Source organism: Podarcis bocagei (assembly GCF_964188305.1).
Source record: "Podarcis bocagei genome assembly, chromosome: 15".
Lineage (NCBI taxonomy): Eukaryota > Metazoa > Chordata > Lepidosauria > Squamata > Lacertidae > Podarcis > Podarcis bocagei.
Window position 1 is genome coordinate 24,993,426 of NC_138141.1, and position 288,358 is coordinate 25,281,783.

A 288,358-nucleotide genomic window follows, 5' to 3' on the forward strand; every position below is an offset into this window, starting at 1 on the left:
CAGTGCCCCCCCATCCATCCAGCTAAATTTGCTGAGCTAGCCTGGCTCAGAAGCATGAACTAAATCCAGGGACTGCCATGCTTGGCACAATTGAATCAAACCTTAATTAATTCTAATTTTGACTAATTCTAGGATTTATGGGTGACTTGCACCCACAGACTCTGGCCCCTAGAACATATAATAAAACATACAAAAAATAACCACAGAGAAAACAATGCACATACCATCTTTCTTTCTTTCTTTCTTTCTTTCTTTCTTTCTTTCTTTCTTTCTTTCTTTCATAAATGCTCAAAAAACTTTAAGTCATCAAATGCCCCTTTATCCACCCTCTATCAATTTCAAATTCCTCCATAATGCCAGTGTGCCATTACCCTCTATTCCTTTATCTATGCAGATTAATAGCATATGATATTACAGCTCCTTTAGCCATGCAGATTAATAGTGCGTGATATTGTAGTTCCTTTAGCCATGCAGATTAATGGTATATGATATAATAGTTTATACAGGCACTCTAAACACAGTTGAGTAACTTGTCAAAGTTGGGTAACTTGTGATAAGATGGAACATGTTCAAACCAGTGAGAAAAAGCAATCGGTAGTACTCAATGAAGAATCATTCCAAGTAGACCCATTGACATGAATGACATTTGGTTCTTTAATTTCAACAGGTCTACTCTGTGTAACACTTAGTTGAGTGCCACCCAATATGACCGCATATGTATTTCATGCTTTTCCTCTCAGTTTGCATTTAATAAGCACCTAGACTGCTTCTGAGCAGCAGTTGCTGATAACTGGAATAAATCAAATTAGAATTTGCCACCAAAAGGAAGGAGGCAAAAGGTCACCAGCAGCTAATTAGTCATCATTGTGTTATTTAACAAGGCTGAATTCCAGAAAGATGGATGGTGCCAATCAAGGGCAGAGCAAATGAAACTTTGGTGTCAACTGGGCACAACTGCAAGGAAATAAAAAGCCTTCTAGAATGCAGAATCCTTTCTGAATGTTGTTCGGCTGCATCTCACCCTCAATGTTGTCCTTCATTTTAGAAGACAGCAAACTTTGCAGGCAAAAGAGTCTGTTTATGTGACCTGCGCCTTCCTGAGCTCTCAACCAGAATGTCTGAAATCTCACTGATTAAGTTCTTGTAAACATGCAAAAGGGCTCCTGAAATTTCCATTGACACCTGTTGCAAAACTAAGAGGCAGCATTTTGGAAGTCCCAGCTTCCAGGCAGAATGCACAATTCCCATGCCAGGGGATTGGTAACTCGAACCTGCCAAGCCACAGGGTTCAGATTGCAACAACAGCAACTGGAATGTGATGGAAAAATTAATCGCCTCTTTCAAGTTTCTTTATACCTCAATTTGACTCCTCCTTGGCCGCCCTCTAATAGAGGCCAGGAAGGCAGTCAACAACTGTCTGCAATTAATTAATTATCCTGCAGAGACTGGCATACATCCACATGTACAGTATCATATCAGGGTTCACAATGCCAATCTGTTTGAGAAAATGGAATCTCAGTAAACAGCTCAAGTTCTCCCTCAGTGCTTGCCTACGGTGTCTTTTACAGTCAAACAGACACAATGAATCAGGCTGGGAAATGAGAGGAAAATGTTAAGTAATATCTACATCAAACACATAGTCTTCAGGCGATTGTTCTTATTATTTTCAGGCTCAGGACATGTGTTGAGGCTTGCTCACAGCTGATGCTTGCCCTTCGTTGCAAAAGTACAGGGTTTATTGTTTTGCTTGGGCAGCTTTTTTGGAGTGCGGAAATCATTTCACAGCTCTGTTTCATTAGTTTCTCTGCAAATAAACCCCTCTGCAGGACAGGGCCAGAATAAATAAGCCAGAAGCTTCAGGTGTCAGATGATGGGTGTTGTTGGGTGGGTGGGTGGCGGGTAGCAGCTGCAGGGTTTTCAGACAGCAGCAGGGGACACTGTTCTGTCTCCAGTGCTGAAGTAAGACCGCTGGACTGATCTGCTTCTGGAACACTGCGGTAGATGTGCCATTTCGTCCTTTTATTCAGGACAGGGATCTGAACCGAGTTGTAGGATCTCAATATCTCAAGATTTCGATTTCAGACAACTCTCTGGGTGGAAAAGGGTTCAGAGAGATAGCAGGACTGTCTTGCCCTGTGGTGACATGGGTTGCAGAAGAAGAACTATCTACTTGATCAGCTGTTGGTGCAGAATCCTTCATCCCTGGGCAGCAATGGTGACAAGGCTGGAACCACAATAGAAGAGATGCAAGTAGCTGCAACAGACCATCATAGCATACGCTGAATTAGCTGTGGTGGCAAATAGGGATGGACCAATCTCTCATGTCCAGTTTCTCATCTTTTCCCCAGTCCAGTCTTAAATTCAGTTCTCCATATTTCTGTAGCAATTTGTGCTTTATATAAAAAAAATCCTCCTGGAAATTTGTCAGCATTTGAGTGAGAATTTATCCTATTCAACACATTTTCGTACGTGGCTTTGACCAACGTATACAATTTGCAAGCAATTTCTCACAATATAACACATATAGGTATGTTCTTTCCCGTAGTATATGTATTCTTGTACATGTTGGTTGGTTGGTTGGACAACTGCATCACAAAATTTGGAAATGTGTGAACTTCAGAGGAAAGATATTGGTTCCAGAATGTGAATTAGGTAGTTTGTCGTTTAAATGCAACCAGAATCAAGTTTCTCCCACATCCCTACTGGCTGCCTATGTAAGGCACAGGTCAAGTAGCTTGGCTAGGCTGCCTGCCAGTTGGAATTCCAGAACTGCATTCAGGGCTGATCCAGACTTCCATTTTTCCTGTGGGTTTAAAGCACTGGTCAGTTAGGTCCCCCGCCTTTTCTGATGCTGCTTTTCCTGAGAAAACCCACTGTTCACTGCTGAATCAGAACAAATGTCAATCTGCAGAAACCTGGATTGGCATTTGTTCCAATTCAGTGGTAAACAGTGGGTTTTCCCAGGGAACAAGGCAGGAGGACAAAAGAAAAGGCTGCCTGGCCAGTGCTTAAAAATCATGGGACAAGCCCTTTGTTTTCCTTTTTCCAGCAGGGGTTTGAAGGTTTATGGTATTTCTTTTAAGGTTTTATTGTGCAATTTTCAGTAGGTTGTACTTTATGTGCACTGCTTAGAAATGCAAATGATCAAATGGCACATAAATATCTTAAAGAAATAAAATAATAGATAAATTATTACACTATTTCAAGGAATGGCTCAGGTACCAGGAGTGCTGACTCTTTGTGGTGTTGGAAAATAGTGCAAGACTTATTGCTAGTCCTACATGATGGAGCCTCAAGAACATCTTATAGGACGCTTATGAAAGCCTATGAGATGGCTATGAAAGCTGCTAAGAAATCTTACTTTGCAGCTTCCATTGCATCCGCTAGCTCTCGCCCGGCACAACTTTTTAGAATAATTAGATCAATAACGTCCTTAGGAGGACAACCAAATTTAAGCACAAATTCGACCCACAGCTGTGAGGCATTCGCGAACTTTTTTGCGGAGAAAGTCCTGTTGCTCCGCCGTGATCTCCCTGCCAGTTTAGATACAGTGACTGAACTGGAGGCCCCTCGACTGACTTCAGGTCCAGTGTTGGACCATTTCAATCGAATACTCCCTGCTGATGTGAATAGATGCTTGGAAGCTGTGGCTGGATGGTTTCGTGGGAGCCGATTGAAACTAAATCCTTCGAAGACAGAGGTCCTATGGCTGGGTCGGGATGGCATGGGGATGAGGGACCAACTCCCTTCTCTTGCGAGGGCCCAATTAGTGCCATTGCCTTCCATTAAGAGTTTGGGTGTAATCCTTGACGCCTCCCTTTCCATGGAGGCACAAGTTACAGCAACAGCCAAGGCGACATTTTTCCACCTTCGCCGCATCAAACAGTTGGTCCCTTACCTTACCCACCCCGACCTGGCCACAGTGATCCATGTGACGGTCATCTCCAGGCTTGACTACCGTAATTCGCTCTACGCAGGGCTGCCCTTGAAGCTGTCCCAGAAACTTCAGCGGGTGCAGAATGCTGCAGCGAGGCTCCTCACGGGGTCTCTGCCATGGGAGCATATTCACCCAGTGCTTTTCAAGCTGCACTGGCTCCCGGTGGAGTACAGGATCAGATTTAAGTTGCTGCTTTCGACCTTTAAAAGCCCTTCATGGCCTAGGAGCTACGGAGAGCCTCAAGGTCCATAAATAGCAACACCCTAGTGGTCCCAGGCCCTAAGGAAATTAGATTGGCTTCAACCAGAGCCAGGGCCTTTTCAACTCTGGCTCCGGTCTGGTGGAACACTCTGCCTCATGAGACCAGGGCCCTGCAGGATCTTTCCGCAGGGCCTGTAAGACAGAGTTGTTCCGCCTGGCCTTTGGCTTGGAGCCAATTTGATTCCCTCCCTCTCTTTCTTTTTTTCTTTTCCTTCTCCTCCTGTGATGAGGCTATATTTTAATATTTTAATGTTTCAATATTTTAATGTTGCATTTTTAATGTTGTTTTTAAGTTGTAATCATTTAACTTGTTTTTATTATTGCTTGTAAGCCGCTCTGAGCCCAGCCTTGGCTGGGGAGGGTGGGGTATAAATAAAAATTATTATTATTACATCCCTCTGCTCATACTATATATTTATTAATAATTATTAATTTATAGTCTAGGCAGTGTACACGGTTAGTTAATCCACACAATAACCCTGTGAGGTAGGTTAGGCTGAGACGCAGTGACTGGCCCCAGGTCACCCAATGAGCTTCAGGGCTGAGTGGGGGTTTGAACCCTGCTCTCCCATGTCCTACTCAGACACTCAAACACATGGGTAGGCAAGCTAAGGTCTGTTTTCCATTCCTTGCCAGCTTCCTTTGCAAAAGGCGGTGATCATTTCTTTATTAACTGAGCCAAGTGGCAACAGTTCTTCTAAGCAGCTGCAGAAGTCTTTGTGGGTCCCACCCACACCTTATACAATATCACCGGACCCTTGCCGATGCTTTCTTCATCCAAAGCAACTGCTCAGGCTGCAGTTTCCAGTCCTATTGGGGGGGGGGAACATGCCTATATCTTTTGGCCCACTGGGCGAAAACATCACAGATTCTTTGGGCCTAAATGGCCTCTAGGAAGAGGTGACAACTACCCTCATTCTTTGTGTTGCAACTGCAACTCATGGTAGCAATGAGTGCAAGGTAAATTGAGGAAGGAGGAAGCAAAGGAATCGGCTGCATTTTTTATGGTTAACATGATTTCCACACCAGATTGATACTCGGGACTGTAGATAATTACATAATTAACACTTCATGCAAAATCATATTGTGACTTCTTTTGCTATGCCTTTTGCGCATTTTAAAAAATATATAAACTGAAAACTCTCGTGATGCCAGACCTGGTGTTTATCCAACAGAATAAAAGGTGCTTTAGCGATCAATCCCTTCCCCCGGGGAACTCTGGGATTTGTAGCTCTGGGAAGTGAATAAGGGTCTCCTAACAACTCTCAGCACCTTTAACAAACTACAGGTCCCAGAATTCTTTGGGAGAAACTGTGGCTGTTTAAACTGGCATCAGACTGATTTAAATATGTGGTGTGGATGTGGCTCAGTGTCTGGTTGTGTGCTGCATGGTTGGCATTTGTGAGACATAGACTCTGGCTACTCCTGAATTAGTATGATCCTCAGGAGATCTTTCAGCTCTGTGCTATCCTAGTGCCTTGGCTTCCTAACTTCGCAAGTGCCTTGTGTCCATTCCCCCAGCCACTCACACCAAGATGTTGCCCAATGCAGCCTTGACACCCTGATGCAGTGGTGCAAGGTCTCCTGTAGCTGGGATTGGCGCAACGTCCCATGCGTCATTGCAACATGATGACTCAGGCAACTCTCGAGGTGTGCCAACCCTAAAGCCTAATTTTACCTGCCTTTTGGTTTGTATGAGGGAGGGCTCTAAAGGCTAGCTCAGGAGACTGCAATCCTGCATCTCAGCACATATGCAGATGCCCCATTGAAATCAGGGGGATGATGTGCTTGAAGGACAGTGGCCAAAGGTTTGTTTGTTTGTTTGTTTTAAATATAAGCCCCCTTGCATCTGCTGAAATCTATTCAAAGTATTGCGGGGGGGGGGGGGCGGGCAAACAAACCACTGTTCTGCATGCTATCCTAAATGTTTCTATTGGGATAGCAAGTTCCATTACCTATTGAAATTCTTTTGTATGCGCTGTTTAGCTAGTGAATCTAAGTTAGAGAATAGACGTTACCTGTTGCAATGTCACATATATACAGATACTTGTAGGTAAGAAAATAATAAAGTTGTTTATTGTAGGAAATGCGTAATTTGAATAGAAAAGCTTCTAATCTAGCTAACTAGTCTAGAGAAAAACAAGGCCGTCGTGCTGGCACCTTTGATCTCTCAGAGGCAGATGCACACTTAGGGGTTACAAAACAGGCCGGGGGGCGGGGGGGAGGCATGAACTAGGGCTGCCATATTTCCATTAGTTTTCATTTTGGATAAGTGTGTTCATTTTAAATAAGTGTGTTTACAGTGTTATGTATTGTTCTTTGTTTTCTTTGTTTAATTTCTATTTTTTGAAAAATTTAATAAAAAATTAATAAAAATCAAAAAGTGACCAACCAGACACAAAGGTTGTTGAGTTGTTTTTGTGCAAAATCTCAAAACAAAAAATTAGTTTTTGAGCTATTCTTTATGAAGTTCACCCAAATCTACACTACTGACATGGACTGCCATACGTCTGGGTTTCCCCGGACATTTCAGCAATTTTCGCCTGGATGCTGTTTGCAAGGGCTGAATGACCAGGAAGTCCTAGAAGTATCGCAACCCTAGGTGAAGGCACACAAAAATCATCCCAGAAATCTGTCTCCAGTTATGTGTGTAAGGTTTTGAGTTTAGACAAGAACTGGGAGCTGAGCAGTAGAAGAAACATCAGGGTGGTATAAAGGTGGACTGCTGGAGACTATGGAGCAGATGACGTATATTTGTGTGGCACAATCTACTTTTAACCATGGATTGCTTTTTTAAAGGCACCTGGGAAAGTCCCCCTCTCAGAGAAGCATCTAACTCTTCCTGCACCCATCTGGCAGCATCCTCTTGGCTATTTGTTATCAGCCAAGATGAGTAGAAAGAGTGAACATGCTGTCAGCTGAGGCTAAGCTTACAGGTGATAGGCACTGTACAGGTAACTTTGAGAAAAGGTGAACTGCTATCATTTCAAGGCTAAAATTGTTCCTGGTCTATGAAGTGGTATTAGGATTTCTTACAGAGTTATCAAGCAATGTTGTCTCCCTCTCTTTCCAAACCTAATGTACATAATGCTGCTCTTGTTCAGTGTGAAGTCCTCAGAACTGATGAGGCAGATAGAAATGATTGATGGCATCTGGCTCTTCGATATTCGAGCTGATTGCTGATGGTTATGACTCACTGTCACCCAAGGCAAAGTGGACTCTCTTCTTTCTCCATGACATATACAATTTCCTTACTCCTCTAAGACCAGCTGCAGAACCTGCTGGGATGGCACAGCTGAAATGTCAAAGCGTGGATAATGGTTACCACGATCACAGGGGTTCCTTTATCTCTGCAAAGTTACAAAACGCTAAGATTCCTGGTTTCCTTTTTAGTCAATTATTCTTACTGCTCAATAGACTAGACTAAGGCATTTGCTTCTTTCTCATTCATGTTCGGAAGGCTCATTTGTGCAGAAGACACCTTTCTTTATACAGCACAATCCTAACCATGTCTACTCAGAAGTAAGTCCTACTGAATTCAGCATACCCTCCAAAACTTTATCTGATGAAAACAGAGATGTCTCCTCCAACATTTCCCTGATGAAAATAGGGATGTCTTATTCCATACCCTCCAATGAAAATAGGGACATCCTAAGGAAAAGTGGGACATTCTGGGATCAAATCAGAAACTAGGGACACTTGGAAGGTCTGATTCAACCTGGCTTATTCCCAAGTAGGTGGGGATAGGATGCCAGCCTTAATGATCAGTTTACAGATAGTATGTTGGTTTGTTTGACTTGCATTCATATCTGCGCTGGTATGTCAAGCTTTAAACCTTGCACAAACTCCTCTGTTAATCCCAAAGCAACAAGGAAGTGACATCCTGGGACTTTACAGTGGTACCTCAGGTTACATACACTTCAAGTGACATATGCTTCAGGTTACACACTCTGCTAACCTAGAAATAGTGCTTCAGGTTAAGAACTTTGCTTCAGGATAAGAACAGAAATCGGGCTCTGGTGGCACGGCAGCAGCAGGTGGCCCCATTAGCTAAAGTGGTGCTTCAGGTTAAGAACAGTTTCAGGTTAAGAACAGATTCCGGAATGAATTCAGTACTTAACCCGAGGTACCACTGTACTTGGCCCCCAGAGTATCCTAGTTATTGAATACCTTAGCTGCTTTCTCCATCCAAGGCAAAGAGATGATGATGATGATGATGATTATAAACCAATAATATAGTTGCCTACAAACCAAAATTTCAATAACAACAGGCAGCAGAAGAGGAGCAATAAACAAAACAGAACGAGTCATTAATATGATCAATGATTAATTACTTACCGTAATCATCAATAATAAATTTCTGAAGGTCAGCTGAAACATGCATGCATACATAAGTAATTTTATTTTCATGCCACTTTTCCATAGCTTGCAAGATGAATATAATACATAATCGCAACATAACAGAAGTACAGTGGTACCTTGGGTTACAGGTGCTTCAGGTTACAGACGCTTCAGGTTACAGACTCCACTAATCCAAAAATAGTACCTCAGATTAAGAACTTTGCTTCAGGATGAGAACAGAAATCATGCTCCGGTGGCGCAGCGGCAGCGGGAGGCCCCATTAGCTAATGTGGTACCTCAGGTTAAGAACAGTTTCAGGTTAAGAACGGACCTCCAGAACGAATTAAGTTCTTAACCCGAGGTACCACTGTAGTCATAACCTATAAATAAAACATAAAAAATAGTAGGCAAATAACAAGATTCCGTCCTCCCAGAGCCGGATTTAGATTTGATGAGGCCCTAAGCTACTGAAGGTAATGGGGCCCTTTATATGTACAGCTGTCCTTTGTCAACAACAAATTGTCACTGTCTTTTGTGTTGAATATATGGTATATGGTAATTTATGGACCTAACAGGTATCTAAAGCCATTTGCACATAACAAAATATGTATTTTATCAAAGGAATCGTTGAACTGAAATACAATTGAGAAGAGGTATATTTGGGGGCGGGGGGCAAGAGAGTGGGGCCCTAAGCTATAGCTTGTTTAGCTTATACGTAAATCCGGCACTGTGTCCTCCCTTTCCATGCACAGAAACTGACGAGACTGGCCACTGAATCTTGCTTTAATGCGAGCAATGGAACAGTATCCTTTAGGGCACCTGCAGCCAGCAGACTTGTTCAGGGGTTAGAGGTCAGGCATTTGACATGTTTAGTTCTGATCTCTGACAGAGGAGAATGGCAAGGAGCCTCTAGGGCAGCTGGGGGACTGCCTTAGAGCATATTCCACCTGAAGTGCTTGCATCACTGAGGACAGGCCCACACTATACACTAAAAATATATTACACTCACATTTAAAACATACGGCATCCCCCAAACAGAAGGAATGGCCTGCTGACTGGAGGCCTCCTAGCACCTGCCACCTGAGGTGATTGCCTTACCCTGTCTAATGGTAAAGTCAACCATGTCCAGTTATTCCGTCTTTGCGCAATCCAAAGTAGGACCCATATTAGTTGACAACCTAGCACCTAATGTGTTTTACACAGTTTGCCCTGAGGCAACAATCCCTTTGCATATGCTTACTCACTGCTGGAGAAGCCACGTTGCCATCTGATTTCTCTGACACATGTCAGTATTTGTAGTTCTTTGAAATGACCCTTCTGCTCTAACAGATATACAGTGCTACCTGAACCATTTGAAGCTGATGTAAGGGACAGGCAGTTTCAGCTATGCAGGTATTTGCTGATGGCAAATAATTGCCGTTGCTGTGTTGAAGCAGGTTGTCCGCTCTTTGTCCCATTAAACCAGGGAAGACAACGTAAAAAGGACCAATTTTACTGTGACGTCTTTTCCTCTATGACCACAGTGTGTTGCAATGTGATTTTATTTATTTATTTATTTATTTATTTATTTATTTATTTATTTATGTGTGAGGGGATGATTAGCTGCTTGTGCGTAAAAGCGTACTCCCTCAGAGTTTGTGCGGCTCCACAAACCTCTGTGCGTGACAGAGCTCCTCAGACATGTCTGCTCTAGTCACTCGTAGAGTCTGACAGTGGCTGCCGGCGGAAGCGCTTCCAGCAAAGAAGCTCCTTGACGGAAACGCGTCTCCTGGATTCACGGCGTGACAGTTTCCGGCGAGGCGTGGGTCTCCCCACGGGCGCCTCAGATACCTCCCCACTGTTCTCACTGGAAGCGTCTCTGAGACCTCCCTCCTGCTCGCATTCCCTCAGAGATTCACTCCTCCCCCTGCTGGTTCCTGCCTCAGCTGTTGAGTCTCTTTCTTCCTCCCTGAGCCCCTCCGCCTGTTCCTCCGATGGCAGTTCCCTGACATCCACCTCCCCTCCAGGGCCCCCCTCACCCCCTCCCATTTCCTCTCCTCTGGGAGATGAAGGGTGAAAACCCCGAAAAGAATCTTCTTCATTTTCAGACGTCTCGAACAATTCCCTCCATCGATCGCCATCCTGGCTCGCTGAATCCTCCTCCTCCTCGGAATCTGTGAACCCCTCCAACTCCTCTTCTTCGTCGGTGGTGGCAAAGTATTTCCTCCTGAACCTCGCTACGGGCTGAGGTTTACGTGGGAACCTCTGATGAAAAGTTTCTATTAAAACTTCGTCATTGACATCCTCTGCCCTAACCCAGGTGTTTTCCGACTCCGGTTCCCCTTCCCACATTACCAAATACTCTACTTGATCTCCCTTCCACCTGGAATCGAGGATCTCCGCAACCTGGTAGCTGTGTTCCTTCTCCTCCATTGCTGGCCCCCTAGTGACCCTCCCTTCTCTGTCTCCTTTATACGGTGACAGCAACGACCTGTGGAAAACTGGGTGCAGCTTCATGTGGTTCGGTAACCGGAGTCTGAAAGCCACTGGGTTGACCTGCTGCGTGACTTCAAATGGACCCAGCCTTTTGGGTCTTAACTTCTTACAACCCCCTTTGAATGGTAACCCTTTGGTTGACAGCCACACCTGGTCCCCCACCCTAATGGTTTCACCTTCCCTTCTGTTTTTGTCTGCCTGCCTCTTATATTCCTCCTTAACCCTGTTTAAGTTAAGTTGGAGCTGGCGATGGATCGCTTCCATTTCTTCAACGAACTGTTCTGCAGCTGGAACGCTCCAGTTCTCCCCTTCCCCCCCTGGGAAGGCTCGGGGATGGCACCCGTGATTAGCCAAAAAGGGGCTCATTCCCGTGGACACGTTCTCTGCATTGTTGTAGGCAAATTCTGCCAACGCCAGCTTCTCCACCCAATCATTTTCTCTGTCATTCACATAACACCTCAAATACTGCTGGAGGACACCATTAGCTCTTTCCGCCTGCCCGTTGGTTTCTGGATGACGGGCAGTTGAGAAATTAACTTCAACATGCAGTAAGCTCATGAGCTTCCTCCAGAACCTGGAAGTAAATTGTTTCCCTCGGTCTGAAACCACCCTCAAGGGGGCGCCATGCAACCTAAACACATTTTCTACAAACAATTTAGCGGTTTCTTCTGCTGTGACCGCATGTGAGCAGGCTATGAAATGTGCCATTTTAGTTAACAGGTCTACCACAACCATGATGGCTGTTTTTCCTCTAGACCTCGGCAGATCAGTCATGAAATCTATTGCCACTGTTTCCCATGGTCTTTCAGGTGTGGGTAGTGGTTCTAATAAACCTGCCGGTGCCCGCCTCTCCCCCTTGGCTCGTTGGCATTGGTCACACCCTCTCACATACTCCCGCACATCTTCCCTGACCTTGGGCCACCAAAATTCCCTGGTAACCAGCCACATGGTTTTGTGTTGCCCAAAATGCCCTGCTGTGGGGCTATCGTGCAGTTGCTTGAGTACCTTCTCCCTTAATTCCCCTTCAGGTATATATAACGCTCCCTTGTAGTACAACGCCCCGTTTCTCTCCTCAAAACCCCCGGGTTTGTCTCCCTCCCTCCTGAGACCCCTGAGTTTGTCCTGGGCGTATTCATCATGCACTGTTCCCTCTACCAATTCCCTTTGCCCCACCAATACCGCCCCACACACCCAGCGGTCTTCTGGAATGACATGTGTCTCTTCGGGTGCCCCCTCCCCCTCCAAATATTCGGGTTTGCGTGAGAGAGCGTCCGCCCTAACGTTCTCTGGGCCTGGCACGTAACATATCTCAAAGTTAAATTTGGAGAACTCCTGGGCCCATCTCAGCTGCCGTTGGTTGAGCACTCGCGCAGTTCTCCAGTACTCTAGATTCTTATGGTCCGTGCACACTTGCACCTTATGTTGTGCCCCAATTAGCAGGTGCCTCCATCTCCGGAAAGCCTCATGAATAGCAAGAAGCTCCCGGTCGTACACCGTGTAGTTCCTCTCGGATTTGTTCAGCTTTCGCGAAAAGAAGGCACACGGTCGCCACTCTGACCCCTCCTCCTCCGGCTGCAGAAGAAGCACCGCCCCTATGGCTCTGTCAGATGCGTCTGTTTCGACCCTCAGCCTTTTTTGTAAATCCACATGCAGAAGTTGTTCTTCAGAGGCGAAGGCCCTTTTCAGTTCCTCAAACGCTCGTCCCGCCTCCGCCGTCCAAACAAATTTCTTTTTACTGCTGAGACAGTCCGTAATGGGCGCCGTCAGGTGGGCGAAGTTTCGGATGAACTTACGATAAAAGTTCCCAAACCCTAGGAACCTCTGCACATCCTTCTTGGTTTTGGGTGTTTTCCATTCCAGCACTGCCTGAACCTTGCCGGGATCCATGGCCAATCCCTTGTCTGACAGGAGGTACCCCAGGAATTCCACCTCCTTGGTATGAAACTGACACTTCTCCAGTTTCACCCACAGCCTGTTGGCTCGCAGCCTGCTCAACACTTCTCTGACGTCTCTCACATGTTGCTCCTCATTCTCCGAATACACCAACACATCATCTAGGAAGGCGACGCAATTCTTGTAGAGCAAAGGACCCAGTACGTGGTTCATAAACGCTTGAAAACACGCTGAGCCTGCTTGTAATCCAAAAGGCATAACGAGATATTCAAATGCCCCCAAAGGTGTGAACATGGTGGTTTTCCATTCATCCCCTTTCCTTATACGTATCAGGTTGTACGCCCCCCTTAGATCCAGCTTTGTAAAAATCTTTCCCTTCCGCACCCTGGTCAAAATATCATCAATCCTGGGCATAGGGAAAGCCACTGGTTCTGTCACTGCATTTAACAGCCTAAAATCACATACAAGTCTCGGCTTGTTCGTGTTTTTTTTATCCACAAAGAACACTGGGCTACCTCCCGCTGCTTTGGACTCTCTGATGAAACCTCTCTTCAGGTTCTTGTCAATGAACTCTCGCAACTCCTGCATTTCTCTGTCTGACATGGCATACAACTTGCCTACAGGAAGCTGTGCTCCAGGGAGTAAATTGATCTGGCAATCAAAGGGCCTATGCGGGGGTAGTTGGTCAGCTTCCTTCTCGCTGAACACGTCGCTGAGATCTGCATACTGTGGTGGTACCTTCACCTTCTCCATTACTTCAGTCCCTGCTAGGGTGGCTTGGGCCCCTGCTGAACCCTTTTCCCCTTTGCAGTGTTCTAAGCAATGTGCCGAACCAAAGGAAACCACTCTTTGATGCCAGCCCACCAGCGGATCATGTAGCGCTAGCCAGCTCATCCCCAAAATAATGGGAGCGCCTCCCAAGGTGGCCACATTAAATGCTATCAGTTCTGTGTGCCTTGCCACCCTCATTATCATTGGGACGGTCTGCAAGCTGACTCCTCCTCCCAACAACTCCCTGCCATCGATCGTGGTCACCTGCAGGGGGTTGCTTAAAGGGATAGTCTGTATCTGGTGTTCAGCAGCAAACTCCTTGCTCATAAAATTGCAGGAGCTGCCTGAGTCCAACAGCGCCTTTATTTTTAGGGGGTGTCCATTTTGCAGCTCTAGCGACACTTCAATCACTAGAGCAGGTTGAGGTGCTTCTGGCACGGGCACTTTCACTGCTCTTTGGCCTGGCTGCAGTGCCCCGACTGTGGCAACCAGGCGTTGGCTTTTACCTGCTCTGTTTCTCCCTGCTCTCCTCCCTCAACAGCTCCCACCATCCCTTGCCATTCCTTCCTCTGGGGGCAGACTCTGGCAAAGTGGCCTGGCTGTTGGCAGAGGTAGCATTTCCGGGCGCCCTTTCCCTCCTTCTTAACCCCCTCACTGGGTTTTGAAAATGCGCGCGCGCGCGCTGTTCCGATTTCCATCGGCTCTGCAGGCGGGAAAGCTGGCTCAGGAATGTCTGGAATGCGGAACTCCTTCCAACGTTCCCCTCTCCCTTCCCGCCTCTCCAAGGCTCTTGCCTCCTGGCGCGCTCCTATGGTCAGCGCAGATTTGGTCAGCTGATCCATAGACACCGCCCTGGGGCTCCGGGACAGTTCATCTTTCACAGCCGAAGAAAGACCTTCTTCAAATAACATCTGAATGGGTGCCGCCGATAAATCCCAACCCAATCTGTGTACCAGCATGGTAAATTCAGTCCAGTACTCACGGACAGATCGGCTTCCCTGCTTGCAAGCCATTAGCTGCCTGCGCACCACCCCTTCCTCAATATCGCTGGAAAACATGATATCCATTGCACGAAAGAACTTCATCGTGTCCTTTAGTACGTCATTGTGCGTTGCCATCAGGGGCCGAACCCAGTCCCTCGCCCCCCTCTCAAGATGCCCAATCACGAAAGCAACTCGTGATTCCTCATCAGGGAATTCATCAAACTGCACATTAAGTGCATATTGCATCTCTGTCCTAAAGGCATGGTAATCCTTGGGGTCCCCCCCAAACTTCTGCACCAATCCTGGTACCTTTCTGGGGAACTGAGTGGCTCTCCCCTTCTTGTCTGCATCCTGAGCCCTTCTCTCCTCCAGCCTCGCCGTCTGCAGCGCCAGTTGGACCTCCAACGCTCGGTATCTGTCTTCCAAGCTTGGACCAGTCCCAACCCCTGCTCCTCCGGTGCCGGCTGGGTCGCTCATGATGCTTTCTCCTGCACAGGCAGCGTACAGAGACTGTCAGACTGCTGTGAGGGGATGATTAGCTGCTTGTGCGTAAAAGCGTACTCCCTCAGAGTTTGTGCGGCTCCACAAACCTCTGTGCGTGACAGAGCTCCTCAGACATGTCTGCTCTAGTCACTCGTAGAGTCTGACAGTGGCTGCCGGCGGAAGCGCTTCCAGCAAAGAAGCTCCTTGACGGAAACGCGTCTCCTGGATTCACGGCGTGACAGTTTCCGGCGAGGCGTGGGTCTCCCCACGGGCGCCTCAGATACCTCCCCACTGTTCTCACTGGAAGCGTCTCTGAGACCTCCCTCCTGCTCGCATTCCCTCAGAGATTCACTCCTCCCCCTGCTGGTTCCTGCCTCAGCTGTTGAGTCTCTTTCTTCCTCCCTGAGCCCCTCCGCCTGTTCCTCCGATGGCAGTTCCCTGACATCCTGCATGCATGCATTTATTTCTGGCAGCATGCTGTGCTGAGCCTCCACGAAGAAAAACAGCCACAACACCAAGATACAGGATTTATGGGTGAATATGGTGATGGTTTACCTTGAGTTCCTAGAAAGGCACAAATGGGTTGTACACAATGCATTTATTGAGGATTCTTCATATGGGGCAGGCTGGGAGCCAGAGTGCTGAGAGTGTAAGCAACAGAACCTAGCTTCTGTTGTAGAACCATTAGGTGTTCTTTCACCTCCACCATTTCTGTTGCTCTTACTCATACCAGGAAGTGTGAATCTCCAGATGATATGGGACTAAAACTTCCATCATTCCCAACCACTGGCTATACTGGCTTGGGATGATGAGAGCTGCAGTCCAACAATAACTGGAGAGTACCACATTGGCTACCCTTTGATTTTGCAGGGATGGGGAACCTCCAAACATTGATGAATGCCCATCTTCCCATTGGCCATTACTGACTGGGCTCATGAGAGCTTGGGTCCAACTACATCTGGAGATCAACAGGTTCTCCACCTTTGATGAATACACACACACACATGTGCAGATGACTGTGCTGGAGCAGAAAGGGAGAAAAACACAAAAATGCTGCTGCAAAACCACCCACCACCCACCAGCACTCCATACTTGCCTGGAGCAAAATACTGGTTGTAGCAGTTGTTGGAGCCAAGCAGGTGTTAGTGGCAACCAGCAACAGTGAGATATCTAGATGCTGAAGGGATCACTTAAAGACACACATTGGCTAGGTCACCTGATAAGTGCTGCCCATCATAGGCGCCGACTCCATGGGGCTTGAGGGGGCCCGAGCCCCCTCAAAAATTCGTTTGGGGGGGCTCCGCCCCCCCAATAATCTCCGGCGCCCCTCCAGCAGAGCGCCATCGCCGCCCCTTCCCCAGCCCAAAATGCACAGGGTCGGGCTGCATGCCTCCTGCCCTCCCTCCCGAGCAAAAGCTCCACCCAATTTCCTTTGGAGCTGATTAATAGGCGCAGCACGCTCTCCCCTATTCGCTCATGAGGAGGCGGCGCCACTTTATTTGCATATTCATGAGCTTATTTATTATTCATGAACTTTCCCGGCCCCCCCCCCCCAATATTTTTTATAAGTCCGCGTCCCTGCTGCCCATAAACAATACTACAGATTGACACAGTTGGCATAATAAGAATAAATGTAGCAAAGCACTGTACGTACCTGTAAATATTGTAAATATCTGTTGATGTCTCCAGATGAGAGGTGAACCAAATGCTATTCAGAAAGTCTATGGAACTTGCTGGGTCTGAAAGGTTACTGCTTTGCTGTTCCTATTGATTGCTTCCTGTTCCTGAATCTAATTAGTTATCAATTTCCTGTTGTGCTCTTCTGTTTATTCTCACTGGGTTTTAAAACTCCGTTTGGTTAATGCTCATATTATCATGGATTTTTAACACATGGATTAAAAAGTTTTAGGGATGCAAATGTTTTAACACATTAAAATAACGCATGCTTGGGGAAGAGTTTATTTTTTTGTAGATAGCTGTGAGAGTTGCACATCCAATTTCTTATGAAAGCACCCTACTTCAGCATCAATGCACATACTGAGGACCCAACTTAATCCAAATAAGTTATGTTAAACTGGATTCATTCATTCATTCATTCACCCACACATTTCTCTTGCATCACCTCTGGTAAGATTTCAGTGGTAGCTGAATCATACCAAGAGATTTAGAAAGTGTGAATCAGGTTTTGGGAAGTAAGAAATGAACACCAGCTCATTCACATACCATTATTCATGCATACATAATTTACATTTAATTTGGCTTTGGCTAATTATAGATCCAACTTGATTTCACCAAGATCGATAGGTATTTCAGAAGAGAACTGAAACTCTATTCAGCAGCAAACAGGAGGATTCAAGAGAGTCACCTAACATTTCCTTCCCACAGTACCTTTTTGTACCTCAGTGTTTGTACCTTTTTGTACCTCTGTGTTTGTGAAGAATACACATAAGTTCATTTTGCCATATGTACATGCAGAAAGTCAGCTTGTGAGTTCCTTACAAATAATAGCTAATGGGTATAGCTTAAAAAGTTAGCTTTGGTTTGCAAATGTCAGCTTCCGGTATTTTATTTTCAATTTTGTAAACCTTTTATCTGATTCAGAACATTTTCTTTTATATATGCAGTCATATATTCACAAGGCTCCATTTATTATAAGTGCACACCTGGGTATTATTAAGTTGATTTGGACTAACACTCCCCCCCATTCCACATCTGTATTTTCATGGTTTTGTGCAAAGCTGTTGCTTTTGGAGGAGGAGTTAGCAACCATTGTATAGATCAGCCATTGAACATTATAATCAAAGGGTCCTGGAAACCAGTTTTAGGTTGCTAGGTAAAGGGTTGAAGAAAAGACACTTCAGCATAGCATTTTCAGAGCTATCACTTGTTTCCCATGCAAGACCAACTAGTCAGGAAGAGCCACAAGATTCCACTGCCAAGGACGAGCTGGTGGTGCCAGGATGAGGGATCTAGATTTGCTAGGCACTGGAGAACATTTGGGGAGCAGGCTGTACAAAGGACAGATGCTTCACCTAAACCAAAATGGAACCAGGCCTTTGGTGCTTAAAATAACAACAACAACAAATGGATAGAAAGCAGCTTTTAAACCAAATTGGGGTGGGGGAGTCAACAGGAACTGAGAAACAGTACACTACAGTATAGTGTATTTTAGAATAGGGTTTAGAGTTTTTAGGGGTTTTTGAATGTTTTATGTAGTTTTTATGTAGTTTTATGTAGTTTTTATGTAGTTTTATGTAGTTTTGTGATAGTTTTATGTAGTTTTATGTAGTTTTGCAATTTCATTGTCCTGCATAGGACAATGACAATAAAGATATATCGTATCGTAAACATCTGGTTTGAGATAACTGATCCTACAGAAATGGGGTTCTGAAAGTGTGTACTCTCAAGGAGGAAGAGGATAGAGGAAAAAAGACTGTCACAATTTTCAGATACACTAAATGACTGTCCTATTTATCTACCTGCACTCGTGTGCCTTCGAACTGCTAGGTTTGCAGGAGCTGGGACAGAGCAACGGCAGCTCACCCCGCTGTGGGGATTCAAACTGCCGACCTTTTGATCACCATTAATTCACCACTGGAAATTACCAGTAAAGGGAATATTAAGGGGAAATGTCAGAAGATTGGATTTCTCTAAAATAAGCAAGTGGGTTAAAAAGGAGTTGAAGGAGAAGTCCAGAGTGTTGAATCTCTTCAGGAAGCCAGGAGGTTATTTTAAAACAATATGACAAAAGCCTTGATAGTATGAGTAAAAAGGGCACATGGGTACCAGACAGTGCCGGATTTACATATAAGCTAAACAAGCTATAGCTTAGGGCCCCATTCTCATGGGGCCCCAAAAATAATTTAAAGGAAAAAAACCTGGATGTACATTTCCAAAATATAAGATAAAAAACAAATAAAATAAAACCTACATACAGCAACAGTGTTTTGTGTAGTGTAGGCTTCTATGATGTATGTATTTTGTTATGTGGCTTTAGATACTTATTAGGTCCATAAATTACCATATAGCATATATTCAACACAAAAAAACAGAGACAATTTGTTGTTGACAAAGGACAGCTGGACATATAAAGGGCCCCATTACCTTTCATAGCTTAGGGCCTCATCAGATGTAAATCTGGCCCTGATACCAGCATAGGTCAATAAGGAAGCTATAAAAGACCGTGCTTTTGTTAAAAAAGTATGTTTTGTACAAATGAAGGAAATTAAAAAGAGCAAGAATTCTGGCCAAAAAAGAAAGATAAGAAGAATGAATGCAAAGGAAGACCCTGAGGAGCAAATTGCTGAGGGTGTGTTTGTGTGGGTAGCAGTGACATTCCCCAACTGCTCTCCTCTGTGTGGCCAACAGTCTGCTGCCCTCACAGATGCTGGAGGACTCGGTGATGTCACTACCATTGATGTAAGAGTCAGCTTCTACTCCAGTTGGCTTCTGTACATGTAATGGAGAAGTGATACCATCTTTCCCTTTGCTTAAGGCCGCAAAATGTATTGAGCTGCCCAAAGCTTCCCTGGGAGATATTTTTGCAAGCAAGTTGCCACAACTAGAAAGGTAATGGTCTCTGTAAGCCCCACATGACTTAGTGGGGCACCAAGGGGATGATCAAAATCAGTTTCCATAACAGAGGACTAGGAACCAGGAAGCTACAGATCTGTTGAGCTAATCTCTTTCCCAAGTAAATTGGTAGAGGTTGATTATATAACCAACAGGCAATGTTTACAAAGGAGGAAATGAAGCAGTAAGGGTTCCCAAGTATCATCAGTGGGGGTTTTTTTTTTTAAAAAAAATAATGATCTGGAGTCAAAGGTGGGCAGTGAAATAACCAAATTATCATGATGTGAAGTACTCCACAAGTTGTCTCAACACCATATGAATGAGCAAACAGAAAGGTAAAAGGGAATCAATGTATGGGAATGAAGAATGAGACTTATTTCATATATATGAAGTACCGTATTTTTTGCACCATAACACTCACTTTTTTCCTCCTAGAAAGTAAGGGGAAATGTCTGTGCATGTTATGGAGCGAATGCCTGCGGGTGGTGGTGGTGGGAATCTGCTGCAGTCGTGAGCAGAGGATCCATGGTTCCCTTTCCTTCCCTCCTCCGTGGTTACAAAGCATGGATCCACATGGATCCTCAGGATTTTTGCATTGGTCTACTCCAAACTCACTGTCAGATCACATGTCTGTGGCCACAGCATGAACCACAAAAATCATATATCCACTATTTCGTTTAGAATATTTTTTCCCTTGTTTTCCTCCTCTAAAAACTATGTGCGTGTTATGGTCTGGTGCGTGTTATAGAGCGAAAAATACGGTATATAGGGAAAATCCTCATTTCATACATTTCTAGGGTCTAAATTGGACATGTATATTTCCTGCAAAAGAGATTGGGGTCATGGTGGACAGCTCAGAGAAGAACACCCATGCAGTTTACAGCGGAAGTGAGACAGACAAGGATGGGGTTTACATTATGTAGTTATTAATGAGGATATTGATGGTGAAAGTGATATAACTATTGATGCTACAATACCTTAGTATAAATCCAGGAATTAATTCAGCTCAGCTCACATTTTAATGCAAACCTAATCTGCTCTTCCTGAACCAATACACCAATGATATTTTGAATATTTGGTATAATTTTAGTTGCCCCATCTCAGAAACAGTGCAGAGTTGAGAAAGTCACAACTGAGGCTACAATCCTTCCCTGGGAATAAGTTTCAGTGAACACAGTGTCTTCTGCACAAATATGAACATAACTGAATTGTGAAATGATTGGGACAGTGAAGAACTTTCCCTATAAGTAAAAGCTAAAGCATTTGAGGGCTCTTTAGTATAGACTAAAGAATAAGGGGACCATGAAAGAGCAGGTGTAGATAACATGATGTGTATCAGATGTTATTCATTACAAATCCCAATAGCTCCAGCTAGCATGGTCAATGGTCAGGAATGATCAGAATTGTAGTCCGACATCTGAAGGGCACCATCTTGGCTACCCCTGTGAATGAGGTTTATAAAGTTCTGAATTTGGAAATAATGGACAGAGACATATTTTTTTCTCCCTCTGTCATAAAACTTGGGGCTACCCAATGCAACTAATCAGCAACAGATTGATAAAATGCAAAGGAGCCCCAATTCACACAACAAACAGCATTTTTTGTTCTATAATCCCAGTAGGTATACACTGAAATAAGAAATAAGGAAATCTGCTAGACTCTTCTTTCTCACTGATTGCCCTGTTGTGAACAAAACGTTCATTACACTTTTACTTGATTTCTCTTGCCTTAGCATAAATGTCTTAGACTTTAGGAAACTGATCTTTCCTGGTTTGCTGATAAACATCACTCAGTTTTAAAAGAAGTAATAAATCTTCCCCCACCCGGAGCAGGTTCCATTCCTCTTAGAGAGCTGGTGAATACTACAACATCAACCCTGAAAAAATATATAACTCTGCCTTGTGATTTGCTTGCTCTTGTAAAGTCTTGTGGCTTGCATTCTTAATATTTAAGGGCTGCAAAAAGAATCCTAGCATTTTCTAAGTATCTTGAATTACAATGATGCAGATGAGCTAGGTGTTGCCAGACCCATGACAGTCCACAAATTACTTTAAGCCATCTCTCCTCTCTCCTTGTAGTCCCAGCACATCTGGAAAGGAAGGCAATGAAGTGTGGGGATTGATTTCCTTTAGAACAAAGCAGGGAGTCAAAGTGATGTCTTGAAGGAAGCTCATGAGTAGATCAAAAGATGCTAAGTTGCCCTTGCTTCCTCATGGAGGAAAAAGTATTGCCAAAGCATAATTAGAAGCCCTGACCTGGAACTCATATGCCCATTACTGAGGTATTTTTCCACCTACCATTTGATGAAGCAGAGAATGGGCTGGCCTCAGACAGCTAAAGAGGTGTGGCTTGGCAACATTCATAAGGGCCAGCAGGCAGCAGTCTCTTCCCACAGGGCTCTGGAAGGTGAGCCTGTCCTGCCTAGAGGATGCTTAAGTGTGGACAAGAAGCCAGCTAACATTAACTCTCCTGGAGGCTGCAAGCCCTGTGAGCTTGTGTTCCAGCATTGCTCCCTCTCAGAGCTCATTGGGTCTTGACTTTTTCACCCAAGAGCCTTCACTTGGTACATTTATTTGGCTGAGAGACATCCATTGCTCCACCAGGTCAAAGAAAGAGGAAGTCTACCATGGGGAAGGTGAGTAAATAAGGGATAAAGGCAGCAGATATTCCATAGCTGGTTTCTCTTCAGTTCTGGGAGCAGTTGGCTTCTAATAATTGAAATATACCTGGCCTCTTCTTTCCCAATACTTTGGGAAATTTTTAAGAAGAGAAGACGATTTCTTGATTAAGGTCAGGGATGTATCCAACTGAGTTCCACTCACTCATTGAAATTAATAGGCTCATTAACTTCAGTGAGTCTATTTTGAGGAGAACTAGCATTGGAGGCAACCCTTAGGCTGCAATCCTAATCCCACCTACCTGGGTTTTCAATAGGCCTTACTTCTGAGTAGATGTGAGTCTTGCAGTCTTAGTTCTGTGGCAAACGGAAAAGTTCTTTCATATGGAGATGAAAGAGATTAAATTCTTCTGCATCTTTGTGTAGAACTTTAACCTTTATAATTGGATGGGAGGAGAGGAACAGGTTTGTGTGTATTTGTAATTTACTACACATACACAGGATTCTTAGTGAATTTCTATCAAAGGCTGATACCAGTTTAGCACCAGAAACCCTACAAAATCTGGTGTTCTCAAGCTGTTCACCTGCTTGCCCAGTATTTTGTATTCTGACTGGCAAGTGGCTCTCCAGGACAGATGAATTTCACATCACCTGGTTCTTTTAACTGGAGGGGTTAAGGATTGGCCCTGGGATCTGGAAAGCACATGTTCAGACGTGGAGCTTTGGTCCTTTTCCTGAGTTCACTAGGACTTACTTCTGAGTTAATCTATACGATTCTGCTGCATGTTGCATTCCAAAACCAAGAGTGCTTGAACTGATTTGTTTTCCCCAGCAACAATCAAACTATCAGAAATGTGAATGAGGTGTCAAGTTGAAAGAATCCTCATGACTTATTCCAGAGATTAAAATACCAAATAGGGTTTAAAGGGCTATTCAGCTGAGTTGATCAATTGCAAAAAAGAGAGAGCCCACCTTAATACAGTGGTACCTCGGGTTAAGAACTGAATTCGTTCCAGAGGTCCATTCTTAACCTGAAACTGTTCTTAACCTGAAGCACCACTTTAGCTAATGGGGCCTCCTGCTGCTGCTGTGCCACTGCTGCGCAATTTCTGTTCTCACCCTGAAGCAAAGTTCTTAACATGAGGTAATATTTCTGGGTTAGCGGAGTCTGTAACCTGAAGCGTCTGTAACCTGAAGCATATGCAACCTGCATATGCAACCTGCATATGCAGGTACCACTGTAGTGGAAAATATCCCACAGTGCACAAGGTTGTTGATATCAATCCCAGGTTTCCTCAATCTCGGCCCTCCAGATGTTTTGAGACTACAATTCCCATCATCCCTGACCACTGGTCCTGCTAGCTAGGGATCATGGGAGTTGTAGGCCAAGAACATTTGGAGGCCGAGTTTGAGGAAGCCTGATCTATCCTCTGCTAACTAAATCTCAAAATGGCACCCACATTATACCAGGAGCTGTAAAACATAGAACTGGTGCTTTCCAAGATCAGCAAGTCTGCAAACTTTATTCCACAGGCAACACGGAAAGAGTCAGAAAGCAACAGAAATAGATGAGAGTCAAATGGCTGGGAAGGAGAAGCACCAGAAAATTACTTTCAAATGATGGAAATAGGATGGCAGTTAAGGATAAACAGATACCGATGTTTTTGCTGGTTTCTGGAATGCCAAAAAACCCCAAACAGAATAATTTTACTTGCATAAATTGAATTACTTGTGCAATTCTTGCTGTCATTTTAGTTCCAATTTGGTAGAGAATCCTGAGTATTAGAGCCTTTTCATACCTCAGTTTAATGTGGATTGTGAACTCCTTGTGTCTGCTTAAATTTCCCTGCACCCATGCGGCATTCTCCTCCAACTACTTCTACCCCACACTTCCTCCTCCCTAGATCTGGAGATTCCCCATGCAAATTTTGTAGCTCTCGTATTCAGTTCTCAAAGCATAGAGAATCTCTGGAATTAAGAGGAGGCAAAAGTATGGGCCACCAGTAGTTGGAAAAGAATGCCACTTGGATGAGGGGAAATTGAAGGAGGGGCTCACAAAGCACAATAAGCTAAGGTATGAGTGGGCCCTAAGCAATCAGGACAAGTCTAGCTCAGTGGCGTAGCTTGGGGGGTGCAGGGGGGGCCAGCCGCACCGGGTGCAACATCTGGGGGTTAGGGTTAGGGGGCGCAAATCCACGGGTTAGGGGGCACAAATTACTTGCCTTGCCCCGGGTGCTGACAACCCACGCTACGCCACTGGTCTAGCTGATAGACACATAGGTTTGGGAAAACAAAAACCAATTCGATTTATATTTTAATATTGTTACTAAAAGTATGTTAACCAAGTTATCTGAAGACATTGAAGTGCACACATGTTCTGAGCTCAGCTCTGTGCCAATAAGCAAGCTATGACCTGATCCTCAATCACCAGGTATGACTATGCCTTACAAACTCAGTAATGTAATCCTCAAAGAATCTGCTAAGGAATGGGGTCAGCCAATAAGCTGGCTATTCTACAGAACAGCATGCAGTTTATGGGTCAATTATGATCTGGAAAGCTATGTATATAAAAGTTGATGAGCTGAGATGAAAACAGGAAGCCAGTCTTTGGAGCAGGGCAAGCTATTGGAAAAGAGGTAACAGAGAACAATGGCATATCTGTACATCCAAATTAATTGGAATGGGTGGGGCAATGTCCATTGCAGAATAGAATGGGTGGGGCAACTACCAATAGCTTGTGTAGATTGACAAGAAGGGTTGGGTCAATGGCTCAGTCAGGAGTTATCTGGAAGAGGTAATACTAAGAAGTAGCCAAGATTTGTGATTTGAAACAACAATGTTGTGGGCAACGCACACACATTGCAGCCTATTCTATTGGCTACCAATATATGCCTCTTTCACGACTGATTTCAGACAAAGAAGGGAAGCTTGTGGGTGCCAGGGAAGGCATCTGTAGGTGAAGGGGCACCACATTGGTGACCCCCCCAAACTATCATATTTAATAATGTCTACACTGTTGGTCATAGACATTTTCTACTTTAAAACTAAACAAAGCATCCCCTCTGGAATCGGACTCTGAATTTCTTACTGCAATAGGGGTCAGCATTATGATAATTTTAAAATCTCATGTCGCTCATTATTTATGGCTAAACATATCCAAATTATTAAGCATTGCTTATTGACTTTGTGGAATAAGTTCAATTCTAATATAGATGACTTCTTCAATTCGGACCATTTCTTACTTCAGGCTCTGCAGAATATTTGTAAGGTTGTGTGCATGTTTATTTGAGAGGGAGGAAGACATGTGACAGCGATGGTTAGCTTGCTGGGAACTAGTGAGAATATCAGTTAGAAAACAACAATCTGAAAAGTTGTTGTTTTTTAAAGAGATTATTAAAAACATGTTGTCCCAAACACACTCTGGATATTAAGGAGCCAAATTACCTGGTCTTTTCTTCAGAGAGGCACCAATGCCATAGCAATGTACCACAATTCCATTTTGTTTTCCGAACATATGCATGATTGCCACAGCTTTTATTTCCTAACCTTTGTTCTTACTTTTTCTCCCCCGCAGCTTACTGATGTGTGCATTGATAAAACATAGGACCAAAGATCATATTGATGCACCCAATGAGGCTCATTTGAGTGCATGCACTATGTTTCATCACATGTTCACTTGTGCATATCAGTAAGGCAGATAATAAAAAGTCTGGCAGTGAAAAGTTTCAGCTTAACTGCACATTCCAGAATTAATTTTATAAATGCTCCATGTTAAATCAGAAGGGAGGTTGAAACACTGCAGTAGAATTGCACCACTCCCCCTGCTTCCTGTCTGTTGGGTATTTCTGCTGCCCCCTTATGACAAACCCATAATGCTAACCCAACCCATCTCTGCTCATTTACATTTCAGAAAAAGCTTGACATCTACTCTATTGAGATCAGTGGAGAAAAGGATTTGGAAAAAGCAGACAAAGGAGATGAAAAGTACAAAGATTTGAAAGGGAGTAAGAAAAAGAAGAACACCGAGGACCTGAAGAAAGAGTTGGACTTGGTAAGTGACTTCAGGCTGCTCCATACTTCCTTGTTAAGCTGTCCTGGGACACAGCAGATGGGCTGAAACCAAAGTCCTAATCAATAGTTTTCTTGGGGAAATTGGGACAGATTGTAGTGCAGATCTCTCAGTCTTGAATGGGAAATCGTTTAATTACCTTTGTATAATACATGCTCCAATGGCCAACAAAGGCACACTGTTTTGTATTGCTCTACCAGCAGTGCATTTAATCTTTCAACACTGATTTTATGAACACTGACTAATTGCATTTCAATTAGGTAGGCAAATGTGGGTCATTACCCTTCTTTTATTAAGCTGCCACCTCCAGCCAGCTGGAGGATCCTGGAGTTTTAGGGATCCACTCCCTTGCTCTGAAGCTATGTTGAAAAGGAGAAGAATAGTGGCCCAGTGAAAAGGGAATCAGTATGACAAGGAATGGGCCACTCAGCTAGAACAGACAAAAGCCCCTTCCTGCCCAGACAACATGCATGTTAGATCTGCATATCAGGAAAGGGCGCAGTGGCCCTCTCAGTACAATATCATGGAGTTATGTAAATGCAAATAGATGTAAGAAGTCAGTCAGTCAAGGAACTGTCTTGTTTGTCTCTGAAAAAGCTGTGCAATCCCTCCTCCTGCTATGGAGAAATTATCAGTGGAATCTCTGCTTTTCTTCTTCCTTCATTCCAAGTCCCGTCTTGTTAAGCTACACCCAAGATTTAATCAGAAGGCCAATACCATTTGCTTGAAAAGTGAAGCAAGTCGGAAGAGATGTCAGTTCTTGGTTTCAGCTCTCCTGATTTTTCATACTAATGCTTTGAACCTCTTATTTATTAGAAGAGGGTGAATGCCATGTCGAACTGACTAACAACATACGTGATTCTTACCCTGACCCTTAACTCCTGATGCACCAGTGCCAAAGTTCTTCCATTACAAGTACATACCTGTGTGAAACATTTTCATTGTGCTTGTGTCAATCCATGTGATGCTGTAAGTTTCACTGCAGTGGGGGGCGGGATGTGGGTATGATTATGTACCTCTAGTGTAGCATCTGCTGTGATTTGTAAGCACTGGTTCTCCCCCAGTCATGCTAAATGCCATTTGGGAAAGGGCCATAGCTCAGTGGTGGAGCATGTGTTTTGCATGCAAAAGACCCTAAGCCCAATTCACAGCATCTCCAAGTAGGGCTGGGAATGTCCCCTTGCTTGAAACCCAGGAGAACCCCTGCTAGTGAGTGCAGACAGTGCTGAACTAGATGAACTAGATCTGACTCGGTGTAAGGCAGCTTTCTAATTTCATCTCTGCATATCTTAGGGATTAGTCATGCGATCTGAATGATGGGCTGAAGCACTGAGCAATGACTTGCCCCACAGTTAAGTCATAGCTAGCTTTATTAAGAAGTCTTCCTTAATCCCTGTGACACATTATGTTGTACAAAAACAATGGAGGAGCACTCAGCTAGCTGCCTACAAAAAACAACAACAGCTGTGGCTCTCCTTCAGTGCTTTCCAAGAAAAGATTGTACAATCAACTGTTTGAGATGCTTAGATAAAAAGATATCCTTTCAGATTTGCTAATCCAATGGTTTTCCTTACATTCCACAACTAACTGGATGGCGTTAAATCTTAAAGATGCAAATGGGGCCATTGTCCTCAAATGCAATGCCTCTTTAAGCCAACAAATTCACATAGGTTTACAAGTATGTATTAAAAAATCAATCAATCACAGATTAACTACAGATCTTCTTCTCTTGATACATCTGAACAGGAAGAGTGACAAGTTATCAGCCAGCTCATATTGAGCAAGCAGTACGGCTAGACTTCCACTGATTTTTTCCTAAAGCAAAACTCAAGATGAACTCAAAGGTTGCTGCATGGGCAAAAAGCACAGCAGAATTTCATATTAAGCTGAAGAGTTTTAATAAGACTAGAAAAAATTATTTGCTGGGTTTCAAAAAGCTTAAGCTGCACCCAGTGTCTGAATGTTCCAATGTGCAAATACAGTTAGAGCGTGTTGACTGTGGCATACAATTTCTGAAAGCCCCGTGCTGTTCTTTAAAAAAGCAAAGCTTGTTAATCTCTCTCTCTCTCTCTCTCTCTCTCTCTCTCTCTCTCTCTCTTTTTTTTTTTTTTTGCTGCTTTAGGATGATCACAAACTCAGCATTGAAGAACTAGAAGATAAATATGGCACAAGCATCACTAAAGTAAGTTAATATGGGCAAGAGGCAGCCATTAACAACACACCCACATATAAGTAGGCAGCAAGCATTATAATTCACTTAATTCAAGCATGTGCTGGAAACAGTATTTGTGTTATATCTGGGAAGAGTATTGGTGTGTTTGCACCAATAGTATTTGCACAGTTGCATGCTTCATGGGGTATATTGCAACCATCAGCTGTAATTATCTGGTCTTAGTCTTCAGGATGAAGCGGGGCATAAATTTAAGTATACTTTAACATTTAGACTGCTGGGTACATCAACCATTTTGTCAAGTTGGTTTTTTAAAAAATAAATTATGGGACTTAAAATTCACTTTTGAACATAGGCTGTGCTCTTTCAAGATTTCTAATTTAAACTAAGAATGGACTGAATGACCTAATAATGCCACCCCTTTTCAGTTCTGCTGGCACTCATTCAAATGCCCATTTAGTACCTTGTGTGTGTGTGTGTGTGTTAATGAAGGCACAAAGAGTCTGTGTTTTGTCAGAATTTATACACAGATGCTTTTTATTTTCTGAAAAATGTTGCATTTTATACACACTTTTAATGCAAAACACACATTTCTTTGCTCCCTTTCCTGCATTGCAAAACCCGGGGAAGTGTGTAATGTGTTTCCAATGACAAGCATGTTTGGGAGTGTCAGATCTGCTGCAAAAAGTTGGCAGAGCAGAAGATCCTCTTCCATCCCTAATCCCAACTATGCGCTTTGTCTCTCCTACAGGGTCTTCCAAGCTCAAGAGCAGCAGAGGTTCTGGCCCGAGATGGCCCCAATGCACTTACTCCTCCTAAATCTACTCCTGAAATCATCAAGTTTCTCAAGCAGATGGTAGGAGGGTTTTCCATCCTCTTGTGGATTGGAGCTATACTGTGCTGGATCGCCTTCGGGATTCAGTATCTTCATCATGATGCCGGGGCATTCAACAATGTAAGTATTATTGCAGGTTTATTGTGCTTTTTGTAATTCTCATGGGTGTCATCCGTGGTTCTCTTTACCCCCAAGTCAAGGAGCGTGGTACCCAAGGCCACTCAAGGAATTTGGGCACCTGAGGCGGAAATCCTACAAGTGCCAGACTTGGACCTGGGAGACCCTGGTTCAAATGCTGACTCAGCCATGAAGCTCATTGGGTGACCTTGGCCCAATCGCTTCCTCTCAGTCTACTCTAAGCTATCTCACAGGGTTGCTGTGGGGATTAAATGAGGAGAAAGAGAGAGCCATGTATATGCCACCTTGGGAAAAAATGTGAAAAACTGAACAAACCATAATAAATTAACAACTTACCGCCCCTCCATGACACTTAAGTCTCATTCCACCCAATGGTAGGGGACCGTTCCTCCCCCCAATGGAAAACCATTGCAAAAATTAAGAAAAAACACACTTTCACATTCCTGATTAAATAACTGTCTGAAATTCTTATATAAGCTTTGGCAATTGTATGGACAATTTCTAAACCAATGTATCTTGGTCAGAATTGAATGACCTGGTGCAGACCTTGAAGACCACCTGTTGTCATTCAGCTATATGTTTCCTCCGTATGTTTGTGCAATACGTCTTGCCTATAAATCTGAGGCATTTCGCTGATAATATGCTAGGTATTGCTCTTCTCCTTGCTGTTTAAACAAGTTCATTCACACAGTTTCTTGAGTGCAGTTACAAAATTATTTTGCACCAAGTGGGAAATGGTAAAAGTGTTGTTGTTTTTAAGCTAACTTGAACCATCTTTTCACCATTCAGCTCTACCTTGGAGTGGTCCTTGTGCTGGTGGTGGTCCTCACTGGGATGTTTGCTTATTATCAAGAAGCTAAAAGCACGAACATCATGGCCAGCTTTGGTAAAATGATCCCACAGGTGAGTCTTCAGTAGTGCTCAGAATATCAGTGTATTTAAAAACCAGGTAGTTATTGTAAAGGGTATTTGCCACCATATTAAAGAACATACCAATGTGCAGACAAAATGGTAGAATTAGGGTGGCCACATTGCTTAAAGAGAGGAAATGCATGACCCCAACAAGGGGGACAAAAGAGAACACAGGTTTCCATCATATACATATAGATGAAAAATTAGAAAGTGTCACCATAATTTTAATGGGAAAACAATACCAGCATAGCGGCGAAAACTTTGACTAGGTCCCCTGTGCGCCTGCTCAGCCTGCTGCTGTTCAGCTGCTAAATGTCAAAGGGCACCTTCAAGCTCCACTCTTCCTTCCTGGAGTTTTTAATCTTCAAACCTGACTTAGATCAGACAGTCCATCAAATAGGAAATGTCTTCTGGATAGTCTTCCATGCAGAAGACTTCAGTGTAAAGTAGGACATATAGGTTGGAAGCCAGCATCACACTCTTCCTCTCGTGTTGTCAGCACAAATATTTCAGGTTGCCTAATGGAAGGATCTCCCCTCTCCTTCTTTTGTGGACTGCTCTGGACGTTCTCCAGACCCCCCCAGCTGTTTTTTTGGGGGGGCAAAGTGGGGAGAGAAGCCCCATTGCATTTGGAGGAGTCTATGTGCTGGTCCTGCTAGCACAATTGTTTAAGTGAATCCTGCTCATAGTTACCATATGCAGATCTCCAAGTAGCTCAGACCACTGAATATATTCCAGCAATTGCATGTGTACAATAATCAGTCTAAGAGCTCCACCTGACTTTATCTGTTTCATTTTGGGTTTTTTCTTACCAGCGAGCCCTTGTCCTCAGAGATGCAGAGAAAAAAGACATTTCGGCAGAAGAACTGGTGGTGGGCGACATTGTGGAAATCAAAGGTGGAGACAGGATACCAGCTGACATCCGGATCATCACCAGTCAGGGCTGTAAGGTAGGAACAAAACAAAACTCAGTTTGAGCCAAAGAAAAGAGAAAGAGAAAACCCAGCCTCTTTCTACAGACCAGGGACATGAAGAGGCATGTTCAAAGAAAGGATAACTCAACAGCTAAGTGAAAAAGAGTCTAAAATTAGACACTCCTTTTGAATTTGTATGAGAAATTGTCCTCCCACAAAGAGCTTGATCATTAAAATTATGGCAATAATCACTGCTCGTTATATGGGTTGTTTACGTAATCTTGCAGTGATTGTGATAGCAGCATCATCATTTACTTAAAGTTTGGTTTTCTTTATGTGTCAGTCAGTCAATCCCAGGCAGAATAAATTAAAGGGGGGCAGCGTGAAAAGCTGCTGCATAATGAGTAATGTATTATATGCTTGCTAGTATCCCCATTTTGCAGTGAATACACCTTAATCTAACAATGTTAGGTGAATAGGATGCATGGCAAACACATCTGGGATTTCTAACCAGGTCAATAAACCTAAAATCAGTCTGTTCTTCATGGATGCAAATTGTCTAAGAATTAATAATTTGCATATTTATCCTCATGAGAAAAAGGTATCATGGATGAGATCCTGCCTGAGTCCCAGAACAAAGGGATAGGGATGAGAAATACGTGGTCCTCCTGATGTTGTTGGACTCTGACTCCCATCAGCCATATGGGAGTTGTAGTTCAGCATCTGGAGGGTCACAGCTTCCTCACCTGTAAGTCTTTAAGTGACTTGTTGCAGTTGAACTCTATTGGTGATTCAGTCATCATAAGTGTCCCTGTTGCCTTTGCAGTGATGATAGCCATGCGCACTACCACTATTATTATTATTATTATTTGTTGTTGTTTAGTCATTTAGTCGTGTCCGACTCTTCGTGACCCCATGGACCACCAGAGCACGCCAGGCACTCCTGTCTTCCATTGCCTCCCGCAATCTGGTCAAAATTATTATTATTATTAATACTACAATAATAATAATAATGTGATAATGTGAATGTTTGTGACTGATCCACAGGTGGATAATTCTTCCCTCACTGGAGAGTCAGAGCCACAATCTCGCTCCTGTGAATACACTCATGAAAACCCACTGGAGACCAAAAACATTGCTTTCTATTCCACAACTTGCTTGGAAGGTACGTATTTAAGTGGCTCCCCCAGAGGTGCCATTCCATCCAAATTCCACATATTTTGTGCCTATGTAAAAGCTACTTCAGCAGGAGTTAACATCAATATTTTCTCATTCCTTCTGATATTCCACCATTTAGTCCTCATCACCCTATGAAACTAAGCCCAATTGTGTATAATGCAAAGCATGGGCATACTCTGTTAAGACCATTTTCTTGACTTTCCTTTCTTGCCTCCCCATTTGTTGAATTTTAGATTGTAAGATCTCTGGGGAAGGGAGCAAGTTCAGGTTGACATCCTGGAAAGAACTGTGTACATTGATGGTGCCCTATTAATACTAACAACAACATGCTAACATTACCCTCCAGCTATGCAGTTATGTGGAGCTGGTGTACAACGTAAAAACATTGTCTTGGGTCCTAACACTGGCTTATCCATTCAAACCTGCAATTCAAACCCCACGACCATATCCTACACCAATCATCTCCTGGTCTCCTAAAGGAAATTCCCTGCAGAGGGAATGGTGAGGTGGGGAAGCCCTGCTCCAATAATGTAAACTGTTCATGGAAAGAAAATTTGGATTCAAGTCAATTATTTTATTTTAAAATATGACACACACATGCCCACATTCTCTTCTTTAGTCAGAAATCCAAGCAGCATTTGACCTGCCCAAAGAAAAAAAGCTATATTTTTGATTGAACTAAGACATCAAGGAGAGTAGAAGACGGGATTATCAAAAAGAGTCAGGAGTATTAATTGGAAAGTTTGGGGGGTACAATTAAATTTTTGTGTTTTTTTTTAATGGCATTGGTGTTCAAATGAATAAAAATTATTTTGTTTGTTGATAATCAATATTTTACTTTCTCCTTAGGAACTGCTACTGGCATGGTCATCAACACAGGTGACAACACCATCATTGGACGCATTGCTTCGCTGGCTTCTGGTGTTGGGAATGAGAAGACGCCTATTGCTATCGAGATAGAGCACTTTGTCCATATTGTGGCTGCTGTTGCTATATCCATAGGGGTGGTTTTCTTCATCATTTCTGTCTCCATGAAGTACACTGTCATGAAGGCCGTTATCTTCCTCATTGGCATTATTGTGGCCAATGTGCCCGAGGGGCTGCTAGCCACAGTCACTGTAAGTACTGGCTCACAACAGCCACCAGTACCTTTGTACTCATGCATAACAATTCACGACAGTACATGCTGCTGAAATCGGGGTGCATAGGACCTCTTCATCTCCAAATACATTATGAAAAATGGGTGCATAATTATTAATGGGCAAGGCTGTCACTATCTATTGGAACAATAGTGGAGAGTGGCTTTGGGTTCCTGGATAAAAACACCTCCATTGTCTAAACCCACAACTTCTGCTGAGTCTCTTTGGTTATATATTCATCACCTTTCAATGTTTTCGGCTAATTTGTTGCATTTCTTTGTTTTGTCTCTATTTTAATATCCATTCAAAATACTTGTGAATGCTTTTTTTTCTGGATCTGCTACTGATGAATCTTACTAGGATACTGGATTAGATGGGCCGTTGGCCTGATCCTAGTATTCTGTTCTTACAGTGGCCAACCAGGTGCCCATGGCAAGCCCATAAGCAGGGCATGAGTGCATTAGACCCTCCTGCTTGTTGACATAAAAGCAGATCAACACTTGCTAAATAAAATGTCAGGTTCTGATCTTCTCATCCATGTTGAGTCATTCTGCAGATGCCAGCATTGCTGAACTGATATGTGCATGGGTGTGATCAAGAATAAAATGTGTACAGGTGGGATTAGCAGGAAGAGAAGCCTACCATCATCCTTTGTATGGAGCTGTATGAAATGCTTCGCTGCTTTTATTTATTTCAACTATTAAAGTGCTGTGCTTTCTCCCACATTTATAGGTAGCTTTGTCCTTAACTGCGAAGAGAATGGCCAAGAAGAATTGTCTGGTAAAGAACCTGGAAGCTGTTGAGACACTGGGCTCTACCTCTGTCATCTGCTCTGACAAGACCGGGACCCTTACGCAGAACAGGATGACAGTTGCCCACCTTTGGTTTGACAATGAGATCTTCTCCGCTGACACCAGTGAAAATCAAACAAGTAAATAATCAGTCAAGAGGCTTTGGAATGGGAGGAGTAACAACATGATTGCTTCCTATTTTAGAATGTGGGGCAACTGTCTGCTGAAACGTTATATAATTTTTACCACTTTCTTTCCAGCCCAGAGTTTTGACCAAACATCTGGCACATGGACGGCGTTGTCAAGGATTGTAGCCCTTTGCAATCGGGCAGAATTCAGACCAGGACAGGACAGTGAACCTATCATGAAGGTATTTACTACTTTAATGAGAGCTGCTTTCTTAAGAGGATTGTCTGATGGGTTTCCAGGGGTTTCATCTGGAAACAGATGTTTTATTGTAAGTTGCATATAGCATCTGCCCTGTTCTGTTTCCTTCTAAAGTGACAGAAATAGGTATGGTGACACCACTATTGGGAGAAAACAGGCTAGCACAAGAACTTTCAGGCATTTAATTTACAAGCAATAAACAGGCCTTCGGTCCAAGCAAACATACCACACTGCGCTCTCATTCTTTATGTGTGATTTCAATAATGTAAACAGCTGGATCAAAAGCATTTTCTCTATTTTAAAAACAGTTCATACTCCAGTCAAAGGTCTGAGATGAGAATTCTCATACAATGCATTTGTTGAGATAATTAATCTACAGGTAGAGCCTGAGGACTCAACAATCAAGTTATTTTATTTTACTGACAACAATTAGTTTTAAACCAAGAACATAAATACTTAGTGTCCTATTGCTCAAGAAGATCCATAAAAAGATTAGAAATTTCTCTACTATAACAACAATATTAAGAGACAATTTAGAATACATTACAGCTATAGATCTCTCATGGATTACAGCCACTAACTCACTCTCTTCTGAGATTCTCAAGAATCTCAGCTTTTATTTGCATGCATGAGTCCCTGAGGAGAAGGATGATTATAGCAATCTTGCCCAATTATTGTTCTTTTTATGTAAATATGATAGTATTTTGCTACAATGCTGTAGAATGTAATCAGAGGAGCAAGCTATATAACATAAAGTGACCTAAGTAATGTCCATTGGTTAGCTGAATGACATTGAGCAACACTTTTGCTGAACTGAATTTTCAAAAATGCCCCCCAGAGAATCGTGGTTGGAGACGCCTCAGAAACAGCTCTGCTGAAGTTCTCCGAAGTTGTTATGGGCAATATAATGGACATCCGGAAAAGAAATAGGAAAGTGACTGAGATTCCCTTTAATTCTACTAACAAGTTTCAGGTAAGTTGTATGTCTGAGAAGAGACTGATCTCTTAAGAGCTGTTAAGAGAAAATGTTGTGCCCCATGAGCTATCAAAATAAAACCTGAAAACTGGAAGGACCAGTCTGATGAATTTGTGTCTGTGGTGGAAAAAAACATTGCTGCAATACTCAAGTAGAAGGGTGTTATTAATTTCACATAATTCGGTGTATGTTCAAAAATAAGATGTAAACTCCAGTGGCAATCCCAGAGGCTAATCAGCACAAAATCTCTTGTTCTTCTGAAGTGGGTTTTTTTTGTGATTGCTATTCTACACAGCAGAAATAACAACTGCTTTGAACATATGCAACATTGTGAAGATGGCCATATTTAAACAACTGTAGTTTAAAGCTTGGTAGAATATTTACCATAGGAAGGCTGTCATAGACTAGGGCTAAACTCATATGGGAGTTTATTTCATTTCCCCGATGTTTCCATAACTGTTAATTTCTGCATTAAGTTTGGGCTTTCGCGACATAAAGGCATTTCAAGAAATATAGCAGAATATAGCTCAAGTTGAGCACTCACTGCCATGTTAAATGCTTGCAGGAAAAAAATAGATTTGGAAATAACATGGAGTTGAGCACAAAACTAGTGCTATATTCCACAGTTTTCCTGGAAGTGGCTTTATGTTGTGTGAAAGCTCAAATATACAGCAGAGATTACCAGTAAGGGAAATGTCAGGGAAACAGAATAAATTGCCATGTGAACACAGTCTAGAATTATATCTGACGGCCACCTTCGGTTATCACATCAGTACACCCCCCCCCATGCCATTCTTCCTCTGGGAACATTAAGTTCAAAAGGCAGGATTAGATCTAGGCACTTGTTTCAATGTTTGCATTTGCATTGCGTTCAAGCTTTCCATCCACGAGACGGACGACCCCAATGATAAACGCTTCCTGCTGGTGATGAAAGGGGCACCTGAAAGGATTCTGGAGAAGTGCAGCACCATCATGATTAATGGAAAAGAGGAGCCCCTGGATGCAGAGAGGAAAGAGGCGTTCCAGACGGCTTACATGGCGCTGGGAGGCATGGGAGAGAGAGTCCTAGGTGAGCCGAACACTTGCAAAACAACATGTGCAGAGAGCAATGCAGCAGGCAAAGCGTTAAGTGCAACAATTCAGGGGGTTGGGGGGTTGGAACTACAGTGATACTAGAGGAGCAACCCCAACTCTTTGGCCATTCTGCTTGGTGGCATTTAATTATGAGAATGTGCTAAATGAGCATGGGAAGTGATACATAAACTGTGGTTGGCTTGGTGCATTTCCTTGAGTTTGATTCAGCAAACTTTCAGCAGGGGGCCAGTCCACTGTCCCTCAGACCTTGTGGGGGACCAGACTATATTTTGAAGGGGAAAAAATGAATGAATTCCTATGCCCCACAAATAACCCAGAGATGCGTTTTAAATAAAAGCACACATTCTAGTCATGTAAAAATACACTGATTCCCAGACCGTCCATGGGCTGGATTTAGAAGGCGATTGGGCCAGATCCGGCCCCCTGGCCTTAGTTTGCCTACCCATGGGGCAGGGACTAAACCTGCTATTTGTCCTCCTAGTGATTGCTTCCTGAATTGAAAGCTTAGAACCTATACATCTTCCTACTATAAATTCTAATTAATGGTTTTTCATATGCATTCCTTGCATGCATTGCTGTGTTAGCTACTATCCATGACACAGTAAATAAGATAGCTAGTTAGGAAACACAATGGCTTTAACTTGCTTTCTCATCAGTAACTCCCATTGTTTTGACAGCTGGCAATCTATTTAAAGAGACAGGATAATGATCATTTGATGGTCAATTAGACCTAATAAAATCCTTTAGTTATCATAGGATGGTTTGTCCTTTCTCCCCTCTCGCTTCCTCTGCTTAATTATTTTGTTGTTGCTGTTATTATTTTCAACTCTAGGCTTCTGTCACTTGTACCTGCCAGAGGAGGAATTTCCAGACACCTATCCATTTGACACTGACTCCATGAACTTCCCCACTTCCAATCTTTGCTTTGTGGGGCTCTTGTCAATGATTGACCCCCCTCGATCCACTGTGCCAGACGCTGTCATGAAATGTCGGAGTGCAGGGATCAAGGTAGGCTTTCCAAAAACCAGCACCGTTGGAAATACTGGATTGTCAAAATGTCTGTGGCACTTCCCCCCAAATGCAGTGCTATTTTTCTAGAAATAGACTCAGGTGCTGGAACTTGCCATGAACGCCTCCCTTGTTCTCTTATAATGGTAATGGCACCCACCTGAGAGGTGCCAGAACTGAGTTCCGGTGAGTTCATGCTAAAAAAGGCCCCACCCAAATGTATAGTAAGTTAAAAAGAAATTAAGGATGTATGCAATGTCAATGCACATTAGCAGATATATGCATACATTTCTGAAAGAGTATATCCATGCAAAATCATTATGTACAAGCAGTGGGTATATTTCATTCAGATGTTTCTATCTCTTCATTGCTGGTCATAGAATTGCATGTTGGAAGGGACTCTAGGGGCCATCTAGTCCAACCCTCTGCAATGCACACAGTTTTTTGGAGTGGTTAAAGAACCATGGCAGATGCTACAAGCCGTATCTTTAATTCGGCTCCTTCTGACAATGAATCATGCTTATTTGGCCTTTTCCCTCCCAGGTGATTATGGTCACTGGTGATCATCCAATCACAGCCAAAGCCATTGCCAAAAGCGTAGGCATCATTTCAGCCAACAGCGAGACGGTGGAAGACATTGCCCAGCGCCTCAAAATTCCCGTGGAGCAGGTGAACAGAAGGTAAGGATGGCATAGACCCTCTCTGTCTTATTAATATGTCACACTATGTTCCTATCGCCATGGTGGTCACCAACTTGAATGGCTTTAAAAGAGAATTGGAAAGGCTATTGATGGCTGCTAGTCACAATGGCCATGCCCTGCCTCCACAGCTGGAGGCAATAATGCTTCTGAATACCAGTTGCTGGAAACCACAGAAGGGGAGAGGTGCTCTTCTGCTCATGTCCTGCTTGAGAGTTTCCCACAGGCATCTGGTTCACCTCTGTGAGAAAAGGATGATGAACAGGATAGGTCACATTCTTGATCCAGCAGGCTTTCCCCATGCTACTCTGTTTTTAATGCACGGTTGATGGTATAACTCACAACAGGGGTGGGGAGCCTCAGGCCTAAGGGTCAAACACAGCCATTCAAGCCTCTCTATGTGGTCCTCAGGACCAGACCCACACACCACACCCTTCCCAGCCACCACCCCTCTCCCTGGACCATGCCTCTCATCTGCCCTGCTTTGCACCTCCATTGAGTGTTTTTGCCCATCTGGGATGTGTTTGGTAATGCTTCTTGCTTGGATGGAGGGCAGAGAAGGGTGTGTGAATATGTAGAAGTTAGCATACCATACAAATGTAAACTTGACATTTGCTGCTCCACCCACTTTTGTCTCTGGCCTCACCCACCACTAGCAAGTGGCCCCTGAGATGTTGCCTAGAAGGGAAAGTGGCCCTCAGGCTGAAAAAGGTTCCCCATCCCAGACTTTGAACAATCTATCCACTTATCCCATTTGAATGCTCCCAGACCAGTCAGTGGCCATCTACTGTACCTCATTTTTCAGGAGTGAGGTTTCCTTCCTATGCTGTGTTCTAACTTGAATAAATGAGCTTTTCGCTGTTCCCTAACACACCAGTTTAGATTTAGTAAGATATGTATGCATGCCATTTTTGAACTTGGGGCTGCAGCAACTTTAATTGAGATCGCCTCTGGTTTTTGCAGCGATGCCAGAGCTGCTGTAGTTAATGGCATGGAGCTGAAAGACATGACTTCAGAACAGCTGGACGACATCCTGCGCAACCACTCAGAGATAGTCTTTGCCCGAACTTCACCCCAGCAGAAACTAATTATCGTGGAGGGCTGCCAAAGGCAGGTGAGTGATTCTGGCGAGAACAGAAGATGTACTTTTGGTACCAAAAGGTTGCATCCGCATGATCTTCCCCTGGAACACTTCTCAGTGGAAAACATATATAACAACAAAAAATTAGAAAATACAGCTCCCTAATTTCAATCCTGCATGGAAACAAACAAAGTCCTATATTTAAAAGGCACAAATATTTTTTCTCCATTTTACTGTTCATTAACACCCCCATCCAAAGTAATATTTAGCTCTCTAAAGGATGAACAGTAGAAAAAAGGAAGTGTGCTGTATGCATGCTCTATATTTAGTTACCAGAGCCTATAAGCTCTTAGGCACAGTATTATTTATAACGAGTCTCAATGCACTAAGTCCCCCGAGAACAAGATCCCCAGCATTTGCCTTAATCAGGTTTTCCGGGTTTTCTCTCTGCTTAATTCAGCTCACGATGCTCTAAATTCCCTTACACTTAGACGCTCTGACCTTTCCTAATAAGGACGCTTGGTTGCATAAATCTCACCGAGCAGATATGGATTTGGCCAATCAGCATATTTAGCTTTCTGCATAAATCCAATCTATGCTAGCAAGAAGCAAAATGCCACAGTAACAGATTGGCATTAAAAGAGCTGAAGGGAAGGGAATCCCTTGATGCTACAAATTTTGTAGTATCTGAATTCTTGGTTATCTGAAATTCCCAATGCTGCAAATCATGTCTTGACTGCATAATGTAAGCAAGTAAACAAGCCTTCATTATCTGAATATATTGGTTGTGCTCTGGATGTCTGGGCAGTTGAAATTTTGCCCTGTACAAATATCCACAACCAAATTGCAACAAGAAATGGCACTATTTCTCACAAAAGACAGAACAGGAATTGACGTCTGGCTTCATTCCTGGAAGCAACACAGGCAGGAATAAAAGAACTTTACAAGGCAAGGTCAGAGGGACGCTTGTGCAACTAGTATTTATATTTTTGCTCAGTCGCTGGAATGGCTGTGCCTTCTGAGCTGCCCACCCAGATCCTTCCATCAAGCTGTTTTTGAAAGAGCAACATTATTGTTCTGGGTAACTGTACACAGACCTCGACACTGTATTTAGGAAGTTCAACACAGCAGAAGTCAAGCAAGGGCAGGGCTGTGGGCATGGTTTCTATAACCTCCTGTGGTTCCTATGTTCTCAAGGACGCAGTGGTTGCCGTGACTGGAGATGGTGTCAACGATTCCCCAGCTCTGAAGAAAGCTGACATAGGAATTGCTATGGGCATTGCTGGCTCTGACGCAGCGAAGAATGCAGCTGACATGGTTTTGCTGGATGACAATTTTGCTTCTATCGTTACTGGAGTGGAGGAAGGTAAGATGAGGCCTGTGGCTCTGACAAACAGCCTTAAAAGTCAAGCAGCATATGTTCAGGGAGAGGTGAATCACATGAACGCACAGGTGATCGGCAGAATTTGGATGCTCTTGGGGACAGTTTTTGCAAATCTGGAGAGGGTTATGCATACAAACATAAACAGAGGCAGCCTCACACAAGTCTTTACACAACACATGAGACTTGTTCTCTGTTCCCCTCTGGTTCCCATACCCTCTCAGCCTATCCCAGCTCATACTGCAATGTTCAATCCCAGAAATGTTCAGATCATTGGAAAGCTGTTGCAAGACTGGACCACTTTTCATAGCATTCCCGTATTCCTGTCAGCTCTTCACCACTATCAATATATGGAACTGGTGTCTTAAGGTGTCCAAAGCTGAAGTCCACCTAATCTTCACTATTGTTGTGGCTCCTTTCAAATGGAAATCCTATTTTACCAATGCCAATGATTTAAGTGTTTAATCTTAAAGTCTACTCATTTGCTGTAACTGATGCCAGGGAAATGTTCTTGATAATCCATATTTTATAGTAGGAGCAGATAAATTAAGAAGCTCTGCATATCTCGTTTCCTTTAGTATATTTTGCAGCACTGCATGCCACATTTACCAAAACATGACAGACTTATTCCCCTTTCTCTCCTACAGGTCGCTTGATCTTTGACAATCTGAAGAAAACCATTGCCTACACCTTGACCAAGAACATTGCGGAGCTCTGTCCTTTCCTGATTTACATCATGGCCAGCATCCCACTACCCATTGGCACCATCACCATCCTTTTTATTGACCTCGGCACAGACATTGTGAGTCCTTAACATCTGGAGAAAAACATTCACAGGGTTCAGTTTGTACTGCAGCTTCATTTGCATTTTGCAAAACAAGAGGGTTGCCTTTCCTGCTCTCTTTGCTTTGGGGAAGGAAACTGAAGGCTTACCAGAAGTGTTCCTTAATCCTAACCAAAGTGTTCCTTATTTGATTGTTAGAGTCTCCTGGCAGCATGCATTGCTTTTTTGTGCAATATTCAGTAATCAAAAACAAAAGCGAAAAACATGAATTCTAGAATCTTACAGGATAGTGATTGGGACTTTCTCTCCTACAGATCCCATCTGTCTCACTGGCATATGAAAAAGCAGAAAGTGATATCATGAAAAGGAAGCCACGACACAAGAAAAGGGATAGGCTGGTCAACCAGGAGCTTGTCACATACTCCTACTTGCAGATTGGTACGATGGGCATATTTGCAAAAGTGGTAAACGGGGAGTGGTTTTGAATCGGTTTATGGCTGATCTCTGATATGATCTTGGAGCAAATCCATAATTTTGTTAACCGAGAGCCAGGAAAGCTATTGTGATATGCATTCAGCCATTAGTTTTTGTCAACTTTTTTATCTCCTACAAACTCCACTCCCCCTCTCAAAACATCGTCTTTTCTTCTAGGACTGTTGCAGACCATTGGGGCCTTTCTGACCTACTTCACAGTTTATGCTCAGCAGGGCTGGCTACCTCACACACTGCTCCACATCCGAACCAGCTGGGAAGATCCATTTATAAATGACTTGGAAGACAGCTATGGACAGGAATGGGTAAGGCAACTTCACTGAAGACACCAGTTAGAACTTAGCAGGACTGACACCAAGGGTCACCATAGTTGGGCATGCGCCAAGAACTCACACTACCCAACAGGGAGTCCCCTGACAAGAACCCCCTGGTCATCTTGCTCCAATGATGAGATAGATTCACTAAGGGAATGAGGCCATGGGGGTTGTTTTGTGCAAGAGCCCCCCAGAACATGGAGCTGACAGCAAATACTCTTTATCTAATTTAATTTAAACCATTTATATACCACATAACTACAAAAATCTCTAAGTGGTGCAGAAAAACCGAAATGCAAAATTGTGAAAGTCAGTTAAAATTCCAAAACCAGACTTCAGTTAAAATGTCTGCTGGAATAACAAAATGTATTCAGTAGGCACCGGAAGTTCAGCAGAGCTGTTTGACTTCAACTGGAAGGGAGTTCTGTAAAATTAGGCCCACAGTTCTGAACACATGACTTTGTTGCAATAGGGCAAATGGAGTCACCTCCTAATGTATATACATAAATAGCCTTAGTGTTGCATGCTATTTTCTTTCTTTCATTTTTTTAAAAAACAACCTTTATAATGTTTGTTAAAACTGCTTTAAAGCAGATTTAGCAGACCTGCAGAATTTTTGACTCTCATCCTGGTTTTGCTGTCTGCCTGAACCGCAAAGAAAAAAAGGGAAGGCTGTTAAGCCTTCTTCTATCAAGCATGGCTTGAGGGATGTGTTCAGCTTGCTTGCTTACAGATTATCTATCACTTACTTAACACAGATGTCTCTCCCCACCCACTCACCCCAAATTTATTGTTCTTCTGCAGACATTCGACCAACGGCAAATTTTGGAGTACCATGGCTACACGGCCTTCTTTGTCAGTATCACTATTGAGCAAGTGGCAGATCTGATCATCAGGAAGACGCGAAGGAACTCCATTTTCCAGCAAGGGCTTTTCAGGTATAACTGGAGTCTCAGATGATAGGATGACTTTGGAACAAATCTCCACCTCTTTCCTTCACTACTGACCACTGTACTCTTCTTGCGGTAGCCATTCTGTTGGGCTACAGATAAAAAGAACCAGTGGTCAGTTGATCCTTTTGGAAATAAGGAAGTTGGAATTTAGGATAGATAAGTAAATGAGAGAATAAGATGCATCTACATACATCCCCTTATGTTTTTTGTGACCAACAACCTCTAATGGTTTCACTACGTAAATTATTTTAAAGTCTTAATTGATTTATTTAGACACACATGCTCTCATTTTGGCTCATTTTGTCTGACACTGAGAAAACGTAACAGCAGAATTAGGGTCGGCGGAAGCTTTTATTTTTCTTCTTCCAAGAACATGTTTGCTACACAAATTGCTACAAAGCCAATAAGAACTGAAGGCAACTCATGATGAAACCCATTATGGGTACACAATACCTGTTCAGTGACCTCACAGTGATAAAGTCAGAAGAGACAAACGTTTGAGCTGAACCTAATAAGGCGAACAATTTGGCTTCCTAAACTGAAGAAGTTGGAGAGAAAATGATTTTGGTCGTTGGTAAAGTGTAAATATCACAATGGAAAAATAGATCCAGTAGCAAGGTTGTAAACCTGGGTGATCAGAGAAGATAAACCAGGCAACTCAATTTCACACAACAAAGGCCTGGGTTATTCCTTTGTACACCCATTTCTAGGACACACACTCCACATCTGACATGGCAGTTATGCATTAAGATAGTCTGTACTATTATAGACATAGTTAAAATCTATTGTCATGAATAATGACAGTTCATGTTCATAGCATCTAAAACATTTAATCACTGAATGTATTTTTCCCCTTCATAGGAACAAAGTAATCTGGGTTGGCATATTCTCCCAAATAGGAATCGCTGCAATTCTCTGCTACGGTCTTGGAAGTGTTTATGCCTTAAACTTTGCACCCCTCCGGTGAGTTCATTTTCGATCCAGCAAGGGGTGTGTGTGTGTGTGTGTGTATGTATGTATGTATGTATGAGAGAGAGGGAGGGAGAGAGAGAGAGATCTTGGGGCTGTATTATTAGGACAAGAACACCAACCTTACTGTGTTCTTGTTCTAATAATATATTTGCTCTGTCCACTGCCCAGCTAGGCTCTCACTGGCAGGGTGGCAGTGAGAGCAGAGGAACGCTGTTGCACTCCTCTTTTGCAAGCCCCTAAAAACACACACCTATTTGGGGAAGGAAATAAATGGGTACCAGCTCCTGAAGTGGATTAACTGCTCCTTGGACTTGAGGTAAATTAAGGAGCCTGGAAGGCTTAACTGCCCCAGCATGCCCTGGTTTGGCCCTAGTCATGAGTTCTGACATCATCAATAGGGGTGAGAGTTATGGAAGTTGACATGGTGGTGGGAAGGAAGGACCCAATCCTGGATGTCTCCGAGGCCAGAGCTCTCACTCTAAACTCAGAAAGAGATCTGTGATAGCCCTTGTGAACTGATGTCTCCTTCAGCCCCTGTTATGCCCTTCCAGAGACCATATGATGGAAGCCTAAGTCAGATGAATAAAGTCCTAAATAAGTGTTGAGTCACTCCCTAGTCTTGGGCTCCTTGAAAGACCTATGCATGGTTTTTGGTCATGGTGAAAGTTTTAATCTTATGACCATGGTGCCATAAGCACTGACCGCAATGCCAGGGACATCATGACCACAAAAAGGGTCCAAAATCCTACAGCCACACCATAATGTCAATTGCTGTGGCAGAGATGTTTCAATAAACGAACTGGCTGTATTTTAAAAGCAATATCTGATGCCTAATACTTTGCTTTCTAGGTTTCAGTATTGGTTTGTTGCTGTTCCTTTTGCCATCTTGATCTGGGTCTATGATGAATTCCGCAAGCTGTTCATCAGACGGTATCCTGGAAGTAAGTAACGTAGCGCTTTATAATTTATACAGGTAGCATTGCATTTGTCAAAATAAAAATATAAATTTTAAAAAAAAAAATCTATGAAAGGCACCAGAGGTCCCCTCTGGTCAGGAATTCCACTTTGTGGTACATGAATCACAAGTTAGATTCATGAATTACTGCATGACCTCCTTTTACATTTTAACCAGCAATGTACAGGTTTGGAAAGAATTCATAGAAGAGCAAGAAAGAGGACATTGGTTGGTGGACTGATGGAAATCTAGGAAACTGTACCATTTTCAAGCACATTCATACCATACTTTTCTAGTTGCCCTTCAATACATTTGGGAGACTGGGCCAGGCAAGGCACTGCATGCTCTGGATGCCTTCATTCTGTGCCCCATAGGAGGAGGAGTGGGAGAAAGGGGGAAAGCTCTCATGCATGTGCCTTATGGAAGCCTTGGATTCCCCATGATCTTTCTCTTCCAGCATTGTACCAGGGGTGGAGAACCCAGGTCGGTGGGAGGAGGCAAATGTGGCCCTCTGAACCTCTCTGTCTGGCCCTTGGTGTTCTCCCCCCCCCACACACCCTTCCCAGAACATGCTGCTCTCATTGAGCGTCTGTGTTTGTCTGGAATGTGTCAGATTCTAATAAGGCCTTTTTGCTTGTTTGGGTGAAGAACAGACAGGCATGAGAATTGTGTGTGTACAGAAAGCTAAAGGGAAAATTCACACGTGTTTTTTTTCTGTCCTTCCGTTACAGGCTGGTGGGACAAAAACATGTATTATTGAAAGTGTCTCTGTCACTCGTTTCTCCACCCTGGAGACGGCAACTTGGTTATCTCTTCTGGCAGCGGCTGCTTGAAGGTGCTTGCCTGTGCAATATCAACCAATTGCGAAGGAATCTCACCAGAATTGAGAGAGAGAAGTAGGAGATCCGAAGCAGATCTGAACTGTACTGTAAAAGCTTACCCTTGGGTTGCCAACTTGAATGCTATCTATTTTTATAACACCTAACCCCTTCTTGTTTAAAGTGTGCAACTGTCCGAAGGAAAGGAAACCCTCTTGTATATAGAATGAAAGAAACCGCCCGTTTGTCGCAGCAATAATATAAGGCGCTGTCTTGCACTAGGTTTCTTAAAAGTTGCATTTTTGTTCATACGATGTCGCCTACAGCAATCCAACTGTGAGCCTGCTGGTGCAGACCAGAGGTGGGGTTGCTGAGGTTTATGCTGTACAATCACAATTTGATAATAAAAATAACTTTTTACAAAAAAGCTCCTGCTTGTCCTGTCTGGCTCTTGATTTATTTATTATTACATTTATACCCCACCTTTCTTGCCTCCCCGTTCTTCATGGAAAAGGCTACAAATGGCTACTCACCAGGCTGGTGCTTCACAGAATCGCATAATTTGTAGAGTTGGAAGGGACCACAAGAGTCATCCAGCAATGCAGGAAAATTTTGCCCAGTGTGGGGCTCAAACCCACAACTCTGAGATTGAGAGTCTCATGCTCTACCAACTGAGCTATCCCAGCTATCTAACCCCCACCCATAGTGATCAGTGCAACTGCATCATGTGCTGGAACACAGCTTGCCCTTTTCTGCACAAAAAGCTTATTCCCCATTAGGTGGTGAAGAGGATGTATTCAAGACCTTTCAAGTTCTGCTTTTATTGCTGTCTGTAATGAAGGCAGTATTCCAATCTGAGACTTGGCACTGCAGCAAGTCTGAAGCAAAAGCAAGAGCCATGACTAACAGTGTCTGTAAGGCTACCAGGAGTTACATTTTTGGAACTCCTAAGTCAAATGCCTTTAATGCCATTCCGTACTAAGTTGTTATGGAAATGGCCCAACCAGTCCATCCTGCTTTCCTTTTTCAATTGCTCACATTTGAAATCCTTGGCTTTCCATCCTGTCCCGCCCCTCCTGTGCTTTTATACAATGTGTAGGAGTTGTTGGTGTGGTGTGTTTTTTTATTAAATAGAAAGTGCAAGTTTCAACTGGCACATCCCAAGCTCCTCTCTTCCCCTTCTTCCAAATGTTATGGGAATTCATCTCTAAACTCTGATTTGCAAATGAAGGGAAAGTTTGCCACTAAGGATCTGGCTTCAAGTAATGCATCCTCCTGTAACAATAGGCTCTTATAGATGTGCCTTCATGGGCATCTGTTTGTCACTTGTAAATGTCACTGTTTTTATGTGACATGGGAAGGCTTCATGGTACTGAAATAAAGTACCAAAAACGCACCCATTATATTAATGGGAGCCAAATGGCATGCGTTGCTGATGCAGTCAGCCTGGGGAACACATCTTTTCCGGATTCTTTTCAGTTAGGTCTCCACCTTGGTAACAAGACCATGGCTGAATCTACACATAAATAAAAAATGCCTTGAAAATGCTTTTTAAATTTCTTAAAAATATATATATGGAATTTGCCATGAGCTTACCAGTGCCATCTAGTGTCACATATGTAAAGGTAAAGGGACCCCTGACCATTAGGCCCAGTCGTGACCGACTGGGGTTGCGGCGCTCATCTCGGTTTATTGGCTGAGGGAGCCGGTGTACAGCTTCCGGGTCATGTGGCCAGCATGACTAAGCCACTTCTGGTGAACCAGAGCAGCGCATGGAAACCCCGTTTACCTTCCCGCCAGAGCGGTACCTATTTATCTACTTGCACTTTGATGTGCTTTCTTTCTTTTTCTTTTTTCTTCTTTTTAAAAAGTTTTTTATTGATACAACAAGAAAAAAACTAAACAAATACCAAATTACACACAAGAATAGTGTGTGTAACAGGAGCTCACCCCGTCAATGGGGATTTGAACCACTGACCTTCTGATCAGCAAGTCCTAGGCTCTGTGGTTTAACCCACAGCACCACCTGCGTCCCAGTCACATATGTACAATGCACTTAAAGCATTGTTAAAATGTTATATTTGCAGCTGTATAGCTGAGTCCCAACATGGCAAAAGTTGCTTTGGCGCTGGGGTTCCCAGTGTGGCACACTTAGATTTTGGTGCATTCCAATCCTCTCAGCATCTCCCAATATTTTATTTTTAAACATTTATGGTTGGGGGCTTGTTTTCAGTGGGTGGATGGTTTGTGCCTTTCTCGGTGTGTGTTTTGTTTTGGGGTGTGTGCAGGTATTTTTCCTGCTGTATGTGTGCAAAATCAGCAGATTTCCTTCTGTTTGTGGGACCACACGACATTTCTTTTTTAGATTTCCAGATGTGACCCCAGGCTTGGAAAGGTTAGGGAGTCTTGCTCCAATGGACAGTCTATGTGAATATGGTGGAAATGATTTAGACGGACATCGTTTTACACCTAGGAACCACACAGACACATTTGAATGAATAATTCCTATTCCCAGCAGTGAGCAAAAGTTCAAACAAGGTGATGGTCACCTGGCTTCAAAGTTGGCAAAGAAGTGTTTTTGTTTTACTATTTGTCAGCTGGCTCCTTTGCTGGATAATATCCTAACCTGCTCTGTGCTGTTGCCCACTATGGGCCCCTTTGAAATTAAATGGTCTGGTACGTTCCCAAGAAACGCTTATAAACAGAAACACCACATTCTTGTGAAGGAACAAAGGGAGAGCACAGTTCACTACTTTACCTGAGGATACTAGACCTTTCACATGGAAAAAATGCCTTATCTTCATCAAGTCTGCATGTGCCTGCTCCATCTGCTCAGATCAGAACAAGATACAGACTTGTTTCCACCGAAGCTAAATCAAAGCAGTATTGAAAACCGCAGTGCACATTTACAGAGTTTAAAGCACCCCCAATTGAACTTTCCAGCAGCCTAATTGCGATAGAATTTGTGTGTGAATATGCCAAGGTGTCAAGTGGCATTTATTTTTGAGGGTGCAGGTGAACAAAATGTTCCAAGGAAGTCAGAGAGTATTGTTTCATGCAACCCCAATCTAAGCAATACATCCATTGTTCCTTTGTGACAGTGACTGTATATACGGTACATCTTTCCACAGGGCCTGCAAGACAGAGCTGTTCCACTAGGCCTTTGGCCAAGGCACAGTCTGACCCCCTCCTTTGGTAATCCTCACAGAACTCTAGCCCAATGGTTGCCATTAATTTGATTTTGAATTGATTTTAAAATGAATTGATTTTAGAATGCTGTGTTACTTTTATTGTTGTTAGCCACTCTGAGCCTGGCTTCAGCTGGGAAGGGCGGGATATAAATAAATAAATAAATAAATAAATAAATAAATTATTATTATTATTATTATTATTCATCAGCATAGCCCCTTAAGGCCCATGTCTATCAGAAATAACTTCCATGACCATTCCTTGCTCATTTATGTTCTGTAATGGTATTGTGAGCCACTTGGAGTGAGCTATACCCCCAAAAGGCAGCCTATACATTTATTTAGAAATAAATAACAATCAACTTACAGGCCTCTCCTTTCTCTGCTGTCATACAAAATGGGGAAAGTTAGGCTACCATGAAGAATTTATAACAATAAGAGAGAGGGATCTGCAGCTTCTCTTATTAATGCAACTCCACTCCATATTCACCTACTCTTAAAACATTGGCAAAAGAACAAAGAGTTTTCTCTGGCAGGTCTTGATAGACCAGAGGATTCGTTAGGTGTGATTCCTGCATTGCAGGAGTTTGGACCAGATGATCTTGGGGTCCCTTCCAACTTTACAATTCTGATTCAGTGATATTTTTCTAGAAAAAGAGGTGTGGGAACTCACAATGAATGCCTCCCTGGTTCTCTTAGAATAGCAATAGAACTCACCTGAGAGGTGCCAGAACTGAGTTCCGGCGAATTCCAGCTGAAAAAAGCCGGACTGATTCTATGATTTATTGTAAACTTTCTCTTCTACTTCAACAAGCACACCGCTTGATTACAGCAGCCGAGGAATGTGCTGATCTGAAGCCTATCTTGATAACAAAAAGGCAGAGAATGATTGACACCTGTTTTTCCACTCCATTTACTTAGAAATTACCCAGACAGCATTTGTTCGATCACTCCCAACTCCAAAGAGAAGCAGATCTCTTGGAAATTAACCTTGTAAACATTCAACTTTGAGAAAATCCACTGGCATTTTCTAGTTTCCTCTTAAAAGAGGGCCTCTTTCTCTCTCAACTTTGATCTTCAACACAGCACTGAACTGTTTAAATGCAGCATGCTATACAAGTTTCAAGTTTTATTGCAGCCAAAGCCAGTGACACTAAACACCACAAGATCAGACAACAAGAAATCAGCAACAACCTCAGAAAAGAAAAAAAGTTACACAAGGGAACTTCGCAGTGTGCCATTCAGCAGAAGAGATTTACGCTTCCTAATTACTAAAGTGCAAAATTTAGCCACCTCATATGATATTGAGCTTGAGGAATCTTCCAGGAGGTATTTTCGAAGAATTTCAGGGGAGGATTCCAAATAATATTGAAGGGGTATAAATTTTGATAGAAGCGGTAAAATAAGTTGAACTTGTTCTTCACTATAAAATTCGCAAAATAGAAGAATGTGTGTGACAGATTCTACCTTATTAGACATACAAGGGCAGAGACGCGCATGCATTGGAACCCGCGTGAATTTGCCGTACAGCACTGCTGAGGGCATTGTCTCAAAGCGGGCTCTAGAGAAAGCCCATCTATGGGCTTCGTTAGTGATGTTAGTTAAGTAAGGGGAAGCTGCAAAATTAGGCCAAGCTTTTAAACATCTATACATCTCCGGGAGTAGGGCACCTTCTTGTTGTAATTCGATATCATAAAGTCTCCGAGTGATAATAGCTTTTGCTATACAAATATAAACCACAGTGTCTCCTAGGATTAGTCAGGGGGAGAATTTCAGCTAAGTACAGCATGGCAGAAAGAAAAAGCTTGTGTGTATTTCCTTCCAAAACTGGGTATTCTAAGTGGATGAAGGATATTGCGCACGCAATGTTGCCACTGCTGAATCAAGCTCTGAAACACAGATGGAGTTGGGCACAGCTTCATATAAATTGTGGAGATGGGGTTTCAATGAACAACCCTCTATAATCTACTAGTTATCTAACCTCCATTCTCCAGTCATGCTGTTTGCAATAGGAAGCTGCTATACACCAAGTTAGATTGCTGCTCCATTTAGCTCATGATTGCCTACACTGACTGGCAGCTGCTCTCCAGGGTTTTAGAAAGGAGTTTCCTTCAGTCCTACCACGAGATGCCAGGAATTGAGTCTGGGACCTTCTGCATGCAATACATGTGCTTACCACATTCAGCCAGTCCAATATTAGTTGCCGTCAATGTTGGTGTCATCCATCTTCAGAGACAATAGAGTGTGCCTCCAGGGGTGTAATCAAACTGCTGTGTTAGCATCACGGAAGTGACCTCCCTGGGGTGCATGCCTGGACAGTGTGTATGGAGGTCCTGGACTGCCAAAACGCCAAGACACACCCTCTCAGCCTCACTGATGTGGTCCAAGGGAAAGGATAGCAATACATTTGGCACCGGCTTGGCAGCAGGAGTTACCGGAAGGAGGCGTACAAGGTACCATCCAACCATCTTAGGAACTCCACTCTAGACTTGTGTAGGGTTTACTTCTTAGCCTTTTCTTCTCCCGAAGATATCCCACAAGACAGCAGACTGGACATACACACATGCACACACACACACACACACACACACACACACACACAGTGGTGCCTCTGGATACGCACACCTCTGGTTGCGTATCCTTCAGGTTACACACGTGGCAAAACTGGAAGCATTTTTCCGGGTTTTGCCACACGCGCTTCTGCAGAAGTGCTCTACGTGGCACGCACATGTGCAGAAGCGATCTACGATGCCACGCGCATGAGCAGAACTGGCACCTCTGGTTGAAAATTCCTCAGGATCTGGCTGAAGCTCCGGAACGGATCCTGTGCACAACCGGAGGAACCACTGTATCACTACACACACCCTCCCCCCCAAAACCCCCACACTAAGGCATTCCAAGAGTGAGATGAAGCACATTGATTTTCAGAACTGCAAATTTTCAAAACTTAAAATTCAAAGGTTCTTCCAATCACTTAGATTTTTAAAAGTCTCTTGACAGTCAACACTGCTTTGGGTCAAAAAGTAGCCTGCAACTCCCATGCTGCTAGCATATATATATAGCCAAAGTGGTGTAGCAGTTAGGAGCTGGAAGACCAGGGTTCGAATCCCTACTCAGCCATGAAATTCACTGGGGCCACCTTGGGCCAGTCATTGCTTCTCAACCTAACCAACTTCATGGGTTGTCTAGAGAATTAAATGAGAAGGGGAGAACCATGTACCAGCTTGGTAGGAAATAAATGCAATACAATAAAATATTTTTTTAAAAAATGTCAACATTAGCCAATAACCATTTACAGTGGTATCTCAGGTTACATACACTTCAGGTTACATACGCTTCAGGTTACATACTCCGCTAACCCAGAAATATTGCTTCAGGTTAAGAAATTTGCTTCAGGTTGAGAACAGAAATCGTGCTCCGGCGGCGTGGCAGCGGCAGGAGGCCCCATTAGGTAAAGTGGTGCTTCAGGTTAAGAACAGTTTCAGATTAAATAAGGACCTCCGGAACAAATTAAGTACTTAACCCGAGGTACCACTGTAGTTTCAAAGTCATCTGACTGACCTAAAAAAAGTCTGGATGGAACAGAGGAATTTATTCATTGGTGAACTGTGTTTTGGATTTTGTTGTATTATTTCTAAAAATATTATTTATTAATCTGTTCTTTGGAGAAGGTCATGACCTGGTTTCTCACATCTCCACACATCATTTCTTAGCAGTCTTGCACCATCCTTAGTATAGCAGCTTCCTTGCACTGTGAAATATCACCAGTGTGCTCAAAAGCACCATCTCTTTTTATTACTATTTCTAGGACTGATGAGTAAGATTGGAAACAACTCTCAGAAATAAGCCTTGGGGAATTCTGGTGCAGAATGACTGTAGCATTGGCTGACTCACAAAATTGTTCCTACGACGGTTGAGGCAAAGAGAGAGAAACATAGTGGAGAATGCCTTTCGTTGAAAATTAGTGAAAATTGTATATATTGAGACAAAAAGTAACATCTGGAGGATCACAAGTTCCCCAACACTGTCCAATCCAGCACATCTACAGTACAATCTTATATCCCTGTTTACTCAGAAGTAAGTCCTACAGGATTCAGGGCACCTTACTGTCAGGTAAGGTGCCTAAAAATTCACATTTGCACAAAGAAACAGAAAAGGGTTTCTCAGCTAGATTGGTAAAGAAAAAGCAATTTATATGTGTTGTATTTGCAATATAACACTGTGGCACCAGATGGTGCTGTGGAGTCCCGTTTTTACCTACCGGATTTCCCTGTTTAAATGTACGTGCTTAACTGAAATGCTTCTTTGATGTGTCTAGATCCAGCCTTGGTTCAAGCGAGAGGCAGCGATTCAGCTTAAAGGCTTTAGTAAGACACCAGGAACAGATTGAGGGAAACAGGGAACAGGATCTGATTTATATACACTTCAGCCAGCCCCTGGCGACACCCACCTCACACCTGATTGGCTGTTTTGTGCTTAGGCAGCGAATCACAATGCAGACTTCAGAATCCTGGCCTGCCTTGTTATGCGGACTCAAGCTCAGAGCAGGGGACACTCAGGAACATACATAAACAGGTACATTTCCACAAACTGGAAGAAATTCCGATTTCAGATCCAACAAGAGATCATAATTTTCTGCTTTGTTTTGGAGAAGCAACGGGTGTTCTTGTTCTGCTGCTGTGAGGCGAATGATTCCTTAAGCCTACAGTGAAAAGAGACAATAATCATGTAAGCACCAATGCGTCTGTGGACAAGATGGTAAAAGCAAGATGGTGGACTTGCCCAAAGATTGAAACCTTTTGGGACATAAATAAACCTTTTGACGAAATAGAAAAATTGATAAGGACATCACAAAAAAGGCAGAGGCATATCTATTAGGAATTCTAGATAAAGATATCCCAAAAGATAAAACTAACTTATTTCTATACGCGACAACAGCGGCAAGAATTTTGATTGCTAGCTATTGGAAAGAAGACAGCATCTCAACAAAAAGAGAATGCTTGGGGAAACTTTGCGAGTATCTGGAATTAGCAAAACTGACGGATATAATAAGGAGAAAATCCAAAACTATGGTTATGAAGCAATGGGAGTTCTTAAATGATTATTTACAAAACCAGGGCTCAACTACAAAAATCTGGTTGTGTTTAGAATAATCCTGTGCGTAATATGAGATATTAAGGAAATCCAAAGGGAAAATATGAAGAACAGAGGTTCTGACGAATGGATTATTAAAAACGTGTGAGGTAAACGGTGGAAGTCTTTCTTTTTTTAAAAAAAAACCAAAACAAATTATTTAAGGTAGATAAGGACAAGATGAAATTATACAATTGAATATAAATATAGATGGGAAACGGCTATGTATTGTGAGTACTTATCTACTTTTAATTTTTTTCCACTTATGATCTTTTTCTTTTACTTCTTTATTCTTTCTTTGTTCTTTTTTTCTTTTTTCTGATATCTTTCATTTCACTGCTTTATTGTGATTAGCATTTTATAGAGGTATAAATAATTGTAAATATGAAAAGAGACAAAATATTCTCCAATTTTTTTCCCTTGGTTAGATGTATTTTCTTTTTCTTTTGTATTTTCTTTTGTTGTGAATATGTATGTTTTCTAATTTGTACTTAATAAAAATATTAATAAAATTAAAAATAAATAAATAAAGCAAATACTTCATGCAAATATGGACAATAATGTGAGATTTTGGTTAAGTTTGGTCTCTGTATGTAAAACAAACCATACATTCAGAGAATGGTCATTAAATGTTTATTTATTTAATTAATTCATAAAATTTATACACCGCTTGATGGTAAACAACAACAACCTTCAATCTTCAACTAGCATTAAATGATGATATTGAGGTGATACGTACATATAACCCTTTTAAATCTGGTTGTGACCATGTTAGGGGGAAAGCAACCCATTATTCACTGAATATGTTTTAAGCTTATATCTCAACCCAGCAGTCCACCTGAGGCAACTTGCAGTGCCTGGCTATTGTTCCCTGACTGCCTTTGGACAATGAAAAGACTGGCAGTCCTCAGGGAAGGAGTTGCTAGTTTTGAAATTCATATGCTATAGCTGGGTTCCAATAAGTAAACCAAGTTGATTATGGATTCTGAAGGTGCTTGTTAATCTCACTTAGCTAAAAATGTAATTCCACTTCTCCATATCTAACACATGCCATCTTTCCTGAATTGCAGGGGGTTGGACTAGGGGCTCCTCAGAGTCTATTCCAACTCTACAATTTTATAATTCTATGTTAGCCATCAAGACTCACGAAAAGTAATAAACTGGAAGTTCTCTTTAATAATTATGAGCTCACCTTCAGCAGCTGGGATATCCAAGGTTGCTTTTTTGTGGGTCTTTCTGGATTTTACTCTCGGAGAGGGGACTTTGCGCTCTTGCCAGCTCTCTAGCTTAGCTTCAGGTAAGAGAAATATATAATTCACCAAAACAATTCAATGGTGCAATGAAAAAGCGAGATAGAGGACCAGCAATTATCTAACTAAGGGAGCAGTCTTGTGCCCTCTGGGACAGTGGCTGAAGGTCCTCATGATGCTACAGACCACCCTCTGTGATGCCACCAGAAGTTTCCACGCAGCAGTGATGGAGAGCACAAGGAGAAGGGGACGACAGAGGACAAGATGGTTGGACAGTGTTCTCGAAGCTACCACCATGAGTTTGACCAAACTGCGGGAGGCAGTGGAAGACAGGAGTGCCTGGCGTGCTCTGGTCCATGGGGTCACGAAGAGTCGGACACGACTAAACGACTAAACAACAACAAACTGACATTTGAAGATGCTTTTCAAATTGCATAGATAAATAGAGGCAAGTTCACCCACCTACCTAGGAACTTAGCATTAATGACCAACTCATCTTTCAACAGAGGTGTAAATACTCTCTTGGAAGGCCTTTCACCTCCTGGAAAGGGCAAAGGAAAGGAACAATTATAGTGTGTGGTTAGGGGTAGGGATGGGATGTCCTGTTTAGCGCTCAGAATAAAGTACAAGAGTTGAGCTAGCTGTCAAAGACTTCTGCATGAGTCACAGCAGAACAGCTGCCAATCACAGCTGTGGCCAGCATTGTAGTTCTAACTAAGCACGTTCTATTAGAAGCAAAACTCATTTTCAGTGGGTTCTTACTCACAAGTAGGGCTGGCTGAAAAAACTGATTTCCAGAAATTCCGACATGAACTGATTTGATTTTCTTGGACTAAAGTGTAGATCAGAACACTAGGTTTTTCCAAATTTTGCAAGACTGTTCTTGGTTAATTTTTTTTTTACCAAAAGGAGCTTTAAAATGTAAATAAAATCAGTTTAGAAACATGAGCATTGAGATACCATACATGCTGAAATACATGTTTTCTAATAAAATACTGTCTATTGTTAAATATGGTTTTTCAGGCAGATTTTTCTTTATAAAATCACAGATATATAGGAAAATGGGGTGGGGTGGAATGAAAGCATGCAAAATTGACACAGAGGTGAAATAGACAGATCCACCTATCCTTGCCTCTGAGTGACAGGCATAGGATTGGCTGCAAAGAACACTAGAAGTAGCTACACTTTGTGGACCCAAATGCAGAATTGTAAGCAATAAGACTATCAAGGAACTGCTCACCTTCTTGCAAAGTGTTTCAGGGCCCACAGTAGAAGACCTTACAGGCAAAACTGTGCATTTGTGCACATATCCATACATGCACAGGTAAAGGTCTAAACCTTTGGTCTAAACCACTGAGCCTCTTGGGCTTGGGAAGGTTGGCGGTTTGAATCCTTGCAACAGGGTGAGCTCCTGTTGCTCTGTCCCAGCTCCTGCCAACCTAGCAGTTCAAAAGCACAGTAGTGCGAGTAGATAAATAGGTACCGCTGTGGCAGGAAGGTAAACGGCGTTTCCGTGCGCTCTGGTTTCTGTCATGGTGTTCCGTTGTGCCAGAAGTGATTTAGTCCTGCTGGCCACATGACCCAGAAAGCTGTCTGTGGACAAACGCTGGCTCCCTCGGCCTGAAAGCGAGATGAGTGCCACAATCCAATAGTTGCCTTTGACAGGACTTAACTGTCCAGGGGTCCTTTACCTTTTACCTTTACATGCACAGATAGTACCGATTCCAGTGTGCATAAATTATCATGAGAACTGGATTCAGACTTTCTTGGTTTTAGGTGCACATTGTGCAATTGTACTGACATACCTGTCCACATGGGAGTCTAGAGATTTGGTGCAAGGGACCTACTTGTAACACCCAGGAGCACGTAGGCCTCACGTTCCCCCAGAAGCTCAGTTGCGGAGCGCTGCTTGTTCTGGAGTAAATTCTTCACCTGGCCGCTCTCGTCTGCTAACTCTATGTCATCTGAAACACATGATTCAAGAGCTGGCAAGTGTTATTCATTCACACGCTATCCCTGGTTTTTTCAAACGTAAATTTTGAGCTTTCTGCACGTGTTCAATTTGTGTCAGGCCTTCTCTGAGGAATGTGCTTCTACATACCTTGGAGTCTTTAAAAGAAAGGCAAACATGCTCACAAGGAGGCTGGATGTCTGTGTCAGAACACTGAATGCTGTCTCAATTAGCCTCCACACTCCAGGATTTGACAAAGTCTCTGCTGGATCAAGGTGCTTACTATCAGTGAGTGTAACCCACTGAAACATCTAAATGCATGGATACACACTCCCACCCCCCAACATGCAAAGTGCACAAAGATTTTTAGCTACTGTACCTTCGTCCTCACAGCCACAGCGGCGTTTGATGCCATCTAGGAGACGCTGGACTTCACAGTGAATGTTAAAAATGTCTGCCCTGTTTTCTACAAAGTAAAAACAAATTTGAAAAATTGATTTCATTTTTTGAAAAAAAAATAATTTCAACCATTTATATGCCACCTTTCAGTAAAACATCTCCCAAAGTAGCTAACGATAATTAATTAATGCAAGGATAAAACCAATGGAAACAGCTGTCATTCACATGCTTGTAACCTCCAGGTTAGACTAATATAATGTGTCCTTGAAGATTGCAAGGAAACTGTAGTTTAGCTGAAAATACAGCTTGTGGGGTTGCTAACTGGGTCCAGGTGCCAGAAATGTGTTTTCCCCCTGTGTTTAGACAATTGCACTGATTCCCAGTCTATTTCAAGATGTTGGCTCCCCTCATCCCTGGCCATTGGCCGTACTTGGTGGGGCTGATGGGATGTGTAGTTCTGCAAACCCTGGAGGGCAAAGGTTCCCCACACCTGTTGCAAGACAACAAAGGTTCAAGGCCGGAAGGTCACTTACCACCATGAAGCACAGTTACAAACATTTCTGCTGAAAACCTGAAGGGGAAAAGAAGGGAAAGGAAGAAATGTGCCATGAGGTCAATATATAAAAGATTGAGCTTGTTTATGCTGTTGAAGTATCTGACTTCTCAGCAAATACCCAGGAATTGAGAGCATGGAGGGGGAAAAACATGCTGTTCTTCACAGTGAATTCCCTAGAATTCCCTTCCTTCCTCTACCTTTTTCATTCCAAGGGCCACATTCCCTCTTGGAGAACCCTCTGGGGGCCGCGTGCCAGCAAAGGAAATGGCTAATCTACATGCATCCATGCTCAATACACATCCCTTCGCAATTAGGCTTGAAAAAACATTCTGCATGGTTATTTTTCTTTTTGAATATATATATATCCTAGTTTTCTTTTGACACAAGAACTCGGAACTGGTTGCTACCATTTTAAATTTCATTTAAAAACTATGCATTAGAATGTAGCAGGACAACCCACAAATGCCTGCTGACCCAAGCAATCACTAACCTTTCCGGATGATGTGACAATGGCAGGATGCTATCAGTAGCCCTAATCCAAAACTGGGATGGACTGACGTAGCTCAGGGAGCCAGGAAAACGTTGGATGGTCAGGTGAAAATTGCCACCTTGGTTCCTAAATTCCGCACCAGCCTTGCAAGAGAAAGAGATATTGCAGCTATTTTCCAAACAGCCTGATACAGCACGCATGTGTCTTTATTGCTGAGTGCTACTTGGGTTTGTTTCCGTCTCCATGGGTGACATGTTGCCCTAACAATGGGCCTGGTAAACAGCAGCAGAGCCAATGAAACCTCTCTTTTCTACCAGGCATGTAAATATTACCTCATCCTCCACGAGCAAAGAACCTGCCTTAATGTGGATGAGGATCTCAGGAAATCTAGGATAAAGGAAGTCCTTAGTTATCTGAATAGATCAGAAATGAACAGCATTAGCATACTCTCCAACATTTCTCCAATGAAAATTGGGGTGTCCTATTCAAATTAAATAATAATAATAATAATAATAATAATAATAATAATAATAATAATAATAATAATAATTTAAACCCTACACATCTGACTGGGTTGCCCCCTCCACTCTGGGCAGTTTCCAACATATATAAAAACATCATAAAACATTAAACACTATATACCTTCCCTATACAGGGCTGCCTTCAAATGTCTTCTAAAGGTTATATAGTTACTTATCTCCTTGGCTCGGAGGTTGCATAACTCCATACTGTCCAGCATTTCTCCAATGAAAATAAGGACGTCTTGTCATACCCTCCAGCATCTTGCTGATGAAAATAGGGATGTTCTAAGGAAAAGTGAGACATTCTGGGATCAAAACAGAGACCAGGACAGTTTTTGTAAATCTGAGACTGTCTCTGGAAAAGTGAGACACTTGGAGGGTCTGCATTAAAGCATGGGGAACCCACCCAGGGGGACTCACCCAATTAAAGTACAGGGCGGGAATACCCCATTATGCTATTTTGGGCATCATGTTTCTCAAACATAATGTGTGTTAGGCCCTCTTAGTTGTAGCAGGAGGCACTGAGGCTGCATCCAGACAGCAGTGTATTCTGTTTTCATTTATTTCCTTACCTGATAATTTCCAAATTTCATGTGATCTCTTATGCAACATAAAAGCCACTTCTGGAAAACTCTAGCAGAAGTTTAGCACTCATTTCCATAGCATTTACTTCCAGAGGGGGGGAAAGACTGTCTCCAACCCTGTTAACCCAGAAAATCACGGGAGTTTTTTTGTGTTGCAATTTCACTTGACCTCTGGGAGGGATTCCAGCATACAGCTCTTTTCCCATCATTGAAAATTTAGTGTGACAAGGCAGTATAGCAATAAAAAAGCCACAGTTCCACAACACAATGGGTAATGCAGTGTAAAAGGAATGAACATTAGAATCTGGGATAGAATCTGATGCGCTAGCATTATAATCAGGCAAAGTAACACAAGAAGCCCCACATCTGAATGCTCTCCAAGTAGTGTCTCCTTTGTCAGGTGGTTCGGCTGTTATAGATGCTCATAGTGACTATTTGTGATATTTGTTACAGGATCAAACAGAATTTATTTTCCCACTGGGAACATGAAGCATGAGGCACAACCACAATCCTGATTCCTCTCACATTTTGAATATTTACATGATGATTTTCAGGTAAGCTACCTAACAAACATTTCTCAAATGTGGCAGTATCATATTTGCATTTTTATCTCCCATGGAAATTAACATTTTTGCTCGACTTTACAACATAATACACGTATTTTTCAACTGCATCCATCAGATTAGCAGTTATGGATTCTGCAACCTTTCAGATGTCCACCCACTCTTTGTGTGTGTATCAGATTAATTCAGAACTGTCATTTTGTGATACTGTAAACAAAACTGCCATTTCTCAAACTTCCTCTCTGTGTGGACACATTCCATACATATCTTCTCTTTCATGCAAAGTCATCTTGAGCCAGAACTAACCACCTTTCCTTCTGTTCATTTTTGACACCTGCAATGACCAAACCCTTTCTTTGGCTTCCCTTCTCCTTTGAAAAAGTTATTGCCTATATTCATTTGAAACTGGCAAGGACAAAGAAAATCATGTGCACGTTGGATTATAACTCTGTAACTGCACAATACTCACATGATATTGCTCACAAAACATCAGTAATGCACATTCATTGAGCACTTAGAATTTCCTTCCTAGATACTAACTGGAAACGAAGGAGCAGTAGCAGGCAAACTGGTGAACTTTTGAAAGCTACAGCAAAAGTTGAGAAATCCCCTTGCTGCCACTGAAAGCCCCTTCTCTCTGATCCCAAATATTTTAAAAAGAGAAATTATAAGAAGACCCCAGATTGTAATCCACATGCCCTAAAACCATTTGGAACCCAAAACAGTTGCCTCCAATTTGCTACTTGGATTCACTCCTACTGCAATACTTCAGGTCCCAAGAGAGTTAGGTATTTAAGTAAAGGGTTGATCACTCCAGCAAGAAATAAACACAGCCAACTAAATGTTCCTTGCTGGTTCAGAGTTTTGGCCAGTCCCCTCTCAGCTGCTGAGCTGGCCACCATGATGGATTTTCAGACAATGAGCCAGTTCCGATTCAACGTCTTTGATTTTCTGTGCAATGAGACTTCTCTTGATTCCCAGCAACACACTTTGGTCTCTCTTGGTAGCCCAAGATTCAAGATGTTCCGAGAAGTGCTGTGCTTTCTCCTCAGGAAGACAACTTGTAGACTGTACAATGGGTGGGGAGGAAGGAGAGGAAGTGGGAAACAAGCAGAAGAAAGCCACTGAGTTGTCCTGAAGCAATTACTGGAATAGTGGTTGAGGCAAGATTGTAAACCAGGAGATCTGAGTTCTCATTACTCTGGTGCTACTCAAGAAGAGCAAGCCAGACAGTGTGGCCTCCTTCCTCCAGTTCTGATGCCTTGAAAAGCACTTGCTTCAAGTTTGTGACTGAAGAGTGTTCAATGAAGGCAAGCCAACCTTCAACCAACTGGATGCCCTCCAGATGTTTTGGACATGCTGGCTGGAGGCTGATGGCAGTGGTAGTCCAAAACATCTGCAGTGGAACATCTGGTAGGGAAGGTTGATGTAAACAGATTATCTAGTAGATGTTGGGTGAGGAACTTCATCATAGAATGAGTGAGATCTGTCTGCCCAGCCTCACTCTCTTGGGCACCAACTTACAATTTCCTGGTTTTTGTCCACCACATGCCCCAGAGTGTTTCAATAAATGTTCTTTTGCATTGCCATTTTTAGCACTGTAGACATAGGGATCCATGCAGGAAGCACACTTGCCACATGATGCATGTGAAGTGAGTTTGAGAGAGAGGGATGAGAAATTACTATTCCCTAGTTCATTCCTAGTCTTAAACCCAATGCCCAGCCTTACAGGGCTGTTGTGTAGATGTTGGGTTGTTGAGCACTTTGCATACAAGGAGCACTGTCAAGGCATATTCATCTGCATTTAAAATAATAGTCATTTGCATCACTGCCCCCTGCAATGAAATTGTGGTATGCACATACTGCAAATGAGGGTGACTCTTCTTGTGCTCTGAGTTCGCGGTCCAGATGTTCCTCCTCTTCCTGGATTGTTAAGGCCTGCACTGTCAGCTGGAAGAAGTCCTCATTCAAGCCATCCAGCATCTCTTCCAGCTCTTCAATCTTCACCTAGAAAATGGAAACCATTAAGAAGGAGGAGGCCAAATGCAAGCGAGGACACAGCTGCTCTTGGAACAGTTGTGTAGAAGAGAGAATTTCATCATTTGCAAAAGGTCATTTCTTACTGCTAAAAAGGCAAGAGTAGCCCTTCTGAACAGGACACAAGAGCCCCGACCTCTAATGCACTTGGGCATGCCACACAGATGCCCAAATCGCACATCACTGGTAGATCCATTAATGGGACAGACCTATGCTTTCCTCCCCACATCATGTCTCTTTGATAACATGTTGGTGTTGTTCGTTAAAGCACAATGATGTGTCATTGCAATAGCCTTATCCTGTCCTCAGTGAGTGACAGTCTATGAAACAGACTGAGAATGGAGAAACAAGAAGGGTATAGTATCATATTATACGGCAGGGTGGGAAACTGGATCTGACCAGCAGGCTGGATGTTGACCTCCCCCAACACCATGGGCTGTTTCTATTCAGTGGTCACATCTGCCCATGAGTCAACAACCTATTTCACCCATTATGTCAGGTGAAGCGTTTTCCTTTGCCTGAATGATCTGAAATCAAACCATGCAGGAAAAAAGAGGTTCCATGTGTATTCTGGTCAGCTGATGGGAGGCTCCTGCAAAACCCACTTCCACAAGGAGCCTATGCCTGCCCTCCACCTGATGAGTGTAGTGTGGGTAGGCATGGCTTGGGGAAAACAGCAAACCAGAACCACTGCTAGGCTTTATTAGGCCTGTAGACAGGAGGTTCTCCACAGCTTTCACAGGTACACAACAGAGACATGGGCCAGCGTCACCCATGTATCTCCCTTAATAGGTAGTCTGGGGTCCAGAGCCTTCCAGTCTTAGAATAACAGCTCATCTAGAACCAGAGGTCATTTTGCCCAACGTTTTACCTTTTGGCAAACCCATTACTGTTTTGCTCAGAATGGCCAAGTGCCAGTCATTGTATAAATAACCCCTTCCCACCCTATCTGCATAATATAGGGAAAGTGGGCTATGAAAAGGCAGCCACCAGAAAGCAACACATTTCCATAAAAAGGTTCTGCACATCAGAGCAAGACAGACTCTTCTAGAAGGGGGTCTTCTCCCACTGGTGGATGGTGGACAAGCCTGATTTACATGGCCCCACCTACTAGAGCAAGTAGGAGGTGCAATGGGACAACCCATACTCTCTTCCACTGTAGAAAAATGATATTGACACAGCAGACATAAACAAGTCTTGCAAGGGGCTGAGCTAGATGACCCTTGGGATCCCTTCCAACCCTACAATTCTATTATTCTAAGTTGCAGGAGGTTAAGAGCCAAGTTGATTTAAGGTCAAGTGAGCTACCTGAAGGTCAGAGGAATCTTCTGCCCAAGTCTTCCTCTCACTGCTGCGTGCTCTTTCTTCAAGTTGCCCTGAAGTTTCCATTATATTTTGAAGCTCTGCTTGCAGCAGGAAACTTCTGTAATCTTGCAATCTGGGACACACAGGAAGAGGGGAAAGGGAAAAAAGGAAAGTAGGATTTTCTGTGTGTTGCACCTGCCTGCAACCCCAGAGGGCTAGCATTAAGCTCTCTGTCCATGCTTTGAAATGATGGAAGGAGGAGAGAAAAGAATTGACCTGGTTAGAGAGCCCTCCTGGAGCAAAGCATCTATTAGGTTCCCAATATCATCTATTGTGGCTCATCCCTTTATCAGAGGGAAGAACCACATGACGGAGAGGGTTATATTAAACCAGTGCTGTACTCCCAGGCCAAATTGAGTTAGGGGTGGAGTGCAACTGCTACTAACTCATTCAGAAATGGAGAGAGTCTACACTTGCTACTACCTCAGAGCTATTTGCAGGATGGGCCTGTTTAGAAAGTGAACAATCTGGTTCCAGAGAATCTAGGTTGCCTGAAATGGCTGCTTTGCTTCAGAAGGTTATTGAGCCATTACAGACATCCTGGTGGCCTAAATCAATCACTGAGGCAATGGAGGAGGCTGTCTCACTGGAGCCAGTGGACCTTCAGCTGAAGCTGAATGTTTGAAGATTCAGGACAGATTTTTTTAAAAAAACACTTTTTCACACAGCCCATAGTTAAACTATGGAACTCGCTCCCATAAGAGGCAGTGATGACCACCAGCAAAACAGGCCTGGAAAAATTCATGGAGAAGGCTATCCATGGCTACTAGCCATGATGGTTGGATACATTAATGCATCTGAATACCAGTTGCTGGAGACCACAGGAAGGGAGAGGGCTTTTGTGCTCAAGTCCTGCCTGTAGGTTTCCCACAGGCGTCTGGTTGGCCACTGTGAGAACAGGACACTGGACTAGATGGACCACTGGCCTGATCCAGCAGAGCCCTTATGTTCTTATGATGTGTGTTGGGCCTGGAACACCATAAGGAGATTCCTCTACCCATGGAGGTTTCATTAGACATCACCTTCCTCCTACCTTGCCCACATTTTCCCACTGCATGGCTATTTCTGACTGCCTCTGCCTTCTAAAGAATAGGAAAAATGCTACATGCATCCAATCTGACCAACACACAGAAGGATGAGGAAGAAAAAAACCTGTCCACATTTTAAGTTTTGATGGAGCTCAGTCAGCACCCAGCTGCTCCAAGCTAAGCAGGACCAGAACTGGAGGCCAGTTATACCTCCAACTGCCAAGGATGAAAATTCTAACACTAATTTGCATACGGATGACTTGTTGCATGTATTGTGATGGAAGCAAGACAGGTCGGCAGGTGCAGGCTGCACTGAGCAATGAGGTCATACCAAGATCAGCCAATGTGGAGTGTTTTCAGTTTACACCATTGGGCCAGCAAAAAACGTAAGAGGATGTTTTCTTAGAAACTCTTTCAGCCACAACATCGTCTCTTAATCCTCTATCTACTGAGGACATAATTGATGCATAATTGAAGACTGAGAATAATTTCTGAGAACTATGAGATATCCCCGTGGAAAAGAATGGATGTTGCACAACTGCACTGCTGGGTTGATTGCCTCCCTGTATTTGGTATCAGGATATTACCCAAGGGCAGAGTCTGATTCATTGCTTGTAAGGGAAGATGAGATCCTGTAGATAAATGAATGAATGGTTTTGGAAAGGCATTTTACTGCAGGGATATCGTCCTACATAGCTCCAGTTATCTAAGCGATTCTTCTGAGCAAGCTTATGTTGCATATGGTATGTGCCTCTGGCATCATACTTATTTATTTACACAGACAATCATCAGATGTTGTCTATTGCAATTCTGTACTCCCAGAAGCTGCTTCAAAAAATGCAGGACAGGGCTGCTGGCAGGCTGGTCCTGGGTCCTTATAGCATGGGGCTGGCCCACCCATGAAGCAATATGTGATGAGACCACGTTGAGTGGCAGGATCCACAGGGGCAGCAGAGCTGGCCTCCAAGGAATGCATTGCTCCCTGATGTTGCCAGAAGTAAGAGCTGCCTTCTCTTCAGTAGCACCTCCAATGCTGCTTCTACAGCAGCCTCTTGTTGAATTAGACACAGTACTGATCTCTTCCTATCCCTAGGGAGGAAATGGGCAGGGGCTGCCCTTTGGGGTCTCTTAGGCTCTGAGCCTATCCAGCATGATTCAGAGAGAGCCCTGTGACAGCCTTTGTTTCCCACTTCAACCACCAGGTGAAGTTGATTTGAGTGCATGCACCATTTTGTGGTTTGCCACAGGTGCCGAAATGTCTTGCCCCAGTCTTGTTACTGCACCACAGCAAACACTGTTTCCAAAGTAAAATAACATTATAAACTCTTGTCTTTGCAACTTGAGACATTCACCTCTTTGTCTGGCCCTCCAATGCACTTGCTCCCTGTGCCTGCCAGGATCTGACCCAAGCCTGATCCTGTCAGCGTACCACTTGGATCCCTCTAGCCAATATTCTACAACTAGGAAAGGAGAAGATGGCTGCACACATACACCCTATATTTAAAGTGTGTTTTCCACTCCCCAAAGAATCCTGGGAACTGTAGTTCATTGGGGGTGCTGGGAATTGTAGCTCTGTGATGGGGTAAATTACAATTCATCCAGGATTCTTTCTGGGGGAGGCAGAGAAGGTGCATGGTGTATATGCAGCTGATACTCTGACTCTGCCTGGCACATAGAAAACTTTAGTGGTGGTAAGGTTTCTTTTGGACACAAATCTACAAGCATGGAGTCAGCTAATAGACATTGATAGATGCCTCCTCTTTCCAAGAGTCTTCTGTTCCTTGTCAGTAGCCCAGTTATCAAGCAATGGGGCTCCCACTATTAGCAGTTTACTCCACACAAACCGTTCCCTGAAGGAGATGCCAATAGAATTATCCGAGCTCAGACTGTTTTCAGAATTATCTCTAAGCTCAGTAATTGTTATCAGTGATGTAAATGAAAAACAGGACCGTTTTCGGATAATATATATGTACCAATATTAAATACACAGACAAAATTCATTACAAAGGGCTAGCTTCCTCTATTTCTGTAAGATAGGGAAGAAGGAACATTATATAAGCTAAATAATCAATTGTGCAACTGAAAAATGCCCTTGTTATTGGAATATATGCACTAATATCGCAACACAGCAATATGACACGAGTACAATTATTTGTCTGTCACAATCTTGGATTACTTATCTAGTGAAACCAACATCAGCTACCTTTCTCGTGGGCGTTGCTCAAGGAAACGAGAGTCAGGCAACATTCGGAGACTCAGCAGTTCTTCAAAAATCGACCGAGCAGCTAAACAAACAGGCGAGCAATTTTTCATCGGATTCTGAAAGAATCAGCACAGAAGGCAGAACTTTTAGTGGTCCTAATCAAAGGGTCTATTCATCAGAAATATCGAGCGCCCAAGATTTTGCTGACATCGTGGGATTAATTTTTTATTTTTATTTGCATCCAGCTGCTTTGAAATTCAGGCCTTTGGGTTTTTCTTCTCACAACCCAAAAGCTGGGGGTTGAAAACAAAAGAACAGAAAGCATACACAGAAGTTAAAAACTTCCAACTCACATTCTACAGCCTTTTTCTGTAATTTAATAATTCTAACTTTTATTTCTGATTGTAGTAATAGGTAGGGATGCCTGAGAAATTAGATTTCTGTGAATCCTGATCTGAATTATTATGTGTTATTATTATTATTATTACATTATATCCCACTTTTCATCTAAGGAGAGCAAGGTGACGGGTACAATTTTCTCTTTCTCGATTTCATCCTCTAAACAACCCTGGGAGGTAGGTTAGGCTGAGAGATGGCAACATGTTCAAGATCACCTAGTGTGATCTTGGAGATTTGAACTTTGGTCTCCCAAGTCTTAGTCCAGCAATATACTGTAACCATTACACCACACTGGATCAGTTGGCCTGATTCTAAAACTTCTATTCAGGGGTCAGCAAACCTTTTCAGCAGGGGGCTGGTCCACTGTCCCTCAGACCTTGTGGGGGGCTTTTCTTAGAATCATAGAATCATAGAGTTGGAAGAGACCACAAGGGCCATCGAGTCCAACCCCCTGCCAAGCAGGAAACACCATCAGAGCACTCTTGACATATGGTTGTCAAGCCTCTGCTTAAAGACCTCCAAAGTAGGAGACTCCACCACACTCCTTGGCAGCAAATTCCACTGTCGAACAGCTCTTACTGTCAGGAAGTTCTTCCTAATGTTTAGGTGGAATCTTCTTTCTTGTAGTTTGGATCCATTGCTCCGTGTCCGCTTCTTTGGAGCAGCAGAAAACAACCTTTCTCCCTCCTCTATGTGACATCCTTTTATATATTTGAACATGGCTATCATATCACCCCAGGCTAATATCTTCTCCAGGCTAAACATGCCCAGCTCCCTTAGATGTTCCTCATAAGGCATCGTTTCCAGGCCTTTGACCATTTTGGTTGCCCTCCTCTGGACACGTTCCAGTTTGTCAGTGTCCTTCTTGAACTGTGGTGCCCAGAACTGGACACAGTACTCCAGGTGAGGTCTGACCAGAGCAGAATACAGTGGCACTATTACTTCCCTTGATCTAGATGCTATACTCCTATTGATGCAGCCCAGAATTGCATTGGCTTTTTTAGCTGCCGCGTCACACTGTTGGCTCATGTCAAGTTTGTGGTCAACCAAGACTCCTAGATCCTTTTCACATGTACTGCTCTCAAGCCAGGTGTCACCCATCTTGTATTTGTGCCTCTCATTTTTTTTTGCCCAAGTGCAATACTTTACATTTCTCCCTGTTAAAATTCATCTTGTTTGTTTTTGCCCAGTTCTCTAATCTGTCAAGGTCGTTTTCTTGAGGAAAATGAATTCCTATGTCCCACAAATAACCCAGAGGTGCATTTTAAATAAAAGCACACATTCTACTCATGTAAAAACACACTGATTCCCAGACCATCTGTGGGCCGGATTTAGAAGGCAATTGGGCCGGATCCGGCCCATGGGCCTTAGTTTGCCTACCCATGTCCTATATCATGTACAGTGGTACCTCGGGTTACATACGCTTCAGGTTACAGATTCTGCTAACCCAGAAATATTACCTCGGGTTAAGAACTTTGCTTCAGGATGAGAACAGAAATTGTGCTCCGGTGGTGCAGCGGCAGCAGGAGGCCCCATTAGCTAAAGTGGTGTCTCAGGTTAAGAACAGTTTCAGGTTAAGAACGGACCTCCAGAACGAATTAAGTACATAACCAGAGGTACCACTGTAATGGATAGGAATTCGGGGATAGAGAAAAGAAACTACCAATTTGAAACCAATTTGGTTTCAATACCATCAAATAGTGGAATTTTTCAAACAGGACAGGAAAATTGGCTTCCAGATGGAAAAATCAAAACTAGAAACTGAATTGCTAGAACCTACTACTAAGAATCTATCTAGAATGTATAACTTGTTGCTGAAGTGGAACACACAGGAGGAAACAGTCAAATCAGCTATGATTAAGTGGGCACAGGATGTTGGTCATAACATCATGTCAGATGACTGGGAATGGTTATGGAACACCGGTATCAAATTTACGGCATGTAATGCCTTAAAGGAAAACATTATGAAAATGGTATACAGGTGGTACATGACCCCAGTCAAGCTGGCAAAAATTTATCATTTGCCCGATAACAAATGTTGGAAATGCAAAGAGACTGAAGGTACCTTCTACCACCTTTGGTGGACATGCCCGAAGATTAAGGCTTTCTGGGAAATGATCTATAATGAAATGAAAAAGGTACTTAAATGTACCTTTCCTAAAAAACCAGAGGCCTTTCTCTTGGGCATTGTCGGCCAATTGGTGTCAAAGAAGGACAGAGCTTTTTTCATGTACGCTACAACAGCAGCTAGAATACTCATCGCAAAGTATTGGAAGACACAAGACCTACCCACTCTGGAAGAATGGCAGATGAAAGTGATGGACTATATGACATTGGCTGAGATGACATGCAGAATCCGTGACCAAGGAAAAGAGACAGCGGAAGAAGAATGGAGAAAATTCAAAAGTTACCTTAAGGACTATTATAAACTCAATGAATGTTAGAGTGTTTTGGTTCTTAGGAGCAAAGGGATACAGTGACATAAGCTTAGAATATAGAGATGACTAAGATGACTGAGGTTGGAAAGTAACAACTGGGAGTTGCTATAAAATTATAGACATTGGGATGCAGAAAGGGGGGGTATGGGGAAGTCCCAGAAAAGAGGTTTATGAAAATATGTTATGAATTTATACGTGTATGTTTGTTTTCTTAAGTGTTTGTCTGTTTTTTAAAATTTGTAAAACCAATAAAAGTTTTTTTAAAAAAAAAGAGAAAAGAAACTACCTCTTTGTGCATCGCTTAGTTCAACTATGGAACTCACTCCTATATGGGACAGTGAGGGCCACCCACATGAATGGCTTTAAAAGAGGATTGGGCAAATCTATGCAGGACAATGGCTATTAGGCATGATGGCCATACTGCACCTCCACAGTCAAAGGCAGTAATCCTTCTGCCTACCAGTTGTGGGCTCTTGTGCTTAGGCCCTCCTTGAGGGTTTCCCACAGGCATAGAATTGGCCACTGTGAGAACAGGATGATAGACTCCACGGGTCATTGGCACAATTCAGCAGGTTCTCCTCATGTGCTTATGAATTCCACTATCCTTCCGATTTTGTGCTTTTCTGAATTTGGCAAGATCATTCGCAGCTCATGCTCCAAAACCATTTTAGAAAGTGCCATTTACAATCGAAAGCATAAAGCATTCTGCTGTCTAGACCACAAAACTAAGGTAGGGTGGGAGGAACATGTCCAGCACTTGACAAGATTCTATCAAGCCAACTTTGTCCCTTTCAGCAGCACCTTCGGAATTTGCTGAGATGCCACTTCCCACTTCCCACCATGGAAAAAAGGGTGGTGAAATTGGGGAAGGCATTTCGGCTCAGCCCTGAGCCAGAACTGGCCCCAAGCCAGACCAATGGATTTTAGAGCTACATCTGTAGTGCTGCAGCATGCACATCTGGCCAGAACACCTGAAAACTTATTACCTTCCCTGCTGTCTCTTCTGCTCCCCAAGAACACTGGAAAAAGGCATCAGCTAGGGCAGCCACTGCTGTGTTGAGCTCTTTCCAAAAGCCAACGTTTGGAGGAATAGCTTCCTTAGAGCCTGGGAGCGGGGGAGAAAGATAAAAAGACCGATCTGTGTCATCAGAATTCTTTGAATCCTCCAGATGTAGCCTCACTCAATGTGGAAGCCCCTTTCCATTAGACACTCCCATCTGGAGATTCAGAGTTTTGTTCAGTTCACTGTCCCTTGCCACAATATTACACCTTTCTGCATGCAACCATCCAGGCCAGATGAGATGTAGTTCAGGAGAGCCAAGCTCCAGACAGATTTTTTTAAGCTAGCTAAAGTTTGAACCACAGTTTTGTCCAATTACTCATAGCAGTCAAGCGATGAGACTGTTTTGAAGATTCAGTAAGCTAAACCCATCTTCAGCTCGCCCTTTTGGAAGCCTGTCTGCATTATTAGGCAGGGCTTGTGTGGTGCAACATGCAGATTTAGAAATAGGCAAAACCTTCAGCAGAGCATCTCATAAGCCAGGAACCCACACCTCCATTGTGCTATTGTTAGCATAAGGCACAAACAAGGAAGAGGCCAGACTCTCTCCTGTAATATGCACTGCAGATCTAGTTCTTGGAGCTGCCGTCTCTCTGCTTTCCTCTGCTATGATCCTGGGCAATGAAAGGTTAAGGAAGGAAGTGAAGAGACAAAAAAAGTAGATCTGCAAAAGGTATTTTTGTCCTTGCTTACAATATTACCCAAACAGCAGAAGGACCGAGAAAGGAAGATCATTATTGGGGAAACTATCACAATGAAGGAAGTGTTGTGCCAAATACCTGCTACACAAATAGGTTAAAAAAAAAAATCCCCTTCACCCAGTTATGCGGAAAGGATATCATTAGATCACTGGGTGTAGCAGCCTTCTTTGCATTTGACATGGCAATTGTCAGAATTTCATCATTATATTCCAGGCATTCAAATCAGCCTTCAGTACTATGAAGTACATGCTTTTGCATGCAGAAGATCCCTGTTTCACTCCATGACATATCTACAGTTAAAGGAAACCAGGCATCCTTTAGTGGTAGATACCATGGAGGGAACAAGGGACCATGTGAAAAGAAACAAACACTGGGGATTGTTGGGAAAAATGGCAGCCCCATGGCAAGTTCCACTTCCCCTTGAATAATGTCTGAACAATTTGGCAATACATAGAATCATAGAGTCAAAAAGGATGCAGAGGGTCATCTCGTCCAACCGCCTGCAATGCAGGAATCTCAACTAAAGCATCCATGAGAGATGGCTATCCAACCTCTGCTTAAAAACCTCTATTCACTTCTTTCACTCCTATTTTTTATCATTGGGTAGAGGGGGCAGAGAAATCCACATCCGAATGACATTAGGACAGGCAGTAATAATAATAATGATGATGGTGATGATGATGATTCATTATTACAGTCAAAGACCAGTTCAAGAGGACAGGCAGTAAATTGAATTAGATCATGGGTAGGCAAACTAAGGCCCGGGGGCCAGATCCGGCCCAATCGCCTTCTTAATCTGGCCCGCCGACGGTCCGGGAATCAGTATGTTTTTACATGAGTAGAATGTATCCTTTTATTTAAAATGCATCTCTGGGTTATTTGCGGGGCATAGGAAGTCATTCATTATTTTTTTCCAAAATATAGTCCGGCCCCCCACAAGGTCTGAGGGAAAGTGGACTGGCCCCCTGCTGGAAAAGTTTGCTGACCCCTGAATTAGATGTTTCAGAGTGTGAATGTTGGCACGGGGCTGTTGTTTTCATTGCAATGCTCATTTCTGCCACCAGGTGGCAAGTATATATATAAAAAAGAACATGTCTGGCACTTCTGAATGCCTCTGTCAATCAGAGTTGACAGTGCTGGGTTGGATGGTCTGACAGCTTCCTTCCACCTAACTATACCTGCTTTGATGTGTGCCATGGCATTCAGCAGCACTGTGACAAAGCCCCCAGCACTCTCCAGGTGAGATGAAAGTATATACAGGAACCTGTTGGTGGCATCATAGTAGGAATCTCTGGTGAACTGAACCTCTGTAGGGCCTTGCTTGGGGACTGCTTGAGCCAAGAGGAGAACCAGCGCTGGCAAGGAGAAGGCTCTTCCCAGAAGGCGTGTGACAGTGCAGGCAAAGCGGTAAACCACAAAATGGCGAGGGGAGAGGCTGGTGAGGTCAGTGGGGACCACAGCATCAACAGAAGGTCCTGAGGAAAGGTGGCCATTATTTATGTTTTCACCTGGAAAAGGGGGACAGAACAAAGGAAAGTTGGCACTGAAAGTCATTCTATAGTCAAGGACAGTGTTTCCCAAACTTGGGTCTCCAGCTGTTTTTGGACTACAACTCCCATCATTCCTAGCTATCAAGACCAGTGGTCAGGGATGATGGGAACTGTAGTCCAAAAGCAGCTGGACACCCAGGTTTGGGACACATGGGTCTAGGATCATGGATGAGGAGCCTTTGGCCCTCCTGATGTTGTTGAACTACAGCTCCCATCAGCCCTAGCAAGAAAGGCCAATGGTTAGGGATTATGGGAGTTGTAGTTCAGCAACATTTGGAGAGCCAAAAGTCCTCAAGTCTAAAAATAGCATTATTCTGAAAGCATGAAATTGTTCTTTATTCCTGAATCACCTCAGTCCCTAAAATAGCCTTATCCCTGTGTTTGTGAGATGAATAGGGATGTTTGTAAAATGAACAGGAGTTCCAGGAGTTAGGTTTTTCTTAAATGGTATATTTAGAAACATATATTTCTCTGACAGTGAAGGCAGAGCATTGTGATCATGGCTAGCAGCCACTGACAGCCTTATTCTCCGTGAATTTGTGCAATCTTCTTTTAAAGCCATCCAAAGTTGCTGGCCATCACTGCTTGCTATGGGAGAGAGTGCCATGTTCATTTATCTGTCCTGGGAGCTTTCAACGTTCAGCTTCACTGGATGTCCACAAGCTCTAGTGTCATGAGAAAGGAAGACAAGCTTTTCTCTATCCACTATCTCTGTGCCATGCATAATTTTATGGCTTTTATCACATCCGCTTCTTAATCACTTTAAACCCAAAAGTCCCAGATAGCATCTTGGGGGCTGGCTGCCAGAGACAGTCAGATATAATATAAATGGCCGTCAGCGTGCACATGAGATTTGCTTCATGTCCCCCCACACGTTTCCTGCTTAAGCCCCCATAGGTAAAGGGACCCCTGACCATTACGTCCAGTCGTGGCCAACTCTGGGGTTGCGGCACTCATCTCGCTTTATTGGCCGAGGGAGCCGGCGTACAGCTTCCGGGTCATGTGGCCAGCATGACTAAGCTGCTTCTGGCGAACCAGAGCAGCGCACGGAAACGCCATTTACCTTCCTGCCAGAGTGGTACCTATTTATCTACTTGCACTTTGACGTGCTTTCGAACTGCTAGGTTGGCAGGAGCAGGGACTGAGCAACGAGATTCGAACCGTCGACCTCCTGATCGGCAAGTCCTAGACTCTGGGGTTTAACCCACAGTGCCACCCGCATCCTTTTTAAATGCTGGAGATTTAAAGAGAAACCTTGGCATTCTAAGATGGAACAAAGCAAAGGGGAGGAATCACCAAACCACTTCGATGATTTGCATGTGTTTCTATGCATCATTCCCACTTCCTCTCTGAGGCAATCCCAAGAAACGCAGGGATAATGGGTATCAGAAGATGCAGGAATCAGCTCTATCACCTGGAGAAGGAGGCGAGTGTGGGGGCTGCTGGGATGTCTCCAAAAACTGCTTGATCTCGCCCAGGGTCTTGGCAAGGGGGGACGTCGCCATCAGGGCCTCTACTTCCAGCTCGCTTACGCAAGCAAGCATGCTGCTCTTGCGAGGCTGCAGGTCCAACCCTGACAAATACAGACAAGACATATATCAGCTGAAGGTGCTGCTTGTAGACTCAGAGAAACAAGGATGAGGATGATGACTTCATGCAGATTACTAAATTCATGCAGCGGGGAGGGGCTGTTATGTAACACACTGTCACAAGGGTCACTTGCATGGCCTGAAAAAATGACCTGTACATACATAACTGACGCTCTGAAGCTTGCAGACCGCATGTGGCTTATGTTTCCATCTAGTGGCAGCTCAGGACAACTGCACCTCCCAACAACCACAGACAGGGAGAAACTAGACGGGCAATTAGGATTTCCTGTGGTTTTGTGTGTATTATTTTAAACTAAGCGGCTGCTTTCAAGATTCCGCACATTTTGAAAAGTGGTGTTTTCAGAAAGATTGTTAACCATTTCCTCCCTTACCCTGATCTAAATTGCCCCTTCCTGCTGTTAACGCATGCAATTGTTTTGTTCTCAGAAGCCAACAGCATCTTCGGAGGAGCTTCGCTAGGGAAAGGGCATGGATGTTTAGGATATCAGATTCAAGTGCAGATGTTTACAAGAGTCCTTTGTGTCTGCAATTTGCACTGGGAGGGGGAACACCTTTCAGGGGAGCAAATGAGAGTCGCACCCAGCCACGCAAATTGCATGTGTGTGCACTGGGGTCATCATGTGTACCTGTGAATGGATGGATATCAGTGGATTGGGTATGTGGATTAGAGAAAGGAGGTGGACTGGCTCTATCGACTTTTGTTTCAGGCCACAAACACATTGCCCCAAAGGGAATGCAGCCCTCGAGGGAAGTGGGGGGTTCTCCTTCCCTGTTCTATAACCAGGTAAAAAGACTGCACACATCCTTACCTTGGTCTTCAAAGCCACGAGAGCTAAGGGAGGCCCGTTTCCCACCGGAGAGCACACGCTGTGTCAGGGAGCTAGTACCCTACACAGGAAATAATGTTCAAATATCACAGGAATGAGAGACAGACAGACAGAGAGAGAGAGAGAGAGAGAGAGAGAGAGAGAGAGAGAGAGAGAGAGAGAGAGTGCCAAAGGGAGACCTTCATTCTTACCGGACATCTTTGCTGAGTTCCAGCTTGCTCTCGGATAGCCAGGCCAGATCCACCAGCTCCATTGTGCCCCTGTGCCCCTTCTGGCTTCGCCGTCACCTTCCCAAAATGGATTTTCCGCAGCAAAATCCCCAGGACTTTCATTAACTCTGTTGCCTCCTGCCACTCAGAACCTAAAAGAATTCAGCAAGGCATTAATCAGTTAATACAGCTTCCTTAACAGCCTGTAAAGCAGCTGTTTTCATGCCTCTTGGAGATTTGCTCATGAACACAGCTACATTCAGAGCAAAGAAGCAAGCTCCATGGGTCACCACAAGTGTCACAGTGAAATATCCATAAGAAAAGAGACCATTAAAAGGTGCAAAGGAGAATTTTAAAAATGAAAAACACACCATTATTTGCTTTCACATTTTGGTCAATTTTAATGGGTGCCTGGCACTTGTAGATAATTCCTTTTTAAAAAAATGGCAGGGAAGTGTTCTGTTTTCCCTGTTTTCCCAGCTCTCTTACCTGAGTAGCCCATTGCTTGCAAGACTCCAGAAAGCTTGATGGAGGAGCTCTCACTTTCTTGGGTCTCCTTGGCTGAACTGAAGGTGACCTGGGCTCTATCCCTGGTGACTGTGGACCTTTCCATGCCCTTCAATGCATCCATGTCCACTGTCTGTACCAGATCCTACAAACAGAGATCAACGGCCTTAATGTTTTACTGCTGTCTCAGATTTTATGACCTCGTCAATTTGCTTTTGCCTTCACTGGGGAACATTACATTGTTTAGGAAAATAGGAAGCTGCCTTATGGAAAGGTCAGACTATTGCCCATCAAACCTTTGAGTGGCAGAGGCTTTCCAGGGTCTGAGGCAGAGAGAATGGCACTGGGTCCTGTAAACCAGGGATAAGGAACTTCAGGTTGTTGTTTTTTTTTGCCAGGGGTGCATGTCAAATGTGGCCCTCCACTCCTCTCTATCTGGCCCTCGGGACTCTCCCCACACCACACCCCTTCCCAGCCAGCCACACCCTCTCTCCATAGGCCACACCCCTCAGGGGCCCTGCTTCATTTGTTGCTCCACCCACTTTATCTCTGGTTCTGCCAGCCACTGCATGTGGCCCTCAGAAAGTGGCCCGGAAGAGACTGCTACCTTTGGATTGAAAAAGGTTCGCCAGCCCTACTACAAACATTTCCTAGTGAGCTGCTCTGGAAATCTGAATCACTCATCTCCTTAACCAAGACTTTCCCTTGGTATGTCTCACCAAGCCTCACACCAGACCTGCCCTTCCTCACCTCAGTTATCCAGTCTGCTGTTTTCCCCTGCCAGCCCATTCACGACTATGCCTCCTGTTCCTGGCCCACAAGCCCATTGCCACATGCCAGGGCCCAGACTTCATGGTGGCCCGTTTCAAGCCAGACCCCAGGCCTGACAGTCCCCTAATTCCCCATGCAGCCCTCAGGGGGGCGCCTCCTTCTTTCAGCTTCAAGCTTATTGTAATTTAGCCACATCAATGTTGCCCATAGGTGTGCATTAATGTACCCTAGTGCAGAAACATTTAATGAGGGCCAGGGATCTAAAACCTGCCAATGTTGAAGGACCCTGCCTGAGCGGACAGACTCAGGGGCAACACCTCTTGGTTGCCCAGAAGTGTGAAATTTATTGCTATATTCTGCCCCCAGTGGAATTTTGGTACCTACATCTAGAATGGCCACCACCATGTGATTGGTCAAGAATCATGATCTAGCTAATCTGGTCCATAGATGGGCAGGTGCATTATACCCATTAGTAACCCATTCAGCTGAGTGAGGTGCTCCAGTTTGTTGGAAATAAAGTGGGGTCAAAAGTCAATGAGAAAATATATTTCTACACACATGCTCCCCTCCTCATAGCACTTACCAAAAGACTCTGGATCTTCTGGCTGATGCCTCGGTAGAAGGCCAGGACGTCTGCCCGGTGTTTTGCTAGCTGCGATGCCAAGTGAAGGTTCTGGTCCTCCAGCTTGTCATACAAAGTGCGGACGCTGAAATCTTCCAGGTCTTTTGTTGCAAACTGGTCGCCTGAAACAAAGGCAGCTTATCCATTTAATTGACTATGAACTTTGGTATAAAGGAAAAGAAGCTTTGCGGTCCTTACTTTGATTTATTTCTTTGTGGTGGGAAGGGAGGAGAAAGAAGCTCAGAAATGGAGAGACTCTTCCAGTAACTCTCCCGTCTTATCTTGTCTTCAAAAATGGCACGGGATGAATGGTTGGGACAGAAGGACCAGGGTTCAAATCCATGCTTAGCCACATTGCTTGCTGGATATACTAGAACAATCTCTCCCCCCCTTCTCTCTCAGTCTAAACTACTGCTCAGGATTTCTGTAGTGAAACAACAACTGGATAGTCTCCATGAAAAACCATCCTGATAAGAACATAGGGAAAACTCAGTTGGATATGCACAAAGGCCCATCAAGTCGAGCTTCCTGTTCTTACAGCTCCTACCCAGGTCCCAGATGCCTATGGGAAGACAAGAAGTAGGACCTGGGTGCAACCACCACCTTCCCACTCTTGGTTCCCAGCCAGTGGTATTTAGAGGCCTCCTGCCTCTGGCAGTGGAAGCAGAGCAGCCATTGATCACCTTATCTTGACCTTGGGAAATGATCTTGCCAGCCTGCCTCACCTGATGCTGAATCTTGTACCATTCCAGCCCCAGGTGAAGACCTTTTTGAATCCCTTGAAGATCTACCCTAGAAGTTGGGGGCTGCACACAAATGTGGTCAGGCATCCTTCCCCAAACTGGTGTCCTCCAGATGTTGCTTGACTACAACTCCCATCAGTCTGAGCAAACATTGGCCTATATGGTTTTGCATGTACAAAACCTTCTGAAAGGCACCAAGTTGGGGAAGGCTATTAATGAGGGTGAAAGAGGAGAGCGCAAAATATGGTCTGAAGCTCAACATCAAAAAACGAAGATGATGGCCACTGGGCCCATCGCCTCCTGGAAAATAGAAGAGGAAGAAATGGAGGCAGTGAGAGATTTTACTTTCTTGGGCTCCATGATCACTGCAGATGGTGACAGCAGCCACGAAATTAAAAGACGCCTGCTTCTTGGGAGAAAAGCAATGACAAACCTAGACAGCACCTTAAAAAGCAGAGACATCACTTTGCCGACAAATGTCCGTATAGTTAAAGCTATGGTTTTCCCAGTAGTGATGTATGGAAGTGAGAGCTGGACCATAAAGAAGGCTGATTGCTGAAGAATTGATGCTTTCACATTATGGTGCTGGAGGAGACTCTTGAGAGTCCCATGGACTGCAAGAAGATCATACGTATCCATTCTGAAGGAAATCAGCCCTGAGTGCTCACTGGAAGGACAGATCGTGAAGCTGAGCCTCCAATACTTTGGCCACCCCATGAGAAGACAAGATTCCCTGGAAAAGACCCTGATGCTGGGTAAGATTGAGGGCACAAGGAGAAGGGGACGACAGAGGACGAGATGGCTGGACAGTGCTCTCGAAGCTACCAGCATGAGTTTGACCAAACTGCGGGAGGCAGTGGAAGACAGGAGTGCCTGGCATGCTCTGGTCCATGGGGTCATGAAGAGTCGGACATGACTAAATGACTAAACAACAACAACACGTGAGAAAGAGAGTGTGTGACACATCATTGAATGAGAATGAATAGAAGTGGGAACTACAACAAAATGTGGCAGTGTGAAGTGCTCCATGCTCAGGATTCAAACTATTGCATTCTATTTCTCTTGCCCCCCCCCCCAGTTTTTCACCTCCTCCCCTCCTCATCAGTGAGCATCCCATGCCCTCTGAGCAAGCTCAACCCCTGTAGAGCTGTTTTACGGTTTTCGCTTACCCCCTCCTTTTAAGGTTTTCCCTGATAAACATTTGATGCTGCCCGTTTGTGCCTGGGTGATGTCATTTTAGCTACACAAGCAATGCCATTCACAGCCTGAACTTTAGGAATACAGGAAGGATCCTGCAGAACTTTGGCTAAGTGGGTCAAAACCTGAAATCAGTCCCCAGAAAACCACAAGGTTGGAAGCAAATATTTACAGTTTTCACAGCGTCCCTAGTGAGGTGCCCTAGATACCTCCAAAGTGTTAATTATCAGCTATTATTAGTCTGGTATGATGTGCGCATGGCATTCAATCCTTTCAGGGTGCAATATATGTGTGTGTGTGTGCTCATTTAAATCCTCTTTATAGGTTCAGAAGTTACTCTTGGCCACTCACAATGCTCATAAGAATGGTCTACCAGTGTGAGTGGTATTGTGTGAACTAGGAGCACACAAATTTCAGAAGCAGCAATGGCCATTATCACTAATCCTTCAGTGCATACTTTTTAATTTTTTTATTTTTTATTTGCTAAAGCTGTAATGGCTGAAATCTGCAAATTCACAGAGGGCACCACTTGGGCATCTGTAGTTCTTAGGTGAATTTCAAAAGTTCCCAAGGTATCCACAGAGGCCTTTTCATACATCAGACTTGTTTGGAAGCCTAATCCTAGGTCCCTAATGAGTTCGTGTGCATGGCATATGTATTTGCAAGCACAAATTTGCCTCCACTTTTCATTTTCAGGTGTACACATCAAACATCTTAGGTCTACAACTTAACTGAGAGAATTTAGTAAACGAACTGTCAGGGTGACAGTGGCAATTGAAATGCCCTGCCTTAATTTTTTTCATTGATTTTTTTGTAGCGGAACCACCCCCAAAGAGTGTAAACACTGCCATCTGCTGGACATAACTCCACCTGCACTATCATCAGTAAACGCTTCCGCTTCGGAGATCTCACAGACTTACATTCTCATCTGTCAAAAACAAAAGTTACTGCGTCATGGTGAGTTATCCAGAGAACAGACAAGTGTGATCAATATACCTTTGACAAACCTGTGCCCTGCAAATGTTTTGGACTACAACTCCCATCACGCATAGCAATTGTTTAATTTGGTCTGGGGGTGATGGGTGTTGTAGTACAAAGCAACTTGGCTTAGAGGAAACCAGTGGGGAATGCTAATCCATACCCACATCAAATAACCCCACAAATTCTGAAAAAGTCCAGGAAACCAGCCACCAGAGCTTATGTGCCTTTGCTATCAAGCGACTAATGTTCAGTTTTAAAATGGCCCTTGCGTGTGCAAATGAACAGTATTTTCTCCTCTCTGAGAGGCGTGGCATCCCAAAAGCATCCCATGCTGGATTATAGCTTCGATTACAGCACACGCCTTGCTTCAGTGTTTTGTGGTTGCTTTGGCAAACTCATTTTGGGTCAGAGATTTCCCATGTCAGGACTGGAGATCAAAATCGCTTGCCAGCATTTGGGTGTCTGTGTGGGAGGGGGGAATATGCAACATTCACCTGCCCGTTTGTGAGAACATGGAGCCTAATCTTCCAAAACAAAGTCTTACCTAATCCTGGGAAAGTTCCCTCTCCTCCATCAGGTTCTTCTCCAGATCCCTGGGAGCCAAGAGCTTCATAGAACTGGATGCTGCAAGAACAGGGGGAGAAATGAGCACAGAAAAGTGCCTCTTTTAAAAAGGCTGTCTCTTGTGTTGAGACTAGGGATGGGAAGATCTGTTAACTGGGATTACTCTCAGTTTCTTATTTTCCCCCCTCACTCATAGAGGAGAAGGCTATCCATGGCTACTAGCCATTACAGTGGTACCTTGGGTTAAGTACTTAATTCGTTCCGGAGGTCTGTTCTTAACCTGAAACTGTTCTTAACCTGAAGCACCACTTTAGGTAATGGGGCCTCCCGCTGCCGCCGTGCTGCCAGAGCATGATTTCTGTTCTTATCCTGAAGCAAAGTTCTTAACCCAAGGTACTATTTCTGGTTTAGCGGAGTCTGTAACCTGAAGCGTATGTAACCTGAAGTGTATGTAACCTGAGGTACCACTGTATGGCTATGCTTTGCCTCCACAGTTAGAGGCAGCTGAGGTAGAAATTCTGCAAAACCCATGACCAGGAAGGCCATTGCCGCTATGCAAGTGTGCAGCCTGGTCACAAAACTGACAGCAATCCGTTTTGAAGGAAGCTAACTGTCCACTAGAGTGGAAAACAATCCCAGATAAGATGCAAGGAAGGCTCTGCATGTACAGCAAAAAACATCACCAGCACCATAGGTTGAATAAGTGTTTTTAAGAACTATTGTTGTGTGAAGTGTTGGGGTGGCAGAAGGTGGCAAAATGTGGCTGGACAAACAGCCAAGATTACGTATATTTCCCAAATAGGGTGTGTGCTAATGGAATGCTCCCACAGACTCTTTTGGACTCTGTCCCGTAATACATGACTGAATATAAGAGTCTGACTAATTGGGAATCTGGTCTGAGCCTCTGTATTGAATCCCCAAGGAGAATTTTCTCCCATGCAGTAATGCTTCTGAATACCACTTTCTGGGAACTGCAGGATGGGGTAGTCCTCTTGTGATTGGGACTTCCTTGCAAATTTCCCATGGGTATCTGGCTGCCCACTGTAAGACCAGGATGCTGGACTAAGGTGGGCCATTCGCCAGACCTAACAGGTTCTTCTTATGTTCATTTATTCACATTCACACGTCAGTTTATGATTTTTAGTTTTATTTTTTAAAAACACACAAGCTGCCCCTGTTTGTTTTAAGAACCAAATTTCTGTTTGTTGCCCTGAGTCAGGATGGGGGGAGAAATTCAATTCAGTTTGCTTTGATAGGTGAACCTACCTAATTCACACTTTTCAGAACAATGCATGAACCAATACATAAAGGCATCCTATGAAATTTGCACTTTTCCTGATTTTGCAGTGCACCTTTAAAGTCAAGCAATGTGTACAAAAAGGTATGGATTGGGGTAAAGTATGCATAAAGCTGCACATATTAGTGAAAAAAGCCTGTCTGACGCCACCTGCCACACCCCAGGGCCACCAGGCCTGATGGGGGGAAGGGGCAGGCCGCGTGAAGCGGTGCTGCCCCCCCCCCACGGCCCACGCCGCCACCAGGGGCACAGGGGCATAGCCAGAGAGCCCCCCGTGCTGTCACCTGCCACCCTGGGGCAGCCAGGCCCGCCCAAGGGAGGTGATCCCCTTTAAAAGGGGATCACGAGATCTAGTGCTCCCCACCATCCCTTTGAGGCCCTGTGGCCGGGGGGGGGGGCAAAGACCCCAGGCCTACCTTTGGAGCGAGGAAGTCCAGCAAAGTCCTTTCCAAAGAAGCTCTGGAGCCAACTGATGATTCCTAGATAAGATCCTCCCCCTATTGTGTGGGCAGGGTGGTCCCTCCCCCTACCTGGCCTGATCACCTTGGCAACACCTCCCCAGGCAGGATTGGGCAACTGACTGAGGTAGGCAGAGACCTCCAGGAATCCCACCTGGGGAAGGCAAAGCCAAGCCTGTGCTAATGGTGCCGCATAGGGTCCAGGGGGCTGCAGCTCCATATGACCATGCAAAGGGTGCCCCCCATTTAATGTGGGGAGCGGTCATGGGGCGGGGAATCACAAACTGATGTGGAAATGTGAAGAACTGAAGATTGAAAAAAATTAGAATCTGAGAGACACTAGAATTGATGCCCAAGGTGGCATTGGTGATTAGGCTTCCGTCACTTACCTCTCTTTAATGAGCACATACTCCGGGGGGATGTGTGGCTCTCCCAAGCTCCTCCACCGCGGCTTCCAGCTCTTCATTGGGCTTGGAGCAGAGCTGGGATGCCTCAGGAGAACAACTAAGGCTGTCAACACCACGGTGAGGAACCCCAGGATGAAAAGCACAGCTGAAAAGGCAGGAGAACACAGTGGTGATTAAACGAAGGGAAGCAGGTCACCATGATTTCTTCTCAGAGGCCTGATGGTAGTCTAAGGGAGGTTCTTGAGTTCCCTTCCCCTGCTCCACTTTATCCAGGTGGCATCCATTAATGGTTCCCAGTTCATGCTTCCACCACCTGCTTAACTTCCCCCCTCAGCCTCCCTTCTCTATGGTTCAGGTGCCTCTTGCTAGTCCTCACAGCTTCTTTGGCCTGAACTGACCATCCTTCAGAGGCAGCAGAGCTAAGGCTGAAGAGGCAGAGTTTGCAGCAGAAATGGGGAACCTGTGTCCCTCCAGGTGCTTTTGAACTCTGTGGATTTATTTGAATTAAGTTTTAATAGGCATTGTGTAACGTGTTCTGACATTTGCATTGCAATGTGCATTGTATTTGGTATACTGTATAGTGGTACCTCTGGTTAAGAACTTAATTCGTTCTGGAGGTCCATTCTTAACCTGAAACTGTTCTTAACCTGAGGTACCACTTTAGCTAATGGGGACTCCCGCTGCTGCTGCGCCGTCGCCACACAATTTCTGTTCTCATCCTGAAGCAAAATTCTTACCCCGAGATACTATTTCTGGGTTAGCAGAGTCTATAACCTGAAGTGTCTGTAACCTGAAGCATCTGTAACCCGAGGTACCACTCTATAGGAATTATAGCCCAGTGACACCAGAAGAGACAAAGGTTCTCTCCTCTCATAAGAAGAACCTGCTAGATTAGATCATCTACTCCTGCATTTTGTTCCCATAATGGCAATCCATTGCTTTGCTGTTTCGTTTCCATTATTTACTTCTTTTCATCCCGCATTTTATTCTGTGAGCTGCCCCGAGATCTTATGATGAAGGGTGTTATGTAATAAATCTAATAAATAATTAAATAATCCAGGTGCCTGTGGGAAACCTGCAAAGGCATGACCCGCACACAAGAGCACTCTGCCCTCCTGTGGTTTCCAGCAAGTAGTATTCAGAAGAATTACTGCCTCTGGCTTCAGTTCTTATGGAGTGGGACAGATCTGTCTATGGCTAGATGGGAGTTATAAGTCGAGTAACATCTGCAGAGGCACACGGTCTCTCTGCACTCTGGGTCTTTCACTCCACTTTGTCTGCTGCGACAAGGTGACCCACAAACCAAGGCCTTTCCTTCCATGCAGAAACATGGGTGCAAGAGCATTGGAAACAATGCTTAAGTGTCTGGCATATTTGAGACACATAAAGGAAAAACAAGTCATCCTTAGAACTCTTGCACAGAGAAGACTTCTTGAGATCACACTATGCCTAGCTCTACTTTGCAATCCAGACCCAAGCAAATATTCCACGGTGTGTTTATTTTGACACCAGCATGTGCTGGAAACCATGACATTTGCTGCTCTTATGGAACAAACTGAAGAAAGCAAAGCCACCTATTACTTGCATTCTTAAGGCAAGGTGTGGCATACCTGGGCTGCTCCTCATTGCTAGCTCCACCTGCTATTGCTATGCAGCAAAGAATTGCTTGCACAGGAGGAGGAGAGTTGCTGCAGGAGAGGATGGAAGACCAGAAGTCTAGAGACTCTGTCTTGTTCCTCTGCTTGTATAAGACATATCAGCAGATTAACTGCTACAGATATTAATCAGTCACCTCAAGTCACCTTCTCACAGGGCGTCTGCTTTCCCATGATGCATGTTGCAAGAAGTCAGCTCTCTTTACCTCTGGAAAAATATGCCAGAGGGGCAGCTGATATTATAAAGGTGAGCAGAGAGGCCGATATGGGATGGACAACTGGTTAATTGCAGCCTACTTGTGTTGCTTTGACTGAAAAGGCCAAAGTCCACAAAGGTTTAAGGAACACATACACAGCACTTTGCAAGATCCACACTATAGACTTAAAGCACATCTGACACACATTTAAAGCACAAGGCTTTCCCCAAAGAATTCTGGGCACCATAGTTTTTTCCCCTCCTTTAAAGACTTACAAACTACAGAGTCATTGTCATGGTACCTGCAATAGCTGCCCAGTCTGGGGCGACATTCAACACCTGCCGCTTCAGAACCCCCTGCCGAGCCAGCTGGAATGGAGATGAGGGCTGGAAGGGAGCTGCAAGAGGGTTGCAGCTCATAGTCTCCTCATTCACCACCACGATCAGCATCCGATCTTCAATGGCATTATCCCGGAAGACGTACGTCCCAGGCTCAAGGAACACATGGGAGAATCTGAGGAAGGGAAAGGTGTGCTGTCTTAAATAAGCCCTTTTGCTCTACTGCATTCCATCAATATTTAATATTACCACAAAACAAAAGGTATCAATGTGGAGGAAACACCTTCAAGCAATTTCGGTGTTATTCACAGGATGATCTCAAGGTCGCTGAAGCCATGGAGATTCTGGTCAACAAATTATTTCTTTGATTATTGCTAGATTATTCTCCAAAATGATAGAGCTCCCCTAGGAAGAAGATGGGAAACATTGTTCCTCAAGCTTTCTTCCTTGCAAAGGGCATTTCATGCCGCTTATCAGTTCCTTGAGTGGAGGTCTTATTGATTCTCTGAGGGTTGGCAAGTGCATCAGAAAAGATTCTGTAAAGTTAATGGAGGCAAGAGAGATGTAAAATCAGAGATTACTCGTGAGCCAGCTCCAAAGAGGAGAGGCATATTGGACAGATGAAGACGTATGAAGTATATGTCATCCATATAGTATTTTACATGGTAAATTAGAGATGTCAACAAAATTAAGCCCTGATTTCTACAAACATGGTAAAACTGTTACTAGACTGTACAGCTTCAGACTGCTGGTGTGGACTGTGTGACTGAATGCCACCCCACATGTATTTGTGAGCATGTACATACATCTATCTGTCTACCTACCAACCAACCAGTGGAGAAGAGCTGTAAGCTAGCCTTCTCACTGATAATCTTGTGTAATATCTGAAGTTCTCAGCTATAGATAAAGAAAAGCAGACTGAGAATCACTCTGGAGCTTAAGGAATACGAACAGTATTTCTTTAGCCTATAGATTTAAAACAATTAACACAGCCAATTAAATTAACAATCCAATCAGTGAATGACTTTCCCTGACTCCCTTCAAAACAGAAGGCCACAAACGACCAAACCAACACCATCATTGGTTAACATGACAACTGAATCAACAGAAGGGGAAGGGTCATTTCCTTCAGTTTGTTTGCTGCTGAATTCAACCCCCTCAGCTGGCAATACGCTGGCAGAAGATTCACTGGATTCTTGGAATGTGTGACCCACAACATTGTATGGTAATGTACTCGGGGTTACTAATGTGGGTTTTTTTAATATCACAAAAAAGTAAGAAACAACAGCTAATATTCACATGCATATCTGTCCATTATTATTTTTTTAAGTTCTCTCCCCCCTTAAAGATCAACGAGTTGGCTAGTCTGTCAGACATCTCTGAGGAGAGAATTTTACAAGGAGAAGGCTCTGTTTCTCTTCTGCATTGGTCTAACTTCAGAGGAGAAAGGGGCTATGAACAGGGCCTCCTCTGAGGACCCTGGTAGAAGGGAAGGCATTCCTTTAGTAGCATCATTAGATACCTGGAGATGTTGAGATGAGTTTCTCGAATGAGGTGGTCCAGCCTTCTGAATGCACCAAAATCCCAGTGCGGGTTGCTGTTGTAGAGGTGCTGCTTTTGATAGACAGGGTAGTGACTAGTGAGGCGGTCTGGTAAGGAATGGGCACAGAGTCAACACCATCCAAGCACTCATGAGTGGATACAAAGCCAGGTTAAGGATGCATAAACAAACATGCTTATGTCTTGAATGGTAAGCCCTCTGTGGATCTGCACTTTGATCAGATGTGCAACCTTCCTAAGAGAACTGAGCTCAGGATCAATTTGGGTACCCTCTTTCTAGAAGACGAAATGTGAAGAGTAGCAATTGCAAAGCCAAATCTGCTTTTCCTTCTGAAAACCACAGCTGACAAATTCATAGAGGGTACAGCTATGGATGCCTATTTTCTACCTCCCATGTTAGAAGCAGCAATGCTTCTGAATACCAGTTGCTGAAAGCCCCAGAAGGGGAGAGTGCTCTTGCACCTTGTTCCTGCCCCAGCTCTCCTCTCCCCACCTCCACAGATTTGTGGGTGAGGAGGTGGAGTGAAGAGAAGCAGTAGCCCAGTTCTGTGAGCAGATACCCACTTATGCTGCATTTGATCTCACCCTTCATCACAGGAAACAATTGCATATACTCACCATAGGGATTGATGCTGAGCTGGAAAAGGATGGCATCCCCAACAGCCAGACATGCAACAGGGTTTGGAATTGTGGGTAAGAGCGGAGCATGTTGGGATTGTGCAGCCTCTCCTTCCCGCCGACGTCTCTGCCGCGGGGGAGGCAGCTCTGAATCTCCTGGATTGGAAAAGTTGATGGAAAGGGGAGGAGCTAGTCAAGAGTTAAGGAAAGATGCTTATTCTGTGGGTAGGTGGGAGGACTGGACCACAAGTTCTTACAGAGATGGGAACCCACCAATGTTGTGGGTGAGGAAACCATCAATGTCCAGTTACACACTCCTATATTCCCTTCATTTCTGACTCACAGGCCATTGGGGTCCATTGCAATGTATCCCTTTTCAAAATATATGAAGGTTCTCTCAGTGATGTTTGATCTGGGATTGACCATTCACACATGCACGTAACCATACAACACTGTTGTGATGAGGAACAAGTGTAAACCAGCTGGATCACAGATCCAAAGTGATTTTAGTAGGAGGGGGGAGTTGCACAGTCTGTGGGTTGCCTGCAAAGGGTCCATCTCACACTTATTATTATCAGGCATAGTGCTTATGGAAGACCTAGACTGCAGATGCATAATTCAATGCACTCATGTTACTAAACTGTGGCAAGCCAGACATCCTACCTGCCAGGAAAGTGTCCAGCATGTCCGGGCTGGAAAGCAGGAAGCCAAAAACTCCGCTGGGACCAAAGAGAGCCAAATGCACCTGCTGGCTTTTCTGCACATGTTCATCAGGTCCCAAGGTATTTGGTAGCTCCTGCAAAGCAATACGGCGTTATTGTCTTATAGTCTGCTATTTAACTTAAGCTATTTGTTGGAATTCTCTGAGTTCCCTATATGGTCCCCAGCAGAGTAATCCAAGAGCAACGCCAAGCCTTAGGGCACACTCACAGCCTGTATTTAAAACAGCATCATACTACTTTAAACCATTCCCAGAGTTTAACAACGAATCCCTCTTCAGAAGGAATTGTAGCTCTGTGACAAGAAATAGGGGTCTCCTAACAATTCTCAGCACCTTTAACAAACGACAGCTTCCAGAATTCTTTGGGGGAAGCCACAACAGCTCAAAATTGTATGATCCTGGTTTAAGTGTGTGGTGTGAATGTGGCCTTAAACATCCATCTGCATGCAGAGAGAGCCATTCCCCTTCAGCCCTCGCATTCTCCACTCACTCTTTCTTGAGTCCCATCAACACTCAGAAGCAGCTCCCTCTCTGGACCAAATCTCAGGGAAATCTGTGGAGCTCTCAAGAGGCACAGCCGATCACACAGCTCTTCGGCGGAGATGTACTGCTCACAGTGGCACCTGGGAAGCAGAGAGAAACAGTGCTGCTTCTGTCTGAATCTTCATTCCAGGGAAATAAGCTTGAAAGGCTTACTTTCATATAAGTTGGGAGTCAGCTGTGTCTGCTGGTGCCAGAACTAAGAAATATGCAGATCTCTGTGTTGTGAGATGCAGGGGCCACAGGTGAAGAATTATGTAGGCAATAAGGCAGAGTTAGGGAACCTAGTACCCTTGAGGTGTTATTGGAGTTGACCATTGATGGTTGGCTATTGACCATGCTGGCTGGCACTGTTGGGAATTGGAGTCTCAACAACACATTCCTGCAACAAAGGGTTCTTAAGCTCTGTCCATTGGCTTCCCCTGACCTGGGTCATTGTGGAACTCTGACTGAAAACAGCGACAACAATAACCCACCTTTCATCCCAAGGTCCCAGGGCATATTGCAATTAAAACACAATATCAAAAACAGTTTGAAAGTAACTTAAAAATCCAGAAATGATGCAGGTCCTCACACTGGCCTCCAAAACAATCCAGGGACTGGAACAACTCCACTATGAGGAAAGGATATGATGTTTGGGCTTTTTAGTTTAGAAAAAAAAAGATAATTATAGAGGTATATAAAAATCATTAATGCTGTTGAGCAGAGAAAAATTCTCCTCCACTAGTAGCTAATGGGGTCATCCAATGATGGGAGATTCAGAGAACTTATCCACATACTGCATAGCTAAGCTATGGTAAGGTTACTAGACATCCCCGTTTCCCGGGGACAGTCCCCAGATTTACAAATCAGTCCCCTGACAAAAGCCTATCATTCCTATTGAAGTTGAAAAGTGTCCCCGGATTCATTGAAAAAAATCTGGTAACCTTAAGCTATGGGATTTGCTACTACAAGGTGTAGTTATGGCCACTCACATGGGTGGCTTTAAAAGGGGTTTAGAGAAATTCATTCAGGGTCTGGGCCAAGAGGGCTTCCAGGGAAAGTTTGGATAGCCCAAATCACCAGTGACATCAGTGAGGGAGTAGGGAAACTCCATCAAGCCTCTTCTTATGAGAATTCCAAGTGCCACCAAGCCTGACGAAAGGAAGGCAGAGAGGAGCAGCCCTGTCCTCTTGGACCTGACACTGGAGGGGGTACCAGTGGTGGATGTTGACATGGTAAGACTGCAAGAATGATCTGGTAACATGTCCAAGCAAACAGACATGGAATTTGGGCATGAAGTTTACGAGACTGAGATGAAGTCCATTCCATACATATTAGGGCAGAAAACATAGGTTCTGCCACGGTGTGGGGATCTGCAGCCAATTCTGGCTCTCTAATGGGCACATCTCCCTCCCTCAGCTCCTTTGAAAGGAAGGAAGGGAGGGAGGGAGGGAGGGAGGGAGGGAGGGATATAAAGTTAATTTGAAATAATCAAAACAATAAATCTGTCTAAATGCACCTGCTTCCAGATGTACATTTGGGGGGGAAGTTATTTGTAAATGTATAACCTAAATGTGGAAATGAAACAATGTGTGAAGTGACTCCCATTTTTTATTCCTGTCTTGCCTTCTATGCAGAGGCTGCTGGCAAGGGGGAGGAGGCCAGAGTGCTGACATCTATCACATCGTACTTAATCCCATTTGAAAAATCCGAGCAATGGTAAAAATGCATAAGAGTTGGGTTGAGAACCAATGGAAGCGAAAGCTTTGAAAAGGCTCAATATGAAGGCCAAATGGCTGACATACAGTGAAATTTTGGAACAAGAAGGAGACAAACTGAAATTGCAGAGTTTTGAAAAATTAAAAAACAAAGTGAGAGATTGGCTTCATTATTATCAGATAATGGAGACATATAATTTGGATAAGAAAATTGGCTTCCAGGTGGAAAAGTCAAAATTAGAAACAGAACTGTTAGAACCCAAAACTAAGAATTTGTCAAGAATGTATAATTTGCTGTTGAAATGGGATACTCAGGATGAAACGGTGAAATCTGTTATGATTAAATGGGCACAGGATGTTGGACATAATATTATGTTTGCTGACTGGGTACAGTTATGGACCACAGGTATGAAGTTTACGGCATGTAATGCCTTAAGAGAGAATATTATGAAAATGATATACAGGTGGTACATGACCCCAGTCAAGCTTGCAAAAATCTATCATTTGCCCGATAATAAATGCTGGAAATGTAAAGAAACTGAAGGTACATTTTTTCACCTTTGGTGGACGTGCACAAAGATTAAGGCCTTCTGGGAAATGATATATAATGAATTGAAAAAGGTATTTAAGTATACCTTTCCGAAGAAACCAGAGGCCTTTCTCCTGGGCATTGTCGGCCAATTGGTGCCAAAGAAGGACAGAACTTTCCTTATGGGACCATCGGCTGGGTGAGGACTGCAGGGCCTGCTCCCTTCCAGGGCCTTCTCCAACTGGCCCAGGGGGCGTGGCCCAGGCCCTTTCTCCCGGCTATAAAGGGACTCCTGCTGCAGGGAAGCCTCGGACCATCGGCTGGGTGAGGACTGCAGGGCCTGCTCCCTTCCAGGGCCTTCTCCAACTGGCCCAGGGGGCGTGGCCCAGGCCCTTTCTCCCGGCTATAAAGGGACTCCTGCTGCAGGGAAGCCTCGGACCATCGGCTGGGTGAGGACTGCAGGGCCTGCTCCCTTCCAGGGCCTTCTCCAACTGGCCCAGGGGGCGTGGCCCAGGCCCTTTCTCCCGGCTATAAAGGGACTCCTGCTGCAGGGAAGCCTCGGACCATCGGCTGGGTGAGGACTGCAGGGCCTGCTCCCTTCCAGGGCCTTCTCCAACTGGCCCAGGGGGCGTGGCCCAGGCCCTTTCTCCCGGCTATAAAGGGACGCCTGCTGCAGGGAAGCCTCGGACCATCGGCTGGGTGAGGACTGCAGGGCCTGCTCCCTTCCAGGGCCTTCTCCAATTGGCCCAGGGGGCGTGGCCCAGGCCCTTTCTCCCAGCTATAAAGGGACTCCTGCTGCAGGGAAGCCTCGGACCATCGGCTGGGTGAGGACTGCAGGGCCTGCTCCCTTCCAGGGCCTTCTCCAACTGGCCCAGGGGGCGTGGCCCAGGCCCTTATTTGGAACAAACTTTTGGGGAAGCTGGGAACTGTTCTGCAATTGCTTCCCTGTTCCAATGTGTTTTAAAATGTCCTCAAGCAGTCGGTGGCAATTTAAATTTGTATTTCTTTTTTTCCTTTTTTCTCTTGCTGGGGGTGGGTGGGTGTAATGGATATTTGGTTGGGGATTAATTTTAGTGTAATTGTTCTGTTTTTGTTTTCTGTTGTTTTATTGGTTCTGTATAGTTTGTGTTTTGTTTTTAAGGGGTGGGATCAGGGCTGCCTGGGAGTGAGGCCCCAGCCAACACGATGGCTGGGACAAGTTCCACAGGGGGGGAAGCACTGGGACATCCGATCTCGGTGATCATGGGCAGGAGGCGGAGTTACGCTAAGACCAGACCATGTCATTACCGAGGAGGCAGGTTTAGTCGTTGTTTGAAGACTATCCCTGCCTCCGGGTCTGGCCTTGACCAGATGGATACTGGGATCAACAGGGGAAACCCACATAACCTGAAGGTGTTGCTGTGTAATGCCAGGTCAATAGTGAATAAAACCACTGCCATCCACGACCTGATTGTGGATGGAGGATTTGACCTGGCTTGTGTGACAGAGACCTGGTTGAATGAGACAGATGGGCCCGTCCTTGCTGCCGCTTGCCCACCAGGTTTCTCTTACGCACAGCAACCCAGGTCATGTGGGCGGGGAGGGGGGGTTGCAGTGATTTTTAGGAAGTCATTAGTCTGCACCAGGCGTCCTACTGGGAAGACCCAGTTTTCTGAGTGCATGTTCTGGAAGTTGGGCAATAGGGGCAGTACAGGATTCCTTTTGGTGTACCGACCTCCCCGCTGCACCAAGGATTCCCTGTCCGAGCTGCTTCAGGTCGTGGCGGATGTTCTCCTGGAGACACCTAGTTTGGTTGTCCTAGGGGATTTTAACATCCACGCCGACACGACCTTACAAGGGGCCGCTCGGGACTTCGTGGAAAGCATGGCCTCCATGGGGCTGTCCCTGAATAAGTTGGGCCCAACTCATAGTCATGGACATGCCTTAGACCTGGTATTCACCTCTAGCGACGTGGGTGATCTGACACTAAGTAAAAATGAAACCAAAGAAGTGCCATGGTCAGATCACTTCCTGGTGCAACTGGACTTCTCCGCGACCCTTCCCCTCTGCAGGGAGGTGGGACCAATTCGGATGGTCCGCCCCCGCCACTTAATGGATCCAAATGGTTTCCAGAGAGTGGTAGGGGATGCTTTATCCCGTGTTGATGGCCTTTCAGCTGATTCCCTGGTGGCCCGCTGGAATGCGGAGTTAACCAGGGCTATCGACTGTCTGGCTCCGAAGCGCCCTCTCCGATTGCATGGAGCCCGGACAGCCCCGTGGTTTTCTTCGGAGCTGAGGGCGATGAAACAATCGCTGAGACGGCTAGAGCGTCGGTGGCAGAAAACTCACTCCGAATCTGACCGGACACAGGTTAGAGCTCAACGTCGAGCCTACCAAGTGGCGATAGCGACGGCAAAGAAGACTTTCTTCGCCGCCTCTATTGCATCTGCAGAAAATAGTAGCAGGAGACTCTTTCAGGTGGTCCGCAATTTAACGGAACCACCTTTACCATCGGGGCCTTGTAAAGACCCCAAGATCTCCTGCAACGATTTTGCAAAGTTTTTTGCAGATAAAATCACTCATATTCGGAAGGAGCTAGACACCACCGTGGGAGCAGGGCTGGGGCGGGAGAGTGCTAGAGCCCTGTCTGGTCAAGTTGCATGGAATCAATTTCAATCCGTTACCCCCGAGGATGTGGACAGGCTGCTTGGACGAGTGAAACCAACCACCTGTCTCCTTGATCCTTGCCCATCCTGGCTTATAAAAGCTAGCCGGGAAGGGCTGGGCGATGGGCTCTGCGGGGTGGTGAATGCTTCCCTCTGTGAGGGAACATTCCCAGATCCGCTGAAAGAGGCGGTCATTAAACCGCTTCTTAAAAAACCATCTTTAGACCCGGCCAGTATGGCCAACTATCGCCCAGTTTCAAATCTTCCATTCTTGGGCAAGGTGATTGAGCGTGTGGTTGCTGAACAACTCCAGGCACGCCTGGAGGATGCGGACCATTTGGATCCCTTCCAATCAGGGTTCAGGCCTCATCATGGGACTGAAACTGCCTTGGTCGCACTGGTTGATGATCTCCGGCGAGCTAGGGACAAAGGTGAGAGTTGTTTCCTAGTTCTGCTGGATCTCTCAGCGGCCTTTGATACAATCGACCATAACATCCTTCTGGACCGTCTAGAGGGGTTGGGAGCTGGGGGCACTGTTATACAGTGGTTTCGCTCCTTTCTCCTGGGCCGTGTTCAGAAAGTGGTGGTGGGGGATGAGTGTTCAGACCCTTGGGCCCTCACTTGTGGGGTGCCTCAGGGTTCCGTCCTCTCCCCCATGCTTTTTAACATCTATATGAAGCCGCTGGGAGAGATCATCAGGGGGTTTGGACTGGGTGTCCATCAATATGCAGATGATACCCAGCTCTACCTTTCTTTCAAATCAGAACCAGTGAAGGCGGTGAAGGTCCTGTGTGAGTGCCTGGAGGCGGTTGGAGGATGGATGGCGGCTAATGGATTGAAGTTGAATCCTGACAAGACAGAAGTACTGTTTTTGGGGGACAGGGGGCGGGCTGGTGTGGAGAACTCCCTGGTCCTGAATGGGGTAACTGTGCCCCTGAAGGACCAGGTGCGTAGCCTGGGAGTCATTTTGGACTCACAGCTGTCCATGGAGGCGCAGGTCAATTCTGTATCCAAGGCAGCTGTCTACCAACTCCACCTGGTACGCAGGCTGAGACCCTACCTGCCCGCTGACTGTCTGGCCAGAGTGGTGCATGCTCTAGTTATCTCCCGCTTGGACTACTGCAATGCGCTCTACGTGGGGCTACCTTTGAAGGTGACTCGGAAACTACAACTAATCCAGAATGCGGCAGCTAGACTGGTGACTGGGGGCGGCCGCCGAGACCACATAACACCGGTCTTGAAAGACCTACATTGGCTCCCAGTACGTTTCCGAGCACAATTCAAAGTGTTGGTGTTGACCTTTAAAGCCCTAAACGGCTTCGGCCCAGTATACCTGAAGGAGCGTCTCCACCCCCATCGTTCTGCCCGGACACTGAGGTCCAGCGCCGAGGGCCTTCTGGCAGTTCCCTCATTGTGAGAAGCGAAGCTACAGGGAACCAGGCAGAGGGCCTTTTCGGTGGTGGCGCCCGCCCTGTGGAATGCCCTCCCATCGGATGTCAAGGTGATGGACAACTACCTGACATTCAGAAAACATCTTAAGGCGGCCCTATTCAGGGAAGCTTTTAATGTATGATATTTTAGTGTTTTTTGGTTTCTGTGGAAGCCGCCCAGAGTGGCTGGGGAAACCCAGCCAGATGGGCGGGGTACAAATAATAAATTATTATTATTATTATTATTATTATTATTATTATGTATGCAACAACAGCAGCAAGAATGCTTATTGCAAAGTATTGGAAGACACAAGATCTACCCACCCTGGAAGAATGGCAGATAAAGGTGATTGACTACATGGAATTGGCAGAAATGACTGGCAGAATCCGAGACCAGGGAGAAGAGTCGGTGAAAGAAGACTGGAAGAAATTCAAAGACTATTTACAGAAACATTGTAAAATTAATGAATGTTAGAAGGATGTTGGATAGAAACTAAGCGGTTTCCAGCTGTAATGCTTTAAGAGATATGGAGAAAAAAAGGTTTCACAAATGGGTAAAAGTTTAATGGTAAGGATTTGCTGAACTAACAAATCGAACTGGAATACAAAGAAGGGAGGTATGAGGAGGTCCGAGGAAATAAGTGTATGGAAGTTATGCCATTGAAAATTAATGTATGCAAAAACATTAATTTATTTTTTATTTTGTATGTTTCTTTTTTCTTTTTTTGTTATATCTTAAAAACTTTCAATAAATATCTTTAAAAAAAAAAAGAGTTGGGTTGAGATTTACACTCCCGATTGCTAAGGAGAAGAACTTGTCTCTCTGGTACCCAGTAATGCTTTCCCGAAAAGATGGTGCTTACATGCCAAGTTCAGCGTGGAGCTCACCACTTGCTGGACCACAGACCAGAGAGCAGTTATAGTGCTCAGGGGACACACACTTGCGGGTGGATGCTAAGCGGACCTCCCAAGGAGCGCAGCGTTCCTCCACCTGCAGAAGGGGAAGAAAAGGGGCAAGTCAGACTGGTATAATGTTTACAAAAGATGCCTCTACGGAGCATCACACATGCATCAACAGCCATGGTGCATCACCTGGGGCTGGCAGTCCTGGTCGCTGTTGCTGTCAGGTGTTTTCTTCCCTCTCTCGTCAAAGTAAAGGTATCCCACCTGGCAAATGCAAGAGCCATCAGACTCCTGGAAAGCCCGATTCAGACCATGGCAGGTACAGCTGGTAGCACCTTGAGGAGGCAAGTTGAGGTTCAGAGGGGGGTTGACTACTCATCGAAAAAGCATGGCAGCGCATGCACTCGCTCCTTATCTGCAAATGTTTGCACACTGCAGAAACGAAGCCCTTGTGCAAGCAGCTCTAAATGATGCTAATGAAAGGAACTTAGTGAGGGAACAGGTGGGCTCACCTGGATTGGATGTCGATGAACTGCCGCAAGGAAAACACCCGGTTTGAGCTGGGAGGTGATTGAAAGAGCCAGCGGGGCAGGGGTGGCATTCCTCCAGCCGCTTGGCTAGGCTGCTGTTCCCATAAGTACCAGGAGGACACGGCTTGGGGGAAGAGGTCAGGTCTGGGCAATAATACCCCTGGGGGCAAGGATGCTGGAGGTAACTTGCAGTACCTGGGGGAAGAGGAAGAACAGGAATTTCTCACTCTGTACACAGCATCAGCCTAGACAAACCAGTGGTATAAAAATGATGGGTTGTCTCCAATGCTTGACATACAGATTCGTTGAAGTTAATGGAGGTGACTAATGGAGGTTCATTCATTTCAGTGGGTCTACTCTGATGCAACCCAATGTTCTTTGGCTTCTGGCTCAGATTTTAAATGTGGCATTTCTTAAAGAGATGCTCAAAGGATGGTTTCTTCTTGTGTCCTCCCCCAGCAAACCTTGAAACCAATTTTTCTACCATGACCATCTCCCTGCTCTCTGTGGTGTTGTGTGGAACAATCACCTTCAGGGCAGCTGAATCCCGGCGGGCAGGGCTGGCAGGGTGGGATGGTGTCCAGGTTGCCACCATAGGTTCCAGCAGCGCATGCCCTGCAGCTCTTCTCAAAGGAGTCTCTCAGGCCTGTTGTGTTCAGGGCTGTGTAACCGGATTGGCACAGGAGTGGATGAGCACTGCCAAGAGGGCAGTAGTGGGGATAGACACACCTGAGAAATAGAAGCAGGGCTGAGGATGGTCAGAGAGCAAATAGGACTTCCTGTGAATAGTTCACATTTCTGCAGCGGATGGAGAGTATCCCCCAATGGGTTTATCTTTTCACTCACTCATTCAAGGTAAAGAAAGATAGTCCATGCTTAGTACTCATTTCTGTGTTAGATAACACTGATCCCAGAAAAATAAATAAATCTGCAGACCCCTTAACCTGGAAAATCACAGGAGTAAAGTGGTATACTGGAATATAGTTCTTCCCTGTTATTTTCAGAGGAGAACAGAGGCACACATGCATGGAAAGGGTGGCTCGCATTTGAGTAAAAATGTCAACAGGGGTGTAGAGCAAGCCTCTTTCTATTACAGTGGTACCTTGGGTTAAGAACTTAATTCATTCTGGAGGTCCATTCTTAACCTGAAACTGTTCTTAACCTGAAGTGCCACTTTAGCTAATGGGGCCTCCTGCTGCTGGAGCACAATTTCTGTTCTCATCCTGAAGCAAAGTTCTTAACCCGAGGTACTATTTCTGTGTTAGTGGAGTCTGTAACCTGAAGCGTATGTAACCTGAAGCGTATGTAACCCGAGGTACAACAGTAGTTTTTTAAAAAACAAACAAACAATAACACACCCCTTCTCCTGTTAAATACAGCTTGGGGGGTGGGTTGATGCTGCAACCCTATATACAGTTACCTTGAAAAAAGGCCCAGTAAATACAGGGAAACTTATTTCAGAGTAAACAAGCCCAGGGTCACATTGTTAGCCATACTGAGATGGTCCCCACTAGGAAGGCTATGCTGAACGGGTCACCCAAAATACATGTATGGGATTTTGCAATTCTGAAGCAGCTTTACAGTATTTATGAAATACACAAAGTTTTGGGTGGGTAGGGGGGTCAGAAACCCCATAACAATATGTTTGGTTTTAAAGCATGAATTTTCCAGAGGTGTGGAGTCTTTGCCTCCTGTGAAATATACTCACAGCTGCCCCGGAATGTTGTATGTGGATGACCCTTCCGGACAGTAATACCCAACTGGACACAGGGGAGGAACCCCCGTGCGGGGTCCGCAGTAAGAGCCAGGCCGGCATATCTGAGGACTAGGTGAACCTATAGGAAAGGAAATGCAATAGATGTCCCACCTGCGCTATGCATTTAAAGAAGTAGCAGTATCCATTTAAGCAGCCACAGCTTCTACCAAAGAACCATGGCCAGTTCCCTCACAGAACTACAACTCCCTGAGTTCCCATGGAGGAGGGGTTGAGTTTACCCCTCACAGAACGACAATTCCCAACAACCCTCAACAAACTTCAGATCCCAGAATTATTTGGAGGAAGCTATGTGCTTTAAATGTATGGCATGCACACAAGAGTATTGCTTCAGCCTACATGTCCTGGGTCTTCGCAAGTACAAAACACCCAGAAAGTGTCACAGGGAGAATGCCCAATTGGTTACTGAAACCCATATTGTCAGCGCTGTGATGCTCAAGAGTTGATGCATGATCACATCTCACCTGGTGGACATTCATAGCCTGGTTCGCAAGGTATGCCCTGGATGTTTGGTACCCCCGACTTGGCTGGGTCTGGGCAGTAAAACCCAGAAGGGCAGGTGTTACAGTCCTCCAAAGATGTAGCACCAGGCTGGGTCCTAAAGGTGCCAGGTGGACAAAGGAAAGCCTCTCTTCTTCCTGGGCACCAGTGGCCAGGAGCACAGGGATAATCTCTAAAAGCAGCAGCTCCTGTTGTACGAAAGACAGGAAAACAATTTAAGGTGGAAGGGGGCAGGAAGACAGAACCTCACTATAACACCCCTGCTCAAAAAACCTGTAGTAGATAGGTAGCCGTGTTGGTCTGCCATAGTCAAAATAAAAAAATTCCTTCCAGTAGCACCTTAAAGACCAACTAAGTTAGTTCTAGGTATGAGCTTTCGTGTGCATGCACACTTCTTCAGATACACTGAAACAGAAGTTGCCAGATCCTTCTATATAGTGAGAAGGTGGGGAGGGGTGTTACTCAGAAGGGTGGTGGGAATGGGAGATTGGCAGATAGCTGAGAGAGCTCTCTCTCTCTCTCAAGAGGCTCTCTCAGCTATCTGCCAATCTCCCATTCCCACCACCCTTCTGAGTAACACCCCTCCCCACCTTCTCACTATATAGAAGGATCTGGCAACTTCTGTTTCAGTGTATCTGAAGAAGTGTGCATGCACACGAAAGCTCATACCTAGAACTAATTTAGTTGGTCTTTAAGGTGCTACTGGAAGGAATTTTTTTATTTCAAAAAACCTGGTTTGCTTGTGGGGCAAGTTTAACAGTTCTCAAGGCCCATTTCTCACAAACCACAGGGAAAACATAGGAAACTGTCTTATACCAAGGCAGACTATTTATCTACTTAGCACAGTCTACTCAGACTGGCAGGAGCTCTCCAGTGCAGAATTCCTACAGAATCACCTACTGAGCTGATCCTTTCTAAATAGAGGTGGCAAGGATTGAACCTGAACTCTGCCAGCTGGTCATTATAAGAACAATTATTTCAGAATTGGCTCTTGAGTTTGATTTCCTCCTCTACGCTCCCTGTCTTTCGCCCTTGTGTGTATTATGTTGTTTATTTTATTTCAAGATTGTAAGCCTGCGGGCAAGTACTGTAATGGAATCAGAGTTAGAAGAGCCCACAAGGGCCATCTAGTCCAACCCCCTGTAATGCAGTAAACTTTTGGGCAACACAGTGATTGAACCCACAACCCTGAAAATAAGTCTCATGCTCTCCTGACTAAGCTATCTCATGTTTTAACAGATTGCATGTAAGTCACTCTGGGAACTTTTTTGGCTGAAGAGCAGAGTACAAATGCGCTAAATAAAACAACATCAACAATAAAGTTCCTGCAGGTTCCTGCTGTTAACATTTCTGTTTCATGTCATTTAACTTGAAATTTCAACCACCTCCTGGATTGGGAATCTGCTCCATCATGCTTGAGCTGAACAGGAATTTTGCAGACTGAGTTTAGAGCTGGGCCTCAAGTTGGGGGCTTACCTGTGGCCGCACACAGATGGTCTGATGAGCAGGGCTGGCAATCGATAGGGTTCTCAGTCCCTATTTCTGTTCGGAAAGCCTGCCTCAGGCACTGCGGGAGGGCCCGGGGTCCACCGGGGGTGGTGTGATTCATTCCGTGGCAGTCATACCCATAAGGACATGGGTGGGCTACTGGATCCCCTGAAGAGAGAGGGAGAGAGAAGGTATGAAGGTGTTCAAAGGGATAGACGTGCAGTGCTTAGGGCAGGGATGGGGGACCTGCAGACTACAGATGTTATCAGAGTACAACTCACAATAGACTCAGCCAGCACAGCCAATGATGTGAGTTGGAATCCAATGACACACAAAGGCAGGCAAGTTTGTTGTCCCTGGTTGGATCTGAAAGGAGGGAGGGAGGGAGGGGGATGCCTCGCACAGGTGTTTTGGTAAGGGGATTCCAGGAATAAATTCTGACCTGCTTTACACCAGCGGCCTGGTGGGCAGGGGAGGCAGTTTTCTCTTTGTCTTGCACCTGGGGCAGAGCCAATAGTGTCATCTGGACAAGGAATGGGTGCCTCTGAGCCTTCTGGGCAGTAGAATCCTGGGTGATATGTAGGAAACACCCCACAGTTTAATGCCTTGTGGTAAAGATTAGGGTCAAGAGAGCCATCAATTTCAGTTCCTCCAGTTCCTCCTTTTTCCACTCTTGAGTTTGGTTCTTCACATTCCACATTAGTTTGTGATTTTTTTTTTTATAAAGACCTCAAGAAGTTTCATCAACACTTTTGTGTGAATTACTCCGAATATTCAGACACACACAACAAAAAGCAGGGATGGATCTATATTTTAAATTCCTGGATGCCAATATCAGATTATCTTTGTGCAAGCCAAAATAAGATGAAATTACATTTCGCTTGAAATCCTACTGCACACTTAGAAGGGAGTAAGCCCAAATGAGTTCAGTGGTGCTTACTTCTGAGTAAACATGCTTAGGACTGGATCCATAAACACCAGCATCAAAACTTTCAGGAGCTGGTGATTTTTAAATCCCCATTTCTCGTTGTGTTCTGCCTGGACTGAATTTTGAATCATATGTGCTTGCTTCTTGGCAGACTGCTTAGTTACCTGCTGGGCAGGGTCCTGCACACACCTGACCCCAGAGACAGTCTGCCAGGGGGCTCCAGGTGAAGTTATGGCCCCGTGGGGTGGCATCTGAGCTCCCTTCTTGGCAAAAGAATCCGGCAGCACATCTCCCCTCCACTCGTCCTCTCCTAGTGAAAGTGGTAGGAATTTATTTAGATGGTGAAGAGGCATTATTCATTAAAACTATACCTTTTCAATGCCACTTTTCAAAATGAACCCACAGAGCAGTTTACAGTATAAAACCAGGGTTAGCAACATGCCCTCTGGCACCTTCCATAACACCCACGAAAGGTCTCAGTAAATATGCCCCCAAAGATCTACACAGTGTACGAGAGACTGTTTGCTCTTCCTGCTTGTACTTGCCTTTACTGATTGTGTTACTGATGCTTGACCTTATTTACATCCCTGCTTTATAGTTGTTTTGATGGACTGTTTTGTGGGTGCAAAGAAAGGCAGGATAAAAACAAATGCATTATGAAAATGAAATGAAGCTAAACAACAAGAAAGAGGAAAGAAGCAAAGCATCACAATATGGCACACTGGAATTTGCTGAGGCAGTGGAAAGGATTCACCACTACCTGCAGAAGTGACCCACAGGACAGGGAAGACATCCTCTCTCCTCCTGAAGGCCGGACATATCCACAGGAGTAAAAGTGCCATCGGGACATGGATAAGGAAACAAAGTACCTAAGGAAAGGGGACATATAAAAAACACAGATCAGTGAATTATGCAACAACTTAAGAAGAGCTCTGCCGGATTACATCAATGGCCCATCTAGTCCAGCATCCCGTTCTTACAGTGGCTGGCCAGATGTCTATGGGAAGCCCGTAAGAAGGACCTGAACACAACAGCACTCTCCCCAATTGAGATTCCTAGCAACTGGCATTCAGAGTTTGTGAATGAAACTTTAGGTGATGGGTCAGTGACATCAATCAGTTAAAGCTTGTGGCCCTCTGGTTAGTGTGCTGCCATTTGTACCTTCAGGACAATATGAATGTGGCGGACAGCGTCTCGGCTTCCCTGTGGCAGCCTCATGGCAGTAGAAGCCTGCTTGGCAGGGGAGGCAGCGTTCTGAGCCCCGGTTTGGTTGGTATTCACCGATGGGGCAAGGGGCTGGATAGGCAGCCCCAGACTGGCAGAAGTGCCCCTGGAGACCAGAGATAGAGACAGAGAAAGGAGAGAAAAAATGAGACAAAATAATTAACTAACTGCCCCCCACAAATACACAAGCTGTCTTCTGCTAAGCCAGACCATTGATCCATCTAGCTCCATAATGCCTACACTGACTGGCAGCAGCCCACCAGGGTTTCAGGCAGGGAACATTCCCAGCCCTATCTGGAGATACCTAGGGCTGAACTAGGGACTACCCTCATGCAAAGCAGATGCTCTGCCACTGAACTATGACCCTTTTCTTAAACTATAAGACCATAGGAAGCTGATCAATGCCGAATCAAGTCCATTTACCTTAGCATTGCCTGCAATGTCTGGCAGCAGCTCTCTGGGATTTCAGACAAGAATTTCCCCCAGCCAATAATTGTTGGATAAACAGTGTAATCAACATTATAAATGAATCCAATAAACATTGTAAAAACACAGTAAGCTGAATCAGACCACTGGCCACCTTATGCAATATTGTCTACACTGGCTGGCAGCAGCACTCCAGGGTTTCAGCCCAGGGTCTCTCTCAGCCCTACCTGGAGACACCAGTGGTTGAGCCTGGGACTTTCCGCATGCAAGTAAGGTGTTCTGCAATTGTGCCACAGCCCCAGGTAGAGCACAGGGAAAGGCTGCAGCCGGCATTGCATATTCAGGGAATATTCAAGATCTAATCCAGAACATCTGGAGGGCATCATGTTGGCTACTTCTGGTTTAAACCCTTGCAACAGACCACCAAATCAGCCCCCCCCCACAGAGTGGCAACACCCAGGATGCTCAGCTGTCCTGTCCCACTGCATGTCTCTGGGCATCTCTCCCAGTCTCACCCAACACTAGTATCTATTGTTTATTTTCACCAGGTGTGAGGGACCTGTGGCCCTCCAGATGTTGATAGACTACAACTCCCACTGCCCCTCCCCATTGGCCATTCTGACTGAGGATGCTGGGAGCTGGAATCCAAAACCACCCAGAGGACAAGAGGCTTCCCAAGGCTTTTTGTTTGTTTGTTTTTTACACGCAAATCTAATTACAGCACCTGTGGCTGGGTGGGGAAGATACATCCCATGGTTCACTTTTCTGATTTCATTTTTCTATTCAGAACATTCCAGAGTGGTCCTGTATCAAGAAGCAACAATCTTCAAATTGGCTTCCATTGAGAATACCCCAAGCTACCAAACCTCCTTTGTCAAATCCAATGCTCTGTCCAGGGGCATAGCTGTCAACTTTTCCCTTTTCTTGCGAGGAATCCTATTCAGAATAAGGGCATTTCCATTTTAAAAAGGAAAATGTTGACAGCTATGCCCAGGGGTTGTATTAAGGTTGGGGTGGGGAACTGGTGGCCTTTGAGCTGTCATCATCCCTGACCATTAGACATGCTGTCTGGGAGAATTTCATTCCAACACAACAGCTGGAGAGACTAAGGGCTTCCTCCCACAAAGCAACCCAATTATAATCAGGTTCACATAAATTGTGATAGCAAATGACAGAGCACATGTTCCAGACCTCAGGGCAGAGAAATGCTGTTGGGCTGAAGGAGCTGAAGTTTGCTGGGCAGTAGAAACCAGCAGCACACGGTCCAGTAGGTGAACTTAAACCCACTCCAGCACAGAAGAATCCTGGGTAGCATGGGACGCAGCAGTCTGGAGAGGAACCTCCTACAGGACACAAAAGCTGGCAGAGATCAATTTAATCTGGAGAATGAGGAACATAGGAAGTTGTGTTACACTGTTGCTGCCTTATATCGGTCTCTACAGCCACAGCAGGCGCTGTAATTCTCCAACAGAGAATTATCCCTGAAGCTGCACTCTTCCATTGTCTCCCAAGACAGATAGATGCTAACAACAACTGCAGAGCCCGGCCATCCTATGAGATGGTTGTGGGAATGCACTGGAGCCTGAATAACTGGTAATGTGTACATAGCCTAAAACTTTAAAATACAAAAGGTACTGTGTGAAGATCATCCAGGTCTGCTTTGCCTGTGATTTGAGAGTTTGATTTTCTCCATCAAACCAAGAGGTTCAAGCCAAGAACACAAGTTACTTTAAAGATTTTAACTTTGAATTATAGGATAGAAAACAGAGGAAGATGGAAAGGAATTGCTGAAACAATTAATAAAAGTGGAATACAAAAAGGGAGGTGTGAGGAGGTCGTTGAAATAAGTGAATGAAAGATAAGATATTGAAATTGTTTGATGTGTTTTAAACGGTTTTTGTTTTGTTTTGTTAGTTTAATGTGTTAGTGTTAGTGTTATGTAGTGTTTTTGTATTGTATTGTTCTTTTTTGTAGTGTTTAAATTGTTGGAAAAGTAATAAATATTATTTTAAAAAATAAATAAATAAAGATTTTAACTTTGAAAGGATGAAAGTGCAGCTGTCATTTTGGCTCACGTTACGTGGCTAGAAAGTTAGTGGGTTTTCTGCTATCTCTGATGGAAAAAAGTTTTAGCTGATGAATGACACATCTATTAACCGATTGACTGAATTAGCTAGCCAATTAATTTTAAATGTATTTGCATATCAGCAGCTCAATAAAGAGACAACTTCTGAGATATCAGATGATAAGGCTATCAACTATTTAATAAACAAAAGCCTACATGTGGTAGAAGAAAATGCAATTTATTTATTTTTTTGCTTCTATTAAAGTAATGTATCAAAATCCAAACTGAACAAGATTTCCCAAGAGGCAGCTTCACTGATTAAAATATGCCCACGCCACTTCAAAATAGTTCCCATTGACTAATTAGGCAAGGCAACCTGTGGCCCTCCAAATGTTTGTAGAATAATAGAATTGTAGAATTGGAAGGGACCACGACGGTCATCTAGTCCAACCCCCTGCAATGCAGGAATCTTTACCTGACATGGGACTTGGACTTTGCAAACCTTGCTCAATATTGTCCACACTGTCTGGCAGCAGGTCTCCAGGGAATCTTTACCCAACATAGGGCTCAAACCCATGACTCTGAGATTCAGTCTCATGCTCGGACTGAGCTATCCCCCAGAGATGAGGGGAGTTGTAGGCCAGGAGCAGCTGGAGGCCCCACAGTTTGCCTACCTTGAGCTAAGCCTTTAGTGTCTTTAGTTGATTCATCTGCCAAACTTTGCTTCTCAGCTGAAACACTGGGTTTCAGTGCTTGCACTTGCTCAGCACATTGGAACTGTCTTCTGTGACTAAGGATGGAGATGGCCTTTAGGAGGGAAAGGTGAGCCCTCCGTTGGTGTTCAGCATGAACTTGTAAAGGGGCAAGTGGGAACATAAACGGTAAGCCACACCTCTCCAAAGGATGCTGCATGTGCCAGGCAATGCATAACCACCTTTAGTCTGAAGGGGGCTGCCCTATTTGTGTGTAAAATTATGGAACCCTTATTGACTAGGATTTCCATCCCTGTATTAGAAATCCTATTTGTGGATAAGCCAGCCTCTTTCAGAATAAAATAAAAGAAGACATTGTCTAAGGAATGTGTTTGGTGTGCACAGCGCCATCAAGGATCTCCTCATTTTGTTCCTGTTTGCCCCTTCATGTGTTCAAACTGAATGGCTGGCCCCAACCACACCATACATTTTTAACACTCTGACACCACCTGATTAGCCTTGGCTGTCCCCAATGAATTCTGGGCTGGGAGTTATTAGGAGGTTGCTCACAGAGCTACAATTCCCAGTGCCCTTAAACTATATTTCCCATGATTCTTTGAGGGAAGCAGTAACTGTTAAAGTGGTATAAGAGTGCTTTATATGTATGATGTGGCTATGGCCACTGGAAGAGGCTAGAGGGTATCCATGCATCCCTCATAAAGCTGATGTGGGTCTTGTGGGGTCATGTGTGGAATGAGGGACTAACCTTTCTTCTAGATACCAGCTCTCTCACACAAAATTAAACAGCTTTGAATTTTCTCCTATCCCACCTGATTTCAAAATGGAAATGGGTGGGCAAGGTGGGGGAAGGAAGAGCTTTAGTATGAGTGTAAGAATTGACAAGAACAGTCCAGCACACCTCCCTTCCTCCAATCCACTGCTTCAGAACTCCTTTGGGTATCTTGAAAAATGTGGCAGTGGGACCTTGCATTTGCTATAATAACATTTAGTTCTACCCTAAAATATGCTTGTGTCTGCATGTAACCTTGCAAACCTTGCTCAGTATTGTCAGCACTGTCTGGCAGCAGCTCTCAGGGTTTCAGACAGGTGACATTCCCATGCAGATGTTTGGGACTGAGCCAGAGACCTTTCTGCATGAAGAGCAGGTGCTCTAACACTGAGCTATGACCCTTTTCCTTCATTTTCCCCTTCCACTGAAGAAGAAATTTCCTCCCACTGAAAAAGATTTGGCACATTTCTTACACGCTAGGTTACCGACTGGGCTCCTTGCCTTCAGAGAAAGTCAGGTGCGGCAGCAGCTGAAATTTGAACATGGAGTACCCATGCTGTACTCACCTGTAACATTATTCAGAGTGCCCACTGGACAGGGAACGGGGAACCAAGTGCCTTCTGGACAATAGTGCCCCCGTGGGCAGGGCCCATTAAGAGGAAATTCAGGTGTGCTTTGTGGGACAGCATCAGAGGCTCCCCCTGAACAGTAATACCCAGAGGAGCACAGACCTGCCAATTGGAAAACAGAACTCTCAGGGGCTGTGGACACATCACAAGATGAAGTGCAAACAGTGTTAAGGTGCCCCTATAAAGGTTAGCTCAGAACAGACACCATGCTCCTGCATTGCTCACATACGTATGGATTAAGGGTCCACACCTTTCTGGGGCGGGGGGAAAGCCAATATTTCTAATTCCTATAGTATGAATGAAGGTAAGGTAAAGGTAGAAGACCCCTGGACAGTTAAGTCCAGTCAAAGGCAACTATGGGGCTGCGGCGCTCATCTCGCTTTCAGGCCAATGTATGAATGAACTACTAATCTGACAGAGGCAAAGAGAAATCTCTTAATAAATCAGAGATGTGTGCTACTACTTCATTCCATAACTTTTATTTTCTGCAACAAGGCAGCCTCTGAATCATTTTGAAGTACTTGCAAGATTTCACTGTGTCTAGCCTATACCACTTCAGCATAAAGGTGAGTGGCACAGAATGGAAAACTCCTCAGTTCAAAATACTCCTTGCATATCTGGGAGAAAGCTTTCCCTTAATGTCAAGAGTTCTCCCCCTCTCCCTCTCCCCCCCTCTCTCTGTGTATGTATGTATGTATGTATGTATGTATGTATGTATGTATGTATATTAAGGGGCATGTAAGTAGAAAAGTTAATGTGCATATCAACTGAGAACTGTGCACCAGGTCTCATGGAGAATGTGCACATAACCCTTCCACAAAGAGGGAATTGTGCACATTACCTGGTCAATATACATATTCTCCAAAAGACCTTGAAACATGTGCCTATATGGATAGAATTTTGCAGATTCTCTGATCATTATGCATAATCTCCAACAGGCCTTGGGCAATGTGCACAGCATCCATTAACTGCTATCAGTGGCACCCTGCCTTTGTACATCTTCACCATTTATTACATTTATTCATTGCTTTGCGCAAGATGTCTCAAAGCATCTTATACATCTATAAAATACAAGTCACTTGACAATAATTTAAAAACCAAACATTGGGAAGCAGGGAAAACAATAGAAGAAGGTTCCAAATAGCTTCCACGACTACCAACCATTCATAGGTAACTCCTCCAGGAATGTGTCTGATACTCTCATAAAGCCATCTATGTTACTGGACACCCCATGGCTGAACATTACTAGGACTTGTGAATCACCTCAGAGCCATAACTAACTCTACCTCTTACCATTAGGTTCCCAGTTAGCATTTCCACTGCAGTACCTCCCAACTGGGCATAGTTTGCAGGCATTGGAGGAGAGCGCCCCCTCCAGGGTGTTCAGGGTCCCAGCAGGACATGGCAAAGGGATGGCTGTCTGGGCTGGACAGTAGTAACCTGCCAAAGCAAGAAAGCATTAGGGGGCTGTGTGTACACATTATATTTAAAGGGATTGGTGGTTGAGTTGGGCAATCTCTAGGTTCATTTCAGCTCAATAATTCTGAGTTTGTAAGATCAGGGGTTTGGAGAATTGTAGGGCTGATTTAGACAAGGGTCTCCATTTGCAGGGGTGAGGCTGGAGAGCACATTTGGAAATGTAAGAAGATAAATCCACCCCAAAACAAACAAAACAGAGAGAGTGAGGTGCAGGGAGGAGGCAACTCCCCCCAACAAAACAACAACCAAACCCTAAAAACATGAAGGGGGTAGTGGAAGGTATTGGTACTTGTCAAAGGTGTGAGTTTCTGGCTTTGTTATGTAAAATAGTTGGCCAAGTACAGACTATTTGTTGCTAATGGCTAGAGGCCCTTCTGAAAGGAAGCATGTCTTTGTCCCCTCTGTGGCAGATCTTGTCATCCAGCTATGTCTGTGTGGATCAAGACTGCAGATTGAGAGAAGGATCTTGTATGCATGCTGGGTCCCTGGAATGTGTGTCATTTTGAGATTTGCAGCACACAAGGATTTGATTCAAAGGATCTTGAAAGGGTGTGGGATGGAGAATTATCATGGTAACTCAGGAAAGGTCTTGTGCATCATAGTGTATAACACTGACAGTCAAGGAAAGGGGGTAAGGAGTGCTTTCTACCTCTGGCAAACGGTGTGCCTCCAATCAGTGGAGTTAAATGCAATTTCTCAGTGTCTCACCTCTGGGGCAGCTGAGTGGCTCCACAGTAGCAGCATAATGGCAAGCAGTACCCGCTGGGCAAGGGAGGCAGAAGCTGGCCCCGACCATGGGGCTAAACATGCCAGGCTCACAAGGAACTTCCAGAATGGCACCCTCAGGGCAACGGAATCCTCTAGGGCATCTGTACCCACGAATCCCATCGCTGGGGCAGGGAGCAGCATTTCCCTCAAGGCAAACACACCTACAAAGATTACATAGGAGTATCTAAGGCAGGAGTAGCCAACACGGTGTTCTCCAGCTGCTGTTGAACTCCCACTTTCATCAGCCCCATTCAGCATGGCCAATGGTCAAAGAGGATGGAAACTGTGGGTCAAGAAGATTTGGAAGGCATAACTTTGCTACCCCTAATCTAAGGTTCGTCAAGACCCTTGGCCTACACTGGAAGGACAGAGTCCAATCCCCGCCTCTAGTTTCAGTTTAGGGCATGCATAAAACCTGGCAGATGGCTGCCTGAGGAGACATGAATGCCTCTGCTTAAATTCATCATGGGTAGCAAATAAATTAACAACAACAACAACAACAGCAACAATTTATTTATATGCTGCCCATCTGACTGGGTTGCCCCAGTCACTCTGGATGGTTTCCAACAAATTAAAACACAAGAAAGAAGACATCAAACATTAAAAGCTTCCCTATACAGGACTGCTTTCAGATGTCTTCTAAAAGTCAGGTAGTTGTTTATTTCCTTGACATCTGATAGAAGGGTGTTCCACAGGGCAGGTGCAACCACCAAGAAGGCCCCTTGCTTGGCTCTCTGTAACCTCACTTCTCACAATGAGGGAACTGCCAGAAGGCCCTCGGAGCAGGATCTCAGTGTCCGGGCTGAACAATGGGGGTGGAGACACTTCTGTGGGTATATAGGTTCATAGCCATTAAGGGCTTTAAGGTCAGCACCAACAGAGCTAGACGGGTTGATGGGATTTCTGAATTTAAGAATCTGCTTTATACCAAGTCAGACCATTGCTCCATCTAGCTCAGTAGTGTGTCCAGTGATTGACAGCAGCTCTTCAGGGTTTCAAGCAGGGTTCTCACCCAGACCTACCTGGAGATGCTGCCAGGGATCAAGCCTGGGACCCCCTGTATGCCAAGCAGATGCTCTGCTACTGAGTTATAGCCCTTTCCACACAAATATCAGGCAGTAGCAGCCAATCTACTATAAGGCAGTGGCCCCATGCCACAAAATAAGAGGTGAGCAGAAGTAAACATTCTCATCAGGGTTGGGATGCAGGCAGCAGAACTCAGGTGTCACCTGTTTCACTTGGCTGTTTATTACTCAGAAATGTGCTGTGCTTCTTTGCTAGTGATGCAAGGAGGTAGCCATTTCCATACTGTACTCTTTTTGTCAAAACCACTGCTGTTTCTGTCCCATTACAGTTCGGCTTTAGCTGAAACACATGTTATTTGTCTCACTATTGACTATATAATCAATAAATGATATCACTGTGCCAAACTGATTTAGAAAACATAACTCACAAATGTAAATCACTATGTAATTAACTTCAATCCATTTCAATGGAAGGGAAACTTCAAAAGCAATGTAGAAAATGACATAATTTTTATGTAAGGTTTGCAGACCAAAAAACCCACCATGACAGCAAATTCTGTTCATGTGATGTTCATTCCTGACCTCAGGTGAACATGCAAACAGAAGTCATTTCCATTTCCATTTGTGATGGGATTCTCCACATCCCTGCTTTTTGCATCTTAATAATGAGCCCTAAGATGCTCCCAGAGGAGAACAAGAAAAATCATAGTTATTAGGCCCTTCCCAAACACTACCTCTCAATTTAGGGTTTTCCTTTGGGTTCATGCAGAGCAATGGAGATTTGATGTTTCTCTGGGACTGGATTCAGATTACCACTCTGCCACTATCAGTTCAATGTGTTTTTGGATCTCTGATGATACTCTTTCTCCCAAATACCCAGGACAACCGCGCTTCTTTTTATCCAGCTCTCTCTACATCACACATGTAATCCCTATTTATTATGGAGAATATCATGTGATCAGAGGCTACTGTGTTTCTTCACAGTGAGCTTGCCTGCAAGTCTTGGCTTGCCATTCAGTCAAGGGAAGCAGCTGTTACAGCCTCTTACCCTTCATTACATGGCGCCATATGGGACAGATCAGACATCCCTGATTGGCTGCAGTAGAGTCCAGCTGGGCAAGGCTGGCACTCACTCTCTGCTTTCAGACCCAGAGAAGCGGAAAAGGAGCCAGGTGGGCAAGGAACGGGATATCCAGTCCCATTGGGGCAGAAATGCCCAGGAGGACAGATGTCATTCCCGGTTAGGAGGAAGCTGGCAGAATCCACCTGAAAAAAATTAAGGAAAATAAAATCAGTGAGAAAGAAGTATGGTTGGTAAACAATTTTGATGAAACCAAGTCTTAAATGTGAGCTTCCAATAAGATGATATCACTGTGCCAAGCTGATTCAGATAACATTTCTCAAGTAATTGCACTTCAAAGAGCCGATTGATTTTCTCTCAAGCTTCTTCTGTGAGCCACAGAGGGGCATAATTAACTTGGTAAAATTGACCAAGGTTGTACAATTTGCTTTTTTTAAAAAAGTTCCCATGAAAATCCATCAACATTTTAGTGCAAATTTCTCCCCAAAACACAATTTTGTAAGTAGTTTTCACTAACATGCACATTTTTGCAAGCCATTTTCCTTGATAGAAGGCATTTTTTGTGCATTATTTTCACAAATATAAGTATTTTTATTTATGCAAAAACATGCCTAATGTGCAAAATTTTGCATGCTTTTTTGGAGGGGGTTGGGAAACTGCATCATGAAATTGGAGATGCAGATATTTTGAAGGATAGCTGCTTTGGGGTTCGCATCTGGGTTCAGGCTGTGAAAATTAGCCCAACACATTTGACACCCTTAGTAATGAATTAATCCTGCTTCTTGCCATTTACACTCACCCTCTGTCTCATGGGAGCAGGGCTGACTGCTCCCCTGGTGCAATAGTAGCCTTGATGACAAAGACCAGTCGGTTGGGACAGCCCAGGAGAGGAGCAGTACATTCCTTTAAAAAAAAAAAGAAGGAAATAAATCTGCAGTGAACATAAGGAACACAGGATGCTGCTTTTTACTAGGTCAGGCCAATGGTCTGCCTAGCTCAGCATTGTCTGCACTGACCGGCAGCAGCTCTCCAGCATTTCAGGCAGGGAGGTCTCTCTACCTGGAGATGCCAAAGGGGATTGAACCAGGGACCTTCTGCATGCAAAGCAAATGCTCTACCACTGAGCTGTGGCCCTTTCCAGTGTGCTCAGCATTTGTATGAGCAACCAAGAGCTAGACTTCTTCCCGCTTTGTCTTACCTTCTTTCTTTGGTGGGCTGTATGCTCCTTGCCTCAATCCCTCACTTACCTGCTGGGCAGGGCTGACAGTCAGATTCCTCAGCAGCACCAGCCTTGGGCCCATTTGTGCCTCTGGGGCATGGGTGTTCTGTGCCAGATGTGGTGCCAGGGGGGCAAAAATGCCCCAGAGGGCATGGCTTGGGGGCCTGGATAGCAGCAGCTAGGGAAGAAAGAGCGGCTGAGAAACCTCTTGCTAGTATTTTCTCTAAGACATTATTATATTGTGACAACTGTGTGTACAATCTCCAGCACTCTGCTCTGAAAACTAAAACATATAAAAGATAATAGATATAAAGTGATTAACGATGCTATAATTAAAACCAATATAAAAACAAATCTATTAAAAATGTGGATAGTAAGCAGCACAACACCATCAAAGGGCATTTTAAAAGCTGTCAGTTCCCCAAAGCCTGTTGGAATAACAGAGTCTTCACCTGCTGGTGGAAAGACAACAAGTAGGGAGCCAGTTTAGTTTCTCTAGAAGGAGTTCCAAAGTTGGGGAGCAATCACCTGGGAAAGCCCTCTCCCATATTCCCACCAAGGGTGCCTGAAAGGGTGGCAGGACTAAGAGAAGGTGGGTCTCCTCTTCAAAGATATCAGAGGCCAGGCAGGTTCATATGGTAGAATATGGTGCTTCAGACAGCCTGGACTTAAGCTTTATGGACTTTATAGGTCATAACCAGCACTGTGAATTGTGCCCAGAAACAGACTGGTTGCTGGTGGAGTTGTTGTAACAAAGGAGTCATGTGCTAACATACCTGGAGCTTAGATTATATCCGGTTCTTATCTAGCATCTGTTCTTATTTACTTGCAGGGAGATAATATGATGGTGAGCATTCCTCCTGCATTCATCCAGATTTGCCTGCTGTGTGTTTATACACCTTCTTGATAATCCTTCACTGATTCTGCACTTTTCAATGTGTTTCACTATCACTTTCCTAACTCCAAAAAGTCTATTTATTTTTCAAAGCAGATTTGTTGTGCAAGGGCAACAGAGCACCTTCATACGTACTAAATGTGCCAACCTAAATTTCCCAATTATGTGCTTGATTTCCTCCTGCAAAATACTGAAAGTCTGGAGGTGCTCACAGACACATGGAACAAGCTGTCCCCTGCACACAAATCATAACAAGCAACCATCATGGGCACATCCCTCCAATTTCCTCACTTTGGTTGGATGATTCACAGAAGAACCCGGCTGGGCAGAGATCACATGACTCTTTCCCTTCCTCCAATTGATAGGTTCCTTTCTGGCAAGCTGCTGGAGCCACAGATCCCTGAAGGCAGTAAAATCCACGTGGGCACCGGTGGGAAGCAGGTGTGGAGGAGGTCTGTCCTGGGGGGCAATAGTACCCGGGCATGCACATCCCTTCTGGGGCAGCCTTTCCCGGCCCTAAAGCCATTGAGAGGAAAAAGAAGGCTGTGTTTCTTTCCATTAAGAAGCCAGCTGAGAGTCTGTCAAGATACCCCCTTCTCTCAAAAGGGGGAAAAGAAATATTCATGCACATACCACTGCAGAAATGCCCCGCTGGACAGAGCTTGCAGTCTGTGGGATCCCATTTCCCACTGTGGGGATTGATGCTTCCTGCAGGACATGGAACTGGGGTCCCTGTGCCTTTGGGGCAGTAGAATCCTTGGGGGCAGAGTTTCTGGTCAGGATGCGTGGATAGCGAATCACAGTAGTAGCCGTGGTGACATATCCCTGCAAAGGAGAGGGTGTCAAAGACCACCACAAATCACTGGTGAGCCATAATAATAATAATAATAATAATAATAATAATAATAATAATAATATTTTCTGATTTATACCCTGCCCATCTGACTGGGTTTCCCCAGCCACTCTGGGCAGCTTCCAACAAAATATTAAAATGCAATGCTGTTAAACATTAAAAGCTTCCCTAAACAGGGCTGCCTTCAGATGTCTTCTAAAAGTTGCTTTTCTCTTTGACATCTGGTGGGAGGGCATTCCACAGGGTGGGTGCCACTACCAAGAAGGCCCTCTGCCTGGTTCCCTGTAACTTGGCTTCTCGCAGCAAGGGAACTGCCAGAAGGCCCTCAGCACTGGACCTCAGTGTCTGGGCAGAATGATGGGGGTGGAGACGCTCCTTCAGGTATACTGGGCCAAGGCCATTTAGGGCTTTAAAGGTCAGCACCAACACTTTGAATTGTGCTCAGATAGCAACTGTGGGGTTCTTTTTCTAACAGAAGAGGTGCTGGGTCTTAAGGCTACCTGGAAGTCACTTTCTTTGACCTCCCAGATGCCTTGCTGCCTAAAACTAGACTTGTGCATGGGTATGGGGAAGTACAGTATTTTTTGCTCTATAAGACTCACTTTTCCCCTCCTAAAAAGTAAGGGGAAATGTGTGTGCAGCTTATGGAGCGAATGCAGGCTGCACAGCTATCACAGAAGCCAGTAAAGCAAGAGGGATTGCTGCTTTCACTGCGTAGCGATCCCTCTTGCTGTTCTGGCTTCTGAGATTCAGAATATATTTTTTTCTTGTTTTCCTCCTCCAAAAACTAGGTGCGTCTTGTGGTCTGGTGCATCTTAAAGAGCGAAAAATACGGTAAGTTTCCAGTAGGTCTCAGAGCCTTCGCTTGCTTTATTAATTTGCAGATTGCCAGACTCTCAGGAAGGATTTTCCTCACATCCCATTGTGCAGAAAATGAACTGTAATTTCTAACCTAAGCCAGTTGCTTTAAATCATCCACCCACTCACCCCAAACTCCTTTGCAAATTGCATATCAGATATAATTATTTTCTGGGTCAGAAGCCAGAAAAAAAAAAGAGGCTGCTTGATTAGTGCAAGACAAACTTAGCTCAATGTAGCTTGCGGGGTGGCGGTGGTATATTTATAGAGCTTTCTCTTGTTTCAGAATCCAAATTACACTGCGTGCTCTGGAAGGTGATTATGGAACTCACCAGAAACGCTGGCCAAACCTTCTCCTTGGCAGAAGCTTCCTCCAGGGCAGGGCAAGCAGGCATTGAGGGACAACATCCCAGGATGGGTTAGAAAAGTCCCACTCGGGCATGGTGTTGGGCTGCTGCTACCCAAGGGGCAGAAATGCCCTGCAGGGCACATGTCTCCACTTTCATCATGAACAGGGTTTGGTACTCGTGCTTTCAGGGTGCAGTAATACCCGGGCAAGCAAGGGCCACTTGGCGCAACAAGACCTAGGAAAGAGAGAGGCTTTATTTTACTTTATTTATATTCACATTATTATACTGCTCAAAAGCTCTGGATTGCACATAACTGGTGAGGATATTGCATTTAGATTGCATTTGGGGATTTAGATACACACTATACCTTTAAAGCACTTTTTTAAATAAAAAGAATAAATTTTATTAGAGTTTGGCAAACAGGATACAAAGATTACTACCTATTATCTTTTTAATCAAAACTAAAATAAAAACACAAACCAAAAAGAAAAGAAAAAACAGAGAGAAAGTGAGGATGAAGAAATAGAGAAGGGATAAAGGGGAGAAGGAGAGAGAAAGAGAGGAGATAATGAAAGAAAAAGGAAGGAAGGAAGGGGAAAAAGGAAAGCTTTCTAGGAAATTTCTGATTCTTCATCCGTCTGCTATATACAAGCATTATTCAACTCATCCCCTCCAATATAATACCTAATAAAACTACTTTCTATAAACCAACATTATCTTCAATCCTCAAACCCAAATGTCATTGGTTTATTTTCTTTTTCATGCAAAAATTCTATGAGAGGTATCCAATCTTTAGTGAATGTTAACAATGACTTTTCTCTGATTAAACATGTCAGTTTCACCATCTCAGCTAAGCCCATTAATTTTAACAACCATTCCTTCATAGTTGGTAATGACGAGTCTTTCCACCTTTGTGCGTATAAAAGTCTCACCACTGTAATTATATATTTTAACAAAGTTCCATAGCCTTTTCCTAATTGTATTTGTATATAATTTTTTTGGAACCTTTAAAGCACATTTGTAGCACATTCTTTCCCTCAAGGAATCCTGGGCAATGTAGTTTACCCCTCACAGAATTACAATACCAGCAATCATTAACAAACTACAGTGCCCACAATTAAAAAAAAAAAAAAAAGTGCTTTAAAGGTACCGGTATACTGTGTGTGCAGCCTTAAGAATTACCTCTGTCAGGAAGACTGTAACTGTGGCATGTCTTTTTTTTTTGTAAAAAACTGGCTCTTAGGAGATGGTCCTAACCTAAAACAAGATGCCTAGTGTTTGAAAACAAAGTGCTGCAGGCATGCCTCAGTTGCAGTTTAACTTAAGCACAGAATTTCATTACAGGTGCTGGCCAGAAGTCTAGCACTCCATCCACCAGGTCAACTTGCATGGCAGATTTCAAAGAAAATCCACTTTCACCAAGATTGCCTTCCAAATAGGCATGCTTAGGATTGCAACCCAAACCGAAATTTGCTTGTTGTCTCCTTGACCTACCTGGGTTTGCACAGAATTGGCCTCCAGGACAGGGCGTGCATTCCTTGTAGCTGCTCAAGCCTGTCTGGTTACTGAAGGTGCCATTGGGGCATGGGAATTGCTTGGCAGTTTCCGTCGCTGAGAGGCAGTAGTATCCAGGCAGGCAGTCCAATGGCTTGACCACTCCCCGTGGAGAGGTGTTTTGGGAATCCTGTGCTTGGAAATCAGGATCACAGAACCTGCCAAAAAACCAGACCGTCTCTCCTCTAGTGTTACATTTTTGTGCATACATTTCCGGGCTAGAGAATTGCCTTGCAAAATTCAGAAAAGTGCAAATTTTAAAGGAAGCTTGCTTGCATTGCAGTCCATGTATTGTTTTGGAAAGTGGAAATTTAGTATGTTCACCTTTAGAAGTGAACTCAGTGGAATCTCTCTCCCTTCCCTGGTCTTGGGAAACCTAAAGACTGCTATGCAGACTGCAAAGGAGAAGATAACAAAAAAAGGTGAAGGATCCCACAAACTGTTTCACTTACTTTCCTGCTGGGCAGACTTTGCACAGGCTTTGACCAGTTTCATCCTGGTATTTTCCAGGGGGGCATGGTTTGGGCTGTGGGCTGCCCGTGGGGCAATAGTGACCAAGAGGACAGAGGTAGTCTACGGAAAACAGAAATGGGTAGAAAATGTTGCAGCTGTGTGTTACTTTAATGGGCACCCTGTGCAGCTATAATGCAAGGAGGTGAACTTCAAGCATTGCAGAAAAATAATTAGAAAAAGTTACAAGAAGATCAATAAATCATCTGCTAGCACTGTTTATAATTCAGAAGCTGGGCTTGACACACGTGATGCTTGCTAGCCTAGTTTAAAGATAAAAAATGTTCACATACACCTTTTGATATAAGTAGTGCTTTTTTTCTTAAAAAAAAATGCTTAGGGGTACTCTCATTTTCCTACTCATATTAATGGGGCCAAACTTAGATTCACAAAATGTTTAAGGGTATGCATACCCCTGTGTCCCCCCAGAAAAAAAGGACTGGATATAAGCCAACAACCACTTTACATGTATCCAATTTATGTGTGACAACATGCATTGCATCAAACCCAAAGTTACTTTAAAAAAGGCAAAAAAAAACCTGCCCTAAATGTGCACAGAAATGGTAAAAAAGGCACAAAAACAGCATCTAGCAATCCCACAAGCTTTCACATCCAAATGGCTTGGAGTTTTTTAAATTTGAAGACAGCTGTATCTCCTTTAGTTTCTTCACAGTCTAGAAACCAATCTCTTGTTTCTATTCACATTCTTACTGCAACACAAGTGGTGGCCCTTGAGCACATCACATTTTCCTACCTGGATTCTGGGCAGATATTGATCCTTCTGGGCAGAACCAGCCTGCCATGCACAAGCCCTCTGGGGAAGTTTGACCTCGGAGGGAACAGAACCAGCCAGCCACACAAAGACGGCAGTCTTGCAGTGACTCACCACCCCGGTCACCTAGAAAGGAGCCTGTAAAAGGAAACACATGTTTGCTTGTGTCTGTTACCTGCCATACTAATCTGTCTTGGCTACACAGAACATAGCAGAGACAAGGCTAGGCTGCAGACTTTCCCCTGACAACATTGTTCCAGGGCTGGATTAATGCCTTTAGAGGCGCTAAGCACTTTAAAAAAAAAAGTTTTGGTGTCCCATATATATATATTTCAAAATATAAACAATAATAAACCATAAAATAATTTTTTACCAGATTCTAATTTTGTTGTATTCCAAAGATTAATGTATATCATTAATCTCTATTATTACTATGTTATTATTACTATTTTGTAATTATTACTTATTTGTGTATGTAATTTTTCCATTTATTGTGGGGGCCTTTTTTGAGGAACCTGGTTCAGCCACACCATGTAGTCCATGGTAAATCTGACAATGGATGCCCTAAGCATGTCCCTATTTTGCTTAATGCTTAATCTAGCCCTGCCTAGTTCTCTACACAGGGGAGACTTTTCATGGGGGACCAGCTACTAATCCCTAATGCAGTTTAATGCTCATAATACATCATTAAAAGAAAAAAAAAAGCCATGCCAGTTGATTTGGTTAAACTGGGCCCTGATAGCTACAACAGAAAGACAGCATTTTGCATCAGTCCATACAGAATGTCTGGGAGGGAGAGAAGAGGGATTTCTCTCCACTTGCATGTGAGAAAACAGATACAATCAGAATCCAATAGGCTCTCCTCTTCGTTCCTGTTTCTGGGAGGTACAATATAAAAACATTATGATTTGGGGGAATCCTTATCTCCATCTTTGCTGGCCCAGAAGAACTCTTGTTTTTTTGCTGGCAATGATGACAAAACCTAGGCTCAGCCTGAGAATTGAGTACATAGATAAAGCAGAACTTCAGAGTTTCAGTTAAGCAAGTAGGCAGTGCTAGGTACAAGCCCATGATCCATATTTGCATATTTCAGATGTATAGATGCAAATTTAGGCTGACTTTCAGAGGGAAACAAACACACACTTGCTATCAGGGCTGACTGAGCTACGGGATGCAAACCCAATTTTCTGGACCCAACATACTATATGGGGATTGTATCCTCCACAAATTAACAAGGTAGGTAGCTGGAGTCACATTGGCATTGGGCTTTGCAGTGTACCCAGCTGCCCTGCAAGCAAAGATTTTTAAAAAATAAATAAATAAAGAGGAGGGAAGGAGATCCTCAACCTGGTGGAGTAGACCTGGGGTTTGCCCCAACCTCTGTCAATGCCCCTGATCTCCAGAACTGATTATGGCATCAGTGCTTTGCTGAGCAGCTATTTTGGGAGCTACCTGCAAGGCACGGAATGGGAGAAGAGCTTCCCTGTGGGCAGACATGGCCTCCAGGACAAATATCTCCCACTGCCCCGTCTGTTGGGTTAGGGATGGTGGAGCCCCCAGTGCAGTAGAAGCCGGCATCACAAGGGCCTGAAGGCACAGCCAATTCTGAAGAGGCACAGTAAAAACCTAAAGAAGGAGAGAAGAAGAGCACATTCAGATTCAGCATTTTTGCCTCCATGGGTCTCCCATTAAGTAGTTATGTATTCCAGCACTATTGAAATGAACCTCTAAGCTAAGGCTAGAGAAGCAACAGGACGATCTGTTCAAAGGCATGCCTAGAACAGGGCAAAGCCCCAGTAGATCTAGATTTGCTGCCTTGGGGTTGTAAATATACAGTGGTACCTCGGGTTACATAGGCTTCAGGTTACATATGCTTCAGGTTACAGACTCCGCTAACCCAGAAATAGTACCTCGGGTTAAGAACTTTGCTTCAGGATGAGAACAGAAATCGTGCTCTGGCAGCGCAGCGGCAGCAGGAGGCCCCATTGGTGAAAGTGGTGCTTCAGGTTAAGAACAGTTTCAGGTTAAGAGTGGACCTCCGGAACGAATTAACTATTTAACCCAAGGTACCACTGTACTTTGTTTGCAAGTAAGGCTCTGGGAGAAATGTTGAGTTACAGGGCTTGGATGAGATATAGTTGAGTAGAGGAAAGACCAGGAGTGAGGTGAGAGGCTCCCTGAACAGAGAGAGAGGGAGAAACAAGCAAGCTGCACGGTCAATTTCTGTGTGGTCTATTTTCTGCAAATTTCAACTGGTTTGCATAATTATCTCTTTTCATAATAAACAATGATATAATTGAGCCCCTTGTCTGCACACACAGCCCCTTCAAGCCACCCTTTTTGGTGTAAGCAGCCAAACCAGGAAGCTTCTAATTAACCAAAGTTTAAAAGTTTGCTCTGAAAGGTTAGTAAGAAGTATATCTACCTGGAGTGCAAGGGATGGGAACAGGAGATCCCTCCGGACAGAATGCTCCAGCAGTACATATTTGAATTAAAGATTGGAGAGTGGATCCTGCTCATGGAATGGAAAAGACAGCGTCTGAAAAGTATACATCCTGACTATGGGCAATAGTTTGTGCTTCAAAAATTAAAATTCAGCATCTAGGAGACCCAAAATTTATGCATCTGTATAAAAACTGATTTCAAACCACATAATTTATCCTGTGTGGACTGTTATTTTTGCCATTTTGCACTGTCTATTTTGCGTTATCATCTGTCTTGGCCAGTTTGGAGTGTGTGTGTGTCAAGAGACACAAAAGGACCCCATCCAACCCACTGGAAATCTGATAATAAGCCAGCTTCTGAGATTTAAGCAGGCATTTTGCCCCTCCAACCCACCAGCATATATTATCTTCACAATCTATATAAACTTTAAACAACAATAAAAATGGAGTTTCCCAGGAAGCGGAATTCTACTGCCAGTAACATGTAGGGCTGCACTGATGTTTACATGTTAACCTTTTCTGTGCAAAAATGTGCCACCACAAAAATGTCTCTGTCCCTCTTTTGGCTCAGCCTAGCATCACGGAAACATAATCAGCTGCTGCCCAGTAAGAAAGTCCTGGCCTAGATGGGGCTAATGTTCAAGAGGAAGGTACGGAACATCTTTGCTCTCCATGGCACCTCCTGCATCTGCTACCAGGGCCTAGGCTGAGAGAGACATCAGCAGCCGCCACCACCCAATGAGGACATCCTGCCCTCTGTGGGCCTAACATGTAGCTGCCTCAACAGCCATGATATTCAGCTGCAGAATGGCATTTGTTGGGACACTGGAGAACAAGGCGAGTGGGGAGGACCTATATACACCTTTGCCCTGCTGTGATGACTACTGCAGCACTGTCTGTTTATTAAATATTTTGCAGACCACCTCGAGAACTTTGCTAAGCAGGCAGGCTATAAATATTCCTAAATAATAAATAAATAAATATTCTGTGCTACTGTGCCAGGACAAAATATCATTTTCTCCCACCCCCACCATCAACTGCAGCATTATGCAATCAAATGTATTCTCCAATACCAGTGTTGTTTCCTAGGGATACCGGCTTGCCTGAAGTTGACCCAGGAGGGCAGTACCATCCGGGCATGCACATGCCATCTGGGCTTACCAAGCCCGGCTTGGAACAAAACTTTCCAGGAGGGCATAGTTGGCAATCCAAGACAGTCTTGATGTTAAGAATCTCACTGTAGGTCCCCCTTGGACAAGGGAACTGAGTGGCAAACTTTGTACCACGTGGGCAGTAGTACCCTGGAGAAGAGAAGGAGATTGCCAAAATTGTAAATACCAGACTGTTAAAGGACACTTTTCCAAATGCTGAAGGCAATTTGCATCGATCCAGGACACACACATGCATGTTGTGAAGGTTACATATGGGCATCAGTAATACCATAAGCAGGGACCTATTTACATACCAATGCAGAAGTCTCCCTCTTACCGCCAGCACAACCAATGCTGGAGTTGTAGTTCAGTTTCCCCATCCCTGCTCATAATGCTAGAACACATGGGCATCCAAGGAAACTGAATGGTGGAATGTTCGGGACAGACAAAAGAAAGGACTTCTTCATGCAGAGCACAGTTAAACCATAGAATTGGCCCCTACAGGAGGCAGTGATGCCCATCAGCTTGGATGGCTTTCAAAAAGAATTGGAAAAATTCTGCAGTCAGTATCAGTAATGCTGGAGGCCACAAGGAGGGGAGAGAGCTCTTGGCTTGGGTCCCATTTGCCAGATCACTCAGGCATCTGGTTGGCCACTGTGAGAACAGGAATTTGGACTACATGGGCTACAGGCCTGATCGAACAGGGCTCTTCTTATGTTCTTACATTAGGAAATCAGACCTGACCACCAGCAAATACTTCCTGCATAGCAATAGATCAGAGTAGGCCATGTGGTGAAGCTTCACAGGTCAGGATGATGTAACGTTCTGAGCGACAGGTCAACAGTAGTGATCTAGATCTAGATGCAGGCATCTAGAAGGCCTTCAGAGCATTGGACTGATGCAGTTCAAAGAAAAAGAAGAAGCTGGAAAGATACTTGTAGTGCTAAACTCACCGACTGGGCAGTTGGTGTAATTAGCTGAACCAACATCACAGTAAACACCTTCTGGGCATTCCAGACATTGGGCCATTCCCCAGAAGGGGCTGTAGCTTCCTGCTGGGCATAGCTGTGGTCTTCCACTCCCTGAGACACAGTAATGACCAGGTGGGCATTGCCCCCCTCTGCTTGTTACCTGGAAATATAAGTGTCATCACTGCAGAACAGAAGTGGGGAACCTGTTGGTTAGAGGGCTGGATGCAAACATGACCAACCTTCCTCATGTCACTTTGACAGCTGGGTGGAGTTACCCACCTGTCCATCACCTCATGTAATATGACACCAGGCACATCATAAGACATCAGGTATTTCCGAAGCTGTAACTGCAAAGAAAGAATCTTCCTTTGCAGATGTGGCTTGAATTCAAAAAGTGTCAAATTCAAGTCATTTGGAGTGTGCTCTCATAAGACAAATGATAAAGAGGCGTATAGAAAATGGCTTCTGCTAGGAATGAGATCACCTAATACCTCCTGAAGTAAACTTCATGGAGAGAAAGATGGGGGGGGTGAAGGGATAAGTGTAAATTCTGAGTTCTCCACTCTTCCCTTAGTCTCTCTTTTGAGAATTTTTATTTGCAAATATAACAGAAAGGAAGGTTGAAACATCACCAGCTGACATTAACCATAAAAATCTTCCACCAGTGCTTCCTAATTTAAAGTTCCTTCTACTCCTGACAATTACAGTATTATCATTATCAGCATCAACATAGCTTACCAGCTGAGGTCTTGGGGAAACAGCTCCTCCACTGCAGTAGAAACCAGCATGACAGAGACCAGAAGGGGAGGCAAGCCCTGTCCCATCACAGAAATATCCTGAAATGGATCAGAAATATAAAGCAGCTTCCAGGATATGTGGACCATGGATATCATCATCGGTGGGAAGGGGAGAACCTGTGGCCCTCCGGATGTTGTGGGGGGACTGAAGAAATCCTGTTTATTTGAATTATGTTTCTGTGAACTGTGTTCTGACTTTTGTGCTGTTATGTACATTGTAATGTACTTGATGGAAAAAGTTTCCTTTCTGGTTAAAGTTTAACTGTCATTTGGGGCCTTCCAACTGCCAGCTGGAATTCTCAGTATGCAAAAGCAAAGGAGGTATGCATATTTTGATTGGTGGCTGCAGATTTAGAATCTTCAGTTAAGCAGTTTGATTCGTTGGGGCTGGACTAGAAGACTCAGAAGAAGTGTATATAAGGGCAGGTGCTAGGCAGCAGAAGTTGGTTCGTTGGAGATGTCGGAGTTGTTGGGTTCATGGAGGCAGCCAGAAGATGATGATGATAGCAGAGTGAGAAGGCAGTAGAGGAAGAGGACTGGGTAAAGAGAAGGGAGACCTGAGTTGCAGATGGAATGGCTTGGTGGCCAAATACTTGCTGAGGTCGCTGGATCACTGGGCTTGGGCTGAGGAGACAAGGGAAAGAACTTGTCTGCAGCACTGAGGGGAGAAGAGAGAAGCAACTTTGAATGCTGGTCTACAGTGACTGGTAGGAGTACCAGAGGGAAGATTTCCAGGGCAATAAAGGCAAACCTATGTTTTAATAGGTCAGTAAAGATCGGGGGGGGGGGCAGAGCCTTTCAGCGGTTGTAGTTATTGTGTTGCCGAGGCATAAGTGAGGTGGAGAAATTGAAAGGGTTAAAGCTGGAAACCTGCTTCCTTCAAGCTGTCTTAGCATAAAATGGTTGAATATAAGCTGTTGGTGTTTAAAGTGACAGTAACAAGCTAACAGTGTATGTACACATTTAAAGATATGGTACTGTTTCAAAGTAACAAGACTGTGAACTTGATAATTATATTTAACAAAGGCATTTACATTTATGTTCTACAAGATAAGTTACATATCTGGCTTTGTACCATGCCTTCTAGGATTAACATATATGAAAAAGTTGACCTCCCCCCCCCAAAAAAAAATATCTGGGGGGGGGGAATGTTTTAAAGCTATTTTAAAATAAATTTGCTAAAATAAATTTCCAGCATGGGTTGCCATACATACAGATTTTCTTGGAGATCTCAGCAATTGCCGCCTAGACACTGTTAACTAACGGCTATGTCCAGGAAATTCCGGATGTATGGCAACCCTAACCTATACCTCCAGTGTTTCTAGAATATTGGTAAGTCAGAGGGAATAAGTGAGAATGAATTGAGACAGGTGCACAAGCTTAGGAGAACCAATGGAGGGGGGGGTGGGCTTTGCTAGAAATACCCCTCTTCCCTTCCCTTGCAGACTCCAACTCCCATCAGCCCAACTAGTAGGGGTAAGACTCTTTACCCAGATATTTGGTGGTTGAAGATAGAGAAGAAAAGCTGTTTAAATAAACAGATCTCATAAGGGCTCTAGGATGGAAAAGGTCCTAAGCTCATATCTCTGTAGAGCTCCATCTTCTCACTGGGGCTCTGAAAATCCTTTGGATCTCAATGCAATGGTGGAAGCTCTCACAGGAACCATTAGGATTCTAATTCCCTAGACTCCTCATTGTACCTGCACGACACAGAAGACAGTCTTCAGTCTTGGTGTTTCCCGTAGAGTTACTGTAGAAACCATGAGGACAGGGCTGGGGCAAGGCAGATCCTTCAGGGCAGTAATGCCCCTTTGGGCATACATTTCCAGCCAGACCATTTGTAGGTGTTGGGGTGGTAGCCCCAGTGGTGCAGAAGTACCCCACCAAGCAAGGACCTGTGACACGAGACTGACCCGTCAGGGCACAGTAGTGGCCTGGAACAAAGATTGCAACCCACTGTTATTAATATAGATCTATAGATATGAGGAATACATAACAGAAAAGAGCACCAACATCACTACTTCAGTGGAAAACATAACCAAATTCTCTGTCTCAAATTAAATTTAAATATTCAGTCAAATATTCGGTATAAGATTGTAGCATGAAAGCACAAAGTTACAGAGGGCCATACCAACATTTTTAGTCCAGTAACACAATGGCTCTTGTGCTTGCAGTTTTTACGTTGCACAACAGAGGGATCCAATGCAATTGTTGTGCAAGTAGAAACTTGCTGCCCAACAGATTCTGCTGTCTATTCTGCAGCAAACTTGTCATCAACCTGCTTCTGCATTCTCTTGAGCAAGAACGTGCCACTGGTGCAAAACCTTTCACCACGATTCCCCAAAAATCATGTACACAATCCCTGGACATAAACCAACTCACAATTGAGAACCAAAAAGAAGCAGCACTTTATCTTAAATTGCTTTTTGTAGGTAACAGCACCATCAGAAGAACATAAATAAGAGTTCACTGCTGGATCAAATCAAAGGCCCATCTAGCCAAGCATCCTATTTCTCACAGTGGCTAACTGGATGCCTTTGGGAAACCCACCAGCAGGGCATGAGTGCAATAGGACTCTCCTGCTGAATATCACCAGCAACTAGCATTCAGAGGCTATGCCTACTACTTTGCATGTTAATAAAAAGTGAATCCCGCTGAGTTCAATCAAACTTACTCTCAGGTGAGAACATGATTGTTACTTTAATTACATTGAATACTTCCCTCTTAATGTTTTCACAATTAGAATCCCCAAGCTATGCAGCATTCCAAAGGGTTCTTTGAAATCCGCTGTTGTTGGCAGAATAAAACACGAGTAATTTAATCCTAAGGAAAGTTGGATGCTTACACAAAGAAAAGCCCCCACGATGATTGTATGTTTAAATGGCAAACCCATTCACACAAATTGGCATACATGCTCTTCAACAGATATGGTTCAAAAGGGCAATAGACATACTCTCTTTAATTATTTGTTTGAAAAGCAAAGAAGGGCTTGTATGAGCAGCTCATGAAATTTCCATTGTCTAAGCTAGGCGACTCTTCATTTTCTTTAACAACAGAATCAGTGCATATAGAACATTCTGTGGTTTAACATTTTGATCAGGGGTCATATTTTTTTCTGAAGAAATTTGGAAAAGGGTAGGGCCTTTCTGTGGATTTTAAAAAGAACCTTGAATATACCTACAGCGACATAAACACCAATTCTGATCCAGTGCCAGTAACATTCTCACCTAATGGAAAAAGCCATATTTCATAGGCTTAATTAATATTTAACTAGGGGACAGGGGTGTCAACTAGAATAAAATATTGTGGGTGGGGGGCAAGTAAGCCCTGCCCTGCACAATCGATCACATGATGTGGCACACACACACCTCCATTTGAATGGCAATGTCCATCAACTTTGGAGGGGCCTGCCCCCCTCAAATATTAGGAGTTGGCTCCTATGCTAGGGGTTATGTCTACTGCAGTAAAAGGAAGTGGATATTTGAAGAGCTAACAAAGCAATCCTATGCACGTTTACTCAGAGGTGAGTTAAATAAGTCCTATTCCTAGAAGGGGGGTGTCATTATTTAGTCGATTAGTGGTGTCCGACTTTTCGTGACCCCATGGACCAGAGCACACCAGGCACTCCTGTCTTCCACTGCCTCCCGGAGTTTTGTCAAATTCATGTTGGTCGCTTCTGTAACACTGTCCAACCATCTTGTCCTCTGTCGTCCCCTTCTCATAGGAGTTCATTGAATGGGTTCCTGGCCCACCAAACAGGATGTTCTGAGCTGAGATACCTACCTGGATCACATGCTATGCAGACAGATGGATTGCTGCTTCCTGTGTTTGCATTGTAAGTCCCTTGGGGACATGGGAACTGGGTTTCTGAGAAAGTGCCTATAGGACAGTAGTGGCCAACTGGACATTTGTTCCCATCCAATGAGGAGGAATTCTTTGGACAGAAGTACCTGCATCCAGAAAAGAAAAGGGGTGGATGGGAAGAGAAGTTCAATTTCTGCAGCCAACACTTCAGTCTTACTACACCAAGGGATCAGCTGGATGAGATGGTGCCTGATAAGATCCCCACACATTGAAAAACCAGCTGCTTTTAATGGGCTTCAGGGATGGCAGAGGGCTTTAACATCCCTCTCACTAAATTGCCCTACTGGAGCTGCAGCCAGTTGCTGCCCTTAGCCCCACCCTTGGCCCCTGCTGTTGCTAAAACTGTTTCTGTTTTTGCAGATGATTAATTATTGTTCTCTTTCTTACCCGCTAGGGCAGGGGAGACAGGTGGCTTGCCTCTGTAATGGATTATACGACCCTTCCGGGCAAGGCAAAGGATTGGCTGTGCCCTGAGGGCAAAAATAGCCTGGAAAAGAAGCAAAAGTGTGAAATCAGGAATGCCCCTTTGAGGCCAGAGGGGGGGGGGAGCACAGCAAGGAACCTAAAATCAACAGCAACTCTAAAAACAGCTCACATAAGTACATAAGAAAAGGCCTTTGGGATCAGACCAATGGCCCATCTTGTCCAGAATCCTGTTCTCACAGTGGCCAACCTGATGTCTGTGGGAAACTATAAGCAGGAAAATAGCACTTTGCTCACCTGCAGATGTATTTATAGGCAGAATGCCTCCACCAGTGGAGGTAGAGTAAAGCCATTGTGGCTAGTAGTCAATGATAATCCCTGAAGCTTGAGAAGACCTCTGGCTTTGGTGGCTGAGAGAACCAAGGAGCATGCTGGGAATTCTCTTCCTAAATACCACCCCGTAGCTGCAATTCCTGCAACGCAGAGGGTTGGAGGTACCTTCCAACTCCACAGTACTAAGATTTTATGAAGATAGAGAGCTCCTTCACACTGAATCAAGCTGCTGGTCCATCCATCTCAGTATTTTAAAAACTGACTGGCAGAAGTTCTCCAGGGTTTCAAGCAGGGATTCTCTCCTAACTTTACTGGGAGATGTTAAAGACAAAGACCTTTTCTGTGGAGTGCGGCAGGCAGTTTGATCAATTTCATGAATTGGGGAGGAGTGGTGTAAATACCTCTGGGGCATGGGCCTCCAGTCTCATCCATGGCTGGTATGTTGGGGACTGTGGAGCCCACAATGCAGTAGTATCCTTCTTCACACAATCCTATCGGTGCTGTCAGACCAGGAGTGTTGCAGTAGTGGCCTGGCAGGCAGGCAGAGCACTCGGTCTGCAAGAAATTAATGTGGCCAGAGATACTTTTCAGATGCAAGAGTCATAGCTCACCTACCTTTTTTGGGTCTGAGGCATAGCTGTCAAGTGTCCCTTATTTGAAGGGACAGTCCCTTATTCCAGCGCCATGTCCCGCTGCTGTCCCTTATTGATGGATGTCCCTTAAATGTCCCTTAAATGATGTCCCTTAAATTTCAAAGGAAGCAGCTCCTCTCCCTCCCTCCCTGCCGGCCAGGGAGGAGGGAGGCTCCAACTGTGTTGCTTGGCTGTGTTGCTCACCCAATAAGAAGTCTAAGAACGACTGGGGGGTGGAGCTTGCATGCCTTGTGTGTGGCTAGTTAATGCAAGCTGAGGAGGGTTTTGAATGCTGGACGCCATTTTGTTGCACGTGCTGCTGCAAACTTTGCAGTGCAAAGCCAGGCTGGGGAGCCATCTTAAGTTGAGGCTGCATAGGCCTTGTGGTGCATGTGACTCAGATTCTATTCAGTTAAACCTCTGGTTACAAAGTTGGTTGGACAGTGTTCACAAAGCTACCAGCATGAGTTTGACCAGACTGCAGGAGGACAGGAAGACTGGAGTGCATGGAACAGGTGAGGCTGCAGGTCCCTTATTTTGGCTGCTGGTCCCTTATTTTCAAGGCTGCTGGTCCCTTATTTTCAAATCTGTAAGTTGACAGCTATGGTCTGAGGGCACACCTGGAATTTTGAGAATGTGGGTGAGACTCACAAACCAGTGGTCCTAGGGGTATGGCCTTACATAAAATGGCTGCCACAGTATGGCTTAACACAAAATGGTTGTCACTTCTGAAATAGTAGAAAGGGGGACAGACAGGGCCACAAAAGGTGTGATGGGCATTTTTCTCATCAATGAAAAAAGGCACCTACACCTGGCACTGCTGTGCTTGCTCAGAGAGACTCTTTGCACCTTTCTTTTGTTCAGAATCTAAAGAAGAAGAAGAGTTTGGATTTGATATCCCGCTTTATCACTACCCTAAGGAGTCTCAAAGCGGCTAACATTCTCCTTTCCCTTCCTCCCCCACAACAAACACTCTGTGAGGTGAGTGGGGCTGAGAGACTTCAAAGAAGTGTGACTAGCCCAAGGTCACCCAGCAGCTGCATGTGGAGGAGTGGAGACGCGAACCCGGTTCACCAGATTACGAGTCTACCGCTCTTAACCACTACACCACACTGACTAAAGGAGGGTGGGTATCACACCAGGGTATTCAATGAAATGTGTGCATGTTTGATGGGACATGTTCAATGCTACAAGCCAGTGCAAACTGGAACTGAACAAGAACAGGGAGCATTCATTTTTGCATTGTGGGGATATTTCAAGGCCTTTCATGGGCAATATGGGAGATATTTGTGGGTACATTAACACCCATGGGCACCATGTTGATGACCTCTGATGTATGCCCTTTTACGTGGAATCTTAGGTGGAAGGGAACAGGCTACGGTTACAGCAGGAATTTGCTTTCAAGCATTCACTGCATTATGAATCTTGATTAAAACACTATGTTTTTATAAAAATTACTTATAGGCTGATTTTGTGGGCATAGCCCACCAAAAGGTTCTTACCAGTGTCATAAACTGACAATGGTAGAAGTGTTAACAACTGTTTTAAAAAGATAGATTAGTTAAAACTTAAAAAAAGAAATGTCCTGCCCCTTAGGTACGGATTGCAACACTGCTAAGAGGGTTATCTCTTCTACATTAGTTCTTAGGACACAATCATCAGGGAAAGATGGGTTTTAAGGCCCACTTAATAACCCGCAGTGGCTTTGAGGATGCATCTGAAGGGAGAGACTTCTATGTTCTGGGGCCACCATGAAAAAGGTCTCCTCTCTTATGCCTGTGAAGTGAATTTGTTTAACTACTAAGTACAATAAAAATGTGTGTGTGTGTGTGTGTACACGCACATGCACACACAAACTCATGCACACACCTGCACACACACACACAAGCATGTGCTGACTCTTAAAATGGAATAACAATGCTTTTGTGGTTATAATTCAGAGCACAACCTCCATTTAACCACTATTAATTGTATGGGGTTTGTTAAGGATCAGTGAATTTATAGCCAGTATATATGAAAGATATCCAATTCCTACAAAGGACAGCTATAACTGTATTTTTGCTTTTACCTCAGATATTAGCTTGGTGCTAGCGGCAAATGTTCCCACAGGGCACTGCTTGGGAACAGCTGTGCCCCTTGGACAGTAGTGACCAGAAGGACACGGGCCAGCACTGTGATCTGTGATCAACAAAGGGGAAATAAATTAGGTGGTAAGAATAGTGCCAATAACATACAAGTAAAGAAAAAGAAGAAGTGAATGGTAAAGATGAGGCTATTTTAAACTAACACAACAATCCAACCCTTTAATCCACTGTACTAGAGCTTGGAAAAATACAAATAATAATAATTTTATTCCATAAAATTGTATATACTGCTTGATTATTTTTTAAAAAACAGCAGTTTACAAAAAGAATAAAAGAATAAAATAACAATATTATTAGTAAAAACAAATAAAGATTAACAACATTAGACTAAAAACATCATTCTAAACATCTGGGTAGACTCATCTAAACAAAAATGTTTCCAGCAGGTGCTGAAAAGAGTAGTAGTAGAAGAAGAGTTTGGATTTGATATCCCGCTTTATCACTACCCAAAGGAGTCTCAAAGCGGCTAACATTCTCCTTTCCCTTCCTCCCCCACAACAAACACTCTGTGAGGTGAGTGAGGCTGAGAGACTTCAGAGAAGTGTGACTAGCCCAAGGTCACCCAGCAGCTGCATGTGGAGGAGCGGATACGCGAACCCGGTTCACCAGATTACGAGTCTACCGCTCTTAACCACTACACCACACTGGCAGTGAAAGTGCCTGCCTGGTGTCAATATGCAGGGAGTTCCAAAGTGTAGGTGCTACCACATTAACATATTTATTTCTTGCAAATGTGGAATGGATATTATGCAGCACCTGTAACCATGCCAGTTCTACACTGATCACATTGATTCAAATGAAAGAGCCAATACATACCATTGAGCTGAACCTCAGGATTGGGCCGGTCTGAACCCTGGGTGCAGTAATACCCTTCCCAGCAGTGTCCTGTAACATCAGTTGCATTGTGGTACATGCAGAACTTTCCTCCATCGCATGCTCTGCAGTCAGTATGACTACCTATCCCTTGGATAGGGCTGTAGGTCCCTGGAGGGCACGGCTGCCAGTTTAAGCCTGTTCCTTCAGGGCAGAAAAAGCCTGGAAGGGAAGGAGACATCCATGTAAACTGGAAGCTGTTGGGACAAACAGCAAACTGTTGGGGGGGGGGGAAGAATCACATCAAGATTACTTTTATTTAAGTATTTCACCATAGATGACACGTGAGTCAGTAAAGTAGGGGAAGGGAGATGCAGATGAACTGGACGAACTCTGAAGTTGCAGACCCTGGCCCAAAACTCTAGTTCCCCAGTTAATTTTAGAAAATAATAATAATAATAATAATAATAATAATAATAATAATAATAATAATAATACTTTTATTTGTATCCTGCCCTCCCCGGCCAAAACCAGGCTCAGGGCAGCTAACATCAAATATATAACATTGGTATAAAATCAAACAATAATTAAATTACCTCCTAAAAACAAGTCAGGATCAGATAAAAATCTAATTAGATGGCTTTCTGCAGTATTAGGGTTGGGAACAGTAAATGCTCATCAAACCAGAATTCAGGACACAGCAAACCCAGGAAAGGAAATATGAGGAAACCATTATCTAATGCCCATGGGGACTAGACACATGCACTTGCAAAATGGAAGCACAAATAGATTACAAACTCTGGGACACAAGGACAGCTTTGTGAATCGAGGAAGCCAAAACTCACCTTTGGGGCACAGCTGTGGCAAGTGGCCAGGGAGACAATACTTCCCCTCTGGGCAGGTGTGGCACCATCCTTGTGCATGTGTTTCAGCCATGTAGGAGCCTGGAGGGCAAGGTGTGGGGCTCTCACTGCCCAAGGGGCAGAAGTGGCCCATGGGACAGGGAGCACCCGAGATCCCATCCGTGGGTGTCGGTGTGATAGACCCTGTGACACAATAAAACCTACCAGAATGGGCAAGAGAAAAGTCATTTTATTAATAACGACGAAGGATGAGATCATTGCCAGAGTTCAAAAAAGCAAGGAACCAGGCCACAGGAAACAATCAATCTGCCCTCTGACTGCAGCAACAAGTGATGGCTGGCTTTTGCGAAACATCCATGACAGATCAGCAGTGGGGACCAGAAAAAGGAATGTCTAAACTTATTCAGTCTGCAGCCTAGAGTAGCCAGCTCACTTTGTCTAATGGTAGAGCCAGCCTTGGATGGGTAGGAGGAGGTGGTGGCGGCGGCAGCAGTAGCCTCACACAGAGAGAATGGAAAGCTCTTTCCTGGCCTAGGGTGAAAGAATGATTGAGAACTTGGAACTGGAAGAGAGCAGATCAAGAGAATGTATATAAAGAGGGCTGAGAGAGTAAAAGAGTTGGGGGGGGAGATGGAGAAAGGGGGAGGTGGAGAATTGGGATCACCTAGGGGGTGCTCAGAGGCATAGGGGCAGCAGGCGGGCCCTGGAGGTGTAAATGGCTATCATTTTAGAATTAATTGAACTCATTGGTTTTTTAAAAAAATAAATGCGCAATTAAACATTACTGTTTTTAATTTTTTTGTATTATTATCATTCTTAGTGTTTGTACAAACTGCTATTCTGAATAATGCTTTTTATAGGGTCTGGGGCACTGGGGATGATGAGTTTCTGGAACCAAAGGGGTGGTGGTTTGTCAAATTTTGGGAACCACTGAGCTATAAACATGGTTGATGCCTGATCAGAAACCTGCAGTCTATTGACTATCCTGATATCAAATTGGAAGGTGGAATCTGGCAGTGCAATTTGTATTTGTAGCTGGAATTTGCTGATATATTTGCATTAAATCTCAAGGAAAGTGAGCTTGCATTTTGTACATACCCCACTGCACACCGTCCCGAAGGGGCCACAAGGCCTGTGCCATTGCAGTAATGCCCCCCAGGGCAAGCCTGACAACTCTGGAGGTTTTGATTCCCTTCCTCACCCGACCAGGTTCCACGTGGGCAGGCAGATGGAACAAGAGTTCCTGGAAGGACACACAGATGAAAGAATCCCCCTTTGGGCACTGAAACAAGGGAGTCAAAAACAGCAAGAAGGCTCTTAAGGGGCATCCAAAGGAATACAACCATGACAAAAGTGGTTAGTACCTGAGAGGCAGTATTGTCCACGCGGGCAGGGAAGTCCAGACACTCCGTCAGTTGGGTTCGGAGTCCGAGCACCGCCCTTGCACCAAAATCCTGCAGAGCAATCCCCTAAAATAGGGAAAGGGGATTATATGCTCTTTACTGGCTCATAGTCCAACATCAAGACAGGGAACCTATCCCAGATTTTTATTTTGTGTGCGTGCTTCATGAATATAAATAAGAGTATAAACAAGAAGTATATGAATTATTTGAAGAGCAACTGTAATCAACAAATTACGCTAGTAGGACTACAAGAAGTTTTGTAAGGAGAAATATACGAAGTGTTACAAAGTAGAAAAAGGTAGAGATATTGGTTGTGAGTTTGAAATGTAATAGGGAAGATAAGAAATGCATACTGAGAAATTAGATTGGAGAATTTTCAGACAGGATTGATGGAAGTAAAAAATTTGAATAAGATGTAAAAGTATGTTTAATTACAGTTGAAAATGATATGTTAAAAAAACTAATAAAAATTATATATTTTAAAAAAAGAGTTTTGTTGTTACTCAAATGAAGTGCAGTACAGTCATACCTCGGGTTACGAACGCTGCGGGTTGCGTGTTTTCAGGTTGCGGACCGCACCAAACCGGAAATACTGGAACAGGTTACTTCCGGGTTTTGGCGCTAGCGCATGCGCAAAATGACGTCATGCGCAGAAGTGCCAAATTGCATCACGTGCATGCGCAGATGCGGTGCTGCAGGTTGCGAATGTGCCTCCCACACGGATCACGTTCGCAACCTGAGGTATGACTGTAATTAGCTGTCGGCATTCCCTGAGAATCTATCTCACCAATGCTCAAGATAGGAAGTTAGGTTTGTATCCAATTAAATCTTCCTCGGAGTAGACCCACTGAAATTAATGGCTGTAATTTAGGCATGCTCATTTATTTTAATGGTTCTACTCTGAGTAGGACCAACATGGAGCACAACCAGTGTTATTTTTCTAGAGAAGGAGATGCCAGAACTCACTATGAACACCTCATTTATAATGGCAACGGCATCCACCTGAGAGGTAGCAGAACTTAGTTCCAGTGAATTCCAGTTGAAAAAGAGCCCTGGGCACAACTCACATGAAGCTGCCTTATACAGAGTCAGACAATTGGTCCATCTAGTACAGTACAATGACTGGCATTGGCTCTCCAGGATTTCAGATGGAGGGATGGAGAACCTATCGCTATATGAAGATGCTGAAAAATGAACCTAGGACCTTCTGCTCTACCTTTGAGCTTTGACCCTTCAAATGTTCAAAGAGGAAGATAAAGGGCTATCCCTCAAATGTATCAGACTCACTTCAGTAAAAAAGCAAGGTAAGGAAGTAACTGACTTTTGCCTCGGGCTCCCACATTGAATCACCCTTTAGAGGAATGCAGCCTAGCAGGTAAGTTAAGTGGCAAGAGGGGTATTAGCAGAATAACTAAGTAGGATGTTATGTTATACCACAAAGTATATTTCTGAATGGTAAGAATGTCAAAAAAAAAGGAAAAGGAAAAAAGGAACAATAATTCTATAAATAGATAAAAGTACAGATTCCCAAACGAGCAATCTGAGCCCCTGCTGAATCAGAAGTCAATTTTGCTCAACTACCTGTATTTCCTACCTGTATTAATCACAATCAGCACTGTTTCCATTCTGCTGCAATGCAGTTTGTGCCCAATGCTAGGTTATTTGTCTCACTGCAAATCTGCTTCATAGCTGTTAATGATCCTCAGCTGACTAGAAATCAAAATGCTTCAAGGCATTGCTGATATGACTAGGAAAATTGTTCCAAATCTAAGTTGAATCCATTTCAAATATCTTGTTCATATGTTAAAAGTAAACCAAATCAAACTCTTATTCTTCAATCCTTTGAATGGCTTAACCTGGATTTAAGCTCCCTTGAACACCATGGAACTTGACTCCGAATTAAACACACTGAGTAGAGGTAGCCAACGTGCTCCCTTCCAAATGTTGTTGGACTCCAACTCCCATCAGGCCCAGCTACCGTGGCCAATAGACGGGTTGGCGGTAGTCGTAGTACAACAACACTGGGAGCACCACCAGTTCCCCATCTCTGGTTTAGCATTTGCTCCCTAAAACATTTTTTATAGCTACTACCTCAATTCATTGTTGACTAAAGAGGTGGTTTTTCTCTCCCTCCCTAGGTCAGGAGGTCCACTCTAGAGATACGACTTACCTGTTGGAGCTGCTAGCCCAGGAGATGAGCAAAATTTCCCTAGTGGGCAGTTTTGACATTCCTGGATCTTCTTTAGCCTCTGTCTGGGTCCAAATGTCCCTGCAGGGCAGCTGTACTGTGTAGACTGCTGTGTGCCTGGTGGGCAGTAATAGCCACGTGGACAAGGGTAGACAGTGAAGTCACTGAGAGGCCCCTGGTGATTGTCACAGTAATAGCCTATAGAAGAAAATGGAGAAGGTATGGCCATTAGATTTAACTTAAAGGGGAAATAAAGATGCATATCACATACCAGTTCCTCTGTAAGAGATGGAGATTTTGGATGACTCTCAGGTAGGGATGTAGGAATGCAGCTATTTCCTTTCCTACCTGTATTAATCACAATCAGCACTGTTTCCGTTCTGCTGCAATGCAGTTTGTGCCCAATGCTAGGTTATTTGTCTCACTGTCTGCTTTAACGTAACTTATGTAAGCCTTTACATGAGTTACGTAACTTACATTCATTTAAGTGCAAAAAATCAAAAATCAAAGCAATGCAAAAAAATCCACAACTATTTATGGTTCGTAGACTTAACACACACATCCCAACAACAATTGAAATGAATACTAATTATATTCACTTGACAAATTTCGTCTCCTCAATATAAACTAACATGAGATTTGCAGCAATTTCTGCTTTCTTTTCCATTTTTGTTGGGATTCTCCGACACCCCTACACAGGAAAGATTGGATCTAAAATAATAATAATAATAATAATAATAATAATAATAATAATAATAATAATAATAATAATAATTTACATTCAGCTAAATTCTACTTAGGGTAGAACCACTAAGATGAATAAACTGAAGTCATTTGCAATAACATCAATGGGTCTACTCTGAATAGGACAAGTTATACAGCCAAAAAATAATAAAATAAAAATATGGTGGGATGTTAACTTAAAGTAGGGTCCTTTAATATATCAGCTTAAATTCTTGTGAACAGATCTTAAGTGGGTGATGGGATGGTAATAAAATTCAACAATTAGAACATAAAATAAATTACTAGTGAAAAGGGCTCCCACTTTTTTTGAATAGGATGCTTGTACTAAAGGAAAACATGTTGTTGCTTTTCTTTGTATTCAGTCTAGAAACAACGTAATTTCCTTTCCTCTAAATGGCATCATGAAACTACTCAAAGCAGAACTACTGTAATTAATGGACCTGAGTTAATAATGTCCATTATTTTCAATGGGCCTACACTGAGTAATATCAGCATTGGCTACAACCTGCCGTTTTCACTGGCTTTGTTATGCCAGCTGTGCATGCATAGTTTTCACTGGGTGAACTCTGCCAGCTATATCACAAAGGCTGTAGGAATGTTGGAAAACTCCCTTGAAAATAAATAATAATAATAATAATAATAATAATAATAATAATAATAATAATTTATTATTTATACCCCGCCCATCTGGCTGGGCCTCCCCAGCCACTCTGGGCGGCTTCCATAAAAACCAAAAATACAGTAAAATATCACACGTTAAAAACTTCCCTGAACAGGGCTGCCTTAAGATGTCTTCTGAATGTCAGGTAGTTGTTTATCGCTTTGACATCTGCTGGAAGGGCGTTCCACAGGGCGGGCGCCACTACCGAGAAGGCCCTCTGCCTGGTTCCCTGTAGCTTTGCTTCTCGCAATGAGGGAACCGCCAGAAGGCCCTCGGCGCTGGACCTCAGCGTCCGGGCAGAATGATGGGGGTGGAGACGCTCCTTCAGGTATACTGGACCAAGGCCGTTTAGGGCTTTAAAGGTCAGCACCAACACTTTGATTTGTGCTCGGAAACGTACTGGGAGCCAAAATAAGCAGAAATTGCCACAAGTCTCATGTTCAGCCAAGGTCAGGAACAGAAATCAGGCTTATGATGTTTCCTTTCCTTTAAAATGCCAATTCCAGATGGAAGTCACTACCTCCTTCCATTCCTAGCTGTCTGCCAGGCTCCCGCTCCCCACCCAGCCATTTCAAGCTTAATAACAACTGCTCCAGAAGGTTCTCCTGTGCTACTTCCTAAGAGTTCTTCACTATTACCCCAGCTCATTCCTGATCCCCTTTGGCCACTGTGTTTTACCTTCCCAGCATTCTCCAGTGGGGGCCTTCAGTCCGGATCCTTCACAGTAAAACCCAGAGGGACAGAGCTGGCACTCTGAAAGCATACTTTGCCCTAGCTGATTGGAGAAGGTGCCCGTCGGGCAGAGGGTGGGTGCTGAAGACCCCACAGCTGCAAGAAGAAACAATGGAAGAGGGGGAGAGTGAGCAAAGCTGAGAGAAGAAAAGAGACCACAAGGTGGTCCAGTCCAAGAAACCTTGTTGTTGGAGATGAGAGACAGGATGGTGCCTCCTTTCTGTTCCAAATACAGAAGCAGACTTTGACACTAGTGATGGGATAGCATCCTCCCTTTCACACACACACCCCTGAGGCAGCAGGGCACTTTGGAGAAGGGCAGGAAAGGCCATGTGGAAACAAAGGGAAATGGTGGAGCGGTGGTAGGGAGGGAGTTCAGGAGGAACATCTGGTCCCATTTTGCTGCCCCTCACCCAGCATCTGCTACCTGAAGTGGTTGCCTCACTCTGCCTAATGCCAGGATTGGCCCTGTAAACAATTAACACAAGCACTCTCTGTATCTCCAGCACCTCTTTCCAGATTTTTGCATTACAGTACATTACATCTGGGTTCCGCTAACCCAGAAATAGTACCTCGGGTTAAGAACTTTGCTTCAGGATGAGAACAGAAATTGTGTGGCGGTGGCACAGCGGCAGCGGGAGGCCCCATTAGCTAAAGTGGTGCTTCAGGTTAAGAACCATTTCAGGTTAAGAACAGACCTCCAAAACGAATTAAGTTCTTAACCTGAGGTACCACTGTACTTCCAGGCTATTTTTTTTAATTAAAAAAATCAACACATGGTAACTGTATTTATCTATTACATTTATGACAGGACCCCTTCTTTCAAATTGCCCTATTGTATGGAATTATTTGGATGAACAAGAGCTGTTTTGTTTTTTTGTTTTTTCTTTCTTTGTTTCTTTGTTTGTTTGCAGCATGTAGTTTTTCTGCTTGGGGTCCCAACCACTTCGGTTCCGCTTTGCTTCCCACCCAGTTTTCTGTCTCTAGGCAAGAGATACGCACGGCAGTAGGTGCCTTGAGGGCAGATGTTGCCTGTAATTTCATCCAGTGGCTTGGGAGAAGAGGCTCCACCTGTACAATAAAATCCAGCAGCGCATTCCCCACTTGGAGCAGACAGACCTGATGAAGAAGAATGGGAACATGAGCACAGGGACAGTTTTAACATATGCTAATAATTAAAGAGAAGCTAATAGTAAAAGGTTATTGATGATGATGATGATGATTATAAAGAGCATTTTACATGTATACCCTATATTTCTTCAAAGGAGCTCAAACTGACTTACATCCTTTTCCCCTTCCCAATTTTATCCTCATGTCCACCCTGTTAGCCTGAGAGGCAATGAACAGCCCCAGGTCACTCAGTTAAATGTCATGGTCAAGCGGGGATTTCAACCCGTGTCTTCCAGTTTTCTAGAATAAAAAAATTCCTTCCAGTAGCACCTTAAAGACCAACTAAGTTAGTTCTTGGTATGAGCTTTCGTGTGCAAGAACTAACTTAGTTGGTCTTTAAGGTGCTACTGGAAGGAGTTTTCTAGAAAAGAGAGAGACTTTTGCTTATGGGTCTGTTTGGAATTATCTTTTATTTCTTTTGAACCTGCTTTTGAAGAAAGTTTTGCAAGTAAAGTTTCTGAATCATTTATGGGTCTAGGCAATTTTCATTCCAAAAAGAGTCAGTTTTTATGCATCCAGTTGCTTCCAGCTGCACAATATTAATATCCACTAAAGGCAACACTGAGCTAAATGGACCAATGGTCTCTTGATATAAGACAGCTTCCTATGTCCCTGTACCCAAAAGGAATTGATTGTTTTAGGATAGCAAACCGCACACAGGAAAGCCACCTGCAGCAAGCCACCTTCCCTCTCACTACTTAGTCACCATTCAGGCAAAATGGGCAAAGGGTTCCCCTTACCGGGTGCATTGCAATAAAAGCCTGGAGGGCAGAGAATGGGCTCAGGACTGCCTTCTGGGCAGTAGGACCCAGGGGAACACTGTGCTCCTGTCGCAGTGGCTGGGCAAAGGCAGTTGCCATTGGTGTAGTTATCCAGGTCAAAGGGCTGGGGGGTCCAGGCAGCTGAAATGCAGAACCAACCTAAGAGAGCAAAACAAACAAATGGAATTTGTGAGAAGTAGAAAGAAATATATGTTGGAGGAGCAGCAAGAGGAGTTAATATTTATTTATTACAACAACCCCGTGAGGCAGGACAGGTCAAGAGTGTGTGATTGGCCCATGCTTGCCCAGCGAGCTTTGTGGCTTAGTGGTGATTTAAGCCTAGGTCTCATACACCTTAGCAGGATGTTTGAACCACTACACCACACTGCCTCTCTTCAGCAGGAGTGGGCTGTGTGGTGTAAGAGAGAAAAGTGTTGTCAGTACTATGCCTTTATCTCTGGTTTCGCCTAACAAAATGGGCCTGAAAACATTTAGAGCAGGGGTCAGCAAACTTTTTCAGCAGGGGGCCGGTCCACTTTCCCTCAGACCTTGTGGGGGCGGGGCAGACTATATTTTGAAGGGGGAAAAATGAACGGATTCCTATGCCCCACAAATAACTCAGAGATGCATTTTAAATAAACACACACATTCTACTCCTATAAAAACACCAGGCAGGCCCCACAAATAACCCAGAGATGCATTTTGAATAAAAGGACACATTCTACTCATGTAAAAACACGCTGATTCCCAGATCATCCACGGGCTGGATATAGAAGGTGATTGGGCCAACCCATGATTTAGAGGGTTGTTGGTGTTTTGAGTGAATTATCCTCAAAGTATGTTAAACAGACATCTATGATTCTATAGCTCCTTGTGATCCCACCTCCTACCCTCCCTTTAAATATCACCTCACCCCCCTTTCTGTTAATTATGTTTATTTGCACAGAGATGGGGAATCTGGTACTTTTCAGACATTGTTGGACTCCAACTCCCATCACCTGCAGCTGCAGGAATGATGGGAGTTGTAGTCAAACAAATATCCAGAGGGCTACCTTCACATTCCTGCTTTATCACAACCCACTAAGCCCTTCTATCCCACTAAAACAAAATCAAAGTACATGTAACTGAACTGAATTCAATGCATGTCCATTGGTTTCATCTCCTTCCTCTCCCTCTGTTCCTTCCCTTCTATCAAATGTTAATATTGTCAGCCCCTTGGGGACAGGGAGCACACTAAAGGTGCTGGGATATGAGTAATAAATAACAACTGTGATTTTAAAAAATACTCCACTATGTTATTTTCACAAAGGAACCAAGAGTGTCTAGCTGCTTGTGTTTTGAATGTCAGTTTTGGGAAATTATAGAACAACTGGTTTCAGGGATCTGAGAAGGATGAGCCAGATAGCGATTCCTTCAGAGTTGGGAGGTGGACACAGTTCAGTTTTGAAATGTCAAGTAGACAGAGATGTGTTTCTGCTCAGATTCCTCCAACCTCACCTGCATCACACTTCCCGGACACTGTGGTTAAGTTTTCCTTCCCACAGTAATGCCCCGGGAGACAAGGCAAGCAGCTGTCCAAACTTTGGGTCATGGGATCTGGGTTGTAATAACCTCGAGGGCAGGGAAACCTTGTCGCAAACTTGGTTCCTGAGAAGCATGACAAAAACAGAGGTGGTCATAACCAAATCATCTGACAATGTGCCATTCTTGCTGTGTGGTTTTTTGGCCTACTGGTATATTTGTGTCTGGAATGCAGACAGGAACCCACAGGATGAAATTATCCTCTATATGTTTTTTTTAAAAAAATAATAATAATCATAATAATCCTCACAGGCAGAAAATTAGCATGTCAGGAATATGACAATGCTAGAAATCTTCTGCCTGACATCCTAGTTTTCTACTTTTTTGTCTGTCTAGAGGAGCCTGCTGTGGTGTAAGCTGAAGCTCCCACCTATTAGAGTGGCCACTTGTCCTATTTTAAAGATGGCAGCCCTGTATTTCAAGGAATGTTCTATCCAGCCCAAGTCCAGTTTAAAGATAATCCTTCAACAGGGCAAACATCAGTACTTAGCACCCACATAGCTGATTGAGGAGACACCCTTGAACACAGTCTTCTCCACTATGGTGAATTGCACTGTACAGTACTCTTATTTAAATTTTAGCAATTATTTCTACATTTGCATCTATACATATAAATCAGCACATGAAAATGCTATGCAGATCTGCACCTTCTTTTGATCTCCTTTTTTAAAAAGTGATGCACTTGCCCAGGGGAGGGGGTGTTGATGTAAAAGTGGCCACCTTAAGTGGTACGTTCTGGACTTCGGTTTAACAACCTGTGTTATAATTTGGCAGCTCTCCATACAATGCATCTTTGAGACAGCCAAAATTGGGATAGTCAAACACAGCCATCCGTATCCACAAAAGCCATTTTAAATTTCTCTGCATGGTCACTGTCACATAAGGAGACTGGCTTTCAGCTGCATCCTTGATGCTGCCACAGGTCTGATCCAGCTCCACCGAAAGGAACACAGCGGGGCTTCGTATCCAAACAAGCAAAAAAATCCTGGCTCAGCCACCTTCTTTCTGGTACCTTGCACTGCTATGCTACTATCAGCAGATGGAGCTCATGTATCTGGATTTATTTTGAAGCTCTGCAAATTTGCTCATTCTTTTCCCTTGGGAAATCTGGTTGAGCTCTTAGCAAAAACACTTTTCCAGTTAACTTTTTAAAACCTTTGTTCTCCAAAGGGTATCTGAGCAAAGAGATTTCAGCGCTGGCATTTAAGCACCTTCTACTGTCTGGACTGCAAAACATCAGTCTCACCGACATCTTGTTCTTGACAGCCATGACAGATCTCACCTTCAGGACAGTAGAAGCCAGGTGGGCATGGGAACTGACTGTAGTCGGTGGTATTTTCAGGGCAGAAGTAACCAGCTGGGCATGAGAAGCAGCTCGCTTGCCCAGTGAGATTGTTGTAAGTTCCCGCAACACAAGGAAGTGGCTGGCTGGTCCCATCTGGACAAAAATGGCCCATGGGGCAAGGGCCTCCCTGATCTGAAAATCCTGCAAGAAGGAAGAGTAGAAAATCTATAGCTATGTTTCTAGTCCTCAAGCCTTTGGTAAAAAAAGAAGACACTTGAAACCAGAAACTAGCAGGGAAGTATAAGCCACAGCCCTCAATTCCTTTTCTTATAGAATCATTGAATTGTACAGTTGGAAGGGAAGTATCTAGTCCAACCCCCTGCAATGTAGGAAAATTTTGCCCATTGTGGAGCATGAACCCATTACCCTGAAATTAAGAGTCTCATGCTCAACCAACTGAGCTATCAAAGTGGTTTGTTTATTTATTTCATGTCATGAAATGCACATACAGTTAAGGTTCCTAACAGTGCAGGCTGTGGGCTTAAGGGAAAGAGACTGAGTTCAATATCAGTCTCTCAAAAAAATGTTGAGTTCAATGGTGCCAAAAGCTACAAGCACCTTACTCAGAGGGCAGAGTCTTGTTGAAAACCCCACCATTGTTTTGCAAGGGTACTCGGGGAATCTGCATTCTCAAGACTACCCTGACACACTCACCTGTGGGGGAAGGAGAGATGGCCCCGGGAAGGCAGTAGTAGCCAGCAGAGCAGGGACCAGAAGGGGCTGTGAGTCCAGTAGAGAGGCAGTAGCGGCCAGGTGGACATATTGTGCAGCTGGACTCAAGGGAGAGGTACAGCCTGAGAAAAGAAGATTGGCAATTTGCTACCAGGCCATCTACAAAGTGCTTGTGTTGATACACAAAGCCCAAAGCAAATGGGGCCCAAGATACCTTAAGGTCTGAGTCCTTATATTCCACCTTGATCGGCAAGATCCTCTGATGGGGCACTTCTGGGGCTTCCCCCCGCCCTGAGGTTTGGTTGGCGTTGCCAACAGACCGAGCTTTTAGTGCAGTATGTGGCACTCCCTGCTAATAGCAGGATGCCAAATAGCAGTTTGGCATCCTGACTAGGGATGAATGAATCTGTCCATTTCAGTTTCTCTCTGTTTCTCATTGTCCATCTTTCACTTCGGTTCTCCCTATTTCTGCATCCATTTGAAGAATTTCTCTCTGTGAATTTCTCCATGTGGAAATTTGTGTAGCTCTTCGGCTAAATTCCTCCTTAATGCACACCTAACATGGACATTTTGGCAAGCCATTTTCTCTGTTGCAAAGTAGTTTCATAATGACTTCTTCACTCATATATGCATTTCTGCAAACACTCTTTGGTCCCAGAACTGAAGCATGAAGTTTGGAGAGGTGCAAATTTTAAAGGACCTTTTTAGTTCAAGAAATGTGCATTAAGTAGCTATGCATTACTAACATAGCTGTCAATGTTTTCCCTTTTTTAAGGGAAATTCCCTTATTCCGAATAGGATTCCTCACAAGAAAAGGGAAAAGTTGACAGCTATGATTACTAAGCACATCTTCTCCCCTACCTTTAGTCCTGGCACTGTGAATTTATTATACCCATATTTATTATACCCATTTCAGCCAATCCAGGGGCCCAGTACTGCCCATTATTCATCTTTCTGCAGGAAGAAGCAGGCTCAGCCCTAAAATTAGGCAGAATAAGGTAGTGGCCTCAGGAGGCAGGTGTGTGTGTGTGTAACAAAAGACAGAGCAGTGCACTGGGTCCCCAAAGGTAGCTTGACACTCTCTAGAATTGGGACCTCCAGCTTCCTCTAGTCCAACCCCCTGCAACACAGAAATCACAGCTAATAATCCAACCAGCACCTTCCGAGATGTGGTGGAGGGTGCTGTCCCATTGCCAGTGCTGAAGTCAGATTCATCTACCAGTCCAGCTGATTTCTGTACACAGAGTTATAATAAAATAATAATAATAATAATAATAATAATAATAATAATAATAATAATAATAATAATATTTATACGCCGCCCATCTGGCTGAGTTTCCCCAGCCACTCTGGGCGGCTGCCAATCAGTGTTAAAAACCGTACAGTGTTACATATTAAAAACTTCTCTGAACAGGGCTGCCTTAAGATGTCTTCTGAATGTCAGGTAATTATTTATCTCTTTGACATCTGATGGGAGGGCGTTCCACAGGGCGGGCACTACTACTGAGAAGGCCCTCTGTCTGGTTCCCTGTAGCCTCACTTCTCGCAATGAGGGAACCACCAGAAGGCCCTCGGCGCTGGATCTCAGTGTCCGGGCTGAACGATGGGGGTGGAGACGCTCCTTCAGTTAGAGGTGGAGTGCTGTCTCATCCTCTGCCTCAGGGAACAAAATGTTTTGGGCTAGTCCTGGGAAGGAGTCACTCTCCACTGAACAACCACACACAGTCTTCAAGGCTCATACCTGTCCGAGAAGGTGCCTGCAGGGCATGCCAGAGGGTACTTGGTTCCAGCTGGGCAAAAGTGTCCAGCTGGGCAAGGGCCTCCAGCACTCATGGGAGAAGTTCCATCTGGGTTTGGGCTACTGGAACCTGCAACAACAACATAAACCCAAGCCATGACGCAGCTGTAGTGTGTAACTGGGACAGCTAAGCAGTCCATCTGGTTCAGAACTCTGGGCACAAAAGGGAATTTTAAGATCTAGGTGGGGTAAATATCTGAGGCATTATCTTTTGATTTGGTTCACTATATTTATTGTTTGCAGATCCACTATGTTGTTGTATTTTAAATAAATATAGCATTTTTTCACCACATGGATCTTCTTCATGGCTGCACTGGTAAAAAAAAAGTATAGACAGACACCGACAAAATGATCAATACCTGAACTGCAGAAGAAGCCTGGCAGGCAGGGGCCAGAGGGAGCAGGCAATCCCCATTCACCGCAAAACATCCCTGGGTGGAAACACAAGGAATCAGATAACCAGCTAGGATGACCTTCTACCACAGCACAATGAAATATGATACTGTTGCTGCAACAGAACAGGACATGCTTTGATTTCATGTCTTGATTATGAGAGCCAGCGAGGAGATTCGTCTGCATATTATAAAGAAATTGTGTTGGCAACTCAGCAACAGGAGGGGGCAGGGCAGGGGGGGTTGGCTTTTGCAAGAGGCAATAATAATAATAATAATAATAATAATAATAATAATAATAATAATAATATTTCCCGCCCCCCAGTCACTCTGGGCAGCTCCCAACATGATCGTGTTAAAAACACGATAAAACAACAAACATTAAAAACTTCCCTGAACAGGCCTTCAGATGTCTTCTAAAAGTCAGATAGTTTATTTCCTTGGCATCTGATGGGAGGGCGTTCCACAGGGTGGGCGCCACTACCGAGAGGGTCCTCTGCCTGGTTCCCTGTAACCTCACTTCTCACATGGAGGGAACAGCCAGAAGACCCTCGAACAAAACAGCTGCAGCATCTGTTATTTTCCTGAAACAGTTTCTCACCTGCAGGACACAGCTGGCACCTCTCTGCTCGGTCACTACCAGAAGATGGGTTGTAAGTCCCAGGAGGGCATGGATGAGGAGAGGCTCCAGTCTTTGGTGGGCAGTAGAACCCAGGTGGACAGAGGAACCTTACGCCATTTTTACAATAAAGGCCAGCTGGGCATGGGAAGCACTCCTCCAGACCTGAGGTAAGAAAAGGAGAACTGAGTTGTTCCCTTGCTTTCCACATTCTGTACTTTGAAATGACCTTCCTCTGCTCTGCCTATACACAGACGCGCGCGCACACACACACACACACACCTGTATTTCTCTCTGGATTGGCAGGCACTAAAATGACAGGAAGGCTGGCTGTCAACTTGTGAGTCATATTCTCAAACTCGAAAATACAAATCCTGGGAGCTAGAAATGCTCCCCTCAAGCATGAGACAAACTTAAAAATGTGAGGATTCTTCTCCAGCTCATATTCAATTGCCAATGGTCTTAGAAAAATTTAGTTTCCCAGGGTTTCCTTGTGGCCTGGTGCCAGAAAGGGGAGAAATAGATACCTCCCTCCTTTCCTTCCTCCCAGTTGCAGCTGCTAGTAGCTAGTGATGCTAAAGCTAGACCCTAAGTTAGATCAGAGGAGGAGGGGAAAGTATCTGGGAAATCAGTGGATGGGAGGAAAGAGTTATGAGGTGGGTAGGTAGGCCTTGAAAATAAGCCAAGCTATTTTCTGATTTCTCAGTGAAATATCTTGGTTAATTCTGAGTCAATATGATTCAAGCTAAAGGGAACTTGCTGGTCACTATTGACTGGAATTGGATTGGTATTTTGGCTCAGTTTCCCCCCAGCAATTTGGGTATGTATGTGTGAAAATAAGCCATTCATGAAAATAGAGGGAAGTGGGAGAAATTTTGCAAGAGGTGTTTGGAGTTATGGGGAAAAGGTCTCGCTCACTCAAATGAAGCAATGAGTTTATGTCTCCGATACTTTTAAACTTTAGTAAAAGTATTGCATGCTCACCTACCTAAAGTTTAAAAGTTAGAAAATGAATCTCACCATTTCCTTTGAGTAAGATGAGCAAAATCCTTTTTGCATACATACAGGATCCGAAAAAAACATTCTATTATTTCTTCTCCCTCCTCCCATGAGCAGAATTTCCCCCCACCCTTTTGTAGGAGAACAAATGGTCCCCTGAAAATGCAGGTGGAAATTCAGCTCAGTGTTACCACTGACAACTCCTACAAGCCATGTCTGATGGACACACAGAAAGAGACACCCTGCCAAACATGCACTCCTGACCTGTTATTGGGCTGTATTCCCCATCTCGGCATGGAGATGGCATTGAGGAGCCTGCAGGGCAGAAGTGGTTTTCGGGGCACAGGTCTCCAGTTGCCCTGTCTGCTGGCCTGGAAGTTCGAGTCCCACCTCTGCAATAGAAGCCTGGAAGCAGAGGGGAAGTAGGTTATATTAAACCGCTAGTTGCTGCAGGAAGAAACAAAAGAGAATCTGCAGAAGAACATAAGAAGAGCCCTGTTTGATCAGGCCTGTGGTCCATCTAATCAAAATTACTGTTCTCACAGTGGCTAACCAGATGCCTGAGGGAACTGACAAGCAGGACCCGATCACAAGAGCTCTCTCCCCTCCTGTGGCCCCCAGCAACTGGAATTCAGAAGCATTATTGCCTACAGTAGCCATCATGGCTAGTAGCCATCAATAGTCTTCTCTAAGAATTCATCCAATCCTGTTTTAATGCCAGTATAGGTTGGTGGCCATCATTGATTCCTGTGGGGGTGAGTTCCATACTTTAACTATGTGCTGCTGCAGCAAACACATGTTGGCCCAGTTTGTACATAATTCCAAATCAAACTACGGCTTAGCAAGAATGAGCAGGTGCACACTACCCATAGGGGAAATTGCAGTTGCTTCATTCCTCCCTTGGTCATGCTGTGGCACTAACTATAGAATAGCTGTCAATCTTTCCTTTTTTTTTGCAGGAAATTCCTTTATTCCAGCACTGCTTCCTGCTGCTATCCTGGATTGTTAGATATCCCATAGACTGTCCCCGGGACAGGTGAGGCTGCTGATCCCTTATTTTTGAGGCTGCTGATCCCCTATTTTCAAATCTGAAAGTTGACAGCTATGAACTACAGACAAGCCATAGTTCAGCTTAGCATTACATGCAAATCTGGGTTTGGGTTTTGTCTTGCTCCATATTAACCATGAACTGTAAAGCAATGATGTTGTTTAGCACAGGGGTAGGAAACCTCAGGCCGAGGGGCCAAATGTATCCACTGCCCCAGATCTCTCTTCCTGGACCCTAGGACACTCCTCAGATCACATGTCTTCCTGGGTCATACACCTCTTTGAGTACTTTTGCAACTCTGAATGTGTCATTGAACGTGATTAATGTCTCTTGCATGCCAGGCTAGAGTCTGGTGCTTGCAGGAATAAAATGTCATCTATGGTAGAAAGGTGAGGGTTGCCCCAACTGCTACTTTCTTGTGGCCCCCAGACAGTTGCTTCGAAGGGAATGTGGCCCTTGGGCTGAAAAGGGGTCATAACTCTGCTGTTTCAGTGTTACCTGTGAAGAAGGCCGGTAAATTGAGGTTTAACCCTGAGGGCCAGTTCACACACACATGCTCACCACAACTACTTATAGTCCAGTGTCATAGATATTTTTGTGGGCACTACTTGCTACAAATGTGGAAGGAAACAGCGTATAGGCTGTTGCATACAATATGCAGAAATTAAAATGTTAAGTTCTATGATATGACTTTATTACTTTGTAAGTGGCTTTGGGGCAACTTTCATGTGAAACAGGAAACTAACAAGCACAATTAAGAATAGAAATGACAATATACAATGGAAAACAAGCAAGGAAACAACAACAAAAGGAAATGGTTGAATGAAGGTCTGGGCCAATCTATATTAGGCGGTATATCTATTTGTGGCTCTGCAATTGCACACCCTATCTTCTCAGCAACCCTGTAGATGGAAAGGGTTTGTTAGCACCAGCTCTCCATTTACATACTGGCAGATATTGAAAATGGATACATACTGTGCACACACATAAGCAAGAGTGTTTGCCTTTCTCTCAGGGGTGGGGCATTATTATGAGATGCCCCTTTCAAGTTGTCAGCAAAGAAGCTTCCAAAGTGCCTCTAAGGAAACCACCCTTGTCTTCTCTCACCTGGAGCACATGGACCTGTTGGGGAAACACGGCCTGGACTGCTGCAGAAAAACCCCGGTGGGCAAGGCAGGCACCAGCTGGCATCCCGGCCTCCTTTCTGCTCATTCCATGTCCCCACTGGGCAGGGCATTTCCCTGAATTGCTTTGTGCCAGCTGGACAGTAATGCCCTGCAGGACAAGGGCCACCAAAGGGGAGGCCAGCCTTGGAAAAGAGAAAAGTGCAGCTGTAATATAATGTAGAACATGCATTTCTCAAGATTCATTGAAAAGGACCAGCCATGCCTTCAATTGGGGACTGCCCAACTCTGGAGTCAAAGCCACTACTGGAAAAGACAGAGAACTGCAATCAAAGCACCTGGACTTCTTTTTAAGCCTTCCCTAGAAGCAACTGACTGTCAAAGGGCTAGCTGAATTCTCATTGGCTCAGAGGCCTTTATGAAGTCACCAATAAATATCAGACCTTAATAAAGAACCATGTTGTCTTTAACTGCCTTCAGCCTCTGTTTTGTATGTTACATCACATCCCTCAAGTAGTTCTGAATAATATGGATCTGTTCTCTTCCAGAGAACAGTTTTGAACTATCTTCTGATATTTGCACCTGTGCAACTTCTGATCACGGCTTCGGCATCTTTCTCACCCTGCAATTGCATTGATCTACCTGCATCTCTCATCCCTTGGGTCTGAGCAGAGGTATAGGTATCAGATTGCAATCTTGATAGAAAAGTGGGAGATGGGAATCCAGACAAGACACCAGTTCCACACTTACTGGGGAGGCACTACTGGATCCTTGGAGACAGTAATATCCTGGCTGGCAGGGTCCTTCAGGCACTGCCAAGCCAGATTTGCTGCAGTACATGCCTGCTGGACATGGCTTGCAGGTGCTCATTCCGGTGCCACCCAAGATGTTTGAGTAGGTACCCTGAATAAAACAGGCAGAGGGGAAAGCCAACAAAACAAAAGAACAATGTATGTCAAAGGAGAAGGGAAAGTCAAGGCACATGCTCTGCCTGATTTTGTGTCTCCCTGACTTAAAACTATATCAAAGGTTCAACAAAATCTGATCTGCAGCCTAACCCTGTGAACATTTGACTTGTCTTTTTTAAAAAAGGAGATCTCCCCTTCCCACGTAAGAAGACCAAAGGTGTTTGAAACTGCAGATTTGTTTCTTGAGTGTGGAGATGTGGCTTTATTGTTCTTTCTATCCTGACAAGAGAAAACCATTAGGCTGCTTCAACATCTTCTGCAATTACTGCCTTCTGGTTCTTTGGGACTTGAGAATTTTGGCCAACATGGTATGACTAGGTCTGGACTGTACATCAAACTGCAGGTGTGTGAATAGTTCCATATCTATCTATCTATCTGGCATAAGACAGCACTTCAGGCAAGTTTGTTCTGGATCCTGGTAAGGGTGATTACTAAAACCATGTATTTATTACAGTGACTAACAAAAAAGAAATTTTAAATTCTTATAGCAAAGTGATGGTGCTGTTTTCAAGGTGGAAGCTACAGTGCTCTGAGGATGGAATGCTAAGCTAAGCGATGCTGGTACTGTTATCCAGGTGGAGCCATGAGGTGTTCATGTGTCCAGTGTGTACGTAAGGGCAGTTTCTGCATGTACACCCTGGACACAAAAACACCATGGCCTTGCGGTCAGTACCAGCATCATGTAGTGCTCGTCCACAATTCCTCTTTTCACATGTCTAGAAAGTACAAGTCCCAGTGGTTTTGTCTTTGCCCCATTGCTTTCTTCTGGGAAATCTGCTCTTTAGTGCTAAATCGGAACAAACAGCCATCTGTCGAAAACCCGGTTGCTGTTTGTTCCAAGTCAGTGTTAAACCACAGTTTTCCCAGTTTTGGGTGTGTGTGTGTGATGACAACAGGGCAAAATGGAGGTGTGGAAAAGCCCTTCATTTCTGTAAATGAAGGCCTTTGAAGTAGTGCATCCTCAAAGCTGTAAAAAGGCCACCTTTGAAACAGCAGCTGATGAAGGTGGAAGCAGAAACATTTTGCTGTAGGAATTCAATATTGCTGCACTCAGATAGCTAGTCGGGGAGAATAGTCTAGCCTAGAGCGTTGCCGTATGTGAGTACTCAGTACAGTCTGAATAGGCACAGCCCAGACACAAGTTGACAATCTCAGTAGGAACTGGACTTTAGACAATGTACACTGTCCAAAAAATTACCATTTACGATTTAAAGAATAGCAGCCAGAATCTGGTAAGCATATATTTTCCTGTTCCTGCAAATCAGACTTAAAAAATAATAATAGATCAGGTGTTTCCCTTGAAGCAACAAGTCACTCAGACTCTTCTGGGGTCATGCAATCCCTCCCACACTAGAAAATAATTACCATGGGATTTGTTTGAGCACAAAAATGTTAACACGTGGATAGGCATGGTGTGACATCATGCAGATCAGTGTGACATCATTAAGATGCCAAAAACATAACACCTCAGTTTATCTCACGAAAGCAGAATAAATGTTTGGTCCAGGAATGTTTGGTCTGTTGACATACGAGTCCTAAAAGCTCCTATTTTTGAAAATGCCAACTTTAAAACTAATCCACCGGTAGTGGCCAGGATTTAAAAGATGTAAATGCGCACAGAAAAGCCTGAGTAGCTGGTTTCGTTTTGTTTTTTTGCTGCAGGTGAAGAGATAAGCAGCTCCCCAATTTCAAAAGTAGCTTGTCTCTTCAGCAGTAGGAACTGCTGTGGTATAAACAGGGAGCAAAACCCTGGCTATGCATGCAGTCATCTTCTTTTGGAGCTTGCTCTGGCCATAAATTTTCATCTGTGCATTTAGATTCAGAACTGAACTTTGGATTTTGAATATTCATTATCCACTGTAACTCTGGAATCAGTGATGAAATTTGTTTGTTTTAATTTTATTTATTTATTTTATAAAATGTATGTATTGCTTGGCTGTAAACAACAAAAACAACAGCATACCTCAGAGCGGTTTACAGAAGAAATAAAGTAATAAGTAAAAATAATTAAAAACAGCTATTTAAAGCATTAAAAAAAGAATTAAAATTAAAACAGTAAGGTAAAAACCAGATTCTACATGCCTGGAGAGGCATGCTGCATGCCTGGAGAGGCTTTCCTAAACCAAAATGTTTTTAGCCAAACTGAAAAGAGTAAAGTGAGGGCATCTGCTTGATGTCAATAGGCAGGGAGTTCCGAAGTGCGAGGTCACACTAAAAGATCAATTTCTGACAAATGTGGAATGAGTTTTATGTGGCACCTCTAGCAGTGCCAGTTCCACATTTAGATAATAGAATGTGTTTTCTGGATTCCCCATGGCTTTTCTAAACTGAGAAATCTGTCACAACTCTAGAAGGTCTTACCGCTGGGCAAGGAACAGGCAGTGTACTCCGAGCTGGGCAGTAATATCCTTTGGGACAAGTCAAGGGCTCTACCAGGCCAGTGTGATTGCAAAACATCCCCGCAGGACATTCCCTGCAAGAAGACTGGGCTAGACTCTAGACAGAGGAGAGATGGAGGGAAAAAATCTGTCAGGCTTCAGATGAAAACAGGGAAGGAAAAATCTATTTCGAACCCTCCCTGTTTCTCGCTGTTTCCAATCTTAGTATCAGTTTGCTCCATTTCCACACCAGTGTGTGATTTTTAACTTTTAAGAAATTCTGCATAGACTCATAGAATTGTAGAGTTAAAATGGATCCCAAGGATTATCTAGTCCAGCCTGCTGCAATGCATGAATATTTACATGCATTTTCATGCACATTGCTTCTAATGCACATATATTTTATATGATTTTGCCCAACATGTACATTTTTCTCAAGCAACATAATGCCTTTTTGTACATTATTTTCATAAACACGTTCACTTCTGCATGCACCTTTCTCTGATGTTTGCATTGTTTCACACAGGTGTGTGTTGTTGTTACTTTGCATTGCAAAATTCAGAGAAGTGCAAATTTTTGCCGGAAAGCTTCCTTCCAGTTTGTGTACTTCTTCAGGAAGCGCAAGTTAAGAAGGTTCTGAATGAATCTGTCCCCCATCCTTACAGATGAAACGAGAGAAGGAAAACCTAACATGTGCCCCTGCTACTCTGTTCCAAGGCTCAGCGATTCTCTAGTGGGGTGGAAGAGATTAAACTCCTCTTTTGTGTTTCTCTCGTGTGGATTGATTTGGCTCACAGCCAACTAACCCATCAGCAGCTACTGCAGAGTTACCAGGAAAATCAGGGAGACATTAAGGAGCGTGAAGTGGCTAAGAATGAACAGATTACACATGAGGGGGAAAAACAGGGGTGTTGTCAAGCAATTACAGTTTTTTAAAACAGATTAATCATCTGCCTTTTAAGCAATTAATCACTCAATTAATTGATGATAAATACATTAGAACATCCTGTTATAGGTGCCTTTTTGAGACACTGAAGCATGGGCAGATTTACAACTTCATAATCAAAATATACCACTCTCTGTTAGAGCTTGTAAACTAGGTTGGAAAGTAGTGGACCACCAGAAAAGCCTTGGTGAGCTGGATAAGACCCACGGGCCTGCAGTTCACCAACCCGGCATTAGGGCAATCTTACTATGCTGTTTTTCAATTCCTTATTCAAGCAACACAGCAGAATTGCCTTAGAAACAAGCATGCCCTAAATCTGTAGCACTGCTGATTAAAATTTGCCTCCAACTATTAATCAAAGCAGCAGCAAAGACAAATCTGGAGTTTTTCGGATCCTGGCTCTTCATCTGTTTTGTTTGACACAGCAGTGATTCAGCCCTCTCTGACTGATGCTAGGGGTTAAGGAGAATGGGGATGGGGTGTCATTTAAATTCTACTCAGTATTGATCCAAAGTAGATTCCAATGTATAGTTAGCAGAGTGACAGCTTAAACACATTGCAGGATCCCCCCAAAATAGACCAGAGGCAATTATATTTCATCCAGCAGAGCTTTACAGCTACTGAAGGCAAATGAGCATAATGGTCACAAATCCAATACATTCAGGATTGGCACTGTCCATAAGAAATCCAACTGCAGCAGACTTATACTTAAACTTACAATAACTTCTAAGAAGTCTAAAACCTTAACACTAAGCATACAGAACACCACACCAGACGGAAAAGAGATAGAAAGAAAAAGTGAGTGAAACCCAGGCTCCTTCTGGCCTATTATTATGTCATTTTATATTATTGCCAGCTGATGAAGAATTATCACTGAAACAGTTCATTATCCTGGAAGAACTGTTCTGTCTGCTGCTGTGCTCGGAGCACCCTTTTGTGATGTTCAGAGCACCCATCACCTCATGTTTGTAGGATATTGACTGTGGAAAGGCAATCTGCCTCCATTTCAGTGATCTTTGACAGTGACTTACCACTCCTACCATTCCTGTCCATGGAATAGTTATTTGATTCTTATTAATTTGTGACCACACACATATTTATTAATTTGTGACCACACACATATTATATGTCTTCTGTTTATGAATTTTGAAACAGTATAGTGTTATAAAAATATTGTCAGTATATTATTAATCGATGTGTTGCTTGTTGTTGTTCAGAGTGTTCTATTTTGCAACACAGGGGATTTCCTTTGTTGTCTATTATTTATAGTCGGCATGACCTTGACTGAAGAGATAAGAGAACCAGTTTAAACCAGCTGTACTCAGCTTCTCTGAAGGAATAACCCCAAAATCATGATCCTTCTACTTGCTTCTTTCGCACAGAGAAACTTCCAGAACCCTCTTGAACTCAGTAAAATAGGAAAGATCTTTACACTTCAGAGCAATACTTTCTGTACTAAGAAATGCAAGATGACAGGGGGAAGGCTATCTAGTCCACCTGCCTTCTGTGACAAAGGGAAGAGTCATGTCCATTTTTCTGCCCTCAGTTGTCTCTGGCCCTACCCACCACTTGCATGGAAAGTTGCCCCAAAAGGCATGTGAAAATTCCCTCACCCTATTTTATAAAGTGACCAGCTGGAATTTTGATTTGAGGAATATGGATGGCACGTAACTGTGCATATTACTGGTTGAACAGTACAATGTTATTCTAATAATTTCTTATCTGAGTATTACTATATTGTATGGCATTTCAGTTTTGTGCATCACTTGGGGGTTCTCTCGAATATAAAGCGATCAAGACACTTCCTAAACACATTCATCCAAAAACAGCTGCAGTATCTGTAGGTCAGGCTCTGCTTACCGGCTGAAAACTGCCAGGAGGGCAGGGCTCTGGCTGGATAGCCCCTTCCAGGGTGTAGTGACCTTCCTTTGCCATCATCTGAGTGGCTGTTTTAGCAGCACCAGGGCAGAAGTAGCCGGGTTTGCAAGGCCCCGTTGGAACTTGAGGGTTTGTCCCATCACAGTAAAGCCTAGTATTAGAGGAGAAAATGTAGTCTACATTGGAACTCTCTCATTCACCGAGCACTGAGATAATCTGCTGAGATCCTTCCCTGGGTGCCCTCAATATCTGGCATGGGTTGGTGATGAGGTAGGGATCCTTTTGGTGGTGCCATCCTGTGTATAGATCTCCCACCCCAGGTAAATCCACCTGGAAATTTTTTTGTTATCCTTTTGGCACCAGGTGAAGGATTTTTCTTTTTATTCTCACAGGCCTTTAAAAGTGTTTTACGGTCCTGAACTTGAACTGGTTTCAGCTGCTGCTCTTAATTGCCAGTTTTTATACAGGTGGTTACTTTAATCCATTTTATTGCATTGATTTTTATTGTTTTTAGACTCTTTGTAAACTGCCCTGGGAACCATGTGGGCTGAAGAGTCGTCTAGGAATCCCCCAAAGTGAGCAAGCAAGTAAATCCATAGATATGGCAAATCTGCATGCCCAAAATTGTGCTTATCTTAGAAATTGAGTAACTGGAATTTCGTATTATCACATATCAGCCTTCGGGACCATGGATTTCCATGGTAAAGAAGGATGAACAGGCAAAATTCAAATGCCTTTTTAAAAAGATCCAGCACATTTATGGAGGATGCATAGTCAACAGCAGGGTCACATTCACACCATACATTTAAAACACTATGATGTCACTTTAAACAGTCATGGCTTCTCCCAAAGAAATCTGGGTGCTGAAGTTTGTTGAGGGTGCTGTGAGTTGTTAGGAGACCCCTGTTCCCTTCCACTTAATGGGGGCAATGCAATTGAGGATTGGGGAACTAGGACACACCCAAAAGGAATGTATATCAGTTAAAAGGCCTGGTTTGTGAACTTTCCAGGGCCTTCTGGCTGGTGGTTGTTTGAAGGATGCCCCCCCCCCCGATCCTAGACCCTTCCTGATGAATGAAGGAATTTTGGATCCAGAATATCCATCTCCACCCCCCACCCCCAAGTGCTCCATTTTGGGGCCTAACATGGACTGCCAATGGTAATATAGCCAGCAGTTGATCTATGCCTATAGAGCTTCTTGCAGGCATAGCTGGGAGCTCTATAGTGGATGCAGCTCTCCTGATGATGGAGCTCTCCTCCTCCATCATTGTTCTTGCTATTTCCATTGCTCTTTATTAGATTTCCTACCTGCCCATCACCATGAGGTCCCAGGAAAGTTTAAAGAGTGGGGTTTGGGGGGGGGGAGAGAAAATGAGGTGATCATTCTCATATATTGATACCATGGACAGGGAAAAAGAAAGAGGTGATGGTACTCTAATGCCAGTGAGTACCATCACAAGAAATGTACCAAGTTAAAACAAAATGCAGTCAAGATAATAAGATAATAAAGTAGGTCCAAAAATATCTCTCTCAGGTTCCAAAGGTCCAGGTAAAGAGGAGAATCTTTAGCATTGGCAAAGATTCACCTGAACTCAGTCCTAATCCCCTCTGGGTCAATCGATCTGGTGGCTTGATTATTAATATATATCCACAAGCCATTATGTCCTGCATGTCACCTGGGCTTCTACCTGGCCCAGGGGTCTCTAGCCATTGCAGGTCACGGTACTATTATTGTACAGCTGAGCAACATTCACCTATAGGATGAAGAACTCACCCAGGTGGACAATCCAAACACTGATTCAGGTGCTTCAACCCACTTGTGTTGCTGTAGGTTCCTGGAGGGCAGAGAGTGGTGATGGATGATCCAGGGAGGCAGTAGGCCCCAGGTGGGCAGATATTCCCTGTGACTCCATCTGTGGGCTGCTGGTTTTGGGGAATGGAAGAAACAAGACTGCTCTTGACTGGATTACTGGGGAAGCTAATGAACAGCCCAAAGGTTCTGTCCTGAGACTTATTATTATCAATTTGTAATGGCATAATAACAGAATAGACTTCAAAGCAGTTCACAAAGTATAAAAAGCACACTGTAAAGCAAACTGCTAAAGCTGAAATTCCTGCTTAATTAAATGTGATCAGCTTGGCTGTTCAGTCAGATAGCTCTAGTTAATCTTCAGTTATGAAGTATTAATTGGTCCTGCATTCAGGGTCCAACAATTGAGAGGTTGCTTTGAGTCCACATGGAGTAGGAAGGTTGGGCAAAGCCCCTTCCCATACTGGAAATCAGGACTAGGGAATCTTGGTCTCTACAAGGGCAGCATTCCTTTGTGGGCAAACCAACCAAGGGCCGCATGGCAAATAGTTGGTGGAGCCAAAGGCTGTATTTTGTGCTTTTTATATTGTAATTGTATGTTGTGAACTGCCCTGAGACCTATGGGGTCTCAGGTATAGGGCAGTATACAAATTTAATAAATAATAATAACAACAATACTCCCCACTCACATGAAAACAGTAGGAAAGAACTGTATGTTGGTATAACCACCCCAAATTATGTCACTACTCCCGTGAGTTTGTGGAATTGCAAAAGGACTTCTTCTGGAACCTATTAACATGGAAATGATCACTAAACTCACACTAGATTTCACTAGGATTTCCAGATTTGCATTTTGTGAAAGCTTAAATATAATGTAGAAATGAACAGTTAGTGAAACATTGGGGAAATCGAATAAATTGTTAAGTGACTGCAGCCACTGACACCACTCTATTTCCATCTGGGCAAGCCAGAGTTGTTGTTGTTGTTTTATTTTATACTCTGCCTTTTCCCCTGATGGGACTCAAGGTGGCTGACAGATAAAAATATGAACCACTAAAAACATAGAAACAACAATAATTAAAAACAATTAAACACTGATAGAATTAAAACTATATACCTATATAAAGGTAAAGAGACCCCGACCATTAAGGTCCAGTTGCGGACAATTCTGGGGTTGTGGCACTCATCTCACTTTATTGGCCGAGGGAGCCGGCGTACAGCTTCCGGGTCATGTGGCCAGCATGATTAAGCCACTTCTGGCGAACCAGAGCAGCACACGGAAATGCTGTTTACCTCCCAGCCGGAGTGGTACCTATTTATCTACTTGCACTTTAATGTGCTTTCGAACTGCTAGGTTGGCAGGAGCTGGGACCGAGCAATGGGAGCTCACCTCGTCGCGGGGAATCGAACCGCCGACATTCTGATCAGCAAGCCCTAGCCTCTGTGGTTTAACCCTCAGCTATGTACAACCTATTAAATATACCTGTTCAAGGACCAAAAAAGGCACCAGGATATGTAGAGCAAAGCTGGTGAGGGATGTGTCTTGGGGAGCCAGATGGAGAGGGATGCCTCTAGGCCTAAGGCCTGCTATAAATCTCTGCTATAAATTGATCATTGGCCTAGAACATGTAGAAGTGGAATGAGGAATTCCACCAGCATTCCTTGGAAAGGCCAAAGAGGGAGACTTACCTCTGAAAAGACAGAAACATCCATACAAGAGATTTACTTACTGGTGACACCGCCCTACTCCAGCAGTAGAAACCAGCCTCACACCGACCACTTGGGGTTGTCTGTCCAGGAGCACCGCAGTAAAAACCTGCTCTACACGGGCTGCAGTCTTGCAGGCCTGCCAACCCCTTCCTGTTGCCATAGGTGCCTGCCGGACAAGGCTCAGGCTGGGATTGGCCACTGACACAGAAAGACCCCTAGAAAACAAAGCCACCATCTTATGGCCATTGGTCCCAAGATGCTGCATAGCCTCTATACTAATGGTGAACTCCATCTCTCAGTCTCTTCTGCAGCCAAAAACAAGGAGAGGTACCAGAAGGCTTGAGACAACCCCATTAGAAGAAGAAGAAGAGGAGGAGGAGGAGGAGGAGGAGGAGGAGGTTAAGAAAAATCCTGTAAGCGTGGAAAAATCTCCAGAATGACTTAATGAGGACAGAGCATGCTTATCAGAGTATGGGATGCTAGCTGACTGTTGGACGAGAAGGGAGAAAACAGAGAAACTGGAGTGGTGGTGAATGGAATGGAGTATCTGGGGAGAGGGCATGGCTGGCTAGCTGGAACCCTGTGCAACATTCTGATGCAGGTACCATTCCCCACCACCACCATTCCACTCTTCCCCAGCAACTTACCAATGGACACACTTTGGGTTGGGTCACAGCAACAGAGTCACAGTAGAATCCAGCTGGGCACGGTTTGCATATATCTCCTCCCCCCACAGTGGAATTATCCCAGTAGGAGCCTGGCAGGCATGGGAAAGAGAAGGGGAACCCAGTTCCTAGAGGACAGACGTATCCAGGGGGACAAGTCCCAGTCTAAGAAAGGAAACGCATACGGAGAGTCACACACAAGTGGGCTGTTAATTGGGTGAAGTTCTCATGGTAAGGATGAGAGAATCCAGCCTGACAACACAATTAGTGAGGCAATTATACAATCAGGAAATAGAAGGGGGGAGAAAGTGGAAATCTGCCCAAAAACCTGCTCCGACCATAACGCCGTGAAGATGGAGATGAAACTCACAATAACCGGTCAATTTAGATGGAGAATGAATGACACCCTCTTTCGAGATAAGGAGATTCTCACGAAGGCCCAAAAGACCCTAAAAGACTATTTTGAAATAAATTTGAGGACTGACGTGGAGAAAAGAGTGATCTGGGACGCAAGTAAAGCTGTTATGAGAGGATTTTTGATCCAACAAAATTCAATAAAGAGGAAAAAACAAAATGAGAAAAAAGAAAAGATCTTGGAAATGATAAAGGAAGGAGAGAGGAAACTAAGAACAAAACCAAAGTCTCAGGACATTTTAAGAGAGATTAAGTTATATCAAACTCAATATATGGAATTGATGAACCAAGAGATTGAATGGAAGATAAAGCAAATGAAACAAAAGACTTTTGAATCAGCAAATAAATGTGGTAAACTTTTGGCATGGCAATTGAAGAAAAGGCAGAAACTAAATACAGTTACAAGCCTAGAGGTCGATGGAAAGAACATATCTAAACCTAATGAAATTAGAAATTGCTTTTTAAGTTATTTCAAAAAACTTTACACCCAAGGCCCGCAAAATGAAGAAGATATAGACAAATTCCTTGGAAGATATGGATTACAAAACATCTCTCAGCAAAGTAAGATGGACTTGAACCAGAGAATCTCAGAACAAGAGATAGAGGCTGCCATTCAGAGTATGCAACTGGGCAAATCTCCGGGACCAGATGGACTGACTTCTAGATACTACAAATCGCTGAAGGAATGGTTGATTCAACCACTAAGAGAAGTTTGTAATGAGATCCTTGAGGGAAAAAGGGCACCTGAATCGTGGAAAGAGGCATATATTTCACTCATACCAAAGTCAGAGACTGAAAAGACTCAACTCAAGAACTACCGCCCGATATCACTCCTCAATGTGGATTACAAAATTTTTGCAGACATTTTGGCAAAAAGATTTAAAAGAGTTTTGATGGAGAAGATTCATAAAGACCAAGCAGGCTTTCTCCCTAAAAGACACCTAGCAGACAATGTAAGGAATGTAATAGACATTTTGGAAAAGCTGGAGGTGAATATAAACACTAAAGCAGTATTGATCTTTGTGGACGCAGAGAAAGCCTTTGATAATATCTCTTGGAGTTTTATGAGGAAGAATCTTCATGGGATGGGGGTAGGCCAGGGTTTTGAGAATGGTATGGCTGCAATATATTCTGAACAAAAAGCTAAGCTGATTGTAAATAATGTCGTGACTGAGGAACTTAAGATAGAAAAAGGAACTCGGCAGGGGTGCCCAATTTCCCCATTACTTTTTATTTCGGTTCTGGAGGTGTTGCTGAATATGATAAGAAATGACCAGCAGGTCAAAGGTGTGCAGGTCGGAGCTAAACATTACAAGTTAAGAGCGTATGCAGATGACCTAGTATTGACTTTGCAAGAGCCAAACACTAGTACGAAAAGGGTTTTAGAAATAATTCAACAATTTGGCCAGGTGGCTGGATTTAAGTTGAATAAGCAAAAAACTAAAGTCTTAGGGAAAAACCTAACAGATATGGAAAAGGAGAAATTTCAGGAGGAAACAGGTTTGACAGTGGTTAAGAAAGTCAAATATCTAGGGGTTTATTTAACACCTAAGAATGTTAATTTGTATAAGGACAATTATGAAAAATGTTGGTCAGAGATTAAAAAAGATCTAGAAATATGGTCAAATCTGAAACTGTCAATGTTAGGCCGAATTGCAGTAATTAAAATGAATGTATTGCCTAGAATGTTATTTTTGTTTCAGACCTTGCAGATTCTTGACAAGATGGAATGTTTTAAGAGGTGGCACAAAGACATTTCGAAATTTGTCTGGCAGGGCAAAAAGCCCCGAATTAAATTCAAAATACTGACTGACGCTAAAGAAAGAGGGGGTTTTGCCCTGCCGGACCTAAAATTGTACTATGAGGCAGCAGCGTTTTGCTGGCTGAAAGAATGGATGCTCCTCGAGAACACGGACATCTTGGATCTGGAAGGCTTCAATAATGCTTTTGGTTGGCATGCATATCTTTGGTATGACAAGGTTAACAGTACCTTTAAAAATCACATTGTTAGAAAAGCATTATTTAATGTCTGGATAAGATACAAAGACTTATTGGAAAATAAAACCCCTAGATGGGTGTCACCAGTGGAGGCTAAAGCAGTGAAGAAACTCAATATGGAGGTCGGATGGCCGAAGTATTGGGAAATTTTAGAACAGGATGGAGACAAGGTTAAACTACAAAGTCAGGAGAAATTGAAGCACAAAGTAGAAAATTGGTTTCAATATCGCCAAATAATGGAAATTTTTAAACAGGATAGGAAAATCGGTTTCCAAGTGAAGAAATCAAAACTAGAGACTGAATTGCTAGAACCCAATACTAAGAATTTATCTAGAATGTATAACTTGCTGTTGAAATGGAACACACAGGATGAAACAGTTAAATCTGCTATGATTAAGTGGGCGCAGGATGTTGGACACAACATTATGTCAGATGACTGGGAATGGTTATGGAACACCGGTATCAAATTTACGGCATGTAATGCCTTAAAGGAAAACATTATGAAAATGGTATACAGGTGGTACATGACCCCAGTCAAGCTGGCAAAAATCTACCATTTGCCCGATAATAAATGTTGGAAATGTAAAGAGACTGAAGGTACTTTTTACCACCTTTGGTGGACATGCCCGAAGATAAAGGCCTTCTGGGAAATGATCTATAATGAATTGAAAAAGGTACTTAAATGTACCGTAAATTTCGCTCCATAACACGCAGATTTTTCCTCCTAGAAAGTAAGGGGAAATGTCTGTGCGTGTTATGGAGCGAATGCCTACACATGGCGGGGGAATCTGCTGCAGTCGTGAGCAGTCCGTGGCTCGCTTTGAAACAGCAAAGCGGGTGTAAGCGGCTCCTGTCAGCTAGCGGAGCCGGGGAGGAGGGAGAGAAGCAGAGCGGGAGTTGGCTGCTTTAAAACAACCCCTGCTCTCTGTCCCTGCCTGCAGTTTTTTGCTGTCCGATTTTGGATTAGCCACTGTAGGGTGTGTGTGTGTGTGTGTGTGTGTGTGTGTGTGTGTGTGTGTGTGTGCTTGAGCTATCATTCTCCTCCTCCTGCTTCCCCTTCACTCTCCCGACGTTAGAATCCACACTCTGTGTGTCTGTGTGTGCGTGAGGGCTGCTTCTCCCCTTGCTTCCCCTTCACTCTCCCGACGTTAGAATTGACACTCTGTGTGTCTGTGTGTGCGTGAGGGCTGCTTCTCCTCCTGCTTCCCCTTCACTCTCCCCACGTTAGAATCCACACTCTGTGTGTCTGTGTGTGCGTGAGGGCTGCTTCTCCTCTTGCTTCGCCTTCACTCTCCCCACGTTAGAATCCACACTCTGTGTGTCTGTGTGTGCGTGAGGGCTGCTTCTCCCCTTGCTTCCCCTTCACTCTCCCGACGTTAGAATTGACACTCTGTGTGTCTGTGTGTGCGTGAGGGCTGCTTCTCCTCCTGCTTCCCCTTCACTCTCCCCACGTTAGAATCCACACTCTGTGTGTCTGTGTGTGCGTGAGGGCTGCTTCTCCTCCTGCTTCCCCTTCACTCTCCCCACGTTAGAATCCACACTCTGTGTGTCTGTGTGTGCGTGAGGGCTGCTTCTCCTCTTGCTTCCCCTTCACTCTCCCCACGTTAGAATTGACACTCTGTGTGTCTGTGTGTGCGTGAGGGCTGCTTCTCCCCTTGCTTCCCCTTCACTCTCCCCACGTTAGAATCCACATCCAGTTCTGTGTGTGTGTGTGTGTGTGTGTGTGTGTGTGTGTGTGTGTGTGTTGACCTCACTGTGCTTGTTGGGGGAGAGTGTTGGTCACACTTTTTCTTGATTTGTCTCAGAGTGGTTACTATCGTGGTTTCCTTGCTGGGGAGGAGGGAGAGATGCAGAGCCTGCTTGTTCTAAAGGAGCAAAGCCGGAGAGGAGCCTCTCCTGCATTATTAGCAGCACCCTTCTCCACACCCCTCCCCACGTGTGCTCCTTGTCCCTTGAGTGCTTTTCCTTCCCTCCCCACTTAAAACGTGGTTACAAAGCACGGATCCACATGGATCCTCAGGATTTTTGCACTGGGTCACCCCAAATTCACCATCAGATCACATAGCATGTCCATGGCTACAGCCTGCACAAAAAACACACACGCACCCACTGTTTCATGGGGCCGCAATGGGGCAAAAACGTGGTTACAAAGCATGGACCCACATGGATCCTCAGGATTTTTGCATTGGGCTACCCCAAACTCACCGTCAGATCACGTCTGTGGCCACAGCATGAACCACAAAAATCATACATCCACTGTTTTGTTTAGAATATTTTTTTCTTGTTTTCCTCCTCTAAAAACTACGTGCGTGTTATGGTCAGGTGCGTGTTATAGAGCGAAAAATACGGTACTTTCCCTAAAAAACCAGAGGCCTTTCTCTTGGGCATTGTCGGCCAATTGGTGACAAAGAAAGATAGAAATTTCTTTATGTATGCCACAACAGCAGCAAGAATACTCATCGCAAAGTATTGGAAGACACAAGATTTACCTACTCTGGAAGAATGGCAGATGAAAGTGATGGACTATATGACGCTGGCTGAGATGACAGGCAGAATCCGTGACCAACGCAAAGAGATGGTGGAAGAAGAATGGAAAAAATTTAAGAGCTATCTTAAGGACTACTATAAACTCAACGAATGTTAAAATGTTGTGGTTGCTAGAAGTAACAGGGTACAGGGATACAAGGTTAGATAATAAAGGAGGACTAAGACGACAGAGATTAGAAAGTAACAACTGGGAGTTGCTAGTTCAAATATGGACACTGGGATGCAGAGAGGGGGGGTATGGGGAAGTCCAAGAAAAGAGGTTTATGAAAATATCTTTGAAAGTATTTTGTATGTTTGTTTTGTTTTGTGTTTGTTTGTTTTTCTTAAAAATGCTGTAAAACCAATAAAAATTTATTAAAAAAAAAAAAAGGAAATAGAAGGGGGGCGTGTTGCATAAAAATTCAAGGAGAACTGGGAGGGTGCATGCTTAAGGAGAAGACGGGGCATGAGTACTCACGGGCTGGGATATTCCTTGGGATTCTCGCCCTCCCCTGTAGCAGTACTTGCCCTTGGGGCACAGCAAGCACTGGTCGGCTCTGCCCAGTCCCCTCTGGTCACTGTAAGTCCCATTAGGGCACGGCCTGGCAGGTGGGTGCTGGAGGCAACAAGAGGAATGAAGCTGATTCTTGAAGAAAACAACAGCCATAACACATTTGATACAGTACTTTAGAGTGTTCAGGCTCAATAAGCTCAATTCTAATTGTGCAGCTTCTTCTTCCACGACAGCTGTCCTATTAACATAGCAAAGGTAAGAAAAGTGTGCAATTATGAGAGGTGCCTAGGCTGAATAATGTGGCAAATCAGGGTTATTTGGAGGTCTTTTCTCCTCCCAAGTTGATGTATGAGGTCAATCATCCCCACAGGGATCAGTGTCCCTGTGAAGCCATAGAGTGCCTTGTTGCTGTTTTTCTGTACCTTCTCCTCCTCCTTCTTTTTGTACAGAATAGCTGTGCATTTTTATATCACTCCTTATTTCTCCATGGGCTGTGCAAGAAGTGAGGCTGTCCAAAACATTGCCTGCTTGTTTGCTTAGCATAGCAGTGGAGGATTGTGTTTTATATATATATATATATATATATATATATATATATATATAGAGAGAGAGAGAGAGAGAGAGAGAGAGAGAGAGAGTGTTAAAGGTTGAATTTAAGTGTTGTTGTTTTAAAAAAACACCCTACATTGTTCTGCTTTCACAAAAAGGACCCCACAGCTCTTCAGAGTCCTACAGGCAGTGTTCTAGACAGTGTTCTGTTGTACAATTTATATCGGAGGCCTATGGCTTATTGAGGATCTCAGACAAGGCTTACAAATCCTATTGCATTGCATCAGAAATTAGGGTCAGTGTGAAACTGCATATAGGTATATATCTCCAAGATATCATAGAGGAAAGCAAATTTCTTTTTATTTCCATCTATTTGAATACAATCTGATAATCTTAATCCACTCTGGAGAGGCTCCCATTTCTGTAAATTTCATCCACTTTGGCCAAAAAGTGAAACAGTTATAGCAATTTATTGATTTTTCTATCATAGTGAACTGGGAGACACAGAGCACCTCAAGAGCCAAACTATACCTTGAATGAGAGATTGCACAGAGTGACTCACAAAGAAACTGGAATTTTAAAAAAGTGGAAACCTTCATGGGTGCCCTAACACATGCAGGCATCAGGTTGGCAACTCCTGCTCTAGACCTGTAGGCATTAAGCTCTCTGTAGCAATTTCATTCCATGGGATCCCAGCATAGAGAATCATAGGAAAAGGGGGAAACAGTAAGTAAAGATGATCGAAGCAAAGTACTTACACCATCACCCCGTGGGCAATAATAACCTCTTGGGCAGGCATGGCCACTAGTATTTGGAGCAGCTGTCAATCCTTCAGGGCAAAGCAGACCTGCTGGGCAGACCATCGTAAGAAGCATAACCTCCCTGCTGGTGTTGATGTGTGCACAGTAATGCCCAATGAGGCAGGGTGAGCAAGAAGTGGATCCAGGGTCCTGCACAACAGGAGGAGGGGATTATCATTGTAGCATCATTTAAAACTCAGAGCTGGACTAATGTTGACCTACCTTTCAGGGTTGTTGGAAGGGTTCCCTAGGTACAATGAATCCAAAGTAGAGGCAAAGGTACTATGACAATAGGATAGTCTGCTGAAATGTGACTCAATTCACTCACCAAGGATGGCATCAGATAGGGCCAGTGCCAGCAATCAAATGCACACTCTGTGGTGTTAGACCCATAAGTGCCATAAGGGCAGGACTTTAGAGCTGATGTCAAGGCCCTACTAGACAGAATGAGCAGGAGGATCAAGGATGAGAACCCGTTTCATCAGATGTGTTCAGTGAAGCAGACTTTGGTCCACAAAAACTTATGCCACAATAAATGCGTGGCTCTTTAAGGTGCCACAAAACTCTTTGTTGTTTTGGCTGTGACAGACCAGCAAGGCTGCTCCCTACAGTGAGAAACAAAGCCTTTCCTTTGGGCAGCCTTTCAGAATTGGCGGGGAATCATGTCCCTCACCCTACCTTGCTGAGTGCTTTTGCACTCAAGTCAGGCTTGTGGGCTTTCCATAGCCATCTAGCCAACCACTGTAAGATCTCGATGCTGCCCTAGATGGGCCTTTGACCTGATTCAGCAGAGCTCTTCTGATATTCTGATATGGAATGCGGTGCAAATGACAACCGGTACCATTGCCCTAAATTCAGTCTCCTAGCAGCTCCTGCAAAACGAAGCAGGGAGAAGTTGCAAATGTGCAGATCAATGTTTCTTCCTGAATCTCCCTTGCTTGGATTTCAAGGCCGTTATTTCTGCTTCCTCTATAACCTCTGCAGTATGCTCCCTTAAGCCTGCCTCCAATCGCTTGTCGACCTGCCTCTCTATTTTAAAGCAGGTCTAGCCTTGTTTTTGCCCTAGAAATAATCCCTGTGAGTCTTACTTACTCAGCCTACAGCCCAGGTAAAAAGACAAAACAGGTGAGACAATCTATGCCTGTCTATCACAGGGCTCTAACTCATCATTCATTCCATATCTCTGATCACAAAAATGGTTCTTCTAAAATGATAAATTGCCAACATTCTGAAGCTGCAGAAAAGTAGCCTGGATGGGAACAATATAACAGAGAGCGGAAGTGTTTTGTTTTTGTTCTCCATCAGTATGGAAATGTTTCTCATCACAATTTAGCCACGGAGTTTGCCATTTGCTTGTCAGAAGACCCATGCTGCTCATCTCCAATTTTGTGGCTTTAACATTTCTTTTCTTTTCTTTTCTTTCCTTTCCTTTCCTTTTAAAAAAAATTTGATGGCAAAATGAGCATTCAATTGAATTGTAATTTCTACCCTCCCCAGGAGCCAACCAGGAATAGTAAAATATGCTCCATTCTTTTCTGGAGTTTTAACCATCCTGACAACGAGGAGGAGAAAATAGTCCAAATGACACATTTCTTCAAAATGGCAAGTGGCCAGCTGGGTGACCAGACCCTATTATAAAAATCACAGCAATTTCTATGTCTATTATCTTAAAAAAAAAACCACCCCTCCTATGATTTGCATTAATGATCATCGATGGGTTACTAGATCACTGTAGAGCTAGTGCTATGCTGTGGGTGGGGCTCCTTGCTAAAACACAGCCTTCAAGACCATTGCCTCCCCAGCTGCAAAAATGGACCCAGAGATGGTCACTTTTCATCTGTTACCACGAAACAGTAGTACCAATCTAAACAAAGGCCACCTGGTATAGCCTGGCTTCAGTTAGTCAACTGTAAAAATTGATCGTCATTTTAATGCAAATTTATCCTAATTTTATTGTATGCAATTTTATTTAATATAGTTTTGCAAAGCAATTTCACTTAATGTAATTCATCTGTGTATCTTATTTTTACCAGTACATGCATTTTTTATGCAAACTTTTACCCTAGTATATGCATTTTTCTACCCATTACTCAGCAGGAGAAAATGCATTGCAAAATTCAGAGAATTTCAACTCTTGAAGGATGGTTGTGTTTCAGCTTGCCTATTGTTTCGGGAAGTGCAGTTTAGGTAGGTTCAAACTGAACCAAATTTCTCCTCCACCCCATAAAGTCATTCCCACTGCCTAAGAAATCTGGTGGTACTTACTGAAAATTGGCCAGCTCCACATGCATACGGGGTTATGGTGCCCAATTCAGGGCAGTGATACCCTCCAGGGCAGGGTATGCAGTCACTAGTTGATTTTGCTCCTTGTTCTGAATGGTAAGTCCCCCTACATAAGGAAGCAGGAGAAGACGGAAGACAGTTACCATTAAGAGCAGCCAGGGAAGGGGAAATTCATCAGTGCTGCCATCTGGTGACGAAAAGGGACCCTCTGCTTCCTGCTGTCCCTTTCCACTGCCCTCAAGTGGGGTTGCCTCATTTATTAGCACCACAATGAGATCTGGAATTACTGTCCTTTTCAAAATGGTCCATAGTTCACAGGAGGGCATGGGGCACGGAAATGCTTCTGGGTTTAATAAGTTTGTAATATAAAGTGAGTGCCTAAAACTAGGTGTCTTTTTATTTTTATTTTTTAAAAAAAGACATAGATGGACAGTTTTTGCCCTAGGAAGCTCCTATGTCATTGACTCATTATTGTAGCTTACCTAGCATTATGATTAATCTATTGTGATTCATGTTACAATATCAAAGTATTGCCCAGTATGGGTCGTATCCAATGGTAGTCATGTTCAGAGTAGACCCACTGAAATTATTGAACACAACTAACTTGGATCTTTTAATTCCAATGGTTCTACTCTGAGTAGCTAGTCATTGGCTTCGTTCTTCTTTCTTTACTTACGGTGGGCAGAGCACTGGTTTGGCAGTTCCTTCTGGGCAGTAAGCTCCTCTGGGGCAAGCTACACAGTCATCCATCTTACCATTCCCAAGCCTGGTGCTGAAGGTCCCTTCTGGGCAAGGGAACTGAGTGCTTGTCTGAGTACCTTTCCCAAAGAGAAAGAGGGAACAGGGCAAAGCAAATGTAAAAGAAAGCTATCTTGAATAAAGTAAACTAAAAAGTTAGTTCATTGGCAGAAACAGATTATTGTCATCAGTGATATTTCTAGCCTGCTTTTCTCCCATGGAACTCAATGAGGTTCCTGGTGACCTCTCATCTAGGCACTACTTTGCAAGGTTGTTCCATCATGTGTTCTCAGACCATGCTCATGAATCAAGCTTTGTTTGCTAAGATAGTCAGTCCAAGTGGGACCTGCAACAAAATGTTACAGTATAGGCTGCTTTTGTTCAGGGTTCCAGCCAGCCAGACCTTTCCCTTTCTCAGGATACTGTATTCCACCACCCTATTTTCCTCTCCAAGAGACACAAAGATACTGTAGTCCCTGAGAATGCTAAATCCTCATTGGGCTGTTTTGATTCCCCACTGCCCCACCCCCCAAACACTCTCCAATTGTCTTTTTTCCTCCCAAAGTGCTTTGAAGCATTTCAGACTGTGCCATTCCTTCAACCCTTGTGTATAGAAGGTGCCATTTTGACAACACAAAGCATCAGAACTTGGAGACTTACTAAATTTGCTATTAGCTGGTGGGGTAACTGAGAGATACATCCTCAAAGGAGAAGAGTCATGACTCAACCAAAGTAGGAAACCCCAGGCTCAAATCTCCTAAGTGATCAGTCTTGGGTAGGGGAACTGTGAAAGCCCCCATCCCAGCTGAGATCCTAGGGGAGCAGCTGACCTTTAGACAAGGCAACTCTGGGATAGACGCATCAAAAGTCTGTTCAGAGCTAGGCATATTCCCACACTGGGAGAGGAAAGGGCTATTGATGATTACAAGTCATGATGGCTATGCTTTGCCTTCATGGTCAGAAGCAGTAATGCTTCTTTATACGAGTTGCTTGAAACTGCAGGGTGTGTGTGTGCTCTTGTGCCTGGGTCCTGGTTGAGGGTTTCCCATAGGCATCTGGTTGGCCACTGTGAGAACAGGATACTAGAATGAAATGGGCCATTGGCCCCATCCAGCAAGGCTGTTCCTACATTCTTATCAAGAGCATTCCTAAATTTGAGGCTGCCCAAAACTGCAGCATGCCATATTGGCCGTGTGTCTTACTCATTTCCAGTTATGGCTGTTCTCGAGAGCCAAGACATTCAGCTAGGCACAACATAGGTCTGGCACAGCAAGGCAGCTCTTGTGCGTCCTTATGCGTGAGTCAACTAAAGCGTTGGCAGCAAGCTAGAACAGTGGAAGGCATTTGGAATTGCAAAGACTTATATCGTATCCCCAGTTTTCATATCCAGGTGTATTTGAAATGCCGGGTGAGTGAAAAGATAGGCTCAACCCTCTTGAGTGTGTGTCTTGATGCTTCTCTTGGACCCGTGGCCTCTTATTTATTTTTTTCAAAAAAAAATTATTCATTTTATAACACAAATAAACAACACAAACAGGAAAACAAACAATAGAAACAGATTATTGCCTTATCCTTATTTTTTCTAAACATTATTAGGTGGGCTTCCCCAAGTCCCCACATCTGATTTTCATTTTACCTCATCTTTAGCAGTTTACATATATCATAATTTCTAACCATTTTTTAATCATACTTACTTTAACCATAAAAATCTTCACATTTTATCACTTGCAAATAATACTATTTTAAAATACACTATCTTCTACTTCTAACCCTACAGCCTAAATCCACTTCCAAAGCTATTCTAAGAGGACCCTCTTAGGGGCCCTGATCCTGCCAAGCCCTGCATTGGTCCTAATTTACTGGCAAGCACACATTCTCCACAAAAAAGGCACTGGGAAAACATCAGTCATGACCAAGGGTATGAAAAAGAGATAGCAACCTGGTCAATTTCTCCTTACCTTCTGGGCAGAAGTGACCGGCACTGCAGCTTCCAGAAGGTCCATGAGCCCCTGCCATGCAGAACCATCCTGCTAGGCATGGAACACACTCGTCTTCGGCAGCTAACCCAGTCTTGTTGCTCCATGTGCCAGGGGCACATTTGTACTGTGTTGGGTGCTTGGTTCCTGGTGGACAATAGTGACCAGCTGGGCAGGGGACAGGGGGCTTCTGCTTCCCTCCTGAGCCTGCAGAAAGACAGATGGATAGTCAGCAGTGAAGCCCAGCCTAACACATGTAATCAAGGTCAGCTGCCCTGGTCAGAAGGGCAGAACTGCAGCTAAAGTCTGAGTGGGGAGCTGATATGGGAGAAAGGAATAGCTAGCTCTTGAAACAAGTCAGGGATGGGAAGTATCTTCAGCCTGAGAGCTGCATTCCCTTCTTGGAACCGTTCTCAGGGCCACACACCAGTGGTGGTGGTGGGGGCAATGAATGTAGAAGGCTCAATGAATATAAATCTTGCCTCTCTAAAGTAGGCTAATCTCTATGCACACTCCCCTCTCTATCCTCCATCCAGGATAGCTCCATTGGTTGCAGCATGGTGCTGATAACAGCAAGGTTGCAGGTTTGATCCCTGTATGGGACAACTGCATATTCCTGCGTTGCAGGAAGTTGGACTAGATGATGCTCGGGGTTGCTTCATAGGAGTCTATGAAAGCAAGTGGCATTATCAGCATTGAAGGAGGCATTTTAGCCAGGAAAAACACTCAGGGAGGATAGCACACAGACCAAGGAGAGAGGGGATGGCTGGGGAGGCCGTGTGGCTAGGGAGAGTACCAAGGACCAGGTAAAGGCTTAGATGGCCCATATTTGACTCCAGGTCATGAGATTCTTCACCCCTGAAACCAGACCCAAGAGTAATAATCATCTTTCCAGTTCCCCCAAACAGAGCTGCTACCCACAATTCTTTGGTAGAGAATAAGGAAGTCGTGACAGCTGCAAAGAGAAGTGTACAGAATATCTGGCAAGTAGGCAGTAGCTAGTGTCCCACTAGCTAAGAGCCACTTCTCAAATGGCAGGTCTGCTGCTGAGCTTATCCAAGTACAGAATGGCATACCTCTCGTGCAGACAAATCGCTCTGGACAAGTTTCACACTGGGATTTATCAAAGAGGTCAGAGCGGTTGCTGAATGTTCCTGGCGGACAAGCGTTGCTGGGAGCATGAGGGCTAGAGGAACCAACCGGGCAGATGTATCTGATGACAAAATATACTCAAGTCATAATCAGATAGAAAGAAGAGAGAGGACTCAAAGCTCCCAGACTACTGTGCTTTGCCACTAGGAAACAGCTTCTCAGCTGCCATGGCCTCTGCTCTTGTTGTGTGGAACAATGGGGTTGCCATAGTCACCACTGTGTGACATCACTAGTGAGGAGTGACACACCTCCCATTCCCTGCCTGCCCTTACCCGTTTGTGACCAAATAAATATATTTATTGCATCACTGTACCACTGTAGCACTCACCACTGAAGTCCTCTGAACAGTATACCATTATTATTATTATCAACCACAATCCAACCTTGTAAAAATGGGCTTTTCTTCAGCTAGAACTCACCAGAACTCAGCTTTGGCACCTCTCAGGTGGGCATCATTGCCATTATAAAAGAATAAGGGAGGTGTTCGTGGTATGCTCTGGCACCTCTTTTTCTAGAAAAACAGCACTGCGTATGACCAATGGTCAGAGGCAATGCTTTTTTTCTCATAAAAAAATGTTGAGGGGTACTCTCATTTTGACTCAAGAAAATTACCATTTTATAGTTCAAACTGGGAAAAATAAATACAGTAAATGGACAAAAGGACAAAGATTCACAAAATGTTTAGGGTTATGCGTCCCCCTGCGTCCCCCCAGGAAAAAAGCACTGGTCAGAGGTAATGGGGAGAGGTGTCTGAAACATCTGGAGGGCTTCAGATGGTGAAAGGCTGACCTGGAACACTTTCTCTAAGCAGGGATGGATAATGTTATAGCCTGGTCAAGGGTCAGGTATGGTGGATGTTGGAGTGCACCTAGCAGTACTTGCTGGGGTAAATTCAAGGACACTTATTCCTCTGTACATAAGCTGCAAATATGAGGCTGCTGATATGAATAAAGGCCATAAGAAAGTATCCACTTTTCCCTTTTCATTATAGTACTTTCACTAGCATAGAAGCCTATGAGATCCGTTGGAAGGAGAGGCACCATAGCATGCCAACTGTGAATACCATTTTAAACGCTCCTGCTTTCAAGCATATTCACTGCCGCAGCATATATACTGGCAACATGACTCTGAATGCTACTGCTATGCATCTGCTTCACTGCCGGAGTGCTCCCAAAGACAGCACCCAGCTGTGAAGATACGGCTTGAACTCCTTCAACAAGGAGGAAACTGTTGCAGAGGACCAAATGAATAATGATAGGCCATCCCTGATTATAAACAGTGGCACAGCTCAAGTTCCAGCAAAGGAAGTGAATTCTGTGCCTTCCGAAAGGCTGATCACAAGCCTGACACTAAGGGTCAGCCCTTGGTTGAGAATCTTCATGTTTTAGCATCAAAGCCAAGGCCATTCCTACCGAGCTCAAATAAAGTTCAAAACCAGTTTCTTGTAGATCCTTTTCACAAGTAGCTGTATGCCACTAAAAAGGAGAGTTACTGTCCATTCAGTGTGCGAGGAAAGCTGTTGTTGCATCATTCTTGGGGAGAAAGAGACACATCTGCCTAAAGGCAATAAAAAATCTTAAGCCATCTGTGCTTTGGGGCTTCAATATGTTCGGACTTAAACACATGAAGCACAGTTTGAGCTTAAAATGTGAATTGGAAGGCATGTTAAACATTTCTTTTTTTCTTTTACTAATATAAGGCAATCAAGATTGCACATCCAGCCATCTGTCATGGCAATGAGATTCCTGCATTGCAGTGGGTTGGAATAGATGACCCTCGGAGTCACTTCTAACTCTATAATTCTATGATTCTATGACTCCAGTAAGCCAGTGTGGTGTAGTGGTTAGGGTGTCGGTCAAGGGCCTGGGAGACCAGGGTTCAAATCCCCACTGGGGGGCAGCCACTGTCTCTTAGCCTAGCTTACCTCACAGCATTGTTGTGAGGATAAAATGAGGGAAAGAGCTACACACATCACCTTGAGCTTCTTGAAGGAAAGGTGGGACATAACACATAACATAACATAACATAACATAACATAACATAACATAACATAACATAACATAACATAACATAACATAACATAACATAACATAACATAACATAACATAACATATATTGGTCTCAGGGTCTTTGTGCCTGCTGTAGACAATATGCTAAAGTATAGTGGTTGGATTAGGACCAGGGAGACCACAATCGTTTGTAACCAACGATTGAGGAGTGGCAGATGAAGATGATGGACTATGCAGAGCTAGCCAAAATGACTGTAAAGATCCAGAACCAAAGCGACCAGAAATTCCAGAGAGATTGGAGTAAATTTATTGAATATTTAAGGGATCATTGCAAAAACATGAAGACACTAGCAGGAATGATATAAACTCTGTAACACATTATAAAAATAGTATCTGACCATGGATAAATGGAAGGATTTGACATGTATGGAAGGACAAAAACTGACAGTAGAAATGCGTATGCAATTTATTAAGAAATTGGAAACCAGCTGAAGGGAGAGAGGGAAGTCACGAGCTTGGTGGAGCAAATGTTTTAGAATGGTTATTATAATGTTGTAATATTTTATGTTTTTAAATGGAAAATAATAAAAATTATATTATAAAAAGGACCAGGGAGACCAGGGTTCGAACCCCCACTGTTTAGGTGGTCTTGGGCCAGTTATTATCTTTCAGCCTAACCTACTTCACAGGGTTTGCTGTGGGGATAAAATAGCAGTAGCGGCAAAGCATGTACATCATCTTAAGATCCAAGAAGGAAAAGTGGGGCGTAAATGTAAACATAATTAAGAATATTAAAAATAGTGTTCCAAGGGTTGGAGACCAGGATAGCCAAAATATTATCTCACCCTTTGCATGCTCAACCAGCTGCTGCTGCACTCTGCAAAAGAAGGTCTCCTGCAGATACCAACTTATGACAAGGTTTGTTCCATACAGTGTAAGAATTGGGTCTTTAGTGTAGTGATACACACCCTTTGGAATTCCTTCCTGTCAGGTTATTACGTAAAAGAGAGGGATATAAACAGGTGGTAGCTGTTCTGAAGAGAAAGGGGATACAATTTAGATGGGAGTTCCCGGAAGGGATTACCTTTCACTATAAGGACAAGAAATTTAGATTGATGGACACGCAGGAGGCTGAGAAGTTTTTGAGAAGGTACGAGAAAGACCTGGGAAGGCCAGAGAATAGACCTGGGAGCAGGGAGAAGGTTGGGGAGGGGGCGGGAGAGGGAGGGGGCGGGAGGAGGACGAGGGGATGGAAGGAACAGATGAGGAAGATGATGAAGCCGTGGTGGGAGCGGAGGCGGCAGAGGAGGGGGAGCTCTTAGGTAATAGAGGCAGTAGAGTCTAGTTCGAGACCTCGGCCAGAGAAACCGTAATAGATAAAGAGAAACAATAACACACACACTAAACTTCTTATCCTGGAATGTGAATGGGTTGAATGAGAAAGTTAAAAGGAATAAAATTGAGAGAGTGTTGAAAAACAAAAACTATGATGTAATTTGCTTCCAGGAAACCCATATTGCGAAGAAACATAAACATATTTTGATGAATAAAAAATTAGGAGTAGAGTTTATTAATTCAGAGGTAAATAAAAAAAAAGGGGTAGTGATATATGTAAAAGAGAAGTGGGACCCCGTACAAATTTGTAAGGACGAGGAAGGAAGAATTCTAGGGATCCAACTAAATTTTAGAGGGGAAAAAATTAATGTAGTGACGGTCTACGCCCCGAATAAAAACAGAGCAGAATTTTTCGAGAAACTTGAAGGAATCCTATCAGAATTAGAAACGCATAGATTGATCCTGCTCGGGGATATGAATGGTGTGCCAGTACCGGAGCTGGACAGGAGCGTAAAGAGAGGGAATCCTAATAGAGGGAAACTGCCGAAATCTTTTAAGGACTTAGTGGATAATTTTGATTTAGTTGATGTCTGGAGACACAAAAACCCTACTTCTAAACAATTCACTCATTACTCAGAACCACATCAAAGTTGGGGTCGAATTGACCAAATTTGGACGACGAGAAACCTTATCTTAAGGGTGAAGAGATGTGAAATTTTACCCAGGACACTTTCTGATCACTGCGCGTTGGTAATGGAAATTAATGGCGGGCGTAAGGGACAATATAGATGGAGGATGGAGGAAAATTTACTGGATAATGATGATGTGAAAGAAAAGGTCAAAGGCACCTTAAAAGATTATTTGGATTTGAATTTGAAGGGGGAACCCACTATAGATATTGTATGGGACGCCAGTAAGTCGGTCATGAGGGGGGTCTTAATTCAACAAAATAATCTTAGGAGGAAACTAAGAGAACAAAAGAAAGAAGAAATCCTCACACAATTGAGAAATTATGAGAGGAAATTGACTATAAATCCAGCAGATGCTGAGGCCACCCGTGCCTTAAAGGTGCTACAGGCCCAATATTCAGCTATACTAAACCAGGAAATAGATTGGAGAATCAAATATATGAAGCAGAGGTTTTTTGAATCGGCAAATAAAATGGGGAAATTACTCGCGTGGCAGCTGAGAAAGAGGAAAAAGCAAAATGTGATAAGTAAAATAATAATGGAAGATAACATCATAGAAGCCCCAGATGAAATAGAAAAAAGGTTCGTTCAGTTTTTTGAAAAGTTGTATGAAAGAGGAACTGAAGATAGATTAGAAATTGAAAGATATTTGGAGCAGGAAAGAGGAAAATATATATCGGAAGAGGACAGAACACGATTAAATAAGGAAATCACTGTAAATGAAGTGAAGGAAGCTATCAATAGGATGAAAAATGGAAAGGCCCCTGGGCCAGATGGTTTGCCCTCAAAATACTATAAAACACTAGAGGAACTCCTTGCTCCAGTGCTTAGAGATGTTATTAATAACATCCTCCAGGGAGGGAAAATTCCCGGCTCCTGGAAGGAGGCATTCATAACCTTAGTTCCAAAATCAGAAACTGAGAAAACTGATATAAAAAATTACAGGCCAATCTCTTTGCTTAATAACGACTATAAGATCTTTGCCGATATAATGGCAAGTAGACTCAAGAAGCTATTAATGAAATACATCCATAAAGACCAAGCGGGATTCCTCCCTAACCGACATCTGAAAGATAATGTGCGCCATATATTAAACATCATTGAATATTTAGATACAAGGATAGACATCCCAGCCGCACTAATCTTTATAGACGCCGAGAAGGCGTTTGATAATGTCTCCTGGGAATTCTTATCACTATGTTTGGAAAAGGCAGGTATAGAAGGCCCCTACCTGAGAGGAATTAGAGCAATTTACTCGGAACAACAAGCTATGTTGATTATAAACAACAGCCTAACTAAATCATTTAAGATTGGGAAAGGTACAAGGCAGGGCTGCCCCTTATCCCCCCTGCTCTTTATAATGGTCTTGGAAGTGATTGCAAATAGAATAAGAGACGCAGTGGGTGTGAAGGGGATAAGAATTGGTAAGAAAGAATTTAAGTTAAAGGCATATGCTGACGACCTAGTCCTTTCCCTGGAAGAACCAGTGGACAGTGCATGTAAAGTGATAGAATTATTAGAGGAATTCGGCAGACTGTCAGGATTTAGATTAAATAGGAAGAAAACAAAAATTTTAACAAAAAATGTGGCTATTGAGGATAAAATTCAATTGGAACAAAGGACCGGTATAAAAATTGTGAATAAGGTAAAATATTTGGGAATCTGGCTATCTCCAAAAAATATAAATTTGGTAGAAGAAAATTATGATAAGATATGGCAGGAAATAAAAAAAGATCTGGACATCTGGCAGAGGCTGAAGCTCTCATGGACGGGGAGGATGGCGGCGATTAAAATGTGCATCCTCCCAAGGTTATTATTCCTGTTCCAGAATATCCCGATAATTAAAGGCACCACCCGTTTCAGGAATTGGCAAAGAACTTTGACTAAGTTCATTTGGCAGGGGAAGAGAGCCAGGATAAAGCTTAAATACCTGACAGATGCAAGAGAGAGGGGCGGATTTGCGGTACCGAATATAAGGTTATATTATGAGGCAGCTTGTTTAAGCTGGTTAAAGGAATGGGCCACCCTTAGAAACACTGATCTATTGGACCTGGAGGGCTTTGATATTAGGTTCGGGTGGCATGCCTACCTGTGGCAGGGGAAAGGTGAGATTCACAGAGGGTTTTCTAGTCACATAATTAGAGGTTCACTATTGGAGGTGTGGAATAGATATAAAAAATTGATTGAAAAAGGGACCCCCTGGTGGCTCTCTCCAGTGGATATTGTCAAAATAAAAAAACCAAATATGATGGGAGAAAGATGGACCTACGAGGATCTCCTAATTAAGACAGAAGAAGGTTGGAAGGTGAAGCCTTATGACGAGTTGAAAGATAAGATAAAAGAATGGTTTCAATTCCATCAGATCAATGCACTGTGGAGTGAGCACAAGAAACAGGGGATGAGTGATAAAAAATCAAGATTTCAGATAGAAATCTTAGAGAGTAATGAGAAACACCTCTCTAAATTATATAAACAACTATTGGAATGGGATACAAGAGAGGATTTGGTGAAGGGCGTGATGGTGAAATGGGATAGAGACCTTGGATATAATATCGATTATAATAAATGGCAGATACTATGGAGGAAGGGTATAAAATTTACAGCGTGTGCAACTCTCCGAGAGAACCTAGAGAAAATGATGTACCGCTGGTATCTGACCCCAGCTAAGCTAGGAAAGATGTATAAGACTGTTGATAATAGTTGTTGGAGATGCAAAGAGAAGACTGGGACCTTTTTCCACATTTGGTGGACCTGTGAGATAGTGAAGGAATTCTGGGGAAAGATCTTTGATGAACTGAAAAAAATTTTAAAATATAATTTCCCCAAGATACCTGAGTTGTTTCTTTTAGGTATGATTGGTGAGGAAATAAAAAAACCAGATCAAACCTTTTTCCAATATGCGACAGCTGCGGCGAGAATCCTAATTGCACAAAAATGGAAATCCCCCGATATGCCTACGATCGGAGAGTGGCAAGTGAAATTATATCAATACATAGAATTAGCGAGATTAACACAGAAATTAAGGCAAAATAACACTACGAAACTTAAAGATGAATGGAAGAAATTTTTAATTTATGTTGAGAATAATATGGGTATCAGTAATACAACAGCAGAAGTTAATTAATACCGTCGATGTTAAATACTAGTGTAAGTTCTACTGCAAATGTTATGTGTTGACTGTGTAATCCTGGACCAAGTTGAACGGAAGTCTGTCTTTTTACTGTTCTATTTTATCTGTTTTCTTCGTTTTTCTTTTCTTTTTTATTCTTCTTCGGAGTGTCTTCTTCTTTGTAATTTATCTTTTGCTTATTGTTTTTTCACCTTTTATTGATACGTACATATGTATCTGAAGTTGATATGTAACGTGAAGCTTTTTTCTAATAAAATAATAAAGTAAAAAAAATTAAAAAAAAAAAGGAATTCCTTCCTGTCAAACATCAGACAGGAGCTGTCTCCACTGTCTTTTTGGCACCTGTTGAAGTTTTTTCCCTTTTCAACAGGCAAATGGGGGTATCTTTCTCCTAGTGTGTATTGGATCTGAAATTGTTTTTACGTCTGAAATGGTATTGTTATTATTACTATTATTATTATTAAAATTTATGTACAGCCCTTCATTCAAAGATCACAGGGTGGTTGACAATTGTTTTGAGGTATTTTATGGGAAGTGATTCACAAAGAGAAGCAAATATAGAAGCAAACCCTGGTCAAGCGGGCTTCCCTGAAAGTAAGGAATATAAAAATGCAAGCACAGCAATACTTACCCAGCCATGCACTCAGAGTCTGGCTCAGCCAAACCAGCTTGGGTGCACGCTCTCCCTGCAGGGCAAGACCTGCAGTCTGCAGATTCATCTTGTCCCTGGAGTGGATTGTGGGTCCCCGAAGGGCATGGGCTTGGAAAATTTGCCCCATTTGGGCAGAAATATCCCGCAGGGCACTTCAGGCACTGTTTGACTCCTGGGTGGGGAACAAAAGAAAAAGGCGGTGTCACTGCAATGAAGACAGCACCTACTGTTCTGCTGTCTCCCAAGGAGACCTAGTTTTTGGGAGGATGCTGTGAATCCTGCCAGCAATTCCTAGCCCTGCAGTAAAACAGCTTTCACTTTGTTAAACGTCTTCAAGCTTGCAAAGCAGTAGGGTGCATTTTCAAGACAGCAGAGTAGATAACTGACTGCTCGGTGGTCTTTAACTGTTGGATGGGCACACACAGTGCCTGAATCAAAAGGTTGCGGCTTATGGATGCTGCGATATGTCCCTTTGTCCTCTCTCCTCTCTCTGTAATTCAAGCAGTTGTTCATCTGTACAATCAGGGGAGTGAAGGGATGGATTCTACACACCCCTTCATGGATCAGTTCAAGGTAGTTACTTTAAAGGCAGAACTATATGTGTGCATGTTAGCTGATCAGGCTTAACTAATGCGAGATATAAAGCTGTGAAACAACCACACAATCAAAACATCTCTTTAAGTACACACACACACACACACACAGAGAGAGAGAGAGAGAGAGAGAGAGAGAGAGAGAGAGAGAGAGAGAAAGAGAGAGAGAGAGAGAGGTTCCTTTGTGGTACATCCTGTGGTTCTGCATCAGAATGCCGTAAGAGCAGAAGGCAGCAAGTCCAGAACTTCTGATTTCCCTTTCAAATTAAAAAGTTTTTAGTCTTTGTCCTGCAAAGAAAATAGCCATTAAGGTTTGCGGTACGGAATGCCTGCTGCAATCTCAAAAGTGCATGCTGGCAAGAGCTCTGGGCAGGGCTTCACTCTCTCTCTCCAATGCTATTGTTTGCTCCTCCCCAAAACAACAAGAAGCCAGATACAATTATGCAAGCTAATTTTGTTTGCTTTGCACAATTTGTATGGATTCAGCTTTCCTTGGCACAGAACTTGGATTATCCAGAATCAGTATTATGATGTTCACCTAATAATCAGGGGTGGTGGGAATTGTCATTCAGTAAAGACTGGGTGTTTGGTGCTAGTTAGAAATCCCTGTACTTTATTATTATTATTATTATTATTATTATTATTATTATTATTATTATTATAATAAAATTACAAACTGAACATCCCCCAGTTTCTCCAACCTGAAGGCTTAGCTTAGATATAAACAATAAAAGCAAAGTTCATATAAGCCCTGAGACAGACTCATACCTGCTAATATCAATATGAAGGAAAATGCTAACACAACTATATATTACAGAATGCAGCAGGTATGCTTTGTCCTGTCTTTGTTCCGGTAGTGGATGAATGACCACTGGTTCGCCATGAAAGCCTCTCAGGTTTTTTGCCCTCTAGCTGCACAAAGTTTTGCATCAATTTCACAGAAAACTCTACGTCCCAAATTACACAATACCATTTTTGGACATTTAAATACTTTGCTTCTCTCCAGTTGCTAGCTATCAATATCCTCACAAGCATTAATAAGTAACCAATTAAATGCTTTATATAATAAGTGCTGGCTTTCTCCATTGAATATACCCAAGAGTGCTATTTCAGGAAGTTGCTGTTTTTTAAACATATTTTTCCAGCTTTGTTGTTGTTATTATTTCTATAAATATAGCATCTCAGAACTAGCAACTTTGGCACAGTCCCACCACATATGCGTGAAGGAACCATGAGCTCCACATCACCTCCAGCAAGCAGGCAAATAGGACTTATTCATTTTAGCTATGCTATATAAAGCCCTTCCTTGTGCTCTTGAACAGTGATGCAGAATCAAGAATTAGGGAACCCACCCCATTCCCACCAGCAGGTGGCACGATTGGACTAGCTGAGCTTTAAATATCATCCGTCTGTGGTTTTCGCCCCCCTCATATGAAAGTGATAAAAAGCAGTCGGGAATTTTGCTCAAAGCCGATCATATGAGAATGAGAAATATTAAACTCAAAGTAAATATACCAGCCTGTGAACACTTGTGGGTATCGGCTGGCTATTGTCTCTTTGTTAATGTAGTTAAAAGCGAGGACACCTGGGGCTGGGACTTCAGAGAGCCAGGTCTGTGCAAAAAGCCAAGCCCACATTCGTATTCAGAATGGAGAGCAATGAATGGGTTTCACAGACCAGCGATAGACTTGGCGCAAACACTCGGATACCTGCATGAATGACAAACATCCTGAATGGGTGGTGGGGTCCTTGGAACTGTGTGACTTAAACAATGGAGCCGGTGCATGATGGGCGCAGACTGGGAGGTTGGCAAGATGAGGGGGAGAGAAAAATAAATGAAGTCTGGCTGGAACTACCCCCCTTCCTAGCCACACATTCAGTGAATGCATTGTCATCGGGCAAGAGGAATTGCACCCCCCCATAAGTGTAAAACCACGCACCCACACAAACAACTTTCCATTGTAAAGACTGGCAGCACTTCTAACAGAAGAACATTGGAAGCTGCCTTATACTAAGGCAGGCTGTCAGTCCAGTTAGCTCAGTATTGCCAACACTGTCTGGCAGAAGCTCTCCAGGGTTTCAGAAGAGGAACATACACAGCCCTAGCCAAGGGATTGAACCTGGGACATTCTGCAGGCAAAGCAGATGATCTAGTACTGATCCATGTCTCTTCAGAAAATAAAAGTCTGGCATGGAATAGGCTAAGAATCAAGCTATTGAGGACTTATTTACAGGCCTTCCCCAACTTGGCCTGGGAGGGTGTGGCTCTCATTGACTCCAGCTACAAAAGCTGAGGCTGCTGAACAGACTATTGTTGATGACTACTTTTGTTATGTTGTAATTATGTATTTTTTTCACCTTGTACATGGTTTGAACTGTGGAAAGGCGGCAAACAAATAAAATTGTGTGTGTATGTTATCTACATTTCAGCCACTGTAGTTCTGGAAGAGGAAGTGGAAACCCCTCTCGGCATCCTCCTCAAACTACAGCTGCCAGGATCCTGTGGGGGAAGCCTCCAGGTGCCTGCGAATGGGTTTCCAGATGTTGATGGACTACCCATCATGCTTGGCGGATGGCCATGGTGGCTTATGCTGATGGGAGCTGGAGTTCAAAGGAATCCCAGCCATGCAAACACATCCAAGGTGTGAAGCAGGACTGGTGAGGGGTGTTTGGCCTGGGGAGTGTTCTGAGGGCCAGATAGGGAATCCTGGAGATATGCATTTAACACACACGCACCAAGTCTGTTCCCCACTCCTGTTGTATCTGGAGGACAGAATGGGGATGGCTACCCTAGGTGGATTCATGCAAGAGGTGCCAAAAAACACCCGTTTCAAATCCTGCCAGAGAAACCTGGGAGTCTTGTCAACTGAGATAACAGCTTAGAAAATGGCCTGGGAGTGCTCTGCCAAAATCTGCCCCAATGACATCATTCTTATCCATTATCATTCAGTTCCAAAATGGATAGTTTAAACACTAGAATTCCTGGACATCCAAGGAAGCTGAATGTTGGGAGATTCTGGAGAGAGAAAAGAAATCCCTGCACACAGCACGTAGTTTAACTATGGAATTCACTCCCATAGGAGGCAGTGACAGCCACCAACTTAAGTGGCTTTAAGATTAGGCAATTCATGGAGGAGAGGGCTGCTAGCCATGAAGGCTGTGATCTGCCTCCACGGTCAGATGAAGTGATGCTTCTGAATGCCAGTTTCTGGAAGCCGCAGGAGGGAAGAGTGCTCCTGTGTCTGAATCCTGCTTATGGGTTTTCCACAGGTATCTGGGTGGTGACTGTGAGAACAGGACATGGACTAGATTGGACTCCCTTAGGCCTCATCCAGCAGGCTTTTCTTGTCCAAGAGATGCCCCTCCTGTCAGCTAGATACAGTGGACCCTCCAGATATGAACTTAATTCGTCCCGGGGGTCCGTACTTACCCCAAAAAGTCCATATCCGGAGGTGCCACTTCTGCGCACGCACACAGTGCAATAGAGCACTTCTGTGCACACACATGCAGTGAAACCCAGAAGTATACACTTTGCCGCATTCGTAACTCGAAATTACGTTACCCGAAGGTAACGTAACCCGAGGTACCACTGTACCATTATTTTCACTGGAAAAAGAACCATATCTCATTCCACTCACTAGCGTGGTATAGGAAAGAATATATAATCAAAGACAAATGACAATTAACAAAATAAATGAAGTGTGTGCAGTTTGTGATGCACCACCATCAGATTATTTTTTTTAATTGAGTTTGCCCAATTACTCGTTAATTTGCAAAACTCGTTTGCATTGAACAAGCTTCCCCGCTCATTATAGCATGACTTCTGAAAACTCCACTGAAAGGATAATAACTGATAATCCAGACGGTAAGTGAAAAAAAATAAATAACTTAAAAATAGAAAGAAGGAAAATAAATTTGAGGGAGGAAAATATCTGCAAATTGGTTTCAAAACGAAAGAAAATGCAGCAGCCAATCTGATGAGTCTGGCGTTTTTACATTTTCAATGACAGTGAAATAAAAATGGATGGAAGACACGTCTATGTTGATGTTATGGAATCCACAAAAGGACCTGTCCTGGATCACAATCGTCTACACTTAGATGTTACAGGAATCAAGATCAGGGATCAGCCTAATACTGCCTGACTTCAGCAGGTAGTGGCTGTCCGAGGTCCTGGCTAGAGGTCGTTGGCCTCAGGGATTTACCTTGTGACCTTACATAGGCAAAATGAATGGTGTACCACCATGCTGCAGCTTGGCCACCCTCCTGTTGCACCCATTCTCCCTTTCTTGTTTTCCTTCCATGCACAAAAAATCCTGCTCCTTCTGCCACTGGCACCTGGTGCAAAAAGTCCTAGGTTCAATCCCCAGCATCTCCAGGCAGAGATGACAGAGAACCGCATCTAAAACCCTGGAGTTATTAAAAACAACTCCTGGAATCAGCAGTGGAGAACGTTGGGCCTCTGCCCAAGGAAGGCTTGATTATAAATATTCCTGACTTTTGTGAAACTTGAGGACACTTGTTACCTTGCCAACATATATTAGAAAACGATCAAATTAGTTTCCTCCTATGTAGGCATTCTGTTCAGCTCTGTATAAACTGAGATGCATAATTTTCTACATCCTGCGCTCCTTTAGTTACCAGATAATGATAATGGCCATTTATACTTGCAGTCACCAATTAACTTACACTGTTGTGCTCCCTGAGTTGAAATCCAACATGACCAGCACACACAAAGCACGTGGGATACATATTCATAAAGATGCCCTCTGCTTCAGAGGAGGCTGTTCATGTAGTCAGTTTCATTTAAAATAGGTTTATTTCACTTATAGGTGTTATCCATTAAGGCAAATGCTATGACAAAGGCCATTGGCCAAGCTATCAATCTCCTGTCCTAATGGACATCAAGTGTAAGTAAAATAAACCTGTGTTTTAATGGAATGGATTCCATCAGCTACCTAATCTCTCTGCAACAAGGTTCCCATGGGAATACGCTGCCATCACAATGTGGAGAGGCATGAAAATGTTTGGAGGCAAATGGGATAGAAAGTGGTAAGTCTACCTCCCTGCTTACCTGTTTATCTTCCACTCTGCAAGCTTTTGCTGCATCCGTATTCTAAGCCCCTATCGGATAGACTCCTGAGCTCTGATACTAGCTTGCAACAATAGACTGTGCCTGCAGATGGAGGCTTCAATGAATCTGACCCAGAAATCCTTCTGCTCCCTCTCAGACTCACACTTCATCTCCCTGCCTACACTTCAGTGCACCAATTGCTTATGCCTGTCTGTTCAGATGATGGAGAATGTTCACAGTGACCTTGCGCTATTGAAGTATGCATTACACCAACTGAGCCAGGAAACGATTATTTCAGTTGGAAAATCTTGGGACAGAAACTCATTAGGTATGTTAAGAAGAAGCAGGACCATTCCAAACAGAAGTCACACCAGCGTGACAGTGTGCAAAGGCTGCTTTGGGTTACATCCTAAAAGTAATTCGCTGCTTTGGGTTACATTAGCTACATTACAGCAGCTAATGACTTTTAGGACTTCTTAAGAGTCAAGGTTCTGTACAATAAGGGTGTCTAAACTGTAGCCTTCCCAATGTTTCTAACCTACAACTCCCATCATCCACAGACAGCATGGACAAGGTGCTCACATTAGTTTTTAAAACCACAAATGACTTGGGTCTCAAATATTTTTTTAAAAACCACAACTTTATCCCAACCAACCTTGCTTGGGTACTAAGATCTGTAGATGGGGCTCCCATGGTGGTCCTACCACCCTTAGAAGAACAGGGAATGGTGGCCCAGGAGAGTGCTTTCTCTCTGGCACCCCCTAAATTTTGGAGCCCTTATTTTGGAGACGTGTTCGTGTCATCCTCATTGCACAGCTTCTGCAGTCTGCTGAAGATCCACCTCTTTACCTTGGCCTTCAACAGTTAAAGCATTTTGTTTTGGAGGGGACCCACCTCCTTTGCTGAATTTTTACAGTTCTGTTCCATTTAGAGTGGTTTTCCTTGTTTTATAATTGCAATAGCTTTATAGGTTTTCATTCTATTGCATATTCTATTGTAACAACCTGCCCTGGGGCTTTATGCTGAAGGACAAGTAAGAAATCTTACCAATAAATAAATAAGGAGGTTAGCACCTCTGCTGTAGAAGAACGGTCTATCCCTTCTGCTCTTAGATGTTGATGTTCCTCCTATCAAGCAAGTAATAAAGTTCTGAAATAGCAATTTTGCCTTCTTGAATCATGGGTGCAATTTGTCTTCTATAGTTCTGGCTTACTCAAAGTTCCAGTGGCATCTCAATGAGATTTCAGTGCTTTGGGGCTATCTAGCACCTTTCATGACTTCCAAGGAAGTTACTATCCAAGTTAACACCTTGTTTTTAAAAAAAAACAAAAACAAAGAAAGGAAACCAATAATTCTCAGAAGTCTCCGTGTACAAATTTCTAGGAAATTTCCTTGGTGTCTAACATGCCTTGCTTTATGCCAGAGGGTAGTAAATAAGCACTATAACTGTCAGCCACTGTAGAAGAGCCTAATTAGTGGTGTGATTTAGAGCTGAAACAGCTTTCCCGATTGTGCAAAACAGAGATAATATAAGGCACAAACCTGAAAAGTATGAAGAGCCATCGCTGGGCCTCGGGAAACGTTCCTTGGGCTCAAAGCTTCCTGCGGGGCATGGAGCTGTCATGAGATCATCAGCACAGAAGTGGCCTGCAAGATGAGAGAAGAATATAAGTAGAACTTGGCTGCTAGATCAAGCCCAATGGCCAAGTATAGTCCAGCACCCTGTTCTCACAGTGGCTGATGAGATGCTTCTTCTGGGAAGCCTGCAGGCAGGATCTGGGTGCAACAGAGCTATCCTCACTTGGGTTCCCCAGTAGCTTACATTCAGAGGCAACCATTGCACCTCTTGGGACCCAGCCTACAGGCCCCTCCTACAGCAGGCCCCCTGATAATGACTTCAGGCGAGAGTCATCTCCCCAGCAGACCTCACAAAGAGTCTAGTCACAGTCAGGAAACCTCATACTTGGACTTTACCACTTCAATCTGCAAGCGGGGCAGCACACATGCAGATGTTCTGCCATAGGGAAATATCTATCTACCCTTTGGAAATCACTCATTCAAACAATCTTCCCCACCTGCTATCTAAAGGGGTACATGCTTGCATAAGCCAGTTAAGAACTATATTTGGGTGTGATGCACCCAGAAGCTAACAATATAAAATCCAAACCCCCAATATCTAAACAATTTTTAAAACACACAATACAACCAACTTTTTAAAAAGCTGTATTAATTACTATTATTATTATTATTATTATTATTATTATTATTATTATTATTATTATTATTATTTACCATATTTTTCGCTCCATAAGACGCACCAGACCATAAGACGCACCTAGCTTTTGGAGGAGGAAAACAAGGGGGAAAAAATTCTGAATCCCAGAAGCCAGAACAGCAAGCAGGATCGCTGCGCAGCAAAAGCAGCAATCCCTCTTGCTGTTCTGGCTTCTGGGATAGCTGTGCAGCCTGCATTTGCTCCATAAGATGCACACACATTTCCCCTTACTTTTTAGGAGGGGAAAAGTGAGTCTTATAGAGCAAAAAATACAGTATTTATTTATGTCCTGCCTTTTCCTCTGACAGGACTCAGGGTGGCTTACAGATAAATACTTGGTTGTATTTATTACAATATTTACCGTAATGAGGATATCGCGAGTCACAACTCTGCTTTTTGATTGCAAAATGTTGATAACAAAAATAGCAATTAAGAAGCCAAAGAAAATTGCTAAAAGCAAGCAGAGTAGCAGATGAAAATCCAAAGCAAATTTGCCAAATAGATTTAAGGCCTGTTGTCATAAGCATGTTTTCAGAAGGCAGTTAAAAGCCAACAGAAAGGGTCCATTCTTGAAGCAGGGAGTTCCGTAATCCAGGTGTAGCGACAAAGCAGGCCTTCCTTTGAACTATGAAACTTGACTCACTTCTAGTTCCTGTGCATTCCTTCAGACACTGAACACTGACCTGAATTCTACTGTCCACATGGCATCAAATGAAGCCTGTTCACTGGCGCCCCCAAGTACTGTGCAGATAAACAAATCAGTATAATGAAAAAAAGGGGGGAGAAGAGTCACCTGAAGGGCAGAGCTGGCACTGAAGGGCTCCAGCAGCGCGAGTGGATTCCTGGGCCTGATGCACCTCACTCAGGCCATCTGCAGAGCAGGCACTTCCATTACACCTTGGACTCTCAGTCTGCCTGGGAGTTGGGTCCCAAGAGCCAGGGGGACAGGGGAGGGGCTGAATGGTGCCGGCATGAGGACAATAATATCCTGAAGGAAAAAGCAAAGTGACAGGATGTGGTGTGGCAGACAAGGGATGCATTCTTGTAGCACTTGCATGATTTCACTGCAGCTGGTGAAATCAGCGAAGGGGCAAGATGGTGTCTATGTTGATAGGAATGGCTCAGAACCTGTGGAGAATGGTTGGCTGGCTAAATGCACTATTCCATTCTTCTTAGTTCTCTGACAACATTTGAAAGTTCGTTCTTTCTTTCTCTCTCTCTCTCTCTCTCTCTCTCTCTCTCTCTCTCTCTCTTTCTAGAGCTAATGAGCATAGGATGCCAGATTTATTTAAGATAAAGAATGGTACCACACTCCCCTGAACACCAATAAAATGCACACCCACAGTCTGCAGAGCAGTAGGAAACCAAGTGATATCAGAGGTCAAGTCCTCTCGCTGCTCTTCTCCCTAATGATATTGCTTAAAGCAGGAGGTGATGGAGTGAGGAGATATCAGGTCATGACAGCAGTCACTCTTGCAAAGCATCGATACCTCCACCTTCCCTCAGCAAAGTAGTTGAAAATCATGTTGCTTTGCAAAGTTCAAAGTGAAATCAGAATTAATTTGGAAGTAACATCCAGGGAGATGTTGTTTTCAAAGTAGGGATGGAACAGCTGTTAATTTCTGCTTCTCTCAGTATCCCATTTTCTCTGCTGCAGCACTGCAGCACTAGTGCCTGTTGAGGCCACCAATGGGAACAAAGCTGCCTATTGTGAAGGTCAAGGGAAATGCATGCTCTATGCAAAGCCCACATTCTGTGACTGAACCATGGCGGCTCCCCTCCTTCTTAAAGGCTTCCTGTGTAGAGCAAGGTGCAGATCCATTTCCTTCTTCACTGTGATGTGTGAAACTGCCCCTGTAGAAATTTTGCCTTCCATGGGGTTCTTAAAAGAGCAGAAATCCCAGATGGGATATGGAAGCTCCATGTTAGGATAATTGAGGGAAGGACCAAAGCTCAGCAGTAGAGAAGAAGCTTAGTGTGCATTAGGCCCTGGTGTCTTGCCATTGATTGGCTCCACTGGTTATATTAAAGCCACGAGGGCATCACAAAATGCATGCATCCTGCTCTTCCGACCATTGCCAAGCTCTAGACCTGACTAGAGAGATCAGTCCTAGAAATGGGGCCATCATTTCCACATGCTCTTCCTCCTTGGCTCCTTCTTATACTCCCTCTTCAAAAGTAGCAACACTATTCCTAGATGCTTACATACTTCCTGAATGTCCTGACTTCTCCTCCCTTGAACCTCACACTCTGATGACTCAGAAGTTTCAGTTAGCCTCCTGCTGGCCTCCTCAGGGTTATACTGCTCTTCCCCTTCTAAACAGGATGCCCAGACATCTCAGCATTTTCCCTAAGTGTGTCTGGGTGTGGTGTCCCCTCCCAAGTTTAACCTCAAGCACCTCTAGCTAAAGCACCTTGGGGTGCAGGATTGGGAAAGACCCCACCACCACTGTTACTACGAAGTTGGGAAAGCTCCCATCAGTCAGGACACCGACCTAGGTTACTAAAGTTTTGGCACAATATAAGGCAGCTTCCTACATCCCTACTTTGGACAAGGGCATTTCCATCTCCTATGCCATTCTTCCTCTTATGTGGGTATTTGCAAAACCTTGCCCAGTTCACAACTTTATCTTACTCTAGAGCTGGACCACAGGACAAATTACAGCCCCTTCACCAAAATGTTGCACTCCAGCCAAAACCCATTACACACACACACACACACACACACACACACACACACACACACACTTTCATTTATTATATTTCTGTGCCACTTTTGACTCACAAGGCTCATAAGCAAAAAATAACAGTAGCATAATAGAGCATTATAAATACAACATAAATAGTATAGAATAATTAACAAATTATGAGTAAAACAACCACCTTCTACAAAACACTATTAACAAAACAACTAAAAAATAAGCTAAACAGCAAACCCACAACAAAAGTCATGTAAGATTTACAAAGCATTACAGCACTCATAATCTACAAAACAATATTAACAAATTAGCAATCCAAAATAAAACACTGTTGAATTCACACATACTCTCTCCCCACCCCCATGACTCATAATCTTCCACTAAGTTCATCAAAAGACACATACACATAATGCCCATGGCAGCAGCTCTGTTCTGAAGGGTCCTAGGGCTGGAGGGTGGGGCAAGGCAGGTGATGATCAACATAAAGTCTCACTCTGCTCATATATATCTGTGTGAGTTTTAGACGCTTTCCCTAGGCTTTGTTGCTAATATTAAGAAAAGACTGGTTTGCAAATGTTTCATTATGTCAAAAATGGCCAATTTCTGTAGACAAAGACTGTGTCTTGCTCTGCCAGAACCGCTCTGAAATGACAATATTCTGTACCAAACTCCAGAGATTGCCTTGGTGCCAGCACACGTTCTCCTAGCTCCATATTTTGCACAATGAATGCTCCCGGGAGTAGGCTGCTCTCTATTCATTGGACACTAATACCAGAAGCCGAAAGCCTGGAAACCCAAGACCCAATGTTATCTGATTTCCATAACAGTGAATTACAGACCACTGCTGGAAGTGAACCACCAAGGCTTTTCATGAAACATCAATCATTCCATTTTGCCTTTTATCAGTCGACATCAAGGCAGCCAGAATACAGGAACACTTCATTATTTAATTAGGAGGATCCTCATTACAGAGATCAGAATCAAGTTACTAACTACACTGGCACAGTGGGAGGTACCTGGATGTGCTCATTAAATACTTTGGCTTCCAATGGAGCAACAAGTAATGAAGAAGGGGAGAGCCTGAAACTCCCCAGGAGATGGAACTTTGGGCCTGGAAGGCCACGAAGCAAACAGCTCCGCAAAGCTTTAGCTGCTTTCATTAAGGAGCTGTCCAGTGCTGAAAGCTACCCTGATGTATTGTGACCAGGGATGCTTAAGAAATTTGATCTTCACAAATTTCAAAGCAAATCGACCTGATCAGCCCCTCCTGGACTTAGCATGAGGATTGGAACATAGCTATCTGTCCAACACAATTCTTGGCTCAAAAACATGCACAAGGTAATATGTCCAAAGGTGTACTTTTGAAAGAAAGTTAAGTTTTAAGCTACGCATTTAAAACAGAATGTTTTTATATCAGTGTAAATCAGCTGATTGTTAGTATAGCATTTTGCACAGAAGCTCAATGGTCAGCTGATCACCAGGGCTTGCAAAGCACAGTGCTAGCAAAGTCCCAGGGATCAGCTGATTCTTGGTGCTTGCAAATCACCATGCCGGGGGTCCCATCAGCTGATTGGTGGTGCCTGAAAATATCATTGTGGCCCACACAGACCTTTACCTGCTCCACACTCATTGTCATAAATGATGTCAGATGTGGCCATGGCTTGGCTAAAATGGTCTCACGAGGCTTTACTAGGTCCATGGGCTGGAGAATCCTCACCATTGATTGACACCCTGTGTTTTTCCTTGTCTTAATTTTCACTTTTCCATTACCTCCATGGAATGCGGGTACCTACCTTACAGCCTTCTCTTACCACCCTATTCCTGTGTGGGAGACCAGCCCTGATATTGCTGGGCTTGTGACCCTGGTCTTCACTGTGCATGTATGCTGAGCCCTTTCTTCCTTGCCCACCCAGAATTCCCAAGACTGATGCTTTTATAGCTTCACATTTATTATTTCATACTAGAGACAGGTAATTTAGAATGGGATAAAAAGAGAAACCGGCAGAAGCTAGAAAGTGTTTAGTCAACTCACCTTGACGAGAGTAAAAAAATAAAAAGCCATTGGTGATGCCTGAAGTGCCGCTGAGTATTTTTACATACCACCAACCATTCCTAATATGCCTGGGAAGCAGGAAGCACCGAAGCCTTGCAGTTATCTCTGCTGTGCATTTATGGGTTCTAGTTCATACAATTTGCAAAAAAAGAAAACTCCTTTGATTTTGGGTAGTTGTTCAGATCACACTACCAGCCTGTTTGCAAGTGCTTTCATATAATTTGGCAGAGAAACCCTTGCCTATGGGTGCGTTGGAGAAGAATGCAGTCTTAAGGTAATATGAATTTCATAGTCTGTCTGTCTGTCTGTCTATCTATCATCTGTCTATCTATCATCTGTCTATCTATCTATCTATCTATCTATCATCTATCTATCTATCTATCTATCTATCTATCTATCTATCTATCTATCTATCTATCAAAACTCACAAGGGTAAGCCACATGCATTTGCTTCCCATCTTCTCCCCATAAAAAGTGCTTTGGTGATTTTCACAGATAACTCTTCTCCCATCTCCAGAGGGAAATAAATTTCCAGCATGAATTATTTCAGATATTTGATTCCCTTCCAGCCCGATTTTATGCTGAGAGACAGTGTGCAGTGGGAAGCAACCTCTAATTCTGGTTGCTTGTCTTTCTCTGTAATTTTCTGAGCCATTTCAGCCAATTAATCATCTCTAATAACATTCTACGCTTCCATAATTCTCAAAGGCAATTGTTGCTTTTTAAAACAAAGGTCTGAGCTCCCCTCTGCCCATCCTCCTGTCATATTTGGTTCAGCGCTAATGTCACAGTGATGAATTTGCAACACCCCGATCATTCCCACAATGACAGGCTAGCGATATCCTGAGGATGGGATTATCAAGACGTCTCTGGAATATCAAGCAGGGGGAGGTGTGCAGTAGTTAAGAGCAAGGAGCTCTTTAAATGGCTTATGGAGGACAATTGAGAATTCACTTATTTACTGGTGGAGCACATCTAATCTCCCAGGCTTTACTTTCAGCTTTCCTGAAGACTTAAAAAGTTGAGCCTGCCAGGTTGCTTCAAGTCAAAGAAATGTAGGGCTGTAAAGGACCTGAAAGTCATTCAGGCAAGCCCTCCCCCATTCAGGTGGGCTGGCCTGACCCACAGATTCTCCCAAGCTGAGGTTATTACAAATCAATAAGTTGAAGTCACACAGAATTCCACTTCAGCATCTGCTGAAGACACACAGAGAGATGTGAAACAGACACAAAGACCTTTCCCCCCAAACATTTATTCCTTACACTGTTAAGCAACTCAAAGCTATTTTACTGGGTAAGTCCTGAGATGGACATCAGGAGCTGACTGGGGATATGAAGCTTCATTTCTTTTTAATTGCAAAGTGTATTAATCGTGCCAAAATCTGGAGCCCCAGATCAGAGCACACAAAGTTATTAATGATTATGGCATGTCAAACCAGGGTGTATTCACACACACTTTTTAATATGCTCAAGTCCTCATTTTTCCCCTAAGCCTCACATCTCTCTCTGGGTTGCCAGAAATCACTTTCTCTGAGTCTTTGGCAGAATATGAGAGGCACCATCCATAGAAAAACAGCCAGGGACTTTAGCATCTCTGGCTGATTCATCCTGTCTAAATATTGAATAGCATTTATTGTGTTAACTCATATACCAAAGCAGAAACCTGCCTAAATAGTGAGTGTGTGGCCTCCTATCCAGTCAATGATATAAGGACAGGGCTTTTATCTCATATCACTGCACTTTTTACTATGAAGAAGAAAGGGAAGATTACCTCTTTGTCACACAGTATTGTCTTGCTCTCTTGGGATCAACATGGAGCAAATGAAACCTAATTGCTGCTGAAATATCTTCACAACTCTACTGCCCCCAGACTGTCACTGAGCCACTGCTTTAATAAGAACTATTTCAAGGGTTTGGAAGCAAAAGCAGAGAGTTACTATTGATCCAGGGCCTGTCTGTGTTTTGCATCCAAGGTGGCTCAGAAGAACAGCCTACCTGTTGGACAAGGCTGGCACTCTGGACTTCCTTCCATAGAGAAAAAGCCAGGGAAGCAGGCTCTGCAAAAGGTACGGCCAGGATTGGGCTCGTGGCCACCTGGGCAATGCTGACGAGAGAAAACAGAGAACATTTTGATGAGGGTGCCTTTCCCCAACACAAAATTAACCATACAACCAAAGCCCAATTGATCCTTAATACACAAACAAAATAAATTTGCAACCAAAAATAGAGTTAAGAGGGACATTAAAAAAACTATGTATGTATGTATGTATGTATGTATGTATGTATGTATTATTATTACTTATTTGTCACTACCATATAATTAAAAAGACAGAAAGAAGATACAATATCAAGTTAAAATACATCAAAATATTAGAAAGTATTATTACCGTATTTTTTGCTCCATAAGACACACTTTCCCCCTCTTAAAATCTAAGGGCAAATGTCTGTGCATATTATGGAACGAATGTGTGGTCCTTGGGGCTGGGGGGGGCAGGCTTCCCCCTCCAGCCCTGACAAGCTCTGGGAGCAGCAGGAAGGCTGCGCGCAGCCTTTCTGCTGCTCCCCAACCTGCTCTTTGGGGCCGGGCTTCCCCCGCCAGCCCTGACAAGCTCCTGAGCAGCTCTGGGGTAGCCTGCAAAGCCTCCTCAGAGCAGCGGGGAGCCTTCATCTCGCTGCCCTGGGGAGGCTTCGCACAGCTACCCCTGGCTTTTGTGGGAGGTGGGGGAAGGGACAGAGTGATGCTCTCTCACTTCCCCCACCTCCCGCAAAAGCCCCCAAGAGCCGCATATTTTTTTTCTTGAATCCCCCCCCCCCAAAAAAAGTAGGTGCACCTTATGGTCAGGTGTGCCTTATGGAGCAAAAAATACGGTAACTAAAAGTGCTTATACTATATCAACATAAAAAGGACACATCCTATTCTTCTCATCTAAAAGATGAACACCAATTAGGAGCTCAGCTAGCATTAGGTGTGATACTCTATACCTGTATCTCCTGTCCATTGGGGCAGACATATCCTTTGGGGCATTCCTGGCACTCCATCTCTCCAGCAGGCGAATACTGACCAGGGATGCACTTTCGCTGTAGACCCATCTGTGGATCACACCGGTAGCCATCTGGACACACCTGGCACCCAGCTCGGGTGCCCAAGCTGATGTAACCATCTGGGCAGGCCTGCCAAGGAAGTTATGAACCATTAAGAGGTGTGCTGTTAAGTGGAATGGTGTCCCCAAAAGAGTCACAGAAATGCTGTGTTCCCAATTGGCCATTACTGGAACCAAGATCTTTATGAATAACATTTCACTAGCAGCCAAATGTCTGGGTATCTGTGACACAACTCATGAACAAGCATTTGCCCTTTATAACACCAACATTTTTGCTTCCACTTCGTGATCTCTTCTTGCTTCATGTGCCAGATCTTTTGGCAACTTTTTAGATCCAACTCATGTGTGGTGGACTCACGTGAACTCCAAGGGCAAAGCCATTAGCACCACTTCAGCTAGTGCATCAATTGTGCTATTCCTGGAAAAGGATAGCCAGGCCACTGTAACTCATACACTGGTAAACTCATGTTTAGACTGCTGCAATGCACAGTATGTGGACCTTCCCTTGTGGCTGGTCCAGGGGCTTCAGTTGGTGCTGCATATTGTGGTCTGGGTTGTGAGCAGTGGGTACATTATCACACCAATGCTAAAGGATCTACACTGGTCGCCAAGCCAATTTTAAGGTCAGCTTACTTACATATAAAACCTAAACAACTCTGGACCAGGAAACCAAAAGGACTGACCCCCCACCCACCCAACCTGTCTGGGAACAGGATAAAGATGAATAAATGAAACCCCAGTTAGCCTTGCCATGGCTTGATGATTATTGACATGTCATAATGTAGAGGTGGGATTTTTCACTGGTAGTGCTGGTGTTATAGAATGCACTCTGTTGACATATACTCTGTATTAGAGAGAAGGATAAACTCAGTGAACACTTTTTATTTTATTCTGGCAGAAGATGGAAGCAGGGGTGTTTTGTGGGAGCTTACTTGGCACCAGGAATATTTAAGAGGGAAAGAAAGAATGTCAAAAGCAGAAAAACTGGAGCTCACATTTTGCAATGCCCAAGAGGTTAAAAAACAACCCAAACACATCAGAAACAATCCCATAATATTCTTTTGGGCTCACGTCAGTTCGAGCAGCTGATGAAAGAGTAATTTCTCTTAAATAGCACTGCAGAGATGTGTTAATCACAGGATTTGGGAACACGCCCCATGTTTTGCCTGGCAGAGGGAGAACAACTGAACGTATTATTTTAATTCAGAACATCTAATGGCGGGGATTTTGATACCCGGATGATGAAAGTTGCATTTTTTAACTTACAGACCGCTATCTTCTATGCCAAGTACATTTAGATGGGAGGTAAGAATGGATCTGGACAGGAGCCTGTGTTACCAGCCCCTGAGTTTACAACAGCCTCCAGCTGGCTCTATATGTTTTGAAGATGGCCCTGACAATCTATAGAGCCTCATTACAGGAATGTCTAGGCCCTTCAGCAATGCCACTTCACATAGTTGCTCCCTCATGTTAGCTGCAATAATCAGCAGAGCACTATCCCAGCTGACAGGTTTTACTTTGTGCTCTACCTGCCCCCGCAACCCATGATAAACTGCATGAGATCTGTCTCCCGCTCTACTCCTGGGTACACTGTGGGCTCCTCAACACACATGGGGGGGGGAGAGAAAGAGAGAGAGATTCCAGCCTTTAAATTTTATTTCAAAAATCAGCTGCTAAATACTTAACTGACCAGTTGTGTCACAGATAACTCAGTTCTGCCCTCCTAAAATAAAGCCTGGCTACGCCTATGGTGGGTGGGACTCCCTGCCTTATTGTTTGAAAAAACAAGAAGGATTCAGCAATTGAGCATCCTCTGAGTATGAACAGAAACCCCATTTTAGCTACTGACTCTCTCCTTACTCTCCCTTTCCCCGTCCTGTTTCATTTACCTGGCAGGATGCAATATCTTCCTGAGCTGTAAGTTGATTATAGGTTCCTATGGGGCATAAGCGTGGAGCTATCTGACCTCCTGGGCAGCTGCAAAGCAAAGCAACAAAAGTGTGAGTCCAACTGACCATGGCTCCTTGTGAGTTTCACACAGCAAGGGCTAAGCCTCAGCTGAACCTCAATTAGACCTAATAGGCTGACTCTCATACTATCTCCCTATAGTGGGACTCAAAGTGAAGGTTTTCTTCCAGTTCACCCACAGGAATGTAGCTTTTTAGGCTCAGTAGGTAGTTTTAACTAAAGTACACATTTCTTGCAAGCCATTTCCCCTGATATAATGTATTTTGTATGTTACTTTCACCGATACATACATTTTTATGCATGCTTTAACTTTGCATGTGCGTTTTGGCAAACACTGCCTGCAGAACTGCAGCAGAAAATTTAGGTAAGTGAGAATTTCAAAGGATAGCTGTGTTCTGGGTCGCATATTGTTTCAGACAGTGCGGTTTTGATATATTTGGCTTTAAAGGCATACTAAATCAAATTTCTCCTCCATCCGCATGATCTGCAAAATCTTCCAAGGTCCTTCTTTCTAACACCTTCATCCCATTCTAAATCCATCCTTCACCCAATTCCGAAATATTGTCCCTTACTATCCTGCTTCTCCACTGTCCCTTCCCTCCCTCCCTTTATGGATTCCCCAATAATGAATTATAGTTTGCATGGACCTCGGGACAGAGCCCTACTTCCTTTCCCTTTTTGCCTGGAAACCTCTGTAAAGTGCCACCTCCCTACTAGCCTCTTCTAAGCACAGAAACAAACCAAAGCTTCTCTGGAATCCCTTTATGCATTTCTAGTTTCACTGTGTAACACACACACACACACACACACACACAAAATCACTGGCCTAAGGTGCTCCCTTACAAGAATCCAACAGGGCACTCAAGGCAGTTGCCAGAGGTGTGGTAGTATCCTTTTGAGCAGTTAATGAGGCACCGACTCTTACAGATTATATCTTCATCACTCATGGAAAGAGAGTTCGTTCCTGCAAGAAAGAAGAAAATGGTCCCTGGAGATGGCAAGCACAGCAGAGCCAGGATACTAGATCTAGCTTCCCAACAGAAATTGTCTGAAGGTATGTGAGGCCACCACGTTGCTAAAGCTAATCAGGTCTGGATCAGTACCTGGATTGGAGAGCAACTGGGGACCACATCTGTCTGTGTGTGTGTCTGTCTGTCTGTCTATCACTTTTATAGTCCACCTTTCCTCCAAAGATCTCAAGGTGACCTACATCATTCTTCTCCTCCCCCTTTTATCCCCCCAACAACCCTGTGAGGTTGGTTAAGCTGAGAGTGAGTGACTGACCCAAAGTCACCAAGTGAGCTACATGACCGAGTGAGTATTTGAACCCTAGTCTCCCAAATCCTAGTACAACACTCTAACCACTATATACCCCATGTAAGCTGTCTTGGGTTTCATGATGGAGGGAAGGTGGGATATAAATGCAATAAATAAATAAATTGCCCCTCTTTTTCTTCAAGAAGCTCAGGGTGGTGTACATGGTTCTCTCTCTCCTCATTTAATCCCCACAACAACCTTGTGTAGTATTTCAGGGTGTCAGGCAGTGACCAGTCCAAGGTCACCCAGTGAGTTTCATGGCTTAGTGGGGATTTGAACACTTGTCTCCCAGGTCTTAGTTTGGTCCTGTATGCCACAATCCTCTCAGTTCAGAAGGTCAGAAGAATGGTGTTACGACTCAATGTCTGAAAGACATGGCCTGGGAGATCTACCAGCAATCCTAGCAATGGGGAGGTTCACAGTGTGGCTTCGCGAAAGGCACTCAACACATGTCCAGAGGCAGTTTTAGCACATCCCAGGACACAACCTTGTTATCAAGGAGGGATTCTGGAGCTGCCCACAAATCCAGCTCTGCCTAACAAAAGAGCAGAAGCCAACCTGAGAATACAGAAATATGGCTCCCTTCAGGGGGAAAACTGACACCTGCTTCCAAGAGACTTCAATGCAACTTCAATAACAATAATAATAATAATAATAATAATAATAATAATAATAATAATATATATATATATATATATATATATATATATATATATATATATATATATATTTATATATATATATATATATATATACACACATACACACACTGCCCATCTGGCTGGGTTTCCCCAGCCACTCTGGGTGGATTCCAACAAAATATTAAAATATAATAGTCTGTTAAACATTAAAAGCTTCCCTAAACAAGGCTGTCTTCAGATGTCTTCTAAAAGTCTGGTAGTTGTTTATCTCTTTGACATCTGATGGGTGGGTGCTCCACAGGGCGGGTGCCACTACTGAGAAGGCCCTCTGCCTGGTTCCCTGTAACTTGGCTTCTCGCAGTGGGGGAACCGCCAGAAGGCCCTCGGCACTGGACCTCAGTGTCCGGGCAGAGCGATAGGGGTGGAGACGCTCCTTCAAGTATACTGGACAGTTCCCTTTGGGCAAAATGAAGATCATACCACAAGCTCCTTTGTAACAAAACCAAACAAACACCCTTTTGAAAGAGTGGAATTCACGAATCAACAGTTTGTATTAGGAAATGGGCTTCCTGAACCCAAGGTCTAAAGATTTTAGTGTGAGCACTTGACACTAAAACGCTTCTTTTCTGTGTCCCGACATCATTTCCAGAGCTCAGCCAGTGAGAGCCCATTAGTTTCAATCTAACGAAGGTCTGGCCCACAATCCCTTTGTAACTGTGCCTGGTGCTATGCCTTTTGGAGGACTTGACTCTCGGCACATGTATTCATTATTTGCTTATTAGGCAAGCAGCCCGACAAATGGTGGAGATGTTTGATGCCGGCAGCATGGGCCAGATTGTTCTTTCAGAAATGGACTTTTCTTTCAAACATGCAAACAGAAGAGAGCAGAGCAAAAAGGGGCAGGATTGTTCCACTGCCAGAAATTTACTAAGCATGCACAGAAATTAATGCTATATTTACACCATACATTTAAAGGGCATTTAAAACACACCCCACCCAAAGAATCCTGGGAAGTGTAACCCCTGAGTCATAATTGCAAGCACCCTTAACAAACTACAGTTCCCAGGCTTTTTTTTGGGGGGGGGGGTAGGGGGAAATGCACTTTTAAGACATGGTGGGCTTATCCATACCATGTAAGGAAGGGGCAGGGACAACAGAAGCATCTCACTATTTAAACATACTGAACAAGAGAAAATGCATTGAATGAAAACAAATTTGCCAAAAGATGGGTGGTTTTTATTTCCTTCTTGAATTATGATGTAAAACTGTATTCATCGTTCCCCTTAGCGAAGTCTTATTTTTAAACTTTATGATTAATGAGTATGCACTACTTTTCTCTTCTGAATTATTATTTTTTTAAATCTCTATTTTTAAAACAACCACCACCACCAAAAATGCCAACAAGCCATGTAAAAGATTCTCGACTCAGGGTCTTGTCCAGGCTTAAGGAACGGAGGACAGAATGTTCCCTCAAATCTTCTTTTTAGAAAAACAAAAACAAAGACTGCATATGCACACCATATATTTACAGCACACTACAACTCTTCCTCATCCTGGGAATTGTAGTTTGTTAAGGGTGATGGAAACTACAGCTTTACTATGGGTAAATTACAGCTCCCAGGATTTGGGGTGTGTGTGCTTTAATTGTATGGTGCGTATGCAGCAATTTAGGTGACAGTGATGAAGGAGAGAATGAGCACATTAAGAAAAATTAAACATACCTCTTGAGAAGAAAGCAAGGGCGGAAAACCAAAGGAACCAGCTCCAAAGTTCAGCCATCAGATCCAGGGAAAGCTGGCTCTGCCTGGCATGGGAGAAACCCAAAACCCATGCAAAAAACTGCCAAGTTCTCTTGCTGCCCCAGCAACTGATGTTTCCTTTGCTGGAGCCAAACGTGTAACCAAATCTCTCCTGGGTAATCACTTTCCAAAAGAGCCTGAAGTGAAATGAACACCGAGCAGCAGAAAAAAGATGACAACCCCCCCCCTCCCCGAGGTCAACATTGTAAGGATAACCCCAGAATTCAAAAAGGCACAGCAGAGGCACTGGCAAAACGCAGGCCTTTCAAAAGCAGCCCCAAATTGTGACGACCTGTGGATTGTTTTAAAATCCCAATGTGATCAGCTGCTAAATTAGGCAAAGCCACAGAATTCAGGCCTGCTAAAGGCTATTGGGTAGTAGTCAATTTCCCAAAATTATAACGAATATCACATAACAAAACAACAAACAAAAACAATGACAATGTAGTCAACTCAGTTTTACTCAGAGTAAACCTGTTGAAATAAATGGTCCTAATGTAACCATGTTGATCAATTTCAATGGGCCTACTCTGAGCAAAGATTTATTGAATACCGCTCATTGTCCACAACTGCAACAATTAAACCTCCATGTTCAGAAGCAGTGTATATCTGACTAAGGCAGGGTAGGCACATTCATCATGTCCTTCTTGTGAGCTCCCCCTGGCACATCCAGCTTGCTGGAATTGCACTGGAGGCAGAGAGCTAGCTAGGATGGCCAGAGGCAAGGGTGGACTGAACTCCTGTATATTAAAGTAGCATATAGAATAGTGAGTCCCAAACTTTTGTGGACCACTGCTCCCTTGGTTCCATATATTCATCTCCAGAGCCCCCTACTTTATAAAAAGCATTATTCCAAATAGGAGTTTGCACCACACACTAAAGAAGATAAGAACACAATAAAATTTAAAACAGTAATGATTAATTGTATATTTACTCAAAATTAAAACTATATAGTTTAATTAGTTCAATAAAATGGATAAACTTTATCCAGGGATACCAGCTTTTCAAAGTCTGGTAGTCATTGACACCTCCAGGGCTCCTCTGCCTCTCGGCACCCCCCAAGGTAGTGTCCCCCCAGAGGCCAATACTGCCTAGTTTGGGAATCATTGATATGGAATATAAAGTTTGGGCAGATAGGTGGCTGGAGGGCATTAACACTGGTACGGTGGAAAGCAAGGAGACCAACAGAGCCAGTGGCAGGCTGAACTACATCTCTGACTTGTTGTAAGGAGGCAGGCAGGTGAGAGTTGACTGAGCTTTGTGGAACACATCACCGTAATGGACCAGCCTCTATTGCAAGGGCACACAACTAGTCAATATTATACCAGTCAAACTGGTATAACAGCAACAAACTCTTTGGCTGGAGGGTCTGAGGCTGGGCCACGGGAAGTAACCTAAGATGAGGCAGCTTTCGGGACAGGCCAGTGGCCAGAGCCAATGAGCAAGTCACAACCAAAAGTCATCAGGATCAGAGAGCAGAAAATAGAAAGGGTGAGGACAGGCTAGCAGGTCCTGACTTAGCACTGTCAGACTCAGGCGGACTCTATGCTTAGCATCAGCAAGTGCCTGGGCTAGAATGGGGAACCTCTGCATAGTGACCCCATACAGTAAACTAGAAGATCTGCAGCTTGGATCATCTTCTCAGCTGAAAGAATTCTGGGGCTCTGGCCTGGCTCTGGCCACATTGGTTGCCCATTGGACAGGAAGGGCTATAAAAGGCTTCACATTTGATCTGGTACCTTCCTCAGCTCTGATTAGCTCAGATATGGCACTTAGGCCATGCACAGAAGTTTCCCTGTTCTGATCTCCACAATGCAGGAGGATATGCTATGTTCAAGTTCACTAAAACCCTGTCCAGAAGCAGCTTTTGCAATTACATCATGAAGATAAGATCCTTCAGTAATAAGAATAAAGAAAAGGTTGGTACTGGGCTGCTTGATGTGAAAATGGGCTGATTGCAATGATACAAAAGTCTGCCCATTTTCATCTGTGAAAAATTCTGGAGAGTACAAAATACTGTACACACGTGCCAACTGAACAGAGACTTCTGAAAGGAACACATGAGCTCAGCAGGGAAGAGAACACCCTCCTTCAAGACTCTGAGATGCCACCAAAGGCCTCTGCCACCTGCCCCCTCAGCTAACAAGGATGCCATCTGTTGCACTTTTATAAAGTCTTTAATTAAACTCTTCCAATACATCTCAGATGCATCTGTTTCCTTCCACCCTATAAACAATTCCTGGGAATATCTGCAATTATCTTACATTACAGACAAGAATTGCCAATTAAATCTTTATCAACACAGTGTTAAAGAGAGGCAGCCAGCCAAATTCACTGATATAGTTTCCCTACCCCTCCTCCTCAACAGCTAGCTAGCAGTTGGAGAACACCTGTGGCTTTTATAGGGTGGGGGATGCAGATTTGCCAACCAGACAGCATCATTTTGCTAACTCAGTTAGGACAGCTGAGTTCTGGAACAACTAGTGATGCAGATCTGCATACTTCTCAAATACTTTTCTGCCTTATTGTACCAGATTGGCTTTGCCAGGCCTGATCCAATACATGCCAGGTTCTACTCTAGTTCTGTCAGATCCACAAGATCCTACCATAACTCTTCCTTTAACTATCCAGCATCCTTCCTTCCTTCCTTCCTTCCTTCCTTCCTTCCTTCCTTCCTTCCTTCCTTCCTTCCTTCCTTGTCTATATTTTAGGTTATTATTCATGTACAGTAAGGTAATGCTGTGGCTTGAAACTCTACTCCACCCCAATCATTATAGCATCTTACTTTTGGATTAGCAATAGTAATGTAGTTTCAATTCTCCTTTTTTCAACTCTTCACCCCCACCCGGGGAATACAAGAAGCAACTTGCTTGCCAATCCCTTTGGATGCAAGACGAAGTCATTTGCATCTTTTGTACGGGCTTCTGACTGGTGCTGCACCCTGTAATTTTAGCCTTCCAGAGCGATGTTAACACCTCGGGAAGAAGGCAGATCTGACAAGATAATGACATCTCCCCGACAATGATGCCTCAGACACATTTGGGGACAGGCACAAACAGCGCCAATGCTATTTTAGCACCATTCACCATCGACGCAAGCTTCGCATTGGTGACAAGGATGGTGGGGTGGAAGCTGACGGCAATCAGAGCTGGTGGCATGACCTATTGCATACATGCAAGCACATTTCAGCCCAGCCCACGCAATCCACACTCAGCCTCTGTTCCAGGAAAATTGAAAGCTGCGTCATTTGCTTTACCCTTATAGATTCTCATTTGCTCGGTTAAAAGCAGTAAAGTATAGTACACCCTAGTTTTATTTTGAACGCCCTTTGTGCATGCTAATCCTTTCCCTCAACAATTTTTGCAGAATTATACTAACAGATTATAGAGTCAGTAGAACATATATTTAGCCAGTGTGGTCTAGTGCTTCAAGTGCTGGACCTGGGAGACCAGGCTTTGAATCCCCACTTAGCCATGAAGCTCACTGGGTGACCTTGGGCCAATCACTGCCTCTCAGCTTAACCTACCACACAGGGGTGTTGTGGGGTAAAATTGGGAGAATCATATGCACTACCTTGAGCTCCTTGGAGGACATAGTATATAAACATATCCTTGTTTACGAGGTCCACGGTACGTGCAACGATTTAAGCAAAAATCAGTTGCTTACATAATTGTTACTGCTGCACAATTAATGAAAAAAGGAGACTCTGATGAAAGAGTCTCAGCTTGAGCTGTGCTGAATATTCACCAGTCTGAATTTCTGAGCCAAAGATACGTAGCAATTTTGGTGGGGTGGAAATTCCCTCCTTCCTGGATGAATTACAAGGGTGATTAATTCCTACCAGGGACTATGCAATGAGTGGGATAATGTCACAATGGTATGTAGCCAGTCACATTTGGCTACATTATGCTGCATCCATGAAGACTAATGAGGGCATCTGAAAGCTATTTAAGATGAATATGGGAACATCTCTGTAAGAAGTTCTGAATAAATGGTGGAGGTGGTGGTGGTTAAAATAAGGATGAGCAGCAGTCAAAAAAAAAAGAACAACATTCAGAAAATATTTGGAATTGTTTTAGTTCTGCCTTAGTATAGTGTGAACAGAGAAGCTGGAAAGGCCAGATACCTCTTACTGGATCCTTGATAGGCTACTTGCAAGCATCATGTCCAGGATCCATTGCCCTGCCCATGGCCTATTAGCATCTTTTCCACTTGTGTGTCCCCTATGCCCCCACAGCCTGACTTAAAACCACATCAACAAGTGACATTACCTTGCAGATTCTGCTGTGTGCGGTATCATAGAAAGGCACATAGGGGATAAAAGGAGAGGATTAGGAAGTGTGTTTTGTGCATTGCTCAGGGGGTAAATAAAGAGATGAAATGCAAAGCAATAAGGGATTTCAGTTTGGTGCTGCTATTTGAGAGCATCGGCAGGATGATTACACTAAAGATTTAGTGAATCAGAGCACAATTTCTGGAAGAGAACTCAAAGGAATTGGGGCTAGGCAGTGCAAAGAATCTATGTCAACGTAATGCTGTAAGAATTCATCATAGGAAGCTGTAAGGACATAAGGTGAAGAGGCCGTAATTTGTTGTTCAAGGAAAGTCAACATGAAGAGATACAGAAGTCTGACAGTACAACAGTTGATTGAGATGGAAAGAACAGGGGGATATATATCTTCCTATATCTATATTTGTGCAAGACTGTCATCACACTAAGGTTTATTCTGCACAGGTGTAGGTGGGAAGAGGGAGGAGGAAGTCCTTCACCAGAAGCAGGAAGAGGTTCTTGTTGTGGGGAGATAACATGAAGGCAGCCAGCAGTCCGTTTTCCCAGAGAGCCTGCATGGAGAAAGAGGCATGAAATGAGGAGTGGGGAACAGCAGCAGCAGCAAACCCAGTCTGAGGTGAGGCTCCAGCTCCCAACCCTCTCTTACTCTTCTCCTCCTTCCCACTTCCTACAACGTATTGGTACTAGTGGCAAAAGTCAGCAAAAAGGAGCTCAACCCCAGTCATGACAATGTTAATAACAGCTATGATAATAGCTGTGATTCCTGCACTGCAGGGTGTTGAACCCTTTGGGTGTCTTCCAATTCTACAGTTCTATCATTCTTTAAGATCTCAGGAAGAAGCAATGGAGGGGGGAGGATGTGAGGAAATCTGAACTTAGGACACAATTCAGACTGTGCTACTACTGCATGCATTGCCCTGCTGTTCTTGTCAATGGTGGAAACTTGAGCGCGGGGGGGGGGGGGCAATCACAATCCTTGCACTAACTTGATGCTGGTGCAACCATCAAGTTTGTATCAGACCCAGTGTTGGACATTAATGGCTGTGAGACTGGCTCAAGCTCCCTGGGATCCTAAGCTGTTTCAACCCTGCCCCTTCCATTGCATAATCCCATTGGCAGCAGTTGGCAAGAGGCTGGTTCCTAAGTGGAAGAGAACCTCTGTTCAATCCACACACACACCGTTATCCTGTGCAACAGGGGAGATTAGATTGCTTTTATGGTAACTCTTACTCAGAGCAGGCATGGAGGAGAAATGTGATACACTTCACACTTAAAGGCAAACTTACCTGATTCACACTTTTTGAAACAAGATGTGAACAGCCATCTTTTGAAATTCACACATTTCGGAATTTTGCAATGCAGTTCTCAAGCAAACAAATGTGTGCAAAAGTGAATATCTTAGAATAAAGTGTGCACATGAATGCATCTATCAATGAAAATTACTAACAAAAATCTATTGCACATGGGGAAATTGCTTTGCAAAAAATGGCATATTAGGCAAAGCTGAATACAAAAATGTGTACATTGGGAGAAATTTGCACTAAAACATTGGTGAATTTTCATAAAGACTTTGAAAAGCAACACAAACTGATGTGGAAATGTGGAGAGCTGCACTGAAGATTGGGAAAAATGAGAAAGTGAGAGAAAACAAAAATGCCTATTTCCTCATCCCTACTTCAGAGTAAGCATGGATGGGGCTAAGTTGTAAAAAATATAGAGGGACTGGTATTTATGATACAACGTAAAATCAGAAGACCCAGAGATGCTTTGCTTAGCTGCAGGGCCTTTGTGTACTGTATTCTGACCCAGGGAGATTCTTTCCCCCCATTCCATTTAGTAATGGAGCAATAAAACCTGCTCTATAGAGGGAATTTATAATGGAAAACACTGCCAAAGCCTTAACTAGTGCATTTTGGACAGCACCCTTCAATAAACCCTGTTTCAGGCTGAATTATTCATAGCTAAATGGACAGAACTCTCTCAACAACAAGGTTAGACCAATAAAATACATGTATTGTATTCCCAAGCCTGTGAAGATTATATGTTTTCTTTGAGTGCTCTGGGCCTTGATAACCAGTGGTGAGTGGAGTAGATGGATGGGAATGTTACATGCTGTACGCTTTGCACTGTAAGTGGGTAGCATTCTCTCAATATCTAGGACAAAAGTTTGAGGGTGTGCTAATCTCCTTCCAGGCATCCCAGTGTGATGGGCAAGGGGGCAGGGAAAGAGAGAGATGGTTTTCTGGGAGCAAATTGCCATTATTAATATTTAATTGGTTCTCCACAACCACCCTAAGACCCTTGAAGCTGTTTACCACAATGCAATCATTTTCTCCATGACCAGTGCTATTTTCCTAGAAAAAGAGATGCAGGAACTCACCACGAACTCCTCCCTTGTTATAATAGCAATGGCGCCAATGTGAGAGGTGCCAGAACTGAGTTCTGGCAAATTCTGGCTGAAGAAAAGCCCTGTCTATAACTAAACTTGAATGACATTTGGGAAGCAGGGTGGAGCCACTTGAAGGTAAGGTGGCACATGTATGTAATGGTTCAAGGGGGACTTACACAATGGACTTACACTTCAGTTGTGAACAACCCTGCCTGTGAACTGCATGGAGTTGGTCATGGCTGAGGACTGAAAAAATAAAAATAACATAAATGCTGACACAAATGACAAACTTGAAGCATGGACCACTTCACAGAGAGCCCGTGTGGGATAGTGCAAAGAGTGTCATAAAGCTCACTGAGTGACCTTGGGCGAGTAACTGCCTTTAAGCCTAACCTATCTCACAGGATTGTTGCAGGGATTAAATGAGGAGGGGGAGAAGCATGTACCATCTTAAGCTCCTTGCAGGAAAAGGTGGAATATAACTGCAGTAAATTAATTAATTAAAATTAAGCATAAACAGAAACTAGCAGAGAGGTGAGAATGAGGTGACAAGGGAGAAATGAGGAGTTCCCTTTTACTAGCAGTGGAAGGACTAGGAGCTCTGAGTTCTGAGATTTCTAAAGCTGTTGAGGTAAACAGCCATTCGTTATATTATCTTTCTCTCTCTGACTCATCATAGGCAGCAGATTGAACTTAAAAGATGGTTCATCAATCACCAAAACAGTAGCAGATGAATGCCAGAGAGCCACAATCCAAATTTAACAATTACACTATGGGCAAATGTTTTAAAGCAAAAAGAATGGCATCAGGATGCAAGCATTTATCACACTGTGGCAGGGGCGTAGGAAGAGGGGTGCGGGCCACCCCAGGTGGCACACCGCGGGGGACTGCACTTACTGTGGGGCTTGGCCTGCAGAGCACCTGAGCCACATGTCTCTCCTGGGAGTGATGTGGTGGCTCGGGGCCCCACCCTGCCTGAAACGCCCTGCCTGAAACGGCAGCGTGGGGCTTGCATCCACCAGGCGGACTCCATGGACAGCTTACCGCAGTGCCCCCCTGGGTGGATTGTCACTGCGCCCCCGTGCGTGTATCGCTGTGGTGCCCCCATGGGCAGATCGTCCCACACCCACTGCTCCGGGTGCTGGATCAGCAGCTAGTTACGCCCCTGTACTGTGGGTGACATTTGTCCAACAATGGAGGAGAAGGATCACACACAGGACATTTCCTGAGCTAGACAGTTCACAGTTCAGAGCAGGGGTGTCAAACCCATGGTCCTCCTGGTATAGTTGGCCATTATTTCTCATCAGCTGCAGCTAGCATGGCCGATGGTCAGGGATGATCGGAGCTGTAACCTGAGAACATCTGGTTCCCCTCACATGCCCTAGAGAGTTGCTGCTAGTCAGATGGCACCACACTGGGCTCAATGGCCCACTGGTCTGATTTGTGTTGGTTCAAACAAGTACATTAATCACTCCATGACTCCAGCATCAAACAACGTCTTCCATGTATGAACGGGCCATTGCAGAATCAAACATCACAGATCAGATCCATATCTGACTTGGGTGTTATGCATAGCAAGAAATATGCATCTCCTCCTCCAGTTCTTCCAAAAGCTTCAGTAAGCATCCTATGAAAAACTGTGGAACTGTCTCCCACCGCAGGCACTGATGGCCACCGACAGACAGCTTTAAAAGAGGATCAGACAAATTTATGGAGGAGAAAGCTATTGATGACTATTAGGCATGAAACTCTTAATTTCAGAGTTGTGAGTCTGAACCCCACATTGGACAAAGGATTCCTGTATTACAGGGGGTTGGACTAGGTGACTCTCATGGTTCATTCCAACTCTACAATTCTGTGATGGCTATGCTTTGCCATCACAGTCAGAGGCTATATGCTTCTGAATCCCAGTTGCTGGAAACTGCATAAAGGGAGGGTGGTCTTGTGTTCAGGTCCTGCTTGCAGGTTTCTGGCATCTGGGGAGCTACTGTGGGAACAGTATGCTGCACTAGATGGACCAGTGGCCAGATCCACCAGCCAGGCTCTTCTTATGTTCTTAAACACCCTCTTGAACCATCAAAGCAGCAGTGGCAATGACCAAGTTAGGAAAAAGTCACAAATTATTTGCTTCCTTTTTTCCAATTTATATAGCGCTCAATTGTTAAAAACAAAACCCACAAAGCATACATGGAAATATGATTTGAAATCAAGAGGTCACCCTTTAGTGGGTAGTAGACAGGCCAAAGGATGGGGAAATATTGGAGGGAGGGAGAGAGGAGGGTGGCAGGCTTAAAATATACTATGTGGCAGATGATTTATCAAAGACTCCCAATGTTACATTAAAAGGGCTGCACGTCGCCCATCCGAGGTGCTCAGTAATGATTCCTCCACCCTTTCATCCTAAAGCAGCGATAAATTAGATGCTCCTAATATCTGAATCTGAGGATCCCATTAAAATGATTTACAGCCTCGTTGGAGGCTGCGTTATTCACAGGGCAGGATGAATGAAGCTGATGTGTCCGTTCTGCCAGGAGGCAAAACTTAAGGCTGGTCAGATCCCATCAGGAATCTAATTGAAAGATGGGAAGCATTTTATATACACACATTTGGCACGGAATACCACCCCCTCCCATGCACTGCCCAGGCGCTGAACACGCAACGGCAACAGAATTTATTTGCAAGAGATACCCTCGGCCTCATCATTACTCACAGCCAGGTTCTTTCCTTCTCTCCCTCCAAGATCCCTCTATCTTGCATGCATAAATTGTAGCTACTCCATACAGTTATTGGAAGTTTGATTCATTGACTCTCTCCTTCTCCCCCCCCCCCCCGCCCTTCCCCAGTTTTCCTGGTGGGAAGGTGAGCATGGCGTTGTTGTATTTTGGTGAAAGGCCAAAAAGAAAAACTTGCCCTCTGCTTATTTATATATATTTGTAAATGAAAGGACAAGTCAAAGTAAAGGGAAAGAGGGGGAGGGGAGCCTTCTGGGCAGACGTTGTGCAAGAAATAAGGAAGAATCCATCAATGCTATATATCTATATCTATTGATATAGATAGGGTGGTATACTAAATAATAAAAGTTGCTTTCCATTTTGGGCCTTGTTGGACCTCAGGAATGGAGGAAGTTTCATTTCTCTTTCCTCACATTTTAAAAACATTTTTAAAACTTTTAAAACTTCTTTTGAACACAGGAGGAGCCAGTGTCCAATAGGTGTGCAGATCACACTGTATGAAGTATTTTCAATTTTTTTTAAAAAAAATCAGAAAGTGTCTAGGCTTTAAAAATACATTTTAAAACACACACCGGGAGAGCAGTTCACCTTTTCTGAACCTGAAGCAAGGTGTCTTTTTCACTTAAGAAGTTCTTTGCCTCCTTCACCTGACTTTGTGCATCCTTTAATGGCAGGCATTGTTCCAAAGGAAGAAGCAAGCTGTGACTACTGAAGTGCAGCTGATCGATCCTGGGGGGAAAAAAGTGCTGTTATTGGCTTTTTAAAAAATGCTTGTGCATACGCTTTGTTTCTTAAAGTTGGAGCTTTTTTCTTTTCATGACTCACTGATCTGATCACAACTGTTACTGTCCTTCTTGTCATTCCCCCCTCCTATCATTATGGATAATTTCCCCCTTTTTTCAAATTCCTACAAACAGAGGATTTGTTTCACATCACTAGAAGTAACATAAAACAAACAACAAACAAAACATAACATAGCATAGCATAGCATAGCATAGCATAGCATAGCATAGCATAGCATAGCATAGCATAGCATAGCATAGCATAGCATAACTAAGTTTTATGCCAAGCAGATCCACTGAGGCTAATAGACATGGCTAATGTAGATTCATTAACTTCAGTGGGTCTACTCTCAGTAGGATTTAGCAGATTACAACCCCCATCTTCTTGTATTCCCTGCTATCTATGTGAACAGTTGAAACTAATATTTGAAAATATTTACTATGTGCTGGGATTTTCAGCTTTGCCATTTAGCTGGTGAATGTTGAATTTCAAAGCCAAAAATAGAATTTTCCAGGTGACTCTGAAATTGCACTTCATAAATTCGAATCTGTCGGTGTCTCACCATCATCACTGTTGTTTTATTTGTATGTTGCATTTTCCATCCAAATGATTATGTTCAAAGTGGCTTACAATAGTGAGAAAAAGAATGTGCCACAAAATAAACACCTGCAAGAATAATTTCATAGTAACAGCAACAGTAAAATAGCAGCATACGACAAATGTAACAAAATTTGAAACCCCTAACATTTCAGTGCGATAATTATGTGGCAGCATTAGACCTCCTGGAAGCTGCAAAAATAGCAAGAGAGCTTGAACAGTTTCATCTTGGTCCTGGACATAACAGTCCCTGCTGCTTTGTCTGCTATAAATTAGCCAAGAATCAAGCTACAGTAGTGTGATCAGATGTCTAGGCCCTGGTTTCCCAAAGGGCTGCTGCCCCTTTGACATTACCCTTCAGGTAGACGTTCATCCCATGACATTGCTCACAGTCCCGCTCCTGCAACAGTTTCCTGGAAGACAGGTGCTGGGAACATTCTGCCCTCCAGCTGTTACTGACCTATAACTCCCATCAGTCCCAGCAAGCATGTCCAATGGCGAGGAATGGCAGGCATTGTAATCCAGCAACATCTGAAGGGTGGTCAAAGGTTCCTCACAGGTGTTGTAAGGCTTCCAAAGGCAGAGGGTGGAGGGTCAGCTGGAATGATTCCTCCAATGACATTTCTCCACCTCTTGATGATTTTGGCAGGCATCAAATATGAAATATCAGAAGCAGGTCACTGTCAAATAATACATGGGATGTCATCTGTCAATCAGCATTCCACTTGAGTCATTGATGTCTGTAAAATGCAAAGTATTGTGGCATGTTAGTGGTTAGGGTGTTAAATGAGAACTCGAGAGACCAAATCCCCACTCGATCAAGGAGCACGCTGGGTGACATTGGTCACTGTCTCTTTTAGCCTAACATACCGCACTGGGTTGTTGAGGGGATAAAATGAGGAGGGGGAGAACCACAGATAATTAATATTATAATAATAATAATAATAATAATAATAATAATAATAATAATAATAATAATATATTTATACCCTGCCCATCTGGCTGGGTTTCCCCAGCCACTCTGAGCGGCTCTTAACTGAATATTAAAAACACAATACAGCATTAAAACAGAGCTGCCTCCAGATATCTTTAAAAGTAAGATAGTTGCTTATTGCCTTGACATCGGATGGGTGGGTGTTCCACAGGGCAGGCACCACTACCGAGAAGGCCCTCTGCCTGGTTCCCTGTAACCTCACTTCTTGTAGTGTGGGAACTGCCAGAAGGCCCTTGGGTGCTGGACCTCAGTGTCCAGGTTGAACAATGGTCGTAGAGACGCATCTTCAGGTATACTGGGCCGAGGCAGTTTAGGACTTTAAAGGTCAACACCAACACTTTGAATTGTGCTCGGAAACGTACTGGGAGCCAATGCAGATCTCTCAGGACTGGTGTTATATGGTCTCGGCGGCCACTCTCAGTCACCAGTCTGGCTGCCACATCCTGGATTAATTGCAGTTTCCAAGTCACCTTCAAATGTAGCCCCATGTAGAACGCATTGCAGTAGTCCAAGCAGGAAATAACTAGAGCATGCACCACTCTGGCGAGACAGTCCATGGACAGGTAGGGTCATCTTGAACTCATCGGAGGAAAGAAACTGAGGAGAAATTATGGAGCAACCACAGCGTTTACAGTAAACGTTTATCACGAGAATAGGCCTGCTCCTCACACTTTCTGCCTTTGGGATGTTGTCTTTACTTATTGAGAGCCTCTTGGTCACAGTTCATGTTAATTGTGTATTTTTTGTTTGTTTTATTACCAAAGCTTGGGTTGCAAACAGTCCATACAAGGCATCTGAGGTTTTTTAAAAAAATCTTTCCCCTGTTTAGTCTAGTGTGAAATTGTTTTCAGGTAGCGATTAATTCCACTCTGGCATTCCTCCCCCTTGTCAGATCATTCACACTGTTTGAGGGAACGCTTTACTAAATGGTACCCTTCCCTTATCAGAATCTCAATTACAGCTCTGTTGTATCCCAACCAACTCATGCTATAGGAGGGTGGCAAGTTGCATCCATTGTCCCTTACGGGTGTTCATATCCACTTTCTTTGCTTCTTAATTGTCAGGTAACACATGAGCTTATCTGAAACAAGATAAATGACATGGTGAGGCAAGCTGCTATTTGCTTTGGTGGCCAGGGAGGTGGGAAGAAAGGTAGCTGAGAGTTAGCCTGGGGTGGGCTTAAAAGGTCCTGGAAGGCCCTTTGAAGCAGCCTGGAAACACTAGCCAGGTGCAGAGGTGGAGCTAGCTGCTCTGGGGGGTGGGGTGGGGTGACTTCTTTAACTCACCTCCTGTGCTTGGGAGAGTCTCTTATGTCTGGTATCATGTCCAATTTGACATTGTCCCAATTGGAAACAATGGCATTAGTCATGATCAGCTTGTTCTATTCTTTTCAAAGGGTTAAAGGTAAAGGGACCCATGACTATTAGGTCCAGTCGTGGCCGACTCTGGGGTTGTGGCGCTCATTTTGCTTTATTGGCCGAGGGAGCTGGTGTACAGCTTCTGGGTCATGTGGCCAGCATGACTAAGCCGCTTCTGGCGAACCAGAGCAGCACACAGAAACACCGTTTACCTTCCCGCTGGAGTGGGCCTATTTATCTACTTGCACTTTGACGTGCTTTTGAACTGCTAGGTTGGCAGGAGCAGGGACCGAGCAACGGGAGCTCACCCCGTCACAGGAATTCAAACCACCGACCTTCTGATCGGCAAGTCCTAGGCTCTGTGGTTTAACCCACAGCGCCACCCGCGTCCCTTTCAAAGGGTTAGTCTTGACTAATATTAAGTGGATTGGAACCCAAAAGTTTTATATGGGTTTCCCCTGTCATCATCATTTTAAAAAAAATAAATCCTAACTTTTGCAGCAGGATGAAATGAAAGGATCCTCATATAGCACTTTTCTCAGCAAAGCAGAGAATGAAAATATATAGAAAGGTGAAAACAACAAATTACTAGAAGCTTGCTGGGAATAGATTCCAGTGAATGGGAAATGGGATTTTTATAATCTCTAAGCAATTTGTTATTTTGACCTTTGCATATTTTTTTGCAAAGCTAAGGTTGGGTGCACACTTTGAATAAAGTGCACTGAGAGTGAGTGATAACAGATTACGCAGCAGCAGGGAGCCTCTTGCATACTAACAGCCCATTTCTGGGTATATCTAATGTGTGTGTCTCTGTGTGTGTGCATTTGTTTTGCATAGGGTACAAAATTTTTTGGTAAAGGAAGTGTTATGCATGCCCTTGGATAAAAAAGCTCTTCAAATCCAGCAACATTTACAAGTTTTCTGCTCGGAACTCAAATTCAGGCTTTTGAGTCAGAAGGTGGGGTTTGGCTAATCTCATGCAATATGCAAAACTAGTAACTTTCGCCCATTTCCAAAAAGGATGCACAAGCATCCCTTTGCTTGAAATGGATCGAGTGTTTGCCAGAAATTGGCCTAAGCGCTAGCAAAAGCCCAAAACTTTGGTTGAGTGCTTGAGACTTGAGACCTTGCAAGAGGCCCAGTTGATTTTTCCACTTCCTCCACTACAAGGGCCCATAATGCTTCCTTTTTTTGGGGGGGAGGAGCCTTGAAGCTACTCATATGTGATGCATGGGCAGTAACAGGTGGAGCATCCTTTCTTGCTGGAATGGGACCCAGACGACAGCTCCCAGCACTCCCATGTGGTTCTATAAGCACTAATTTCCATCAGGGAGAAGACCATATAGATGCCAAAGGGCTTTCTCCCTGGTAGAAATGGAACAGCATCATTTTCCTTCTAGGGATGCTGCGCTTTCCCAGTTACATCCTCAGTGAGAAAGAATGTTCTGCCAGGGATATAAGACACCTGCTACTTTCTTTCAAGCAAGAAACCACTACCTGCCTCCATTTTTTACCCCCAATATCCCAAGATAGTTTGGCTCTTGGGGTTAGTGGTAATGGAGGATGTGGAAGCAGATACTTGATGACCCTTGCTGGCTTGAATGTCCTCATGAGGAACTGCACTTTTGTTGACATCATTTATCATGACACCTCCAGTTTCAATTTTTTTTACAGACTGGCAGCAAGGTGTGCCAGCAGATTGAAAGTTACATGCCTCTGAGCGTTCATCCACACTTCCACTTGTTCTGCCACTTTCCCACTTTTTACTGTTGAATTGGAGTAAAGGTCAATCGGGCTTTCTGCTGGTTGACAATTCAATGGCAAAGAGTGTGTTTTTCCGGGGAGAGTGGCAGCACATATGGAAAACCACTTGGACCTGTTCCTAGAAAGCATGGGACAAGGGAAACATCTCTGCCCCATGCTTTCTAGATGCAGAACAAGTGAAGTGTGAATGAACCTGAGTCACCAGCTATGGGATGTGAATCCAGAGGCTCAGAATTACATGTGGAGATGTATATGGATAGAATCTGTCCTCTTCAGCATGGAAGCCAACAAAGTGAATAGGTATACAATTTAGAAAGTTGTTGGTTCACAACTCACCGTAATTAACATCTCGCTAGGCTGCCTTAGGCAAGACACCGTTATCCCAGCTTCAGCCCTCCTCCCTCACAATAAGTATACTGGCCTTACAGGATTGTTGTGAGAACTGCTGCATATCTAGCAGGCCCTGCCTGCTGCTGGAGAGGAAGCAACATGTGCCTCCCTCCTAAGCCAAGGTACATAATTAGACCAATTGGTTTGGTCTGTGAGGCAGGAAAGCCCACGTCTCCTCTGCTGCCTGGTGCATCTGCCTCACTCTGTTTAATGATAGAGCTGGGCCCAAAGTCTTGATTGATTGGTTGAAATGCTCTCTACATGGGTCTCATATATGGGGATCAAACCTGCAACCTTGGCATTATGTTGTTTGGCTATAGCTCCCACCAGCTCTGGTTAGCACAGCCAATAGTCAAGGAAGATGGAAGTTGCAACCCAGCAATAACTGGAGGTCCCCCACCCCTGCTTGTACCCACACAAGGCTGCTTGACCATTAAGATGAGCATGGCCCCAGCTTCTGAAAAGAGCAGGGTGACAATGAAGAACAGGGTCTTTTTTATTATGGCACCTTGTATAGAGAATGCCTCCTGTCCCTTCATCCAGATCCTCCTTTGCTCACCTTTAGAAAGAATATAAACATACCATTTCCTCCCTGCTGCTTTTAACATGATTTGATGCTGCTGTTTATTTGATTTCTGTTACTGATTGCTTTCCTTATTATTTGTTTTCTCTCACGCTTCCAAATGCTTTATAGTGATTTGTTTTTATATGCTGTGAGCTGCCTCATTAACCTTTTTGGTTAAGAGGTGGGGTATGAATACAACAAACAAATACAACACAAGCTGCTCTGCAAATGGAAAGCTCTCTATAAATGTGCATCGAGGAACATGACTGATGAGCAGGGTACAATTAGTGCTTTGTCACAAAGTCTGCTAATGGGAAGGGGAAGTTCATATGTCGGGCAGGGAAGGGCAATGATCACAACACAGTAGGGAGCGGTGAAGGCAAAATGTCGGCCTGGATAGCTCCTTTGGTTAGAGTGTGGTGCTGATAACACTAAGGTTGCAGGTTTGATCTCCCTATGGGACAGCTGCATATTCCTGCACTGCAAGGGGTGGGACTAGATGAATCTTGGGGTCCCTTCCAACTCTATCATTCTATTATCTATGAAAATGTGGCTGAGATCAGCATTGCCTCTATGTCAGTTCCTGCCTGGTGCATTGCCTATGCCATTCCATCAAGAACGAAGGATCATGAGATCCTTTGGGTGAAGGGATTTCCTTCCTTGAGAGAGACCAGTGAAGGGTCATTCATACCTGGGGGTCCCTGTAATTCTCATAAGAGGAGGAGAGAGCCTTTTAAAATAAGTCAGCCACTGGCTCTGTTATTCTGATCTCCACCAGCAAAGTATTGTTAACACACTGGAGATATCCAGCTTAATATTCAGGCCTTAGCCATCAACTTCCCCTTTAGCTTTGTCTGGATTCCCTCATTGACTGACTTTCCCCAACTGTCTCTCCTAAATGGCAGTTAACTCCCAACTGTCATTCCCAACCAGCCAGAACCTCTGGCCCCTCGGACTTTGTTGTTTCTCAGCCTATTGAAATGAATTTACCAGAAGCAAGTCCCATTAATAAATATAAAAAAGTTTCTCTCTCTCCTTTCAGAACCTGCCACCAAGCAGCTACTGCTAAGTAGGCCTGCAACACAGTAACAGCACAAGGCCTTCAATCCCATTCCTAGAAAGACTCTGACTGTGGCTGATGACCTTGACAGACTCTGTTAAGTGTCACTACCTAATCTTATTCCTCCAAATTGGTGTGAAGCCAGAACTCAACACCGCATTGAGCTGCTGACAAAAGCAATGAATTTTTTGCCTTGATTTTTCGCTACAAAGCTCGTGTTCTCCATAGAGCCACTGCTAGCACAATACATAGCAGAAGCGATTTAGTCAATCAATTTACACAAGCTTACTTGATTGGAAAGGCAAGCATGATTAATTGGGAATAGGGGTCAATTTTTTTTAAAAAAAGTATTTTCTTTTTAATTTATATTCTTATGTATTTAGCCTGCCTTTCTTCTATCATGGAACCCAAGGTTGTATACATGTGGCTCTGACACAATCTCTCATCTGGGCATTGGCTAGGTTTGGCCATGCTTAGCTCTATGTTCCTTCAGACCATACGCTGGGGATGGAGATTGGTTGCGCCTTAAAATGCATTCCCCTTTTGCTTCCATACACAGGAGAAGATGCCTCTTCTGTTACAATGCAAGAAAGGTGCTTGGAGGTATTCAGCTGGCTGTGTACCTGACTCTAGCCCTTCTTTACAATGCCATCTAGCCATAACAAGTTGACTGGGTGGACCTTGGAGATTATTAATGCTGCAGCCACCTAGAGGGATACAGTTGTGTGGCTACATTTTAAGAAATCTTCTCAGAACCTTGAAGGTCATCAACTGTTGCCTAGTTGCTAATATTCACATTCGGGGCTAGATGCTCAATTTGGGTGGTGGCAGTACGACTCCAGGATCTCTTGGATGATTCAGTTCAGCCTTCTCCAACCTGGTGCTCTTCCAGGTGTTTTGGACTTCAACTCCCATCAACCCCAGCCAGTCTTTTAATAAGACACTGATAAGTGAGGGCTAACACATGCAAGGGGAAAACTTGGGTTGAAACTTGGATGCTAACTAATTGTTAGCATTGTCCCATTAAGGGGTAGATTTGGACCAGGACTGCCAGTTGCTAATGATAACGCTTAGTCTGTTGGAAGTGCAACACCAGAGATCATTCAGTCTTTAACTTAAGGGGTTAATTTAGTTCTCAATGCTACTCAACTATCCAAGGGCTGTGTGTGGAGGTGTTGCTTAGCAACCAGTCACAGTGGCATGACCCTCACTGATTGGCTGTGTAGGTCTGAGAGAGTTTTCTTCTATATAGTTAGTTGTTTGTTTCCATGCTATGGAAGTAAGTAAGAAGTAAGACAAAATTTCTCTGTTCCTTTCTCCTCAAATTATACACTGCATTCAGTTTCCCCACTAAAGAATTATCAGAATTTCTTTTCTCACTGGACTGCATCAACATTATTTTAAGTGACTTGACTAACCTAGCCTTGCTGAGAAATTCTACCAGGACCTCTAGGTACAAGGCTCTGAGTAAAATATTTACATCAGCTGAAATACATCTGCATTGATGTATTTCATCCCCTTCCAAATTATAAGGCATATCCGTATCTCCAGATAAAAGGAAGCAATTTCTTCAAATTTCTTCAAAGAGGCTGCATCTCATCCTTCCATGATCTCAGCTTCACCTCCTGCAATCAGAGTGCCATGGGTTCAAGAGGGTGCTAAACCCACCCTTATGCAGGCTTTCCTTTGGCGTCATGACAGCCTCTTCCTATTGTTTGACTTGAGAGGAGAACCTTGCTAATTGGCAGTGTAGCACTGTGCACGGAGGAGAAGAAGAGCAGCTGTGTGTACCTCTCAGCTTCCCGGAGAGGTTGCAATGGCAAGGCACTTCCAGCTCCTCCAGCGTTTCCCCAGCCAAACAAACAAAAAAGAACCCAGCCAAACAAACATGCAGATGTATATTCATGTGCAGCGTCAAGAGATCTGCTCCTGCCTGCCCAAGGAGAATTGGGATTTGATTTGCATCTTCAGGAACAGAAACTCTTTGTCTCTGAGAAGGGTCTCCAAGCAATTAGCAGATGGAGCAATGGGGCAGATGAATGGGAGTTGGAGGAAGAGGAAGCAGAGAAAGGGACTTCAGCCTCTTGTGAAAATTAGTCCCTAGGTGTGGGTGGGGAGGCTTTTTGAAAACTTCATCTATGTGCTGCCTTTCTGAAGTGGATTTTATCCCAAAGCAAAGCATTTGCACTGCTGTCTCAAACCATGAAAACAATAAGATGATTCCTTATAATGAATTTTTGAGAGTTTATTTTGAGAATCCTATATACTTCAGAGTTTGTGAATGCGTAGGTGAACCTTGGTGGCAGGAGATGTAGTACGTTTTGGATTTTGATGATGATGGTGATTTTAACAAAAAATGCATACTAGTATTCTTGTTGCTGGCAATTCTGAGAAAGTCATTCATGCTGGCCAAACCAGAGAGAGACAGACAGAGAGAGAGCTAAACCAGATCTTACACAGAAGACATTTTTAAAAATGAAAAATAGATGGGGGGGGGGAGAGAGAGATTCCTGGCAAATGGACTGAAAGAGAGGCAGAGAGGAGGAAGGGATGTTTTACCCCTTCAGGGATGACACCCAGGATAGGCCACACACCTCGCACCCCCCTTCCTACACCCCTGGGGGCAGCAAGAGCTGGGATTAAGACTAGCATGGCTCATTTTGTGGGGTGCCATGAAACATGGAGTTTTGACCACCAAACATTACAGGGGCCCTTATCCCTGTGTTTGGTGCCACTTTGGAGTGAATTCGATGATGTCGGGCTTTTGGCAAAATCTTGACCCTCGCAGGTTAGGGCGCTGAGGGCTCGTTTTGTGGGATGCTGTCAAATGTGGGGTTTTGACTGCCAAACATTGCAGGGGGTCTAGTCCCAGCGTTAGGCACTGCTTTGGAGTGAATTGGACGATGTTGGGCTTTTAGCAAAATCTTGGCCCTGAGGGTTAGGGCCTCCCTGCAGGGTAGGCTCACCCCTGCATTACAGGCTTAGGAGTCTGAGAGAGAGTTGAGATGTTTGCACACATGGTCTAATTTCCCTTAAGCAGTTTAAACATTTGTACAAGCTCTTGAGACTTGTGTTTCTTAGGTCCTTAGTTGTAGTTACCGTATTGGCCTGAATATAAGCCTCACTTTCCCCCCAAATTCTGACTCTGAAAAGTTAAAGTGCAGCTTATATTTGCGACCTTACGGTATGCAGCCAGGAGCGCAGGGCAAACAGCATCAGGAGCGCGGCAAAGTGGCGCCCGCCCCATGTGTAGTCCCCCGTCCTCTCCCCCAAGAGTGAGGAAGGGGAAAGGCTCCCAGCAATGCAGTGTGCCCCCCACTCTGTATGCAGCCAGGAGCAGCAAGGAAGGGTGTGCCTTATATTCAGGTATTTCTACTTTTTTTCTTCCCCCCTCCAATTTTAAAGGTGCAGCTTATATTCAGGTGCTGCTTATATTCGGGCAAATACGGTAATAGAGGGGACTGTTAGGATATTCCCATTCCACCTTAAAAGGGAGCAGGCTTTGTGAGTCACAGAGTCTGCGTATTTCCTGTTGACAGGAAGTTTATGTTTTCTGTTGCTTTCGTTTCTCTCTCTTGGTGCCTCAACACTGAAGAAGGCAGTCATGTTTTTCTCTGTTCTGACTAACGTAGAATAAACTTATGAAAGATGCTCTCCTGCGTGCATCTTTCGCTGTGCATTATCTGCTGATAAGAGCGTGCATCAGCCCTGGGATGTGGGAAGCTATTTCTGGAGCTCATGTCGCTAATTGCTGATACTGCGTGTCTACGGGAGATCGATGGACGTCCGGAGGCGACGTGGGGCCATGATGGACTTTGTCTCCCTGGCAGTATCCCAACAGGGACTTGGTTTACCCCCAAATCTGTGTCTTTCCTCTTTATTTCCATTCTCCTAACACAATGCCAGTTTCTCTTCTTTTCTTCAGTCTTGAGCTCAGTTCACCACATTCCCACATCAGTTTACCTTAAAAAAAAGTCCTCATGAAAATTCACTAGCATTTTTATATAATAGAAATATAAATAAATAAAATAAAATTCGATATACGTTGCTCTTAATATGCACATTTTTTTGTATGCAGTTTCCCCTAACGTCCACATTCTTGCATACAATTTCCCCTAACACATTTTTGGGTTCGAGAACTGCATCACAAAATTTGGAGAAGAGTGAATTTCCAAGGATATCTATATTTTGGTGCCTGCATAGCTATGGATAGCAGAGAAGCCTGCTTCTTTATGCAACCTACTTAGGTTTCTACCAGCCTCTCCTTTGTCCTTCAAATACAGGAGAGGATAAACAGAAGTGCCCAGCCTGACCTTTTCTTACTCACTGCCATCTTCAATGCTCTCATCTCCGCTCCAGACTAAATTGTCCTAATCTTTTTTAAATCTGTCCTGTTATGGAAATCCCTCCATCCAGGAGACCTCTAATTGCTTTCATTGCCCTCATGCAGGTTACTCCCCTCCTTTCTTTTTATGGGGAAGGTGGTGATCGAAAGGTGTTTGAGACCTGAATGGGAACTCTGTTACAGATTGCTGAGAGACCAGACAACTCAAGGTTACAGGGGACAAGCAGGACACAGGTACAAGTCCATTCCATATCAATCAGGAGGATAGACATTTGAATGCTGATGCTAAAAGTGCTGTCTCTATAAAACTCAGAAATTCAGTTCTACATTAGATGCACCATTGGGCTATGTATAAGTTGCTTTTGGAGATGGCCATAGAGATAGCAGTCTTCAGGCTGTAACAGCTGGGAAGGGTCATTCCAAAGAGAAAAGGCCCCACCTGCAGATGTTGTCCAGGATTATCTATAAGGATGAGGATGGTGTTGCATGCAAAGCAGATTGTCTAATCCTGTACTATGGACACCTCTAGACTTGGGAGTCTTCTACTGCATTTAAAGGGACATTGGGATTGTCTCCCTTTGGAAAAGTGGCTGAAAGAAGAATGATCTGATATAAAAGCATGAACTCCAAAAGAGAAGATTCAGCAAAGCTGCAGACAGAACATCAGGTGCTTCAAAGTTCTGAAGAAACATCAGGAGGGGCAAGATTGGCCCAGGGTCAAGGTGGGTGGGTTGCCATGGTAACATTGACTTACCCTCCTTTGTGACATCTCTTGCTTCTCCCTTAAAAGCCACCAGCTACAGCTGTTCACTGTGGGTTAGTGAGGAGAGATCAGGAGAGATAGAGTTGTGGGTGCGGATGGCGGAAGGAGATTTTGTAGAGGCTTTGGATTTGGATTTTCTTATTTTGATTTTCTCATTTTGACTTTTATTTGATTTATTTGATTTCAATTGTTTACATTTAATTTTACTTGTTTTAATTTTTAATACAGTGCATGGCAGTAATCCAGTCTTGAAGCAACCAGGGCATGAACTATGGTAGCCAGGCTCTCTTGGTCCTTGGAATAGCAGGAGTTAGTACCTCCTTTCTCTGCAAGCCCTGAATGCTCTTGGCTGCCTCTTTGCAGCTGTTAGGAAGTCCTACAGTTCGTTCAATGGCAGAAAGATGGAAGCAATTGGTAGGGATGTGCCGGCAGGTCTCTATTAGGCTTAACGTATTTCTGTTCTGCATCATGTCTTCTATGCTCAGGCGACTGAGAATTTTCTGACACTAAAAAGGAGCAACAAAGTTGCCCCGCTCCAGCGCCAGGAACAGCCTGTGGCACCAGGTGAGCAAGTGCCCCCCAGCGCCATTTTTGGAAGGGAAGGAATAAGCTAGGGTGGCAGCTCAGGGTATAGGATTTGTGGGGGAGGGGAAGCTAGTAAAAAAAAAAATATCAAAAGAGCCAGACTGCTGGATCTGACCCAAGGCTCATCTGGTCTAGCATCTGGAAACCTCCCCCAGTGGCCAGCCAGTTTTGTGGGGTCTGCTGAAGACGCTATTGACTGAGAGGAAGAATTTCTAGTGGAAGCAAAAGGCAGAGGCAGCTGATAGGACAGGGCTGGGGGACAGTTGTCAACTAGAGGGCCACATTCTCTTGTGAGCCACATTCTGGCCAAGATTGGGCCCCAAGGCCTGGGGTTTGCCACCCCTGTCGTAAGAGTGTAGAAGCAGGGAAATCAAGGAGAAGATTCTTGAAATAATCTTGGCAGCTGCTAAGGGATGAACTAATCTGTCCCCATGTCCTTCTCTTGTTGCAGTTGTGCCACAGCTCTTCAAGGCTTTTCCAGAGCCTGAGGTTAGTACTGGGGGAAACAAAAGAGTAGGGACTGGATCCCTCAGACCCTCTGCCCACTGACTGTGGTCTTTGCCCCCAGTTCTGCAGTCTCTGAAGTGGAGAAGCCCTCACCTCACTATGAACTTTTGCTTGACTTTTGCCATTTCAGCCATTGGACCTTGAAAAGCTCTTCTTGGTCCAGATTATAGGGACTTGTATGGAGGCAGCACAGAGGGGCTTCAAAACCATTGAGCTGCCGAAACATCTGGCTGCTGAAGGAATTTTGGTGAGTGCAAAGTTGTGTAAGTTACCCTTACAGTGGGAGAACCAGGGATGGGATTTGGGGAACATATTGTGGGATTGCCTGAGAGAACCGTGTAGGCATAGGGCATGGAGTTTTCCATTCCTGCAGAAAGCAAAGCCTGGAGTTTGGGGTTGAAGCTGTCCTGATGCCCGCAGAGCAATCTGACTTTTCTCCTCTGCTCTCTTTCAGGATATCCTGGGGCACCTGAACCAGTTTGAGGACCGCCCTGGGATCCTTGCCTTGCCCCTTGAAGCCTTCTTCCAGTTGAGGTGAATTGTGTTTCTTTTAACGGGTGGGGGTTGAGGTGGTAAGGCAGGGCTCTGGGATAAGCTCAGTGTGGGGAATAGTGGTGGGAGGAGGGAGAATGGGACAAGGGACACTTGGAGGAGGCAGAGTCTAACACTCTCCCCTCCACCCCTCCAGCTTCATGAAGCTCACAGGACCATCCTGCATTCTGCCTTTCAGGCAGTTGCAGATGAAGACAATGAAGAGGACCAGGGGGTAAGTTGTTAGTCTTGAGTTCCCTTTATGTGGCTCTTCCTTTCTCCTTCACATATTAAAATGGTAAAGGTAAAGGACCCCTGACAGTTAAGTCCAGTCACAGACGACTCTGGGGTTGCAGCGCTTATCTCGCTTTACAGGCTGAGGAAGTCGGTGTTTGTCCACAGACAGTTTTTCCGGGTCATGTGGCCAGCATGACTAAGCTGCTTCTGGCACAACGGAACACCAAAACCAGAGCAAAGCACGGAAACGCTGTTTACCTTCCCGCCAGAGCGGTACCTATTTATCTACTTGCATTTTTTGGTGTGTTTTCGAACTGCTAGGTTGGCAGGAGCTGGGACCGAACAATGGGAGCTCACCCCATCGTAGGAATTCAAACCGCCGACCTTCTGATTGGCAAGCCCAAGAGGCTCAGTGGTCCAGACCACAGGGCCACCCACGTCCCACACATTACAAGCTCTCAAAATCTCTTCTTTTCCCCCTCCTCCCACTCCGAGGACCCGCTGGGATGAAAATGGGCATCACCCACAGGAGCTCAAGGGGCATCTCCAGCGCTTGCTGTGGGGCCTTCTTAGTGAGGCCCCGCATGATGGCAATCTGGTCCTGCTGCTGTTTTTTGCAGATCAGATGCAAAAAGAACACTAACAATTACATTCAAGTTTAAATGTATGCAAAATATGCACCATAACTATTCATGGCAGTGAAGTCACAGTTCATACCTACTGCTAGGAATGGACCCTTTATTTCTTAAACATTGAAGCTTTTGCCTTTTCCTTCTAATCTGTTTACATTCTTTTTTCTGCACTAGGCATGGGGAACATGTAGCAATCCAGATGTTGTGGGACTCCAACTCTCATCAGCCCCAGCCAGCATGTCCAATGATCAGGGATGATGGGAATTTGAGTCCAAAAGCATCTGGAGGTCCATATGTCCTTCACCCTTGCCCTATCTCCATATTTACATAGTGTTTTATGAATCTTATATAGTGGGCTCCAGTCTGTGAAACCTTATGCTTTGCTATTCCTCTTAGTTTTTAACTAGGAGCATAGGCAGCAGCTCTTAGGGATTTCAGATGGGGAACATTCCCAGCCCTACCTGGAGATGCTGGGGATTGAACCTGGGACCTTCTGAATGCAAAACAGATGTTTTCACGTGGAGTTTCAGTCCTTATTATAGAAGGCAGTTCATTATGCTTCGGTTAACTTTATTCCTTTCCAATAAAAACTTGTTTTTGTCTGCATTAAGTGTGGCAATGATATTATGTCAAATCTGGCATCGGAGGGTGGGGAGAGGTGCCTGCATTTTCTGGGTCACTTCCTGCTTTTCCAGTTGTGCGTTGCAACACTGAGTGGCAGCTTCCTTTCCAAACTTCCACTTATGTTGTTTATCTGCTTCTCCTTGGAGAAATTGTATTTCAGGCTGAAATTGGTCATGCTTGGATTCAACCAGAACTGATGTTCCATCTTTGAGAGAATCAAAAAGAAGAAGAGGAAATCCTCTGAGCTATATATTGGTTTGAAGACAAACTGTAAACTCAATGGAGATAGGAGAGCATGCAGGTGACTTGTGCAGCTGTATCATCCTGGAAAAAAAACTTAGCAAGTCAATGTCAGCAGGGTGACCCAACAAACATGGTAGAAGGGACAAGGAACAAACCAGGGCTTCCTGGGCTGCAGCTCAGAAATGCACAATTACTTAGGACTCATCCACACATCTCCTTGAACGGTGTCTAGAAAGCACAAGTCCAAGCAATTGCCCCACCACTTTCATCCAGAAAACCCACTCTTTAGACCAAAATTGGAACAAACAGCAGTCCATGGAAGATCCAATTGCCATTTGTTCTGATTCAGCTCTAAAACATGGGTTTCCCTAGGGGAAAATGGGGCAAACAGATGTTCTCCCATTATGCGTTACAGTGGGTTCTCCCACTATGCGTTACAAGTTTGCTCAAGGTAGAGTTGTTTCTGTACCATGGCTATACTTGCCATAGCAAGGGGGAGTTGCAACAAAATGTTGCAGCATACCCTTCTTCTTAGGAAGTGTATTTCTTATAGGAAGCAGAAGAAGGTGCCTTCTATTGAATCCATAGGTACCGGGTTCTGCCCCACTTTGTGGGTGCCCGGTGAAGGCCTGTGACATCACACAGGTGGTGCAAGTGTGATGTCAAATGGCAGGAGGAGGCCCGTTATGGCAGGAAGGCACAACAAGGCCTATTGCGGCTGCAGGAAGGCCCGATGGGCCCCATTGGGCCTTCCTGTGGTTGCAGCAGACCTCGTTAGGCCTTCCCACAGCCTTGTTGGGCCTTCCCGCAGCTGTGATGGGCTTCATTGGGCCTCCAGAAGATAAGGAGGCATGTGGTGGCTGAGGCGGAGCTAGGTGCTCTGGCACCCAGAGTGGTGTGCACCCGGGGGCGGTGCGAGCTTCCCGGGGGGTGCCGCACGTGGTGAGCGGCGGCCCAGGGGGGCAGCACAGCAATGTCAACCCCCTCAGAGAGGGCACCTGGGTCGGACCGCACCCACCTCACCCACCTTCCTCCGTCAGTGATTGGTGGTAGTGCACGGAGCCACTCCAGGGCCTCCTGGAGTTGGCTGCACCTCTCCTCAACTGGGCAGTGTGGCCGGCTGGGCTGGGAGCAGCGGGCTCCCTTGGGGGTGTGCTCGGCAGGAGCATATGCTCCCCTGCTGGGCCTGCTGACGTTGGGCACACCCCCCCCCTGCAGCATGCATGGCACCGCCACAAAAAATTGTGGGTGCCCTGTCCCTTCATGGGGAATGTGTTGTGGGGGTTGAAGCACCTGAAAGCCCCACACACTCGGCACCTATGACTGAATCAGACCACTGGTCCATCTAGATCCATACTGTTTACATAGAGATGCAGCGGCTTGCCATGTTCCCAAGCAGTATTCCCTTCCAGCCCTACCTGGCGATGCCAGGAAGTGAACCTGGAACCTTCTGCATTCAAGACAGATGCTCTAGCACTGAGCCCTTTCCCAGGGTTTTAGTGGGCCAATTTCTCCAAGCAGGGCATTCAATTCCCCCCTCTGCTTGGTTTTCATATTTTCCCCCCACACGATGCTGTTGGATGATAGGTCAATGGTCAGGCAGCATGGTGAGCTAGACAGAGTGCTAAATTTTCAGCAGCTAGGAACTAATACTTAAATCCATTGATGGGGCCTTCCAATGAGACTGCATGTTGGAAGACTAGTTGCTAGGAATCACAAATGGGGTAAGTGCTCCTGTGCCTTGCAGGCTTCCCATGGGTATCTGGTTGGCCACTGTGAGAACAGTATGCTGGATGGAATGGCAGTATTAGCCTGATCCATCAGGGCTCTTATTATATTCTTATTTGAACTGAGGAGACTCAAATTCCTGGCTGGATACAAAGCTCACAAAGCCACCGAATGCCTGTCACCATATCTCAACCTTAGTCCACCTCACAAGATGCAAGGGGAAAACCCATGTTTGCTGTACTGAGGTTGCCTGCAAATTTCTGAGCCTTTTTTTTAAAGGTCTGGATCACATTGGCCCTACCTGTGTGTTACCAGTCCACACCTTACATTTACCTGTGTGCAGAGAGGATGCTTAAAAGAGAGTATTTGACAGAACCAATTGAATCAGTCGAATGGATGGAGGGGGGAGGGGGCTGGTTTGCAGACGGCTCATAAAATACAAACACAAACAACCCCCCAATGCCTCTCAATTCTCAAATCCCAAAAGGTCTAATTAGCAGAGTCTGGAAGGAAGCAGGCTGCCTCACAAATGAGTTGACTGGATGCTACCGTTAACACCTTCCTTCCAAGAGCCAATAATAACCCAGCGACTCATCGAGCATATTGCCATTCCCCAGACTCCAAAAGATGTTGCTTGTCCCAAAAAGCTGTCATTCACCCCAATCTCCCCACTGCCCCTTTGGAAGCAGCTGCATATCTCCAGACCCATCTTGAGAAAGGCATCCCCTTCAGCCACCCAGGAGTCAGACTTGCAACTATTAACTTCCTCTGTATGCACATCTGGCTAATGGGCTACCATTTGTCATTATTATTATTATTATTGTTATTATTGCTAGCTCTATCATTACCTCTAAATCAAGGTCCCATCCAACTCTACAGTTCTATGAAAACATGTCCTGAAATGATGCACAAACCAAAATACGGCCATCCTTTGAAATTTGCATATATCGAAATTTTGAGAGGAAGCTCTGCAGCCAAAAAAAGTAGAAAAATACATATATTGGTGAAAAGGACATACAACAAAAATACAAAAATGCAATAAATGAGGGAGTGTTGCTTTGCAAAAGTGCATATATAAATATGTAGATGCACTCAAATGCTGGTGAATTTTCATGAAGACCTTGTTTTTTAATTGCCAATTTATGCAGAAATGAACTTAAGACTGGAAAAGGGGAAAATGGATAAAAACCAAAACTGAAATTTGTCCATTCCTAGACTCTGTCTTCCTTATTTTTCTACAGTTGCTGATCCATTTACTGCCCCTACCTATGAGGAAGGACCTTAGATTGGTGACAGAGTCTACCTTGCATGCAGAAGGTCCCAGGTTCAATCCCCAATGTCTCCAGGTAGGGATGGGGAAAGACTCCTGCCCATCTGCAGATTTGTGTCTTGATTCTGGAGTATGTGTGTAAATCATAAATGAATTGTGGGATGGGCAGCAGTCGCTTAATTCTGCAGGTTATTGAACAACAAAGCTGGAACTGCAAGAAGGATCCAGATCCAAATTAATTTATCCCGCTGTCTGTGCTTTTGTGTAATAGGAAAAAGGTATCAGCTGTCAATAATAGTACCCCCATGATAATTATTTGTATCCACTTTGTCCCAAACAGGTATTGCCAGTATGTGCAAGAAGAAAGAATTGTCAGCAATCAGTATTTATAAAATTGAAGAAGTGGTTTTTGTACTTCCCTAGCCAGGATGCGGATCAATCCCTTAATCCCTTCAGTGTAAGAATACGTTCAGTTATATTCCTCTTTACTTTCTTTAGATTTATTCATAATGATTCATTTACATTTACTAGTAATGGAGTTACAAAGAATGAACACAGTGGAAGCCAGAAAAATCTACATTAAACTAGTCCCCCCCCCCACATCCTTGGAGTATATAAACAGCACCAGCTTAGCTCCCCTTAGACCTTATTATAAAATAAACAGAACTATATCCAACCTACAACATGCTTCTCTACATTTGCCTCCTGCACCACTTTGTCATTTCCTCCAAACCAAATAATCAGCAGATTCTGCAATTTATCCCAGATAATGCACTTTCAGCTTGCGAAATCAAGGCAACCGATGAAGATCTCAGATATGGATGCACCATAATTTTAACGACGATAACCCCAGGGTGCTGTGAATCCACCAGTGACCTTTGGGTGGTGTTCATGTTGCTTCTCTTCTGGCAAATGTGCTGCCCGACTCTGCCCAAAGTTAAATAAATCCCCACCTTTGCTTCAAAATCATTTATAGCATGTGTTTGTCCCAACTGCTTCCCCTGGCAGAATACTCTACAATCCAATGACGTCTGGAAGGACAAGCATATCCTATTATCTAGTCAAAGCCTCCTGGCACTTCAACAGAAAGGTATATCAACTCACAGCATATTTCCTGCAGCACAGACAAATGAATTCTTCCAAAGGAGCTTCAAATCAATTTGGGTACCAAAGGGACTGTGTCAACCATCTTTTTCATATGTGTCTCGCAGCCATCGGAGATGGCACGTGCCCAGAAGCCGGCTATTGTTTGCACATGCAGGTGTATTCATGTTGCCTATTTATTTATTTCAAAGCATGTCTAAACTGCTTCATATTTAAAACCTCTAAGAAGCATGCAAAAATACAGCATAAAAGCAACAATATAATAGCACAAAAACAGAAAAACCACTTTGAGATTTTTTTTGTTTTTTGTTTAGAAACACATACTTCTTAGAGATTTATTGACTGTGTGTGGTACTGTATATCAGTCTTTGTATATCTGCTCCTGCCAACCTAGCAGTTCGAAAGCACATCAAGTGCAAGTAGATAAATAGGTACCACTCCGGTGGGAAGGTAAACAGTGTTTCCGTGCGCTGCTCTGGTTTCGCCAGAAGTGGCTTAGTCATGCTGGTCACATGACCCGGAAAAACTGTGTGTGGACAAAACGCCGGCTCCCTCGGCCAGTAAAGTGAGATGAGCGCCACAACCCCAGAGTCGTTTGCGACTGGACTTCATTGTCAGGGGTCCTTTACCTTTAGGCTCTCAACACAGAATACAATTAACAAAGTACAATTATAGCGGGTGGGTTTTCTGGGCCCTACCAGCTAACATGTTCCAGGTTCCAGGCTCTTCACTCCAAAGACAGGGGGATGAAGGACCCAAAAGATGCCTGGCATATGTTGGCATCTGTCTGTCTTGAGAGGCAAGGGGGTGAACCTCTGGGAGTGAAGTCAAACTGTTGCATTAGCAGCAACAGCATGACCTCCTCAGGGTGCAAGCCTGGGCAGTGTGTTTGTAGGTCCTCAGCTGCCCATACAATAAAAACTCCGCTCTCAGCCTCGCTAAAGTGGTCCAAGGGAAAACAGAGCAACACATTTGGCACCAGCTTGGCTGCAGGAGTTGCTGGAAGGAGGCTGTTACTGCCTCCTGTCAGAGTGAGTTCTGTAGCTTAACTCTGCATTGTGTGAAGAAACGCTTTATTTTGTCTGGCCTGAATCTTTCAACATTCAGCTTCAGTTCTAGACTTATGAGAGATGCAGAAAAAACATTTCTCTATCTATTTATCTTAACCCACCTTTTGGACATGATCCTATCCCTTTTCTACTGGGGCAAAATCAACCCAGCCAGATGGGTGGGGTATACATAACAAAATCAATATTACGTTTATGAAAGACTGCAAGGATTAAGAGCTCCTTGTAGATGCAAATGCTCCAATTGCCTCGTTCCTTGTTCACAGGGGAGTGTATCTGCAGCCCCATAATGCCTAATAGATGAATAGAATAGATGTTCCAGGTCCTCTCGGTTGATTTTTATTGAGCTGATGTGTATGAAATTACCTAGTCATGGGGAAAAGAGATTGCTCTTCCCCACCCTCTCCCCTGGGGCCCTTCTGAGATGTAATACCACACTCCATATATTGAAAAACCATTGTAATTTGATCAAAACTGTCGTCTCCATCCCATAATTTCCTCCCACCTAAACTAACCACAGTGGAACAACAACAACAAAATCTCAGCATCTTAAATTTGATCTGCATGGATGTGTTGGAATTGAATGTTGAAATATGAAAGGGGGAGAAAGTGTCTCACTGACTGCTTAGAGGGAGCCAGCATTTTGGGGATTCTGTGTGCAAGACAGGCCCAGGACCATTTATTAAGCACTAGTCGACTGAACTGTCCTGGGGAACTGTCCATGTACATTTTGCAAAGCTGGACAAGCTTTCATAGGATCTGTCCACATATTCAATAATAACAGTTGCGGAGAAGCTTGAACAGATTATATTTATTGATAAACTTAGGACCAGAATACTGAGACCTGAGGGCATTCACACAAGAGATGGAAAAATGTCCCTTGGAGGCTTTTTCAAAATAAACAAATAAATAAACAAATTGCAAGCTGATGTGGAAATCTGAATTTGATATTGGGGAAAAAACTGAGAAACTTAAAAAAACAAACCCCTAAATGGACCCTTTTACCTACCCCATAGTGGCTTTCAAAAGAGCCCATTTGTTTTGAAATCCTGGAGAGGGCTCAGGCACACACACACACACACACAGAGAGAGAGAGAGAGAGAGAGAGAGAGAGAGAGAGAGAGAGAGAGAGTGGCGCTATGGGTTAAACCACAGAGCCTAGGGCTTGCTGATCAGAAGGTCAGCGGTTCGAATCCCCATGACAGGGTGAGCTCCTGTTGCTTGGTCCCTGCTCCTGCCAACCTAGCATGTCGAAAGCATGTCAAAGTGTAAGTAGATAAATAGGTACCACTCCAGTGGGAAGGTAAACAGCGTTCCTTACGCTGCTCTGGTTCGCCAGAAGTGGCTTAGTCATGCTGGCCACATGACCTGGAAGCTGTACGCCGGCTCTCTCGGCAAATAAAGCGAGATGAGCGTCACAACCCCAGAGTCGGCCACGACTGGATCTAATGGTCAGGGAGGGGTCCCTTTACCTTTACCTTACTGATCTTGCGGCCTGAGGCAAGTGGCTCAGCTTGGCTCATGACAAAGCTGGCCCTGACATTCTGTCACAATACTCTTCATGGAAAACAATCCCAGAAACTCAAGGGGGGAAAACAAAAGTGTTTTGCAGCCAGTCAGAACCAGCCCAGAAAGTGAGAGGAGAGAAGCCGGCTGGAGATGCGAGAACAGTTCCCTCACCTAAAACAAAGAAAATTGATGTAAACAGAATAAATAAATAAATGATGCATTTGTTTACAGTCCCATTAATTGACAGAACAGCTGCCATCCTGTGCAGGGCAGTCTCATTAAAGTCAGCAGACATAAGATCAATGTTTTTCTTTCCTTTTCCTGAGGAAGATTCTGATGACTATTAATGGGAGGAGGGCTTATTTTGCAAGCTCATCTGCTTCCCTTTTCTCCTTGCCTCTTAACATGCAACCAAAGGAACATAAAGGGACGTTCACCAAATTCCCAGGGGACTTAAGATCAAATGGGCCAGGCGAATGGAAATCTTGCCAAATACTTTTAAAGACGGCAGCTTCCTGTTTTCTTCCAATCACCTTCTAAACAAGCTGATATCGAAAGAGCCAGCTAAAATGAGAAGAGGCCTTTGGTAATAAACATAGTTCAAGTGGTTGGCTCCTGTGGGAAAATCAGAAAGAGGGGCTGGAAACCCTCTTCCCCTCTTCCTTGTCGAAATGGTATAGATTGCAAAGATCTATCCTTTTACTGCTGAAAAAAATGCTCGCCTCCAATTTCCTTCTGCAAAATGTGATGTCAAATACTTTCCAGATATTCTAGGGGTATTTGCCTGATATTGTTTACAAATAGACTATCTGCCTAAGAATATAAGAACAGCCCTCTGAATGAGGTCAATGAGACAAAGGCCATGACAAGAGATAGTATCTCCAGCCTTTTCCAATTGCTGGAAACTGCTTGTTTTCCTGCTTATGGATTTCTCATAGGCATCCAGTTGGCCACTGTGAGAACAGGATGCTGGACTAGATGAGCCTTTCTCATGATATAGCATGTTGTTGTTGTTTAGTCGTTTAGTTGTGTCCGACTCTTTGTGACCCCATGGACCAGAGCACGCCAGGCACTCCTGTCTTCCACTGCCTCCTGCAGTTTGGTCAAACTCATGCTGGTAGCTTCGAGAACACTATCCAACCATCTCATCCTCTGTTGTCCCCTTCTCCTTGTGCCTTCAATCTTTCCCAACATCAGGGTCTTTTCCAGGGAGTCTTCTCTTCTCATGAGGTGGCCAAAGTATTGGAGCCTCAGCTTCACAATCTGTCCTTCCAGTGAGCACTCAGGGTTGATTTCCTTAAGAATGGATAGGTTTGATCTTCTTGCAGTCTATGGGACTCTCAAGAGTCTCCTCCAGCACCATAATTCAAAAACGATATAGCACAGCTACCCTTATTCTGCACAAATTTGACTAATCTCCCTTGAAAGCCATTCGAGTTGGTGGCCATTAGTGTAGTTTGTGGCGACAAATGCCATAGTTTAACCACATGCTACTATGTGAATTCTTTTCTCCATCCTAAATTTTTTATCGTTCAGTTTCACTGGAAGACTCCAAGTTCTAATATTAAGAAAGAGGGAGGAAAACCTCTCTCTATTCTCTTTCTTCACACCATGCATAATTTAATGTACTTCTACCATGTTTTCCACCTTACACAAGTTTTTTCTTACTATCCTAGAAAGGCTCAAATGTTGCAACAAATCCTGTAAAGCTTTAAAAGACAATTAGACAGATTCAGGAAAGTTTAGGATAAGTACAATAGCCAGTGCTTAAAAAAAACTGTTTAGGGGTATCCTCATTTTCCTACTTGTATTGAAATACTGCCCCTCAATGAGGCCAAACTTAGATTCACAAAATGTTTAGGGGTATGTGTCCCCCCAGAAAAAAAACCATTGACAATAACAATCTTTCACCTTTCTTCTTTTTTACACAATTGTATAACAATTGGGTTTTTTTCCATGTCTTATTTTACCTTGTGGATTTATTTTATATTGTGTACAAATATATTCTTTATTTTTCAATAAAGAATGTGTGTGTGTGTGTGTGTTCTATCTATCTATCTATCTATCTATCTATCTATCTATCTATCTATCTATCTATCTATCTATCTATCCAGTGCTTTTTTCGGGGGAGGATGCAGGGGTATGCATACCCCTAAGCATTTTGTGAATCTTTGTACTTTTGTCCATTTACTATATTCATTTCCCCCCGATTTGAACTATAAAATGGTGATTTTCTTGAGTCAAGATGAGAATACCCCTAAACATTTTTTAGAAAAAGCACTCTATCTATCTACCTGTATCTAGAGTGTGTGTGTGTGTGTGTTCATGAAATAGCAAGCTAGGCACAGTATAGTACCTGAGTGTTCATATATATACATTTACCTAAATGTACACCAGAGAAGGATGCACACACACACACACACACACACACACACACACAGAGGCCCAACCGGCACTATACATTTAAGGCATTATAATACCACTTTAAACAGCCATAAGCTCTCCCAAGTAATCCTGGGAACTGTATGTACTTTGTTAAGGGGGGTGAGAGGTGTTAGGAGATACACACCCCATTCCAGTCACCTATAAATACCAGTGGTCAATCTCTCTTCCCAGCACCCTTAACAAACTAAATTTCACAGGATTCTTTGGTTGAAGCCATTACTGTTTAAAGTGCTGTTTTAATATATAGCGCAGATGTGGCCTGATATTCTTAAGAAGATAAGCCTTTGGGAGGAACAGGTGCAACTTGAGTTTAAAGCGATTTATCCAGAATCAAAAAGTCTCCAGTTTTCTCCTGCTGAAACATTCTTCACTTTCCCAATCACAGACACAACAAAGCTTAAGTTCTGTGTGCATGCACAACCACACCACAGCCTTCTGCTACTACAATCAGAACATATTGTGAAAATTAAGCAAATATGCCTGTGTACATGAGATTGAGAGTGGCTGGGAACTGCCATGAGCTCACCTCAGCTGTTCAGGGGGTTGTGGACGGAGCCTCTGTTGTTAAAATGGCTAATTATGCATTAAGAATTGCAAAATAATTCTCAAGACATGTTCATCTGCATGATAATTAAATTGTCCAGATTCATTTCAATGTTGTTTTTGGACTGCCTTTATTTTTTACTAGATAGAGAGACAGGGAAAAGGATAGAGGGATGTACAGAGTGGGGTTATTTTGGAGTGTGTTTTTAAACCAAGGTATAGAGTACAGTGGTACCTCGGGTTAAGAACTTAATTCGTTCTGGAGGTCCATTCTTAACCTGAAACTGTTCTTAACCTGAAGCACCACTTTAGCTAATGGGGCCTCCCGCTGCTGCCGCGCTGCCAGAGCACGATTTCTGTTCCCATCCTGAAGCAAAGTTCTTAACCCGAGGTACTATTTCTGGGTTAGCGGAGTCTGTAGCCTGAAGCGTATGTAACCTGAAGTGTATGTAACCCAAGGTACCACTGTACTTGATTTCACCATATTTACTCCCATTACAGAAATCTGACATTTTGACCCAGGGATTTTTGGTGTGTGTGTGTGTGTGTGTGGAACGGAAGAGAGGATGGAGGAAAAAAGTTGGAGTTGACTTGTGAAAGAGGACAGTGTCCCAACTGCCATAAAGAAAGGAGGGCCTAATAGCTAGGGGCGGAGGAAGGGGGGTGCTGCGGGGGCGGTTCGCCCCAGGTGTCACCACTGAGGGGGGTGACAAAATGCTGGGCGGCACTCACAGCGGGGCCTGCAGTGCACCGAGCCACGCGTCTCTCCTGGGAGTGACGTGGTGGCTTAGGTGCCCGCAGACTCCGCCCTGCCCCAGATGGTCCACCCGCCGCCTCCCCCTTAGCTGTAGGGCAGCTGAGTGGGAGGAGGCTGGCAGACTCCTTGGAGGCCCCATGGAGTGTCCTGCTCTGGCTCACCCCGCCCTGCAGTTGGCTGGCCCTGCCCCCATGGGTGGCTGGCCCTGCCCCTAGGCGCAGGGCACACACGCCGCCCCAGGTGCCCGATTGGCTTGCTCCGCTGTTGCTAATAGCCATGCTGTCTCCCCCCTTTGAGTGTTTGCTTAATCGGTGATGATGGAAGTTGGAGCCCAACAACACCTGTAGGGTACCACCTTATCTGCCCCTGATGTAGAATCATTACCAGGGCACCGTGTAGGGGGGGGGGAATTGTGTCTTCCATGGGCTGCCCATAGTGCTTCAGTAATGAGATCACATAGTGATGCTCTCAAGAGTTTTAGTGGCTCTGTTTCTCAAGCACCTCAGAAGTTGTGCTGAGCACCCTGTGTCTGAGTCTTACTTTCATTATAAAAGCTCTATCAGACAGTAGTCAGTGCTGCTTGGGGATGCTAAGAAACCAAAACATATTGAGATTTATAAATGGGAAAAAAACCCCAAGTTTTTTATTTCTTAATTTCCCTTCTAATGCTATTAAGGAAACTGCAATGCACAATCCTGCCAGTGCAGTTTGGAAAGGTTCAGCCTGCCATCTTAATTCAACATGGAATCCAACGGTATCCAAACATAAACCAAAACCTGCCTGATTTTGGAAATTGCCATGCTAAATCTGATGATGATCCTTAAGACGTGTTTGAATGCATATGGAGCAGACAGACATCTTTCCAAAATTTATAGAAGAGAGAGAAGGGGGGAAAACAGTCCCTCAAACCAGTTCACACAAGGGTCAGTAACTGAGGTGGGCATCCTCATCCAATCTTACATAATTTTCCTGTCCCTCCTATTCACCCAAATGCCCTAGAATTCCCACCCCTTCCATTCTCTACAAAGCTCTGACACAATACAAGTGGGCAGGGAAGGTTCTTACAGAGTCGAGATAACAATGGGTTTGCCCTCTGAACCTCATGGCATTGTATTTAATCCGTATTGGAATAGCTCTCCACAAAGTACTGGGTCCTTGTTCAGCTGAGGCAGAGCAAGGATAATAAATCTGGACAATTTAATTTGTATGCAGATGAAGGTGTCATGAGGGTTACTTCTGTAGTGCTTAATGAGTAATTAGCAGATTGAATGGGAAAGACACACCTCTGTAACCTTCTCTGTGACTCAGGCAAGGATTCAGCACATACCAGTCATTCCCAATTCCAAACAACCTGCCCATTGCTGCCACTGGCCCTCCCCTAAAAGACAATTTGTATTCGTCACTTGCTTTGGCTTCGATGTCTTATCAGTCGTAATCTCCTCTTCACTCCATCTTGCTCTGAGCAGCATTTCATTAGCCTGTTGTCATGCAGGGTGTGGACAGGGGCAGCCTGTCCCATTTTAGTGCCTGAGGCAAGCCAGGAAGTTGCCGCTCCCCTCACAGAAGCCTCACTTATTGAGGTTGTGTGGCAGCGGCTTCCAGTAAGTTCTATTGGGGTGCCCATGGAGGTGCCACCCCATGGGATTCTAGCATCCAAGGTGGCTGCTTCAGTCTATCTAATGGGCTGACTGGCCCTGGGTGGGGAGATACCCTGAGTCAAAGCCTTTCTCTTATTGTCACAGCTAAAAGCAGGTAAAAAAAAAATGAAAGCATCAGCATTGGGGCATGTCCCAGTCACTTGGGCATTTTCATTTTTAAAAAGTTTCACTAATTATATGCAAAGTTGCCATAAAACACTCAGAAAGACTCAGAGTTATGGAAGAAAGCTTCTATTTATGAAAATATAACAACAGCGAGGAACTGCAAAATAAGTAATGCAAATTAACAAAATCAAAATGTAGACTGGGCTGGGAAGGTACTTGATACAGAAGGCATTCTGTATTAGGGCATGTTTATAGGTATTGCCAAAGCAGAGACATCGCCTTGCCGACAAAGGTCCATATAGTTAAAGCTATGGTTTTCCCGGTAGTGATGTATGGAAGTGAGAGCTGGACCATAAAGAAGGCTGATTGCTGAAGAATTGATGCTTTTGAATTATGGTGCTGGAGGAGACTCTTGAGAGTCCCATGGACTGCAAGAAGATCAAACCTATCCATCCTGAAGGAAATCAGCCCTGAGTGCTCACTGGAAGGACAGATCCTGAAGCTGAGGCTCCAATACTTTGGCCACCTCATGAGAAGAGAAGACTCCCTGGAAAAGACCCTGATGTTGGGAAAGATTGAGGGCACAAGGAGAAGGGGATGACAGAGGACGAGATGGTTGGATACTGTTCTCAAAGCTACCAGCACGAGTTTGACCAAACTGTGGGAGGCAGTGGAAGACAGAAGAGCCTGGCGTGCTCTGGTCCATGGGGTCACGAAGTGTCAGACACGACTAAATGACTAAACAACAAAATGGCCCCGAATACAAGGATCGAGCTGAAAACTTCATTGCAAAATTTGGAGAAGTGCAAACTCCGAAGAACTGAATTTTGATCTGCACATCAAGAGGCAAGGAATGGTTCAGTCCCAGGGCAGGCCATGTTGAAATTTAAGATGAATGAATTCAGGGGTGTTGGGTTGCTCAAAGCACTCTTTCTCCATACAGCTTGGAGCAGTTTCCCTCTAATCCTCCAATGCTGTGGTTTTGTTTGTATTGATTTATGGCATTTTACTGTATTCTGCTTTAGCATGTGGTTCACCATCTGGGGGGCCTCCGGGCTGAAAAGTGGTATATAAATCATCCTCATCTTCCCTACTTATACCATATAGAGATACTCCCTGCTACGCAGCATGGATGTATTGGAATTGTCTGGAATGAGGAACTGAGGTTGACTTGAAGAGGGTTTTTTTTCCTTCTTCACTCTCCCAACACATCAAATGAGCTAGAGATGTGAGGGTATTTCCTTTCCCCTCCAGCATATGGCTGCATGCATTGCACATTTAGATATTTTGACTGAGCACTCAAAAATTGCATGAAAGACAAAATTTGCATGAAAGACAAAGGGCTCATCGGATACAGTTTGTGTCACTTCAAGCCAACTGTGGCTGTGCCAGCCAGGCTGATATAAAGGTAACCCTTTGTAAGGAGATTCTGTATGGGAGGAAATGTAAATTGTGTCTGTTGTTATTATTACTATCTCTCTTGTGAGTTTTATTTATTTGCTTTTCCTTGATTTATGGACCACACAAATCTGCTCATACTCCAGACTCAGGGAATTGGCCAATTATTTAACATGACAAACTAAATATGGTTTAATCAGCTCCCTGCATCTATCACACAGATGCTCATAACTATTCATACACCTCATTCATCACTGGATCTCGTAGCCAAGCTACGCAATCTGCAGGCTTCTGTGATGCATCTGTTGCTGGACTATCACCTGAGATGGCAAGTGTGGTTATCAATGTTTTGAATGATCTTCCTTAAAGAAAGCTACTGCACATGGCTAGGCTAAATCTTGTCACCCTGACAGGGCAATTCTGTTACTATTTAAAAAAAATAATGGGAAAGAAGTCAAACATTTTATTTCCCCCTCCTTGGATGAAATGCCATATTCCAGGAATGGCTACAACACACTGATCTTCTGCTTCCTTATTTCAGGTCTGCCTTCTTCCATATATCTTGTTGTTGTTGTTCCATCTTTTCTGCTACAAAGACATCCTAAAATTCTTAAAGAACCAATACAATTAAATGGCAAAACAACATTTAATATCATGAAATAGCAGCAATAAGATGACAAAGTTAACATCAGAGCAAACTTTAAAAGCAGCAGGTCCCTAGTCATTAAAAGTGCACATTGAAGAATGAACAGGGAAGAAGCCTGGTAGATCTTTATAGGGAAAGCATTTGAGAGTTTTGGTGTCACCAGTGAAAAGGCCAAATTTCTGCTACTTGTCTTTCTAACCTCACAAGATAATGGGACAGAGCAAGGCCTCTGAAACCAGTATTACAATATGAACAGTCACGTGGGAGAATGCAGTTCTTGAAGTACTTTGATCCTAGACCATTATGAGCTTTCAAGGTTAATGCTAGCACTTTCTGAAATGAGCTGAGAAAGAGATAACTTGTGTAGCTAGGAAAGATTAGAGTGATATCTTCCAATTGTTGGACCTAGGACAACAATCTGATGGCAGCATTTATATCTAAACCCGTCAAAATCCTCTTCAAACACAGAACAGAAGGGTGTCTGCATTGGCCTCTGTGATGGCATAGACTGTAGCCTGTACTGTGTGAGGGAAGGAAACCAGCAAACCAACAAAACCAGCTCCACTATCCCACACTAACTCTTCAAATTTCTGACTTCACAAGCTGCTGCTGTGTTTAATTCTGCAGCTAACTACCCTATTTTCCAACTCAGCTTATATACAGTATTTTTACTCCCCTTCTCAGACAGAAATAAAATAGATTGCTATTTCCCCTAGCTGAACTATTGACCCTCCTGTACAGACCTTCCTGTGCAAAATGTCCCCTTAACACTTTTGACCTTCCTTTTGACCTTCCCGTGCAAGACAGCCATTAAACAAAAAAACCCAGCAATTTTACAATCTAACTTTTACAGCCCCAAACTAAACACAAATTGGTGGAGAGTCTTATTCTTTCCCTGGCCATATGATTGGTGGGCATGTGGTGCTTCTGGACTGGCTAGGTCAATCCTAGGATCCTCTCCTGGTCATAAACAGAACAGGAGCTGCTGTTTGAATTCTAGGCTCAAACTCCAAGTTCATATGCCTGAAATTTACTGCAGGGACCTGGAGCCAAAAATACATGTTCCCATAATATTCTGTGGCTATAATTACATTTGCATTTTTCTCCCATATAATGAGAAAAAAATGGGCATGCACACATATTTTTAAGAAAAGAGAGTGAAAGCCATCTTAATAACTGGATCTAAATCTGTCCAGATCACGCAAAAGGGAAATGAAGGATCTATAAAAGAGCTTTTGTTCTAATATTATCTGGTAAACTGATAGCAAGATGATAGTCTTGCTACAAACAACAATTTAGATTTGAAGGTGGTATATACCTGAAAGCTCTGAGCTGCGAGGTCTGCAGAGTGCTGCTCAGCCATTTTCTGCCTTTGATCAAAATCCCTTTCATCTGAAGGTCTCTGAGCCCTTTAGTTAAGCATCACAGCTCTTCCTCTTAGTGAGAGGGAGAAGAAAACACTCACCCTGTTTCATTGATGGGCAAACTGGTAGGTGGATGCAGATGGTGATTTGCCAAATAGCAATTTATTATGTGGTTCATTAGGGCAAATGGGGAGCTGGCCCAACAACCTAAGACTGCCTTCAGCCAGCTCCCACCTGCCTTCTTCTGTACAACTCGATTAGGGGTTGGCCCTGGCTGTCAGCTTCTTCTTCCTTAATCTTACTGAAATCAGCAGAGAGAAGGATGGGGACAAAACCAGGGTTTGTTGGCTCCACTCAACATTGCCCTTTCTCCAACCTGTCATGGACTCTGGTGCTACCTGCTGTTGGCCTCCTTGCCTTCTGCCTTTCCAGTCCCGGTGTGGCCTAGCCACCACTGGTTGTACATGTAATGGCTTGGAAAGTGGGTTGTCGGAGCTCACAGAAATACTATGAGCTCAGACAATCTTGGGCTCTGCAGGTGAGCTCAGTTGCCTGTATCACACTGCCAAGTGGCTTTTAATTTTTACTTTTTATTTTTTAAAAAAAACACATGGCAGGTGCAGCTGCATGGCAAACTATGTGTCAAAACAGTAATCTGTGCAGGCTCCATGTACTATTCTGCCAAGTGTTGATTTTTTAAAATAAGACATCTGCCTAAAGAGTTTTACCATACATCCAGGGCAAATGTGTGCAAAAATGATTACCTGTATGGGTTCTCTATCACCCTTCCAAGCAAGAAGGGACATTTTCCCACACTTTGGGGGCAGTAAATGTGTAGTGAAATAGTCATCAGCATCCACCAGAGTGGCCTAGCAATTGCAGTTGTGACTAGGGATGCAAGAAAATTCTGATGGAAACAATGTTTGTTTATTCATCCCATGACAAGAACAGAAATCAATCCAGTAAATATGATTAGTATTTGCTGTTGTTGTTGCTTTCGGTCCACAAACAACACATAATAATTATGTTTTTCTCCATTTGCATTGCATTTCCTTTGCATTGAAATTAATGCGGTGGAATAATGTGATGGCAATGTGATATACGTAATTAATTACATAATTAATTTATGTAATTCATTGCATAAATTGTGCAAGTTATGTGATTTCACAGGGGACAGTTAGATGAATGGCAGAGGTTTTTTGGCAGAAGATGAACTGCAGTGGAGCAGAAACAGTGCTGCATGTGATGAATACAGGGCAGAGAATAAAACGACTTTCCTTGTTCTGACCCCTATTCTTTCTTTTCAATAGACCTAACAGAGTCACAGTTTATATTAGGGCATGGAAACCTGATGTCCTCCAGACTTTGTTGGACTCCCTATTTCATCAGCCCCAGCCAGCATGGCCAATAGGGCTTGTGAGATTTGTAGTCCAGCAGTAAAGTAAAGTAAAGTAAATCTGGAGGACCAAGGTTTCCCCAGTCCTGGTGTATGTTCTGTGAAACCTTGAACCTCAGCTGCTTCTAGGTCTAAGCTAGGGATGGAGGCCTTGTTCCTGTCCTCCAGATGTTGATGAACTCCAATGTCCGTCAACCCTAGCCAGCATGGTCAATGTTCAGGGATTATGGGAGTTGTAGTTCAACATCTGGAGGGTCACAGATTCCCCATCCCTGGCCTAGCTATCAAAAGGCACAAAATGGATTGTGGAGAAACATCTCTCTCTGTGTCTCTCTCTGTTTATTTTGTTCCTTCATGCCATCATTTTGCTCTGCTGACTCAAATCAATGCTGCCAAATTCCCATGCCACTTCTTCACCTTATATCCCAACAGGACAAATGACTTGTTTGATCTGAACAGCAACCAGCTTTGTAAGGGAGAGGGAAAGCGCCGTTGTCAAGAGTGCTAGTGATGTCATGGGTTTCTAAGCAACAGCCATTTAGCTCTGCATAACATTCTGGGTGAGAAGGCAGATTAAAATCTGTGGCTAGACATCCATTTTGCCGAGCAAGAAAGAAGAAGTTTGGCTGTTGTTGCTCTGCTGAGTCAGGAACATACTCTCTTTCCTCCGCTACCCTGCCTCATTCCTCTTCACAGCTCATGAAGCAGTTGCTGTAGAAATTCACCATAGTCTTTGTATTTGGAATCTGTTTGGATCTCACTGGAATGCTAGAAAATAAAAAAAATTGTGGGGCCAAAAAACCCTGCACTGAATACAGTCTGCTATGAATGTGGCCTGTTTGGGCAATGTGACAGGTCTTGTGCAACTAGTTCCTTGTGATACTTTAATTTTATCCTGGTCTCAGCACAGACCTTTCATGAGTGCAATTGTTGTGAGTGCAGTTCCTGCATGACTTTGAAAAACAGAGCTGGTGATAACTGTGGTAATGCACTCACATGTAATGCTAAGGTTCAGTGGGAATGCTCTAAAGTGTAGCGTCCCAGAGAGAAGATCGCTAGCTTGTTCTTAGCTATAGTTTGTGCTTAAGGAGAAGAGGGTTTACCTGTGAGTCCAGGTTCAGATAGCATGCTAAGCCAGCCTTTGCCATACTGGTATGCTTCAGATGTCAACTGATAGGAGTTGGAGTCCAAAACTTTTGGAGAACACCAGATCTGTGAGGGCTGCACCAAGACAACCCTTGGTTTAGATGTTGTCCCACACTGAAATAAAAGGATTGAGGTGGGTCAAAGCAGATGTGAGCTCTTCTCCATGAGCCAGCCCATTCATGTGATCCTGGTAAACCATAGTTTGACTCAGCCCAGTCTAACAATGACATATAAACACAGCCAGTGTGTCTATGTTCCGAGTGAGGTAGGTGGGTGAGAAAACAAGTATCCCAAGAGCAGTAGATGGATGTGTATATTTGTTAAATCCACAAAATGTGCTATGGCCTGACATTTCTAGGGATAGATTTTCTCTGGGCACCATTCCTGAAAAATATGATAATATAAACTAATGGAAGGAAGGCACATATAATCACATATACTGAATCAGATCATTGGTCCGTTCAGCTCGGTATTGTCTCTACGCTGACTACAAGTAGCTCTCTGGGGTTTGGAGTCGGGACACTGTCAGCAGAATCAGAATGGGCTGGGGATTGAACATGGGACAACTCTGAGCTACAGGCTTGATGAAGGGAGTTGAAAAGATACTGGAGGCCCTGTTCCTGGTGACCATCAACTTGATCATTTCTAATAGCAGGTCAGAAAGTGAAGCCTTGTAGGCAGATCTTAAGGCAGCGGCCGGTTCATAAGGCCATAAGAGGTCCTTCAAATAACTGAGTCCCAAATATTTTAGGGCTTTAGTTGGGAGGTAGAGAATGATGAAAGTGAGAACCAGTTATCTACTGTGACAATAAGTCACCCAAGTGTTTGCTGCTTTCCAGTTGACTCAATATATTGTTGGCAGTGCCTTCAGTGATCTCCATTACACATACAGCTCTGTAATGCCTTACCTGCAGGCATTGTTAGGTGAGTACTGATAAAACAAAAGGAATCCAGGTTTATTTTACTACTGCTCCAAGTTTACTTCAAAGCCTTGGCATGGGATATTTGTGCTGCCCTAGTAATCTGCACTCCCCAGTGCCTGTGTTCATATTACAACATGTTTCCCCCCACAATAGTTATCATCTGGAAGTCAGGATCCAAGACCCCTCCAAGAAACTGAATTGTGGCTTAAATTGATAGCTCCTAGAGCTCTGCGTCAAGACAATGCCAGGGAGGAGAAAATAAACAATCAGAAAACCCCAATATCAGCATGCCAGCCATGTGCATGAGACCTCTGCACTGCTGGAACCTTTGCACTCATCAGGCAGGTGTAGAAAAGGGCCATTTTCAATGCAGGGGGGCTCTGCTTTGTTTTCTTCCCAGAGCTCTCATTTTCAAGCCAGAGACCATTTTGCTGCCTAAACAAACATGCTAAAAGAAAGCCTCTCTTGAAGGAGAACACTCACGGTGAAAGCAGTCACTGCCTTCCCAAAACCTTGCAAAATAAGAAGTTTGGAAGAAAGTCTGGATTGAGTTTTCTGAAAGTCACTGCAGGCACAGGAACTAATTTTGGACACCTGGTTGTGACCTGCATACTCCAAGCCTACAACTCAGTGTCAAGACTCAACCTTGGGCAGTTGGAAGAAGAGAATTGAGGGACAGAGCTGTGAGTCACAATGATGTAGTATGCCAGAACATGCTAAAGCTAGGATGGATGTTGTTGCTCATGAAAACATGCAGCCTAAACAAGAATCCCTTCCGATGCAGAAGGGACACATGGCCAGTCTATGTGGGCAGAACCAGCCCAGACTCTGAGAATTTAAGCTTATAAGAAGCTGGTATTCAGAAGCTCGTCTTCAGCTCAATAGCCACATACCCTTCTGAACAAACATCTAGGAGCCATATGCCAATGGTGGGCAGAGCCAGAAAGAAAAATGGGTGGCACAACAAATATAAATGTTGCCTTTCTACAGAAGACTACTTTCATACCTTTCAACATTTCTCCGAGGATGATGATAATAATAATAATAATAATAATAATAATAATAATAATAATAATAATAATAATAATAATTCATATGCTGCCTATTTGCCCTAACCACTCTGGGTGGCTCCCAACAGAATTAAAAACATAATAAAACAATAAACATTTAAAAACTTCCCTATACAAGGCTGCCTTCAGATGTCTTCTAAAGGTTGTATAGTTACATATCTCTGCATAACTTCATACCCTCCAACATTTCTCTGATGAAAACAGGGACATCCTAAGAAAAAGTGGGACATTCTTGGATCAAATCAGAAACTGGGACGGCTTCTGTAAATCCAGGACTGTCCCTGGAAAATAGGGACACTTGGAGGGTCTGTACTTTCTGCACACTCATCTCTCCTTCATTCAGGTGAGCAAGAGATCAAGGATACATTTGGCCAGACAAAAATGTTCAAAGGGTGTGTAAATCATGGATGGTGAGGGGGGCAGCTTGTGGGGAGGAGGAAGTTGCTGAGGAGGGGAGGTGACCATGGGAAAGTCATACAAAATCCATACAGAGAGGACCGGAGAGCCACATTTGGCTCCCAGGACTGAGGTTTCCCACTCCTGATTTCCCCTAACAATGAATGAATTTATGTTTTCTTAAGTGCTGGCATTTGGGAAGGGGGGCATATGAGTCAAATATAAACGCTCCATTTTGCTATTGTCCTCTTGATCCAGCCTTACATTTTTAGGTAGAAAACTCTGCTCCTCATAACATCTGAGCTACCGGTTGTTGTTGTTTTCCCCTCAGTTAGTAATGCAAATATGTCATTGTTTCATGACTCAGCAGCCAATGTTCTGCCCAAAATTTTAAGGGTGCTGAGAAAAATGCTTTGGAAGAAATTCCTAGCCTTCCTTATAACAGCTACAATTCTCAGAGTGCCTTGGTGAGGGAATAATTACAAAAACATTTGATGCCTGTAATGTAGATATGCTCCTTAAGGCTCATTCATATGCTATGTGCAAATAACCCTTCAAGACCTCTGTGGTTATATGAAGATATAAATGCAACCACAAGAAATGCTCATGCAAAATAAATAATAATAATAATAATAATAATAATAATAATAATAATAATAATAATAATAATAATAATACATTGCTTTTTACAACCTAATTTGTATACCAGGGGTCAGCAAACTTTTTCAGCAGGGGGCCGGTCCATTGTCCCTCAGACCTTGTGGGCGGGCCAGACTATATTTTGAAAAAATAATGAACAAATTCCTATGCCCCACAAATAACCCAGAGATGAATTTTAAATAAAAGGACACATTCTACTCATGTAAAAACATGCTGATTCCCAGACCATCCTCAGGCCGGATTTAGAAGGCGATTGAGCCGGATCTGGCCCCCAGGCCTTAGTTTGCCTATCCATGGCTATGAATTTCTATTACAAAGCTCTCATGGAATCTCTTTGCTTCCCTGTTACTGAAACCAGAAATAGGACCATTGTGGCTACATTCACATGACAGTTAATTCCATTCCCTCAACTGTTCATTTCCACATTCTATATGAGCTTTCACATGATGTAAAAGCAACTTCTGGAAAACTAATGGAATATAGCATATGCTTAGCACTCATCCCCATGTTATTTGATTCCAGAAAAAATTTTTTTGCAGCCACTTAACCTGGGAAATGGTTAAAGTGGCAAAATATGGGGCAGAGTACCAGCATAAAATTCTTTCCTGCCATTTTCACGGGGGCAGAAAAGCATTCAGGCACAGAAAGGTTGGGGAATAGCAAAATTATACAAATATATTCATTGCTGCACCATGCCATGCCCACTGGGGTGAATGAAATTTAGTGTGACATACCCATGTATCAGTCAAAAAGCCGGTGTTTCATAATGCAGCAGGTACTGACTGCCATGTGGAAGTAACAACAGACAGCAGGACAGAAGTGCCAGCATTATAATCAGGAAAATGAACACAATAGTCCCCATGTCTGAATGCAGCCTCTGTGTATCAACAGTTATGGTGGCCACTTATGCATTGCTCCCAAATTCATTTCCAAAAAAGAGAACATCAGTTTACATACCACTTGCCTATGTTAGCTTATGGACAGAGATGCAGATCTAGAAATGAAACCTAGTGACAATCTCCCTAAACAGGGCTTGCTTTCTCTAAGTTTTTAGTATACTGTATTTTTCGCCCTATAGGGTGCACCGGCCCATAGGACGCACCTCATTTTTTGGGGGGGAAATGAATAAAAAAATATATTCCCCCCCCCAGCCCCCAGAACAGGCTGCTGCCCACAAGCCTTGCGAGCCTGGTGGCAACTCCTGCTAGCCGCACAAAGCTTGGGAACAAGCCTTGCGAGCCCGCGGAAATTCCCGCTGGGCTCGTAAGGCTTGCGGATAGCTTCCTGAAGCCTGGAGAGCGAGAGGGGTCGGTGCACACCGACGCCTCTTGCTCTCCAGGCTTCAGCAAAAGCCTGCATTCGCCCCATAGGATGCACACACATTTCCCCTTCATTTTTTGAGGGGAAAAAGTGCGTCCTATAGGGCGAAAAATATGGTATGTGCTGCTGAAGTGAGCACCTTTCTTTAAGTTTTTGATTGGACTGTTAGCTTTCCTGCACAGAGTTGTTGCCTCTGTGGATCAGTTTTGTGAACATTCATTAAATATGGCCCCAGTTCGCTTATTTGCACCTGGTCTCCTTAACTGGCTGTTAGTTGCTCACAATGCAAAGCAAAATCACACACACACTTAGGGAACATAGGAAGCTGCCACATACTGTTTCCAACCATTGTCCATCTTGCTTAGTATTATTTCCCAAGGAAACCCATAAACTGGAACCAGCACTGCTGAAGTATAGGATCAAAGTGAGTAAAAGCTCTCTCTCTCTCTCTCTCTCTCTCTCTCTCTCTCTCTCTCTCTCTCTCTCTGTGTGTGTGTGTGTGTGTGTGTGTGTAAGTAAGAAACTGTCACTTATCACTTAAATGCCAAGACAGTCTTATATTCTGCCCAAGGAGCTAAGAAATGTTGGAAGAACAGAAAGTTGTTTGCTTTTCTTTCTTTCTTTTTTTCATAGCATGAAAAGTGCAGAACAAAAGAATCGAGATTGTCACATCTGACAGCGCACTGTCAGAAGCAGCAATGCTTCTGAATACCAGTTGCTGGAAACAACAGAAGGGGAGAGTGCTCTTGAGCTCAGGTCCTGCTTTTGGACATCCCATAGGCATTGGGGGGGGGGCGCACTGTGACAACAGGATGCTAGTCTACATGGGCTACTGGCCTGATCCAACAGAGCTATTCTTAGGGATTAGCTGCCATTATGACAAGCTGCAGAAGAAGATGCTGGCATCAGAGAAAGGTGATGAAGCACAACTAGCCACATCAGAGGAGCAAAGAACCTGTAGGCTTCAGCCTTTCCAATCATAGTGAAAGCTTTGACATATGTCTTGCTGTCATCTTGATGAATGTGTTTTTCCCTGATTCTCCAGAAATGTTTGCTGCTATTCACACTGCCTCTCTGAATTTCTGGGGCTCATACTTCCATGGCAGTAGGGCAGCCATCCTCTCTCTTGCCATGCCATTTTGATCAGAAACTTGAAAGCTTCTGGAATAAAGGAAGCTGCCTTACACTGAGACAGAGTGCCGGTCCATCTGACACTGTCTTCATTGACTGGCAGTCCAGGGTGTCTTTCAGCTCTCTATCTGGAGATGTTCGGGATCAAACCTGGCACATTTTGCATACAAGGGATGTGCTCCACCACTCACCTGAAGCCTTTCGCTGAAATATAAGAAGAACCTTGGAGGATCAGACCTGTATTCTGACTTACCACAGGCAGAGCATGGAGGCTGCAGAACTCTTCTGCTGTTGCTCCCTAGCATCTTGGTTTCAGAGGTGTGTAGCTTCTGAGACTGGAAGATCCATATAACCGTCATGGCTAGTACCCATCGATAGACCTGTGATGGCCTTATGGTGATAGATTTGCGTTGGAGAGAGCTGCATTTTGCAGCACACCATTTTAAAAGCTCTGTATGCCTCTCTAAGCTATTTACCCAATTTAGAGAGGCCTTAAGATCTATTATACATATATATAACCTATTATCTGCTGCCAGGCTTGGTTGTTGAAGATTCGACCATCCCTGGTGCTGAAAAAGCAACTTCAGAAAAGGAGGTGCTGGCTGATAAATGGTAGGTTTCACACTGATGTCACTAAGGTACAACCAGCTGAGATAAATAGGCAGTCATGAACATCCGAATAGGATTTAAACACAAAAAACCCCGTCAAAATCAATTGCAAATGGACTGGTAACTGGTGGAGGGAGACAGAGAGAAAAAGGAACACATTCATATTTCCTCATTGCCACCAGCTACGCAACTGTGTTTTGGAATGGCATTAGCAAATTATCGAGCAATTTCAGAGAACAAAGAATTACAATAATCAATTCCTGGAGTAATAAAAGGCCCAAGCTAAGCACTCTGCTTCAATAATGTTCACGCGGCCCATAATTTCAGAGATATTGTGTCAGCAAAGGAGAGGGAAAGCGGTGCTCAGTTATTTATCTGCAATTACTTTCCCCCCCTTTGTGAATACATATTTATTAGATTTTATGCAAATAAACATTAGGAGCAAAAAAAAAGTGGGGGGAACTACAGAAAAATCAATCTTGTATATAAACCTAATAATGGATTTCCAGAAGGTAAAGTGAAAAGGAAAGGACAATAGAACATTCTGTAACCTCTTAACGGTTATGTCACCTCCCTCTCTATAATTGCCCTCCCCTTTCCCAATTACACCACTTCATTGCAGAAAAGGAAAATTAATTTCCTCCATAAATTGAACTACAATAGTTTAGAGCACAGCTCCTACAAAATGCAGATCTGATCAGCAAATCAGAAGGTAGAGAAACAAACATGGTAGTTGAGTACATGAGTAAAAAAAAGTCAGTGTGCATCTGTAATAGCATGGTCTTCCCCATCCTGTTGTGTTGGACTACAGGTCCCATCAACCTTGACCATTGGCCATGGTGGTAAAGAGATGGTTCATGAAATACGGGTCTTCCATTGTAGACAAGCACTGGGAGAATGGATTCTCTCTTTCCATGCCTGCTTATATAATGTGCCCTAAACGAAAGAACTTCATAGTATTCTTTGTCAATAGGTGTCCATGCTTTTACCAGGGACTCTTTCACTGAGGAACTAGGATTTAATGTCCATCCACTGAATACACTTCTACACCACAACTTGCATATTTAATAATATTAGCATGGGCAACTATGGGCCAAATGTGGGGTCTCTGATTTTACAGTATACTCCTTCACTTCTTGTTCCCTTGAAGCCAGAAATCAAGACCTCATTGGCTGGAGACAGATGATACCTTTTTTAAAAAAAGGTGTTGAAGACGATATGATGTTTTACAAAGGCATAGAGACATAGGAAGCTGTCTTTTATGGAGTATCCATCCACTTAGCTCAGTATTAGGTTCACCAGGTGTGACTAGGGTCTTGTCCACATCTACTGTTTGCTCTGCTTTTTCCAGTCACACGTCCACACTTTAAAACTTCATGTCCAAGTGCTATTTTTTTATATTTTTTTTAGCACAGAGCTTTTCGGGGGGGGGGACCCTACTCTATAAAGGTGAAGTGCAACAAATGACAATTCAGGATTCCTACGGATTGCTGTTTGCTTTGATTCAGCTTTAAAGAGTGGGTTTTCATGGGGAAAGCTCTGGAGGGGAAAGAAATCAAAACAATAAAGAGTGCTCAGACATGAAGCTTTAAAGCATGAACCATGCCAGCAAAGTGCAGAGGAGAGGTAAGTTTGGATAAGCCCTAAGATGTGGCCGAATGCCCATTATCCCTGACCATTGGCTATGCTGACTGGGACTGATGGATGTTTTGGTTCAGCAACATCTGGATAATGTTAGCTACCCTTGATCTAGACTGACTTAGCAGTGGCCCTCAAAGATCCAGATCAGAATTTTTCTAAGTCCTGCCCAGAGATGCTGGGGATGGAACCTTCTGCAGTCAACACTGCTTTCGGATTGTGCACTCATACTAGTGTTAACCCCCACCCCACCCCCACCCAGGAACTAAAATAGTGGTGGGGAGGGGAGAGGAGCAAAACTGTTGAATTTTCAGAGGGGAGAGAACTGAGGTCCTCCAGCCTTGGCAAATGTGGTCTCAAGCGGAATGGCATGACAGTACAAACAAAATAGAAAAATGTTTTACAATCATGGCCATTTCATTAGAGTTTAACTTGGGCATTTTAATTGAAGATAGCTATATGGACATCCTTTTTGTAATTTGCAGAGTTCTGTTAATGGACTCTTGGAATGTACTTTCCCCCCAGTTGCTTCTTCTATGTCCTGCGGTTTTAGCCCTTCAGTGGATATACTCCTTCCTCACACTGTTAAATTTTGAAGTACGGAAACTCATAATGGCAGCTTCTTTGCAGGGAGTTCTGTTCATCGGTTGCACACACACACACACCACCACAGACCAGCAGTGTATAATACGATAACCCATTGATTAGGATCAACTGACAGTCATAGAATAGTAAACTGGCCTCATTTTCTGACTTCTTCTATGCTAACCTATCACAAGCAACGATTCAGCTTGAAAGCCTTGTTATCAGCAGAACCAGTTCTCTCTCTTTTTTTCCTAGAAAAAGAGGTGCCAGAACTCACAATGAACACCTCCCTTGATCTCATAGAATGGCAATGGCGCCCACCTGAGCGGTGATGAAAATGAGTTCTGGTGAGTTCCTGCTGAAATAAAAAGCCCTGACCAGAACATGGGTGGTCTGTCAGATATCTTGGCACATCCGCGAATGATGTCATCACTCCTGCTTCAGAAATCCTGGAAGGGCACCCCTCCCTCTCCAATACATCCCTGCTGATTAGTTATCAGGCAGAGGAAGCTTACTCCAGAATGTGCAATTCTATTCTGTAGAAAGTGCTAACTGTTGTGTCTGGAAGTAACCAGAAATAAGTCCCAACTTTGTTCATACCAGGAAGCACAGCACCAAGATAGGGTCAAAATGAACCCCCTCCAACAGAGAATGCTGGTCACACCCTTGAGTGGGAGCGAATTTGCTGCACCTCAACTCTCTCTTGAAGAAGAATCAAGTTGGTCTTCTGCTGGGGAGGAGCTGGACTAGGCATATGGAGGCCATTGAGCCAATCAGGAAGGGGCAGACACCATGCTTTATAAGCTGGCTCCTCCCCAGAATCTCCACTCCTCTTTGTCTTTGCAGTGTGGGCTTTGCTAATTGCCTATTTGGGGGGTTGAACAGGATTTTTCTGATTGGCCTTAGGACTTCTTCATATTGCTGGGAGTTCTCTCATCTTTCATTTGGCTGAAACTAGCTTTTTGTCTGGGCACGAAAGAGAAGTATATGATCTTGTGGGCTATAGACCTGAGACATTAATGGGTCACCTTACACTGCATTGGCTTTGTACGTCCTCAGGAGAGCCCTTTAGGCTTGGCATGTGCACTGGGATGAATGCTGACCTCTGGGACTATGGTGCGATTGTCATAAGGAACTTAACCTGCCTGGGCTATGTCAATTTGGCTAAGTTCATTTAATTTGCTGTTTGCAGATTCTCTGTGGTTTTTAATATTTAAATAAATACAACATTTCCCACCATGGTTACGGTGTCTTGAGTCTCCTTTATAGATGTGATGGCAATGGCAACAGTACATACATCTTGTAAGTTGATCTCTGGGGGTGATGAGCATTCAGATAATTTGTGCATACAGTGAATTTCCTGCCCCATCTGGGAAATCAATTTTGCAGAATTTTGCTAGGTTGGCAAGAGCTGGGACAGAGCAATAGGAGCTCACCCTGTTGCAGGGATTCGTACTGCCGACCTTCTGACCAGCAAGCCCAAGAGACTCAGTGGCTTAGTCCACAGCACCACCCATGTCCGTAACCTGTGTGCATGCTAGTGGAGAGGTAAAGCTGACATCAATTTGACTGCTGAAAGTGCAACTTGCTGCATCCAAAGCAATGTTGCCTTTATCCTCATGACTTGGCCTTTCAGACAGCCAAATTGGCAGATTTGAAAGCAGTGTGAGATCTGAATTAGAGGAATTTTATAAATAAACACCTGCACATCATTTACACTGGGCACCAATCTTTCCCCTCTCTTTTTGCATTTGCATTTGCGAGCACATTCACAGAAGGGGGTTATTAAACAATTAGCCCAACATTTGGCCACGACTGACCCTGTAAGGTCCCAGAGGCGATAACCAGCGAAGCTGAATGACTTAAATTACACACCAAAGTAGGAGCAGCTGATGGCAATCAAGGAATGCTTTTTGATGCCCACAAGCTGCACAATCAATTAGATCAATGCAAGGGAGAGTTTCACAAGGGAGAGAGAATCACCCCCACTGAAGACTGCTCAGCGCCTGAACTGATAATCAGCTGTCAAGGGTGGTTTTGATATTGAGCTGAGAGGCATCCTGCCACCAAGTTGGCAGGGCCAGAGTTGACAAGCCGAGTGTTGTTTTCCAAAGTGGTTGCTTTCCCTGATTTGGCATCTGCATTAGGTTCACCTTGCAAAATGAGCCGTGCCGTGTGAGTTTATTATCTGAGAAGGAAGTTCCAAATAGCCCCCAGGCTTAGCAGTCATTGGACACAACAGCAGAAGAGTTACTCGATGAAGCTGCTGGCATCATGCAATTGTCAGCTACCTAATGCAGAGGAAAACCATGGGAAAAATGGAGAGACCTACCGGTAAATTGATAGTATCCTCCATCCTTATATCCTGTACCTAAGTCAGTGGAACTCAAGGTTGCAATATGTTACCTCTGAGCCCTCTCTGATCTCCTTTCACCATTGCAAAAGTTTGTACATTGTACTTTGTACTTACTGGTATGGAATCGCTTCTCGGCCTTTTGGCTAAGATCAAGTGTGTACTTACTGGTATGGAACCCATAAGAACAGGCCACTGACCCATCTAGTCCAGCATCCTGATCTCTCACAGTAGCCAACCAGATGCCTGTGAGAAACCTGCAAGTGAGATTGGAGCACTAGAGCACGCTCCCCTCCTGTGGTTTCCAGCAACTGGTATTCAAATCAAAATCAAATTAAGCTTTATTGTACTAGCCAAAAGCCATGACAAAACCATAAGAACACTGTCATGGAAAGAAATATCTATATAACTATATAGCTGTATATAAAAATCAGAGCCACTGACTGAACCATCAAGATTGGGGACACAGCATACAATATTGAACTGTTATTCAGAAGCATTACTATCTGAATTTCATCCATGTTTACCAACATCCCTTCAATGTTGTCATTTCCTTGCTTCTTTGATTCCCCCCCTAATACATGTGCTTTCACTCACAGGCACAGTGCATGCATCATGGGCTTTGTTGTCTTAAATGAACTTTGCCTATACACACATACAGAGAGAGAGAGAGAGAGAGAGAGAGAGAGAGAGAGAGAGAGAGGTATATATGTGCATCTGCCATTTTCCCTTAAAGTTGACCCTGACACTGAAGATTGTTTGAGATTATAGGAGACAGCTGAATGAGAAAGAAGTAATATATTTGGCAGATGAAGGTGATGGACTACATGGAACTGGCGGAAATGACTGGCAGAATCTGAGACCAGGGAGAAGAGTCGGTGGAAGAAGATTGGAAGAAATTTAAAGACTATTTACAGAAATACTGCAAAATTAATGAATGTTAGAATGATGTCAGAATGAAGTTAAGTGGTTTTAGCAGCACTGTTATAAAGGAGTATGTAAAAATGGTTTGTTAACAGGTGAGAATCCAAAGTTACAATATATTAAGTTAAAGGATTAGGATAAAAACAAAGAGGGAAAGGATTTGCTGAATTAACTAACTGAACTGGAATACAAAAAAGGGAGGTGTGAGGAGGTCAGGGAAACAAGTAAATGAAAGACAAGACATGGAAAGATTGATTTGTTTTTAAGTCTTTTTATTTTTCTGTATTTTGTATTTTTTCTTTTCTTTCCCCCCCCTTTTTCTTATTTTTGTAACCTTTTTTGAAACTTTAATAAATATCATTTTTAAAAAAGAGAGAGAGAGAAAGAAGTAATATATTGCCAGGAGGGAGCTAGTTTGACATGAAGTCTTAAAATATTGAAAATGCTGTTATCTCAATATTTTACTTTTTGATGTACGGTAAGTTGACAATAAAAACTTCCGAAGATGGGCATATGAGGATGCATCAGAAACACAGAACGTTTTTTGGTATGGCCACTAGAAATTTTAAAGAAGAAAAAATCCTTGCCAATTTCAGTGGAAAATAAAGTGTTGCCTAGAATGATTGCCAGCTTGAATAACTGGAGGCTGCTTTCCAAATACCATTCTACCCCCCCAAGCTCTTCCTTGTCCATTTTTATCAGCAGTAAACATTAAGGCGTAGAGTCCACGGAGCTGGAAATATGAGCACAGTAATGGCTTTTTCATGTGTAGTCCTGATGCAATCCCTAATTTAATAACTAACAATGTGAAATGTCTGGCTGGTTCGGAAGCAGAACTTGTTTAATGCTTTAATTGGTACTTATTCTAAACAGTTCATTAGAAAGGCTGCTCCTTCTGCCGGCTTTTATAGTTGAGCTGACCTGACAAGCAGGAGGCCAGCAACTCTGATCAAGCAAAGATGCTAATTAACAAGCCTGGGGTCAGGCCTGTGTTTGTGAACACATTAGGTGCTCTGGGGAGGTCAGGAGTGGGGAACAGACACAGATGTCAAAATATGGTAGAAGCATATCAGGCTGTAGGGTGGTTTCCCCCCCCCCTTCCAATCCACTTTTTCTGGCAGTGTAACACACAGGATTGATAGCAAAGGACGCTACCTCTGACATCCCTGGAATGGATTCCATTTGGCTACAGGCCAGCACTTGGAATTTTAATTGGCAAATAAGAGACCTTGTGCTATTGCTCAAATGTAAGCCAGGGATGGGGAACCTCTTCAGACGTTGATGGACTCCAGCTCCCATCTGCCCCAAGCAGCATAGCCAATGATAGAGATGATGGCAATTGTAGTCCAGCAACATTTTAGGGCCATACATGTTCTCTGCCTCCATGCTTCTACAATATGGCTGGTTTGCACTATTACCAGTAGAAGGTCCCTGGTTCAGTCCCTGGCATCTCCAGGTAAAGTTTCCTACTTGTGGGCTTCCCATAATGGGCATCTGGTTGACCCCTGTGTGAAGAGGATGCTGTATTCGCTGGACCACTGGAAGATCCAGCAGGCTCTTCTTATGTTCTTATGATTGGGAGAGAGCCCTGTCTGAAATCCTGGACAGCTTCTATTGAACAGTGTCAACAGGATTGAGCTAGAATTGGACGGATGGTCCTACTTCGCTATAAGGCTGCTTCCTTTTGTTCTGCTCTCTCACTTGGGGGGATTTTATCATTACAGATGTGATGATAGCTCTACTTGGGCTCTGACACCCTACCATTATTTTTAATGTCTGGAGTACAAAGAGCGGAATGAATCATGGCAACCTGTCGCCTTGGTATCTGAATCCCATAGCTCATCTTGTACAGGTGGGCTAAACCCTTTCATTACCACTTGTCACGGTTCCACAGGCCAAGTTGCTGAGAGATGGGGCATCACACTGAAAAACAAAGGAGAGATTTGCCTCCTGAGATAAGGATGAAGGACTGCCAAGCAGATGGCCCTAGGTGGAAATAAATGCAACGGGGATGCCAGCCCGTTCATCTCCCACCATATCAAACTCTCCAGTGTGAATCTGTGATTAGGCTTAAAAAACGTGTCCACCACCTATTGCCAAGTGGCAAACGCCACTCAGAGGTGATGTGTAGATACAGATCAATCTTGCACTGTGCAGGGCTTGTAGGACTACGCTTGCAATGACAGCACAGATACTAAAACTGCAACGATGCAGATAGGATCAGCATGGCCCTCTCGCTGGGATGCCATGCACATCCAATAAACATTCCATATTTTCATAGCTCAGTGGCAAAACATCTGCTTTGCTCCTGGTTAAATCCCTGGCATCTCCAGGTAGGGCTAGAAAAAACCAGGCAGCCATCCTATAAGACTCTCCTGGGAGCAAAACCCATTGAAATCAATGGGGCTTATATATGCATCAGAAACAGAAAGGAGGAAGCAGTGTGGATTTGGGAAGGGATGTAGCTTATCGGCTGAGCTTTTGCTTTGCATACAGAAGGTCCCAGGTCCTATCCCCAGTGACACCTCAAGATACAATTAGGACAGGATCCCAGCAGGAAACCATGGAAGACCACTAGCAGTCAGAGTAGACAACACTGAGCTAGATAGACATGTGGGACTGTCTCAGTATAAGGTACCTCTTTTTCCATGGCTATGTTTTTAAGATTGTGAAAGAGGAGGGATATGTGCTCAAATCCTCCTTAATGTGAAAAAAGAAACCTAGGACAATGAGTCGAAAATTAAGCCACTTGCAGACATTGTATGAATGAGTGGAGAGGGGGGAGGAGATGTGTTTTTTTATCTTCATTGTAAGGTCTGATAAAAGCTCTGTGTGTGTCGGATTGTGCAAGGGCTCTATGCTAGCAGGCACTATTTAAACCAGCAGCTGGCAGAGGAAGGAGCTGGAGAAGGGAGTGTGTATGGTGTTTCCCCCTAGCAATTTGCTCCATCCCTGGGGAACAGAATAAATCCTCCCCACACACACCAGATATGTGGCCCATGAATGAGGCTGTGAAAAAGGAGAGGGAGTTTTAACATAGCCCTGTCTGTTGCATTTTTCCAGTATTTCTTTAATCAATGAACAACCAACCTCTGGAGTTTGAAAGAATCAGAAGGCAAGTTAGAGCAGGGTAAACAAATTCAGGGCATGGAAGGTGGCGTGGAACCTTCTGCCCTGCATAGGGATGGGCAAATATATCCATTTCAGTTTCTTGTAGACAGGAGTTGAGATCTAACAACATCTAGAGGGTACCAGGTTGGGGAAGGTTGTTTAGGCCTAGGGGCTAGATGTGGCCCTCCAGGTGCCTCGCTATGACCTCTGAAACTACAACTAATCCAGAACACGGCAGCTAGACTGGTGACTGGGAGCGGCCGCCGAGACCACATAATACCAGTCTTGAAAGACCTACATTGGCTCCCAGTACATTTCCGAGCACAATTCAAAGTGTTGGTGCTGACCTTTAAAGCCCTAAATGGCCTCAGCCCGGTATACCTGAAGAAGCGTCTCCACCCCCATTGTTCAACCCAGACACTGAGGTCGAGCACCGAGGGCCTTCTGGCGGTTCCCTCACTACGAGAAGCCAGGTTACAGGGAACCAGGCTAAGGGCCTTCTCGGCAGTGGCGCCTGCCATGTGGAATGCCCTCTCATCAGGTGTCAAAGAAATAAACAACTATCTGATGTTTAGAAGACATCTGAAGGCATCCCTGTTCAGGGAAGTTTTTAATGACTGATGTTTTAATGTATTTTTAATCTTTTCTTGGAAGCCACCCAGAGTGGCTGGGGAAACCCAGCCAGATGGGCAGGGTAGAAATAATAAATTATTATTATTACTATTACAGTGCTACCTCGGGTTACAGGCGCTTCAGGTTACAGACTCCGCTAACCCAGAAATAGTACCTCAGGTTAAGAACTTTGCTTCAGGATGAGAACAGAAATCACACGGTGGTGGCAGAGGGAGGCCCCATTAGCTAAAGTGGTGCTTCAGGTTAAGAGCAGTTTCAGGTTAAGAACGGACCTCTAGAATGAATTAAGTTCTTAACCCGAGGTACCACTGTATATGTCTCTGCAGCCACGCCTTTTGGCATCCCTACTTGCACCTTTCCGGAGTTTTGTTTTTGCCAGACTGGATTTGTCCTTAACTTCTGAGACTGCTTCCTCTTGCCTTGATGGAGTGTGTGTGTATGTGTAGAAACTAGCTACTGTACAAAGGTAATATTTACACCTATAGCTGCACTCACTTTTGTCTCTGGCCCCATCTGTCGCTAGCATGTAGCTGCCAGAAGGATGCCTAGGAGGGATATTGCTATCATCATCATCATCATCATCATCATCATTTCTACCCCACTTGTCAGGCAAGAACTCTTCTAAACTCTTCTAGCTTACACATTATCAAAACAAGACAGTCCTTAACTGGATGCTTGGGCAAAGGGACAGGGAAGTAAGAGGAAAATAAAAACCTAGGCACCAATTTCTAAACAGTAGTTCCTGTAATGACTAGTTGGCACAGTTCAGGGGCAGGAGGTGCCTGATGGAGCTGGGCCTCCAGCAAAGCTGATGGAACGAACCTATTGCTTCCTCTCTCTCCCACTGAGGCAGTCAGAGGGAATGGCTGCCCCCATATGACAGTTGGAGGGAGAGGAGGAGGAGAATGTGGCCCTCAGGTTGAATAAAGTTCCTCACCCTGTGTCTACATAAATGAAATCCCAGTGGAGGTGTAGAATGTCTCATCAAAATGAGAGAACCCGTGAGTAGTGCTCAATAACTTGTTCTAATTTGGGCTGCCTCTTGTCACTGCGCATTTTCAAGGTGAAAGGGGAGACCATTCTTCCTTGATTCCAAACACCCTCATCCATATGAAAACTGCTAATATTAATGTCCTGAAAGGGAGGAGGGAATACTGCTCATCATTGTCTAAGTTCCTTTCTTTGATATCTTTAATACTGCTATATTTCAAACTCATAAAATCTATGACAGGAGAAATTAAACCTATTCATACTTAATACAATATACCCACAGATTAATTTCCTGTTTAATCAATTATAACCATGTTTCAAAAATGATTTCCCCCTTCCTCTTAAAAAAATAATAAAAAAATAAAAAGAAAGAAAGAAAGGCAAGAAGCTGAAAAGGTTTTCCAAACAGTTGTCAAACCTTTATTTGGCAACTCTTCGTTTTTAATATATGTTTAAGAAGCAAAATCTTTTGATCGAGAAATTGCATGTTATGGTGAGATTGAATATCTATTATAAATGATTGTATCAGACATTGCACACTTGCTCTACATTTATTTTGCGTTATATTTAATTAAATTGTGCTTTTAAAAAAAATCCATACAGGGTGAAAAATCCAGTGCGATTCACAGATGAACATACTGTGTAACATAGGGAGGCACTGTTGTCAAAAGTGGAAATGCACATCTTCCGTAATATGTAGCTCCTTTGTAACATGACATTGGAGACTGGTACATTAGGGCAAATAAAGTATTGCCCCACCTACCTTAGTCCACCACCGCTTGACTGCATTCTTACAACCAATCAGGGGATGGCTCTGTCCAGGGGAAGATTTACGGCTATGCGAATGGTGTACATGCACTAGGTGCTGAGCCCAGGGGGCACCATCTCAAATCCTGGTAATCAAGGTGCTGGGCTTTGGGAAGGAGGTGTGAGGCTCTGACAGCATCCTAGAGTTCTCCCTTCTCCTTCCCAAAGCCTAGCTAGTGTTTTCCCAGCTTTGGTAAGGAGGTAGGGCTCTAGGACCCTGCCTGAGCCCTTGCAACTGCTTCCCAAAGCGGGGATCCTCCTTACCCACCTTTGGGAAGGCAGCACAAGGGCTGGGAAGGGGCGTGCCAAATGTTGGCCTTGCACAGGATGCCATAGTACCCAAGTCCACCACTCCTCTGTCTCTCATTGGCTCTGGCCCCACCCACTGTTGCTTGACTTGTCTTCCACTCCACTAGTGCCACTGGGGACCTGCCACCACTGTACTGACTATTGTTCCATCTGCTCTAGTGCCTGCCTACTCCACCTACTCTGATGGGAAGCAGTTCTCCAGGGTCTTAGTGATGGCTCCCCCCCCCCCCGAAAAATAGGTACCGGTACTCACCATGAAGATATTGCAGTAAGTGCCACACACCCTTTTGAGGTACTGGTACTGTGTACCCTTGAATACCCCTGGGGAAGCATTGGTCTTAATCAAGCTACTCTTCCCCTGACCTGCCATTTTTACTGACATGGGCAAACCTCAACCCTTCAGCTACAGCTACTCTACATTTGATACAATTCCTTTCTACCCCTTTCTCTCCACATCCACATCATACATTTTAAGCACAATAATATCACTTTTAAAAGTCTGAACAGTCATGCTTCCCCCAAAAAAATTCTGGGAGTTTGTTAAGGGTGCTGAGAGCTGTGGGGAGGCTTGCATTCCCCTTTGAGAGCTACCTCTTCCCAGGAAATTCTTTTTTAAAAAAATGATATTTATTAAAGTTTCAAAAAAGGTTACAAAAATAAGAAAAAGAGAAAAAAAGAAAAGAAAAAATACAAAATACAGAAAAATAAAAACACTTAAAAACAGATCAATCTTTCCATGTCTTGTCTTTCATTTACTTGTTTCCCTGACCTCCTCACACCTCCCTTTTTTGTATTCCAGTTCAGTTAGTTAATTCAGCAAATCCTTTCCCTCTTTGTTTTTATCCTAATCCTTTAACTTAATATATTGTAACTTTGGATTCTCACCTGTTAACAAACCATTTTTACATACTCCTTTGTAACATTGCTGCTAAAACCACTTAACTTCATTCTGACATCATTCTAACATTCATTAATTTTGCAGTATTTCTGTAAATAGTCTTTAAATTTCTTCCAATCTTCTTCCACCGACACTTCTCCCTGGTCTCGGATTCTGCCAGTCATTTCCTCCAGTTCCATGCAGTCCATCAACTTCATCTGCCATTCTTCCAGGGCGGGTAGATCTTGTGTCCTCTTCCCAGGAAATTCTGGGGGGTCCCCTAAGAACTCTCAGCAACCTTGACAAATTACAGCTCCCAGAATTCTTTGGGGGAAGCTATGACACTTTAAAGTGGCATTATAGGGCTTTAAATGTATAGTGTGGCTGTGGCCTCAGGTAAACATACTGGCACTATACCTTGTGATGTTGCACTCATTTATATAAGAGCTCCTGCACATCTCATCCATTTTAAAAAATTAGTTTGGGGGCCTTCCGCAACAAAAACCAGGGATACCTCAGTTGGTAGAGCACAAGACTCTTAATCTCAGGATTAAGAGTTCAAGCCCCACGTTGGGCAAAAGATTCCTGCATTGCAGGAGTGGTCCCTTCCAACCTAGCATTCCATGATTCTATAATGCTGTGATTTCATGAGGACGAGGCCATTCACATTTAATTGTGCTGGAGACACTGATGTACCTGCCATGCTCTACCAGAGGGAATGGGGATATTGTGGCCATCCAAGTATTATAGGACTACAGCACCCATAGCTATCAACGTTTCCCTTTTTTAAAGGGAAATTCCCTTATTCCGAATAGGATTCCTCGCAAGAAAAAGGAAAAGTTGATAGCTATGACAGCACCCATCATCCCTCACCACTGGCCATGCTGGACGGGGCTGATGGGTGTTGGGATCCAACAACAGCAGGGGGCTACATTTCCCATCTCCTGCTCCCCTAGTAACTATCTCAGAAATTAATAATCTTATCTCTAAGCTCTAAAGAGGCAAGGCAATACTTTGTCCTGAAGTATTTAAATCCATCACCTGCTCTAGAAATATTTCACAGATGAAAACAGGGGCTCCTATCTGTATGAACTATCTGTATGTAGGACCACTGCCTGAATCCTACTTTCATTAGTACATGTGGTTGAAAGCACTAGTCTACTTGCAAAAAATGTCATGCTGTTTACTCTTCAACAGCTTGTCCAATGAAAAATTAAAAAGGAAAGCAGGTTGTTGCACTGAATTCAAGGCACACTAGGAAAACACAGTCTTTGGACTATATATTATTAACAGTTCAAAATATACTCTGCAGCTTCTATGTGTTTAATCCCAGGCTGTGCATTGGATGGTTCAGTCCTTGGGCATCTTTCTATATGTGTGTGTGTGCGTGTGTGCGTGTGTGCAATAAAGATAAGATGCATCCACCCCTGGAGATTTAGCTTTTGTAGATTCAGGGGATGCATTGAACACATGAAGAATGACAACTAATTCTGGCAACTCACTGAAACAAAGAATTAATAAGGCATTTCCAAAGGACAGGGAACAAGGAGAAAAAATAGAGGTGGGAAATGACAAAACTGAAGTAATTAAAGCAGAGTTTCCACACAAGCACTTAACAGAGCATAATATCACCTAGCAATACCTTTCCCTGTGGCCAAGGTGGTTCTTAATGTCTGTTCACGGGTAAATTCCATTTAGCCTGTAATCCAAACCCCCTTAACTGAGAATAAGCCCTTTTCGGATTCATGAGTAAACATGGTTAGGGTTGCACTGTTAAAAAACATCCTTTCTGCTGTTAATTGAAAGCTTCCTGTTGGCAGGACTGGCCCATTTCGTTGCTTTCATGGTCAGCTCAAAGCTAACTAAATAAGCAATCAATCACTCATTCTCCAGAGCAGGAAACCAACAAAATGGACTAAATTTACAAACTGGAAGCTTTCAATTTAAAAGAACAGTTGCTTTAAAATACCTCAATTACACACAGTCTGTCTACAATGAACAAGCTGATGTAGAAGGGGGGGTTTAAGCCCCTAAATAACCACAGATCAGGTATGATAAAATTACAATGGTATCATGGGTTTCTATGTAAAAAGTGAGTGGAAGGGACTTGGAAACTAAGCCTTATGAGGAACAGTTGAAGGAGCTGAGTATGTTTAGCCTGGAAAAAAGGAGACTGAGAGGAGATATGATAGCCATCTTCAAATACCTCAAGGGCTGTCACATGGAAGATGGAGCAAGCTTGTTTTCTCCTGCACTGGAGGGTAGGACCTGAACCAATGGTTTCAAGTTACAGGAAAAGACATTCTCACTAAACAACAGAAAAAACTTTCTGATGGTAAGTCTTGTTTGACAGTGGTACAGTCTCCCTCAGGAGGTTGCGGGTTCTCCTTTCTTGGAGGTTTTTATACTGAGGTTGGATGGTCATCTGTCATGGATACTTTAGCTGAGATTCCTACATTGCAGGAAGTTGGAGTAGATGGCCCTTGGGGTCCCTTCCAACTCTAAAATTATATGATTCTGTGATTAAAGAATGGCAGTTTCAGAACAGAGACCTGGTGTGGACACTTGGAGCAAATGGGAGAGCAAGCCTAGGTGATACTCAAGCTAGCTAACATCAGTGACTAGATGAAGAGGCCTAACTGGCCTGCCAACACATCTATTCACACATCCAAAGGAAGCACAAGATTTTCTTTTCATGTTTTCTAAAGCTCCTTTTCAAGCCCAAACTGCACCACTTGTTGAGAAGTTCTTTGCTAAATTATGTTAGGAATTGTGTTGACCCAATCACTTCTATAGCTGGAAGTAATTCATAAGTGTGATAGTTTCATTATCGGATACCTCACACTACATGCTCAGCGAAGAACGCTGTTTGCACATGATAAATAGGAGGCGCTTGTGAATGAATAATGCAACGTTATGGGAGGAGGGTGGCTGTGAAATCAACCAGATGCCAAAGTCCTTGAATGTTGCTGCAGGTGCTGCTTTTCTGCTCTCCCTCCAGGAGGCAGACAAGAAGAAAAGATTAGAGGAAGATGAAAACATAAATCCCTAGCTTTCAGGCAGCAAGTTTTAGGGAGGCCTGCCTAGGGTCAGAGATCAAAAACAATAAACTCTGCAAAACAGTATTACATCTCATTGTCTCTCTGGCGACTCCCTGGAAAGATTTAACAATGAACAATGCCCAGGAATGTTTAGCTAAAACAAGGTCCCATTTACACTAAACATTTAAAGCTGTAACATACCACAGTGCTTAAGATATTTGAAAGCGGCTCCCACTCAGTGGATTTGTAACTGGCTGACTGACCAAACCCAAAGGGTGCTCATCAATGGTTCCTCTTCATCCTGGAGAAGAGTGACTAGTGGGGTGCCACAGGGTTCTGTCTTGGGCCCGGTCTTATTCAACATCTTTATCAACGACTTGGATGATGGACTCAAGGGCATCCTGATCAAATTTGCAGATGACACCAAACTGGGAGGGGTGGCTAACACCCCAGAGGACAGGATCACACTTCAAAACGACCTTGACAGATTAGAGAACTGGGCCAAAACAATCAAGATGAACTTTAACAGGGAGAAATGTAAAGTATTGCACTTGGGCAAAAAAAATGAGAGGCACAAATACAAGATGGGTGACACCTGGCTTGAGAGCAGTACATGTGAAAAGTATCTAGGAGTCTTGGTTGACCACAAACTTGACATGAGCCAACAGTGTGACACGGCAGCTAAAAAAGCCAATGCAATTCTGGGCTGCATCAATAGGAGTATAGCATCTAGATCAAGGGAAGTAATAGTGTCACTGTATTCTGCTCTGGTCAGACCTCACCTAGAGTACTGTGTCCAGTTCTGGGCACCACAGTTTAAGAAGGACACTGACAAACTGGAACGTGTCCAGAGGAGGGCAACCAAAATGGTCAAAGGCCTGGAAATGATGCCTTATGAGGAACGGCTAAGGGAGCTGGGCATGTTTAGCCTGGAGAAGAGGAGGTTAAGGGGTGATATGATAGCCATGTTCAAATATATAAAAGGATGTCATATAGAGGAGGGAGAAAGGTTATTTTCTGCTGCTCCAGAGAAGCGGACACGGAGCAATGGATCCAAACTACAAGAAAGAAGATTCCACCTAAACATTAGGAAGAACTTCCTGGCAGTAAGAGCTGTTCAACAGTGGAGTTTGCTGCCAAGGAGTGTGATGGAGTCTCCTTCTTTGGAGGTCTTTAAGCAGAGGCTTGACAACCATATGCCAGGAGTGCTCTGATGGTGTTTCCTGCTTGGCAGGGGATTGGACTCGATGGCCCTTGTGGTCTATTCCAACTCTATGATTCTATGATTCTATTCTATGATTCTATATCGCCTCTCAATCTTCTCTAGGCTAAACATACCCTACTGTCTCAACCATTCCTCATAAGGCTTGGTTTCCAGACCTTTGATTGTATTGATTGCCTTCCTCTTCACATATTCCAGCTTGTCAATACAGTGGTACCTCAGGTTAAGTACTTACTTCATTCTGGAGGCCCGTTCTTAACCTGAAACTGTTCTTAACCTGAAGCACCACTTTAGCTAATGGGGCCTCCTGCTGCCGTCACGCCTCCAGAGCACAATTTCTGTTCTCATCCTGAAGCAAAGTTCTTAACCTGAAGCACTATTTCTGGGTTAGCGGAGTCTGTAACCTGAAGCGTATGTAACCTGAAGCATATGTAACCTGAGGTACCACTGCATACTTCTTAGAATGTGGTGCCCGGAACTGGACACAATACTGCAGGTGGGGTTTGAACAAAGCAGAAAAGAGTGGTCCTATTATTTCCCTGGATTCAGTGAAAAGCAACCAATAAATACTGCACATAAAAAAAATACAAGCTGAATCATAGAATAGTGGGAAGGAACCACAAGGATCATCTAGACCAATCTTTTGCCCCACCTGGGGCTCAAACCCATGACCCTGGGATTAAGAGTCTCATGCTCTACCAACAGAACTATCCCTCTACCAACTGAGCTACCCCACCTACTACAGGTGCTCCCTTGAACTCAGCTCCATCAAGACTTCTGTTTTGTTCTTGGAAGGGAATTTCTTTCATATGTGGTAGACGTGTTCTAAGATTAAAGGCTACTGGGATATGATATATAATGAATTGAAAAAGATTTTCAAAAATACCTTTAGTAAAAAACCAGAGGCCTTTTCTATTAGGGATAATAGGGGAATAATTTCCCAAAAAAGACATAAATATATTTATGTATGCTACCACTGCAGCAAGGATACTTTTAGCCCAGAAATGGAAGCAGCAGAAACTTCCAACGTTGGAAGAACGGCAGACGAAGATGACTGAATATGCCAAACTGGCGAGGCTGATGGGGAAAATCCAAAACCAGGGTGATGAACTGTTTGAAAAGGACTGGAGTAAATTTGTACAATATATGAAGGAACATTGTAAACATTTGAAAACATTTGCAGGATTGATTTAAAATATTTTGTTAGGTTATGATTTGATACCTGTTTATAAATATTAGAAGTATGTTTTTAAAGTATGGAGATAAGGTTAATAGGGTGATTTAGAAATGCTAAGATAAAAGTGATTGCATATGGAGGTCAGGGAGGGAGACAGGAGGAAGTCAAAGCTCAATTTGAGCAAAGATATCTGTGATGAAACAATTTTATTTGGTTGTAATAAGGGAAAAAATAAAAAAAAATTATATATATTTTTTAAGACTTCTGTTTTTTTCTTTCTTGGGATTATGTCCCCTGCCACTTTTCAGCCATTTTATCTGAGAACAAGGCAAGGAAGCCAGACTACCCCCTAACTTGGTCTCATCATCAAGTCACTTTTGGCCCAGCCACTTTATACTGGCATGGGCCACTTGCACCATGAAGGTGCTGGAATTTTCCCAGCAGAGCAGGCTCTGATTCTAACTGTGCAATAGGATTCTTGGTCTTTAGATTCTTGCTTTTTGCAAAGCCACTAATTTGCATCAGGGATAAAGGATCCATATTATTGAAATGAGGACAAATTCCTACACATCAGCCAACGAGAAGGCAAAGTTTTCTCACCTCCATCCTAATAGCCTTGTACTGTCTATTGTTAGCAGTGGTATTTGGAACACACGGCCGTAATTCATCCAAGAACTGGTCACTTTTATGTGGTGCAACCAGACATGGGCTGTGAAAAATAGACAAAAAACACATATTCTTTGAAAGTTAGCAATAAAGCAGAAAATAGCTGCAACAAAACTCTTCTTGATGAAAGCCAGCATATTTGTTTAATGTCAATAATTCAGGTGGCATTTGTAATTTGAGCAGGGCTGGATTCAAGAACGTTGGGGGCCTCCTTGTAACATGTACTCTGGAGCTGTTCATCTCTGGCTCATAAAATGTGATGTTCTTGGTGTGAGAGAGCTCATGCATTGCATTTAAATTAATCCACATTTCCACAATTGACTCCAGGTAAAGAAACTGTGATGCTTTGCTATTGAGTTTTTGGAGGAGACAGTGGTGCAGAATAATCAATTCCTTGGGTGAGTGTACCTTGTGGGGAACTTGTAGCCCTCTAACTATTACTGGACTACAACACCCATCATGCTTAGCCATTGGCCATCCTGGCTGTGGCGGGTCGACTTCCCATCCCATTTTCCATTGTGTTTTCTTTCCCCAACCTTGCTGCACCCTATCTTCTTTATGGCAGTTTTTCCATGACTTCCTCACTTTTATGAATAAGAAGTCTCCCGTAATAAAATATAGCCTCATGTGGACAAATGACTGAAGAGTAGTTTCAGGGAATGGGGGCATGCCAAGGAAGGACTATTGCAATACTTAAATTCCTGGGGTATGGGTTCTAATGACATTGTGATGTGATCATTTCATGCCTGTACATTTTCTTTAAAAAGGCATCAATAAGTGTTCTGGGTGGAATTCAGTGTATCACTGAGTGGGGTATGCATATGGGGAACAAGGTCCACTCAAACAATGCCCTCTACCTCAGCTTGTGCACTCTCACATTGCCCCCACCTGTTCTTAGAGTTCCCCCAACCCTCCAGATCAGATGTAGGTGGTGTGATAGGAAGAGAGAGGGGAACGTCCCATTGCACAAGCAGACCACTTTCCACTCACACAACAAATTAAGCGAACCCTGCCCTCTGTTGAGACCCATTGTGATATAATGGTTAAAGTGCTGGCCTAGGACTTGAAAGACTATGGTTCAAATCCCCCCTGATCAATGAATCCCATTGGATAACCTTGGGCCAGTCACCATCTCTCAGCCTAACCTACCACACAGGGTTGTTGTGAGGATAAAATGAAGAGAGAGAGAATTATGTACACCACCTTGAGCTCATTGGAGAAAATATAAATGTAACAACAACAACAACAAATTCACTGTATTCTAGTTTTCAGTCATTATTTTCATTTATTGTATGACATTTAAATTACACAAATAAACATGTTTAAAGGTAAAGGGACCCCTGACCATTAGGTCCAGTCGCGAACAACTCTGGGGTTGCAGTGCTCATCTCACTTTATTGGCCGAGGGAGCCAGCGTACAGCTTCAGGGTCATGTGGCCAGCATGACTAAGCCGCTTCTGGCGAACCAGAGCAGTGCACGGAAATGCCGTTTACCTTCCCGCTGGAGCAGTACCTATTTATCTACTTGCACTTTGACGTGCTTTCGAACTGCTAGGTTGGCAGGAGCTGGGACGGAACAACGGGAGCTCACCCCATTGCGGGATTCAAACCGCCGACCTTCTGATTGGCAAGTCCTAGGCTGTGTGGTTTAACCCACAGCACCACCCGCGTCCCTAAACATGTTTAACCCCCCCCAAAAAAAAAATCAGTGCGGTTTTGAAAGGTACAGCCCACTATTCAAAAGGTTCAGTCTGCCCATGCATATTGAACAGATGAACTCCTTTCCAATAGGTAAGGTTTTTAAAACTCATTCCTGAGTAAGAGCATCAGAATTCACTGTGCAGAGGCCACCATGGCAGGGGCTCCTTCCATTGTCCCATTTTGTTCTGAGCATGTCCCTTGGCCTTTGGTGCAATTTCGGGCAATCCTACATATCTGTCTGAATTTGTTCTGAAGCCATTTCTTTTGATGTCAAAAGCACACGAAAGCAATCTCTTGCCGGTCTGAGCACTCGCCTCTACGTGCCAGCACAAGGGACCCACTTGGTGCGTGCTCTCTCTCTCCCTGTGTGTGTATGAATTGCTTTGGCCTTTTAAGTTTAATGACTTCTCAAACCGCCAATAGTGGACTTCTTTTGAAATGGTTCCCCTTTAAACACACAATTTGGAAAAGAAAAGAAAAAGCTTGTTTGATTGAACCCATCCCTAGCTGTGCATAAACAGCACGGGAAGACAGGCAGTGGGATTTCCAGTAAGATATGGGTTGGGATGTGGAGTCAAATGTCAATATGTCAAAGGACTAAATTCTGCAGAGAGCCAGTGGATCATACTTGATGTCAGATCCACAGATTTCATTTTCATTGTCCTGTGGGAATACCAGGATTGCAGGTCTACACTCCACTGGGATGGGTGGATCTGCTTTCATCTGCAAAGGCAACATCTGGTTTTAGGAGGCAAGGCTGCATCCTCCTGCTCAGACTCCTACTTCCCTCTTTGACCCCCTAACTGGTCAAAGTCCTTCCCAGCCTTCACTGAGGCTTTACACTTCACAGGCAGGTCCGAGGAGAGAGACAACATCCCTGCTACGCCCCCCCCCCAAGTGACTGAAATGGGGTGATCGCCCTCCTCCAACCCACTTCCCACACTTCAACCCCCTCCTCTGCTTCACCCTCCTATTCCAACAGAGCCTGCCACACCAAGACTGATCCCAACAGCCCAGCAGGGTTCATTACATGGGGAAAGGTATTCCACAATCTTTTCCAACACAACAGGACTTGATAGTGCTCTGGACACCCCTTCAGAGGAATCTGCTGTAACAGCAGTCAAGGTCCCAGAGGAAGCAAGCAATTTTATCCTCTAAATGTGTCACAAACAAGTCACAGTGAGCTACCATTGGTTCTGCCACCTTCTTCAGGCCAGAGTGTGAAAGGCCTAACACTACCTTCACTGCCACTAGGTAAGCTCAGTAATGAGCCCTTACCAGTGATTGCACTTTTTCTTGAATTTTCCTCTCCATTCAATCAGTATCCCAGCTTGTTTCCTCGCCCTAAGCTATGGAGTATACCAGGAAGCCAAGCAAGCTCCATGAAGCAGGAGAAGATGCCAAGGACACCAGTCTAACAGGATCACCAGTCATATTAGCTGGGAAATCTGGAAACCAACTGGATCCTTCACCCCTGAGGACAGACCATCCTCATAGGCCCCACACCTTTGCAGAGGGGGAAAGGTGCTGAGACCCTAAAACTCAACAGGAAGTGATCTGACCATGACAAGGGACAGATGTGAATATCCCCCTTTCAGATCATCCTCTTCCTACCCAGCTGGAAAAAACAAGGTCCAGAGTGTGACCTGCCACAGAGAAGCTGAATAAGGTTATAGCTAAGCATAGCTGTCAACGTTTCCCTTTTTTAAAGGGGAATTCTCTTATTCTGAATAGGATTCCTCACAAGAAAAGGGGAAAGTTGACAGCTATGTAGCTAAGCCAGTGTTTCCCAAACATTTTTGGGCAACGGCACACCTGTTTACCGGAAAAAAATCTCGCGGCACACCACCATTAAAGCCCCGCCCCGTGACTTCAGCGCGCAGCGTCACGCCGGGAGGGACGCACAAAAGTGAAAGTTTTTTCCCTCCCCCTTGCCGGGGTGGGAGGAGGCAGCAGAGCGAGGGACTGAGGGACGGCGGCAGCGGCTGTTGTGGTGGTGGCGGCGATAGCGGGCGGAGGAGGGGGCGGCGGTGGGAGTTACTGCTGCTGCTGTTGCTGCTGCTGCCCGGACATGCCGGCCTCCTCCTCCTCCGCTGTCTCGCGCTCCTCCCTTTTGCGCGCGCTGCCCCGCCGCTCGGCACCACCACCGCGGAGCCGCCCCCGGCTCGACGCGGATCCTCGCCGCCGCCGCCTCTCGCCGCCCGACTTGCCCGCCTCCCTCCCACGGCACACCAGCCGATGTCTCACGGCACAGTAGTGTGCCGCGGAACACCGGTTGGGAAACACTGAGCTAAGCTACCCTTAGTTGTTTGTCTCTGCTCATTAGAAGTATGTTGCTTTGAATGTGGAAGTCAGTCAAAATTTATCTGTTCCCTGGCAGCACATTAACACTAGGCTCTGTTCATCGGAGGGGTTTCTCCCCAGCCAAAACTCCCAACGGAGTTGCTGCAGTAATCTGCAGCATTCTGCAACATATCCTTCCCCTCCCAGCCACTAGAATGTTTGTGAATATTCTGTGACATCACATCAGCTCAGCCAATGGTAGGGAGCAGGGGCTTGTTGACAAGTGATCAATTTGTTGTGGTGTCTAACTTAATTCTATTAACACCCTTGCGGTTCATAGATGACTTTCCCCATGAGGCGTCAGACAATTTAGCAACACTAATTACCACCTATCTAATGCTTTAGGGTTTTCCAAAGGCTTCTCCTACATTCCCTTGTGGAACCCATTTAACAATCCTGTATCATGTCCATATTGCAAATGAGAAACCATGGATTTCTTAAGAACCCCTAGAGAGTTTATGGCAGAGATGAGGCTTGGTTCACAAACAGCTGCCTCTTTCACAGCCTGGTCTCTTACCTGCTACACTCTGCCATTTATCCCTTTGTTTGATACAACCAAGCCTGCATTGCAGTCTGATTTCTAACCATCACCCTGAAATGTATATTCATATCACCCAGCAAAAATTAAAATTGTGTGTGTGTGCCTCTTAAGGAATTGCTGTACCATTTCCCCCTACTGTGATTCTTGTAACATCTTTCTTCACAATGAAGCATCTCTTTGTTGTGTTTAATGTTTATTGTGCTTAATATTCAGATCAGATGGTGCTTTCAGGAAATATTCCCTACTAACAGCATGTAGATTTATGCAGCACTGGTGCCTGTTTGCACGGTGAAGCCTCCTCTTCGCCCACCAAGTTTGCTTGCTTTACTGTAATTCCTCTGCTGTTTATTTTGTCTTAATATTACTGCAAGGTTAAAAAGCAACTGGGACTGGGACATTTGTTATTAATTTCTCCTAAGTGTTGCCAATTAATTAATTTCTTGGAGCTGAAACTGGAACTTTTATGCTGCTTCTTATGGACTGGAAGCAAACTTTTGATTAATAGAGGGATCAAAATTGTGAGAGTTCAAATCTACCCCGTTTGAAAAATTTCCTTGCTTGGTTGGTGTGGACAGGGAGAATAGCACAATAGATAGGTGATATTTGCAGTATTGCTCCCCACACTGACTTGTGCCTCAGCTCTGGGAATGGTGATGCATCTCCCTGCAGGCTGCCTCCTCTCCACAGGCAGAGATGAGCACAGGATAAAATAAGTCAGTCAGTCAGTCAATCATTTATCGGGCAGTCACAGACCTGCTGGGAAGCAATTCTCTGCATTTTGCGTAACTAGTTTTATTGCCTCAGGGCTTCCAATCAAGGGGCCAAATGTGGATGGCAATTGCAACATGCCTCAATGGTGCTCATGGCAACATATTCTGCTAGCTAAATAGGTGGCATATTGTCATTATTAACAAGACCAGCTTCTGCGTCCTGGTAATACAAATCCTGTACAAAGAATTCTGCAATCTGTATAAATGATGCAATTTGGGGATATTAGCCAGGCATCTCAATGTTTTGCAGAATTCTGCATTTCTTATTTTGCACAAATTATTCTGGGTTTGCTCATCATAGGAAGGGAAAACAGTTGGTTACAGCGTGGTTACGGTTTTAATCCCCATATGAGTACATATTCCTGCATTGCAGGGGGTTGGACTAGATGATCCTGAAGGTCCCTTCCAACTCTCTATTATTCTATGAAGGGCATTGGAAGCATGTCCTTCACTCAAAATTCAGCCATTCTGGAAATCCAGAATCCAGAAATTCATGGGTTGCTCGTGCCCAAGCTATAATGACAAGAAGCTTACATTTTTTAATCGGTGAAAGCTGAGAATGTCAAGCAGTTGAATTCTGTGCCCAGTGCCACATTATATGATTTTTAATATTCTGTGCACATGCCTAGTTCTGGCCATTATGTACCTATACAGTGGTACCTCGGGTTACATACGCTACAGGTTACAGACTCCACTAACCCAGAAATAGTACCTCGGGTTAATAACTTTGCTTCAGGATGAGAACAGAAATTGTGCTCTGGCGGCGCAGTGGAAGCGGGAGGCCCCATTAGCTAAAGTGGTGCTTCAGGTTAAGAACAGTTTCAGGTTAAGAATGGACCTCCAGAATGAATTAAGTACTTAACCCAAGGTACCACTGTATAGCAGATACTGTCAACTTACACACATAGTGAGAAAGCAACCAGTGCACTCACTAAATACAACTTTACATTAGTGCAGCAGATGCATGGACAAAACGTTTGCCTCTTTGCATGTATTTACTTACCTTTCATCAGATGCTGGAAGTCTGATCTTCCATATTACTGGGAAGATTGCAGTTACAAACTGCCCACCTTCTTTAAGACTTAGCTGCTCCTTTCATTCAGGGTGGGGAGATTGACACTGTGGGATCCACCCAAACAGACAGGACTGGCTTGAGTGCCCAGTTAGGGTTGCCATATTTCAAAGAGTAGAAACCAGGACACCCTAAAAGTTGCTAAGCCTTTCGGAAATTTCCCCCGGACGTCAAGTCCACCTTTGAAATCCCGGTAATGTCCAGGAAAAACTGGATGTATGGCAGCCTTAGCTTAATCATTTCAGGAGGAATGATGAGGTAGAGAAGGACTATCTCATGAGAACATGAGAAGAGCCTACTGGATCAGGTAAATGGCCTATCTAGTCTAGCAGCCTGTTATCACAGTAGGCAACATGATGCCTGTAGGAAACCCACAAGCAGGACTCAGGTACAAAAGCACACTCCCCTCCTGTGGTTTCCAGCATCTGGTATTCAGAAGCACTACTGCCGCCTCACCCCAAGTCTAAGAATACACAAGAGGAACAAATAATTTCTTGTGTCCTGTTCTTCTCCCCACCTCAATTAGCCTGGAGAAGCGAGTTGTTTGCTTCTGCCTTTCTCTCCTGCCATTCCAAAGGTTGCAAGAGCATCCAGGCGAACTGTGATCGATTGCAGCTTCAAAATGGCTTTTCAAGGTGTAATTAACCGGGCTAGCAACATTCTGAAATGGCTGTTCGTTTTGCTGCGGTTTGGATAAGTCTTCAGGACATAGTTGCAAAGCAATCAAGGAGATCAGCCTCATGAGTGCAGCCTTTTCAAACAATCTGAGCTAACCAACCTCCCTTGTCCTCAGAAAGGCAATCCTGGAAGGATGGCTTTGCAAGCTGGAAGATCCATAGTAATCGCAAACCCAGAGTTGAGAGCTTTTTCTAAGCTAAATGGAACACAAATGTAAAAAGACTGGTGTCAGGGAACTGCCATCAGCTCAGAGGTGAGAGGTGGAAGGGCAGCTGGGTTACAGAGAGCCGCCCAAGATCGTGAGAAGCAGCACTTCCTCTGTGGAGGAGGGAAGCCCGGCCTCTAGTGGGGAAGGTATGCAGGGCTCGGAGGATGCAAGAGAGAGCCAAGACACCATGCATGAGCAAAGCGGGGGGGGGAGGCAGGTCCCCCTTTAGCCACACCCTCTCTGCACAGTAGGTTTACATGCAGAGAGGAGAGGCGTCGGATGGGGGTCAAGAGACTACTCTGCTGGGGAAAGTTTAAGGACCACCCACTCTCAGATTCTGCTAGTGACTGAGCAAGACATGGGGTTGAGACGTTCTGCACGGTAAATGTTTTTGCACCAATAATAAAGCCTTTGAAAAGACCAGTGGGGATCTTGCGTGTTCGCCCTTGAGCAACCACACTGGCTGGCATAACAACTGGGCTAAATGGAAGAGCACAATAAAGGAAATGTGTAAATGAAGGCAGAATACTATTGTGCTCTTTTCGCTGAATTAAAAGGAAGTGCCCTTCCTCAGATCCATTGTGGGGCAAGATGGTCCTTGATGAAGGAAGATCACTGTCACCATGGGGAAATGGTAGATGTCCCTATTGGTGGCTCTTAGGTAATTCACAAAATGCCCTGCCCTTGCATGGAGTCTTGGGTTTACAGTTTTGGGAGAGGGGAGATTTGGCACTGGGGAGCGGACAGGCTGGTGAGGCCCCCTAGATTTAGAGACCCTAGTTGTCCTGCCCTCACATGAAGTCTTGGGTTTTCAATTTTGGGAGAGGGTAAACTGCCCGCTGGGGAGCAGGAGAGCTGGCAAGGCCCCCTAGATTTAGAGGCCCTAGGCTTCAGCCTACTTAGCCTATACATAAATCCAGCACTGTGCGGAGAAGAAAGATGTTCAGAAAAGGGCAATTAAAATGATCGAGGGGATGGAATGACTCTCCTGTGAAGAACAGTCGCAGAGTTTGGAACTTTTTAGTTTAGAGAAAAGGTAAGCAAGAGGTGAGATGGCAGAAGTTATGCATGGCATGGAGAAAGTGGATAGAAGAGAGTTTTTCACCCACTCTCATAACACTAGAAATTCATACATGCATACATAATTTTATTTATATGCCACTTTTCCATAGTTCCACAGTTCAAACCAGGCTCAAGGCAGCATACAACATGGAAAAAAATATGCAATTGCAAATATAAAAGTAGTTATGAAACATCAAAAAGTACACAACCATACTAAACAATTTCCACATAAATCATAGTAAGATATAAAGTAAATATACAAAAAATAATATCAACAACAGCAACAACCCCCACAACAGAAACCTTGAACAATACCCCAACCCAAAGCTCTGTTAAGCAGCCTCAGTTTTTTGTAGCTGAATCAGTCAGGTCCTTGCCCTCTCAGGCTAGGTGGAAACTAGAGTTGCCATATTTTAAGAAGTAAAATCCGGATACCCCCAAAGTTGTTGGGCTTTTAAAAGGAAATTATGAAAGTTTACTTGCCGAAGATCCAGAACAAACCACCACCTTCCCCTCAGATGTCACTTCTGCCTTTGAAATTCCAGTAAAGTATGGCAGCCATAGAAAAGGCCTGTAAGGCAAGGAGCAGATTTTACAGAACTCATAGCCAAGATGGTCTCTGGATCAAATATCATTACTGGCTGGATACCTCTAACTACCTGACCCCCAAATTGGTTCAGGGCCTGGATTAAGTTGAGCACACAGTGACTCGACCTGAATCAGGGCCCCACCAGAAGCACTAAAACAGACCTTTGTGTTCATATATTTCTTCCCTGAGCTGCCTGCACCAAACACTATAATCTCAGGGGAGGGGAGGGGTGAGAAAGAGAAAGGACCTTCCTAAACTTTTCATATCATGTTATGTTGGGATCTCCGCAATGCTCTGGTGGAGAAGGGTTGCTAGGCAACATCTTAGGTCCCCCCCCCTTTTTTTGGCAACAAAAGCAAAGTGGGAAGAGAAATTTGTTCTAATGGCGATTCTAAAGAGTAGCCACTGCAAGAGAATAATATCCCCTCAGGGGATAATGGGTTGGTTCTTTGTATTGTAGGGTTTCTTTTATCCTGACAGAGAGATGTTATCCTGTTCCTACCCAAGTTGTCCCAGTCACTGTTATCTCCAGATACTTCAGAGCCCGATAATGGCTTGCTAAATGCTGGAAACTATAGTAACAAAGAGATTTGGAAGACCACGCAGGGATCAGACTCATCAATTAGCGGCAGTCTGCAAAGTAGGTTATCTCTGTGTGTAGTATGAAGTAGAAACATTGTCAATGGTATACACCACTCTGGTAAATTTAAATTGGCTTTCAGGATCTTGGGAGACTAGAAAAGTGTCTGGTCCAAATACACCCCCAAAGGGCAGAGTGATGATTAAAGATGCTCAGAATGGCCCCGGGACATTTTGCAGGTATTAAATTCCTGAGCTTATTGCCTAAGTCAGTGGCAGAGAACTAGTGGTCCTCCATTGGCTGTGCTGGCTGTGGCTGATGAGAGTAGGAGTCCAGCAACATCTGTAGGGCCAAATGATTTCCTGCCCTAGTTTATGTCAACTGGATAAAAGACATGGCATTGGGGAAGCAATGCAGGGCATTTTAAATTAGCTGCTACTCTTTCTTTCATGTTGTATATGCTTATATTTTGGCATCATCTGATGACACACTTCAAAAGTATAGCAGAGCTTTACTTATGAGCAAATATATTTTTGGGGGGACAAAATTTTGAAAATGTTATTTTTCGGCATCTTCCTGTACTCCAGTCCTTCACAGGAGAATGCAAGATAAAAATCACCTCCCTGGGATTTCCATATATGACTTTTGGGTGAGACTGTAGATGCAGATCTTATCAAGTTTAATCATAGAATTATAGAGTTGGAAGGGTCCCTGCAATGCAGGAATATGCAGCCGTCCCAAGCAAGGATCAAACCTGCAACTTTGACATTATCAGCACCATCCTCTAACCAATTGAACTATCCATCCACTAATGATTAAGGAAGAGCCGTAGCTCAGTGGTTGAATATCTGCTGTGCATGCAGAAGGCCCCAGGTGCAATCCCTGGCATTTACAAGTAGGCCTAATAGTGTTCCCTGTCTAGAACCCTGGAGAGCTGCTGCCAGCCTGGCATTGGAGGACCATGGGTTCCCATTTGTTTGTTTGGTTGGTTGGTTGGTTTGTTGGTTGTTTCTCGCCATTTTCCCTGATGGGACTCAAGGCAGCTCATCGCTGTTCTAGGAGCCTTTCACAGATGAAAACAGGGGAGAGCACCTCAAGTGCAGATGACTCTGACGTACACCAGTAGATACCTTCCTGATAATGTACCATTTCAGACAGGAGGCAGGAGAAATTGCATGGGGCCATGGTGGATAGATCATTTAAAATACCGACTGTGTGCACCAGCTGTGAAAAAGGCCAATTCCATACAAAGCATTTATTAGGGAAGGAATTGAAGATAAGTCTGAGTGTAAACTAATAACCTTGTGCAAATCTATGTTAGCTTTATAAATAAGCCTGCAAAAGCTACAAGGCTGCAAAAACAAAAAATTACTAGCATACCAGGAGCTGAGAAAGGAGAAACAGAAAGCTCAATTTTTACACTGGGTATGGAAGAAAGGGATCTCTTCCTCTAGCAACCCACTTGATTTCCATTCTGGATGCAGAGAAGTGTAGAGTGCTCCATGCAGCCTCTACCAAACCACTCACTTGTCTGCATGCAGACAAGTGTGGGTGTTTCATGCTGCTGCTGCTGAAGCAAGGAGAAGTGTCTGCTGTGGCTTCCAGGTTCCAGCAAGTTCATAGAATCATAGAATCATAGAATTGGAATAGACCACAAGGGCCATCGAGTCCAACCCCCTGCCAAGCAGGAAACACCATCAGAGCACTCCTGACATATGGTTGTCAAGCCTCTGCTTAAAGACCTCCAAAGAAGGAGACTCCACCACACTCCTTGGCAGCAAATTCCACTGTAGAACAGCTCTTACTGTCAGGAAGTTCTTCCTAATGTTTAGGTGGAATCTTCTTTCTTGTAGTTTGGATCCATTGCTCCGTGTCCGCTTCTCTGGAGCAGCAGAAAACAACCTTTCTCCCTCCTCTATATGACATCCTTTTATATATTTGAACATGGCTATCATATCACCCCTTAACCTCCTCTTCTCCAGGCTAAACATGCCCAGCTCCCTTAGCCGTTCCTCATAAGGCATCATTTCCAGGCCTTTGACCATTTTGGTTGCCCTCCTCTGGACACATTCCAGTTTGTCAGTTTGTCATGAGAACACAGCAAAATCTTGTGAAAGCCCCACAAGATCATTTGAGAGCCCCACAAGATCATGCTGTGCATCACATGGCTTCATCCTAGGATTCCTTGGAGGCAGCCATGGCAATTAACTTGGTTTAAAAGAGGAAAACTGGTTGTACCACCAGAACATCCCAATTAAGATCATAGCAGGCCGGGAATGGGAAATGTTGGAAAGGACAGTAGAGGCAGGTGGGAAAGGGCATCTCAACCTATTTGCACTTCCCTCTAAACCAGGGGTTCCCAGACTGTGGCCCATGGACTCTCCATTGAAATTAAAATTGTAAGGCAACAAAACACAATGTACAATATAAGAAAGCGAAGAAACAATTAAATACAATTTAAAAGCATCCAGCATTTAGCTTAGCACATTGCAAATTGCTACAATGGGGGGGGGGAGAGAATCATGAAGTGGTCCACCAGGATTCGCAGCAATTTTGAGAGCCTGTGTGATGTAGTGGTTAGAGCTGAACTCAGACCTAGGAGACCCAGGGTTCAAATCCCCATTCAGCCATGAAGCTCAGTCACTGAACAGTCACTGTGTCTTAGCCTAACCTAGTTGTGGGTATTAATTGAGGGGGGGGGACCATGTGGACACCATCTTGAGCTCCTTGGAGGAAAAGGGATATAAATGCAATGAATAAAACAACAACACCCTCCTATCTGTTCTAATAACTCTTTATCTTTGAGCCAGACTTCAACCAGACAAGGTGAAGATTCCTTCAATTAGAGGAATGTTCTCTGTTAGGTAGGACACATGGCCACCTTAATGTCAAGGGGTTTATAGAACCAAGGGGACACTGGCCCCAAAACATTTGGGAACCACTGCTCTACAAGATGGCTTCTGCGGCAACAGAGCTCCATTTTCCACCCACTTGGGGTCCATGCACAGAGCAAACCCTCATCAGCACTTTGGACAGCTCATTTGGACTTGGCAGACAGAGAGCTGAGTTTGAAATTCATTTATCCTTGTTGGCAGCATTGACTCGTCCATAACTTTTGATGGTGGCAGAGAATGAAGTGGGAAACTTGACCCTGGAAGCAATTTGCACTTGATCAAGTCCCATATAAGAGAGTTAATTCCAGCACCAGTCCTGATTTGATCTGTCAATAACCCCATTCCTGTTTCCCATCTCTGCTTTCTGCTGGGCCCTGTAGCCACCTGGGTGCCGAGATGCTGACAGGAGCTGACAGTAGTGTGGACAGGCGACTGGACTGCAGCAATCGAGCTCTCAGCCTTAATCACACCCTGCTGGACATGCACTGCTCACTTCACATTATAGGGGAGAAAAAGGTGGACTTCTAGTCAGGCAAGGGAACAACAAGGGAAATTTATGCAGGCTAATCTGGTGCAAAAGGCAGAATGGAAGGCCTGTTGTAAACTTTCTGGAGAGAATTCCCAGCCTAGATCCATTGTCTGTCATTGCTTCAGGGACTGTGCTCAGACTGACAGCAGTTATTCCAGGAAGAGATTTTGCAACAACTGGGCAAAAGAATTGTTGAATTGTTGAAGCCCTTCATGTTATCACAATATTGCCAAGACTCTGAATGACTCTGTTAATTTTGATTTCTGATTTTGCCAAGTTCACTTTGCCCTATTTTTATATCAATTGTGTGTGTTTTTTTAGTGTTAATTTTTATGCATATTTCCCTTATGCATGTTTGTACACAGTTCTACCATATGCATATTATATGCATATAGTGACAATATTCCCTAATATAATGCATTTTTGTCCATTCTTTTACCAATATAGATGTATTGGTAAACAATATAAACATGCCAACAAATTTTGTTCCCTTGGATATTAACTTTTACCCCAACATATCTACCTTGTTCATCAGAAAATATCAGTTTTGGGCAAAATAAGGAATGTATATATAGAACAACTCTATTCTTTTCTTCAGGTCCTGCAGAGATAAATTCCTCACCTATTTATTTTTTTAATCAAAACTTTTATATTCTTTTTCCTAGTATGTGTTGCTTGTAAAAAAATTAGATCCAATTTCAGTTTTTTCAAATAATGAAGTATCTTTTCCCCCCTATTGAGGAGAATGTGCTCCATTTGTATTCCATGTTAATCCAGAGCTGGGCCGATTATTTTGCCAAACCCGTAGCTACAGCTCCCAATTTTGTTTCTTCAGTCTCATCCATTTGCATTTCTTCCATTTCCAATTAGAATTTCACCGTAGAGTCTCTTGCTTTCTGTACTGAATCCAGGAAAACTCTTTGTTGCTTAAATGTAAAAATAACTCCCCTTGGTCTGTCCTATCTAAATTGGATTGTTTTCTGCTTAAGTTTACTTGTCAAAAAAGGGTAGCCTTTTCTTTTACACAGTACCTCAGTGTGATTTCTTTCAATACAATCTCACTGCTGATTGGCCTGATGGGCCACCTGACCCTTCCCCATTTTGAGTCTTCTTCCCAGGGGAGTTGGAATGTGGCAAATTCTCACCCACGCAGGGGTAGGAGCTGCAATTCCCCAGTATGGGTATTTTTTCATGCATACCTTTGCTGGAGAACTGTATTGCAAAATTATCCAACCAAGAGGAGAATTTTGAAGGACAGCCGAATATTGCTTTGCATATCAGGTTAGGGAGTGCAAATTTGTTAGGTTTACATTAAAGTGCAAACCAAACCGCAATTCCTCAAACATTCCAACTTCTGGTATTAAATAAGTAGTAAATGGAAATGGTGCTAAACCAAAACAGAAACATTGTCAAATTGGTTTGAAACCAGTTAGATGACAGCCAACCATGTGGCAACCAAATCCTGGATATGAAGTAAGTTGTGGTTGTGCAGAAATGATGTGAGGATACAATCTTGGTACAATCTGCATGGATCATTTGGACTCTGCCCAATATTATGTTGCCTGAATGCTTCCAGGATGCTGACCAGATGAAAAGCACTGTTCCAAATCCTGCTTGTAGCTGGCCAAAAAACCCACTCAGAATAAAGGTACACCCCTACTTTTCCCCATTGGGTTCTCCATTCTCCAGGTCTCAGTATTTCATAGTAAATAGCAAAATCTACTCCTTTGTGAAACTTCTGTTGAGACTCACTAGGTTTCCCTTCAGTTTTGCAGAAGATACCCTTTGAAATTCACCTTGCATTTTATATGGGATGAAAATCCATGGAAACCTAAACATATCTGAGATGTTTCCTGGGTGTTAGCACAGTGCTTTCGATTTTCCCTCAAAAGTTATCAGGTGTTTTGCCTATTCTCGGTCTCCATGGTCAGAAGAAACAATGCTTCTGAAAACCAGTTGCTGAAACCACAGGACCTGAGAGTGCTGCTTGCAGGTTTCCCACAGGCATCCAGTTGGCTACTTTGAGAACAGGATGTGGACCAGATGGGCCACTGGTCAGATTCAGCAAGTTTCTTCTTATGTTCTTATTAGGAAAGGAATCAATAATTTTGCCTGAGCAGTAACCTCTGAATTCTCCTTGGTTTTTGCTTTAGGTAAAATTCAGTGTCAGCTCTAGTAATTACCCATTCCTGATATAAACAGCTAAGCACATTGCTAACCTTCCCATTGCTGGGCTCAATACCTTTTCATGCTAAACCATCATGGGGAAAATGATGGATTTTGACTTCCATTGACCTTGCCTGCATCTCACTAATGATGCAAAGAGGTGGATGGCTGTGGGAGGGAAAGTTCCCCTGCTGCCTTTGAGTGATGCGCCCATGCCCTGTGATGACCCTCAGCCCATCACATGCAACTACTGATATCATTAGAGATTGTAATGAGTGACCCAACACTGTTTAAAATCCTGCCTCCATCTATGACCCAATGAACCCATCTGGTGCTACATTCCATGCAGATTTACAGCATATTGCAGGGGTCTCTCTAAATTTTGCTCATGCAAAGGGACAAGCTGCCTTTTTTTTTGGGGGGGGAGACACATCCCATTAGAGGAGAACTCTTGAGATTGAGCTCAGTTAAAATAAAGTCACTTATTATCCAGTTTCTGAGCTTGTTCATAGTGTTATGCTTCAACAGGACACTTCTTTATGCATTTTGTCTGTTTCTCTTTACCCCTTGAAAGTTGACTGCCTCCTTGATGTAGCCAGTAGTTCTGATCCTTCCATTTTAGCAAGTATTCTCAGAGAAGCTCTAGGAAGAGGCTGTTGTGGTTCAAGGTGGTGAGGAGAGGGCTCTGGAGCCTTTCTCTGGTGCCATGGTCAACAGAGAAGGGGGTCAGCGAGTGAAGCCAGCATTGACTTGTGTGGCAAGGCCCCAGACCCCCCAGCTCCCCAAAATAAATACACCAACACAAGTATATTGGGTTAATGGGATAATTAAGGCCACAACTTTATTGGTTACAGATGTGAGCAGTTTGGCTTAGGCAATTGGGTGAAACAAGACTATAACCTGACTCCTGCCTGACTGCAGGAAGTTTCTATAAGGGTCAATCACTGAAAGGGGGGAGCCCTATGATGTACATCAAATGAGCCCCCCCCGGTCACCTTTGGGGTTGTGGTATAGCCCTAGCCCATGCCCAGGCTTCAGACAGGAACCACACACCCGGATCCCTTTAACGGGATCCATTAAAACCCAATTGCCTGGCCCGGGATGTGACATGGCCGAGGATGCCTCTGATGTGGGCTGCGTTCCTCCACCCACTACCAGGTCACTGAGAGGACCCAGATTCCCACCCGCAAAGCAGCCCTCCAAAAAAGGAGAGCTGACTTCTCTGCACTTGCTCAGTTTAAAATGTTGCTTCATGAACTGCTAATGCCCTGAACTAATCCACATCTCAAGCTAAACTAGCAAGGGAAATGCTTGTCTCTTTTTATTCGAAGCCCATGTTGGCAAAGGTACATTTTCTAATTGCTTTGCTACAGATCTCTCTCTTGCACAGGTTGCAAGGCCACCGACGATACGAGCTACTTTTGCAAAAGGCTAATGCAACTGCTGCCTGTTTCTGCCTCCCTCCATCCCTCATTTTTTAAAAGTAGGTATTGTGCACCTTTGTTAACAAGAAATGCAAGCCCTTCCATTTTCTTGCAATCAAGCTCCCTCTTCCTGCAAGTGGCCTTGATGGAAGCATGAAAAAAGAAATGACCATTAATAACCTTTACAGGTAATGAAATGGAAGAGAGGATAGCTGGGGGGGGGGTAACACTCCCTGGGTGGGTATGCAGAAAAGCCTAGGCAGAAAAAAGGAGA

General features: G+C 43.9%; 4 protein-coding genes and 2 long non-coding RNA genes across 20 annotated transcripts; 3 read left to right on the forward strand and 3 right to left on the reverse strand.

Moving 5' to 3' along the window:
* Positions 1-22,094: 22,094 nt before the first annotated feature.
* On the forward strand, positions 22,095-46,821 carry ATP12A (ATPase H+/K+ transporting non-gastric alpha2 subunit). The gene is made up of 23 exons (XM_081172486.1): positions 22,095-22,351; positions 26,244-26,384; positions 28,525-28,584; positions 29,324-29,527; positions 30,335-30,448; positions 31,273-31,407; positions 32,419-32,536; positions 33,400-33,668; positions 34,422-34,620; positions 34,741-34,850; positions 35,706-35,840; positions 36,720-36,912; positions 37,771-37,946; positions 38,490-38,626; positions 39,608-39,758; positions 40,923-41,091; positions 41,754-41,908; positions 42,205-42,328; positions 42,542-42,687; positions 43,501-43,634; positions 44,511-44,612; positions 45,471-45,562; positions 46,308-46,821. The coding sequence occupies exons 1-23, from the start codon at positions 22,343-22,345 to the stop codon at positions 46,334-46,336; spliced, it is 3,102 nt and encodes a 1,033-aa protein (XP_081028612.1). The 5' UTR covers positions 22,095-22,342; the 3' UTR covers positions 46,337-46,821.
* Positions 43,546-50,702, reverse strand: LOC308574718. Its single transcript, XR_014002569.1, has 2 exons — positions 50,300-50,702; positions 43,546-43,738 (listed from the first exon to the last, which is right to left on the reverse strand). It is a non-coding gene; the product is annotated as an uncharacterized lncRNA (long non-coding RNA).
* Positions 50,703-53,968: 3,266 nt separating this feature from the next.
* LOC308574659 (uncharacterized protein) lies at positions 53,969-59,561 on the reverse strand (the record flags this gene model as incomplete). Of its 4 annotated transcripts, none has more annotated exons than XM_081172772.1 (7): positions 53,969-54,284; positions 55,908-56,006; positions 56,432-56,506; positions 57,843-57,929; positions 58,296-58,382; positions 58,849-58,886; positions 59,362-59,561. In XM_081172772.1, the coding sequence occupies 7 exons, from the start codon at positions 59,559-59,561 to the stop codon at positions 54,208-54,210; spliced, it is 663 nt and encodes a 220-aa protein (XP_081028898.1). In that variant the 3' UTR covers positions 53,969-54,207. The 4 variants fall into 4 exon arrangements, with proteins under 4 accessions (XP_081028898.1, XP_081028897.1, XP_081028900.1 ...); XM_081172771.1 differs by having other exon boundaries at positions 57,813-57,929; XM_081172774.1 differs by lacking the exon at positions 57,843-57,929.
* A 60-nt stretch (positions 59,562-59,621) lies between these two features.
* LOC308574538 (uncharacterized protein) lies at positions 59,622-215,225 on the reverse strand (the record flags this gene model as incomplete). Of its 4 annotated transcripts, XM_081172428.1 has the most annotated exons (91): positions 214,194-215,225; positions 213,560-213,700; positions 208,330-208,401; positions 200,646-200,766; positions 199,724-199,811; positions 197,716-197,904; positions 196,729-196,837; positions 190,776-190,970; positions 189,250-189,354; positions 182,022-182,214; positions 174,152-174,288; positions 173,058-173,282; positions 171,038-171,179; positions 170,344-170,467; positions 168,037-168,228; positions 166,694-166,831; positions 161,260-161,442; positions 160,633-160,827; positions 158,867-159,015; positions 157,075-157,243; positions 154,252-154,386; positions 151,673-151,825; positions 150,906-151,107; positions 149,015-149,155; positions 147,734-147,916; positions 147,100-147,171; positions 146,684-146,810; positions 144,925-145,064; positions 144,208-144,411; positions 142,842-142,991; positions 141,324-141,503; positions 140,416-140,532; positions 139,360-139,509; positions 137,259-137,474; positions 135,050-135,154; positions 134,784-134,928; positions 133,668-133,885; positions 132,826-133,044; positions 131,934-132,043; positions 129,635-129,788; positions 128,865-128,964; positions 128,397-128,563; positions 126,314-126,547; positions 124,555-124,652; positions 123,799-123,976; positions 122,768-122,995; positions 121,676-121,762; positions 120,703-120,876; positions 119,233-119,388; positions 118,421-118,541; positions 117,909-118,126; positions 116,397-116,648; positions 114,987-115,178; positions 114,645-114,869; positions 113,487-113,636; positions 113,039-113,142; positions 112,207-112,424; positions 110,074-110,294; positions 109,180-109,326; positions 107,824-107,988; positions 104,902-105,053; positions 103,222-103,390; positions 102,821-102,929; positions 102,225-102,370; positions 101,575-101,700; positions 101,121-101,300; positions 99,608-99,832; positions 99,078-99,204; positions 97,899-98,098; positions 97,352-97,564; positions 97,029-97,174; positions 96,800-96,927; positions 89,583-89,715; positions 89,035-89,167; positions 88,372-88,560; positions 87,716-87,842; positions 86,157-86,368; positions 83,986-84,148; positions 81,822-81,901; positions 78,318-78,478; positions 76,946-77,108; positions 76,439-76,608; positions 76,230-76,308; positions 75,225-75,383; positions 73,439-73,768; positions 71,486-71,604; positions 67,663-67,778; positions 64,375-64,504; positions 62,893-63,036; positions 60,055-60,167; positions 59,622-59,748 (listed from the first exon to the last, which is right to left on the reverse strand). In XM_081172428.1, the coding sequence occupies exons 4-91, from the start codon at positions 200,747-200,749 to the stop codon at positions 59,622-59,624; spliced, it is 13,962 nt and encodes a 4,653-aa protein (XP_081028554.1). In that variant the 5' UTR covers positions 200,750-200,766; positions 208,330-208,401; positions 213,560-213,700; positions 214,194-215,225. The 4 variants fall into 4 exon arrangements, with proteins under 4 accessions (XP_081028554.1, XP_081028555.1, XP_081028553.1 ...); XM_081172429.1 differs by lacking the exon at positions 208,330-208,401; XM_081172427.1 differs by lacking the exons at positions 208,330-208,401; positions 213,560-213,700; positions 214,194-215,225 and adding an exon at positions 203,482-203,939 and having other exon boundaries at positions 88,372-88,527.
* LOC308574692 lies at positions 124,666-139,337 on the forward strand. Its single transcript, XR_014002541.1, has 5 exons — positions 124,666-125,378; positions 128,338-128,448; positions 134,895-135,041; positions 137,227-137,300; positions 139,188-139,337. It is a non-coding gene; the product is annotated as an uncharacterized lncRNA (long non-coding RNA).
* Positions 215,226-224,489: 9,264 nt separating the features above from the next.
* On the forward strand, positions 224,490-247,228 carry LOC308574664 (uncharacterized protein). 9 transcript variants are annotated; one of them, XR_014002526.1, is made up of 9 exons: positions 224,490-225,061; positions 226,076-226,154; positions 226,627-226,664; positions 226,813-226,929; positions 227,137-227,216; positions 227,371-227,448; positions 228,853-229,007; positions 231,919-232,404; positions 232,956-235,456. XR_014002526.1 is itself a non-coding variant. In XM_081172780.1 (7 exons), the coding sequence occupies exons 1-7, from the start codon at positions 224,993-224,995 to the stop codon at positions 246,445-246,447; spliced, it is 537 nt and encodes a 178-aa protein (XP_081028906.1). In that variant the 5' UTR covers positions 224,490-224,992; the 3' UTR covers positions 246,448-247,228. The 9 variants fall into 9 exon arrangements, 4 of the variants coding, with proteins under 4 accessions (XP_081028906.1, XP_081028907.1, XP_081028908.1 ...); XR_014002527.1 differs by having other exon boundaries at positions 231,919-232,023; XR_014002529.1 differs by lacking the exon at positions 232,956-235,456 and having other exon boundaries at positions 231,919-232,023; positions 232,298-232,913.
* The last annotated feature ends 41,130 nt before the right edge of the window (positions 247,229-288,358 follow it).

Coding starts and splice junctions, on each gene's coding strand:
- LOC308574664 (XM_081172780.1), top strand. CDS start 224,993: ATGGGAACTCTGTTACAGATTGCTGAGAGACCAGACAACTCAAGGTTA. Junction 226,155..226,626: donor GGAACAGCCTGTGGCACCAG/GTGAGCAAGTGC, acceptor CTCTTGTTGCAG/TTGTGCCACAGCTCTTCAAG. Junction 226,665..226,812: donor AGGCTTTTCCAGAGCCTGAG/GTTAGTACTGGG, acceptor TTGCCATTTCAG/CCATTGGACCTTGAAAAGCT.
- ATP12A (XM_081172486.1), top strand. Junction 31,408..32,418: donor TCACCAGTCAGGGCTGTAAG/GTAGGAACAAAA, acceptor ACTGATCCACAG/GTGGATAATTCTTCCCTCAC. Junction 33,669..34,421: donor GGCTGCTAGCCACAGTCACT/GTAAGTACTGGC, acceptor CCACATTTATAG/GTAGCTTTGTCCTTAACTGC.